The 234,333-nt window shown below is 38.7% G+C and overlaps 3 protein-coding genes across 4 annotated transcripts in view; all 3 read left to right on the top strand.

The window, feature by feature from the left end:
- The first annotated feature begins 40,316 nt into the window (after positions 1-40,316).
- TRIP12 (thyroid hormone receptor interactor 12) lies at positions 40,317-82,708 on the top strand. Its single transcript, XM_032446455.1, is given in 42 exon segments — positions 40,317-40,414; positions 45,903-46,028; positions 46,918-47,714; positions 53,329-53,434; positions 54,442-54,578; positions 55,609-55,692; positions 57,095-57,190; positions 58,146-58,294; positions 58,968-59,003; positions 59,088-59,183; positions 59,602-59,694; positions 59,839-60,000; positions 61,485-61,553; positions 61,690-61,855; positions 62,577-62,694; positions 62,819-62,975; positions 63,268-63,421; positions 63,929-64,157; positions 64,814-64,932; positions 65,545-65,752; positions 66,512-66,612; positions 66,749-66,923; positions 67,450-67,591; positions 68,448-68,639; positions 69,295-69,446; positions 70,513-70,670; positions 71,090-71,163; positions 71,271-71,470; positions 71,686-71,813; positions 72,098-72,249; positions 72,628-72,770; positions 73,351-73,507; positions 74,577-74,675; positions 75,222-75,336; positions 75,517-75,671; positions 76,155-76,319; positions 77,483-77,590; positions 77,592-77,648; positions 78,328-78,441; positions 80,079-80,173; positions 80,319-80,422; positions 81,346-82,708. Coding segments are annotated over 42 exon segments (6,183 nt in total). The 3' UTR covers positions 81,543-82,708.
- A 7,419-nt stretch (positions 82,709-90,127) lies between these two features.
- Positions 90,128-187,202, top strand: DNER (delta/notch like EGF repeat containing). The gene is made up of 13 exons (XM_015871494.2): positions 90,128-90,472; positions 127,373-127,669; positions 135,893-135,987; positions 138,430-138,596; positions 148,910-149,055; positions 155,274-155,427; positions 159,275-159,388; positions 167,075-167,299; positions 171,928-172,050; positions 173,563-173,676; positions 174,585-174,716; positions 180,840-181,086; positions 186,127-187,202. The coding sequence occupies exons 1-13, from the start codon at positions 90,242-90,244 to the stop codon at positions 186,236-186,238; spliced, it is 2,157 nt and encodes a 718-aa protein (XP_015726980.1). The 5' UTR covers positions 90,128-90,241; the 3' UTR covers positions 186,239-187,202.
- Positions 187,203-198,869: 11,667 nt separating this feature from the next.
- PID1 (phosphotyrosine interaction domain containing 1) overlaps positions 198,870-234,333 on the top strand; it is an 80,924-nt gene continuing 45,460 nt past the window's right edge. The window contains exons 1-2 of one of the 2 annotated variants that reach the window (XM_015871488.2): positions 198,870-198,973; positions 228,711-228,857. In XM_015871488.2, coding sequence (XP_015726974.1) covers positions 198,944-198,973; positions 228,711-228,857 — 177 coding nt within the window. In that variant the 5' untranslated portion in view covers positions 198,870-198,943. The remainder of the gene's footprint in view (positions 198,974-228,710; positions 228,858-234,333) is intronic. The other variant, XM_032446699.1, reaches the window with a different exon arrangement.

Genomic DNA, 234,333 nt, shown 5'->3' with positions numbered 1-234,333 from the left:
AGGTTTAATGTCTTGGTGTGAATGCTATTGCTAACTTATTTTAGCTGAGCTCTCTTTTGTTGGTGAAATATATACATAATAGTGATGATTTGCCTCAATTTCCTTCTATTTTTTGAAAGATATATAGTCATTATTCTTAAAATCTTAAAATTTGCCTTCTGTTAAAATGAACTTTATTTGTATATTACTGTAATGAGTATGTTGCTCATTTATATCTGCAAGATACCTTCCTATAGAAGTCTTTAATGAGCCATATAATGGGAATAAACAAATAATACCCCCCATTTTCCTTTCTGCTCATTTACTAATTAGGCTCACTTCCTACACTTAAAAATGAAGATTCTCCTGCAAAATGATTGTTCAGACTTCTTGTAACAGATACGTGGTTGATCAAAGGGACGAGAAAGCGGCTGAGTAAGAACAGTGGGATGAGGATACTGAATTACTATTAACTCAGTTCACACTGACTAGTGTGGCTTTAGTTTCCTAACCTGAGGAGCAGCAACTGGACGGGCTTTAAAGTCCCTTCCAACCCAAGCCATTCTGTGACTCACAACAGTAACTGAAGTTCACAATAGCAAAGCCTGTTTTTTAGTGTGAGGGCTCTAGGAGGGAAGGCACAGCGCTGCTCCCGGGCTCCCCCTGGCGGACTGCAGCGCTGCTGCGGCCATCTAAGGACCCCGAGCAAAGATAACGGAACCGGCCGGCGGACCCCGAGGCCAAGGGGCGTCTGACAGCAAGTGTGATGTGAAACCCCCCAGAACTTCTCCATTTCCACCTTCCACGCTCTCTTAAACTGTAATAAAAAATAAGTAAGTAAAAAGATAAATAAAATCAATGCCTGCATGCTAAAATATAATCGTAGCTTCGATGTTCTACTTTTTCCCACTGGAAAATCTGAGTACATGAGTTTATAATCCCATTTAGAGCAGCACTCCAGCCTACACATAAGTTGATCTTAAATTAAAAACCATCACATCGTGGCAAACTTTCAATTTCTGAAAAGTACTGCAGGAATGAGGGGATGAGAGCACAGCATTTGAGGTTATTTCTTTGTGCCAGCATCTCTGTTAATATCCAAGTTAACACCTTCTCGGATTTTCTTATGTTCCAGACTATCCTGTACATCCTGCTCAGCTATCAAAAAGTTCACTGCTTCCACAGTACCTAATCCTACTCCACTCATGCTCCATTAATGGCAGGTAAATACTAACACACCATTCCCTGACGTCCCTTCTGTCCATTCTCTTCCTCTCCTTTAATCACTCATCCTCTGCTGGTTGTTTCCCAGTCACAGTATCAACCTTTTTATCTCCAAATTGAATTAAAGGCTTTAACTCAGCAAGCTTATCGACTTCTAGCTGCCCATCACATCTACAATTACAACATGCACTATTTTACTCTCTTGGCATTTTCTCCTGTGCTGTCTTTACACCACCTTGTGTTTCTTGTGTGCACCTGATCTCAGTCACAAAGGCAGCTGTAATGCATTTGCAGTGACACCATAGGAACACACGGGTACAGCCATTTCCATTCCGAATGTCAGCAATCTTCCAGAGAGCTTCTCTTGAAATATTGGGCCACACAGCCTTGAAGCAATACACAGCCTGTAAGTAATTTCACCCTGATACCATTTGGAGATGTACTCTGTACTAGAGGCATGACCTGTTCTCCAAGCTAAAAGGTTAATGTGTCACTCTGAAGCCTCTCTGAGAGTATCTAGCTGTTGTATCAGCTTCAGGATGACTAAACCTGTTTTTATCTTTCTCCTTAGGACTTGCTATTACATATGTTTTCAGTAACTATAAAACTCATAACTTGACAGGCTTCATTCTAGGTTTCTACAGCCCCCCTGGGGATAAGAATCAAGTCATTTTTCTCTTTAATGTGCTTATCTTCCTATATTTCATAAGCTAAACCTCCTTTTCTCCCTCATACCTTAGTTACTGCAGCAGCCTTTCTCTAGCTTTGACCGGGATAGCAGATGTAATTTCAAGGTATTTAGGAGGTATGAGAATAATCTTCCTAGATCACAGCTCTGAATAATCTTTCCGTCTTTCCAATCACCTATTGCTGCACTGAGCAAGAAGTTACACTGACAACCTCTCAAAACCCCTATCAGTCTCAGTTATCCTACAGTCTCATTTTCCTTTGCATCAACAGATCAGTCCTCTTTCTTCCAGGACTTCCAGGCCACTCTTCCCCTGTTTGCTCCCCTCATCCAGCACTGAGAGGCTCCTCTCAGCTCCATTCAGCCAGTGTGACAACTTCTATTGTTTACTGTTCAAATTGTTCAGTTCAGTATATTCACACTATTCCACATACTTTCCTGATACTGGGAAAGAGGTTGCAAGCAAGCAAGCAAGCTCAATGCAATCTCTTTCTACTCCTGAGCTCCAAGCTTCTTGCTGCAAGATGTACAAAAATCTTTAAAAAACAAACAAACCGAACAGCAGCCCCCTCCAAAAAGCTCTCTTTCCTTGTGCTCCCGTATTTATTCATAGTTTTGAGTCTTCCAAAACACTTAAAATGTAAGCTTTCTAGGAATGGCAATGACTTTGTTTGTTAATGAATCTAGCAGAAGGGGATCCTGGTCTGTGGTTGAAGTTTATAGACATGACAGTAATACAAATCCTAATGCAAAGCATAGGCTTTACATTTCAAATACTTAATCCTGAAAGTAGCACATAACACTCACACATGGCTTACAATGACACAATGATATTATTTGGATCCTTGTGTTTATTACACATTAACAGAAAGTTTGCAGGATAAGCATTTGTTCCTCCAGCAGCCTTCTTAAGGCCCAGTTTGTATCACACACATTCAGTTGTTCCCACTTAAATGATTACTGTACTGTCACTCATCTAAATAGATTAATGGTTATGTTAAATGTGACTTTAATCAATATGTATATTATATATGTATATTTTTTACTATTTCGAATCTACACAAAACTTGAGAGAGCCTGGATATATCTTCAAGTCCCAGAGAGGAAATGATGTCCAATAGCAAGGGGACAGGAAGCCATTCCAGGAAGCCGTATTTACCTCGGCACAGATTGAGGACATGTTCCAGAAGTTTGGCACCAAACGCTGTAGCAGTTTGAATTGTTATTAAGAAAAGTCCCATGAGACAACAGATTTGTAAAGGCCCACAATTTCTTCCCCCAAAATCTCACATTTCTCACATCAACATTAATAAAATCAACTTCGTTTTTCTGGATGTTGTCTAGAGAAAAGAGCACATATCTAATTATCAATGATTAATGTTCAGTATATTTCAATTCATTTTTCAGAGTTAGCAGTGACTACAGCCTACGCAGTAAAATCAGGCTTTAGTTTAGGAAAAAACAAACAAAAAAGCAACCCAAAACCTGCACACAGAGCCAACTGATCTCAGCCGAGGAACATTAAAGCAACAGAAAAGCTGAACTGAAACTTTCCCAGATCCATTTTGTCCTCATACATATCAATGTATTTACATAAACACCATGCTCAGTACGGAGGAGGAGGTCAGTAAAACTTCAGCTGTCTGCTTTGGGGGAAATAACCATGGCTCTGACATTAAGAGTCCCTCCACTTCTGCTTCTTATCAGGTACAGTTAAACAAATAAAATTAAATTGAAGGCCATTATCCTCCACAGTGACACAACATTTTTTGACTCATTCACATTTGGTACAGCACCAAACTTTTTCTACTGAACTGCTACTTAAGGTTCCATTCCCCATGCTGTATGCATACAGCTGATAACTTCTGCTTTAGCGTCTAACTTGGAACCTGTCCTTATGAATCCAACATTGTTTCTTTAGGTCATCTATCTGTCTTATCCACTTGATTTTGAAACACTTGTTCATAGGAAAACAGGACTGTAAATTCAATGTGATATATACTTGTAAAGGACTTTTTCCATACTGAGATGCAGTGATCAAAATTGAAGTTAGAAATATAAATCAAAGCAGAATTAGTGGTTTATTTACAGTGAAATGATTCTCTTGTAGCTAATTTTTTTTTCTTTTCTTTTTTAACATCTGCTATAAAAAGAGAGAGAAACAGAACCATGGAATTTGAAACCATAATGTCTGTAGAAATTGCATTAAATTTTGATGCAGTAATATTTCTTCCAAGATATTTGTTAAGACTAGTTACAAAAATCAAGCTTATGTTGATATATGTATATATACATATTATATGTACATTGATACATACATACATATATATACACACACACAAAAGAGCTTCCCAGAACATTGTTTTGAAATTTTCCTAAGGAAATGGTGTAGGAAGAATCAATCACCTTCCTGTTGCTTCATATCTTTAGAGCAGACTGCCCAGCAGTGTTCAAGATCTCTTATCTGTTGCTGTATTGCACTGCAAGCACAAATAACTTGCTGCTGGATCTCATTTGCTTTATTGTTTTTTCCAAGCATCTAATTTCTACATGGTTTGTTATTTTGCTCAAGTTCTGTATATAAATACAAAAATGATCTACACAGTCCATTTAAAATTGGCTGGCTGATTTCATTCATAAGTGAGAATGATGCAGATCTGGCATATTAGGAATGACAGTGGTAACAGTGCTGGCAATACTCATCTATTTTGTTGAGTGACTAAGAGGGCTACCACAGCAGTACTTGCTGTCCTCTGAGCTTTTTTTTCCCCAAAATTATTTATTTCTAGAATATGACATGTTTTGGCTATTTAAAATATATATTTAGCTGTATTTATCTTGCTTTATAGATGTATCTACAACTAGACTTCTCAGCTGTTCCTTTTATCTCTGCTTTCCAAGCTTCGGAAATAGCTCTGCAAGTTTACTTTTTGAGGCTTATTTAGTGATGTCCCACTACCTTGCTGTATCGGTCTGCATATTTCTCAACTCACCCAACACCTGCCGCACTGTTCCTGGCAGTGTTCAAGAGACATCTGGATAAGGAGCTACAAGATATGGTTTAGTAGCTTGTGGTAGCAATAGTAATGGGAGGACAGTTGGACTGGATGATCTTGCAGGTCCTTTCCAACCTTGTCATTCTATGCTTCACTGGAGTTACTTACAGTAAAACAGATTGGCAACTCAGGTTTATCAAGACGCAGCCATATAAATAAATGTGCTTGCACAGCACATTGTAAAAAGCCACTACTTATTAGCAATAAAAATATGACTTCGTGGCCTGTTTTTGTTGCTAATATCTCTGTTATTTGTTCTATAATGAAACGATCAGTGTTACTGGGATTTATTCTGTATTTAGAGTTACTATTATGCCTTTTTGAATTTACATTAATGAATTAAGATACAAAAGCAAGTTAGTGAAAGCAATCATATCTATCATTAAAGTTATTACAGATTGTTATTGCTAGATTATTCCATTATATGCCACAGCAAATTTCTAATTATTTCTCTTGTCTTACTATGAAAAGGTGAATGACCCCAAAATGTCTCCTGGGATTCTTTAATTTCTTCAGGTTTTGACTCACAAAGTTTATTCCCAGGAGGGAATAATGACCTGAAAGTTACCAACAATTGGGGAAGTAAGAGGAAAGAAAAGAATAATTGAGTACCAACTACCTTGAGATAAATGCATTGCTAGGATTCATGTTCTAGTTATGTAACTATAATTGCATTCTCTAAACAAAGCTATCATAAGGGATCAGTCCAAGGCTACATTATGAGTGGCCTTACAACACGCTTTAAAGGAAAAGAAGCATCTAATAATTTATCTAGACAAGCGTAAAACATTTTTATCTACAAAGAAAATGTTTCTAATTCCTATTACAAATTGTAGAAATTAGAACATTTTAATAACTTCATAACTAACAAAGCAATGAACAACCTGTATTTTTCAGTTTAGTGGCAGAAATACAATTGATCAGACATTGTATTAGGTGTCTACATAGAAACACCCATCCAGCTGCTCAAGCATTCAAAATTGAAAGCACTAGAATTTAAATAGTCATTTGAACATTGTGTTAAAATTTAAATGAATAGGACCATTCAAACTTCAGCGCTTACAGTCTGAAAAGTCCCAAAGAGTCGAATTCACTTTCATTGCTAATTTTCAAATTCAAGCTCAGATTCCAGAGTCTGCCAAGGCAGGCCCATGTGAGTCACTTCTATATTTTTTCAGTCACGCATGTATCCCGTTGACATCTCATATGCAATAACAACTTAACATGTGCTTTTGAATGTCAAATATAGCCAGCTAAAATTCATCATTTTGATGTTTCTTGGGGATATCATTATAGGTGGTAATCAGAATTACTAAATCATCTTTCTGTTAGCAAAGACACAAAATAACACCAATTAACACTCAGACTTATCCACAGAACACTGTAAAATAACCCTTATTATGTGAATAAAAGAACAAACATCCTACTCAGTTGCCTAAGTTCATCCTATTTTGAAATGACACACACAGCCTTTATTCTTTTGCAATGAAACATTTACCTCTGATAGGGGGAAAAGTACATTCAACCAATCTGCATTTAAAATATAATATCCAAAGAAGAAATTAAAAACACTGAAACATTTAAAACGTTTCTGTAATGTACATGGAGCATAGACTACCACTTTGCTAAAATAACAATATGCTAGCAGTAATACGAGAACTGAATGCATAAAGAGATGATAAGCTGCTTGTTATTGTTTCACTGATGATCCTGCTATCTGGGAAGGCTTTGGAACCAGAACTTCTGTAAATCACCGCACAGATAATGCAACAATGAACTGCTGTACTGTACTTCCAAAAGCTCTTTTTATCTCTAGCAGTGTAATTGGCATGTAAGGCTACTTCCATATGTATTTGTGGAACACATGAGAATAAGGACAGAACACAAGTGCTATGCAAACAGCGAAAGGGGTTTGAGATCCTTTTTGGTTTCTATAGCAGATGAAGTGTGTTCTGAATTGAGACTTTGCTATCACGTTGCATGGAGCTTTGTGGGAACTGTGATCACACAAAGGCATTTATCCAAAAACCCAAACTTTTGCTTGATCATGCTTGTACAATATGCATGGGTATAACGTAAATGCTCAGCTGTTTATTTGAGTCCTATGTAAATTTAAGAATATGGAGAAGAGCCAGAGGAGGCTGATGATGTGGCCTATTACACATCATTACCTCACTGCATTCAGCTTGACTTAGGGTGTAAAAAGAAGAATCCATAGTGAGTTCAGTTCATTGTTCACCAGGAAGAACAGGTATTTCCAGCTTCCTTGTGAGAGTGACTTAAAAACAACACAACAAAACCCAAACAAAACTCAATAGATGTTTAAGTCTGCCTTATTTTGGAGATCTTGAGCTGCCTATAACAACATCAGAACTGAAAGGCAGTCATAATCATTCACTGCCATAAAAGATGAACTGTCTTGAGCCACAGGAGAGAAAAAGCTTAATCCTATGTATGGGCTTTTGCAGTTATAAACATGAATAGCTTAATAATAGACTAAATGCTCCATAGTTGCTGCTAAAAACTTTAAATTGTTCATCTGTTCAGAATATTTATCTACATACTTTAAATAAAGCAAAAAGAAAAAAAAGAATGCAGTTTGCAGTAAGCTACTAGCAACACACCATACAGTTCACCTGTATTATTGAGAAAGTGACTAGTGCTTGTGTCTGATGGCATCATTTGTTTACCAGTGAAAACTGCAATAACAGAAGACTTCTTAACATTGTGGCTCTAGGTCCCTGACTCCTTAGCTATTCTGCTATTACAGTTTAACAACCTGCAGTTGTTAGTGGACATACTGGTGAGCCTTGTAAGATGCTCACATAAAAAACCATTCTGTATGAAGTGATTAGAAAGGAATTATTAAGTGAATACAGTATTACTTAACTCTAGTTTTCCCAATGGATACTACTGTGAAAATACTGATGGAGATAAAACAGATTAAGTTAAACAACCTTTCCAGCAAGAGCAGTTTCCCTCCTAACTGCATGTTGTTGTCCATTTTGAAAATTTAAAATAGGGCTTATGACACTTCTGTTTTGTTTGACAACTGCTTTAAGAAAGAAATAAATATCTGCATTTCCTACAGTACAGGAAGTCATACAAACTGCTGTTTTGTTATCTTTTGTTACCTACATTGATAAGATCACAACTGCACAGGACAGTATCTTCTTTCTCACAACCACTCATTAGCAAAAAAGAAAACCAAAAAAGCTAAGCCAACATACTGTGCTGCAAAAAGAGCAACTTTTCTCAGACCACCAGAATGAAACTTTGAACTGCTTGTACTTGAAACGTGGATTCTTCTCAGCATCATAACAGTTATTAATACATTAGCACTCTACAAAAAACTTGGTATGATTCTGAGTCAGTGATAATGCCATCAAAATTCGGAATCAAACAAATAATGCAGTATTTCAGAATAGATGCACCATTAAATATATGTAGTTCCATGGCCCTTCTGAGAAATCTTTTATTTCCTACTTCACTCATGGAAGCATTTGTTAACAGTGTTTCAGTGATGTATTATCATTACTGTCTTCTCACTGTCTGCTTACCAATGTAGATATGTTTTTCAGATTATAGCAGTTAAGTAACGTAACAGAGGTGATGCAAATCCATACATTTCCCTTCTTCCACTTGGTTTTGGATGGGACAAATATATTATTGTTAAGAGCAAGAAAAGATAAAAACAATTCAGTTGGCAAACAAAACAAAGCAGCAACTCCAGTGAAGTACGATCTTAAATATAATGCCATGTGGCAAAAACAAACAAACAGCAACAAAAAACCTTCCTGGTGTAAAAACAAACAGCGCTGAGAGTTGCTACTAAAAAGTATTTTGAATGGATGGAGAGAAGAAATGTCACAACTCCAAAAGCTCACGTAAATCAGCTATGAAGCTGTTAGTTTCCCTCTACTTTGCTCATCTGTTCAAAAACATGAAGGCACTTCAGCAAATGAATTAGGAGTGCGCTAGCACGTGTTTGCCACAGGCTTCCATTTAGAGCATCCAAAAAACATTGCAGTAAAACACAGAAGGAAGTGGGAATTAAAAGGTTTAGAGAAAAAATGGTATTTTTGTTCATGGAATGCACAAGTAGTTAATCTGAGCAAGTAATCTGCTGCCTTGACACAGACTGTTCCTCTCGGTTACATATCTCGTTTATTCCTTTATCATTATCTTTCCTTAAGTATTTTCCCAGAATTTGCAAGAGGGAAAAAAAAAAAAAAAAAGGTAAAAAACAGATGTTGACAGCAGCACAGGTGCTTTGAAGGCTGGCTAACTTGCTAACTTCTTCCTTCATGCAGACCTGTGCATGAAGATCGGAGGGAACAATACAAAAGCAGGACAATGAGAGACGATGCAGAAGGGAGGGGGGTATGTGCTGAGAGGAAAGCAGTGCTAACATGGAGAATAAAGAATGACTCTTGAGGATCAGAGCCTGCAATTATGAGCATGATCCTTGCCATTTATTAACATGATTAAACAGGCAGACCTAGATAAAATCACCACAAAGAGATTATTCCACTATTTAACAGAACAAAGGATGCTGGCTAAGTGTGAGCCATAACATTCCTTTCTAGATGGCTAAGACATTGACAGATTTTTTTCGAAGCAGTTTCGTTCAGTTTCCTCCTTCTTACTGCAGTTTCAAGGTCTCTTTGTTACAATTTAGAGTCTATGCTTTTAATTTCCCTCTCTCCCTTCTCTATCCCCCCTCCCTTTATTATTATTTTTTTTTCTCCTTTTCCACTAAAGAGCCAAATAATGGAACAGTCGGACTCCCCGCTTTGTGTATAGAAGTCCTGCAGTATAGCAGCACTACAATTGAAAGCCCTTTTCTAGGGAATCTGCATGTCCTTTAGCAGAGCCTATGTGTGTAACTGGCAATCCTTTTTTATTGCAGATGGAGTCTTAGTTCAACAAACTCATCACTCCCTCTGTGAATACTTCTTATCTTCCTCATTTGTACCTGTCTGCAACCAGTCTATCTTTTGGATAGACTATTTTACAACATACTATCTTTTGGAAACTGCTTTCCTATACTATTCCATGGCTGGCTCACTTTCAGCACAGACCTCTCTCACTCTAAAGTCAGAATCAACTATTGCACTGGCCCCAGAAATCCCATCACACCTTTTTAGAGTAGATACACACTCGGTGTGTTTTTTGAAGTTCCCTTATTGTCAGTTTACATCTTTAATGACATCTGGTGAGAGGAGTGCTGAAGAATCCATCACATTGGACAGGCGTTCTGACACACCTCAATACCACCCATGTCTCCAGTTTCCCAGAAACAGCTGTGGTGACAAATATGTCCTTTTCCTCAGTTAGTAACGCAGTACCAAAGGCAGCATGCTTTGTGAAGAGTTCTGTTTCTTTCTATGCTTATTCAAACACTGAATTTGTCCAGTCTTTTTTTTTTTTTTTTTTTTTAATACATGAAATTAATTATTACCTGCAGGTTTTGGACTGATTGTAAACTACACAGGAACTACTGCACAGCTCTGCTTTAGCACCAACTTAACGCATGCTGACAACTATCCTTTCGTTATCACTGGCCGTGATAAGTTGTTGTGTTTGTATATTAAAATTAAATTATATGTATATTAAAAATACACACTGCATTTTCTATCACAAGTATCTGCTCACTCTTTTGATAATTCCCAGCTATGTAGCTTCTCTTGTCTGCAGCCTCCATCTGTCATTGCTTTCACTCCATTGTTCACTATCATCCTATTATGCTATTGAGAACTCCAGCTTCAGAGACTGTCCTGGGTTTCTGCTTCTATGATACTATTTTGCCTTTTCAACAAAAGACTTCCATCATTTCACTGCACACCAACTTCTAATGCTCTTTTTGTTACCACATTTCTCCAGTTAATTTCTCTAATTTAGGTTTCATCCAACAAATGACATTCACACCCACTGCACAATTTTAACCTAATTTAGTTCAGCCCATACAAAAGCTGCAGGCACTTTTACTTCGGTTTAACTTAGGCTAATTTCAGTTTAACACTGTCATGGTTTGAAGAGTTAATCATACAACACTTTTTCTGTCACCCTGTGTGGATATCTGGGTGACACTGGGGTCCCATAAAAGACATCTGGGTGATGCCCCACATTGAGCACCAAAATAGTGTCGCCGTTTGAAGAGTTAATCACACAACATCCCTCCCTCCCCTCGGGAGAAAGGGGTGGGAAGGAAGAGGAAAAAACCTGATTGAGATAGGAGAAACTAATTTATTAAAACGAATGTGAGATAACACAGAATAATTACGATTAATAAATCTAAATGAACCAAAAATAAAATGGGATGAGAGTCAGCCTGAGCCTCTATTGACAGGCTCTCCATCGCTCAACCCTCAGAAAATACAGCTCTCCCCCCATCTCCCGGAATTGGAAATCACGTGGTGGCTCCTGGGAAATGCAGTACATCCCAGAGTATTTTCCTCTTGGAGAGCCAGGACTCACGTGAAACTGCTAGAGATAAGCAAGAAGCGCAGCTCTGCAGTGCCCTGTGTCTCTGCTCCTAACTGACTGTGTTATGATATGGAACGCTGATAAAACCAGGACAAACATACACTGATTTAGTCACGTCCAATCAAAAGTCAGGTAATTCTTTACAAGCCTCCACAGAGCAATTTATATCAACCTCAGCAAGTTTGTTCAAAAACGAGTCACACTGGTGCATATTTAGAAGCAATCCTGTACACACAGAGATAAATCCTGATTCTGTCCTAGTTTTGCCTACTGTTCTTCTTCCTTCCCTTAAACACATTATTGAGTGATGCTTTTATTTTTTTTTAATAATAAGAATAAATAAAAACACACAATGTGCCCAGTCAAGTAAATGTATCTGATAGTTCTTTGTGACGGATGCTCCAGCGTATGCAGGAAACAAAATAAGGAAAAAAGCTCTTGGTTAATAAAAGCAACAGAAATGAACAAATAATTACATTCCTAATTTGAAGAAGGAAGAGAAGAAACAAGACCAAAGATAAGACCACAAAGTTAATTTCAGTAATGCAAAAGTAGAATTATTCCTGAAGTTTTCTAAAACAGAACCAACAGAGATGCTGGATGCTCCACCCGAAGTAAGACAAGTGAAGAATTAGATGGAAAAATCACTGGTACTAATGAGGGTGTAAACAACAGACACATGTGAACAACACATTAGCATTTACTTAAGCAGAATATACTGTCACATCCTTACGTGGACAAAATTACACTTTATTTACCTGAAAACCATTCTTACACGTACAACTAGATTGAGCCCACTACCTTTGAAGAAAGCCACAGATGAAACTTAAAATGGTAGCTTCATCATTGCAATTCAGTGTGGCATTGCTATTTGCATAATAAAGACTAGTTACAAGTAGACAAAAACTACCGTAGACAACACAAAGAGTTCACTTATAGGCCTTCCCATAACACAGAAAATAAAATTAATAACAAATAATAATGAGAAAACAAACTAAAAATACCTTGAGCTGATATGAGAATATTCCAACACATCTTCAAATGCAATATCTGAACTATTCAAAAACAGATTTTTATAAGCTTTATGATAGTACTGAATTACTGTAGGCTCACAGGCAAATAACTGTTATCTGGGAATTCCAGTTAGGGAATCATCATATCACTAATTTCAAATTCATACATGAATTTCTCACAGGGCTGGCATTTGTTACCATCTGTGAAAGGGAAAAAAGAAACAAAAAACAACAGAAATTTGAGTAGTTTGGGAAGAAAAATGCTTGCACTGCTGCATATGATGCCTATGCAGGAAATCCTTGATTCGCCTGTAAGGGAAGCAACATATCACAAACTGGATCTCAGTTGCTCAGAGTCCCACTTTTCCTGTATCAGCTGCATTCTTATGCTGCATTAAGCCTTTAATACTGCAGCATGACAAAAGAATTCCTAAATCTTTCCCAAAATGGTACAGATAAGATCAAACAACTGCGTACAGCCAGAGGTGGCACATTATGGAAGAAGTATACTAATATCAGGCATCCAAACCAGCACATCACAACATAACTAAATCAATAGCTAACAACATCACTAATCATAACTAATCCATTTTCATTTTGGACAAAAACATCCTGTAGCAGTATCTGTTTTCCCAACAAACCGTGACATCCCCAAAGGAACAGGTTCCATTTTTGAAGCTGCTCTACTGTTTACCTAGATATCAGAATAAAAGACAGTGAAAATGGGAAGGAGATTTCTTGTTGTATTTTATGTTTTACAGACATTCCCCAGGTAATCATTCCTTAACCCATTGGAAGTGTTCAGTTATTTTGGAAATATGCTTTATCAACAGAATGGAGAACTTCCTGAGCTGACACAAAATGGCTTCCTTCTGACATGAAGGAGCTGTGCTTTAAACTACTCTAATTTAAGACAACAAGTTGATAATTTTATGCAAATTATATCCTCTACACAAATAACTCATAACACAACTATTTTGTTTAAGTGCCCCTGAAGAGAAATTCATGCACTTTCTTTGGTTCATTAAGAACTCAAATCTTCAGTTTTAAATGTCAAGGAAGAGAGTAGAATTGGTCTGGGTAGGCAATAACTGTTACAGCATCCTACAGAATTGAAATGCAAACAAAATTGTAAGACTTTGCAAAAGGTTCAGCTCCTAAAGATCTTTACATAAAAATCAAAATTAATCTTGGGAAAAAATAGTTATTACAGTAATTAATCTGTAATTAATTTCATATTATACCAAACATCTGTTCTTTTTCTTTCTTTCTTTTTTTTCCCCCACCAATCCATTTGGCTTAAGTACTTCAAGTGACATCTTTCATTAATCAAATAGATTATACATCAAGTGTCGGCATTAAGACTCACCAGCAAGCTCAAGGTACAACAGCAATATGAAATGTTATTGACAATACTATTTTTTAAATTTTTATTTTAAAAATCTTTATTAGCATTGTTTATTGAAAAGCGGATTTTAATGGCTTTTGAGATTAAGTGCTGTAGGTTTGGAATTTTCACTTACCACTAAAAATGCCAGAAAACAATTAATTACAAGATTGTTACCTTAAGAAAATATTATGCTACTTACAGTATTCAAAATAATACATTGTGCTCAGAATGGACTGATTTGATCAGAAACCAACTTCAGATGTAGAAATGAACAATAGACAATAGAAGCAATGATGGATAAAGAACAAGAACAGTCATCAGAATTGTTTGCCTAGTTACTTACACTATTTGCTCATCCACATGTCCTGTATATATTTGTCACAGAGTCTAGCTGGTGATGCCTGACCATACATAACTCTGCAGTTACACATTCAGGAAAATTCAGCTATCACACTATACAAGCAGATCTTACATAGAATAGAATACTGCACAGAACAACACAGTATTTTATGTATCTGATTCCACTGCTTTACAGGTAAGTTGCTAAACATTTTACTAACATGACAAAATCCTCTGATTAGTGCAGCATTTGTGAAATGGTGACAGATGCTAGTAATAATCACACATTGAGTCCATCATTTTCTCATTATGTTTCTTTTGTTACTAGCTTCATCTTTCCAGTTATCAGCCTGTCCCATAAGAAGATTAATAATTTTTTAGGTCTCTAAAGCTTGTTAGATGAGTGACCGACCTTTTCTATACCTACCCTACCATCTGGATTCCTCTCTTATAGTTTTCAAGTCTGTAGCTGTAAGACCACTTAGAAGCCATTTTATTTTGAAGAGTTATTTATGTGGTTATCTGGAGTAATCTTATGCTCAGTGTTGGAAGCAATATGGTTTACTGCCTGCTTTGTACAAGCAGATAACGTCTATTGTTTGTGACCTACCTCGCCAAATTATAACAGGCACATCAAATATTAATTTGGCATTTCAAGAATGATTGAAGAACATGCACAATGAAAGGCAGCTAGAAAAGCATATGTTAAACAAACTGCCATCTTGATGGTGGCCTTGGGAAAAAATTCCCCTTCTGTACATTCTACACACACAAAACAAGAACTATCCACTGTTTCCATAAACTTTACCAGAATTTCTCGTATATACAAAGAAAACAGGTTTGGCTATAAAATCTATGTAGTACATTTTTCCTGACGTGTACAGCAACCTCTCCATAATAAACTCAAAATGCTGCTGGGGGGAGAAAAATGAAATTGAAAATTCTAATGGCAAGGTCATTCATTCAGGAATAACTTCTGCAATAAACCAAAAGGTTTTGAGTTGGAAACTGACAGTGGGAAGACAGACATTGGAATAATAATTGATCAAATGTCAATCAAGTCAGTAACATGACTTGATGCCTTTGCACTGGGCTTTCAAAAGACCTCTTAGAATAAAAGTTCAAGTGGGAAGAAATACACAGAAAAGATACTGCAGTGACCAGGAAGTAGATGGTTTCATAAGTGGAAACTGAAAACACAAAACAGGAGTGTCAAAAGAGAATATTTACTGAAATGAAAAAAGAAAAAATACATCATGTATGTACACATACACACACTGCTACTTACGGTGGTACCGATTAAGCTGAAGGACATCTCTCCACAAAATAAGCTGTAAATTAATCTGTGTAACTGCATTTTTTAGCCATTTGAGAAATGATTAAGTGGAATGGTTGTTCTGTGTTAAGTAGCAAAGCAAAAAAAAAAAAAAAAAATCCTCACTACCTTTGAAGCACCTGGTCCCATTAATGCTGTGAAGATCTGTTACGTGGCTGGATGGAACACTGTGAACTTAAGACATTTTCAGTTTTCTATTTCTGCAGTGGAATTGTTAAATGCCCGTGGAGAATGAATGTGTAAGATGTTTCCCTGCATTTGTGAAGTTATGATTAGAGCCTTAAAACAGCTACCTAAAATAAAATATTTTCACTGCTGGTTCAAAGGATCTTTTTCTATATATATATTTCTATATATTTTCACAGTAATTGACATGCTCACAGCCAAAGACACACGCCCCTGTAGCATCACAGCCTAGGGACTTTTTGCCCTGTTTTGCCCAGCTGTTTTCATTACTTAGGCTCAGCAGACTTGTTAGTATATACTTACCTCTGGTTTCAGAGACTTCCTTTATTTTTATTTACAGCAACTTCGATTCACTTAGTTATACAGCTTAAGCCTACTGTACTGATCATGAGGCAGTAGCAGACTTCAGGAAAGCTGACTATAGATCACCCCTCATATACTGGGGTGCATAATGGAAAAAAAAAATTAGTTCCCTGGAGTGAGGGGAAAAAGCTGAACAAAATATACAGACTGTTGACAGGGCTGAACACAAAGCTTGTTGCAATGTACTGGCTTCTTCCCCACAGATGCCTTTTGTTCAACTGAATTATTTTGCCTTATTTCTCCTAAGGCTTCCTGTATTAGCAGAGGATTTCTGGCTCCAGTACAGTTTGACTTGTTAGTCAGCTGCTACCTGGAACGCCTGCACATGACTACTGGTATAAACTACAGTATACACTGTATAAACCATTCCCAATAAATTTTTCTTGGAACCTTTTCTCCTTATCCTGCCACAATGGACTCTGCTAAAGAATCTGTCCTCTTCTTTTTTATAGTCCCCCTTTAGACACTGAAAGTTTGTTGTACAGTTTCCCCAGAGAAATTATATACTTCTAGTGACAGTTACAAAGCTTTCTGCACAGTGTTCCTTAAATGACTTTGGTTTGTCTTAGGGATATAATTGGGCAGGTGAAAATAAAACAAAAATACAGATATCTGAAGTGCTTCAGAGTAAACCTGAATGAGAAGTGAAAAACTGTAGGTAACAATAATAAGTGAACTATCAGCTGAGTGAAAAAAAACGTATGTTGAGTAGCCCAGAGCAATCAATGAATACTTCTATCACAGCACTGATATGAATGCTATGAGGTCCATGGGGGAGGACCATTACAAGACTTCAGCTATGGAACAGAACACATTGGTCAGCCATTGTGCAGCACCACAACCATTCCTCATTCTGAAACTTAAAAGGTCCCTAGAGTTACTCTGGAACTTCTACCTCAAACAAGTTTTGGGGGAGGTTGAAATTACCCTCCTCCTTTGTCCACCCTTCTGAAACACCTGCAGGCACTGGTGAATTTAAAAAATGTGGCACAAGAGAGACCAAGGGGAGCACATAAAAAAACTAAAACCATGGGTTATTTGGACTAGCAGCTTAATTTCAGTTTGCCACCGCCCGCTCCCTTAAATATCTTGATTGCAAACCTGACAAGTTTCCTTATCTCTGGAAGAAAAACATTTTGCTGTTTTCAGTCTTCCTATTCTCCAACAGACAGCTTAGCTTTATTCTCCCAGTGTGAGGTGTTGGACTACTTTCTTTCTATCCAGTTAAATCCAGTTGCCCTGAGGGTGCAGCTCAGCGCCTTTCCCTAGGAGAAATACAGGGACATTACTTCAAGATTTGTTGTTTGCCCGGTTACTTCCGTAACCTGCCATACCCTTCTGCAACACCACTTTGTTTCAAGATAACGAAGTCACAGATAAGCGCGTATCTCCTCGAGGCCCCTCCGGGGACTTTCCCCACCGCCGGCCCTGCAGATCTCACCCAGGCCCTTTCCTACATCCTCGGATCCCACAGGTAGGAGAGGCAGCCCCCCATAGCCCCTACTCCACCCTCATAACGCCTCTCTTTAGGCAGCGGCTCCCTCCCTCAGGGCGCCCCAAGCCCCTTCTCTCAGCGCGGCCCTCACAGCAGCAGCAGCTGGGAACAGCCCCCAGGCCCCTCTGAAAGGAGAGAGAAGCCAAAGCCGCGATACGAGCGGCCCGGCCCGGCCCGCAGCTCCCGCCGTGTGGAGGCAGCCGGCAACAGCCCTCGCTCGGAGCCGCGACACACCGCCGCACCTCGAACGCCTCCGCGGGCAGCACAGCGCCATTTTGGGACGCTGGAAGGCGGTGACTATAGCAACCAGGAAGAGGCGGACATCACGCGGGGTCACCGCCGGCCCGGCCCCCTCTTAAAGGAGCAGAGCCGGCTCTGGAACGGCGGCCGGCCAGCGTTCGAGCCCCCCGCTGAGCGCCGCTGCCCCGCGGGCCTCGCTCGCCCCTCCCGCCCCCTGCCGGAGGGGAGGTCCCGAAGCGGACCCCGGGGTGACGACCCCGGCGGAGGGATACGGCTCTACGGCCGCAGAACGCGCCGAGCTCAGGGAGCCGGGCTCGCACACGGCCGCCGCCGCGGGGGCTGCGTGGGGGGCGGCAGCCCGGGCGGGATCCGCCGGTGGGGCCGGGGGCTGCGTGGGCCCCGTCGGGACCCGGGCGCTGGGAGAAAGTAGTCCCCCGGGCTCCCCCCCGCGCCGCTGGAAGGGGTTCGGCGGCGGAGGCGGATGCCGCTCGGTGCTGCGGCTTCAGCTGATAATTGAAGGGAAGAGAGGCGGCTGCTGCCGGGTGGCGAGGAGGCACAGAGCGTCTGCGGAGGCCGCATCGGGACAAACTAGGTACCCGCGGCCCCTCCGTCTCCCCCTGGTGCTGCTGGGGGAGGCGGGGCGCGGGACCTCGGCGTTCTGGGGCCCCCCGGTTCCAGGGCTCCCCGGTGTTGAGTGCCCCGGTTCCCCGGGCCCCCGTTCGTTGGGCCTTGCCGTGTCTCTCCGGCCGCCCCGCTCTCCATGGGGCTGGGGCTCCGGCCCGGGCCATTGTTGGGGTGCGCGGGGGCGGCCGGGCCTCGAGGTGGGTGCGGGGCGCGGGGGCCGCGGGGCCGGTGTGGGGCGGCCCGTGGGGCTGTAGGGCCCGGCCGCTGCTCCCCGTTGCCGGGTGGGGGGGTGGCAACGCGCCCCGACTTGAGGATGGGCTGAGGGGGGCGGCCCGGTGCCACCTCGATACAAAAGGGCAGCGTCAGTGTTGACACCGCTCTGTGCCCTTCCGCTTCTCCCTCCCCCCGCTCCCGTTGGCCCCTTTTCCTTAATGGCTCTTTCCGTGTTTTTCTTTGTTTTTATTTTATTTTATTTTTTTGCGTTGACGCTATCAAATATCTTAAAAGAAAAAAAAAAAAAACAACCAGAAAATACCAACTCCTCTCCTCTTCCTCCCCCCTCCCACCTCACAGCCTGGCTTGGCAAAAATGCTCCATAATCGCCCGCCGTCCATATTTCAGTGCCTTTCTGGGGGGGAGGAGGAGGAGGGAGGTGGGGAGAGAATGGAGGCGATGTAGGGCCGAGTTTGCGGCCCAGCCCGCTGGATTATTTTCGCAGCCGGCGCTTCGGAGACGCTGTTTTTGTCGCTTTCGGTCACGAAACAAGTTCCCCGGCCGCAGCGTTCTCTTGCATAACGCATCGCGTTCGGAGGTCGCTCCGACGGCGGCTGCCGGCCTCCCCTGGAGCTCCAGGCCCGGTGCTGCCCGGGGCCGTCCCGGCGCTGCAGGCCCGGTTTCCTGTGCTGTGGCCCGGCATTGTTCCCGGCCCCCCTTCGTGGTGCGCCGGCCTTCGGCCGCCGGGGGGCTCCGAGCGGGGGCGGCCCGAGAGTCTGGGCTGTGAGCCGGGAGAGAATGGGGGGAAGAATGGAAAGTTATGTCAAGGGGTTTGGGAGAAAAACATCGACGTAGGGAACAAAGGTCCTGCCTGTGCTGGGAAGGCCTGCCTGTGAGGCCTGATTGTGTCGCATTTACACACGGGAAGAAACGAGTGCTTGGTACTGGCCTACATTGATTCTGTAACTCTGGCAAGCAGCTTGGGAGTGTTTTCAGAGCCTGTGCGGTTTGTTTGGAGGGTGCTTTTGTTATATTGTTGATAGCAATCTAGTGTTAATTTTAGTTAAAAATATTATATATTTCCAGAAGATTGTGTTTTCTTTCTTTCTTTTTCTATTTTTTTTTTCTTTTTTTTTTTTCTTTCCCATTTCCCTGCCCTGTTGCAGCCTCAATACCCATCTGGGCCTTCTAACCCCACAGTAGAAAACTTTCCTCAAAGGGGGGGTAACTTGCACAGTTTCCACTGTGTATTCTGATTACTGAGCTTCCTGGTGCTTTAAAAGCTGTCAGGAAGAGGAGCTAATTAGTTACCACCTCACTGTATGACATACATCCTTCAGAACAGGGAAGAGGAGGTGTTTAATGACTTACATTTTAATTTATTTCACAAGCTTTTCTTTTTTTTTTTTTTATGGTAACCGTGGCTATAACTCCTTTGTAAGGCTTCAAAACCGAGCAGGCCTTGCTGTGATTGCTTCTGCTTATCTGCTGTCTTTACAATTATCTCTTTCCCTCCCCACATCCAAGGCCGTTTCTGGTTGTATTCGAGCTGTGTGTGTTTAATTGCTGCTTAAACAGATCTGTGAGATTTCAAAGTATTTTTTTTATTTTATTTTTAATACATGTATATGCAAGTGTGTAATGAACATCAAAGCAGTGCTTGGAAAATAACAATACCTCTCTGCTTTTTGATACCCTAACTGATAAATATTCATAGGGATTAAGTATATTAATGAAAATTATAGTATTTCAATTTTCACAGGTGTCATGCTCAACTAAAGTGTTTAAAAGCAGTATTCTGGTGAGTAAATAACACTTCTGGTACTTCTTTAAAAGCTTACATATTTTCAGCTTGTGGTAATTAAAGGGAATGTATTGTGAGTGATTCAGATGTGTACATAGCCTAGTTCTATAGGTTTGATCTTAAAAGTGGAAGTTTCTTTGTGAAGCATTTATTGTTGAGTGCCTCCTGTGCTTGAGATAGAAATATAGGTGGTCTGAGTGTGTGGGTGTTAGTTTTTTTTCCTCTTAGTGTTTCTGACAAATGTGGGGTTCAGCTCATGTGACTGACTCATGGTCTGTGTTCTCCAGGCTCCAGATGGTTCCATAGGTAGGATCTGAAACAGGTTTTAGCTGTTAGTAGAAAAATTGTAGGTCATCTGTGGTGTGGCATTACTACTTATTAATATAGCAGATCTACTTTAGTAGGAGTGCTGATGTGTTGAGTAAGAGGCTTATGAAAATGGAGTCTTTTCATGTCTTGCAGAAGTTCTGGCTGGTAACCAGCAGGGAAATGACCTGTATCTTTGCAGTAAATGAGTGATTGAAACTCCTCCTTGATAAGGAATCATGCAGGGTTTTTTTTTTTTAATTTCTATATTATGTTTTGACTGTTTGTCTTCAAACCCAGGATGTGTACATTATACATTATAATAGCAGTTAAGGCCCTTTGTAATATCATTCTGAAGTTTCAAGTCTCCAGTTATGGGCAACAAGGACCCTGCATTCCCAGTACAGCTTTTTATTATTATTATTTTTTGAAACCTTATAGAATTTACTTTAATTTCTTAGTTGAAGCCATGCTGAGTTTTTGTAAGTCTTTGTATTTCTGATAGGTAGTTATTTAACATGAGACAATGTGGTAAGATAACCTGACTAAACTGCTTTTGTTTTTCTGCGGTGATGCTGAGGTTTGAGCAGGAAAATTACTGTTTCATTAACCTGCATGGTTTTACTTACTTTGCAGTGTAAGTGAATGTCAGAACCATCTGTGTTACTTCTTTAGGCTATGCTGTATTTTCTAACTAGGTAATTAGTAAGTAGCCTGTAGAACACTGCTCATCACAGGTCTGTTTTTTGTCACACTGAGGTGAATTATTGTAACAGTATAATCAGTCCCAAAGTTGGACACCGTGTACTATTTTGTTGTCAAAAACTGAGACCTGGAACGTTTCTGGGATCTTCCATTGGCTGGTCTGGTGATCTGTGTCCTGTTCATCACCTGCAGAATTAGTAACACTCCCTATTAAGCAGTTTGTGGACTCTGACAAATTCTTAGTAGTGGAAACTTTTAATCAAGCTGTCACTGCCCAATTCAGTACTGACAGTGAAGGCAGTGATGCATCTGAATTTCTCAGGAGCAGGACGAGCAATTACCTTTGGGCCAGTGGATGTTTTTCCTGAAGTAGTAGAGTTTACTATAAATTTGCTTTTGATGTTTTAGTTTATTTGCAGTATTGCGGCAAGTTTATGGCAGTATATAGACCAGTTTCTTATGGAGTGTTTTCATACTGAGGTTTTGATTTAGGACATGAAGATGATAACTGGAATACAGAGTTTCATTAACTGTCCTATTTTTATTTTTTTTTTTCCAATTTGCTTGAAGAAGTTTGTTCCTTGAGAAAGATCTTCACACTTCTTATGGATCATCAAACATTTGTATACCATAAAACGCTTGCATGTAGCTTTTTGGTTCAGAAAGTCTCTTCAAACAAAGTAATTACACATAAAATATGAATTCAGCAATCTATGAACCAGAAATTTCTATCTGCATGTGATATCAGTCACTGTGGAAAAACAACAAGTCAGCTTGCTCCTGTGCTGCATCCTTTGAAATAGTGGCCATGGTTACTTACTGTGAGGGTTAGTTCTGAGGAGCAATTGTTCTCCTAAGGCTGCCATCTGATAAACTTGTTCTCAGCAAGTTGGTTGACTAACTGGAAATATGCAATGATGTTCTTCAGTTTTGTCTGGTGGCTGGGGTTCAAGCACACACAACCAATTCTGCTCTGCCTGTAACAGGGCTTGTCTTGTAATGTACTGACTGTTGCCAATCTTAGTTAACTCGCGAACATATACAGGACAAATATGGTAGAAAATGGCTGTGTGTGAAACTGTTAGTCTGCTTTTTAAGAGAAGACTGTGATGTAGAAACAACTGGAGAAGTTGAGTGTGATTCAGCAAAGTGACCTGATTCTGGACTTCAGTATTGAATGAGTGAGATGGAGGATCTGATTATTATTTTTTTTTTAATTTTAATTTTTATTAAGTCACAGCTGCCTTCAGTTGATCAAACAAAGCCTTTTATTATAGTGAATAATAGAATAATCTAGTTTAGAAATGACCTCCGGAGGTCATTTGGTTCTGCACCACTCTTGACTTCTTCTACTTTGGCCTGAATAGCTTTTAATTGATCATCAAGCTGATAAAATCGCTACATCTTCTTGAGTGATAGGAAAGAAAGAAACCAAACACATCAGAAGATGGATGTGAGGAGGGAACTGGAAGGTTTCTGTGATGAGTAGTAATTCAGTGCTTTGTCATGGGAGGGGGATCAAATTTCTCAATGTTTTTTGAATGGATTTGTCTGCTTTGTGATGGTGTCCGCTTTAAAAATAATGCATGATAAAACAGGAAAGATTTGGCCCACAGAAATGGCCTGAGTCATCTCCTGAAACTGGAACCTGGAATTGTAAGGAGCTGTGTGCTGTGTCAGAATGGAAGCAGAGGGCCCTGGAACTTGTTGAACAAGACTTTTGTGTTGTTTTTTTTTAAGCTCTGAAAAGCAAGGTGGATTTTGTTGATTCTTCTTTCAGAATAAGATGATCACTATTTTATTGTATGACATCAAAATAAGTAAACTTAATGTGAAGAAAGGCAAATGCTTGCTAGGCTTGGGGAAAGCTGGAAGGTTCTAGAATGTTGTTTATTTTGTGACCCAGATATTATCTGGGGACAGAGGTGTTAATCTTCAGGAAGGCTGTGTAGTTGGAGGTAGGCATTCCTGTGCTCCTTCTCTACATTTGTGGCTGACTGCTGCTGTGTTTTTAAAACATGGTTAATAGCTTTCATTGTTAATGCACAACTGTAACTGCAATGGAGATTTCTTACTTTGATTGTTCCTTAGGGATAGTTCATAAAGGTAAACCCATTAAGAAAACTAGACCTGGGTTAAACCTTCATGGGTAATCTAGTGCATAATTGTGCTCCAAGGTAACTAGGCCTAGTCTTTCAGTCTTTGCTTTTGGAAATCATGAGCTGTTTTGTTCTTGATCTTTCTTCACATTTAACTTCTGTCTAACCTGCTTCACTGTAAGCTTGTTATGGCTTGTTTTATCCTTTCTGGATACAAGAAAAGCTCTCTGAGCCTTTTCTCTGAGTCTTTTCTCTCTTAGTCCAAGGTTAGTGAAATGTAGAAGCAGAAGGACCAAACACTGATGAATAATAGTGGAAATTTAAAAAAAAAGTGTGAAATATCTCTTGAACTGGTAATTTTATTTTTTTTGAAGCTATGTGTTGTGGACCAAACAAATGGCAAAACTTAAATCACAAAAGCATGTGTGATAGTCAGCTTCTCCCTACTCTCTCAAGAAAAAAGACAACTTTTTTCTTTACCCCACACTCTGATCATAAAAAGGGACTTGCATTAAGTGCTATTGACACTGGCATAATGAATGCTTGCTTAAACTCCTTGAGTTACTGAGGACAGCTGTCTCATATGCCTTTGTAGGTTGTGAATCTGTGGTAGATGTCTATTTTTGGACAAAGTTTTATTGGAAGATGTGGTTAGAAAGTATTTTCTCATGTTAGTATTGACAAATCTCTAATGTAATTAGCTTATTCAGTACCGTGTCCCTCACTGGCCTTAAGAAGGTGTCGCCATGTAACTGAACCTTCTGATCGCAGGTGAAATGGGGCCATGCATTTAGAGAGAACTAAAGCGTTCCAAGTTTACGTTTGGCTTACAGCCTTACACAGTGAGTTTTCTCTTCCTCTTTATTTTGAGGATATGCTGTTGCAATCAAGTTAATGAATGGGAACTGTGATTTCTGGTGCAAACTCTACTTGTTTTGATCTTTGTGGTTGTTCTGAGTGTAGCAGCTTGATGAGCTGATCCTTTGTGGAGGGCTCATGGTCTGGCTAAGCCTGAATGACCAGCCCCTGAATGCACAGTTGCACAGCTATAGCTTTCAGGTCCTCAGCAGCAGGAGTCAAAATTAGTGATTTCAGGTAATGAAACAGACACAAATTCCGTTGGTGTGTATTAAGATACTACTTGATTGGAAGTTGAATTACAAAGTTTGGGGGTGCAAATGCCATTTTGCATTGTCACTTCAAGAAAGTGACGGAAGCTGTGTAACTTTGGCAAACTTTCAGCAAAGGTTCCAAATCTTAGAAGCAGCACTTTATAAATCAGCTACAGTCTGTTCTACAGCATTATTTCTGTTTAAGCGAGAATGCTTGTTACCATGTCTCACCATGGTAGTGTTCTGCCTGCGGTGCTCAGAAGATAGTCAGCTTTCTACAGTAGAACAGCGGTACTAAGAATGAAGGGCTGCATTATACCATAGGATTGTGGTTAAGGATTAAAGATGTTAGCTTTGTTCCCTTATTATGTTACAGAAAGTTTGGCAGAAGAACAAATATAATTTTTATTTTTTTTGCCAAAAACAAGATGGCAAGTATGCTTTCTTCAGGATTTTTGTATGACAGCTTTGAAAGTAGAATCAGTAGTGGTGCATACTCCCTATTTCTGGCTTACCTCAAATATTTGCAGGCTTGTGACTATATGTAGATCTCTGCCACGTTTTGTACTGGGCTCCTGCTGGAGACTTTCATCAGGACTTTAACTGCAACTGGAAGAAGCTCTGTTTGTAGGAATACAATTGCATGGCTTAATCTGGAAATTCTAGTACTTCCTTGAGGGAATAGAAAACTAGTTCTCATCAGATTAATTGTGAGGAGGAAAGATGAACCTTTTATGCCTTTTTATACCTTTTATGCATGTCATAGGGCATTGTGATCTGAGTAATCATTTCCATCCTTGCTTATATATATATATATATATATATATATATATATATATATATATATATATATATATATATATATATATATATATATATATGGATATACATAGAGGATGTTAATACTGCTGAAGCCAAACTGGAGTTCGAACAGAATGCCACTGAAGATTCTGGTCTAGCTGTGTTATAGGCAGATGCATTGAAGTAAGCTGGAATCTGGGAAGTACATATTTGGAAACTTGAGATAAGTCCGACTTCAGTAATAAGTTGCTTCCTGAGAGCACAGTTGAAATTAGTGCCAGTGTCTATGAGTTTCCACTCAAGTGACAATCACAGTAGGCTCAATCTGTCACTGTCAAAATACAGCACAATGAACCCGTTAGTTGCAATACTTTATTGCTTCCAGAGATGGTCTAAAGTATGTTCCCCCGGTACATTAAGCTTTCTTCTCTGTGGCAGATTTAGGCAAAAGCTGTTGGAACTATTATTATAGCTGTAAATAAGATTGGATCCTTAATGTAGTTGCATCATCTGCTTTTGAAACTTTGTGTATTTCATTCAGGTGAAGCCTGAATTTCTATCATATTGAGATGATTGAGCTATTATGTGTAAATTCTGATGGCAGTACCCGTAGTGTCTCCAGAACTGCTTTGTCAGCTCCCTTCACTTGTTTGTAGTCTGGCTGCTCTAAACCAGCCTTACTTTGTCTGTAGTATCAGCTTCCTTGTTGTGTTGTTCTTGCAGTGTCACCTGACAGTTTGAAACTGCTGGGAACCCTGTTCAATTTTGCATATACTACTAATACAGTTGATTTTTCTTTTGTTTTTGGTGTCAGAATATTTTAAAGAGCTGATCAGAAGTAAACTAAGTGGGTTGCAATACATCGGAAAACTGTTTAATGCGTCTGACAGTTTGTCATCTAAAAACTATTCCCCTTCAGCTAAGAAATGGTTTCTTCCTAACAGATTGTGTTGGTACCCTTCAACAAAATCACGTCAGGCTCATTGGAAAGGCTCTCAGTAAGACAGCAAGTCAGAACTAGAGAGCAGGCTAACTAACGGATTGAACAGCACAGCTAAATGAATGCTTTGTCCCTTTGTTCTGTAACCAGTTCTGTAAGACTAGTTGTCTTAAATGTTGCTGTTAATAACTCAACTGCAGAAATCTGTGTTAATCTTTCATGGAGCTCCCATGTCTGTTAGATCTACAAGGAGCTCGTGCCAAAAAATTGAGTAGCTGGTTTGGTTTCCTGAATGTATCAACTTTTGGCACTATTCCTGCCCCACCCCTCCCTGCATCTGGGAGATATCAAACTGAACCATATGGGCACGGAGTGACACAGCAAGAGAAGGATCGAGCTGAATAAACAGCCTCTACGTACTAACTCTGTCCTAAAGAGCAGTGTATGGTTTGTGGGTTTTTTATTTTTAAATCCTTGAAGCCACTGCTCATACTGCAGTAACTTGCTTTGTGGAGTTATCTTCAGTCTTCTCCCACCCAAGCAGTATGTGTTGGGACAGGTTATTTTCCCTTAATCACCATGTGGTTTGTTATTGGCAGTACTGTGGGACAGGGCAGGGAAAACTTACAAACTGCATTGGCTTACTTCTTTGCGGTGTCATTTGTAACCTCTTTATGTCCTAGTCCTGAGCGATGTGAGCATCACATCTCTCTGTTGGTTGGCCTAATAGAATAGAACTTGGTATTCATAGGCTGCATATGAGGACAATGAAGTACTATTGTCCAGGGATAGGCTTAGTAAGAGACTTGGTAATAACATAACATAATCTGCCAATACTGTTGGTATTTCAAACTCACAAACATCTAAAGGCAGTTAAGAGCATGTGTTAGTGTTTTCATGCTTTTTAATTCTTCAGTCCTCTTGGAAGATTGTTTCAGCATGTCATTTCTTGAATTTCAGAATCTTGCCACTTACATCTTGAAAGGCACCCTTGCAGTTCTGTTTTGCCTGCTGACTATCAGTGGTGTAACCTCATTTTAAGTAATTTTCTTCTCATAGTGTCTTACCCTTGGTCCTTATAGAAGGCATTTATGACCTTCAAGTTGCCAGGCTAAATAATCCAGACTTTATTAGTTGTGTCCTGTAAGAGTATTTTCCAGTTCTCTCAACTCAAATTCATCTCTGTTAGCCAAGGTCAACTGTAATGGCATATGGATTCTAGGTAGATATTTTATGCAAAAGTACTGGAGGATTATTGGTTGCTGTATATACTGAAGAACCTCCTCCCCTCTGCCTGCCCCCTGATACTCACAGTGCCAGTGTATGAGTAACCAAAATGTGTAATCACTAATGCTTCAGCTGACAAGGTTCTGGCTCATAGTAGGACTTCCTGTTTTAGTATGTGGGTATAGGAGCTTCATGCTGTGTGGTGTTACTGCACTTCATTTCTTTGCAAGTGTCTCCTTACAGTCATTTGCTGCTCATTATTTTTGACCTGAGTGTTGTTCAGGAAGAGTCCCCTCTTCCTGAAGAGGCAGGAAGTAGAAGAAGGCAACTTTCAAGTTTTCATGGTTTGGGGAGAAATAAGAAGACTGAAGGAAGCAGCTAGAGCTTAGGTAATTGTATCACCTGAGTGGCTGTGTTGAAACAAGTGGAGGCTGTAACAATTATAAAGCTTGTATCTTATTTCACAGTTACCTTCTACAGATAGTAGTCTGCTCATCATTACCAATACCTTCTGGTGAACTTAGATGCTGATATTTTCTATTTGTATCCTGCTTAATGGGTGATTGGCTGTTTAAATAGTTCTGCATTCAACAAAGGGGATACTGGATGACCTCTCTTCTGTAAGTCTGGAAATGGTAGTAAGTGCTCTGGTCTCTGTTCAGAAAAATTTTTTAGTTCCAGTGTTTGCTGGTGTTTTGTCGTTACTCTTATTAGTTTTTCAAGACTTAATTGCATCACAAATTTAAGATTGTCTGCCTTCAAGTATTCAGGATGTGTAAGTGTGCCCAACTTGCAGAAAGTGTTTTTTCCAGTGTGTTTGTTTGTTTCAACATTGGTCCTTCAACCACAGTAGCAGCTGCGAGTATCTCTTATCTACATGTGCCTTAAAGAACTACAGTATGTTTGACATATTTCTGTGGTCTGCTTGCATTAAGAAACAGCTTTGAAGCTGGAAGGAGTGGAAAGCTGTGGTTTAATAGTCCTCATCAAAGAGTACGTGCAGAATTCTGATTCATTGAGAATATCTATCTACCTGCTTTTCTAGAGTAAACAAATAAAATCTCATTGCACTAGTGTTATGGAAGGCCCTGTGAAAAGTATTTGAAAGAACAAGCCTAAAATAGTTTCTCACAAGAGTGACTATTCCTAGAAATGTTGTTAATGTTAATGGGATCTCTTTAAAGAGTGGTTTGGTTTTTGTTTGTTTTTAAGTTTGGAGATGATACCCTAATGTGTTTCTGGATCATTTTTGGTTCAGGATTCTTTAAATGCCTTATTTTTAATCTAAAATACACTGTTGGAAGCTAAGATAAGAGGAAGAGAGCAACAGGATGGTGTAGTATGTTTACATGTTTGGTTGGTATGCCAGTGACTCCAGCTGTTTTGTTATAAATAAATATTCTAACTGTATCATTAAAGCCTGTTGCTCTCCAGGGATCTCCACACTTACTTCCCTTAAGGAAGATGTTCTGAAGATGTTAGCCCAGTATGTGTAAGCTTCTAACAGTTCAGGTGAGAAATTCAAGGACTGAGAGTTCTGTGCCCTTTCTCATGAGTGCTGCTCTGAAATGACTTAGTGTGACAAGTAGGAAAGATGCAAGCTATTGTATTTCCCCTGAATCTCAGGTAGCTTGTGTGAAACATGGCTGAACTGCTGCTTGTAAGCCTCTATTGTTACGCATAATCCAACCTGTTTTAAAACAAACCATTAGCAATAAAACAAACCAAACTCCAAAGAACTGACCAAAGAAAAACAACAGGAGAACCAACCATGCTTGCTTCAGAAGGGTTTGACTTTTTTTCCATCAGTGATATTAAAAGCAGAAAGTGACAGGTGCAAATCCAGACCTCTGTAGCAGCTAAAAGCAGATGCTCAACCTACAGTAGAATAAAGTGATGTAAGTACCGAAGTAAAGTAAGTCAAGGTGCATCCAAATCAAGGTTGCTAGTTGCTACTTGTATTTCAGGTTATGGCTTCCAACTAGATCTGCACCTGTTAGTGTGATTGCTCTGTCACTGAGGAGATGCAGGGTTGGTGGACCATCTCTGAGCTGGAAAGATGGTTGGCATATTCATTTGTGACTGGATATGTACTAAACTGATCTGTCCTTTCTGCTTGTGTAGACTGGAGCAATGTTTGTGGTGGGAGAAGTTGATCTAATTTCACATTGTTTCAGCAGAGTTCTCAAAGTTTTATCAGTGACCTTGTTCGTTAGTGTCTGTTGTTTTAGATTGTTGGTATAAACTTGTACAGGTGGGATCATTTGTTTTGACTCAACTCCCAAAGTTGGATATGCTCAACTATAGCATGAGAAAGCTCTGTGTTGCTGCTACAGTGAAACCGGTAATCGTAGTCTGTCTCAGTAGCTTCTGAGGTGTTTGGGTAAGAGGAGGGGCATGAAGTAATGATATACCCAAGGTGACAGCATTAGATAAATGTATGTGGCTGCTGGAGAGCATCTTCTGGCAAGCATACAAGGCCTTCACTTAGTTTTTGGATAAGAGGAACCAGTTTCTATTTCTAGTTCATTTTGGCGACTACACTCCCTAAGGTTTCTCAAGAAACATCTTGTTGAGCTTTCAGCTCCCACCAATACTGTAGGATTCTTAGGAAGATAAAGTGATATTAAGCTGAAAAACTACTTTGTCAACAGATAGCTCTAATGACTGACGTGTTTGTGTTTTCTCTCCATAGTCTGTACTGTGATTTTTAGTGGTAAGTTGTCTTGTGTGAAGGCTATTGTTTGAGTGCAAATAGTGTTCTCACTATTGAGCTTAGTGTTTAAGAAGGTAGTTTAGGGGGAAAAAAAGAGGGGGGGAGGTGGATAGCACTGTTTTTTGGCTCAAAATGTCTGTCGTATGTACAGAATATTTATACTGTTGTTTTGATTAGAAAATAATTGCTTATAAGGTGTTTTTATTGTTTAAATACAGTGATATATAAAAAGCCCAACAAAACCAAACCCATAAACCAAAGGCTGCTCCCTTCCTTGAGATGCTCAGGCTCTGTCGTGCAGCTGTTTCATGGAATGAATGTTGTATATTGCAGTGGCATAAGTTGGCCTTGATATATGAAGCTGCAGCAGCAGGCTGTTTTTTTTGGTTAGAAGCTTTATGCAATTTTTGTTCTAACAAGTTAAATACTTTAATTATGAATGTCTACTTTATTAATAAATAGTGCTGTTTCAGTAAGTACTGTTTACAAGCTACTGAATCTGTATGGAAGTCGTTTGTGGACAGGTTAGACTGTTTTCAAAGTGCAGTACAAGGTATCTGCGTGCTAAGATTCTTCTACCAGGGAAGCCTTTAAATGCGAAGGAAGGGTACTAGTAAAATCTAGAAGGAAGACACAGAGTCAACTAAGCATTTTTGGTAACAAATGCATGTTGGAGATACTAGGATTAACTACTTAAAAAATGTGAACTGGGGAAATAGTGGCAGTAGAGATGGCATAATGGATAGAACACTTCATTGCTCATTAATCTTATGTAGGATGTGGATGTGCGTAACTGACAATCTTTCATTAGCAAAACAGGTGTAAGATTAAGGAGAGGCTGCAGCCTTTAGGAAAGGACTACATTTTGCATTTAGTACAGTGAGGTACTGTGCAGAGGGAAGGAAGAAGCTGTTCTCACTTCTGGGCCTACAGCTATTTTTCTTCTTCCTTCACAAGCAGGTCTGCTTTGTTCTGTTATCCTTCCCTGAAGTCAGTCAGTTCCCTGTGTGGTTTTTTTTTACTCAACTGTTATAAAGAGATGTTCTATCTTGCATCATGAAGAGGCAGTCCTCTTCTTTTGTTTGCCTTGAGTCTGCCCTACTAGTGCTTTTTCATTAATCAGCCTAAAGTAAATAATGACGAAGAAAAGGATGTGCAGAATAGTTGTAAGTCTGTATGTGTGTCTTGTGGACTTGTTAAGAAAGAACGAAAAACCAACCATTTTTGCACAAGAGTTGGTGAATTTTGCATTTGATTTCAGTGTCGTGTTAACAGCATGGGCTTTTTCCTTGTTTGCAAAAATCTTTCAAGGAGCCTGGCTAGACAGAGGCATAGCTTTGGAGAAAAACCTTCAGTCTGTGTGCACACAAAGTATTTAAAAGAAGCCTTGTCTTCCTTTACTCTTTGCTTCCACCTGTGGATATGGTCTGTTCTGGATATGGTACCTGTTTTTGTGGGTAATTGTATGTTGTCACTTCACTTTTTAAGCGTCAATGTAGGATAAAAGGTTGCCTATGTAGGAGACAACTGTTAATATTTTGATTGGATCACAGACAGATTGTGTGAGTAAAGGCTTATCAAATCAGCTGCTGTAATATCTGGTTCTTAAATGATCATCTTAGTCCAAGCCTGAACTCTAGAAGGTTTAGAGCCCCACTTATTCTTTTGTAAGTATCTCACACCTGTGGATGACTGTTCTTTTGGTCTGTGTTACTGGTAGTCAGTGAATCTTCACAGTATGCTGGAGAGCTGGAGGATAACTAAAAAGCGTTGAACGGATTGAAGCTGCATGTCCTTGCCAGGCCAATAAGAAAACTTTCTTCCATCTCTGACCATCAGTAAGGAATTCAGGCTTGGGTAAACCTGGCCAAGTTAAAACTGAATAACAACACTTTGTTTTCCATCAAGATGTTAATCTAGTGAACTGTAACATATAGCTGTGGAGTTAAGGATGTTGCTCGGGTGAGGAAAATGTGTGATAGTCTGCAAGTGTAGTGGTAAGAAGTGTTGTTAAGGTAAAGCAGAAAAAGGAGCTGGTGCTCATCACATATGGGAAGGAATTTGTCTTGCTTTTCTTTGTATTTTATGGAAAAAATATGGTGGGTTTTGTTGGGCTTAAAGTTAAAACTAAGGCTGGCATCCTGCTGAAAGTCAAGTTCTTATGTTAAGACTTGCTCAGGTTTAGCATCTTAACTCACTGTATTCTGTCCCTGTACATACATGTTTGTTTTTTTCTTCTCTGTGCTCTAATCCATGTGTTCAATGCCTTGTCTCTCATTTTTGTTAGCGGTGTTGAAGTGTGTTTACAGGTGGGTATGCAGTCTCATCAGTATATGTGCTATAAAGTTGTTTCTTGTATAAAGCTCAGTATTTGGGCTCTTGACAATTTCTTTTTCCCCATGACCTTTTTAAACTGCAATTGTATGAGCAAATATTGTATGTTCTTCTTGTAGTTATGTGAAAGAATAGCTCTGAGCGTGATAAATTCCTGATCCTATCATTGATAGGATCAGCTTAAAGGCAGTTTAATCCTCAGTGTCTAACAGGTGTTGCTCTGGGTGTGACTTCCATTTGTTCAGCTTGAAACGCAGCTTTTCTTTTTCTCTGTACGTACATTATGTACTCTGGTCCATGGTTTGATCCAAGGTGAATGTCTTAATGGTGTATGTTTGGTAAATGGTTTGGAGATCACTAACTACATCGCTGTGAGTTATAATGCCAAAGAACAAAGCTCTTTTTCTTTGCTTGAGAAGATGTACTTGTGGCACATAGCAAAAACCTATTGCTTTGAGCACTATCCTTAAACTTCTTTTAACCTCTTTGCTCATTACTGTAGTATCTTTCTGTTAGTTGAAGATCCATACGCGGATCCAGTGCTGAGGAGGCAGCAGTCATGATGTCTTAATTGTAGTCCTTGAGGAAAAAATCTAAACCAGTTCCCTAGATTGTATTATGTTGTGTAGGAATCTTGCTATGTAGCAGGTCCGTGATCTTTTTGTGTAGCATTTAGTGGAGAGAAGCTTTGGAGGATAGTGTAGCCTGCTTGAGATGGCATTGGAAAGGAAGCTTCAACACACATCAGGTACTAAATACCAGTGATTTAAAAAGAAACAACAACAAAAAGCACCCTACTATCAAGCAATGAAAAACCTCCCCAAAGTCTCCTAATTTGTCTAAAAAGTTCCTAAATGTTACCTTGAAGATGCAAAAGCTTGACCTCCATTTTATCAGTAGATAAGAGGCAAGTATTGCCCCTACCTCCTCCCATTGGAAATGTAGATTTCTTCTAGCTTTCATCTGTCTTTAAGATCTGTATGATGGAAGAGGTTTCTCAACTTTTAGCACTTCTGTGTGTGAAGTACCTTTCTGCTGAAGGTGAATATTATCAACTGAAGACCCAGTCTCCTCCCTCTTTACCTTCTTTTCAAGGTAGATCTGCATAATGCCCTTCCCTTAGACCTGTAATCTTGGTGCCTGGTTTACAGTTTGCCATCCATCTGTATAAGACAGTGACTGGTCTGTGGGACTTGAATGGGGAAGAGGCTTGATGTTGTAGCAGTAGATTCTGCATTAAAACCCATGTTAAGTAAATGGAGCTTGCAGCTACGCTAGATATTCTGTGCTGGGTAGGGCAGAGATAGTGGATGATGATCTTGGGTACCTTCCTGGTTTGCATGCATGAAAACGCTGGAATCAAGCTTCTAAAGTGAAGCTGACACTAATCACACAGCTGACTTTCTGCTGCTTCACTGACAGTGTAAACCCCTCTGCTGTTCATTTGCCATGCTTGTCTACTTGGTCTTGACCACCTGCCTGCTAGTTTGTCTTCATCTTGGCAATTTCACAGATCTGTACTTTGTGAAGGGCTCCTTCTGTTCAATTTATTTCAAAAGTTTTACTCCATTGACTGCTAACAAGCCAAAATGACTTCTGTGTAAGCACCAGGTTGTGGAATTGCATACTGGGACTCGAGAAGCACAAACTTTTCTGTTTAGTAGCTTGTCAACAGGTAACAGTCAGTTCAAAGTTCCTGTAAGGGAGTTAAGATCTTGCTGTACCAGCTGAGTTAGCAGAAAAATTTTGATCTGATGTAGGTGTACAGAGGAAACATTGAAAGCACAGATTCCTCATTTGTGATGAGGTGGCTTAAATATCTCTGAACTTCTTCTGGAGTTGAACTTTTGTTAGGTGACTCACAGCTGTCTAGACTGTACTCTACTGAACGCAGATCTAAAAGCTGCTGGGCTTTTGGTGGCCTTCATAGTTGTGAGCAGAAAAAAAATAATGAATTGCTGCAGAGTTGACTGAAGTATGTGAGAGAATGTAATGTTTAACTGGTTTTAAAATTAGAACGAAAAACTAGAAGCAAGACACTGAAAACAGAAGCTACAGGTGTTGTAAACATAAAAACATTTACATGGCATTCGGCTGCTGAGAGCATTTCCTTTCTTTGTTAATGAATTCAAGTTAAATAATACAGTGTTGGAAAAACTTGCATTGAACTAGTTTTGACATGCTAGGAGGGTGACATGGGAGGGTAACAAGCTGTTCTGCAAAGAAAGCAAGCTTAATTTGAGTGAAGTCATGCTCTGGCTTTGTAAATAAACCAGGAGAATGGTTTTGATTGTAAACTCTTGCTGATGTTCTTAGAAACACGAGGAACAATTGCTTTTTGACAGGATTTTTAATTTAGAAAAAAGCAGAATATTAAATATCAATAAAGAATGCATGTTTGTGCAACACAAATATGTTATGTTTTATTCCTTACTTTTTGTAACTTCTACGGATAAAGGTCTAGGATTGGAATGACACCAGTATACTTTTCAGGACTTAAGTGTAGTACAAAGTAGAGTGAAACAACTTGTATGCTTTCTATCCTTCTCCGTCACAATGGGAGAGAGCAGTTAAGTGATAGAACTGAAGAGGAATCCCCTTAAAACAGCATACTGTTTGTTCCATACAGCTCCTTTATTTTGTCTCCTCAGATTGCAACTTCAGGTACAGAAGAGAGGACTAAAGGAAATGAAAGCTTTTAAATCCTTATGTTAGGCAGCCTCTTAACCAGCTCTTAAACACTTCAGTCAAGATATAGTAACCGTTTAATTTCTCAGTACACTTTAATACTGTGTTGTTTCTCCCCCCAGCATTTCTTTGAAGGAGTGGAGTCCTGAGACGACTGAGCTCACCATGTATTCTGTACAAGCACATGTAGAATAGAACATGATATTGGGTTTTGGTTCCTTTTTGCCATTCAGATGAATAGGAATGTTCTACTGCCCAGTTTTTAGTGTGTTTTTTCATTTGTGGCCATCCATTCCATTGATATGTTTTTCATGGCTCTTTAGTTCTTTGGAGAGTCACTTGTCCCGTTGCCTGGTTATCCAGCTATCTGTCAGCAGGAGCAATGCTTTTCTATTGCTCTGAGCAGCTTCATGTTTGGTATTTCAGTTTGGACCCAAGGAACCAGCTGACGTTCTAGCTTTGCTTTTAACCACTCCACTGTTTTTTTTCTAACCTGGTGACAGTTTAGGTTTCTATAACTTAAAACTTTGTTCCCTTTTACTCAGCAAAAGGGTTGTGCAGTGTGAGGCTTTAAATTCGTCTTACCTGCTTGGAGTAGGGCTTCTGTTGTGCTGCAGCTTGGAATGTCTTTGCACTATCACTGTACTGTCCTTAGCAGCTCCAGGTTGTGTGATACCATCTGCCATTTAGTTTGCCCTAAACAGTACTTGATGTCTGACTTCTTCAGACTATACTTTCCAAGCTTCAGTATGGAAGACTAATGGAAGTCGACAGTTAAAGATACTACTTTGTTGGCTTGGGGCCATTGTGTGTGTGTATATAACCTGTTGGGGTGACATGGTCCAGCATAACAGCTGGGGCATTCTTCTTGTAAGCAGTGCTGGGCATCTATTTCAGAGACATTTTCAGGATTCTTTTCTGCTCCAGGAGTTTCTTAATCTTCATTTTGATGTACTGAGTTTTCCTGATGCCAACTAGCTGTATAGTTCCCCAAATTCTGAACTGTAAGATCGTGAATGAAGATATTTTAAGCTTCTCTCCCTTTCTATTGTGCTAAGATTTTGTTTTCCCAATCTCGTTTAGTGAATAAGTGTGTGTGTAGACTTGGTACAGAGAAACTTAATCTGGTGCTTACATCCTTTCAGGCTCTTAGTAACTTGCTGACTTCAAACATGACTGTGTACTGTTGGAATAGGTAGCAGTTTGAGCTTTTGGTTCCCACCGTAGTGGAAAGCTGTCTGCTTAATGTATCAAGAGCCAAAAGACACTGTAATCTCTTGATGGCCGTCTGTGTTGTGAAGTCAGTAGAACAGTGAGTAACTGCTTGACTGACTTGTGGATGGTTCATAGCTTGAGTCTACTTACACTAGTGCTTGAGAAGTTTTCTGCAGTATCTGTAACTCTTGCTGTGTTTCACAACTGATTGAGAAATGCTTCTACTTTAATAATTACAGAACAACTGAATGTTCAGTTGCAAATCACTCCAGGAAGCAATTTTTTTTTTGTCAGCGGTTTGGAAGAATCTGTACTAGTGAGTGTGAAAATGGGTTTGTGAACAAGTTGCAAGTCTAATGTCTTCATTGTCTTCCTTTGATATTTCAGTTCATGTGCATACGTCCTTGTTTTCCTTCTCAAGTTAGTCCATGTTACAGGATTTCAGTTTTCAGGAGCTGTAGTTTGGGGAGTGCTTTCCTGATGCTGTGTGGTTGCAGTGAGAAGTGGGGTAGAGTTGTTTTCTCAGCAGGGTTGCATCTTGGAGAGGTGCAGTACGTGTCCTCACACAACTGTACATCTGCTCACATCTGAGGTTGCAGGTCACTGGATGTCTGTTTGCATGGCGTTTTATCAAATGCTTCTGCTGAAACTTTTTTTGCTAGTTTGTCTCTCTTTCCTGCATGCCTTTATACACCTGGCATGGTGTTTTGTTATTTAACGGATTATGTCATCTTTCCTTATCAGGGGATCACTTACGATTCATGTTTTGCCTTTCTGCTCATCTTTACATGTAAAAACCTGTTTGCTTTTTATAGGGAGTGCTACCAGTTTGCTGTGTCATGTTGTTAGTGGCTGCAGAGCCTGTTGGAGTGCTTTGGTTTACTCATTTTCTCTCGGTAGCTGGAATCACTGTTCAGCATCCTTCAGTGGGTACTTTTGGGTGTTAAATAAAGGCTGATATGGGCTTGTTCTGTAGTTGTCCTTCCTCTGTCTTTAGGGATTAAAAAAAACAGACATCTGAATGAAACAACAGAAGTGTCAGTTATTTCCTACCATCTTTTCCAGGTTCCACTGTAAGCTGTCAGGTGTCTTTTGTATCTTCTTTTGGAACCTCCCCAGTAACATATGGGCTATACAGATTGTAACTATAGCGCTCATAAGAGTTATGTTAGCAAAATTAATTTCTGTGTACCTTTTCTTTATAGTAAGCAAGACAACAGGTAACTGTAATAAAGAAGGGTTTATTACTCTGGAAGAATATTATGCAAGTTAATGATTAGAAAGCAGTGCTTTAGGTGTCTTCAGAGTATATGTTATGAATTGGTTTGTAATGCTATTCTGTTGAGTTCATCCTCAGTCTAAAATGAGTGCTTATGAGGAAAGCATATACAGGTCGGTGCTTTTGCATCATTGTATATAAGATTAGTGGGTTATAGTTCAGTAAACAAGCCGTGTTAGTTAATATAAACTTTATACTAGCAGAGGACCTGAATTTAAAATTTTCACACCCAAAAGGCTATCAATTAAAGAAGAGATCTAATGTGCAGGTGTAACTCTGTTATGGAACATGGATACTTAATGCAGCTGAGGCAATGTCTTTAAATGACAGGGCTGCATGTGTGTGTTCAGGTGATGCACTGCATTGTACATCTCATTTGAGCTTAAGATCTAAGGATGGAGAGGATAAAGAAGTTCTAGGACTGAGGCTTACAGATGGGTTGGAGAAGTGAATCTGAGAACATTTCAGTTTTGGGAACTTCTGATCTCTGTTCCAATTCTTCTAGTGTGCGGAACTCAGTTGTGACCTACTGAGAGCATCACTTTTCCTGTGGGGTGGGCTGGCTGGGTGTGTGATGCTGTGTGGCCTCGGATGCTTTCAGTGGGATGGAAATTAATGGTTTGATATCAGAGGTCATAGCAAAGTCATGAAGCTGCATCATATTTGAAGGTGAACTTGGGAGTTGTGGCAGCACAGTACACATTAAGGAACTCAGTAAAATTGAGAGATATTAATATATGTGTAATTCAGGACATTACCTTGATTTGACAGATGCCTTACAGGACAAAACAGCTGCCATGTCATTATCTGACACAGCTGAAAATATCTTGGGTGTGACCGTGTGCTGCCTGTGTCTGAAGCACGGACTGCTTAGGCAGATGGATGTTGCTTTAGGGCTTCCCTAGATGGTGTCAGGATTCCAGATGCTGGGATTACTTCAGCATCTTCTGGTGTTACATGGGAAAGTCTGCGCACTGACCCTAGAGTGGAAAGCATGTGGCTGGTGCACAGCTCTGAAGTAAGTGTTGCACCTTGCGCAATAAATTCTTAGGGAATGCGTGGTCTTACCGTAGGTATGAGAATTATGACAACCATTTTATAATATGACTGACAATTTGACTTAAGTACCTTATTTAACCCTTAGCTGACCTCTCCATTGAAGATGCTCCTTTCTCCTTTCTTGTCTCCTTGCTGGTGTTTGCACAGAGATGTCTTTTCATTTGTTCTTTGACTATAAAGAAATAAAGAGAGTGCACAATGGTATTTGGCAATGCCTGTGATTGACTTCAGCTCGGTCTTCTTTGTTTCTTACAGCTTGCAGTAAAATTAATCATAGGATTCTGTGTTACTTTCTGCTAGCTTTTGTTCAATTTTGTAAATGCTTTCAGAGGAATAGAAATGGCAAACTGTATTTGCCTGCCTATAGTGGCTGTGGCAGATATTGACACTTTACTGGAGCCAGTAGAATTGGAGCTGAGCCATACTTACCTGTAGATGAGGTGGTCTTAAGCTTTTGCTGTCAGACTTATCGTGCTTATAGATATAATAGGTACAGAATTAGCATGTAGACTATTGTGTTCTTAAACTTGGGTTTGTTTTCCTTCTTGTGGCTTTCTTCACTTATGAATGTGGTGGAGTTTTTTTGTTTATTTACAGGGTCCACATGATCTTCAAAACGTTGGAACTGGATTTGCTGGTTGTGGTCTTGTTGCTGTGCGTTTTGTTTAGAACTTCTGATTTAGCATAGTGTGCAAACATCCCCTCCTGACTGAGGATTTAGGTGACACAATCCTGAAATACCTGTACTCCTGAAGAGCAGTTGGCCATTGTTGCTTTATTTTTAAGCAACTATGCATTTTTCACTAATTCTTTTTCTAAAATAGTTTTTTCTTGTGAGCATGTTCTTATAACGAAGTTTGTTTGAAGCTGGGTTGTTTTTTTAATTACTGTGTATGCTTCTGTACAAATGGAGTTGGATAAATCTGAGAAGGAAGCAGTAACTTTTGTTAGCTTGTGGATACTACTGCTAATTCTTCGAACTTGTGTTGTCATCTCCTGCAGTGAGCTAAAATACTCACTGTTGGTTCTCTATCAGGCATTAAGTTTGACTAGTTAGTGAGATTTTTCCTTTATGTTAATAATAGATTCTCTTGAATAGTGTTAAAAAAGGTGCTCTATTTTAGCTGACCGTGTCCTGTGTTACATATGCATGCTGGAAACTTGTTGCTCTACATAAAAGTGTGAATGCTTTCCAGAAGAGACTTGTCCTGTGTGCATTTGAAATAAATTTGAAATTCTTTTTGTCCTAAGCTTTTACTTGAACAACAGCATTTTACATTTGCTTCTTGAGGCATGACTGTGAGTCTTTGTGCCACAGGTCTTATGAATCTTTCTCTTGTCTTGCAGTGAATGATAGTGTCTAGAAAGGGTATGTCCCTTCAGGAGAGAGGTGCCAATGTCCAACCGGCCTAATAACAATCCAGGGGGGTCACTGCGACGTTCACAGAGGAACACTGCTGGGGCCCAGCCACAAGACGACACAGCAGGAGGAAGGTATGATTGCTACTCCTCAGGGTGTCTTCATGTGCTAAAGCAAAGTTGATGTGATTTTCAAAGAATGAACTTTCCTGATCTGAAATTCAAATACTGAAATTTGAGCAAAATGTTTTCATAAAGGTTGTCTATACTGTTGTTGCTTGGCCTGAAAACATGGGGAATTCATCATAATGCAGCATGCTCAGCTAGACTAGCAGTAATATATTTATGTGGAAAAAATTTAACTGAGCTTCATTGCACAAATCACTGGTAGTAACAAATTCTTCTCCCTTCTTCCTTGCCTGTTGATATCTGTAGGGGCTGGCAAAGACACAGGTCTGTGAAACCTGGGGGAAAACCCATGTTCCTTTTAGGAATGCCAGTAAATCAGTATTGTCTGTTCCTTTGCATTGCTTATTAATTCTGTGTATCTTTTGAATAGCTTAAGTATGAAAGATATTCCATGTCTTAATATGCCAGTGAGCAAGTGGATTGAGTAGTATTAGTTCTGTAACTGATTGCGTTTGTAGTGTAAGATTAGGTTGTTGAAATATTTCTGTGGATTCTGACTTTATAATTACTGCCATTCAAACTAAGGAAATAAGTTTTCACCAAGTAAAGCTTGTTTGGATGTATCTTTAGTTAAAAAAAAAAAAAAGCACCATAAAACTAGTCTAATTTAGAAATATGTTGGTACCATGGTAGACAACATCTGTCTGTGTACTTTTTCCTTGGAGATGCTACAGGTGCATGTTTGCTTGCATTTTCATCTTGGGTTCTCTAGTGTATTAAAATGTTGTAGGTTATTGTCACTGGGTAATAAGTTCTTATTGTGAAGGTTTATCATTCAAACAGGTGGTAGATTTCTCACTAGTATAAGGGCTAACTGGAAGTGTGGTCATTGTTTGAAGGATGTTAACTGTTTTTGCTTTTTCTAATCATTGCACAAATGGAAAAAAAACAAAACAAAAAACAGTTGATAAACACAAGGCTTCTGTCCAGTGCTCATACAGCTGCTGTCATACATTTCACATATATCTTCCTTAACTACTGTTTAGAAAACACAGATTCTTGAGAACAGGATCTCTGCTGCCTTCACAGTGAAGTATAAATGTTTATGGTTAGTAAAGCATATAAAGGCCTGGGTGAAAGTATACTAGTTAATGTGATCTTAATAATGAATTCATTTTTTCTTAATGCATTTTGTGTTTTCTTGGTGAGCTGTTGGGTAAACAAACCCTATTGTACAAGGAACAATGTGAGACATCTGTTGGGTCCTTCAACAATTTGTGGATGAGATAGTAGGAATTAGATGCTCAAATTTACAGAGACAACTAGAAGAAAAGCTAGTCTTCAAACACAAATTGAAATATTCATGCCTCCATATATGTAAGATGAGTTGGGGTAGTATGTTCTAGTTCTGTTGCTTATTGGTACACAGATTCTGGGTATTGTAGTATCTTGAAACAGATGCTGTGTCTACTTCTAAGTGACCGTGTACTGGTTGGTCACTCAGAGACCCTGGGGTAAGAGCATTTTCTGCCACTTTAGACCTGGCTTTAATTTTGCTCCTGTGTTTTCTGACTGTAGTGAACACAGGAGCTTCCTCAACTGAAATCTGTTGTAAAAGGAGGTTGGAGAAATTTGCTTCTTGTGTTCTCAAGCTGAAATGTTATTCCATGTCTCTGGCTCTCCTACAGCTTAAAGGGCTCTTGCTAGAATTCTGTTGCTTTAGCTTGATGAGCAGCTACTCATCACTTATGTAATGGTGATTACTATTAAATAGTAAAGGCTTTAGAAATTGTGAACTCCTGTCTGCTTTAATATACAAAACACAAATGCAAAGTTGTCTTTCCATGACACCTAATACTGGCAAATTTGCCTTAGATTGCAAGCAACAGCATACGCCCATTTTGTTTTAGACTGGACTGTATTTGTCACTCTGCTAACTTTTACCCTTGCTATCAAAATGAATAGTGGAAGTCTGTGGCCTGTTTTATACTGGATTTTGCTAGTGATTTCACATTCAACACCATAACCTGATGTGACCTTTGAGTGCATGACTTCTACAGTTCTTTTTTTATAGATCAAATGATGCTAGGCTTACAGACCATGAAAAAGGTTGTTGCATCACAAATTGGCAGTAAGCTTAGTATCTGTGATGTGCTTTTCTGGATAGGGAGTGGGAGAGGAGCAAGAATCAGTAGAAACCAAGGTGTGTGTGAAAAGAGACTTTTTTTTCCCCCTTCCCTTTCATGTCTGTGTATGCACCTAACTAAAGCTGCCTCATATTGAAAGATCCTTTGCTTTCAGTCAGCAGTGATATTCAAATAACTGTGCTTTGGGTGACCTGCTGTTGTGGATGATATAGTATTCTCAGATTAAAGTATTCATTGTTATCCTCACTGTTTAGAATTATTATTATGGCACTTTCCTAATTATATGGCAAGAAAATCTGTCTGAAAAATCTCTTTGAGAATTTGATATTAAGGAAGAATTCCACAGGTTTATAGGGAAGCAGTAATGATCAAGTTTCCTTCAGCAGCGTTAATCCAAAGAGGAGCGGGAGGCAGATATTGTTAATGAGTGTACTTGCCTCCTTAGGAGGGAGAAGGAAGCAGGGCAGATGTTGTTACTTTCTTACTTGACTAACTACAGTATCCCATCTCTAAGCAAACTGTAGTCTTAAATCTTCAGTAAGGCCACAGACTGCTTCTGAGCCACCACTTCAATAGCAACAACTTTGAAATGTTACTGCAAGGCATGCGAGATCCCTTCTGAAAGAACTGTCTGTTACTTCCCCTTAAAAGCAATGCCTTTGTTGTATTGATGTGGAGTAATGGAAGTGGTCCTATATACTCAGCACTGTACTATTGCAAATACTATTTTCCAGTGGCATGAACTCCATGTTGTCATCTCTACTTATCTGATGTGTTAAGGAGAAGCATTGGATAAGCGGGACATTACTTTTCCGTGACTACAGCCGCAGTGGTTATAGTTGTATATGAAAATGTGGTGCTCCATGCAAATCAGGCTTTTTTACAAAGTGAATGATTAAACTCAGGATGAGAAGTGAGCACACGAGGTTTTAAGAACAATTTTTAAAAATGCCCATTTCAGATTGTCCACTTGTGTTTCTAACGTTACTTTTCTGCTCTGGTTACATAAGGGAGGTAATAGCTACTTATGATACTTTTGATAAAGCAAATGTGACTAGTCTACATGATACAGTATTCACAGTCCGAATTGTATGATTGCAGCTTTTTGTCCACACAAATTGGATGCTGGTATGGAATTATGTTTGTAAAGCTTGTAGGAACCAAAAGACTTGAGAGGTGGGAGGAAGCAAGCTTGGAACTAGTGACAGTCTTCAATATATGAGCTCAATATTTGATGTTTTTGTATACTGCTTTTGCCACATTTCAGTTTCAAAGGTCTAATTATTTGTGTTCTTGAGCTCTTGAAGTACTATGTTGAATCCAGTTCTAATTAAATTAAAACTTAAAGGGAAAATAAATTTTTCAAATATGTTTCAGAATAAATGAACCCTGATCAATTAGCTTACATAAAAAATACTTCTGCCAAGTGCAAAAGATGTAATAACTTATTACTCCCATAATAAGTGTTTCAAGGATAAAACTAAATTTCATGCCTTACTCTTTGAGGAAAAGAAAAATATAAACACTTCAGAATTAGCTGAACCATTCCCAAGTCTACCTTGATAAAATCAGTTGTTATGGGATTGATTTAACTTTATTTCACATTTGTTGTAGATAAAATTGCTTTTCTTTTCATTCTAGGAAAAATGATTGAAATACTGAGAAAATACTGTTTACTTCATGCTTTTAGATCTACTTCCCCTAGCTCAACTTTCCAAGAGTGTTTTGTATATGAGCTGTTCATGTGCATTCATTTCTCTGTGTAACTGATGTTAGGAATACTTTAGGAGAAATTCTTCAAGAGACAAAATAGAAAAGGAGTTATTTCAGAAGAAAGTTTAGAAACAAGCAACTTGAGGAGAATGCTTCATTAAAAACAAACAAACAAAAAAAAACAACAAAAAAAGGAGAGGATGTTACCAAGAAAATCGCTCATAGTACTCATACTTCAGTATTTTGACTCTAAGCAAATTATCATGTGGTTATCAATTGGTTAACCTTAGTACACTTTTTTCTATTGAGGAAAGCAGTCAGTAGTGAGTTAAGGTCTCCTTGCACTGGTAAGATTGCTGACTCTTAGTCAGGAAAGTGATCTGAAAGCTTGGGGAACTCTCACCTTCCCCACTTACTCATTTGGCTGCAACTTTGTGATGTTTGAGATCATACCTGGGTTGGAACTTGAAATTCTATTCCCATGCCCCATCCCCTCCATATGATTTAAGGGTGTTTGTGTAGCTCAGCTCAGAGGGCTAGATAGTTTAGGCTGATAGCATCTAGTGCCAACTCTTTGGAAACAACTAATGTGTTTTATATTCTACCAGCATTAATGTGAGACTAGTTTGAGGTTTCATAAATGTTAGTGCTGTTCAAGCATTCTGTATGGGTAGGATATGAACAGCTGAGTTTTACAGTTGGCAAAGATATTTTATTCAGGGAAGTGCAAGATGTTTCTTGCTGCAGTTATTTATACTGTGCTGTTCTAAATGCTTATGGGCAGTCTCTTGTGACTCTTGTAGATTGTGATAGCCATTGGTTTTGGAAAACAAATGTGGAACATGTTTGAAGATGCAACTTCAGTATTATATTTCATTTGTAGAATAGTATGATCTTTGTCCTCTTGTCAAAGCTCATACAATAAGCTACTTTTTGCATGTAGCTGAAGGCTGCTTGAGAGAACACTTACAGTCTCTCTGAAGCTCATTCCTGTCTTTGATATCACAGGTTTCCTGTCTCATCTGACTTCCTTCATCAGTAGCATGTGGGTTTTTTAACTTACTTCAGCATTGTCAAAGAGTACTCAGTCCTTTGGAATTGATGGAGCTGCAGCCATTAAATAACTTGCAGAGTTTTGAGCTTCCATGTGGAATGGGTTACATTCCTGTTCCAAGCCTTTGAATGAAGACCAAAGAAACAAACTTGTAAATACTTGTGTCTGGATAAACTTTAATGTGTGAAATCTTGAGGCTGAGTGTTTCTTTCTGAGAGAAGGTTTTTTTATGGGTTGTCTAATCTTGTGCTTTACTGTGCTGTTGAATACTGAATGTTAAAGTGGATAATTCAGTAACCTTATGTACCAGAAAAGCTTGAATTCATCAGCTGAGTTCAGATATGAGAAAATGCCTTAGTAATTGCGCTTTACAAAGCAATTTGATGGGTAGTGATTTGTAGCCGGACTGGATATTTGTGTTGAAATACTCACCTAACATACGGGGTTGATGTGGAAGGATTTGAAGTTATACTTAATCCAATAGCTGTAAACGGTCCCAACAACAACAAAAATCCACCGACTGGTTTGTATCTGTGTCTCAGAATTCTGATAGCTTTCTGTTTTGACTTTCTGCTGACAGGTCACATTTAGGGCAGGCAAAACATAAGGCACATAGCCCTCCTGAGAGTAGAAAATCTATTTCAAAGACACCCAAAGTGCAGTCTAATACTACTTCTGAGCAGTCCAAGGGACACTGTTCTAAAAGGTAATTGCACTTCATATTTGTGTTATCGGTGTTATCTGCACTTCACAATTGTATGCCATATATCTAATTATGCAGAGTTGTTAGAAAATGTATGACTAATAGGTGTTAGGTATTACATTCAGTGGATGTATTTCAGTATGTCTCATGTTCATGCTTTTAATTCAACTGAGAGCATTTCATCAATGATGGAGAGCATACAAATTATGCATAACTAGTCCTGGAATACTTGCAGGTTCTTTTCCTCTCTTCCTTCTTTATGTTGTGGGAAGATTGCCCAAGGAGTTCTGAGTGGTGTCCAATAGTAACTGAAACTTTCAAATCCAAAGAATACTTGTGTTTAGGGTAAACACCTCAGGTGTGTTTTCTGTTCTTTATAGATTTCTGCTACATACACACTGGATCATCTTTCACATAGAGTAAAATTGTACTCTTTTTGTGCTTCTTGAAATTAGTCGCTTAAGATGGGCTTTCATTAAGCACTTTCTTTGAGCTGGAATTCTGTTATGACTAGTTATGCATTGCTGAGCACTCCTTGTTCTCTCATGGAACCTGTATTCTCAAACATTTAGATAGCAGCTTCATAGCTTGAAAGTTTTAATTAATTTTAGAGAAATCCTAGTGAAATCAATTCAAGTCATCCAGTATCTTTCTCTTTCTTGTTTAAAAGCAATATCGGATGCAATTATTTTGCAGCTTTAATGTTCATGCTAATGATTTTTTTTTTTGCATCAATCTGGAATGAGCATGTTTCTTGTTACAGTCAACTTTATATTCAATAGGTTTTCTCACATGAAGTTTTTGTTATTACTTTGACTGCTAATGTTTATCTTGCAAAACTGTGCAACAATGTGAGGCTTAATACTAATGCTGTCTCTGCTTATTTCTGCAGAGGCTGTAGTTCATCTGCTGTTTTAATACCACAAGAAGATTCAGAAAGAGTCAGTACTTCAGAAAAGCAAAAAACGGGGCAAGTGCCTAAGAAAGACAATTCTCGAGGAGTTAAACGCAGTGCTAGTCCAGATTACAGCAGGACCAATTCTCCTAGCTCTGCTAAAAAACCTAAAGCACTTCAACACGCCGAAACCTCCTCAGAAAGTAACAAGCCACATACTAAATCCAAGAGAAGACACTTAGACCAAGAACAGCAGAAGTCTACACAATTGCCATCAACAAGCAAGGCTCACACCAGAAAGGGTGGAGCTGCTGGTAGCTCCCGAAGTCAGAAAAGGAAAAGGACAGAGAGTACGTCTTGTATAAAGAGTCGTTCAGCAGCTGAATCAACTGGCGCTGAAGAGAAGTCAGCAAAATCCTCCAAGCTGGCTTCAAAATCGGTGACCTCAGCCAAAGCTGGGTGTAGCACCATCACTGATTCTTCTTCTTCAGCTTCTACATCCTCTTCCTCTTCTGCTGTTGCCTCTGCTTCTTCTACTGTTCCTCAGGGTGCCAGAGTGAAACAGGGTAAGGACCAGAATAAGGCTAGACGTTCACGTTCTGCGTCCAGCCCTAGTCCAAGAAGGAGCAGCAGGGACAAAGAACAGAGCAAAACAGGTGGCTCTTCGAAGTTTGACTGGGCTGCTCGATTCAGTCCAAAAGTTAGTCTCCCTAAAACAAAACTGTCTCTACCAGGCTCTTCTAAGTCAGAGACCTCAAAACCTGGACCTTCAGGACTACAGGCTAAGCTAGCAAGTAAGTTGTTCACTTGCATTTATGGAAGAATAAGCACGTATGTTTTAAAAACTAACTCTTATAAACAAGTTCTGAGGTTATTTTAAGGCTTCTTGGGACCTTGTTAAAGAGAAGTAACTGGTATTGTGTTTACTGGCCTCTTAAGCAAAGCTGTGATTGAAACTACTTTTGGCTAAAGCAAAAGGTTTTAAGTAAACAGTTGGTGTTCTACAGGCCTAAATGTTATGCTGCATGTAATTTTTTAAACAATTTACAAGATATTTGTGTATTTCTGTGATGGATGCTATGTTACCATTATAAGATTCTTATGTGGTGTTTGTTCTGTTGTTCATCATTGCCATTTTGCTAAACTTGTTGGAAAACAAGCACACAATCTGTAGTTTCATGTCTGAAGCCTACTTTGAAAATTTTTCTAGCTTAATGTATCCTCTCTCTGGTTCTTAATTGGAGCATTATGTGCTACTTGGATGTTCTGATGAAGATTTTAGGCTTTTTCCAAGCTGAGCGTTTGCTCAGTAGTATGCAAGATATGCTTGTGGTTCTGTTTTCTTGAACGTTTAAAATGCATTATACTGACTTTGTTTATGATCTGATTCTTTTTTTTAAATAGCAAGTGTTTTTTTAAAACTTGCTTTATGAAGTTGGATTCCAAAGCTTTAGTAATTGTTGAATGTTGATGTAGGCATGATCATGAGTAGCCCTGTCCCAACTAGGGCATGTCTATAGCTAAGACTCATGCAGGAAATATGTGAAATAAACAAGAGGACCTGGATGGCTTCCTGTATAATCAAAACAGATTTAATTGACCTAACAGGCTTGTTTTGGATAACTTGCATGACTGGAGTATTGATTCTAGAATGACCTAACCTAGTTGAGGAAGGGATAGCATTGGGGAGGGGGAAAGGCATTGCTTTCTTATAACAATGCTTTATATGCTTGGTTCAAAACTTAATGGGAGATGGATTCCTGAGGAAAAACTAAATTCTCTAGGTTAAAGTAAGAGGGATAGGACTAAGAATTAGACAAGATCTGGACTAAGCAGCAAGTTGTTAGTGAAGTCTGTCCTTTCTTATGGGCAACTTATTGAATAGTGGAGAAAAGCCACAGGGAGGCAGAGGAATTTACTTCTGATAAGTGAACACAAGAGATAGAGGATAGTCTGTGACTGTTTATAAACCTTTAGCCAGGATATCCCACTGGGATAGTGCAGTCTGCGGGGGGAGCACTGAGTAGCTTGAAAAACAACGTTGAGAGAATATCAGTGTAAATTATCTCTACCAAGAATGTACTGTGAAAGCCAGCTTGACCAGCTTTAGCTGTTTTGTGACTTGAAAGTCAGCTTTTGTGAATGGTAAACATATACTTTGGGTTTATGTCATAAATAGAATATGGTACGGACAGTAAATAGGTGCTTTAAAAGGCAGTGTTAAGGGTTGTAAAGCATAGTAAGACTCATTAGATGCTTAAAAAAAAAGTTATCTCTAGATGGCATCCCAGTTTGAGGAGGGAAAAGATGATACTGGGAAGTGTAAGGTATCTTGCTGTAACCTACAGTAAGCAGGTGTTAAATGTAATTGAATAGCTGTTACACTGAATGCCACTGATTGGAGTGTGGTATACTAAATATCACTGAGCTATTTAAATATTACTAAGATGTAAGAACTTGACCTAGAATAAATGAAGATGCTTAACTTTGTATTCTTAAATAGCTGTAGCTTTTCAGAAGGTTCGTTAAAGCTCTTTCACAACCATTTGAGAAAAATTTTGAATCAACAGTAACAATGCTTAAAAATAAAAGAAAACAAAAACCCTTTGGTTGTTATGGAGCTTCATTGACAATTTGAGACAGATGCTTAAAGAAATTTGAAATAAGGTAAGTTGGCAGAACTAGCTGAAAATAACTGAGATCCCTATAAAGAGAGTTGAAAAGTGTGGGATGAGGGAGAGTGGAGAATGGTGGTTCAAAAGTGGTTCTAGGAAGAATGGCCTAAGGTAAGTGGGAAGACCTTTATGACTAGCAGATGAAGTCAGTTATGCCTGTGTAAATACAGCTGTTGCAGTTGAAGAATGATGTATGGAACTACAGTCAACAGTTAAGGATGTCTGGTTTGAGACTGGGAGGAATACTGGAGCATTAGAGTGGCAGGAGGTGCCTTTCCCTTCCACAGCTATTTTTACCCCATCTTTATTGCCTGGGCAGGGAAGAGCCAATCTGAAGTCTCAACTTTCAGCTCTAACAAGTAGGTTTCTACTGATTATTTTTCTGAACTGGAAACTGAAGGATTTCAGGCTTGTAAGCTGAAAATGAAACTTCAGGCTTGAGTTACATGTTCAGAGTTTAGAAATAAGTGAATGCAGTAGGTACAGCTGCATTCAGAACTTGGTTTTTTTCATACTACAAAAAATGCCTTAAAAAAAAAAAAAGCTGACCAGTAAGTACACTTAAAATCTGAAGTTTAAATTGTTTAAAACTTCATTTAATTCCTGTTGGGCTACACTGTTTCAGGTTTAGCCTGTTTTGGGTCTCTTCCTTAGACTCATTTGGCATGCAAATAGGATGATGTCACAGCATAAGCTATTTATCTGCTTGCTACAGGGAAACCCGTGGCTCTACTTCAGAATTCAAGTTCACATCTGAAATTTTTGTACTTGCTGAATATGAACTGCTTAGGCCTAGTTCTCTTTTGCAAGTCTGACTGTTCATAGCTTCTACTCTCTGAAATGGATTTCTTAAGGATTGTTCTATTTATTAAAGAAATAGTGCTGAATAGTGATAAACAAGGATTTAATTCAACTGAAAGCCCTTTCTGTCAGTGGCAGCACAACTAGTGCTTTCCTGTCAGATGCTCCTAGTGCATCTCTAGTCTTGCCTGTCTGTCACTTGTACCCTGTTTACTTGTGAAGGCATGGGGCTGTTTTCCACCCGCCGATCCAATAGGCAGAGGACTAACTCTGAGGCACGAGGCATGCCAGCAATGTGTTAAGGGGAAGAGGGAATTTTGATAAAACTGTGAGAAATAAGGAGGCTTGGTCCTGTGCTAGAGAAAGTAGTGGCCTTCAGCTTATGTTATTGGGACGACTGGGAGGATTTCTCAAAAGGTGCAGGTGGTAAGAGTGACTTGAGCCTTCTTAAGCAATGAACTCTTAAGGGCAGAGAGCTATAAACAGTAGGAAAAAAACAAGCTCTAAGAAATTCTCTATCACATCCTTTTTGCCCTTTGGAATAAATAGAGAGGTGGAAGAGCTTATGGGGCCTGGTAGGTGTGTCAGAGGTAGAAGAGAAGACTTAGGGAAAGGAAATAATATGAAAATATCTGATTAATAGAGTGCTCACAAGAAGTAGGAGAGATTGAACTCAGCTGTTCTGGGTGCTTTTTGCATTTTGCAGCTTGTCTGCCAACCTACCTATACATTCTGTAGCACCTTCTTACTAAAGTAATTCAATTTTAAGAGACTGCTCAATTAAATTTAATCCCTCTTAAGGAAAAGGACAATCCACTCCACATCCTCACTGCCATACTGTTTCATGGTGTTTGTACTCACCTGACTCCTGTCAGCTTTGCTCAGCTGATTGCTTTGGCAGAATGTTAACAGAGTGAAAGTGTGCAAGAAGAGTGTGCTGTGCCTCAGCCTGGGAACAGTAAGGCATGAGTGTGTGGAACCACACCATTAAACACAGCAGTAAGCTGTTTAGGTCTGACTACTTGAAGCTGAATGCACACTAATCTGAAGCAGTAAGTGATGTGTTGAAATAAGGGGTTAAAATGTGCCTATTATATTATTCCAAACCGTTGTAACAGGGTAATTAAGTTTTCCAAATATAAGGTAAAAAGTAGGTCTCATTTTTTTTTTTAATTTTTACTACAATGCTGCATGGAGTAGCAGGCTATTTGGTGTCTGCATCTAATATGAGCTTATAGAACAGTGGACATATCTCGTGGACTAATAGTGCTATGCTTAATGCAATGCAATTTGCATTGCAAAATACAACCAACTGTGAGAGCTTGTTTTTTCTGCACATTTCCGTAACTTGGGAAATGCATTTAGGTATGGCCCAGGCTTCTGCTGCAGCTTTTTCAAACAGATTTTGTCTTTTTTTTGTTCTCTAACATCAGACTTCTCTCAGCATGGCAAATCACTTAATGTATGTGGATAGGGCTGGAGTAAACGACTGTTTCTGTTGAAGCATATTCAACTTAAATAGTTGGTTTGAAACCATAGTGTAGGAAAGTGTCATTGCTTTTGGAGCATCCAAAATAAGAAAAAAGCTTACTTTGTAAGTGTGAGCTACATGAAAATTCAGGTGACTGACTTACTTCAGGTTAGTGCTTGGTAGCTGAATGCTGCAGCTTTCTTAGGATGCCAGGTTTCTTTGGTTAGTAAGTCAGAAGAAGTATTTCAAGTTAACCTTAATCTATAATCTACATGGAACTTAATGCTCTATGCAGTTAATGTATTCCTGGATCAAACAGTATAGTATTTTCAAGGACGGACTGTTGACTAGTTCATTAATAACTTTGCAGATTACTTTCCTTTTGGTGTTTAAATATCCTATCAAAAATGACGTTGTTACCATTTCATCCCTAGATACTGCAACTCAGTATTTCTGGATGATTACAAAAATTAACAGCAGCCAGTTCGTGCTTTAAAAAAAAAAGACACAACCAAAAACCAACAACCCAACAATATATGGTTGTGTGTTCTATTTTTGCTTTGTTACCAGAAGTGGGAACAGATCTGATTTCTTTTTAAGGCTTTATTTGTCTGAGCAATAGTATTCATACATTGGATGTTATGGAGCTCTACTGTATCTTATTTTAGAGATGTCCTGTGGTTGGAAGTTCCATTGGAATGGTGGCTTCATAAACTAGAGCTAATTAGTATCAGTTGGCAGTCTTCAGCAGTTTAAATGCTCCTAAATTAAAAACTCCCAATTCCTTTCTCTAAGCTCTGAAGATGTGTATGGTTGTTTGCCTGAAGGAAGGCCTTAGGATAGCAGTAGTGATTGCAGTGATGTAATTACAGCAGAAACAGAACAAAAACCCAACATATTGCAGACCTCACCACTGGCAGTGTTGGAATTCTGGAGGGTGGTAGGGGAATCTGCTTTGAATTTAAGACAGTTATTTTTAAGTTGTGCTAAAGTAGATCAAGCTACAAATATTATGATTCAGCCAGTGACTGTCTGAGTAAATGGTGTGTGGATTTATTCTAAGCAGTGAAGCAAAATGGATGAGATCCTCCCAACAGGTATAGTTTTCTCTAATCTAAGTCTTATTTATTTTTAACGGTGTTTTGAATGTGAACACATCAAAATATGAAACGTACTTTGTACTGTGGTACTTTTTATAAGGAAGGCCTATGAGCTCTTGTGTAACTGTAGTTTGAATTAGAAAAGCTGTCCAAGTAACAACTTGGAGTTTAGTAGCACTGAAATGAGTAAAATATCTTCAATCTTTCTTTTACTGATACAGCAGTTCAGTGTAAGATGACTAAAAGCTGATTTGGACTTAGTGTGGTTTTTTTTGTAGATTCTTTCCTGCTTTTTTTGTTTTTTGAGAACTACTGTGCGTTTAGAGGTTAACTTACTCTGAATTCTTTACCTGTTACATAGGCCTAAGAAAATCCACAAAGAAGCGCAGTGAATCACCACCTGCTGAGCTCCCCAGTTTGCGGCGGAGCACACGGCAAAAGACCACGGGCTCCTGTGCTAGTACCAGGTAAAACTTCAGGCAACAAAACGTGATCTCTGCTGTGGATTGCTGCTTAATTGTTTTTATGAATGTAAATTGTCCTTCTCTCTTTTCTAGCTACTGTAGAAGTAGCTGCAGCCTTTCAGGCATGCTGTGATGTTCTGCATACCAGTGTCATGGGTGATGCATAGTATTCTGCATCACTGGACATTCAATAAGTACCTCAAATATAGGAGTTGAGGGAAAAAGATACTCAAATTCAGTATTACAGATTTAAATAATCCTTCCCTTTGATTGTGTTTAAAAAGTTACTGAATACTAGTAGAGTTCTAAACTATTGTGTGTTATGAATAATAAGTGCTTTCTGAAAAATAAAAATGACTTTATGATGCCATGCAGGTGTCTGTTTTAATACTGTACTGCTCAGCTTGTTCAACAGCTGCATGTGAACAACCGATGTTGTAAATATCTAGGTATTTGATATGCCTGAGGTCTAATCCTGTTGTCAGTTCTGCACTTTAATTTGGCTTCTGACATCACAGGCATATGTATTTGTAATGGTAACAATAGTAATATTTAAAAAGGCAGACTTAAGTCCTTCAACTTTGTCTGCCATTTTAAAGAAGCCTGAACATCAGGGTTCTGTACTTCTCAGAACTTTCTTCAAAGGTAAATACTCTATCAGAGTTCTTCCGAAATGTGTACTTGATTTGTAATTAAGTCACTTTAAGATTAATCATTTTAATTATTATTTTAGTAGACTCCCTTGTCCTAGAGTGTATAATGTGAAGACCTAGCTGTAATGCCTTAGCATGAACAAATCATGGATGTGGTTTGTGGTGAGGCAAGTAAGGGGAAGTTGGATAGTTTTATGAAGACTGGTTCTTACGCGAATCTGTGTCTTTGTGCACCTTTGTGGTAATTACCTATGTAAATACAAAAAAAAATAAAAAATAAATAAAAAATTATTGTGTTGAAGAAATCTCTTGTTATAATTCTTAAGTTCTGGAACCTCTGTTTCCTTGAATCTTTAGTCGGCGAGGCTCTGGCCTGGGCAAAAGAGGAGCAGCTGAAGCTCGCCGACAAGAGAAGATGGCTGATCCTGACAACAACCAGGATGGAGTTAACTCTTCAGCTGCACGTACAGATGAGGCTCCCCAGGGAGCTGCAGGTAAGTACCACCACCAGCTGCAGCATTATGGTATACTGCTGGTACCTGCTCATGCAAAATTCTTCCGGAACTTGATGTGTTTAAGAAGTTATAGTTAAGTTGGTACAGCTTCCAGTGAGAGAGACCTTTATTCTGAATCTGATCCCTTATTTATCAGGTACAAGTTTTAGTTAGGCTACTTCGTCTCCCAAAATTCCTAATAGGGTAGATTTGTCTTTAAAAAAAAAAAAAAGTCTGAAAACTAATTCACATTAATGCTGCATGTAACTGCTGAATAAAGAGATGTCAAACTCTTCAGACTATAGAAGACAAGTGTTTACCTATAAGAGTTCCTTTATAACTTCTGTAAAATATTCTGCAAAATGTCTGAAACTACAAGCTTGTCTATACAGGCAAATGTTGTCACTAGATTAAGAAACACTCTCATTTTTACAAGCCTGTGGAGTAGTACTTAATTTTGTCACCTGGTCCTAATCAGCAGTGATTTCAAAACAGCTTTCCTGCAATTATGTGGAGTTATAGAAAAAATGCAAATGTCTGTGTTTTAAAAATCAGCTACATTAGTATGAAAAGTCAAAATTAACTGAATGCAGCCCAACACTTGAGGCATGAAGTTAGTAATGATACAGACAAATGTATGTGAAGGATTATTTGCTGATCTGACTTGTTTTCATGTTGGTGTAGCCTTGTTCTTTTATGGGAAGGATTAGCTCTCTAGGCTGACATTGATTTTTATTGAAGTAGTTGCACTGAAGTGTGGTGGCAGTGTGTCAACAGTTCAGGGGCTGGTTTAGCCTGGTTATGTGACCAGTGGGGTGGAGGGACCCATGGGTCTATGCCCCAGGAAAAAAAGGAAAAAGGGGGAAAGAATAGAGATATGGGCCTAAAAATGAAACAGTGGCAACAATCTGAGGAGGAACAGACTAATTTACTAAACAGTATTAAATGAATCATTTTTCTGATGGTGGACACTTTCCTTGATGGTGGAAGTGATGGAAGTTTTGTAGCTCACAATCTGCTTTTCTTCTAGCTTCTAGCTCTGTTGCTGGGGCTGTAGGTATGACAACATCCGGAGAAAGTGAGTCAGATGACTCTGAGATGGGAAGACTACAAGGTATAAAATCTGTAACTAAGTTATAACTTATTTTTGTTTACAGCCTGTAATGACCCATACTGACCGAAGTTCTGTATTATACAGATATAGTAGGAATGGTTTATTTTGTTTTTGTCTGTGAATGTGATCCTTTTCTTACTGTAGCTCTCTTTAAGTATGACACCACCAACTTTAACTCACTAAAGATGCAAGAATTTGCAACTAATATCCAGAGGTGGTGTTGAGTGTCTTTGCGTGTTTCCGTGGCGTGTAATACACTGCTATTTATTTGGGGATCAAGGCGTTGATGGAGAACTAACTTACTCCTATTACGTGTATAAGCATTTCCAAAATATCAGACTGTTTTTGCAGCAATGAATTTCCAGTTGAAAGGCTTCATTTGACCTGCTGTTACTCTGCCCGCTTCAGGATAATGTTGGTTTTTTTTTTCTCATGCTTGTTTCTGATGCTCATGTTACTCTAAGCTTTGACCAAACAAAACTTATCTGTTCTTAAAAAATATTCTATTTCATGCCTTTAGTTATAGAAGGATTTAGATCTCTCATAGTTTGAGAGTACAGACAGGTATGAACTCCAGTTTTCATGTCCTGCAGCTGTTTTGGTGATGTTTTTTTTTTTCTTCTGTTGCTATTTTGCAAGGAGTTTTGTGATCATAATCTCCCTTGAAAATGACAGATATTGGTTGATCTATACCTTTAACATGGGACTGAGTGCCTTGTCAGTAGCATTTCATTTGCTTATTGCTCTCAGTAAGCACAGGTACAAGTTAGGAATATTGAGCTATTTGTGTCCATAATTGTATTGATCCAAAGCAGTTACACCTACTACAGTAAAAAGATAATATCTCCCAATTAATCCAGCATAACTTACGTCTGTTGGAAAGTGTTTATGTAAAACAAACAAACAAAACAAACCCCAAACTAATATTCAACAGATCACCCTGCTCATCAGCAAATAAAGCTGTGTATCCTTCCTTTCAGATTAATAGCATTGCTCGGATCCTGAACCTCTGAAAATTCTAAGTTTAACCAGTTTTGCACAGCTTGAATCCATGTTTGGAGTTAATGCCTAGTATATTTGCTAGTTTGTGACTGATCTTGTAATATTAATTTAGTAGACCAGATTTCCTCTGTAAAAAAATATGTAGCTCTGGAAGCTTGGTGGGTGACTTCTTAAGGAGTCTTAATGCTCTGGTGCATATGAAAGTGACCTCTTTGTTCCCTAAAGGTCATCTTTTCTGTGTGTGTTTAGAAATTGAAGTAGTTACAGTCATCTAATCCTAACTCCTCTTTCCTAAAGTATCAAAATTCTAGTTGTCTTAAACTATAGCTTCATGGAACTTGAGCTTTTAAAATATATGTAGAAGCTTTGACAATGGCTGTTATCCTCTGTTTGCTTTTAGCTCTGTTAGAGGCTAGGGGTCTTCCTCCTCACCTGTTTGGCCCTCTTGGTCCTCGGATGTCGCAGCTCTTCCACAGGACAATTGGAAGTGGAGCTAGTAAGCAAAGTTTGTCTAATTTGACTTAATTCTTTCCACTTCCAGACTAGTAGAATTCAGTTGGTAGTAAATTCTAGTATTTGTATTAGCTACATCATTTAATATTTTACATGTTGGAGATTTGTATGTCTTAATTGCTAGACTGGAGTAAACAATATTAACTAGCTTGTCTTTGTGTAAGGAGGACAGGTTTGCTTTAGCTGTATTTCTTTTCTTTTTAAATTATTTTTGTTTTCTACCTGATGTTCCCTTCTAGGTTGGGAAGGGAGGGTTCACTTTTTTTACCCTTTCTTTCTTTTTATCTTGCATGATGGGCTGTTTAACAGAAGACCTCTGAACCCCCTGTTTTGTTTTTTTCCTAGTTTTAAACAAATTCTCAAGGTAGCTTTAAGGCAATTAGGATGTATGAGTTCTGAGGTTTGTTGTTTGTAGCTGTAGATGTGTCTTAGTTGTCAGACTGTCCCAAGGAGAGTGTGAGTCCTTATTGTTGTTCTGTTGTATAATGTTGGATAATGTAAGCTGGATAGTTCAAGGTGATTTGACTTGCAGGAGAGCCAAAATGAGCATGTTAAAATCCCTTCCAAGAAGGTGATAGGGTCTAATCAGTATTCCATGTGCTATATTATTTAGGGAGCATGTTAAGAAGTCCTTTCCTTTATAAATTTGGAGCATGGGTTCTATCACCTGCTATAGGTTGGCAGAGATGACTATGATGAGCAGTGTGATGGATTCCCTGTGCTGTGACCAGTCTGCACTGGAAGGACTGACTGCCAAGAGTGAGATTACATCTCCCTTTCCCTCCACTTTTACATGGCAGGGGAAGGAAGAGAAAACTACAAATGCAGAGGAAGGCAAACTATCTCTGGTCTTCCACTCTGGCAGAAGTATAGCATGGCAGTTGCACTGAACACTTACCTTCTAATATCTTCTTTCCTAATCTTTTTCGCTTATGTAGGTTCTAAAGCCCAGCAGCTTTTACAAGGTCTCCAAGCCACTGATGAAAGTCAGCAACTACAGGCAGTTATTGAGATGTGCCAGCTGTTGGTCATGGGAAATGAAGAAACACTGGGAGGATTTCCAGTCAAGAGTGTTGTGCCAGCTTTGGTAATAAATAAATATTTTTTTGTTTGTTTGTTGGAGGATAAAATGTTTCACTGAATATTTTGCTTAAATCAAGTATTTATAATTTTATGAGGTATTTGGTCCACATGGTTGCACTTAGAACTAATATTGGGAAAATCTGACAATCTGTGCACTATCAATTACATCTTCAGGATAAAACCTGCTGGAGTGTAGAGATTTCATTAGAAAGCCTTTAGATTGCTCTTTAACAGAGCCTGCTTGTATCGAGTGTTTATTCTGTGGTAAGAATTGGTAAATGTCAGTAAAACAGACCTTGCTGCTTATGTTGTTAATAAGGTAGCTGCCCCTTCTGGCAGAAGCCTGAAAAATGCATGCCTGGAGGCATGCGTGAGCCAAGAGAACCATGTAGAGAAAGATCTTAAGCATCTTCCACAGTGGTCTCACAGGTTAACTTGTGATTGTGATTTTATGTCCCAGAAAAATGTGGGCATCTGGTGGATACTTCTGTGTAATGAAGAAAACACACCCCCAAACAAAAGTTAAACCTTGGTTAACCTGTATGATATTTTTTCAACTAACATTGTGTGAACAACTGTGCATGGCTGTATATGAAAAGCTACAGTGTAGATTTGTCTACTAAATGTTGATACCTGGATACTTCTTTTACGAAGTCTTTATTTTTTTTTAAAAACAGATAACATTGCTGCAGATGGAGCACAACTTTGACATCGTAAGTGATTTATATTATTAAAGAATTTCTTTTAATAAGTGATATCATCTGAAATTAAAGCAGATCTGTATATATACTTTATAGATGAACCATGCTTGTCGAGCCTTAACATACATGATGGAAGCACTTCCCAGATCATCTGCTGTAGTGGTAGATGCAATTCCTGTCTTCTTGGAGAAGGTAATGTGAAATCAAAACAGTACTAAACCAATCTGATGGTTTTCTATCTCCTGTCCTAACTTGGGGATTACTCGTAATATAATTGCTTCTTTCATAGCTTAGAAGACAATGCATAATGCATTAGAAGCTTTTAAAATAGATTTCTTTGTTCATAGCCTCAGTGAAAAGTGAATGTGAATCACTGTAAACTTTGTCTTATTGTTGTTGACAAGATACTGAGAAATTATACATACTTGAAACTCTTGGATAGAGTAGCTGCAGAACTGATCTAGCCTTAAATTGCTGAACTTGGTTACATGTAGCAGTATAGCTGTGTTAGTATCTGTCTTAATACAGGCTAACTGTCCAAATGTTAATGAACATTGTTTATACAGAGTGATTTAGTAATTGCTTTACAAATTTTCTTGATTTATTTTAGCTGCAAGTTATTCAGTGCATTGATGTGGCAGAGCAGGCATTGACAGCTCTAGAGATGCTATCACGCAGGCATAGTAAAGCCATTCTGCAGGCAGTAAGTATAGAAGCAATCACCTTTTACCTCTGCATTTCCATTTCCCCCATCTTGATGATCTGCAAGTTCTGTGAAAACAAAGTAAGAAAAAAGTTTCAATAACTTCAGCAGTACTGAGAATGAAAACGTTTATTTTTGTTACAGGGTGGGTTGGCAGACTGTTTGCTGTATCTGGAGTTCTTCAGTATAAATGCGCAGAGGAATGCACTAGCTATTGCTGCCAATTGCTGTCAGAGTATAACACCTGATGAGTTTCACTTTGTGGCAGACTCTTTGCCACTGCTTACACAAAGGTTAACCCATCAGGTAAGAGCTGTTTCCTTTTGACCTGGAAGTAGTATAAATCTTCCTTTAGTTACCTAGTTTTTACTGTGTGTTATTTGACTTCGCAAGATAATCTGATACTAATTTAAAGTTTCTGTAGTGTCATGCTGTGATGTTCTGATGTGCATGTGAAGCTCTAGGCTTCTGTAACTATGCTGTAAGGAATCATGATGCTCTTGTTAGTTTTGTAAAATTAGAGGAATAAGGTACTTGAGCTTAGAGCACAACTAACAGTGGCTTTGTAGTCTTTACTTGTTTCCCATTAATGAGAGGAAATCAAGTTATATTGTTGTTCTTTTTTTAAACAGCCAAGTTACTAATTGCCTTTCCGCTTTAAAGCCTGAAACATTTCAGTTTCAGTTAAGATTGTGGTTCTTCTGCTGATTTGATGGTTTATTGGTCTCTTATAATGAAGTCCCTACTCCTGCACAATATTTTCAAGTGATGGAACCTAAATAGTGGATTTGCTTGTCTTGTAATGCTGCTATGTCAATAAATGAACACTTAAAATGGTGACATGAAAAAAACTTTAATGTTCTGCTTGGTTGTCAAATCCCTGTTAAAGACACAAAACAATAATAAAAATAAATGGAACCTTCCAGGTAATCATTTTTTGTTGTGATTACTTAATTCTGCCTCTTACTGAAAGGCTACTTGAATCTTTGAGGTAGCTTCACACACAGCACCATTAAACTCAGCCAAATTTATAGTGGGACTTAATGCTTTTAAAGGTCTTTCCTGAGCTACATGATTTTGTGGCTCTGTGTGGGTTTAGAAGGTTGCTTAAAAACAGGAAACACCATTTCAGCAGTACTAGGAGGAACAGTGACTGAAGAAAGATTACAGTACGCACAAAGACAACTTCAGTCATTTTTGAAGCTGAATTTTATTGAGGAAAAAAAACAAACACAACCTGTTGCCTAGTTTTATACCCCTCCCCATCTCATTTACTGAAACTTTCTATTTCCTACCTGAAATCTTAACTAGAATTGGTTTTTAGAGTACTTCTTAATGTCTTGTGTTTGGATTTGGTAACTTGGCTGTGCTGTGTGATCTGAAGCTACAGCCTTCATGCATTCTGTAGAACGATACCCTTCATGTCTGGTTAGTCTGTGTCTCCCATCACTTTGAATTCGTAGTTAGTCCTTCCTTTTGATTCCTCTCTGTAGATTCCAAAAAGGATAAAAGAGACCCAGTTACTAATCTGTAAATGTCCTGAGATGTGTTTCTGTGGAAAGTGTGAGGCATTTTCCAGGCAATGTGAGAGATCCAAGACATAATATGAGACTGATTTAGACTGTGTTAATATACTTAGAATTCAGAACTGTAGTGTATGCTAAAATGTGTCATATATGTTAAATGTAATCTAGTTGGCCTTTTAAAATGTTATGTATATGTCAATAACAGCTTAATTTCATGTATGTTAAAATTGTTTAATTCAAGGGCATACTTATTTTTTTTAATAGGACAAGAAGTCTGTTGAAAGCACTTGTCTCTGTTTTGCACGGCTGGTAGACAATTTCCAGCATGAGGAGGTAAGGGTTGGTTTTCTTTATGGATAAATAATATTCTTTATTATTTTTTATTTGCTTCTCTCTGCCTTTCTTCTGTTTCTATGGGATTATCTTTTAATATCAGACTAACATGTTTGATTTTTGTTTTCTCCTAAAGAACTTGCTTCAGCAGGTTGCTTCGAAGGACTTGTTAACAAACATCCAGCAGCTCTTGGTAGTGACACCTCCTATCCTGAGCTCAGGAATGTTCATCATGGTGGTGCGCATGTTTTCCTTAATGTGTTCCAATTGTCCAACGCTTGCAGTCCAACTTATGAAGCAAAGTGAGTTCTTGCTTTTTTCATATATTTGGGGGACCTATTTAAGTTTGTGGCTGTGGTCAGTGGGGAACTCTGTGTACTTGGTTAAACAAGTATTGTTCTTTTTCTCTTGTTATGCTTTCCCTGGGGTACTAAGCTTAGTTAATGTCATACAGAGTACTTGTTTATTTTTTCCCCTTTCCTTTCTCTAGCTGTTGTCACTGAGGTGCTCATCTGATTTTTTTTTTTTCCTTTGAGTCTGCATTAGCTGCATGAGTTGTTTTTATTTCAAATTAAGTTGAATCACAATTCTTATAATCTTTACTAGACAGGGAAGTGTGATATAAGGACACTTTTCTAAGGGAAAACGTGGAGAGGGGGAAAAAAAAAACTGTTGCTGGTTTTGTCCCCAGTTATTTCTTTCTTTCTGTCTTGTGAATTTTTACTTGTGACTTCAACTGCTCTGTATGTTCCCATTGTTTCTTCCCTGCCACATATGTTTAGTGATATCCCCTCCTGTCCTTCCAGCAAGATGCCTCTTAAAGGCCAGGGGGTAGGACAAACCAAAAAGCACACCAAAACCCTGTGCTGGACAGAAGATGTTCTTCTCGTGATGTCTGAAGAGAGTTTTGTCCTACTCTATTCTGTCTGTTTGCTTAGGGCAGTGACTATTTCTTTTGTACAGTGTCCAGCACAAACTGTTGTCTTCAAACCAATATTAATGGTCTCAATAATAATTCTGTAGACATTGCAGAAACACTTCACTTTCTCCTTTGTGGAGCATCAAATGGGAGTTGTCAAGAGCAAATTGACCTTGTTCCACGAAGTCCTCAAGAACTCTATGAGCTTACTTCTCTTATCTGGTAAGTTATACAGTTTTAAGTTTCAGTCTAATTAGTTTATTAAAATCAATAACGCTTTTATAATAAAGGCAAAGAGTATTCAGCTCAAACTTGTGGTAAAGTATTGTTTTCATGTTCTTTCCAGTGAACTGATGCCTTGTCTGCCAAAAGAGGGGATATTTGCTGTTGATACTATGCTAAAGAAAGGAAATGCACAAAATACAGATGGTGCGATATGGCAATGGCGAGATGACAGGGGTCTCTGGCATCCCTATAACAGGATTGATAGTCGAATAATAGAGGTAGTAATTCCACTTGTTTGCTTGCTGGTGATCTTTGAACATGTCTGCAGTTGTTGTATTGAGCTTTTTCTTTATGGTTTTGAAATTATCAGTCTTGTTTGAATAAGAATTGCACGAGGGGTAATATTGTACTGTTTGGGTATTTGGTAACAGGTCAACTGCTGAATGCTTGATCACTGTTCTTACTGTATTTCAGTCAGTCATTGTTTTTTCCTACTATGTTCTGTTTCCCCATCTTCATATAGATTTACATTTGCTAGAGCATCCTTAACTTTAAATTCTTTGTTTTTAGGCAGCTCATCAGGTTGGTGAGGATGAGATAAGCCTGTCGACACTTGGACGTGTCTATACTATTGATTTTAACTCTATGCAGCAAATAAATGAGGATACTGGAACAGCACGTGCCATTCAGCGGAAACCAAACCCTTTAGCCAATACAAACACTAGTGAGTATGGTTTATGATACACCTGGCATTTCTAGCTATGGCTACCTTATGCTAAATTTCACAGTAGTCTACTTGGCTAATATATTTCTTGTTTCTATGAAGCATGAAATTGCAAGCTTGTCTTCAGTTTGTTTAGAACAACAAAAGTTGAAAGTATTCATACAAACTTTTTCAGGGTTTAAATTTGGAGGGAGGTGGTTCATGGGGTGGAGTCTTCTGAAGGAGTTTTGTACAGCTGTTTTTGATGAAGTCTGTGGGCTTTCTACTATGGCTCAGGAATAAATTTTTAAAAATGAATTAAAATTTGTTGGAAGGATTTATAGCTACATTCTTGCCATCAGTTTTACTTCTGGTTGTTAAATTGACATAAATTATAGATCTTAGCTAATTCTTTTTTTAAACAACAACAACAAAAAAAAAACCTCTCCCAAAAAATAGCAGGCAACTAACTCATCAGAGTAAAGATGCAGAGAACTATGCCGTAATTTATTTCACAACTTCTCACAGGTGGACATTCAGAATTGAAGAAGGATGATGCTCGAGCACAACTAATGAAAGAAGACCCAGAATTGGCTAAGTCCTTTATCAAAACACTGTTTGGTGTTCTTTATGAAGTGTATAGTTCTTCAGCTGGACCTGCTGTTAGACACAAGTGCCTTAGAGCAATACTTAGAATAATTTATTTTGCTGATGCTGAACTCCTGAAGGATGTGCTGAAAAACCATGCTGTGTCAAGGTGAGTTCATGAAAGGCTGTGAATGGAACTTATTTGATGCTTACAACTCAAATCTGATTAATCATTGACTTGTCTTTTTCACAAACAAATTGTACTTTTTAATTCTTCTTTTAACAACGTTTTCTTAAGTTTGAGGCTGCCTAGTTCTTCAGGATTTTTACTAGTCTTAGATTTTGCAGTTGGTGCTAACTGAAGCTTTTCATGTTAGAAACTGTGATTACTTACAGCACTGCTTATGTCTAACATTGTTTTGCTGAGCTCTAGAAGTTGCCTGTAGAGTTTTCTGACATTGAGATGACTTTCAAGTAATAGAATGTGAACAGTAACAGTCTTTATGTCATTCTACTGGCAAGTTCCCCTGCTTGATATATTGTTAGGTTAGGGGTTCAGACAGAAGGCTGCAATCAGAAAATAAAAAGGTTGTACTGAGTTCTCATTTCTTTAAAAGGAAGGAAACTATTCTATGCCTTGTGGGAAAGTAACTTAGGTGAGAGAATTTTATGTCCATGCATAGCTTTTACATAAGTGCTATGAAAATTTGCTTGTGTACCAGAATAGTATTAACAATGTATGTAAGATGAACTGGCTTTGTTAGCAAAAAACAATAATAATAAAAAAAACTGATTCTAATAAATTCTCTGAATTGTCTGTTGTAGTCATATTGCCTCCATGCTGTCAAGTCAAGACCTTAAGATAGTAGTTGGAGCCCTGCAGATGGCAGAAATCTTAATGCAAAAGCTACCTGACATTTTTAGTGTTTACTTCAGAAGAGAAGGTAATCCTTGCTTTCTTTTCCCTTGTTTTCCCTACTAGTTATTACTCTGGGGGTGGTGGGGAGTGTTTTGTAAACCCCTCTCCCCCAGATTGTAACAAATTATCTTACTTGCGTAATAAGGCAAACCTGTGTAAGGTATCAGTGTGTGATTGGGGAGGAGCTGATCAACACTCTGAAGGAGAGACAGATGTGGCTTTTTGAATCTGAAACAAGTTTGTACAAGCTTAGTAGAAATTAAACTTACATTTAGACTTGAAGAGGCCTTGCAGAAATTACATGGGTAGTCTTACTAGACAGAACTAATGAATTCTTAGCAGGAATTCCCTGAGTCTCTCAGGACTTTTTAGTTGCCCCATCTGTCTGTGTCACTTTAAAAAAAAAAAGTGTAGATTTAAACTTATTCTGGAAAGGATTAATCTGCTTTGAAAACTGTGTGCAGCTGCTGCAATAAAATTTAGTGTGTGTATATGTTTATGCAAATGTTGCAGAAACCTCATAATGGAGGCTAGAAGTTGTTTGAAGAGACAGAAGCCTCTTATTACATGTTCTGTACCCTCTTCCCCCAAAGCCCCAAATAAAAAACTAAGCCTAAAGATTTCTTCCTTTTCGAAGGAGTGATGCATCAAGTGAAAAACTTAGCAGAGTCTGAGGCTTTGTTAACGAGCCCACCAAAAGTATGCACTAATGGATCAGGAACGCTGGGTACCACTACAACGATAAGTACTGGAACAGCCACTGCTGCCACTAATGCAGCTGCAGATTTGGGCTCTCCCAGCTTACAGCACAGCCGGGAGGATTCTTTGGATCTAAGCCCACAGGGGTAAGTGTACGATGTGTTGTGAGCAATTGTATTTTTTTTCTTTGGGAAAGTCTTAACTGATGTGGGCTGCTGCAGTATCAGCTGTATTTGGCTGTGATATTTTCCTTGAAAAGAAGCAAAATGAAGCCATGTTGAAGTTATCATCTAGAAGCTTGAATTCATTTTATTGAGTATTTACATTTTGCAAGAAAAATGCAAATAAAGGAAAAACCTGATAGTTGTGATGTAATGATATGAAACAATCCATGCTTTTTGGTGGGAGACTGCAGAATGGCGAGAGTGACAGCTGTAGTCTCGTGTAACTCCTGAGAATGGTGATTCTTTCAAAGAAATACTTGCAGTGGTGCATGGCTGCTTTCTGTTGGGAACTGAAGGGCAGCGTCATTCTTCAGTTATTATTGGGGGGATGGGCAAGTCAATTGTCTTTAGTTGTTTGTTCAAGAGTTTGTGGATATGTTTTTTTTTTCTTTTTTTAATGAAGTTCAATTGAATTAATGAATAACCATACAGTTACAAAGGCTCCACGTTATTTTCGTGTTTTTACTCAGTAGTACTCCTGCATATGATTACCTGTAGCAGAAGAGTGACAGCAAGTCAAGCATTTTGTCCTTCCCATTAAATTAAGAGTTGAGACTCCCTCCCCTGTGATCTGTTCTTCTGTTGCTCCCTCCTTGTTTTGGGTTGAGATCCCTTGTATCCTTATGCTTATGAATGTGGTGAGTCATGGAACCATACAACTTTGTTTTTAAATCTGGACAGACGACTGAGTGATGTTCTGAAGAGAAAAAGACTGCCAAAACGAGGGCCAAGGAGACCAAAATATTCTCCCCCGAGAGATGATGACAAAGTAGACAATCAAGGTAAAATATTCTTAATATCACTCAGACTCCTTTTGAGGTAAACTTATTGACAGTGCTACTTTAATGCATTAATGATAGCTGCAGTAAACTGTTGATTCTAGGAGATCCTTGTAATTTTCTTTCTTTTTTTTTCCAGCAAAAAGCCCTACAACTACTCAGTCTCCTAAATCTTCCTTCTTAGCAAGTTTAAATCCTAAAACATGGGGAAGATTAAGTACACAGTCTAACAGTAATAACATTGAGCCAGCGCGAACAGCAGGTGTAAGTGGTCTTGCAAGAGCTGCTTCCAAGGATACAATTTCCAATAACAGGTACACAAGTCAAAATGCATGTAATATGAAGTTGAATTTGTGTTGCAGCTGCTCTCTTACGATAAGTTGTCATATGAGCAGGTAGCATATCAAAGGTGTTTGGGAACGAGTGCTGTTAAAATAATCCTCAAAGAACAGTGAAAAGACTGTGGATGGATCATCGCTGAAGGCATTCAGATTTGGGCTAGATGGGGCTTTGAGCAACCTTTTCTAGTGGAAGATATCTTTTCCTATGGACTAGATGATCTTCCAGGGTTGTTTCCAAACCATTCAAGGATTCTGTGATGAGCTGCAGAAAAAAGAATAACCTCTTAATAGTGTGTAATATGCTGTAAAAAACAATTGGAGAACGTGGATAAATGGTGCAAAGAGTAATCAGCAGAGAAGATGTATTTACTGTAATTGAGCAAGTGGGAAACTTTTTTGCTGTTAAACAGAAGGGATCTAGTACTCTGGCTGTGTTTACTTGTATTGAAGAAATATGCAAATACTAATGTGGCCAAATGCTTTTTATGTTTCATTACAGAGAAAAAATTAAGGGTTGGATTAAGGAGCAAGCCCATAAATTTGTAGACCGTTATTTTAGTTCGGAAAACATGGATGGAAGCAATCCTGCACTAAATGTATTACAGAGACTTTGCACTGCAACTGAACAACTTAACCTCCAGGTTAGAGGTGGCAGATGTGTTTGGAGGGGTGGAGTGGGGCTGGAAGTAATGGAAGTATTTAGGAGGAAGCTGTGGAGTAAGAAAAGCTGGCTATTTTAGACAATCACACAGTATTTTAAGTGTTTCTAAACTTGAAGTGGCTTGCTTGTTTTTGTGTATTTTCTTTATTCTATAAATTACTGTTTAACCACTGGCACATTATTTATAATATAATACTAGCTTAATGATGGTATGCTCAGGTTCTTTTTGCTTCCAGTGTTTGCTTTCAAATTCAGAAATTCTGTAGTTGAATGTTCGGGATTGCTTTTCTACCTGGGGAGAACACAGTTTGTAATCAAAACCTTAGACAAAGTGCATGGGGTGGGCAGTGCTATTTTGTTGAAAGGAAATACAAGAAATAGCACAGATGAGGCCAAATCTACTTTCATCTCAAGAATTTGGAGCCTGACTTCCCAGGCAATTGTGGTACCTAACAAATAGTCTAAACCTGTAACTTCTAAAGCAGCTGAACAGCTGAGTTATGTGCTATGACCTACGAAAAAATTATTTACTTTCTTGACTTCCACGTGGTTGCTTTGCAAAATCTATATCAGTGTTTTAGCTCTTTGTATTTTGTTTGTTACTCATAAATTTGAAACAGAAATTGAATCCTACATTGCTTTTTAAATGGGGAAATGTAGTTGCCTGTAATGTTTTTCCTTGAATAAAGAAGTTGCTTATCCTTAGTGTACTTGCTCGGATGTTACCTGTACTGCATTACTAAAAGAAATCCCTTCTCGACCTGTTCTGTGCTGTAGGAAGAGAATTTTAAGCCATTATTACGTGGGTAGTAAAGTACTGTCTTCATATTTTTCAGGTGGATGGTGGAACAGAGTGCCTTGTAGAAATCCGTAGCATTGTCTCAGAGTCTGACGTCTCCTCATTTGAAATCCAGCATAGTGGATTTGTGAAACAATTGCTGCTTTATTAGACATCTAAAAGTGAGAAAGATGCTGTAAGCAGAGATATCAGATTGAAAAGATTTCTTCATGTATTTTTCTCCTCTCCAGTAAGTTTTTTTTTGTTGTTTTGGCATTTATAGTTGTCTTTCCTTATCTGAGAGGTTTGGCAATGACCTTGACTCCAAGGTGGTGGGAGTGCATATGGAATTATTTGTTTACAGCAAAGCTGTATAACATTACAACTTTTACGTGGTTCTGTCTTTACAAGTCATGAATTCTTTAGAGTACCTTGTAATTAGAGAGATTCACCCAGCTATGGGAGGGGAGGAGATTTTCAAGATAGCTGGTTGTCTGAGTCGTGAACGACTTAAAAGTTGCTCCTGACTTTACGTTAATATGGAAAGAGTTCAGGTAATGATCCCAATCGTTTTTGCTCTCTTTAGTACTAAATACTACAAGAAACTAGATCTTCTTGCCTTTGAAGTAGGAAATTGAAAGTGGAAGGGGAAAAGTTTCAGTGAAGCTTACTGCTCTGGGTTAAGGATGAATGCTTCAAATCTGTTAATTCTAAACTAATAAGAGTGAGAAGTGCATTCTGGAGACATTGTCTTTCATACACATGCATTGTCATCTAGCTGTTCTGATACTGACACTTGAAGTGAGAGCACTGAGTTGTAATCTCTTTTGTGAACAACTTGTGGTGTATGCTGCTTAAGGTGAATTAATTCAAGCATGTGACTAAAACATCTGAATATATTCTAGCTTCCTGGAGAAGAACCCCTTGGAAGATTAGAGCCATTAGAAAATGCACCTTTGTTGGCATTAGTCCGTAAAATGAACAGTTGCCTCAGTCTGATGGAGCAGTTTCCAGTAAAAGTGCATGACTTCCCCAGTGGAAATGGAACAGGGAGCAGGTAAGGATTAATGCTCAGGTAACGGTTTTGTTGGAAGCTTTTGTATTCTAAACTTTGTTTCAACACTAAAAGTTTCAAGAAGTAATGGAGAATTCTGATCCTGTTCAAGATGAGAGGTTGTGTCAAGCAAAGATGTAGATATTTTGAAACTTCTTCCTGTTAGGCGCAGGTTTGAAGCAATCTCTTAAATTTAAAACCTCACATGTCTTTCTTGCATTTGTAACCAGTACTGGAAGGAATGATTTCATTTTTGCTAACACTGATATTTTTAGTGAAGGGATAAACTGCTGTGGATTTGTATTGCTGTGTTCAGCTCTATTCAGAGATTTTGTTCTCCTAAAAGGTAGTAGATTGAGTGGTAACAGTTGGCTGTCACCGTAATTTAAAATAACTGTAAATGTGCCCTCTTTCATAATACAGATTTAATTTAGAATCCAGTTGTGTTCTTAGTAAGACTGAACTTAGTCTTAATGTTTATTCTGTCATTGGAAACTTTTAGTCTTTCACTAGTACCTAGAAACTGAAGCACCCAAGATGAGACATTTGTGTATAAGAATAGTTAGCTTAAGTACTGATAGTTTGCATGGTGAAATGGAATGTGTGAACTATATTTAGCCAGAAAAATAGAAGCTTTCAATTTCTAAGTCCTTATTAAAATACACGAGAGTGAAATGCTTGTGTTCACCATCCCTGATTCTTACCCTTATTGTACTGTAGATCAACACAGCTCTAAAATTCTTTGGCCACTGAAAATTTCACACATTCGTGATGCTAAGCATAGGCCATACTGTGATCAGACCTCACACTGGGCTTTCTCTTAATCAATGCAGATTCCACTGGACATAAGACTGTGGCCAATTTAGATTCTGGTGTTCCTATACTGTTAAACCCTCAATCTGTTAGTCTAAATGTTAATAGCATGTTTTTAGCATAATAGACTGAGAAATCGTCATCTGGATAAGTGAATTCTTAAATGCATGTATAAACCTTTTCTAATGCAATTATTGTTAATAGATTCTTTGTGGCAACTTTTTTCATAAATTATTTTGAGTTTTTCTCTTAACAGAGGATCTCAAGCTTTAAAGTTCTTCAATACGCATCAGTTAAAATGCCAGCTGCAAAGACATCCAGACTGTGCTAATGTGAAGCAATGGAAGGGTGGACCTGTGAAGATTGATCCTCTGGCTTTGGTCCAAGCTATTGAAAGATATCTTGTTGTTAGAGGTATTTATATCTGATACGGTCAAAGGGAGTATTTTGTTTCTTTGGATAGCCTCTACTGTTAATGGTGCTGAGTCTGTGGAAACCTGTGAGAATTCTGTTGAAAAAAGTGTGAGGTACCTGTAATTTATCTCGTTCACAGGGGGGTAAAGCAAGGCTGGAAATAAACCTACCACTTTGATTCAAACTTTTCCTGCTTGAGAACAATTCTATCTGAATAATTACAGAAATATAATTGAGTTGACTATCAAATTGACTATAATGTGAGTTTAATGTGAATGTTGACACTGAAATTTGTTCTAAAGTTTGTAACTCTTACATATGAATACATATATTGGAACTATTTTAAAGAGTGCAGTACATAGAGTACAAAGACAATTCTTCCTAAAACAAATAAGTGCCTTTTTCTGCTCTTGCGTCAGGGTATGGAAGAGTTCGAGAAGATGATGAGGATAGTGATGATGATGGATCAGATGAAGAAATAGATGAATCTTTGGTAAGCTTTTCCATTGGGGAAGGAGGGAGGATGGTGTGGGGAAAATCTCAAAGAGAAGCTAGCAGCATGATTTCCTAACTCGTGTGGTTTTGTTTTGCTTTGTTCAGGCTGCTCAATTCTTAAATTCAGGGAATGTGAGACATAGATTGCAGTTTTACATTGGGGATCACTTGCTACTGTATAATATGACTGTGTACCAAGCAGTTAAGCTGTACAGTTTGCAAGCTGAGGAGGAGAGGGAATCGACTGATGATGAAAGCAACCCATTAGGAAGAGCTGGGATTTGGACAAAAACACATACCATTTGGTAAGTTTGCTAGAAGAAGGACAACTTCTCCAGCTTGAGAGAGATGTATGCATAAATAAAACTTGAATGTAACTCATTTACTCATGAGTTTCTTAACTTTCTGCTTTTAACTGTCACAGAAGTAAATTCATGGTAATTTAATCAACTAACTCTTGTTCCTTCCATGCAAGTTTAAGATTAAATATCTTAATAGTAACTTAAATTACATTTTTTAGGTACAAACCTGTACGGGAGGATGAAGATGGTAACAAAGACTGTGTTGGTGGTAAAAGAGGAAGAGCTCAAACTGCTCCCACAAAAGCCTCACCTAGAAATTCTAAAAAGCATGATGAATTGTGGCATGGTGAGTGTGTTGCTGAGGTAATTTTCTGTGAGATTTCTGAAAGAATGGGGATGATGAGTTGGTGTTGGACACCTGTTCTTCTTTTAAAGCATAAAAAGTTTTAAAATAAGCAAGTAAGCAAGCATGTGTGAACGTGCACATTAAAACTAAAAGATGTGATTGGAATTGTCTAATAGAAGTGTGTTTGAGTGAATGGTGTTTAAGAGACAAAAACTACTTAAGATTCTTCCAAATAAGTTTTGAACACTTAAGTTTTGATAACAGTTTTTATTTTCTCCTGCTAGATGGTGTGTGCCCTTCAGTATTGAATCCTTTGGAAGTTTACCTCATATCTACTCCTCCTGAAAACATAACATTTGAAGATCCTTCATTAGATGTTATTCTTCTTTTGAGAGTTTTACATGCTATCAGTCGATACTGGTATTATTTATATGATGTGAGTAGAGCACTTCTTAAAATCTTTTGTACTTCATATAAGCCATAAATCTATTAAATTTGTCTCCTACCCTTGATCAGCTGAAAAAAAAGTCTGGTGAAAGCTATATTTCCTATGGCCAGCCTTATCTTTTCTACAGTGTGTTGAACACACTTTATTTTTTCCTTAAATTGAATGGAAACATTATTCCTGTAAATAAAATGTGTAGTAGAAGTCTGCTCAGTCTCCTTGCTCTGTATGACCTGCATGACCAAAATGACAGGGAAATCTTTTTTTACCTGTGATAAGGAAATTATTAGCATGAAGTCTGTAAAAATACTTGTTTGTTTTTTCCAGCATTTCTTTAACTAGAAATATGTTCTTCTTGAATTATCACAGAATGCAATATGCAAGGAGATTATTCCAACTTCAGAATTTATCAACAGTAAACTGACAGCAAAAGCAAACAGACAGAGTCAAGATCCACTGGTGATTATGACAGGAAACATACCAACCTGGCTGACAGAACTTGGAAAAACATGGTATGAATGACTTAAACAGTATTTCTAATTTGAATTCAGTAGGCCTCTTATCTAGGCAGCCCAAGTACAGTATGTGTTATACTTCTGAATGTACCATGGGGAAGTAAAAGACAGGAGCAGAAGTCTTACAAGTTATATAGTGGCACTTGGATGAATGTTTACACTATACACCGATGCTGCATAACTTAAACTAAATACAGGCGTATAGTTTGGGCAACTTTTTTCTCTAAATCCAAGAGCTCAAGCCACACTCATAAGATCTTTTATATGTGAATTAGATTTACTAACTGTAAAACAGGTTTGAACAAGTAAAAGAAAGCTATACAGTCTTTCCTTAGCCATGGCATTTGAGAAGTTGTTACTTTTTTTTTCCCTGGAAGAGTTGAAGTTTTTCCTAGGTTTTTCTAAAAATTCCATGTGAGTATTTAATCTCTAGACTAGTTCATGCGCATCACCACTAAACCATTTGGGAGGTTGCTTTTATCACTATCTAATAAAGCATTAGCTTTAGGCATACCGCATTTGTTCTAGCCATAAATGGTAGTTGAATCCCAGCTAATTAATCCAATGCTCTTTGCAGCCCATTTTTCTTTCCATTTGATACCCTACAAATGCTGTTTTATGTAACTGCTTTTGATGGTGATTGAGCCACACAAAGACTACTGGATACTAATCCAGAAATCAATCAATCAGATTCTCAGGATAGCATAGTGGCACCATGGCTGGACAGGAAAAAAGTAGGTATATGTATTCTGTTCAAAATGGAATGTGTGATTTGTTTGTTTTGTTGGTGTTAATAATATAATTGAGAGCAAGTTTATTTTAAAACATCAGTTCTGATAGCATAAAGAGGCTTATTTTCATTCATTTTAAAAGTCCCTATGTAGAAAGCAAGATGTCTTCTACGTATCTGCCATTAGATGGCAGAAGGGCCCAGAGTGTAATTTGTTGCTCTTTGACATCCTGCTTAATTTAGAACCGTTTTCTTTACAACTTCTGAAACTATACACCAAGAATTCAAGCTTTAGGTTTGGTTAGGGATTTCTGTAGATTTGTTTGTAAACTGATTTGCTTCAGGTAGAAGTCAGGAATACTTCTGGCAATAGGTTGTAGAGGCAATGTTATCTGAATATATGGAAACACCATCTTTATATACTGGGAGAATATTGTAACAGTATGTTGAAATTAAGCTGTGACTGCTTAAAAATGAGGGATTCATGGGCTCTCTGCCTCGAGAGCACCCTCATGTTATTTTAATCTGAGATTTGCTGTATAGTATAGATCTGCATGGTTTTGAATACCCCAGAGGAAAGAAGTGATAATCTAGCTTAACTAGACCAGGCCATAGCTTCCAACGTGGAGGAATCCCAGTGCTGTGTGGTGGTTTTTTTTGTTTTTGTTTTTTTTTTTTTAAAAACCTGCCTCTTATCTACTAGGGAATATATAAGAGCAGGATAGAAATGTTTCCTTAGGTTGTTGAACTTGAGCCTATTTTCTATTCACAAAGTGTTAAAAGTATCTATCATTGTGTAATAGCACTTCTTTACTAACTTGTAGTCCTTCTGCCTGATTCGTAGCTGTAATATATAACTGTAAGATATAGTCTAATTTTAAATGGAACATTTCATTGCTTATCAGTTTTGATATAGAAGAAATGATAGTTTTATTATTTCAGAATTGTTGAATTATGGAACTGTAAGAGTGGGGTGGAAAAGCTTGCGTAACCAACTTTTTTTCCTGTTATAACTGCCTTGAGAACTGGGGCTTGCAGACAATTTCACTACTTAAAACTTCTTTAATGTGTAGCGCACTGTGAACAGAGATGAGCTGTTGAAACAGGCAGAATCTGTGATGCAGGATCTAGGCAGTTCAAGAGCCATGTTGGAAATCCAGTATGAGAATGAAGTAAGTAATGTCAATACAGTCTAATTTAACTCCTTTTTAATGAAGATTAATTAAAAAAAAAACAACTACAACCTTCCTAGAATGACCCAATCAGACTCTTGATCCTTTCCATTGCTGTTCTGCAAAATTCTTAATTATCCCTCCTCCACTTGATTATCTTGTTAGTTTCTAGAAGAGACTTCCTGATCTGTTGTGCTAAATTTCATGATCAGTCTTACTGTGAATAATGTATTTTTTTCTAACTTGAAGTGAAGCTGCATTTTTTTTCTTTATGATCATGAGGTGGTAAATACTACTTTCCAGTATTTTTATTACCCACTGTGATATGTGGTCTTTCTAAACTATTTCAATTGTTTTGTATATGCTGTTAGTGTAGTTATACTCCAGGAGCTTTTTGCAGCGCAGTCTTATAGCTCATCATGTGTTATTTCCCAGTTTAAGGATTTAGATATTCAAACTGATCTAATGATCTCTTATTTACTTACTTATTTTCCTCCCCCCCACCTCTTTCTTTCTACCCTCTGCATTCTGCTTTCTCCTCTGAAGGTTGGCACAGGCCTGGGCCCTACACTAGAGTTCTATGCACTTGTATCTCAGGAACTACAGAGAGCAGACTTAGGCCTTTGGAGGGGAGAAGAAGTAACTTTAGCCAATCCAAAAGGTAAATGTTTTACTATCTTTAAATTATCAACTTTTTTCATACTGGTTGTAACCTGCAAATTCATTCTTTTGTTTTATGATGTATTTCAGGCTATAATCATGGTAGCTTCTTGTCTAGAATGAATCTATCAGCATATATGTTGAACTTATTTAACTTCTCTCCCCTTCTCTCCCTCTCTAGGAAGCCAAGAAGGTACCAAGTATATTCATAATCTCCAAGGCCTTTTTGCACTCCCTTTTGGTAGAACAGCCAAGCCTGCTCACATTGCAAAAGTTAAAATGAAGTTCCGCTTTCTGGGAAAACTAATGGCTAAGGCAATCATGGATTTTAGACTGGTGAGTTTAAAACAAAATGTGATTCTAAAGGGTTTAAGTGGGAAACGGATTGTTTTATTTTTTAGCTGGAGAGAAAAATGTAGCATTGAAGTTGCAAGGAAGTATTTCTGGCTCTAGTAGTTTAGCTGGATAAATGCAGTTGAGCTTTTTAATGGGAAAAGGGTAGTGCATATTGAAGAGCTTTACAGTAACTTTAAAGCAGTGACAAAAGGATGAGCAAATGCCTGCCATGAGTTGCAGTCTTTCCAGTCTTATTTCAGGGTCACTTTGGAGTCATTATTAACTGTCTGATAATTTGCTGGATGATTTAATGCATATATTCTAAGCAGTCAGTTCAGTTTGCTCAATGGCAAATATCTTGGGTACAAACACTGTTTTGGTATGTGAGATAAGTGTGAATTACTAAATAAACATAGACATCTTTCATTGTTTTATCACATTTTTAAAGACTAACAGTTTGGTACTGAATGTTTGGATTGACAGGTGGACCTTCCTCTTGGACTTCCTTTTTATAAATGGATGTTACGCCAGGAAACTTCTTTGACATCACATGACTTGTTCAGTATTGATCCAGTAGTAGCCAAATCAATATATCACCTTGAAGATATTGTAAGACAAAAGAAAAGACTTGAGCAGGACAAAACACAGGTAGGAAAGTAACTCTAGGGAAGGAAGAGTACATCTTTGCATGCATTTGGATTTTGCAGTAGACCTGTGTGTGTGTGTGATAATGCTGAGTAGTGCTGGTAATAGTGATAACTTTTATTTAAAGGAACAGTTTTAATGTTACTGTTTCAGTGGCTTGTAATTATCATAGAATTGTCTGAGTTAGAAACTTCCTTTGAAGGTCATCTCACACAACTCCCCTGCAGCAAACAGAAACATCTACAGCCAGTTCGTGCTTGATCTACTCTGGATAATAGCTTCTAACATGAGAAATTTATTATAGAATCCTTTTAACTTATTTTAACAGGTTAGAAATGGCTAAAACTGTAAGTTTGTGTAAGGTAACTTTTAGTTCACTTTGAAAAGGCCACCCAGCTTTAATATCGGGGAAAAGTAGTATTTTTTTGTACATAGATTTGGATTCATTAGCTGGTTTAATCAATCTTTCAGCCTTCCATAAAAAATACTGTATTTTTTTCCTTGCTGAAAAAGCTGTGTGGGTTCACACATGGAGTCACTTTATAGGTTATTTTACAGAAGCAGTGTTATCTTAACAGTAAGTGTTACTATGTATAGAGTGATGATGAAGATTTTTGGCACACATTCTCCTTTCTAGCATCCAATGTCAATCGATTTAGGTGTTAATAACCTAATTTGTATTCCTAATGCATCTGCTTTGTCACTAGCAAAGTTACTGCAAACCTGTGGGCCTGTATTCCTCTTCATCTCACTGTCTCACTCTTTCTTCTTGATCACTGCTTCTAATTTATCAGCAACTTAGAGAATTCTGATGGATAGAAGCTGGAAAATGTCAGTATGCATGCCAAATATGAATGCTATTCACTGTTGTAAGGAAAAAGCACAGCCAAGAGCTTTAACATGTTACACACCTTGTTCTCCTGCAGCAGTATTTCTGAATAAAAAATATGTGAGAAGTGGAAATAATTCCAGAATTGCTAGATTTATTGAGATAGTTTATTTGGTTTGTCTTGGCTTACTGTTACATATGAAAAATACAGAGGAAAGCAAGGAGTACTGTAACAGTAATATTCTTATAGAAATGGTTGAAACTGTTTTAAATCATAACTTTTTGTTTAGTTAATAAGTTGTTCTCACTAGTTTTCACTTTGAATTTTGTTTTTAAGACCAAAGAAAGTCTACAGTATGCATTGGAAGCTCTGACTATGAATGGCTGCTCAGTGGAGGATCTAGGGCTGGATTTCACACTCCCTGGATTTCCTAATACAGAGCTGAAAAAAAAGGGGAAAAGATACACCAGTCACCATCCACAATTTAGAGGAGTACCTCAGAGTATGTAGAAAGCAAAGCTGGGACTGAGTTGTTTTGTTTTTAACATTCTTCCTTACCTTAATTCCAAGCAATTTATCTCTGTATTTAAGTTCATTGTCATTTTGGCTTACAAAAGTCTCATTTATGTATAATGGATATTTACAGGTATGCTCTTTTAGATGAGCAGTATTGTAGTAAATGGTTTAATCTGAATTGTGAACTTCTGGAGTTTTAATTTCTTAAAGGAGATTTAGGTTTGCTTTAGGGTATTTTGTTGAACAGGATCAGATGAACCAGCTATTTTGAGTTCCGAGTGTCAGCTTTGTTTTTAATCAAGAATAAAAGGTGAGTTGTTTATATTTGGCCTGAATTGCATATGTAGGGTATTCTAGATATGAGGGCTGTTTGAACTCCAAATGACTTTTGCTAGTTTACAGTGGCAGGCCACATAAGAGATTCTCTGCAACTATGTTGCACTGCACCTGCACACAGGCATCAGTACAAGCTTTTGAATTAAGGCAAAGTGAGGAGGTGCTGTAGAGCAGCTCCATGAATTCATGTTCAGACACTGCTTCAACTGCACTGTCTGTATGACTAGACTTACCTGGAGTTTTTTTCTGTAGCTCTAGTCTTCTGTACAGCTGTGAACATTCTGCACTTCTTTCCATTTTCCTAAATAACTTTTGCTGTTCCTTTGCAGTTGGTTATATTCTGGGCACTGAATGAAGGTGTTGCCAGACAGTTTGATTCCTTCAGAGACGGGTTTGAATCAGTCTTCCCCCTCAGTCATCTTCAGTACTTCTATCCTGAGGAGGTTGGTAAAAAGCATTCTTTTAAGAATTTATGTATAACCTTATCACCATATGTGTATGTGCTGGCTATGTCTTAATACAAACATTTGGTGAAAAGTAGTAGAACAGTCTTTAAAATTGCATATTTAAATCTTTGAGATTTGTATTCAGTTGTTTCTATTATGAAAAATGCAGTTGTCTTGTAAGTTGAGTATATCTAGCTTTTTTCAGAAAAAGGCTTCTGTTTATATGTACTTGTTCTATATTGTTATGGAAACTAATTACTTTTATTGCAGTACCTCTTAATGACTACGAGTAAATATGTGGTTTTAAAGAACAGGATAGTTGGTCTTGATGCCTTTTTTTTTTCTACCCTATCACATTAACTTCCTTGTAAAATTCTTATGGTCTTCAAGCAGGCTGGATTGAGACACACAACTAGGGCTGTGTGGACTAGAAAAGAGAATATTGTAGCACTTTGCCTTTAGGGAATTTATTTGAAGGCTGTACTTCCAGGGCTCTGCCTGTCTTTGTCAACTCGCACCTCTGACTTCAGGAAGAAGTGCATGCTCTAAAATTTTGAGCCAAGCCTTCTGTAAAATCTTTGTTCTTGATGCTTTGCATTGTGAGGGTTTCTTCAAGCTTAGATCTGCAGCTGCTAGTAGTGATTCTTTACAACTCTTGGTACTGCTTTGAAGAAGTACTGCTGTTTTTCTCTAGCAAGTGTAAAGCTACTAACAAAGTAAGCTCTTTTTGTGACACGCCTTACACAAGCTTCTCTTTTTTATAGTACTTGTGATACATGGGATTTTGTTCTGTCATTATTTAATACCTGTTTTATGATTGAAAATTTTCAAGTGTTTGTGTTGTTCCATTGCTTATCTACAAATGCAGTTGAAAAGCAAGATGCAGGAGTAGTGTGAGTAAAGATGTCTCATCTTGAAGAGCACAAACATGGGCAATCTACATTTCTGTTGCTGTTTATTTACAGACCCTTCCTAAGAGATTATAAAGACCTTAACATAGAAGGACATCTGTAGAAGTGTTGTTTTGGTTTTAGCCTGTCAACTGCCCAAGCGCATAGAAGAAGCAGGTGCAATAAGCGGAAGTAAAACAAACAAAAACAATAACAAAAACACAAACACCACTCTTTACCCCCTCAAAAAAAAAGAACTAACTCAACAACCCTGCTGGCAGAAACACACCTAGTAATTATTACTGCTTTTTCTTTCCAAGAAGAGAGCAATTTTCTAAAAACAAACAAAAAAACTAAACAAAAGCCCTAAAGAAGTGTAAATATTCTGTTCTTCACATTCCCTAAATGTCAGCGAACTTGCAAAATACATCAAATGCTGAGGTGATTTGGCAGTTTTCAGTTCCCCAGTATAAATTATGTATTGAAAGCAGCTGTCTGCTCTAAAATATGTGCCACATTTCATGTGGTGCTGCAGAGGCAGATTCAGCAAATGAGGCTGTCCTTGGGCTTGAAGCATTGCATTCAAAAAAACTGGAGGGGGAAGCAGTTTGTGACTAACACCTCTTTGTAGCTATTGCAGAAAGTAGGAAGAATATTTTTTTTTACCACCATAGTAGCTGTTAGAACAGACATTACTAACTCTGTATTGATTTCTAAAGGGGAAATTTTCTTTAAACTTTACAGTTGGAGCAACTCTTATGTGGCAGCAAAACAGACACATGGGATGCCAAGACCTTAATGGAATGTTGCAGGCCAGATCACGGTTATACACATGACAGGTAATGTCATGTCTAATTTTAAATCTAAATATACACTTAAGCAATGGGAGTTATGAAATGTATTTGAAATATATATTGAAATAAATATTAACCTGATGTGTTTGTTTTCACTATAAACAGTTGTCTTTCTTTTTTTTCCCTTTAGTCGTGCAGTGAAGTATCTCTTTGAAATTCTCAGTAGCTTTGATAGTGAGCAGCAGAGACTGTTTCTTCAGTTTGTGACTGGTAGTCCCAGGCTGCCAGTAGGAGGTAGGTTTTGTTCTGCTGTACATGAAATCAGAGTGACTGCTGTGTTTCAGGATAAGTGGATTACTTCAGTAAAGGGGAAATAATTGCTTATTTTACAGCTTTGTATGTTTGCTGTTTCTAGTTTTTGAATTGTCTGGATAGATGCAGGCAGAATGTCATGTATTTTGCATTCAGCTCATCACTTCATTTGAGCAACTCTTGCATGGTTTCCATGAAGAATAATTCAGACTTACTTAAAGCAAAAAATTCTTAGTACCAAATTTGTTTGATAAGGGATGTGTATTTTAAGCTGTGATGACTACAAAATGACGTATTGCTTTCTGGAAATAAATGTTTTTACCTAGCAAGGGAACAATACAAGCGTAATGATAAACTTTGATTACTCCTCCTCTGAATTTCAGAATTTAGACGAAGAGGCAGTGATGGAGAACACACCTGAGGAATTCAGTTTCTTGGCTAGGGATCATTAGAAGATACCTTTTGCCACCCTTTTGGCTGAAAGTTTTGCAAGTAAAAACAATTTGTATCTTAAATTCTCCGCCTTTTCTAGTTAAAGGAAGAATTTGTTACATAAAAGTTGATTTAAAAGAAAAAGTTTTTTAGGAAGGACGGTGTAGACAGGATTGAGGGTTACAAGTACAAAAGCTTTAGCTGGAGAAAATGAGATACAACAGTCATAACTTCTGGTAATCTGAGGAACAGCATATAGAAATAACATGTAGTGTTTTTAACAGATAAATAGAGGCATCTCATTTCTTTCTTCCCCAAATAATGCTGGGAAGCTAATCTACAGAAAGGATTTTTGGCTCACTCTATGGACTTGTTAAGCCATATACTACACTTCTAGAAGCACAGACTGAGAACTCAGTGGTAAGATCTGTGCTTCTGTCACTGTCGTTCTGAATCTCTTCTCTTGTTAACAGGCTTTCGAAGTTTGAATCCTCCACTGACAATTGTACGGAAGACATTTGAGTCTACAGAGAATCCAGATGACTTCTTACCCTCAGTAATGACCTGTGTGAACTATCTCAAATTACCGGACTATTCAACTATTGAGATAATGCGTGAAAAACTCTTGATAGCTGCAAGAGAAGGGCAGCAGTCATTCCATCTTTCCTGATCACAATGAAAAATGCAATGTCTGCCTGTTACAGCAAAAGAGAAACTCATGATTCTTTTCTAAATATATCACCTGATTCAAGGAAACGTGTTACGCCTTCTTGTTGTAGAAAAACGGCTTGCAGATTATAAACAAAGACACTTGGTTGGTATTCATTAAAGGCCCCTATGGACTTAAAATGTTCAGGCCCTAAAAAGTTGTTGTGACGAGGTTTCTTTAGCAAGTTCTTGTTTAAATTATCATTTATTTGACGAGTGAAGTTTTTAACTTGCTTTGCTGTGTGAAATTTAAAAAGGGATGTTTTTCCAGGCTGGAACAATAAATGTCGCTGTGCAGTTTAATACTGGGCTGTGTGTATCCATCTAGCTGAAGTCTGAAATTTTTCCTCCAAAGACAACTTTTGTACATAAGTACAGAAATTAAAATACACCATGTATTTGACAAATCTAGTTTAGTAGACTAGTTCTGTGTACCCTCACCTGCCTCTAATTTTACCCATCCTCATGTATTGTCTGATGTGCAATTCACTTGGTTCTTTTGTGTGCAACATTCGACAATTGTTACGTTTTGGTTCGCGTGAGCATTTAATTGCTCCATGCCTCTTTCTCTGATTAAGATAATTTAAATTTTACTGAAATCAAATATATATTGTCAATATAATTCAGCCTTTGTAACTAGGTAGAACCTTTCTTATAGCATAGTTTACTGTAGTGGTAGGATATACTGGTGGAAGTCTTCACCAGTCGGCGCTCTAGAGCTGTTTACACAGTGATTCAGGCAGCGGAGGCCTCTTACTAGAGGCTGGGAGGAATTTCATGTAGTTCAAGTCCCAACAGTTTGGGCTGGCCAGTGTGTATTGTGGTAAGGCCAGAGCATTTTGAATTGATGTAAAGCTTTTTTAAAAGACAAATTAATTGTTTAATTCCCTGTTTGAGTAAACAGTTTTCTTGTTCTTGATCTCAGTTCTGGGTTACTTTTGTAGTTTATTTTTCTCCCCTCAGCGCTAGCTTGGATCAAACAGTTCAGCCTTTGTCTTTTGACACAGATAAAGCACCTGTAAGCAATGCTCTGTCCAACTGTTTTCTGTGCTGATTTCTCAAATCTGCAATAATTTACTTCATCAGGTTAATGTTTTTACCTGAGTATAAATAAAAAAGTTTGCTTCACCTTTTTGTTCATAGTTTTGTACTGTATGCATAAAGTTCAATTGTGTAAATTACTGTAATATGCAAGTGAATCATCCTGAACCTACTCGGCTAACAGCCTGCAACCTGGGGATGATTTGCTGTTAAAACAAGACCTTTTAAGACCTCCAACTTAGAGGGAAATTATTTTTCCTGTTTCTGGGTTCAAAACATGGGCGACTACATATCATCCTGCGATGCGCCTGCTATGTAGCCCATCTCTATGAAATACGATAGTTCATTACTTTTATTCAACTTTGAGAAATCAAAATTAATTTCAGTGCTTAGCAATTGTTAAGTTCTGGTTAATCAGGCTAGCATTTCCCCTGAGCTAACAATACCGAGTTTTCTTTTATCTAGCTGAAGAACTTGTACTTTCAGAATATGTATCTCAATCCATGTAATGGACATTCTTACAGTGAACATTCACAGAATTACATGTAGTTGCTCGTACCAGCGCAACTGAAATGTAATGCAAATCCGTCATGGGCGTGAGTAGAATGTGAAATCCTTGCACAAGGAACATAACTGAACACTTTCTTCTATGGTATTAAAACTGAAAGAAGGCGCTTCCCACTGTTCATACACTGGTAGTGCGCAGTGCGGCGTAGTCTTCATAAAACTTCAAGGCAGTGTTTAAACTATGGACTGGTGTTTAAATTGTTCTGATAACTTGATCAAACTGAGCACAAAGAAGTGTTTATAGTGTGTGGATAGCAATTTGTTCATTTTTTAAGGTTCTATATTTTAAAAAAAACTGACTTTTGTGTAAAAAAAAAAAAAAAAGCTAATATTTTGTATTAAAATATCATGTGTATTGATATTTTTTTACCCCTGTTGTCTCCCTCTAGAATCTGGCTTCCATTGATTTTCAGGTGTTTTCAAATTTGATATAATGCCACTTGTGTAACCCTGTTTCACTGGGAAAATAAGTTGTTGGTTGCCTGTTTTAAAAGGAAGGAGGAAAAAATAGTACCTCTGATGGCAAGTGATTGATGTTGTTGTCTTGGCTGTCATTTGCAGTACTGGCCTGAAAATAAATGTAAACCCCTTTAGGTGATACTTTCTTCCCACTGCTAGGGCAGCTTCTAGTGCACTGGCAGAGAGTGGTCTGTCTTTAAAGGTAGTAGGCTATAAGAATGGATTGAAGAGAGTTAGGTTGCATGGTTGCATTACTTGTGAGTGGAGATGTCATAACTGAGAGTGGAGATCCAGCAGCGGGGTGGGGCAGGATGTTGCATGTTGCCTCTTTTCAGGATCTTCCAAGGGAGAATTTTGCTAAAATGAGCTGTAGATGTGCTGTGCTGCCTGCTATGGACTGTAGCCTCAGAAGAATGTGCCGTCGGTTTAGGAATGAGCTGGTTTTTGTACCTCTGTCTTACTTATAAGAATTGAGCTTTTCTCTTAGAGTGGTAAAATTCAACTGGTTTTGGAGAACAGTATTGGTTACAGAGCTGGATGAGTTTCACACCCTTCAGAATGATTTTATTGCTGCTGTCATCAGTTCACGAGGGAAGTGCCACACGAGCACTGACGGCTAATGTTGAGCAGTGTTTTCTTTTTGTAAGCAACATTTAATTAGTGCTATGTCTAAATTCAGTAAGTTATAAATAAATAAATAAATCCATAAAATAGTACAAGATTAGCTCAGAGCATGACTAAAATTCCCATGCCTGGTATCAATCTTATCAGATGGTACAACTTCACATGCAGACTGCTTGGATGTTGTAATTGGTGAGGAGCTCCCTTCAAAAGAAACCTTCCACCACGTCTTTCTCCATTATGAGCTTTCTTCAGCTACAAAGGTGGGTGCCTTGATTGTGATTGCTGACACTCCAAGTACCTGGGTCACTTGTGGCCAATTCTCCAGCAGAGACAGGAGGTAGGTATGTCAGTCACCTGTGGAGTTCCTGTCCCACCTGTTCTCAGCAACCTGTCTTCAAATACATAACAACAGTTCCCATCCTGTAGGAAAAAAAAAGTTTTCTCAAGTTGAATCGGGAAAGGAAAAGTCAGATTTGCTGACATACTGCAATAAAAGGTTTCAAGAGGAAAAAGGTCTTACTGCTAATGGAGCCTTTGTAAGGCCCAGATTTTTGGGGCTTTTTTTTTTGGTTCTCTTTTCTAGTTTCTTGAAGGCTTGAGCTGCACAACCTCTGTGCTATGCTGACTGAGTTGTAGAGCAAGTTCTTGCTATGGTGTTAGAAGGAATGTGCTTCCAGGTTAAAAAAATAGAAAAAGATTCCAATTGAATTCCAATTCCTTCATGAAGCCAGCATTTCCCACAGCCCCATTCTCTGCAGTGTATTTCTCATATAGCAGTATTTAATCTTTGTCCTCATTTGGTGGTTTATTATGCTTAATTTACTAATATTACTAATGACTCGGGTGTCACATTTGTTATCTCTTGGGCATGCAAAGAAGCAAGCCTTATTTAGCAATGCTAAAAGCACAAATGCTATTCAAAAAGAGATGGACGAAGGATGGCAGTGAAGTTATTCAACAACAAAATTATTCCAGCTTTAGTAACACTGAATTCTGAGACCAAGCTTCCAATATAAGGCCAGCAATGTCACCTTTTTCTAGTAGGTCAGAAATGAGAGATAAAGGGATTGACTAGATGGAGAGCAACTGCTGAAAAGGGTTGAATTCAGGTCAGCAGTGTGCCCTAGCAGCAAAGAAAGGCAATAGCGTCCTGTGCTGTGCTAACAGGAGAACAGCTGCTGGATTGAGAGAAGGGATTATCCCCCTCTTTTCCTCAGACCCGGAGGTTTTGTGCGGCCTTCATCCCTGGGCTTTTAAAGACCCAACTGGATAAATCTGTTTTGCTAAAACGTGTTGCGGTTTTAAAGTTATCTGACTGTATTTGGAACTTAAAAATGTATGCATGCATGTAACCAAGAATCTGAAAGAAGCTGATACTCATCAGAAAGTCTCGCTCTGTTTTGTGCTGCATCAGAATCCTATCAACTTATGTTCAATAGAACAAATGTATATGCAGAGAGAAGATTTCTAAGTTTTCCAATTAAAATGAAGGGAAATAACTAAGGTCTCTGCAGCTGCAAATTGTAATTTTCAGCTTTGTAAGACTCCAACAGATAATTACAGGTCTTAACTGTGATTGTAAGAGTAGTAAAATGAAGCTGAAAGGGTTTAACTTCCAGAAGTTTATTCTGACATCTTAGTTGTCTTCAGCACTCAGTGATATTTACTGGTGTCCAGGAGTGGTTCTGGCTCAGAGTTTCTCTGTCACAGCAGGTAGTTGTCACCTCCAGCTCCTTCCAGAATAAGTAGTTAAAATGATTTCACAGCAATTATGGAGATGCCATAATTCCACATACAGGATTTTCTAGAAAGAACAGATTCCGCAGGCATTGACAGAAAGTAACATCTTGAACTTGCCTGAAAATTGAAAGATTGGGTAAAATTAGGAATGTGCAATGCGAATGACCAGAAAATTTCTGTTCCCTGGATGTAATTTGGGTAGGTAGAATATAACATTAATGCTTTATGCTTATGGTGGTGCTCCAGGTATCTTGTGATGTATAATTTATCTCCTGCTTTGTAGTGTTACTGGCTAACTTTTGGCAATATCCTCCTGCAAAATACATCTAACAAAAGGTTATCATGTGGTTTACAGAGTTTTAGCTTTGATCCTGTGGGAAAAGAGTTTCAAATGCACATTTTTATTTTTATTTTTTTTCTGAGGGCACTGTACATTGCAGCTCTCAATAGTATTAGATACTGGTTTTGACAGCGGTGGGATGCCTGATTTTGAGTTAACATAGCGTTAGCAGCTAGAGCTGAGAAGATCATGTAAGATTTCCCTTTGTATTGATAGATGGTTGGATCTCTGCTAATACAAAATTGATTATGGTTAGAACAACAGCTTATTATAGTAAGAACACGTATGCTTCATGACGAGACAAAATTGGCCCTTGCAGATGGTTCCTGTCTCAGGTAGTTTCTGACAGCGCTGATCTTGTGAAATACTATATTTACTTCTTTTGAAAACACGGCTGGGTAACGTACAAGAGCAATTACTAAACAGAACAGGCAGTGTTACAACCAGTCCTTCAACTTGAATGGAGTGGAAGCACCATTAGTAGTAGTAGAATAAACTAAAATGCTACCGGTTTCATATAGCTATGGTTCTTGTCTTCTGTTGGCACTGTTATCACTGCAGTGTTCATTTTGCTACAGCTACCATCCCATTTTTGGTTTTCTATTCATATTCTTTCACAGCTCTTTTTTTTTTTTTTAATTTTTTTTATTTTTTTTAGTAATCTTGCACACAAGCACATTGAACTGCAACCTCCATTCTACTGATTTATTTGCTTTATTTCTCTGCACTGGAGAAGGCTATTCCTGCCCAAATGCCAATCTGTGTCTAACACCACTTGTGTCCAGATGTTCAATACCACTAAGTCCAAAATAACGCTTTTAACCACACTTCTGGACGTTTTATTTATTTTAATACAACAATCCTTTCTGCCAGCATGGCCTCAAAAACAACTTCATTCATAATGGCTCTAAATACGATGATGTTTTTTGCTTAGTGGGCTGCTTTGATCTACATACCTTTTTCAATGGACGTACAGCCGTTATGTGATTGGTATTTTTGTTTAGCTTCATTTTCCTAACTGGTCAAGACATTCACAATTGCTTTTTCACCATTAAAGGACAGACATACAACTCATTTTTAGTCCATGGCTTCGCTTGTGTTAACAGTCTCCTTTCTGTATGTATCTTTCTTTTCTTCACCACAGAGTTCTCCCACAGTGAACCTGGGCTGGCAGCTCTCGTTTCTGGTTGTGTTAATGCCTTTCTTTATGTTGCAGATCCCCTGAACAACTGATATTTAAATAAAGCAAACATTGCTTTTCATAGCAGTAAAGTACATACATTTAAAACTTTGTCTCCATTCGGAGCCTTAAACACACGAACATCAACCAGAATAAGTTCCATTCTGAAGCACTTTGTTGTGCAACCTGAGAAGTCATTGAGCGCTGTGGGCTTCTCTGTGCATTTCAGTGCTTTGGAAAATGGAGCTGTGGGTCATTCAAGGGAATCGCTAAGGTTGGAAAAGACCCCTAAGATCATCTAGTCCTATCAGGTACTGTTTGCAAAGCTTTAACACTAACACTCATCTAAATAGCAACTAATTTAAATAAATATTTAATATTTATTTAATATTTAAATAAAGAGCAACCTAACTAAACTAGGAGGTTTTAAAACAGCATATCAGCTGTGGGGGGACACTTAAAGCATACAACTTCCCCTTGGGAAATCAGAGATCCTTGTTCCTCACTAAGTATTTAAACAGAACAGAGAGATGAGGGGGGAAAAAACGCCCTGCAAAATCTCCTTCGAGCCACCAGAGGATGAGAACTCCTACATCAAAATAAGTAGTTAAGCTGTAATGTAGCTTAGCTTATTAGTGTCTTAGATGCTAGAATTTGAATTGTATTATGTCTAATAAGTGTAAATGAAGCAGACAGCTTGAATCCTTGCTGACTATTTCAATTAGCAATTTGTTTGTGGAAGGCTGACTAAAATTATTTAAACTATGTGTATCAGAACATTAAAATGCATAAAAAGGCACAGCATTTTAGAGAAGAGTTAGATAATTACCTAAGCATAATATTTTCTGTTGTAGAGTTAAATATTTATTTATGGAAATGAAATTTATAATGCAAACATTGGTTATAAGTTCTGTAAAAAAAGAGGAGCACAGGTGACATGCTGACGCCCTGCTTTGTTGGATGTGTTGAGTAGTTTAATTTTCCAGTTGTTCTTTTCTGCACGTACCACGATCCTACATCAACACAGCTCAGTATCTGGCCCAGCTGTCAGTCTTGAAACCACTTTTGTCCAACGCTTACTTAAGCATATGATGTATAAGACATAGGCTGGAGTTCCATCAAAATTAGTGAACCGTTTGGGGGTACAAAGAACAGGAGCTCAGATGTCCTGTCCTTTATAAAGGTCAGCCAGGGGAGGAGCTTGAGCCAAGAGAAAGAGGTGAGGTTAGAGAGCAGAACACCTTCCCAGCTTGCACTGGTGATTTGCTCGATGAGTTGGTCAGAGAACGCTACAAAACTCACTGTTAACAACTGTCTTTGAAAGGCTGCATGGAGGGGGGGAAGTCCTGGGAGACTGCAAAAGGGCCAACATCTTTTGGCTGAACAGGAGGACTCAGAATTACAGCACAGCTGCTTTAAAATCCAGTGCCACAGAATTCCAGGCTGTACGTAGCAGCCATTTCAGAGCACTGAGAAGGTAGCAAGGAGACGAGGAGCAGCTTCTGCAGACTTATCAGCAACAAATCATGTCAAGCCACGTTATTTTCTTGTTGAACAAGGCAGTAGGTTTTGTGCAGTTTTCCTGGGCCAAAACACAAGGAGCCCTAATAAACGTTGTTAGAAAAAGGTGACCTTAAGGAGGAGATAGCTGTAATATAAAGAAGCAGCTTAATGCATGGACTGCCTAACTTTATTTGTATCCCCGCAGTGCCTGCAGGTGGACTCAGCACCGACTCGCCGCCGCCTGGGTTCGACGGGAGCTGGATCGGCTCCATGTGAGCGGCCAGGTGAGTTCGGAGCGAGGCGAGCGGAGCCGGCAGGGGGAGCCAGCGCGGCACAGATGTGAGGCTGGAAGGTACCCGGCGTAACCCAGCAGCAAGGCGGCTCGTCAGGTAACGGAACGGCAATGGGAGTTCACCGCAGGCTGCTTGCGGGGCTCCGCTACGGCGTCTGCCCCTCCTGCACTCCCGGCTCCATCGGCGTTGCCCGTCATTTCTGGCCCTGATGCGCCTTCAGCCATTACTCGCAGTGGTTTGCACAGGCTGTGCCCCAGTGCTGCCGCCAACGTTAGTTGCTACGGGTTGTAATACTTCTGCCGAAGCAGCTGCCCGGAAGGTCGGGAAATGCAGCCAACCTTCACGCTGTCTGTTATCTGCTTCGTGAGGAAAACACAGAAGTTCACTTTTAAAAGCTTTTTATTTCCCCGTTCTTTATGCTATCTTCCTCTCCTTCGGCCCTTACTTAGCTCTAGTAGTGGCGAGATGACACGTGTGAGCGATGCAACAACCAAAAAGCGAACGCGAAGTTCTGCACCAGGATTTGATTTACAGGGGTGTGCGCTGCACCCAGGGCGGCTCTTCCCCCGTCCTCCCCCCCCCGTGCCGCAGCAGCAGCAGCAGCAGGAGGGCCAGGCCGGGCCGGGCCGTGCACGCTCTGGCTCTCGCTCTCGGCTCCCGCTGCCCCGCATCCTCGCGCCCCGCCCCGCGCCGTTGCATCCCGGCTCCGTGTCCGGGCGGCGCTGCGGGCGGGCGGCTGCCCCCTGCCGGGCGCGGCGGCCGGCTCCTCCCCGCCCAGTCCCCGCCCGCACGTTGCCCGGGGAACGGGGGGTAGGGAGCAGCCGGGCGGCCGCCGCCTCCATCCATCCCTCCATCCGTCCCCTCCTTTTCTGCCCGCCGGTGCCCGCAGCGGAGCTGCACCCGCCCCGGCCGCCATGCCCCGAGCCGCCCCGCCGCCGCTGCTGCTGCTGCTGCTGCTCGCCCTGGCCCAGCGCCGCTCCTGCCTCCCCGGACCGGCCACGGCCGCGCCCCCCGGGTCGGACCCGTGTCTGAGCCGGCCTTGCCGCAACAACGGCACCTGCCTCCCCGCCGCGCCCCGCCGCCTCCCGTCCGCGGCCGGTTACCGCTGCGTCTGCCCGCCGGGCTTCGGCGGCGCCTCCTGCCAGGTAAGGGCGGCCTCCGCGCCGCGTCCTCGCGCCCGCCCCTGCCCTTGGGCGTCCCCGCGTGTCTGCGGACGGCTCCGCTCCGTCCTCGGTCCGCCTCGCCCCGGCCGCGGGTAACAACGTGTCCGTGCCGGCCGCGGGACGCGCATCGGGGCTACAGCTCTGCCCCGGCCGGGGGTGCGCTGCCCGCCGCCGTGGGGGTCAACTGGGGGAGCCCCAGCGGTACCGTCTGAGGGCGGTCGTTGCGGCACAGCCGGCGCTGTCCCTCGGTTCGGTATCGGTGGTTTCACGGTGGAAAGAACCGTCCTCGAAAGCTGCCCCTAACGCCGTCTCGGTGCGGTGGGTCGCGCGGTGCAGGGGCTCCTCGGGCTGCTGCCGCTCCGAGAGCACGGGGAGCTGATGGCGTCAAACTGCCTTTCTACACGCGCGGTCACAGCGGAGTGCAGGATAATCTAAAATCGCGTCGTCACGTGAAGGCATCTTGTTGTTTGGGCTGTAGCTCTAAGGAGGGAATCGTTGTGGTACCGCGTTCAGAAACACAGAAGAACTTAATCTTAAATCTGGGGAGAAGCGGGTGCGGGCACAGCGAGCTTTGGGCCCTGAGCGGTGTCTGCGGGGAGCGCTCTGTGCTCCGAACCGCTCCAGTGTAAGAGCTGATCATGCGAGGAAATACGCTTTATTATTATTACTATTGTTTTGAGGGGGTGAGGGGCTGCGGGGAGGAAGTAGGAATGGGGGGTGGTGTAGTAGTTGTTCCTGGTTACCGCGTACCTAAATCGTACAGTTGAGTAGGTGGGAGATCGCGCTCCGTGAGGACTCGCCGTGCAGGTGAAGTCAGAAGGAGCAGCGCTGCGCTCCCGGAGCGGCTCCATTGGGTCCGTGCAGCAACGAAAGTGAAAATATTAACGCTAATGAGATTCTGTAAAATCAGAGATTAAAGTGGATTAAATAGAGTTCTCTTCGGCTAATTTTAGCTGTCGGCCTCCTAAGAGTTTAGCGCGCTTCTGTCACTACAAAGAGAAAGAGAGCGCTGCGCCTTTGCTCCTGCTCGCCGCTGTTAGGCTCCAGCATCCACAGCCATGACTGAAAGATTAATGACCCTTTTAAAGACTTTGTAAAATGGAACGCTTGCTGGCATCCCACCTCCTGCGAAGTGTTGTGTCTGGGGAGCCGGCTTTAATTGTTTCTTCAATACAGAGCGAGGCAAAATTTTCACAGCGGTTTTATTAACTAATGAGGAGAGGCTCACAGCGCTGTGCGTTTGGTTTCTTTCTATAAAGTACTGAGCAACGACTCTTGTTACAGGAACCGATAAACAAATGGATGCCACTTCTGGCTATTGTGTCAGCAGCTGAAGCGTGGGCATCAACTCTGAAATGTTAATAGGGTTTTGAAATGTAACCTCAATTAACTAGAGAGCAGGCAGGTTATTACTTAGTACGTAAGGAGATAACATAAGCACCTTGCTGTTATCCACAGCTGAGGTTTTGCTCGTTTTATCAAAACTGAACGTGAATGAATATTGTATGGATGCATTAATTCACGTGTTTCGCTGTAATTCAGATGGAAACAGTCATGTTCACTGATCCAACAGCAACAAATAAAAGGATTTTTAACCCTGTAGTGATATGAAGAAAGCTACGGGTTAGACCAAGTGGGTCAGTGGGATGTATTTAGAGAGGTTACTTCTGAGGTTGTTATTGGGCAGTTGGACTTGGGAAGGCAAATACCCAGAGGGAAAAAGGAGCAGTAACGGTTGTGCTCCAATACCTGGATCATAGGAGGTAAGTTAAGTTTGTTGAAACTGGAGTTCTTTGGAGTCTCGGCTGCGAAAAAAAGACATTTACTTTTGTGTTACTTCTTGTAGGGAAGGCAACATCTCTCTCCTTCTCAATAGGGAAGAAGGCATTCCCATTAAGGCATAGAATGGAAGAAAAAGGTTCTAAATGTGCCTACAAACGAACAGGTGCAATGAAATTATTAAGGTAGAGAGATTGATAACAGCCAAAATATTTTGTCATTGAAGTTTTTCCTGTGACTGATTGTGATGCACTGGATGATGCTGGCATGGGGAGAGAGGCAACGAATAATGTCATCACGTGCATGAGATACTTCTAAAGGTTAAGATAGAGCTTCTCAATCACCAAGTGAAGTATTCAATGTGGCCTTAATCCAATTCTATGACCTTGTGTTATAGTTGTTTCGGTAACTCATTATTTATGAGTTATCACTTATAAATAATTTATATTTATAAATTATATATATATATATATATATATATATATAATCACTTATTTATAAAAGTGATCTTAGTATATCCACACTATGCATTATGCTTGTTTGTATGTATCAAGTTTTTGAGGGCTTGAATATACTTTGTTTATCAAACTTCTAGATAGTTTTGTTACGGATGGTTTGGTTTCATGTTAATGGCGACAGGGGGATGGTTGGGCTGGATGATCTCAGAGGTCTTTTCCAACCTTGGTGATTCTATGATTCGATGTTGTGGGACCTTGCTGTATTTTAACTCTGCTTCTTTTCCTGCATGTGATCTTTTCCCCCACTTCTCTGTGCCGTATTTCTTTGTCTATGTGAAGAATAAATGGAATCAGTGTGTTGAGGGATCTTAAACTTTGGGCTGAGCAGAGAAATCACACATATACCCAATGAAAGTGAACAAAAATTGCAGTGAATTTGGGTGCCTTTATGCAGGAATTAGGAACTGACCAATTCTCAGCTTTATACTAAGAACATTGGATTAAATAAATTGAAATAACTTTATTGGCTGTCATGTGGTTCGTGCTGACACACTCCTTAAACTTTTACATGTGTTTTCTTTTAAAATTCATCTTTAACCCTCATTTCTAACTGCAGGTCTAATGACTCTTCTGCTATTTTAAATCCCATGTATAACCCAATACAATTGTTCTCAGTCAGAAGAGTTTTGTGTAAAAATTGATCTGTGTTGGTGGCTTTCATAGTAATTATAGAGGCATGAGGTGCAAACTAAACAGAAAATGAAAAACTTCATGGTAAACTTGGTTATTTGCTTAAAAATCTGAGCACACAGTTCTTTGCTGTGTGCTCCAAATGCTGTGGAGCTGTGGACTCTTTTACTACCAAGAGCAGTGTGCTGGCCGCTGCTGCAACTGCTGTTGGTTTAGTGTTGAAATAAGTATTTTAGTAGCAGTAAGAGAGGGATTATTATTTCTTGACTCAGTGGTCTAATGCTTCTGAATAAACAGCATGAAATTTCGTCGGCCAGGTTATTTCAGGTTTCACTGGACAGTGCTGTGCAAAGGGGCATCGTTTAATCTAACTGCTAAATCACCTTTATGTCACTACCCTGATTAATTCTTCATGTGCTCCTGTTTTCTATTAAGTGCTGACATCGCTAATGAAAGGTGTCTAAATAATCCTTCACAATGAGTTGTATAGCATATTTAAAAAGCTATTATTTCTCTGTTCTCGTTAATGAAGGGCATATTCTTAGATTATATGTCTATTGTGATGCAAGTGTTTTGCTAGTGGCCACTCTGTTCTCTCTTCTGTCTTTAGCAAGTTGTGCGGTTAGTGGAAGCCCTGGAGCCTTGCTTTGTCTGAGTGCAGTTGGGCTTGAGTTCTGAGCTACCTGGTCGGTTCCTGCTGTCTGACTCTGAACTCTCACAGTGCTTTCGAGTTGATGAAGTTAAATATTTGCATTGACGCTTGTACTGTGCACGAAAGGTGGCTGTGTGAGCTCAGTTTGCTTCTCTTGAAGAGGAAGCTCAGTGCCATCTTCAGCTTCTTAATGGGTGGCTATAGAGAAGGGTGGAGCAAAGCTGTTCTGAGATGCAGTCACTACAAGGACGAGAAGTGGCAGACACGTACATTAGAGTAGGGGAAGTTCTGTTCAAATTGAAGAAAAACATTTCTTGCAATGATGGAGGCCAAGTGCTGGAACAGATGCTTGGAATTGTTGTAGAATCTTCTTCCTTGGAGATTCAGGACCTTGAGGGGCCAACTGCCTCAACTGCCCGACTGATTCTCCATTGAGTTAGAGAATCCTTCATGCCCCTTCCCACCTACAACATTTTCTGTGAGTTTTTGTGCTATTCAGATACCTCACAAACTGTGACATCAGCTGCCAGGCAAACAAATGAATTTCTACAAGCTGGTTATCAACAGCTATGGGGTATGGTAGCACAAAACAACTGAAAATGAAAAATAATTTAGCCCACATTTTATTTAAGCTGTTTTAACTTTTTTTTTTTTTTTTTTAAATTATTTTTTCCCTGCAATGGTAGTAAAAAATATGTTTTCAGTCCAGAGTTCTCGCTTTTCAGATCAGCATTTTGAAGCATATTGTGTGACAATTTGTAAGAGAAGTATAATACAGCAGTTTCCAAAGCAGTTGTTCAGGAGTTGTGCTGTAATTCTTGCCATGGGATCTAAAGAAATTATTCTATGTTTCTGTAGAATAAAACTGGAGTGATTTAATAACCCAGATTGTTTGGGTATTTTTGCCTGTACACTTCACTGCTGTGAATCTTTGTGGTCTGTTTCAGTCTGTTGAGATGCTCTCAAAATTAAGTATCCATTCAAGATGGTTCTTTGTTAAGAGTTAGTCTGGTCAGTTAAGAGCCAAATGAGCAGTGCTCTGTAAAACTCCATCCTGTAAGAAAAACTAATAACTGTTGGATTGACTTTCTTTTTAAAAAATTTGGATGATCATTAAAGATTTTAAAGAAACAGTTCAAATGTAAAGTAGTCAAATAACAGCAGAAGCTGTGTTGACCAAACATGCTTCAACTTTTTCATCTAATTTTTCATCATATTTTTTAATTTGCTTTGATCTGAATGACTTCACAATATTATCTGCTTAAAACCTACAATTGTTTTACTTTCCATTGAAATACTTAAACTTGATATTGCTATTTGTATATCTGTAGCTTTGAAAATGCTTTTTAATGGAGCAGACTCACTATTTGCTAAGAAAATAACAGGAGAATGCTTTATCTTGAATACAAGATAAGAAACAGAATATAGATGGTGAAACAAAGAAATGAGAATATTGCTCAAACAGTGGAGCTGTATGACTTGATTTGGTATTACAGGAGGCAGTTCCCCTCTCTTTGAGGACTCTCATAGGATTTTTCACATATTGCCTGTAATGGAAGTACTACTTTGAGATTATTACATCCAGAGGTGGCATTTAGGAGGATTTCAGCTTCATTGTGTGATCAGACCAGATGTCTTAGAAGATGATGAGAGAAATTTCATTTAAAAAGGCAAACGCGAGTCTGTGGAAAACAGTGTCCACATAGCTCTAAAGAGAGCTGAGGTCTTAATTGGCACGGAACGTTCTCTCATAGCTCACGCTGTTGTTACTAAACATCAAGTCTGCCATTTATTCCTGGTAACATTTTTGGCTGTCATACTTTCATGTTCCAATGAATCTCACAGATGAATTGTGTGGAAAAAAAATCATTTTATTAGCTTTTATTTTCTGTCTGTCAACTTAATTGAATTCCCTTGTCTGTGTGTGTGATTTTTTTCCTGTTAAAAGTGACTTATTCCATTCTTCTCTCTCTGTGCCTGTAATGAACACTGTTTTTCTTTCCTACAGTATCCTTTCTTCCTGAGCTGAATGGATTGAGCTGATAACAAATTCCTGTTGATTAACAGGATCTAAATACAGTCTGTTGAATTCAATAATGCTGAATCCCATTCTTTATGTATGCTGGGAGGTTACCTGTTTTTTGACTACTGCATTTGAGGGTAGTCTTCAACAGTATTCCCCTTCCTTTGTTGCTGTTGTTAATGGAAGTGAACTGAGCTGTTCAGTTCACCTCTCCAAGTTGTGTCTGATTGTGAAGCAATGTTTCCAAAATGAAGATATCCATTTTTAAAGTGCATCCATACCAACTGAGAGCACTCTCTTTGGCATGAGTAGGAATAACTTCATTACAGATGTCTCAGTGGCATTTGGATCAAAATCTGAAGGCAAAAGCACTTCAATATGAGCATTGTACAGCATCGTTTATTGTTTTAAATTGGCTCTCTACTTTCCAACAGAAATTTTGTTTGACTTTCTGTTTTGATGTATTTTTGCCTATTTATGACATATAGGAATAATGTTAATACTAAAATAAATACCTCCTAGTCAGAACCTTCTAGCTCACCAATCTGAGCTGTACAAAACATAATTTCTAATTGGATTATTGGGGAAAAAATCTTCAATAGTAATACAATTATTGCAGTTTTCCAGCACTTTTGAACAGCAGAAATGCATTTGAAGATATAAATTAAGAAAAGTAATGCTTGCTTGATAGGAGAATTAATTACCTTGTTCTGTTGGTAAAGTGTAGCCTTTCACGGGGAAGCACTCTTGCTTTCAAAAGCTGATTTGCAGTCCCCATGTAAGCAGCTACGCATACTACTGCCCCATATAGTTTTTCAGCTTTGCATTGTTTTGTTTTACATTTCGAAGCCTATAGTAAGTGTAGCCATTGCACTGCATTATTCAGTATTCTGTTCTGCTGTAACACCGACTGAAGTGTACAGCTATGGAAGTGAAATAGTGTGACTATGGGTTGGAGAACCAGGACTTGGTGCTCGGGCTTCTCACTGCAAAACTTCTGCATTCTTATATTTCTCGTCTATGATCTAAGATAACTGTGGGTCTGTAAGGCTGGTTTGCACACTGTAATTAAGCATTGTGTTTAAATGCTGGCCTGAATTACGTCAGTGGCACATAAGAATATATTTAATTTGCACGGAACAAAAGTCTTACTGAAAACAAACTTTAAACCTTGAGAGTAATGTGTTCTGCAAAGCATTGGAGCTGGCACTCTACTGATTAATTTCCCTTTCTAATGTTCTTTCACTTGGGAAACAGAAGCGTTAGATCAGTGATCAGTATTACAAAGACTTCTGTAGCAAAGGCCGGTGTGAAAAAGAAGTTTTTGAAGGAGGTAAGAATGGGATTCTATTTGAGCATGGATGTAGGGCTGTTGTGATGAGGTGAGGTTACTGAATATGGATGATTTGGGGAACTTTGTGTACTTGATGCATTAGTTGCAACAGCAGCTTCTGTAACAAGATACGGTTCATTTTATTTACAACAAACCTCACTTTCAGTCCAGGTTGCCCTCTGTGATCCTTTGTACTGGACCTACCAAAACTAAAACGTGTTGACAAACGCACGAGAGAGAGAATCGTGTCTATAGAAGCCGTGATTACCCGGCAGGGAGACCCTTGTGCTGAGGTGGAGGAATGCTGACTAATCCTCACCGAGCATTAGTGCTCAACATGCAAATCATTTAAAGCTGCGCAGATAATGTCAAAAAGGAGCAGAAGCTTTTAGAACGCGGTGCTCTTCAGTGAGTGTTACTTAGTCCCTTGGAAGCAGGTTCTGGTAACTTCATGTACAAGGTAACAGGGGCAGAAATAGGACCCCGACAGAGTGGGGCAGTAGAAGTGATTAGAGGGTGTGGAAGGATTCGGATAATCTGGAAGAAACAACTGGCTGATGTCTTTGTATAGAGAAAGCCAAGAGGAGTCTGAATGAAAGGTAATCTTGTAGCAAGGTCAGTGCTTTACAAATCAGACAAGGAGAATGAGGAGTTCTTCAGGGCAGCAGGTAGTTATCATCTATGTGGCTAAAGGGAGTATATGGACGGTTTTCTACAGTTTTCCAGACCTGATATGTTACTGTTAATTTGTGAGCTAAGCACCTCCTGTGTTAAGAGCCCTAATTCCACTGTCTGTGATGAGAGAGATGTTTTCTGGCGCCTACTGTCATTATGGAGCATTAAAATTGTATTCTTGGATGTGGGTCTGAGCAACATTCTCATCTGAATATGGCTTGGAACTTCAGTGAGCAGAGTTATGTGAGGATTCCTGCCACAGGTACAGTCTGCAGGACAAAGTACTTATGTTCATCTTTAAGGCTACAGCACACTTCATGATGATGTCATGTGTAATAAACGAAGAAAATGGTGTTGAGTCCTCTGGGAAATTAACATGTTTAATTGAGGGAGGGACAAATTAAGGTTTAATTTATATAACTGTAATAGGACTCAAACATTAAAATTTGGCTGGTTATTGCCTCTTAAAAGTAGTGGAAAGGTACTGTGTTAAAGTGATGGATATGTTCAATAATTTTCTGAGGATGCAGAATGTGGCTGGTAAAGAACATGCTGAAGCATGGAGCATCTTGTTGAAGGACCACTTAAGGCTCCACGAAGATGGCTCTTAAAGGTGAAGTAAACTCAAGTCATTATGTTTACTTCTTCAAAGACAAAATAAGTTTAGAGCTAGTTCTCACAGTAACTATTTGAGCTTGGTTTTCTCAGTGTTCCTGCAATATGCCTGAGAACTTCTGTAAGGTGAGTGAACTCTGGAGCTGTGCTGTTTGCTTCCAAAATCCCTTCCACCCCAGCGAGACGTCATTCTTTGCAACAATTTGATGTTTTTTGCAGGCAAATGAGAAATCATAGTTCAGTAGTTACAGTGATTTTTTGCCTTTTCTGGATGGGTGATGATTTATCAGATGTGGGTAAACCCTGTGATTATTAAGTTCTGTTATCTGTGGTATGGAGCAGACCTCTGTAAGGGCCAAAATCTCTTTGTATTTAATTTAGGAATATATAGAATTTTCTGTTAGTAAAACATAGTAGGGAGTGATTTGGCCATACTTAATGTTTATATGAGAAAGAATCAATTGAAATACACTTTGAAATAACACCTATGCTAGTTGATCTTACTATGGAAATGACATAGGGTGTATGCAAATGCAGCATCTTTGTTGCTTTCTGTCTTATGCAAATGCTTTTCACTTTGTGATCAGTACTGCAGCAACTTCCAGTGAGGGGCTTCTTGTTCTGAGGATACTTTTCAAGTATACATTTACATCCAGTTCTGTTTTGCACTCTCAGATGTTTTAAGCTCCATGCCTACAGTATGAAAGTAAGCCCTGTTTGGGCCCACCACAAGCAGCTGCTGGCTGATGGAAGCTCTTCCAAGCTGCTTAATACAGGGCACAGCAGTTGTGTGATGCTAGGAAATATTCAAATTATTCTAGACTTTTTAATTTTTTTCTGTAACTTTGAGGGCAGAGCTGCATCTCAGAGCTTCAGGGTGCTGAGTTCCAGGTCTTTGAGCAGAACGTTACAGAGGGAGGCTTTGCTGGAAAGCTTCCAGCATGAACAGATCTGTGATGTGGCCTTTTCAGATCAGAGGTGCCAGCACAAACCTCTTTGTACTCAACAAACTGGTGTTTTCTGATAAACAGTATGTTCAGACAGAAGTTTCTAACTCCAAGAAGCGCAGTTCAGTGATTTTTAGGGAGAAAATTTTCTCTAATTTTTCTTCTAATCTAATTTTGGAAGTGATTGTAAAACTGTAGAGTATCACTTGCTGATCTTTAGAGCTCATTTTTGGTGGCATTTTGAAGTAGGTGTTATCTTTGTGTTTTTCAAGGGAATTGTAAAGGTTTTATGGTGATTTTTGGAAAAAAAAAATCACAAAAGCAAGACAGAAAAGATCTGGGTGTTAATTTACTACCCATATTATTGTGATCACATTATTAATTCTATTAATGCTCATGCTAAAAGCTTGATGTGTACCCCAAGAAGGCTGACTTCATCCTGGGATGCTTCACAAAGGGTGGCAACAGGATGTGGGAGGTGATTGTCCCCCTCTGCTCTGCCATTGTGAGGCCCTATCTACAGTACGGTGTCCAGGTCCATTTCCCCCCTCCCCATCCTCCTAAGAAGGATGTGGACGTGTTGAAGTGGGTCTGGCAGAGGGCTGTGAAGATGAGCAGAGGGCTGGAGCACCTGTCCTATGAAGAGCTCAATGATCTTTAATGTCTCTTCCAACCCAAGTCATTCTATGATTTTGTGTTGCTCTACACAAGTTCATGTGAGAAGGCTTATGTGTGTTTATTGCATAGTACCACTACGTAAGTATGTATTCAGACAGATGTCTTAAAGTAGCTCATACTCCGCAAATTCATCAGCTGCTTTATCCTCTAGTAACTTGCTTGCGTGCCTGTATGTTTATGGAAATACATGTCAATGAAACTAATTCTTAAAATCCAAAATTGCTGCCAGTTGGAGGTGGGATGAACAACAAATCATCATTTTGACAGAGCTGAGATGATGTAGGTGTTGTGTATTTGGAAGTTAAAAGTCAGTGGTTTACTTTCTTTAATAAAACATTTAGTTGTCTTTTCTGTACTTGCTTTTTCATTGCTCAAATTCTTTTTTTTTCCTATAAATCTCAACCTACCTCAGTCTAGCTGCTTTTCAGTTACTGACCTTCACCTGTGTCTAACTCTCTCTGTCTTCCCAGGCTTCTAACAAAATAAAAAAAAAATGTTTCATGGAAAAATTGCTGATGGAGTTTTTATTTCTTATTTTGAAGTAATTTGTTTTCTTTCATTCTAAAGGCAGTAGTGCCAATCCCAAAGGAATTAAAAGTGAGATAGGGATGTTTCAGTGCAGAAACTGATCTGGTTGCTGTCCCTGAATTGAGGGATGAGTAGAATATCAAGTCATTCATAGTCCCTTCAGGCCTCATGGAGTACATGGGATCGAGAGAAGTATAGAGTATGATTCTGTGTGTTTGCATTTATTATTTTAATAAAGATGACCTCAGAAAGAAAGGACAAAGTTTAAACATCATTGGCTGAATCTGGAGCTTGCATGATAGATAAACTGAAGCATTCGGTATAGACAGGCATAATAGAATGAAGAAATCAATAAATTCAGGCTTAATCACGCAGCACTTGTGGCCATGTTCTGGAATGTGGCAGTTAAAGAGGCTTTGATTCACGTACTAAATATACTCTGAGCAATGGAAGAGTTCACTGCTCTGTTTGCTAGTGTTGAAGTGAAGAACTAGGTCCTACTCTGTCATTCTCATGTACAGCAGTGCTCCAGAACCACCATGCTGCCCTTGCTTTGGCCTTCTCAGTGTTTGGAATAATGTAGAAGATACTATAGCTGGATGAGTGTAGAGTTACCGGTGACTAGGAGAAGGCAGTATATTTGAAATTATTTCTACATATGATTTTTCTGGTTTTATTCTACCTTTATAAGAATGATAACTGTTCAGTGCCTGGTTCTTGCAAGGCCTCTAAAGGCTGAAGAAGCCCGATGGCTTCTTTTCTTGCTCAAATTGCATTTTTATTTCAGTACAGACAATTCTTTGGCTAAAAGCAAAAGTGATAGTTGGTGAATTCACATACTGCAGCTGAGAGAATTTGACTGTGACCTTATCTTCTGCACCTGCTTGTATTCCAGGTTTGAAAGAAATGCGTTAACGATGCTGCAGTGTTCCAGGTGTTCCTTTATCTTTCTCAGATGTGGGTACAAAAGGACTGTGAATTTCTGTGTTCCTATTATATGTTGTGTACCACTGTTCAAGTGGATTCGGCAACCCAAATTATTTTTACAGCTGTCTGTATGGATTTCTAATTTTTACACCTTCTTAAAACAGCCTTGGGCTATAATGCAGATATTTAGACATCTGGCATAGGATGACATAAAAATAGTAATAGCATAGATAAGATAATAAAAGTATATTAAATGTTGCCGTTGCAATATGAACTGGAATATACAAGGATTAGATTTGTGACCAGGATGATGTCGCTTATTAATACGTAGCGTGTGAGCTGACCATATTCATTTGGTGGACTATTTGAATGTTCTCAAATTACATGAGTTAAAGGCAGAATCAGTCTCATTACATATTTCTAATTTAAGTGTAAGGAACTGGTTTTGAGGTTGTAAAGTTAGATGCAAAATATAAGATTATTTTAATTGTTGCTCTTATTTTAGAGAAATTTTTTTTTGTTTTCATTGCTGATGGTTTTCCAAGTGTAACAGTACTTTATTCTCTCTTTTCTGTAGCAAATGTGATTTGCTATAAATGACTGAAATGCTATGGGTTCTATTACTGTGCAGTGATTCAGCTTCTTGCTATCTTCTAGTTAAATACACAGCATAGTATCTTAACTCAATGCACCTTTGTACACTCTTTGGAAAAGATTTAGAGAAACTTACTGTTGAAGCTGTGATAGATTATTTGGGTTCCCTGAAATGACCTCATTTTTTTCCCATGGCAAGACAGAGGGTTTTAGCTCCATGTTTAGTTGTAGCAAGGTCTTCATTTAGTCCTCCTCCATGAACTGTTCATCTGATTTGTCTTAATTTTTTTGGGTTAGTTCTGTGCCCCTGGAAATGTGCTCAGTAAACTCTTCTCATTATCACAAAACATTTTTCCTCTGTAGCTGTGGGCACACCAAAGGCACACTTCACTTTTGCTTATATTGCAGGTTTTATTTATGCACCTGGGACAATGCAGAAGGTCTTCTGTCTTCTACAGGTTAATTTGCTTGACCTCCTCATCTGCTTGTATGTGTTTTTGGAACCGTATACAGGAGAGCATGGTGCACTGCTAAAACTGTGGTGGGGCTTTTTTCTGTTCGTATTCTACTTTCCATTCCCTTTGTTATTGGGAAATAGCATGTTCCACATGGAAAAATAATCTCAGGGCACTGCTGAGGGTCATGTGGAGTCATCTACATTTGTCTACATAGAGCCAAGCTTTATTTAGAATGGCTAATGCTGATCAGGAGCTAACAGAGCTCCTGACTCCCTGCCAATTCCATGCACAATTACTCTGGTCCCTGGAGTGTGGTGCCGAGGCACTGCAGCTGACTGGTAATGCAGCATCATGCCAGAATTAACCCTGCTGAGCCAGCTCCAATGTTTTCCCTTCCACAATCTGGTTAATTTCCACCCTGAAAAATCTGCTAGCAAGCAAAAATCAAGCAGAATCATAAAACTGTCCACATGAAATTCCTCTCATTATGTATGGATATGGTCTAGTTCTAATTTTGTATCCTAGGAGCATGTTCCTTTCTAATTACAGTAACTCGCAGCTGCAGAATCTTTTTCTGTTCATCGCTGCCTGGCTGCTCAGTCCTTTCGCTCCCAGCTGAATGGCTACAGATTACAAAAGTCAGTAATTTAATGTCAGCAAATCACCTCCTTGGGACGTGGTTGAAGTCAATAAATCTTTCTTGGCTGCTGGGTTTTGCAAATAATTTTTGGAAGGTGGAATCATTTTTGAGGGATGTAGATTTGTGTCTTTTTCTCCTTCCTCCTTCCCCTGGATCTCACACCAATGGGGGCTTCTGTAAACTGGTTGCTGCACAGAATGACCCTTCTCTGGGTGAATCTCCTTACAGTCTGCAGATGCATTTCCTGAGAAGAAGCCAGTCTTGGTGTGCAGTGGCTCAAACAGCCTCACTGTGGGTAGACCGGAGCCACACTGGACATAGACAAAGTAGATTTTGTACAAGCCTGTGTTACATGCAGTACGTTTAGTTGCAGAGGATCTAGGTTGGCTGAAGTGCCACAGAACACAAGTGCTTATAATGAGCTTTGAAAGCTCTCATGTGCTCAAAGAATGTCTTAGCATTTGTTTATTAATTAGCAAATTAGAAATACCTCACAATTTTTAAACAAATTATGCAACATTTAGGAATGAGGACATGATATATGTGCGTGTAAGATGCAATTAATTAGATAAGCAGCTTTGTATAGGTATACCTTGATAGCCATTGATAGTCTCTGTTGATATCAAACAGTTTTGAACTTGAGGTAAGAACTGTAGTCAAAGATTATTCTTAATGGTCACGTATTTCTGAGTGTCATCTATTCTGTAGGAAAATAAATCAAAACTGAAAGTAGATTAAAGCTAAAGAAATCATAGTTTCTTAATTTTGGGTTCAGTAACTGATGTGGTTTGGTTTAGTATGTCCGTACATCAGTCAGTGTCCTGGCAATATGTCTGGGACATCTTTGACAGGACTTCCTACTTCTATGTCAGTTCAGCCCTTTGCCCAATTGGTAAGACCTGTATAAGTATCCATTAGTATCTGTTTTGAGGATGGTCCCAACAGACCTCTGGTGCCTATCTAGGGGAGTCACCAAATAACCCTTTTATTTCCATAACTGTAGGTGTCTATGAGGTTGCACTAAAGTACATCCTACTCATTAGTCTTTGGCTCTTTAAAACTGCCCTAAGCAATTCAAGATTCATCCTGAATATGAGTGGCTCGTTATTTACACAAGCTCCTGTTTATCTGGCTTCTAAAATTTAAGTAACAGTATTAAAATTGTTCTGTGCTGCAGTGAAAAACACTGAATGAAAAGCATTTTTAATTTATCTTGAGCTGTAATTAAACTTTCTTTGAAATCCAAAATCTTATTCCTGTAATAAATGTGCTCCTTTATCCATCTGTTTTTCCATTTTGTCTGTACGTACAATTCTGAAAAAACAAAGCTTCTCTTTTGCTGTTAGAAATAGATCCCCGTGGTAATGATAAGTGTCAAAAACAATTGGATTCCTCTAGAGAAAGATTACAACGTTAAAGAATGGACACTGTATATTTTCTTTCTCAGATCGATTTTCTTTGGGGAATTACTGTTGTTGGCTTAACTGAGTGGTTGAAAGCTTAGTTAATGTTTTTAGGAGTGAAATAAACTTTCTCAGAAGTAATTCATCGCTTGGGAGAATTACTCACAAGCACTGATTATACTGTTGTCCCTAATGTAACTTTTCTTGCGGACTTAAGATAGAATTGAAAGCGTTCATTTCATTTTGATTGTCTAGAAGTATTAATGTGATGCCTTTTTTATAGGTGTATTTTAAAACCTTTGGGCAAGTTAATGTTGAAAACTAAGTTTTACATATTCTCTTTATTTTAGAAGACAAACTGCATGGTCCGAAATTGCATGAGTCTCATTAGGAATCCTTGTTTTATTTCTCTGTGTTTGCCTGGCTTCTAAAGGAGTGGAAAGTAATCAGCACCTTTAGGTCTTAATCGTTCAATATATGTGTTACTCAATGCACGTGCAAAGCAATTAAATGATAGTGTATGGTCTGTACAACTTTGTGAGTTCCTGAGAAGAAACTAAAATAGTAAAATCCAATAATAGAGAACCTGAAATAGGAATGTGGGACTATTCTTTCCAAAGCTTTTCTTTCCCAAGCTACACACAGTTCTTTTGATACTATCTTATGGAAATAAGATAGTTGCTAATATTGTGAGTCTTATATGCTCACCTTTATTACAAAATTTATTTAGCTATTTGTCTGGCGTGGCAGAGCACCTTTTCTGCCTGAGCTCTCCAAAGTAAAGCTGTTACCAGCTTGCTTAGTGGCACGTTTATTTGAGTCAGCATCAAATTATTTCCCATGCTGGTCAAAGATGATCCGATGATCCATGACAACAATCCCACCCATAAGAGTTGTGAAATTGGTTGGCTCTTCCCATGATCAAGAGAGAGTTCTAGTGGAGAATATTCTTGTTGCCACCCTATTGCGTGTGCTGTGCCTGTGGGCCTCCTGACCTGCTCTGTGTCCTTCAGCCTGGGTGAGGCTGCTTACAGCTCTGCAACTGCTCTGAGCTCCCCAAGGTTCAGCAGCTGCTGCTGCATGGCCACCAGCCTGGGAGTGGGAGGTGGCAAGGCTGAGAGCACCTCACTGCTTGTAAGGATGCAGTCATCAGCGAAGTGTTTCAGTCTAGGTCATGCTGTCACCTCCTGACATGAATTCTCATTGTACTGTAGAGAGTCTGCACCCTTTCTTTCCAGTCGCCTGAAGTATCCATGCCACATTATTTGTACTTCAAGATGGGCTCAGCTAGTAAAACAAATATAATGTGACCTTTTATGCTGAAATAAATGGAAAAAGGTTTAAAAAATTAAGTGTAAGATGGAGTCTGAAGGTTCTCTAACTTGTTTGTGAGTAGGAGAAAACAAGTGTTTTTTGCCAAGTTTCTTTGATCATCACTGTAAAAACTATGTAAAAACAGTAATGATGGGTCATTCTGATATTGCTGCATTCAAGAAGAGAAAACAAATCATTTCCTTTTGTAAATTAACAGATGATTGAGATTTCAAACATTTAACCATTTAATCTACATTGCACTGATTTCAGGAAGTTTTGGGCGTATGCTTCATTGCGCATGAAGGGCTTGCTTTACATTTTGGGAAGTCAAGGTGGGGAGAAGGGAAGAGTTACGCTACTTTAATGTAGGTCATTCTGACTGTAAGGCCTCCTGTTTATTTCCAGGTACAAAAAGCTCAATAATATTTAGTTGAATAGAGCAAACTCTCAGTCACAAAACACTGTTTTTCAACAGTCACTACCATTGGCTGTGCATTTACACTAGCGATGAAATGTTTTAGCTTGCACATCTTTCAAGTATACTAGGATTGCTTTTGGCCCCAAAGCATATGTATTTCACATATATATATATATATGAAATGACCTTTTTGAACACAAAAACCAGTCTTGCTGATTTCAAAAGTCCATGTTAATGTTTTGAGCTCTTAAGTGTGCTTTACTGTCTTGATGTCTAATTAAAGACTTAAACATAATTGGCAAACTATTGCTTACTTCTTAACCCCCGCTAAAAGTACGAGTATTACTGCGCTCTACATTATCTTCATTAAATCTTAAAGCAATTTGCATCCTGCATGCCTTCTGACGCTGCTACACTGAGGTAGGAAAGCTCCCAGTTTTATTGCTGTTCTGACTGACTATTGCAATCTTAATTGCTTTGGGTTTCTGGTAATAATGCTCTGTTCTTCTGTTTATCTATTTTCTTTCTGCTTTTGAGTAGATAGGCACAGCATTCAAATTTAACATTCTCTAATACTGCATCAAGTTTGACAAGCACAGTAGGTAATTAGATTGTAGCAAATATTGTTAATAACTTTATAACAGAATATTTGCATATGAGTTGAGATCTTGCTGGTTACATTAGACCCAATTGTTGTATCATATTTCTAATTAAAAATAATAAAAAAAGAAAATCAGTGAAGGTGTCTTTGTAAATTGGGGAATGTTTTCTGCTGTTTTGTTTTGGTTTCATTAAAAAATAAATGGACCTACACGTAATATTCAATAGACAATGAATTCTCAATTATGTAGAGTGATATGAATAGACACAGGGAAATCTGGCATTATAATTATGTAGAAACTGAATCCAAATATTTGTCTGTCGCCACTATGTGTACTTTGCTTATTAAATTGTGTATGGTTGCTCTTAATTATTTGTAGCTAAAGAAAAAAAACAAACCTCTTTGGTTTTTATTGCCAATGTGCTGGACAGTTTGATGTTGAAAATAAACTGTTGTAACTGAATAGCGCCCTGTAGGTGATTTCTGCTTATGCAATATTTTCGTAGCGGGGATTGTTGTTTCACATTGAACTCTGGGTAGTTTCAATGGCGTACATTTTTTTTGCACCCTTAAAAAAGAATGGCCATTATTTTGCATGATATGACAGCAGTTGAGCAGAAAAAGTTGTGTGAATCTGTAGAGAAAAAGAGTTTTATTGATGTAATGCAAGTGAGAGAATGTAGATTCATGAAATTAGAAGTGAAGTTGATGTGGGACAGGACTGAAAACATCACCTTGATGTTCTCTGAATGCATTTATTTTCATTTTTGTTGTTTCAAAAGGCACATGTTAATATTTTTGAAATTGAATATAGTAGCATCTCATATAACAGCATGTTTTCTGAAAAACTAAGTTCTCCTGTGTGGGAGGAGTTAACAGGGATTTTCGGAAGCTGCTATGCTCATGACCAGAGGCAGTTAAGTACAGTGTTGTCTTGTTCTTGCTCACAGAGCATGCAGATTCTATTAGGAAAAGTGGGTCTTCAGTTACCTCTTCTATCATAGTATCAGGATTTGATTTCTCCCAGATGTATTGGTTCACATGTCAGGATCAGGCTAATTAACTGAATGGTCTAATAAAGGAAAAGCAAACTCAGAGCAGTATTTACCAGCCTTGGGTAATGATGGCTACAGTTGTGGTTCTTATCACGTATAGTTGAAGAGCAGTAAGGGAGAGGTTATTTTTCAGCCCCAGGAACACTGAAATGTAGGCCTTTTTATGGAAATAACTAAATGTGACAGCAAAACCTTTCAAATTTTGACTTCTTTTTTCCGCAGCATATACTAGCGTTTGTCTCTGTTGTGCTTTCCATCAGCTAGCTGTCCATTCTGCAGTGAATAGTTAAACACTACTAAATCTAAATACAAAACTTATTTTAATCCAGTAAACTATATTGGCTGTAGAAAAAATATGCTTTTAACTGCTTAGTTACTTTTCCATTTCATGTAGGCTGCATGATTGTTGTGTTTCAAACAATGCTTTTTTTCCCTGCAGATATTTCGTAGGGTATCTGAGGTAATTCTTTAGACACTTAAGCTCCAAATATAGAATGGCTACAATAGAATTCCAAATGAAAGCTCTGAGTCTGTTCCTACATGTTTTATTTAACAGCTTCTCAATTTAGGATCACATGTTTTGGATTCCAACTAGTTAAATTTTTATCAGACTTTAAGGACAATATCGCATACTAAGCTCTTACGTTTAGACTTTATGAAAGGTATTCTCCTGCACAGCTGCTGAAAAGTGAAGTGTAATTTTTCTGAAGGTACCTCAGATAAAACTTATGAGTTATTAAGCTGTTTCTCTTGGATGCAGATTCCCATCTAGGTAATGATAATCAGCTAAGGAAAATTCATCCTTCTTGGGGCATATAATATGAAACAGGCTGTATAAAGGATCCTCTAAAGCACTCATGTTGAGAGCTGTTCAAGCTGATTTATCTAGTAGAGAGGTGGAGTTTGCTTGTCAGATTTGAGTCATTTAAGCTCACTGCAATAATCTGCCAAACAATAATCTGAATTTACAATGCTGGTATCAACCAAACCCACCGTTTTGCTAATACTTCTCCAGATTATAGAAATTCATATGTGTTACAGCATATAGAAAATAGGCCATGAATGAGGATCTTGCCATACTCCTAGAAAGAATGATTCCTGTGTGAGAATTATTCCAGTTTGTCACAAAAGAAAAACGGGTGGCTTGACATGGAGATGTAGCAGAGCTTGCTCCAGCACGAGTTTATTGTCAGAATGTAGAAAAAAAAAGTTAAATGCTTGTTTCATGTGATATGGGCACAAAATATTTTGGACTGTGTGCAGAGTGTCTTGGGAAGCTGCATGTCTTGGGGCTAACAGCCCTCTTTGCCCTACACGCCCACTCTCTTGGCTTCACCCAGCAATACAAGCAGAGGATTTTGAAGGTGAAAGCTGTCTTTACTAGGTTTATATAAATTCCCATACAATGAGAATAACACATCTTTACAGTCACAATTTAACTGGAAATAACTATTTGAAAAACTGTTAGAGAAGAATCTTTGGACACAGAACCAATTTCTGTAACTTGGAATGACTTCTGAGTGTGGCCACTAACCAGATTCCGTGGGAGAACTGCACGTGTTCTGTTCAGCCGATGCCAGTGACTTACGGCTTCTGTGGAAGTCCTATTTTCTGGTTCCTGTATTCTTACTTCTCAAGTTCTCAGAGCTGAATTACTATTTTTGGTTTTACCAGAGCACCAAGAGGAGCTTACCTTTATTCCTTTCTGTCTGACACATTTTCACATGGACAGATGAGTAGCCTTTTGAAGGTGCTTTGTCTGTGTTTTTTACCCTTCTATTTACGTAAACAAGAGCTTGTTTCTAGATTTGTCACACACAGTAATTCAAGCAATATATTGATAAATTTCAGGCTTGCTTAGTATTTATTTATTTTTCTTTCATGACAAAGAATTAAAAGATGCAGGGTTCCAACCTACCTGCTTTTTCTAGGAATAGCATTCTGCTTGGTGGCTGATTACTAATGTGCAAGGGTAAAAGTGAGTGTGTGTTAGAAGGAGGGGGTGACAGAGGCTTTCCACTGTCAGTCAGTATTATTTTCTGCTTGTTTTCTTTGTTGGAGAGGTTTGTCAAGAGAGATTTTTTTTATAGACCAGCTCATTAATTCTTTATAAGCAAAATAATAATAATAAAAAAAAACAAACAGAAAATACAGATAAAATCTAATTTGACATATTTTTTGTGAGGCACAAAAGCTTTCTTTTCAATATTCTGTGATGGCATGTACATAGATGACATTCATTGACATTCATATTATGATATAAGGCTACGAAGCAAAATGCACGTCGTGTGTCTGTTCTGGCTGAAGTTTGATGTTTTTAGGTTGTTGCTGTCACTGCTGTTTTGTTCTGAAACAGTGAACATGTTTACCTTTCCTTCAAGTCATTTTTACTTTTAATTCCAGTTATTATCTTAGATATATTATTTAGAAAAAAGTGGAAAAGGTATTAAATAAGTGACAGATTTTATATGCTTCTAAAAACTGGAGAAACGATTCTTTATTGCACATTAAAAAAGGTCAACAATTGTACATAAGTCAATGTTAGCTAACAACACCACTTGCTTTACCTTTTCACTTACTGATGACCCCAGCTGTTTTGACATGGATGAGTTTGTTATGGCTTCTGGATGGAAATACATGTGTAGTTGGAGGCTTTGGTGTCAGATGTAGTCAGTTTGTATTGACGCCTGGGTAAGACAGCTCATGTATGTAGACACTTAAAATACTGGTAGGTAAACCAAGAAATTCTAGCAAATTCCTCACTGCTGTAGCTGATCTGCTGTAGCTAGTTTGTATTTGTAATTTAACTAGGTACGGTAACTTACAAAGGGATGTGTGACTCTGTAGTGCAATGAAAATTAAATATCCTGCTTAAGGAAGCTAACACTGAAGGTCTCCAACCCTCAGTAGGAAAGGCACTCACTTGGACTTTGATAAACTTAGTTTAAATGTCTTCCTGATTAGTTTATAATTACCAATCTAAAATAAAATCTTAACAGTGAAGAGCTGGAGACTTACTCCAGAATAACCATCACACTCCTAGTCAGGATGTTTATGTAGAATACATGAGTTGAATTCAAATTTTCAGTCTCAGACTTTTCCAAGACAGTACATAATGAAATTATGCCTAGTTATTCTGCCTCATCCTTCAAAAGCTTGCTGCATCTTCATGGCATGAGGAGAAATGTGTAGATCCACTTCATTTTTGCTGTAGATAAGTAAATATACAAGTATTTATTCTATACTTCTATGCGTCTCAAAACTTTGTGGGCTGTGTTATTTATTTATTTTGTCATTTAAACAAAAAAAGGTAAATTGAATGTATTTTAAAATGAAATACGTTTTGGGAACAAATAGACTTATCACTAAGAAAGGGCTGAGAAAAATAAGCCTGCATTTCCTTTAAATGATTGTTAAGAAGTGTAGGGTTTATGTTTCAAGAACTGATATGATGAAGGAAAACTGCATTTTTTTTACATTATGTACAATACAAACATTGTATACAGTAGAGATTTTCAGTGTTCAGTTGTACATTGAGCTGCAGTTGGAGCTGTCTGGAAGAAACATTTCTGAACTCGTTCTTGAGTTACAGAAGCCTTTGCTTGAGAATGACACGTTCCCTAATTACCAAAACACACTCAAAAGTATTCTGTCGATATCAAAGGATTGCGAATGAAGTGAATTCCTGTTTAGCTGAACAAGCACTTTAGTGAAATGTGATGTTTTCCCATTTGATCAAGGTGGGAAGGCAGGTTGAATGCAATAACAGGGTGAAAGATGCTGGAACAAAGAATGGAACAGGTGCAGTGGGAGTCACACTTGAAACAGAGTCATCTTTAAGGCACCTCTCAACCACTCCTGACCCTCTTATATGAAGATAGAGCCACACTTCTAGACCAGTCGTACAAACTTCCATATGAGAGCATTTATAGAATGGGGACTTAAGTCATAGAAATTTGGTCCATTCATAGTAATCTTAGGCTGATGTGATCTTTTTTGAATGCCATGTATAAAGAGAAGATTTTTCTGTGTTGTGTCTAAGTAAGGAGTAAATAATCTTGCCCAAGATTATTTATATGTGTAGTTTATACTTTGGATATTTCTTCTTTGAATTTTGCTTTTTCTCTTTTTTGAAAATGACCATAATTGTTCTTTTTCTTTTTCGATTTGCTTACTCTTAATGCCTTCATTCCTAATGCACTTCTGTGACTGCTATGCATGCAGGTGCCTGGCTTTTAGTCTGTGGCAAATGTTGATTATAAGAAAAAAATGAAAAAACTTAAGTTCATTTTTCCTTTAATATGAATGCACTTGTTACTAATTGGAGTGGAATTTTTAAGCAAAAGTAAAGTGTTTTGTTAGGTAGACTGATCTATTTCGAAAATCCAGACAAGCTGGATTTATAGGAACACCTAATAGTAATCACTGACTTAACAAATTGTATGCTTCATTTATATGCAGTGTGCGGTGACAGGCATTTTTGCATTTTTCCTCCCACGTAATCTGATGACCAATATGATAAAGAAAAACATGTGAAGAGAAGGTTGAAGTCTTAATAACAAGCAGAATGGGGACTTACAACATTAGGGTAAAAAAGTGTTCAGTGTTCTGGTTTTGTCGATGTGTAGTAACGTAGCTCGTCTGTAGGAAGACTGATGAGGATGTAGAATGTGTCTACTGGAATGGAATCAAAAAAGGTAATTCTGTTTTGGAAACATTTCTAAAATAAGCAGTACAGGCTAATTAGATGGAACAGATTTAGCAATATGGTGGACTAAAAAGAAAAATAAAATGGAAGGGGAATAAACCTAACCCCGGTTCTGCATGGTCGTTGCAGTTTCTAATCTAATAAGAATTGGTGATGAAGAACAGTAATAAATCAGCAGGCAGAATTTCCTGTATTAAAGTAAAAGGACAAGAACAGTAGTTGTTGGGTATATCTTAAATTGTGAATATATTCTAATCTCTGCACTCCAGCATGTGTCTTTATTTTCACAGTAATTGTATTATGTGACAAGAAAATATAAGTGGTTACCAACATATGGAAAGTTATTTTAAAAGAAAGAGGAATTGTTTTAGCAGATGGCTTGTCAAAAACTGCATTGCTTTGCTTTTATTTTTCTGACTTTTGTCTGTGTGGAATGGAGTAAGGAATCCTAAATAAATTTGGGATGGGTCACTGCTGTGCTGCAGTCTGCTTGTTTCCAGCCTCTAGACATCTGTAGTGGAGCATGCCTTTCTTTTCCATCCTGGTAGATGCCACAGAAAGGCATTTTGCAGACACCTGCAGCACTACTTGCTGTAAAAGCAACTGGTTTAGGAGTGAGAAGGCTTCGGGGTGTAGTTGTGCAGTTGAGATACCCAGAATTTCTTTAGCTGTGTTTCTGACATAAATAATACTCACCAGCTTCCCTAGATGACTAAAATAATTGGTTTGTGTTGTGGTATTTTTTCTATGCAATGAGGGAGTATGTAAATAGTTCAGTACATGTTATTGTTAAACAAATCTCAGTGTGAGGAAGTCATAAATCAGGCAGTCTGAAATGTGGGTTTTGGTTTTTTTTTTCTCCTTTTAAGGTTTTCAGGGGCAATATTCTGTGTCTTATCAAGATTCAAATCCTCTTTTAGATCATAAATTAAAATGAAATTACTAATTATTTCTTCCTTACTTGGCATTTTTATATGCAAGAAATTATTCCTGAATGTCTTTATAAAATATGCAGTCTGTTCTATTAAAGGCTAATAGAAAAATAACAGCAGTGTGACAATCAACCTGGCAATATGCTGGCAAAGCTGTATGACAAAGCTTGCGTAAGAGCCACCTGCTATTTTTCTTACCTTTCAGTCTCTCACTTCTTCTAAATCCAAATCTGATCTACAAACCTAAAAAGACAAAGATCCCAGAACTTTTTTTCTGTCTTGCAGGCTTCTCTTTACTTGGATCTTGTCAGGGCTGGCATGGCTGGCCAGAGCTGAGCTAACATTTACCCTGACTCTTAAATTCCTGTAAAACTGTCTTGGGCACTAGTTCATTCCTGCTAGGCTGTTCTTGAAACCAAAATAGTTAGGTGAAGTGATGCTGTTGGACAAATTACAGCTTTGGATATAATTATGTATTATATTTTGTAGAGGAGCATAGGTTTTACAAGCCTAAACAGACAAAGAGGGCTTCAGGGCTGTCTATAACTCAATACACCTCGTGTAGTCTGTGCAACAAAATAAAAAGGTATTTTGCTCACTTGCTGCTGTTTGTCAGTGAACTGTTATTACCTGAGTGTTAATTGACTTGAATATTGGAGGCAAACAATGATTCAAGTATCCATTGGATAACAAAAATAAAAGAAAAAAATAGCAGGGTCTAAAACTTTGTAGTCTTCTTCAAGTCTTCTTTCATTGCAGTAGGTGTTCCATGATGGCTCTGCAACTGTCACATATTTCAGCTTCTGTAGAGACTATATAGATAATTGAACAAGGTGAGCTAGTGGAGTGGAGAGTTTCCCAAGAAAGCCTTTTGGAAGCTGAGAGATGAGGGACTCAATAACTGTAAGTGCTTTTCTGCTGTAAACAAGAGATCTCAGTAGTTCTGAAAATTCATTCTGCTCTGTGTCTGGCAATAGATGGATTTTTGTATTTCTCCTGCATGTTAACCTTGTAAGTAGAAGCAATAATATATATGCTTTACATGCATAAGTAGCATTTTTGGCTTCAGCTGGTTTACAATAGAACATTTTCCTCTGCATTAGTGAAGTGTCCATCTTTATTTCTTCAGTCTAATGTTTCAGAAAGTAATATTTTTTTATGTAATTTCTGTCCAGCTTTTTGTTGTTGATGTTAGCAATTCATATTCTATGAGTATCTTGCAGCTGACGGCTTCAAGGACACGACCTAAGGTGGAGATTTCAGGTTAATGATACAGAAAACATTATTTAGTGCAGACTCATTTTTTTGGTGTTTTCATACTCCTAGGTAAAATCACACAATAACGACTGAATTATTTAGTACTAAGAATATTAGCATAAAAATAAAAATATACATAAAATATCTATATTTGTGTACAAAAAAAAAATAAATTCTTCTGTCTTTGCAATGCAAATCTATTTCTTTGCACTAAAAGCTCTAGCAGTGGCCACGTTTATCCTTTTTTTTTCATCTTTAAGTCTGTTTTGTTGCAAAAAAGAGCCCTGAACCCATGACTCATCTGTAATGTTAGAAAATCAGGCTGATTCTGTGACTAGATGTTTTGATTAATCTAATACTTCTTTCTCCCCTGTTGTCAAAAATATACCTCCTGATCAACTACTCTCTCGTTCTTCTCCTGGAATCATTATTTCTTTCCTACTTCAGAGCTGTCCCACTTCCACCCTCTGAAACATCTTTAGAGAAATAAGAAATTACCAGATGAAAGAACTTTTAATCAATATGGTAGTTTTAAAAATCTCGTATCTCAGAACAAAAATAATATTGTAAATGCCTTTAATTCATAAAGATTTTCTGCAAGTATATTAAAAACAAGAGAAGATCTTTGCTGGGATTATCAGTTAATCACATCATGATTTTCATATTTTATGACTTTCAGTGGAATCTTGAAAGAAAACTGCAAAGCCAAAACTGCTCCTGGGCATAAGGAAGAAATAAATAAATAACTTTCATGACTTTTAGGGGCTTTTTTTTTTTTTTTTTTTTTTTTTTTGGGGGGGGGTGTGTGTATATTTTTGAAGCAACTAATATTTCCAAAACAGGGGCAAGTGAAGAATGACAACCAGCAGCCATAATGAGGTTATGCTGTTGTCTGCCATTTTGCAGATACAGCAGTAAGAATTCTTTTCCTACCACAATGTACTTTCTGTCCTCAGTAGGAATAGCTGTTGTGTAGTATCCTAAAATATCATGTAACCTGACACAATAAGATATGTAGGATATGGCACAGCAGGGATTTAATGAACCTTTTTTTTTGTCCATTGTCTGAAACTTCTTCCAGGCATACCCATAAGAGATGTTTAAAATCGCTACGTTTCTTTTTTGTTTCTTTTTTTTTTCTTAAATGCATTTGGTTTTAGTATAGGTTTATGGGCTCAATACTGTTGCAAGACGTATACCTTAGTTTTCAGTCTTGTTCAAAAATATTTAGCGTTTGTCAAAAGATTCCATCTCATGCTGTGATGCAAATTCACACATTTATGAAAGGAATTTTGTTGAGTTTGGTGGCCCCTGAAGATGCCCTGTGGTGCAAAATGTCCTGTATTAGTTTGCTATTAGTAGACTCCATGTTTTGCTACCTGTTCGCTTGTTTCCTAAATCACTGCTTTTCAATACAGTTACAACTGGTAATGCAACATTGTTTAATACTGGCACTAATGCATCAGAGCTGAGCCATGGGAGTGACAGTCTGCTTGTGCTTCAGTGCATGTGTCTGGGAGGCAATAGGTTGGCTGATAACTGCAAAGACGAATTGTAATTCTTTCATGGCAGCAGGGAACATACACTTTAATCTCTGTAGCTATTGTCTAAGGAGGCAAAGGCTTCAACCCCTGGTGCCTGATAATCTGAATTTCCACAAAAGTTTCTCCTTATGTCTGAAATAACATCAACTACTGTTGTATCTATCTTGCTGTCCATTATCACAAATTGCTTTAGTAGACTGTGCTCGGTTTGCCACCAAAGCTGAACATTTTGCTACAAGAATTAATGAAATCTGGCAAAACCTACAAGAATAAAACAAAACCCACTGAAAACCTTATTAAAAATGCAGGCATGCATGCAGGACTCTAATTAATAAAAGACTGTTCAAGCTATCTGCAGGAAATCGAATTCTGATGCTGTTGTCTTTGTAGTAAATATCAAGCTTCCTAGCACGAGCATGATAAGATCTTTAAATCCTTACCCTCTTACGCAAAAGAAGATGCGACTGTAGTACTTAATATTCTAACGGGGAAGAGCCCTTTCATTTGTGGCCCTTTATCCAGAGGGGGCACAAATCCTTTCCAGCATTCATTAATATTGTAATGTGTTTGGTAACAGCTACAATCTTCCAGGGCAGATTTAAAATGATAGATGATGAGGTTGGTTGCTGGGCAATACTTTACTGAAATTTATCCTACCTTTTCTACACACATCTTTCATCATGCTGAACAGTGAGTATAAACGGCATCCTGGAGACACCCATTGGAAGATCTTATGACAAACAACTTTCTGCTTGTTATCTCTGATGCGATAGAGTAAAAAATTAGTAAGCACACAGAGGGATAATTCTGCTCTTTGTAATGACAGGATCCCTGTAACTGCAGGAGAACTGAGATTGGATCTGCTGTTCTAGAGGGGTGGGCTACATGCAAAATTTCAGTTCCCTATGTGGGAGATTTTTGAGGTAGTTTCAGCCTCAGTGATAAGAAAATTCAAACTGGAGTCCTCCATGCTAAAGAAATAGAAAGTCTGTATTTATAAAATAGAGACATGAGACTGATCTAAAGGATGAAGTTACAGGAAAATAATCAAAACTTCTCCTTAGAAAGCTTGTATTAGCATTAACTAGAAAGATAAAGCCCTTAACAACAGTAACTGTGTGTTATGTAAGTCACCATTGAGTTTATTTCTAATAAGTGTTTTAGAAGGGCTTTAGGATCACAAGATAATTTGATTTTTAAAAATAACCCCGAAAGGATGCTCTACTGGCTTCAACGGTGACAAAAGGAAATAGTTTGGGCAAAAGAGCTGTTTCAGGGGTTAAAGGAAGCACTGCTCCTAGTCGATCTATAGAGAGACCTATTTTATGCATCTGAAGATTGTCTTATTCTGAAGGTGCAGGCATATGCTGCTGCTGTCATCTCTTAACAAGTTACTGTGTGTTAGCTGCCAGGAAGCAACTGAGTTCACTCAACCTGTCACAGAATGTGAGATAAAATGTTGTAGTTCAAACTGCTTTCACAGAGCAGGAATCACAGGGCCAAGAATGAGTGAAGATGGGGATGGATGCCAGTGTGACTGAGTGATGGTGAGCAAGTAAAGAGGGGTGGAGAAATTTTAAGATTCTTACCTCTGCTCCCACAGTCATTCAAATATTGAATCCTATTGCTGCTGCGGTAAAATGATAAATTTTTCAGGAATCAGGAACTGAACATTGGCTTGAAACTCTGGACATGGTTCTTTATGTGCTGGCTGGTGCTTTGGTTATGAGATTTAGACACTGATTTTTCTACATTGTCTCTGACCCTATTTTAAAACGTTAAAAAGAGAATTAATCTCCTTGTGGTCTGGCAGAATGTTTAAGTTTGAGAAATAAAAATCCAGGAGACCACATAACTGTGACTTACATTTCTGCCAGCATTACCTAACTGAGAGTAGTAATGCTGGTTATAATGCTGTTATTTAAGATGCTCTAGGCATATAAACATTTTCTATTGCCAAACGTCTCAGGTGGTAAAATATCTTTTTTGATGTATTGCAGCTTCAAATTATTATTACTTTTCACTCTCCCCAGATTTTGTTTGTTCGTGCTTGTTTTGGAAAGTATGGCAACAATGAACTGCTGATCATGTTACACCTCTTTAGTTACTCTGTGTACTTATCATCTTTCCCTCTTTCTGTGGCCTCTTGTGGGTAAAAACTGGCAGAGTAGCCCATTGTCACATCCACTGAGGTTTTTCAGGATTCTGTGTGCTGCTCTTGTGAGAACTGTGTGCCTATTTTTGCTTTAACTCATCTGTAAATGTCTGAAGCCTCAGGCATCTAAATCAAGAAATGCCATTAATATTGAACTAATAAACTATTCCTTAATATGAATTTGTGTATTGAGATTGGCTGAAGTTGATGCCACAGAAAAAAGAGAGCACCACAATTGTAACTGTTGTACTTTGTAAGGGCGCTTTGTCTTGTAGCTCTCTTGCTGTATATTTAAGTGTGAGCATATGCTGTGATCTTTTCAGTACTTAGGGCACTTAAAAAGACCTGATTTTCCATCTGGTTACTAGTTTATACAATGCCTGTAAATGAAGTTCCATTATTTTTGAGGTCAAAGAATGGCTTGGGTTGGAAGGCTCCTCTGAGATGAACTAGTTCCCACCCCCTTGTTGCAGGTGGGATTGCTGACCTCTAGATCCAGGCAGCAGCTCAGGCTGCCCAAGGCTCCATCCAACCTGGCCTTGAATGCCTCCAGGGATGGGGCACCCACAGCTCTCTGTGCAACCTGTGCCAGTACCTCACCACTCTGTGAAAAAACTTTCTCCTGACCTCTAAAGTAAGCCTCCCCTCCTTTAGTATAAAACCATTCCCTCTTGTCCTATCACCGTCTACTATTGTAAACCAAATCTGGCTTGAACTTTTCACTGGGGTCAAAGCTTTTAAGGAGAGACAAACAGTAGGTTCTGTAAAACATTGTGTACCTGAATAGAGGTTGTAGTATGCTCTTGTTTTTAAAACAGAAAACTATTTAGTATTTCAATTTCTTTTTACTTTCAGTAGAGCAGATGAATAATTTCCACAGTCATTTCTGAAAACCCCAGTAGAACTGGGAATTTTTCTTTCATAAAAATATTGGCAGCTTATTTCTCCTAAGATAGCCCCAATCTCATCATAAATGTGAGTATTCATTGCAGAACCTTAAGATACTGAAGTAATATTATCCTCAAATTAAGCAATGACCCATATGTTTAACCTCAGAGTTAAGTTAATTTGAATTGGTGAAACTTTTGTTTTCAAAAAAACTTCTGAAATCTTTGCATATAGATTGGTGTATTATTTTTTAAAATAAAATAGTACATGTCATTTTTCAAGATCAATTAATAAATTCTCCAATAATATCAGGGGTTCATATTTTAGGAATGGCATATAATTAATTTCAGTTACTCAGAAGTGAATAACGTATTTGAAACTAACAGGAAGATTCATTTGAGAAGTAAAAATGTAATGAATTTTCAGATCATTGCTTATCATAATTCCCCATCATATTTTGTGTACCCCACTGTTGTTCAAGAAAAAATACTTCTAAGAAGGGAAAACAGTATTATGAATGAAGACACTGTTGGTAATTCTTTCACTGTGTGATGTTTTCATAATGAAATAGTAGCATAAACAGACTAATGTGATTTAATGCATTGTGTTCAGAACTACCCATCAGTTTTACCACCAGTAATGTGAGAGCCACTGACATCCTATTTAACAATTATCCTGTAGGTTGCCGACCCCTGCTGAGGGTAAAATGAGATGATGCTGAGGCAAAAAACCTCACTGCTAATCTCCATGGATCTATATGTGTTTATATAATTTCTGATAGATAGTTGACCTATCTTATATTCAAAGTGGGTATTTTGACTTCATTTTGTCTTTAGAAAACGTCTCTGCTAAGTGTGGAAATTGATGAAAAACTCTAACTTGGTTTAGCTTGTCTGCTGGAAATGTAATATTCAATCTATTGTAGCAACAGAAATAGGAAACAATTTGAATGGCCCTTCCCAGCAGGATAGAGGAATATAGATATATACACATACATACATATATAAACACTATTAAAAATAATCTGCTGAGAAGAGCTGAGGAAGAGCTACAGGACGCTTTGCAATAACTATTTATGTGCATACTCACATCTGGCAGCACTCTGTGCTTAGTGGGAAGTAGATATTTTCCTTTTGTTGAGGCAGAGGGAAAGCGATCTCGATTTATTTTGTAGTTATTTAAATATGCCTCAAGGTAAGAATGTGCCTGAGGACAGGTAAAGCAAAGCAGCTGTTGTATACTAACTTACCACACAAGGGTAACTTACGCATTTGCTGGTTCTCTGTTTTTAAAATCTATTGTGCTGTTTAAAATTTGCCTTGCTATATTTGCTGGTTTTTCAAATAGATTTAGGCAGCCATGCTTTTGGTGTCAATTAAACAGGCAATTTCTGTAGGCATCCTTGATGCTTCACTGAAGTATAGAAAATGTTTTCTACCCATTTATTACATTCTCTGGCAGTTTCATTACTCTGGATATTCAAAACTCATAGAATGAGAATGGCAGCTTGGAAGCAATACAGAATGCTCGCAGTAAACAGTGGTTCAAAGAATCATGTTCCCAATTATCTGATAAGGGTTTCTCTTCTTTATTGCACTTACTGATGCCTTTCCTGATGGGTTGGGGCATTGAGTGGAACCACTAAAGGTAAACAGTAAATGTTTACTTCTTAAAGGATGTGACCTATGTTGTCATTTCAGTGGGGTACATTTCTTTACATGAGCCTTCTAGAGCTTGACTTGTTTGCACTCTGTGTTGCAGATTGTTGTTTCTAATGTAGTTGCTATCTCTATGTTTTATGCAGTGTATTAGTGTTTTTCTTGCTCGCATTGTGTGCAGGGATGTGGAATAAAGCCCTGATTGTTGTTCTAGGGCATCACTTTCTATATCTTTGTGGCCTCCCAATTCTCTGAAAGGGAGGATACCCAGGGCTCACATAGGTGCAGTTCATACAGTTCATAGCCAATAGCCATTTTCTAGTTAGAAATAACCTTTTGTAGACACTTTTTTTTTTTTTGACAGTTTCATTCATTTTAATTCTCATAATTCCAGTGCATCAGTGATTCTTTTAATTTTATTACTGTATTTATTTATTATTATTTATTAGTTTACTTCTGTTTGGTTGCAGTTGGAAAATTAAACTGCTGTTCAACTTAGTTGTTTTTCTGGACTTTTTTTTTTGATGATTGTAGTATCAATCCATGCAATACCAATATGATTTTGCTGTGTTTTTTAGGATTAATTAGAAAAGAACAGGTAAGTTAGAAATGTTTGCTAACCTTGGAGACTCATAGCTGGGTATTTCTCTTAACACTGCTGTTTGTCTGAGCACAGAAGTGTTCAGAAGAAACCTGAATAGCCACGGAAGAAACAAACAAACAGAAGAGGAAGAATAACAAAGAAACTAACATGAAGCCCAAAGGTTACTGGCTTAGCCTTGCTGCGTTGAGATTTATTGCATTCTCTTATTTACTTGCATTCATTCCTGCTTGAGAGTTCCCATCTACAGTTGGTTCTGTGCTTCACATTCTGAAAAAAGTTGTTCTATCCAGATAACACAGGTGATGAGAGGAAAGAAATATTGTCTCCATTTTACAGTTAGAAAAGAGACAGAGCTTTTTTTAGATAGAACTATAAAACTATTTACTAAGGCAGAGAAAAGGAAAAAGGGTCTGACTGTGCTCAGGTTGCACTGGATGTTTCTGAGAACCAGAAACTGAACCAAAATCCCTATCTGAGTCCCATTCAATCACAGAAAATATTTCCTTAAAATAAAATACAAAACATTTATTTGCTTAGTACACTTATTTCAGCGCTGTTTCTGTGGACAGTCTTCTCTTTGGAGCAGCTGATTTTTATTTTTTATTTTTGTCATCTCAATTTTCTTATTTTCCTGTCTTTGGTTTCCTCATTTACATAAATGTTGAATGTGTGATAGAATGGAGTTTAAAACTTCAATGGATTGAAGGTCTGAATCAGTCTACATTTGAATAACAGTGCGAAGATAACTAAGCCATTCTTTTGAAGAGATTACATTTCTAGATAATCTTTATTTTCATTGCTATGTTTCCATTTCCTTTTCATAACTGGATAAGTATGCCAACATTTTATGTTTCAAATGTGCATAAAAAGAACTTTCAAAAAAATTTTTTTAACCATATCTGAAACAAACAGATAAAATCTTAATTTAGATTTTAATTATTTTCTTTCCATTGTATTCAAAAGTTGATAATTTTTAATGGGCAGTGCATAGTTTGAACTTGGGGCATCTGAGCCTTTTTCAGTGCTGGTGATGCAGGTTGGAGGTGATACAAGGTGGTTCTTTCCATGATCTCTGCCTGGTTTCCTGCTTCCAATTTAGGGTATTTCTTTAACAACAGAGGTGCCACTTTATTCTACTGATATAAATCTCTCCTAGAATGTTTTTTACCTGAATACTTGCAAACTGATGCATTTAGTCTAAATCCCAACCAGCTAAATTCAGTTTACTTATTTGAAAATTGCAGCTGCCATCATGTAACTGGAAAAACCATCTCAGAGAGCCAAAGCCGGAGGCTTTTGGACTCTGCTGACTTTTGATATCTGACCATTGTTTTGAAGGCACTGGGTGCTACTGGTGAATGTGAAATGGCAGCCTGTGACACTGCTGTGGCAGCTTGGCTTTGTTAACAGATTAGCAGTCAGTGTGTAGAACAGATTTGAACAATTAGCTGAATCCCTAATTAAGATCTGGACTTTGTTCTTTCTGTATTTTACTGAAGCCAAGCTGGAAGATGGTATACTGTCTGTTATGGCAAGAAGTCACAATAAAAAGAGCCCAAAATTAGTTCTGTGCTAACACAACTAAGAGGAGAGTTGCAGATGGAAGAAAGGCTTTGCATAGCGTTCAGCAGCTCATTTTGGCCTTCTTTTTAGATTTAGCTTTTTATTTCTTTAAGCTCTCTGGCTTTCCAGGCAGAACAAGAGGGGCTAACACTGAAGAGACACCAAATGAGCATTATATGACAAACTGGCATTTGATACAAATTGTCATTTAGTACTGGTGAAAAGATCTTGCAGATATACATCTCACAGTGTTTTATCTGAAACAAAATCCTTAGGAAACAATTGGGCTGACTGGTGAACAGTCTGTGTTTGTGAGTGTGATTCTTATGCAAGCCTACCGTTTCTATCATACCTGTGTTTATATTCGATCTGCCTTTGGAAAATGAACTGCAGTATCAAGGTCACCTTGGTATGCATCTGTTTTAGGACTTTGGTTGGAAAAATACTCAACAAATTACATCTGTTTAGGCATATGAAATAGTAATTATGTACAATAGATGTTACATTATAACTCAGCTTTGTCAGCTAGGCACTGCAACTGCTAACTATACCTATTTAGTCAGTGAGAGTGTTACGAAAACAGGCAGACTATTAAATGGAGAAACGGGGATGAAATCAAGAGACCTACATACTAAATATACTTTCTTGATAAAGATATTAAAATTCTACATCTTAAAAAGGATAAAAAAATTAAAAAAATTGGTAGATGTTATGTGTCATTCTTGTACAAATAGACAATGGTAAAATTTCTGTTACTTGCATCCTCCTTTTCTCTGTGTAGCAGTGGACATGAGCCAGCAGTGTGCACCCCTGAGGACCAACTGTGTCCTGGGCTGTATTGAAAGAGTGGTGGCAGTAGGGCATGGGAGGGGTTAGCTCCTCTCTGCTCTGCCTTTGTTTTGATAAGCTTTGTGAAAGAAAACAGAAGCGCTGTAGAATTAATGGTAACTAAGAAAAGTGGATCATATTTTTAAATCTCGTGAAGTACTTCATAAAGCTCGGTTCTGAGAGAGCACATAGTAAAGTTCTCCATCTACACTCATCTATTTTAATTCTTCATGTAAACCAAACAGACTTAAATGTTTTCACTGATGTATGTGGGCCATCAGTGACAGCTCCAGAGGCACACAGTGCGTGGCACATTGCAAAAACCACTGCTTATCTTGAGCACAACCATTTCCATTCAGTGCTTGGACAAGCTTAAGCCAGTTTACAGCTGCATCTACGTGTCCATCACAGTGCACTTTTGATTATTTTGATCATAAAATGAATGGACGTATTGACCTGAGAGGAAAAAGAAGTGCCCTTTGTGAAACCTCATTTCCTTTTGTGTTAACACATCAAGTGTGACAAGAACAATTAAATTTCCTCAGAATGGAATGGATGTGAGTTTGGATAGGTTGTGAAAGAATGAGTGAAGAGCTTATGCAATAGTAGGAGAGCTGCGTGTCTTTCAGACTCAGATCTAGTTTGAGCCTCTGGAATGAGAAGAACTGCTGCAAACTGGATTTGGTCTGGGCTTTCTTCACCATAAAACCATTTTATTTTTTTTTTCTTCAGCAGTCTTAAAGGGAAAGTGCTGTGAAAACTTCTGCTGCTTGGAAGTGAGAGCAAGATTAAAATATAGCTGACAAACTGTAGAACAGAACTGTTTGTTTTTTTTTTTCCTTCCTGAAATCCTTTTCCCCTTTCCTTCTTCTTTTCTCTTACATAGCTTATATAGCTATGGTTTTGCTGATTGAGGTGTTCTCTAGGAACTTATTTATTCTGTTGATTTGAAGGAGAAAGAGATTTTAGGGAGATAAACCTGCCTAGTCATAAAAATCCATACTTTGATTCTTGATATGTGAGGTATATATAAATTCAATATACACTTGTTTTTTAAAAGTGAAGAGTCAGAGCTTGTGCCTGATGTCTAATGTATCACCTAGTATGTATGAGGTGTGTACCCATGCAAATTAAATAACAATCCATAGCTACAACTGAACGTCAAGATAAGTGAGCATGCTGTATATTTTAGGCAGTATTTAGATATATTAAATATGTTCAGATTCTCTTGTGTGGCCTCTAATTTTTCTGTATCAGTCAGCAAAAAACCTAACATTCATAATTAACTGTTTCTGAAGTTGACATTCATAATAGTGCTTCCTCTGCTGTCCAAAAGCTATTACAGAGGCTGGAGTACACAAAAATTCCATTAAGAGGAAAGGTTCCAGCCAAGGTCAACAAAAGGACACTGTTAGTAAAAGAAGAGTTAATACTAGGATTTGGTGCCCCTGGTACCAGGGCTTTGAACAGATAGGAAGGGAAAATTCCAAGTGTAGATCCAATAATTACTTTGTCCCCAAAGATTCTGAAATTATGGACTTTAAGTGCCTGATGTGTTTTACTAATAGTGAAGTTACTCCTAGTTATTTCTAGAGGGATGGCAATTATAGCATTAAAGATATATACAGCTTATGTAATTCTTATTTATTATTAAACATTTGTTATAACTATCTCTAACTGTGGTGCTGTAGAGAGCAATAGAATAAGAAGCAGCAATGCTTATTCAGGGAAGGAGTGGGATATTCTGCAGGAAAAAACTGGCTAACTTTGGGGGCTGGGACACTTGGTTGAAATTTGCCTGTGGAGACAAATGATGTCAGTTTGCAGTGGTGGATTGATGATCAGTGTGAGGACAAATTAAGGGAGCTGCCTGGCTGTATTAGTTGCTCAAGTGATGACAGTGAGTCAGCAGTGTGATGTTGCTCTGACTAAGGCAGAAATGTCTTAGGTGATATCAGGAATCAATTTCCAGAACAAACAAAAACTTTGATGTGTTGGCAAAAAGCAGTGTTTAACGTTGAGGCGTCCACTGTGAGGATGACCACAAATGGAGGGTCTGTCCTGCCCCAGGAGGCTCATCAGGTGGAACCTGGGAGTGGTCTGTAAATGTACTCTGTAAGGAAGTTGTGTAGACAAACACCAGCATGGAGGAGTGAAGAGGCATATAGCCTTCAAGTCAATGATGACCTAAGAAATGGAGTACAAGTTATCTGTGGATAAATCTAAGGCAGGAATCAGAAGAAAGCAGGTGAGCATAGAGCAGGATTTTTCTCACATTGCTGAGCTCTGACTTGCTCTAATCTATCACAAATGCTGCCTTAAAAAAACATGCCATAAAACCACGACAAAAAGAAGCTCTCTCCCCCCTATCCCTACCCCAGTAATTCCTGCTAGGAAGTTTTCAGCACAAGAATGAGTAAGATACTGAAACTGCTGCCCACTAAATGAAGTGCAGGCAAAAGGCCCAGCTGTTTTAAAATTGAATTTATGTCCACAAATAGGATTACACGATGTGCTTAGCTCTGACAATGCACAGCAACTTCCTGACACGGTGACCTGTGTGAGCTCCATGTCCCATTCCCACTGCTGTTACTGCCTCACATTTCTAGGTTTTGGTGTTTTCCCTGGTCACATTACTCCAAAGATTGTTCTGAAAATTGCAGATTGTGACTGGTAGCCATGCTCCTACTTCATGTTTGTCACATTGCTTGGGTGTGTTCACAGCGAGTTTTGCATGGAATATTGTCAGAGCAGTGATGAATATAGATTAGTCAATATTCTTCTTTAATCCTTTGAATTTGCTTCATTGAAGTTGTATCAAAGGTGAGCTTGGTTCTTAAATATGTTTGGAAGGTAAATACAGAAGGGGAAAAGAATCTTGTTTTACGGTATTTCTAAAGCTCATGAATAAATCTTTTATATGCAGTAATTGACCTATATGATGTTTTTTTCCTCAGTTCATTTCAGACCCTTGTGCCAGCAACCCCTGTCACCATGGTAACTGCAGCACCAGTGGGGATGGCTACCTCTGTGCCTGCAGTGATGGCTATGAAGGAGCGAACTGCGAGCGCTCACAGCTCAGCCCTCCACACCCCGAGCAGTCAGAGGCATCTTCTCCACAACAAAGCAGGCCTGTCACCTCCACGCTGGAGCCCGACGTCATTCTGCCTCACTCACGAGCAACAGTGACGCTACCTACGTGGCAGCCAAGGGCGGGACAGAAAGTTGTGGACCTGAAATGGGATGAAATTGAGGTGAGAATATTGTGTTTAAATAAAAACACACAGAAAATTGCTTCTAAGTGTTGGCATGTCACTTTTGTCACTTGTGCACGATGTCAGGTCTCTCTACATTAGTGAGCTGAAGATATGGTTTCTACCCTGAGTTAATCCACTGGTAAAATTAAACACACATAAAAAAGGTATTTATTAAAGTAATGAACTTACGAGTGGCCTTTGACAAATACTGCACTGGGTATTTCTTCAAAATAAGAATGTTTTATTCTGGTCGTTCATATGACCTCATATCTCTAAAAATGAAATAAATTTAGGGAAATCTATATATAAATAGTTATAGGGCTGCATTTTGTTTCAGTTGAGAGTTCTGGTAGGCAGCGTCTGGAGGACCAAGCTTTATTTTTTGAAATACCTTTACCCACATCTATTTTACAGTAGAACATATGTCAGGCACTGACAATGAAGACTGGAGAGAAAGCACTGAAGCAGAAACAAACAATGATCTGTTTTTATTAGTTTAAATGCAATGTAATCTCTGCTTGGGTGCTTTCAATGTCCTGATCAATTAAGGGCATGTCCTTCCTACTGTGCCTGCCTCGCCTTGTGTGTATTCCTCAATCTGTGATCTGGTATTGTATAAGTAACATTCTGCCTGGTTCGTGTCTCAGATGGATTCAGTAAGCATTTCAGATTCTTCACAATTGGGTGCTTTTAATTAATGAAATTCACTTGTCTGTATGTCTTCTCTTACCTGACAAATACATATAGCTTATCAATCACAAATGCACTAGTAATGCTAATAGCTGTTACACTACACTATCACAGAAAGTACTTGCCTTTATATGTTCTTAATTTGTTATAATGGGTCTTGTGTTTTTCACGGTATTTTTCATGTAGCATAGTGATCTTCTGTTCTTTGGAACTCATAGTAGGGGAGAGAGACTTCTTTGGAAGAAACATTCCAGTTGCTAATTCAAGACATCGTCTCTGATCTTATATTAAACCAAAGGGAGAGTTGTTTTGCTTGAGGGTCTGAGTTTCAAAACCTCTTTGGTGGAAGTCTTCAAGAGTAAAAACTTCAGTGCTGAGCAGAAAAATACTAAATCTTCTCATTGCTTTAAAGACTTTGCCAAGATTATTCCTTACATACACTATCTTATAGGCAAAAATAAAATAGAGTGAAATAACTTTAATTTTTTATTGCAAAAAAACTACTCTTTTGATTTTCCTCAAGATCAGGAGGTGGAAAAGGCTGTTATTGCTTTTTTGTGTTTGGTGTTTGTCAGCCTTCCAAGTTGACCTGTTTTTCACCTTAATCTGATACCACAAGTGAACGAATGCTCTTCAGACTGACTGTCTGTCTACTCAGAGACAAATTTTGCCAGAATCTCTCCATGTGAATGCTCTCTCAGTCTTTCGAAGATGAATTTTCCATGGAAGCTCTTTCAGGAAGTTTTGGGAACTCCTGAGAGAAATAAATCCTCTAAGAGGGGCATGATGTATGTTTGCAATTGGACATTTTTTGCGTTCCTCAGATGGACATACTTTGCAGCGAGCACTTGACAGAATGTTCTTAGTAAGACCTGCACCAGAAGACAACATGCAGATGCCTTTGGATACTGTTTCATTTCTCTGACTGGTCTTACAATAACAAGTTAGTCTTTTCCTGATTAACAGGCTAAGGTCTACAAACTCAGACCATCCTACGAAAAATATTAGACTCTGTTGATTTCCGAAATATGATGAGTTTATCTTTGTGCTCAGGTGTTGAAAGAGAGATCTTTCTTTTTCCTGCTTTTTTTCCCCTGCTTTTTAAAAGTAATTGTTCTACTTGCAAGACAGATAAAACTAGCAATCAAAACTTCCCCAGTCCAATGATCTTTTGTATTACAGTGTTGGAAAGATAGATATTACTCAGTAATATGGAAAAAAAAAGGAATGATCTCATTAATCCTGATCAAATAATAGATTCAATAAAGGTTTTTGTGTAAAAATCAGCTGTTAGAACAGCAGTGCCCTTCTCCTATATATTACTTTCCCTTAATAGCGCTCAATTTCTTTTTTTCAAAGGAAATCAGTAGTATTATTCACATTTTGTAGATGGAAATACTGAAGCACAGAGCAGTAAAGTGATTTGCCAGGTACATGACCAGGAGTTAGAATCCTAACCATGAGTCCTACACTAACCTTTTATTTATACTGTAATGCTACTGCTCAGATTCTAGGCTTTGGAAGTAGTGATTAGAGCGACACTAAGCTGGTAGTTCTCCTTTTGACATGGACAAAACTTGTTTTACATGTGTTTTAGTCAGTAAAGTATATGTCTTCTAAATTAGTGTGGCTGGTCCAGGTGGAAGCTTCTGAAAGAGGCTGCTCCTGTTCTGCAACAAATGGATAAGCTTAAGGAATAATTCTGCTTGAAAGGGAGACATTTGAATCTTGACTGCATTCTCTGTTGCTAAAAGTAGTAAGCTTTGGCATAAATACAAAGTTTTGTGAGGGTGACTGGAGTATTGCTGTGTTTCAGAATCTTTGGTTAGTGGATCCTCTTGGCAGTGTGACTGCTGACTGCTCAAAGCCATTTTAGCTCAGAAGAGCTGAGCTATACTTACGAACTGCCTGTGATGGAATTTTCTGGGTAGATATGCAGACTTCCTTATGTTAAATTTCAGAGCTACAATAGCTGGCAAGGCTCCTTCATTTGATACTGTTTTTGGACTCAGTCTGTCAGCCTTCCCTTGGTGCTCTTAAGAGGCACTCCTACTCTAAACACTTCTGCTTTCCTCTCCCACTGGTGAGATATGTTATATGTAAGCCTTCATTTTCTTTCTGTTCTGGTTTTCTTTCAAGCATCATCCTATGTGAAACTCTTGAGGGTAGAAGCAAATACACTCATGGGGTTTAAACTATATGACACCAGCTTATTGGAAGCTGTAGTTTTCCCATGCAGCCAGATAAGGGTACTGCTTTTCTTTTATAAATCTGTCCTGAATGGGATTTCTGTGCCAGAATGATCATGGCTTATTGCTTGGCATTTTGACTAAAAGAAGATAGTAATTGATCTCCCTCTTCACATTCTATTACAATGGCTTTTCTTTTCCTACAGCTCTTCCCTTTTTAATTCTCTGCAGACATCAGTTCAGGATCTTTTAGTCAACATCGTACCTGTTTTAAATTCTCTGTAGCATTTTTCTCTCGCATAAAGAAAGGTAACAAACATTTTATATTTCCTAGGAAATAAAAGATACTTCTCATCACCTTTAAAGGTTTGGAAAAGAAGAAATTCTGCAGGCCTTATCTTGGTGGAAATGCAATTATGTGTTTAGAAAGGGCAAAACTGTAATTTTTGCAATTTACCTTATTGAATTTAAAGTTAGCATGCAATCCTTTGGAAGATGATTTGAAAAAGCATTTGCAAGAGCTTTCTTCATACCTCATTTATCTACTCTGTTTCTGTGCTACTGAAGAGAGGAAAGGCCATCTCTCTTAATGACTGTGTCAGTCTTCACAGGAGGCCACCCGAGTGCGCGGTCTTGTTTTTCTCAAAGGACCAGTTTTCTTACTCTTTCTATTAACCAAACATTTTTTTCAAATCTGCTTAACATTTTAAGCACAGACCTTATCATTTTCTTTTTCCTTTTAAGTACTACTTCTGTAGAATTACTTAGGTTGGAAGGGTCCTTAAAGATCATATAGTTTCAGCCCCTCAAAAGTCTTGACTTTTCTGTAAAATAAGTTTATATTCATCTCTTTTATTTAGATCCAGAAAAATGTGTGGGAATAATGTGTGCATTCATGTATTCTATTTAATTCCAGATCAATCTGCCCAACTTTGCTTTGGCTGCAAGGCTGTGCAGATTTCCTTGTTCGTCCTTTAGGAGAGAAAGCTGGAGAAAAGTCTCAGAGACAGAGTTAAAACCAGAGAACCATCAGAGATCACAGAGGAGGAAAGTGTAACTTAAAAATACATTAATGTGTGCATGATTTTGTTTATTTGAGTGACCTTGGGCGATGTTTCTGTACAAAAGAAAAATCACTCCTACTATGTTGGAGTGGAATTTTGTGCATGCTGTGGTGTCACTGAAGTGACAGTGGCAATTACAAGAAAGAGATAGTAATCAATTGGCTTATGAAGTGAATTATTTTCTCACTGAGTCACAGCCTAGGTGACCCTGTAAGAGAAGTCTGGAGGTTGTCCAGTCCACCACTTTTGCTCAAAGCAAGGCAGCTAGAGCAGGTTGCTCAGAAGTGTTCAGTCAAGACTTGAATACCTCCAAGGTTGGAGAGTCCTCAGTGTACCTGCTTAAAATGTTACAGTGTTTAGAAGTAGTCATTGCTATTCAGAAATATTCATTCATATTTTTTTAATAGAGTAGTGAAGAACTGCTAAGGCTAAAGGGAATTTGTTGATTCCATTCACAGACCATTATATCTGAGGAAAGTACAGAGTGTTTTGCAAGAAGTAAAGAATTTTTGCAATTCTTTAAACTTGAAGTGTTACGATGTCAAACAAATGAACATATAATGCTGTAGTCATGTGAATGAATTTTGCACTATTGAGGATTAGCTTGTTGTGGACAAGGCTTTGTAGAAATACAAATGGCTGTGTGGCCAGCTTTCCAAGAAACATGCAAGGGAACTTCATTTCAATAAATATCTTCAGAGAACTACTTTCCGTAGTACAAGTCTGTGTATGTATTCTACTGTAAATGTAGACTTAGAGTCTCCGTGTTACTTAGCATCATCAAGCTGAAGGCTAATATGCTTAATCTACCAAGGTAATAAAAGCACACATGTAAAAATACTTACTTGGGATCTGCCTGTTTGCAGGACATGTAGAATGGCACATGTATTTCTTCATATATGTTGGTGTACATGACAGAAGAATATCTGCACAGTTCACACTATGTAATATTTTCAGAAAAGGTCTAATATGGAAAAGCAAGAGTCCGTTTAACTCTTCTTAGGTACTGCAGCTGATATTCTTTTCAGTCTCGTCTATACTGCTATTCTTCCTTGATTTAGTAATCTTCCAGCCAAGTCACTGCTGTTTTTTTGAAGTCCACCTAGAAGTTGTAGAAACAGATCCTCCCCTGGAAACTTCACTCTTGTTTTCTCAAATTATTCTCTTATTTTTGTCATGAAAAGATTCAAGATGTTAACGCTGTTGAAATGTTTGAAACAAAAATATAGATTCTGTGTATAATATTCTCTGTTTAAAAGAAATCCACCAATAATGTGATTTAGATACAAACTTACAGAATATAATACAAAAAGAGGAATACTGTATTTCATATCATCAGTTCAAAAAATTCCAAACTCTGTGTAATGTGTTGAGGAGCATAAAATCTTCAGAATATTCTGTGCTGATGTAGGAGTTTATCTTTGTAAGCAGCTCCTAAACATGCCTCAGGCTCTGGCAGGTGCATGTAGATTCTGTTTTCTTTAGCACCTATTTTTAAAATAGCTGCATCATTTGTATTATATCTATGGTCTGTTCCCTGAGGAACTTCCTTGCTGGCTTAAAGCTTCTGTGCTACTGAATGCAGCAGGGGAATTTTGGAAGAGTTTGATCTCATTATCATCATATAATTCTTTATTTTTTTCCCCCAGAGATTATTTTTAATGACTTTAGGGGGTCTGTTTATGTTTTTGAGGTTAGCCATCTCACTTTTAAATTTAAAGAGCAATTAGAATAATAAAGCAGAGTTTATCATGCACTCTTTATTTTACATTCTGAAAAACATTTCATTTTGTTTCCCAGAGTTCTATTTTGAATTTCCTACTATTTTTTTTTTTTCTTAGAGTGAGACCCACAGGCTGTTTTCATCTTCTGACTGCCCTGTATTACTGTAATGTACTTGTTTTCTTTGTCCTCATTTTTCAGTCTTTCAGTTCTTAGGGAGCTCTCTTCATATGGGAAAGAGACATGCTTAGAAATCTTTATACAAGGTTCCCAGATCTGTGAAAAAGCTATGTGATTTATTTGCTAAATCAGATGCCATTTTTGTCTCCGTAGTATTTGTCTCAAATAGGATAGTGCTGGCACTATTTCTATTCCTTATGGATGCTGCTATTTCTTGTATGTTTTATCTGATCCAAGTACCATTTTTTGTAATAGAAAAAAAAGTGAAGTTTCAGCTGCTGTGAAATTCTGTTATTTCACATCCTACTGGTTTAGATAAATATTTTAGGAGGTTCATAGTGCAGGAAATCAGGGCCAGTCATAAATGGTGCTCCTTCTTGCAGAAGAAAATCAAACATTACAAATCATCCTATCAGAGGAGTCAAACGTGCATTTTACTTTTTGCTTTTCTTGGTTCCCAAAGAATATTTCCTACTTGTGCTTTTTATGCTTAACAGTCCTTAATTCTCACTGCTTTACAAACCAGAGTACCTTTTTCTTCCCATTTTCACAGGGTTAATTGCTCATGTTATGCAGCCACTCTTGCTTCATGAGATTTTTTTCCCCTTAAGTTTTGGAGATGTATACTCTTTACTTCCAAGCTTCTAATATAGAATAGTAAGGTAAATTAAATGCTTAAATTCCTTTTTATTTTATTTTTTTTCCTGCTTGTGATCTAAGGTAATAGATACAAGACATTCTGAAAACATACTGAATATGTTGTTAGATGCACTATGAGAGTATGAGAACAAAGACTTTGATACACTGAGACATACAGATTCTCAAAGAAAAAAAGTTATGAATATGGGCAAGTATATAAGAAGAAGAGTGTTAGCCAAACTCATTTTAATCTCATCAAGACTTGGATGTTAGCTTAATAATTCTGACTTCCAAGATTCAGAAGATTTAATAGGTATATTATCTTTCATTCTTTTTGATGAGTTTCTTAAGAAAATAACAATTACATCTAATTTTATTATCATAAGTTACGTGTTTGTTTTCATAAACTGCATGTGTATGAGCTGTGCAAGATAATTCAGCAAGGAAGAAAGAAGTCGAGTAATCTGTACATTTCTGAGTAGATGTGTACACTGAGCATTTTTCTTGTCTGAGTCCAAGTCAACTCTGAGACCCTTAATAATAATTGTTTGCATCATACTCTGGACTTCTATTTTTTGTGTTTTCACAGATACTCCATGGTAGCATTTAACATGTGAATTATAAATAAAAATAGAAATCAGATTCTGATTTTTCAGTAATGGATGATTAATTCATGGCAACATGTCAGGTGTTGGTTTTCTCTTTCTCAGCATAACTAACATGAAAAGGTTGCACACACATTCCAGATGACTGGAAAAATAACATCACAAATTCTGCTTAATCTTAATTTTAAGGTGACATTGAATTTATTTTTTTTTTTACTAGGGTGATATTTCATAGGTAAGTGATGAAGATACTTGAGAACTACTTAATTAAAACTGCACATAATGTTAATGTAAGCGATGGAAAAAAACAATTATGCCATATAGATTATTACGCATATGAAATGAAGATGTCATTGAAAATAGTAATGGCTTTCAAACTACCCTAATAAATTATTATTCTACATGATGTGGATCTGTTGGAATGGGTCCAGAGGAAGCCACCTCTCCTATGAAGACAGACTGAGGTAGCTGGTCTTGTTCAGAATGGAGATGAGAAGGCTGTGGGGAGACCTCATTGCAGCCTTCATTACTCTAAGGGAGCATATCAACTGGAGAGACTGATTATCAGAGACTTGGCAAATCAGTCCCCTCTGCTCTCGACTGTGTTTGTCATTTTTGTCTGTCTGAAAACATCATTAGTTGAAACAGCTTATTCTGGGAAAGAACAGGCCTTGTTAGAGCAAGAAAAGAATATGTTTAAAAGTAATCTGAGTTTGAAAAAAATCAAACCAACATATTTCCATATAGTAGAAAGACAATATCAGCGTCTGCTGTCCTCAAAAATCTTCTGATAGTGATATTTATGGAAGTGGTAAATGTTAGAGCCTTAGTTTAGTAATTCAAAAGACTGGAAGCCCATCCATCTTTTTCAAATGATGTGATCACTTTTAAAGGAAGATACGCTTAGAAGTCCGTGCTTATGTGCAGGAAGGTTTTGTTAAGATGGAATGGATGTTTATATGAATTTTCATATTGTTTAATGACAGCATAAATATGTTAATAAATGTTTCAGTTCATCATTAAAAGATGGTTACTGTATTATTAGTGCACTTAAAAAAAAACAAAAAACAAAACGTTTTCTTTGGACATGTTTTGTGCTTCAGTATTAATTAAAACTATTTATATTTTCAGATACTTCCAGATGTGGCTTGTGGAAATGCCAGTTCCAATACCTCTGCTGGAGGCCGTCTTGTCTCTTTTGAAGTTCCACAGAATACATCAATAAAGTAAAAATATTTTTTTGTGTCTTATGGAATATAAAAGCATTTTTCTTTTAATTTTCCCGGGTTTATAGAAAAATGCTCTTCAGAAACTCAGGTTTGTCTAATGGTTAAAAGTACATGAAAGAACTTCAGAAAGCTTTCATGCATCTGTCACTGCTACAACAGCTCTTTGCTTGGTGTAACTTCTCTCACATATTTAATGTCTAAGAAGATGTAAGCATTTAAAAGGTCTCTGGGTCATTGGAATGCATTAGGATTAGAAAAGATGTGATATTTCCTTTCTCCTTCATGCAGTGAACATTGTATTCCCCCTTTAATCTGAAGATGCATTTGTTGGCAGAAAGTAGTTATTGGTTAAATAATTTCACTTATTTTATGCTTTATATTTGTATTTAATTTCCAGAATATTGCTTTGGGTGTTGTCAACCAGCAGAAATCTTTGATGTGAATGTCTTACAAACCACATTTTTAAAAACTTGGAATTTCCTCTGTTTGAACCCTCTCAAACTCATAGTTTTTCAGAAAAAAAGGTCTACTTTGTAACTTTTAACTACCCGAACCTGACTTCATAGAGAGATCTGATTCTGTCAGCTGGGATGAGGTATTTCCTATTGAAAACTGTATTTCAGATAAGAATCTGCCAACACAGTTCTTCTCTGGCTCTCAGCTTTACTGCAATTTTAGGCTCAGATTTCCCCAAAATAACCCGCTTTTCTCATACTGTCATCTTATCTTTTAGAATGCCAGTTTTCAGTTAAAAAAGGCCGTGCTCACTGGAAAAAAAAAAACAAACTGCTGCAAGCAGACAAGCTGCAGACAGTCAGGAGCTGTAACTGTTAAACGTGGGAGCTGTCCTACGCTTCCCACGGGACTTTGAATCGTTCTCATTCATGAGAAGCTTAAGTAGGGAAGAGATCTGTGAATGTGTGTGTTTTGTTTTCTTAAATCAAGAATAAGCTGACGTTTGTAGATTCTATGGCTGTATTTAAAACCCGTGATGGAATGTCCTCATTACAGAGGAGTTTATGGAGTGCAAAGTGTTGGGTTTTGTCATTTTTATACTGTCTATCTTTAGTATATATATATTTTTTATTATTATTTTGGCAGATTAATGCAAGCTGATATCTATCTTCATTGCATTGTATTTCCTTTGTTAAAGACCTACATAACATTTCTGTTTCAATGGTTGAATACATAAACAACAAAAAGATTTCCATTCAGTAATTATTTTTTATTGTTATGGGTGACATAAGTGGTTGCTGTCATATTAACAGAAGTTGTTACTGAAAATGAGACATTCAGCTCTGGGAGTAGTGATGGGGCTTGATGTTAAAGTTGACCCAAAATACTGTCAAAAATTTACTTACCTGGTATGGTCACAGTGTTTTATCAGCTATAAGTCAGGTATAACAAGAGAACTTTATATTTCTGGTAAAATAAAAAAATAAATGGATGCATATGTATATAAAATATTTTATGAAAACACAATATAGAAGTTAAAAAACTGTCAAGGGGAGATTCACTCTGCACTTTTGTAGCATTGAAACACTTAAAAGAGGAAATTGTGCAACAAAGTGTCTATCCCGTTATCTGGGTGCTTCCTCTCAGCAAGAGAGAATTAGCAGCATTTCAGCAGTAGGATGGTTATGACTTATGATTGAACTTTGGGAGGATCAGTCATACTCAGTAGTGATTCATTAAGGTGAAATTAATGCAGATTTTTGGGATCTTGCCAGAAATACTTCAGATAGATTCTTTTAATTTTATTTTCTTTATTGAAATTAGTGGAAAAAAGTATCCAAAGAGGAAAGCAATACCAGTATAGATATAGTGCTCCCTAGTGGATCTAAAGTACATAAGCAGTTGTATATGCTTATTCAACCTGTCAATATTCAGGAAGGCACCATGAACTCAGTGACCTTGAGAGCATTACACAACTCATTTGATTTACAAGAATCAACCGTTCTGACCCTTCGATCTGGTATAGCAAATGAAAGAGGATTTCTACCAGCATCCCTCATATTGAATGAATGTTGAATGTTCTTCAGTCAATAGGATGACTGGATGTGTTTCAGCTGCAGAAAATGATAGCATTCTAGCTGTAGAATGGAGCTACTATTTGAAAAGATATAAGTACTAGTAGTGAACAAGGCTAGTCTTAGGTAGTGTTTTATATAAAACTGTTTTTGGACTCTAAGTTGGTGTCAGGTATGAGAAACTGTGACTCTGTATGATTAAATCTGCTTAGGTATAGCATTATACAGATGTTATTGTTAAAATATGTTTAATTTTGTGGAAGTGATGAAAATCTTCAGACCTTTTCCCAATGCCACATTCACTGTATTTAAGTACTCCTCTGTTAATAAGCTTTTTGTTCTGATGTACTTTCTTATAAGACCAATTTCCCCCACTGTATGTAAATATTCTTGTCGTTTATTTTCTTAGAGTCAGACAAGATGCTACTGCTTCCCTTATCCTGCTATGGAAGGTGACAACTGCTGGATTTAAGCAGTGTTCGCTCATTGATGGCAGAAGTGTCACTCTCCTCCAGGCACTGGGTGGACTTGTACTTTCTGAAGAAATGCTTGCATTAGGAAACAACTACTTTATTGGTGAGTAAAAACATGACTTTCTGCTTATCACATTTAGGTGATATTTGATACCTCACCCAACATTCAGAGAAACAAAGAGGTAATTCTCTGAATTTATGTACTGCTGAAGAATTCAGACTTGATGGTGTGACCATGTTTGAGGTGTTAATTCAGTCAAAGTAGACAGGAGTTGCACTAAATTCCTACACAAGTGGCACAGTTCAGTTCAAATCTAGATGGTGATTTTTGCCTGCCAGTTTCAGATGATGGAAGATATTTCTGATGTTTTATTTTAATCATCTATAAAGTTTTTTTGAAAAAGCTCAAGTAAGCCCAAATGTTCATGTTAAGCTTCTGTCAGATACCATATCATGAGATATGTTGCTAGGAAGCTTAAGCCTATACACAATAAAAAAATACAGTAGGAGTTCTGGTCTTCTGAAAGCATTTATTTGCACCACTTTTAGTCTTCAAATTTTGTCTTTGTAAATATGAGACCTTAAATATACTGTATGCTTTCTTGGGCAGTTAAATGTTAAGTATCTTTGTGGAAGTCACAGAATGAAAATAGGCTGGTACACTGTTTTTTAGTGCATGGCAAATAATACTGATTGAAATGCATTCTTTATGCTAGACATAATATGCTTAATTAAATAGAGCTTTCTGGGTTCATGGTTTGTTGTACCAAGAATATGAAGCCAAAATGATTGCAATAACAGCATTTATTGTGGTCTCGAAATATTTTACATCTTAAAATGAACTTATTGTGCTGGTAAACTTCAAAAAGCATCCCGATGCAGAAATATTGGACTGAATTTTAAGCACGTATCCAACGCAGAGAGAAACTCAAATGCAGAAGTAGTGGCATGATTTCTCTCTTTTGGGTTGGCTCTTAGCAATGGTATTGCATGATAGTTGTTCATGTAATTTAATTACTATCAGGAGTGGTTTCTTTTAGTGACAGTTATTCCTTCAAATAATTTTCTAGATCCTTATATTTTTCTTGTTACTTCCTTCCTTCCAAGGTACTTAACTGTAGTTTCTTTTTCTGGTTTCATTTTGAATTTATTTTATCAGCATTAAAAACCTCTTTGATTGCCTTCTTTGGAAAAGGAAAATATGTATGATTTTGCTTTGTGGCAGTTAGTGTATGGTAAAAATAACTAAAAACTTACTTAAGACAGGATACATTGTGACTTTCCTTCTCTGTCAGGGCCAGGTAGCTTAATATTTATCTTGGTCAACAAGCTGGCAGACGGGGGGCCCAAGCTTCTCAGTGAAAGTTTTGCTGGGCTATACAATGTACTTTACTGGTGTAAACACCTGAACCGAATATTGTCTAATTCTTTCATACAGTTTGCCTTGTCCTACTTTCGCTTGTGTAGGTGTCCTTCTGCCATGATGGTTTTTACTTTGAGTTGTTAACTGTATGCAAGTTAAAAAGACACCTTTTCCTTGATGGGTATAAAACCAAATTCAGTTCATAAGCAAGAACATCAGTACATTTTTACCTCAAGCATTACAAGTTTTCTGAGGCCTCTTTATTTTACTTCCACCTACTTCTTGTTTTTTCTTAACCTTTGCTTCTGATATTCTTGTAGATTTTTCAGTCACCGTGTTGTTATTTAGCTTACATAAAGAACATGAATCATAAATGCGTGTGCAGAACAGCAGGGAGTCTCCACTAGCAGTGATTTGTTCATGAATGGGTGCATCTGAGTGCTTAGTAAAGATAAGGGCGCATAAACTGCACTTGAATTTTTATAAATCTTAAATTTTTTGCGAACGGATGAATTGCCTATAGTGCTCTTGATAGAAAATGAAACATTTTGTCTGCATATCTGTCTGCTAGTTCTGAAGTGTTGTGACTCTCCTCCATTATGCAATCTAATAGTGAGATAACTCTTCAGTTTTCCAGACTAGACTGTTTTATGTGGCCTTAGTCTAGTTACAGCTTTCCCCAGAATTATTTCATTTTATTAAATCACTTCAGCAGTAAAAGAATGGAATACGAAAGTGTTAAGGACATGAAATCATATCTTTTTATTTTAAAAGATTTTGTGACCTATCAATGTTTATTGTAGAAAAGAGAAAACACTATCCTATGGATTTTCTCCATAACTGCATAGAAATATTCTGCCTGCTTTCCATAGCTAATTCTTATCCAATAAAGCTCTCTTCTTGGATGTAAATTTTACAAAATAGGTGATTTTATAAAACAAACATCAGTAATTTAGCATGATGATACTTAGGAAAGAAAATCAGAAGGGACTCAAGGGACTGTAGGGTGCTGCAAGCATAGCAATGCTTCCATGTATTTTCTTTACATGCCTTTTTGTTCCAATCTTTTTCTGTCCAAACAGTTTTATTTTTTTTTTTTGTTAGAGACTCATCTTTTAATTGGCAAATTTCGTTCAATGCAGTTTTCTTTGACCTTTAAAAAAACAAAGTTAATTAGAACTGTAAGATAAAAAAAGGGCATCTTCTGAGAGAGTAATGAAACATTTTCATCTTTTGCCTACAACTTACCTGAGTCACTTCCTCGTGGGTTGACTCCATCTTTGTTACCCAGTTTGACACTTCAGATATCTCTTCCATAGTCTCCTGAATATGATGTTTATGTCAAAGATTAAACATTTTTGGAAATGTAATTTTGACATATTTGCTGCCATAAGGTGACTAATTATGAAAACAGTTTCTAAGTAGTTTAGACAAGATTGAAAAGAACTTAACGTTGGAAATAATGTGCTGATTTGTTGATCTAAAAGTTTTTATTGTTTTATTAAAAATTGTTTTTATCAGCCGGTGTGAAAAACAACAGGCAAAAAAACAACCTGATCTACCTTGACAAAAGTAACCTGTAGTAAAGATCAGGTGGACTGTTGATCTCTGCCCAACTGTTTGCAAGAAAAATGCTTCATTTGATGATGTGAGAACTAAAAAGTTTTGGTTTTTTTTTCACCCAAATTCAGGACTTAAAGAAAAAGAGAGAAAAAAGCATATCATTAAAGGCATTCTGTATTCTCTGGATAACTGTTTTTTTTTGTTTTTTTTTTTTTTTTTAATATCAGCAGCCCAAATATCTACTCTGTAAAGTGAAATGCTAGGAATGATGTTGAAATTTGCCAAAGAAATAGTTAGGAAGTGGAAGAAGTGGGAACTGATCATAGTTTTAAATAAGAGACGGTGACAAAGGGATCAAAGTGTAAGCGTAGTAATTCATGGTAAGTCTGCCTTTCACATCAGTGGAGTTACAGCTTCACACAATTTGTCCCAATGCTCTTTGAAGTTAATGAGCTATTCTTGATAAACTATTCTCATATTTACAAAACATCTTTATTTCTTTTAATTCATTCTCTTTGTACTAGAATATAAGAAAACGAGTTGCAAAACTGTCCCATTATAGTTGCACACCTGTTATTTTTTGTGAATTACTGCAAAAAATAAATTGAAATCAGACTAAGTGAATTTTCACAAGTCTGAAAAAGTGAGATGAGTACTGTGATGCACTGTCAGTCTGTGTATGGGTGTTTCAGACTGAAGTTCTGCTGGTTATGAGTAGGTTACAGCGAGCTGAAATTGCTGCTTGCTGTATGTTTGGGAGGGAGCTAATGCACCCAACACTGTGCATTTTTCTCTTAAAGGATATAATGCACTACATCTGACCTTTCTAAAGGGTGTTGAAGGACATTTTCAGCTTCTACAGCAACTCTGTCACAAATATTCCATAATTTGTTACATGCATCCAATTGGAAACAAGAACTTTTATTCTGGAAATGTGATCTGCTATCCAGAATGGGGCAGAAGCAACACAGTAAAAGCATTAACATCTTTATTCTTTTGATGCTGAGATATTTAGAAATTTTTCAGTCACCGCACGCCATCTGTTTCTTACATAGTCTGTTAATTTACTCTGGCACTGGGTTCATTTACCTGCTCATTAAGGGAGCACTTCTGTACTTCATGACTAAAGGCACTGCGAGCCTCACATCCACAGGTGCCTGCTGGAGTTTGCATAGTTTCCAGTTTGTCTTGCAGGCTGCTATAGGTATACCTGCAGTGGCATACAGTAACCAAATGTCAGTGTGTTCGTGGTTATTACAATACTGTCAGTGCTGACAAAGAGTGCTTCTCATCAGCTTCTGTGGTGAAACGTTGAAAGGACCGCTTTTCTGCCTTCATGTGCCTGCTGCTGAACTGCAGTGATGGGACAAGCTTCGGAAAAATAGCAAAGCAAAGTCAGACAGCTGGTATTTGTATTTAGCCTCTGTGTCTTTGTAAGTAAAATACCAGAAAAGTTTGTGAAACTGTGTTGTTTAAATCATTTTTCAAAGAAGCTTGTGAATAGCTTCATTTGATCTGCTGTGCGCCTGTCGTTTTACTTAGCGCTTCAGTGATGCAGCTTAAAAACAACTCTTTCATAGGATATTGCAAGGTTAGCTTTTCATTTAATTGTTTATAAAATAAGGAAGACGTTTATTAGCAAAATTGCTATTTCTCCAATAAAATGTTATGGATCATAAAGGAAAAGATTTAGCTTTTAATATGAATGGAAACAATGCATTTTTGTCTGAATTGAAAATAAATTCCCCAGCAAAATCTTTAAATTATAATGCTTATTTCAATCTCTTATTTTCATTGCAGAGCAGGAAATCGGTGTGTAATCTGCTTTTCTGCAAGGTGCCGAGCCTTTTGGATCAATACGATTTAACCAACTAACTTGAACTATTACTATAAAGTGTCTTAAAGTTTGTCCCTGCACAAACTCACTTGCAAATGGATCCTTTAACATCTTTATGGTGTGATGAAGAACACTGATATGATACAAATGTCAGCAGCTATCAGACAGCTTGCTTAAATTCGACGCCGCTTTTTAATACCTTTCTTCGAGAGGAAAATTAATGCCTGTATCCTCAAGCAGAAGCGATCTGGTGCATTTTAAAAAGTGTGGGATCCACATGTACATATATGCAGAGGTGACAATATTTTGCAATTCAAACTGATCCACCACTAATATGAACTGCAGTTATGCGAGGTGGCCAGCATGAAATTGAATGTACAAAATAATTTAGTAAAATAAATAATCTAGAGCCATATCTTAAAATAAGTAAGTCATAAGTTTTTCAGGTCTCTGTCATACTCCGGTTTCGATTTAGGGGGCAAATTTTAATTCTGACCTTATGGATGGATTGTTTTGTGCTATATATGTTCAAAACAAGCATCTCTTTCCATCAAGAGAGAACAGTTTGCTGCATTTACTTAAGCAAATTGAAATAGGGCAGATTTATTTCATATTAGGAGATGTGTGAATTGAATTCACAGACAGCTATGCAGTGACATGACTCCCGTTTTAACAAGTCACTGTGTGTCAGCTGAGTATCTCTGTGAGCTCGTAGCCCATGGCGTATGTGCAGTCACTTGACTTATCCCTCCTTCACTCAGAACTATATTAAATTACTTTGCATTGCCCTGCACATGTCTCTCATGGAGTGTTCACATCTCTGTGCCGCTCAGCGTTGTGCTGCAGCCTGTGCTGGTTCCTTGCGTGCATGTCAGCCTCGCCAGTGGGGAAATTTGGAGACAACTGCTCTGGTTAATAGGATTTTCATTTTCATGCTTGCAATTTGCCTGGAATGGCCCTATTGCAGGCAGTATTGAGCACTGTGCATAGCTGTGAACATTTCCCTGAGGGTCTGGGCATAAGAGCTAACCTGACAGAGAATGGCCTTTTTTTAAACAAGGGCAGTAGCAGTAATGAGAATAGTGCAAATGGTCTGATGATGGCTAATTTCAAAGTCTTTTTCAAAGGGTGGTCTTATAAAGGAAAATGCTAAGCATCCAGCTGTAATAAAAGAGGAAGATCAATATCTCTCCCTGTTCTTCGTGGTCGAGTTGTCTCAAACTTATGTAGGTATAAACATTTGAGTATTCACTTTTTTTAAAATACATTCTATTATGTTTTAAATTAACATCTAAATAACCTTTGCTTTTTAGGTCACACTCCCTGTGACCAGTTCACTGTGGAGATATTTACATTCAGTTGATCACATGGTTCCCGGCACTGTGAGGTCTCAGATGAATTACTTAACCTGATCTGTAAAATGAAGACACTAATGCATAATTTAAAAGAAAAAGTGAGGCACATTTTAATAAAGCTTTTAACATGCTTTGAGGTCTTCAGCTAGTAGTGTAACATACGACATGGTGTATCTAAGTATAGAGTAGCCACTCCAGTGTTTCTGAGTCAGTCACTACAGATATCTCCTAGCTAACCTTGCCACCCACACAATCTACCTCAGCTGCTCTTCCCACAGTCCCAGCGATGTCATTTGCATTCCATCGCTCTTACTGCTTCTGCCAAGTGTGCTATCAGAAATTCTGGTGGTCTACATTTGTGCCCAGAATAGTCCACTGCCAGCTTAGCAGCATCTCAGAAATACTGATAAATAAGCACAGTGGGGAAAATGTGATATAGGAAATCTATCAGTAGATCAGCCTTGTCACCCTTCACAGGGCTTTCACCATTATCTTGGCCAGTAAGAAACAGAGTCCTTGAAGCCATGGTAGGTCACACTCTAAGCTACTGTCACATCTCTTTAATAAGCTGTATGTAAGTGCTTTCCGAAGTGTACTCTTGCTAGCTGAATATTTAATAATCCCATCATAGATTTTAGTATGGTCAGATTATTAAACTGAGTAATTGTTCGGTAACAATGACATTTTCTTTCTCTTTCTTATAGAGGAGAATCAGTCTGCTTAGGGATTTTCATACGCTAAGTACATCCAACTAAGTCAGGTTGTGTGCTATTTCTTCCCAAAGTTTTGGTAATAATTTTTGGATACCCCAATTTTGCTTTGTATTATACCTATATATGCCTATCATGGTAAATCTGCTTTCTATGGCTGTGCAGAAGTGTTTCTGAGATTGTAGCATGACCAGCACTATGCTCATCTCTATCACTGTAATAGTTGTTGTCTGAGTATATGTTTGATTTTCAGACTTTAGGATGACTTTTCAGTGTTTGTAGTGAAGGAAGAAAGCATTTTCAAACAGAATGTGACTGTGATATTAATGGGTGAAAAGGGCTGAGGGGGAGCAAGGAATTCTGCAGTCCCTTATTAAAAAGGAAAGTACATTTAAAATTGCTGTTTCGTGTGACATTTGAAGAAAAAAAAAGTATCTGAAATGGATCTTTGACTGATTCTCTCAAAAGCTTATTTATCACGATGGGTGTGAGATATGTTACCTTCTAAAGCAGTATTTGACCAAGGCTTCTGTGACAAAACACAGTAAGCGTACTGATTTGTATAGAAGTTGGGAGCTTAGATTAATTGCATTACTTATAATTAGCAGGATTTGTGGGCAGAGTAGAAGTTCTGTTACTGCAGCTGTATATTTGAGTCCCTGGATGCTATGTTACCTTGCCATATCCTTAGAGAATGATCTCAGGTGTTCTGTCCAAGTACCCTATGATACTGATGTCCCAGAAGTACTGCATCAAAGATTATGCATGTCATTGTCTACCTGTTTTGCACTTGTGTTCTCTTTCTGTATGATAAGGATCCTAATACAAACCAGGAAAGGATTCCTGACCCATTTTTTTTAGATTCCATGATACAGTTTGACGTCAGGCTTCTGAGGGCAATAGTAGACCTTAATGACCTGACCACGAAAGGATGGAAACGATGATGAGTGAGTGGCTCTTTGCAAATCAAAAGGGTGCTTCCATTATTTCGGTGTATAATGGTAAATTTTCACAAATGATGCTTTGATTATATGCTTGATATGCTTCATTTTTTTGAGTCTTTGAAAGCTGAACACATGTTAAAAGTGTTGAGCTCTCTTATATTTCCTAGATAAACAACCACTGTTTGAGTTACTGATACACACTTCTGTAAGAGAGGGAAATTGGTATGTATAATTAAATTGTATTTGCTACTATATGCTCAGATCACAAAACCATGATGATAAATAGAGTGGACACTTGTGATTGTCTTCACAGTATAGAGATATCACAAGTATAAATATAACACAAGCAAAGTAGTCACTTCTTGTTTACTCTGTCGCAAAAATGGTTGCAAACTCAATCTATAGTCTTGACTAAATACAGGTGTAAAGAAATCACATGTTGTGGCTAGGATGAAGGTTAAAATAGTAATCTGAATGGCACACTGTGATAATTCTAAAAACGCCTGAATATAAACAATATTGTCATTAAAAATAAAAACAACACAAAACTTTATTCCTTATTTTTAATTCTCACCTTTTTCATGTAAGAGAAATAGAAGCATATGTGCTTTGATCTACTATGCTTAAGTTGGTGAACTAGCAGGATGGAGTGAGTATAGTATTTTACCCAGCATACTGCCAGTGAAATCATTCAGGCATTTCTCAGACTATCAACTCTGTGCGCACAAAGCTTGAAAATGCCTCCTCTGCAATATAAATGGCTTCTCACATCATATCCTCATTTATTAGGTTTTAAAATTGTTTCAGTGTTACTGCTGTAATTAGCTGAACTGCAAATTGTTCAACTTGAAGTACTCTGATGTCATTATGTTTTAACCAGCTTTAGAAAACCGGTAAGATTAAAATGAACAAAATTACCTTTTGCTGTAAACAACTGTAATCTTTTTCTTCAGACCTCAGATGGAAGGAGCTGTAAGCGTTCTTCTGAAAATATACTCATACCTAGAAGATAAAAATAGAACTTACTCCACGTCAGTCACTGTTACAGGAATTGGAGAAGGAATTAATTAACCTGTGTTGAGCAGGGAGTTGTATTTAGATGATTAGGTGGCCCTCGTTTAGTCATAGAACTTAAAGATTTCAGAAAGTTGTATGTAATTTCTATAGAAGGAAAAATGTATAGCTGTATTTTTATCTATCTAGTCTTTGGAAATGAGGTGAGATAATTAGAAATTACAGGAAAACGTGTGGCATTCCAGTGAGAATAATGGCTTATTCAGTGGTTTGCTTAAGGGACTTAGATACCAAAATAGTAACAGCACTCAAAGTAGAAAGAAGGTTGATTTGATATTCCTTTAGGGAACTGTCCTGAAGAATACGTAACAATCTGCTTCAGACAAGAAAATGTGAACCCAAAGACATTTTCTAAATACCGCATTCTTCCAAGCATTCACATATAATTGCATGACTGCCTGTGACAATCACATTCAATTGTTAAGGGAAATAATTCTGGCTGTATTTTAGAGCAGATGGGCAAAAAGGAGGTGTGTACTGAGGCCAGAATAAACTGGCTTTCTTAGAAGAGGTCAGCAGATTGCAATTATTTCTACAGAGTAAAACAGACCATTAGACATTTATAACTATCCCTTGTACAGTTTTAATCTGGTCTTATAGAATATTTAACTGACTCATGCAAGCTGTTTTCAAGCTGATAATTATTGTATTGGATATGAGATTTTGCTGCTTTGAAGACATAATTTAGTGTTTCTAGTATAGACAACTTATTGCTCAAAGAAAGTGCCATTTTAAAAAGTGAGATGTAAAAATGAAGAACAGGCAGAGGAATTCTTACATGTGATTTGCTTTGGAATTTGTATAATTAGTCACACTTGAGACTTTCATATGCTGAATGTAAGTAATGTTTAGCAGCTGTTCTGGAAAGAGAATTTACTTGAATTTCAAGCAGTTTCCTGAGAAATCGGTGTATTACTGTTCCTCATTAATGCTTATTGATATAGTACTATTTTCTGTAAATCAGAAAATATTGTTCACTTTCCAGAGTGACAAGGTATGACATTCAGATATAACTTATATTGCAGATACTAAAGGAATACTGTCAAATGGAGTACATCCTTACAGAGCCCACCAAAGAGCAACACTGAGATTGTCCATCTTTTACCATTGTAATTCTGCTTATGATCTGTGTGATTTCTGGCTTTACCTGAAGTAACTGCAGAAATTTATATAAATGTTTTCCTCCACTGAGACTGATGTTAATATTCCTTGCTATTATAAACTTAAGGAAGTATATAAATTATCAAAAAGATAGCACACTAAAGTGGTTGATTCTTAGAAACAATAGAAATGAAAGCAGACTAGAACCCTACAGATAGATCTGTTTCACTAGCCTTTCCTTCTTCTGTTAATCATTTTGGTAAGTGCTTACAAACTCTATTCTAATTTGTGTTTCCATGTATTAAATTTAGGTAAGTCTGTATGAAATATGAGCAATCATGTTCAATTCAATTTGTTTGTCTAGCAGAAGAGCATCACCATGTATTAACATCTAATTTTTTTCTTGTATTTTCTCATATATTAATATTTTCTTTTTCTTTTCTTTCTTTTCTTTTTTTTTTTTTTAAAGGTTTTTTGAATGATTCAGTTACTAAGTGCATTGTGGCTTTACGGTTGACTGTGATAGTGAAAGTCAGTACCTGCATGCCTGTGGGAAGTCATTCAGATAAACTCCAGTGTTCAGGGAAAGGAAAATGTATAACGAAACCAGATGAGGTAAGGTGAACTTATCAAGATCTTTGTATAATTTGGAATATTCCATTGAAATAACACTATATTGAGAGATTAGAATGACAATAGCAGTTCCCCTGACCACTATCATATCTTTGTGCCATTAACTAAGAAAAAAGAATCTTATATGTTAACTTTCCATGCTGTACACTGCTTGACAAAACCAGACTGTAATTCTATGATCAAAAGCCTGTATTCTCTGCTGCCTTCTATACGTGTTCATTTTAATAAAGTAATATGCTGCACAATGATGTGCAGTTAATATTTGGCTTTAATAGCATTCATTTGGGAGATAAAAGCAATAGTAACTGTTGAGTAAATATTAACAGCTGTGAGCCTGCTGTGAACACAGAAAATCTGGCATATTTAGGGAATTCGATAATAGTTCATCTGCTACCATTTTGTGATTTAAATTCTCAATAAGCATGTTTGATAGAAAAACGCTGCTTTGACTTGTAACAACAATAATTAAGTTGCTGCAGTAACCTATCTGTGAGAGGCAATGCTAACATCTGGAACAACTTAACATCTTCATTCCTTGAAAATTAAACTTTAAAATGCTTAAGTTAATTTGAACACAGTGACTGTTATCCAAGTAACTTGTGCATTCACTATGCTATTTTATGGTCCAGTTTAGTTTTTCTGCTTTCCTGTATCTGTCCTTTTTCTAGGAATTCAGCATTTTGAATTTGATTTATGTAAACAATATGTTTAGATGTTCTATATATAGTGGCATGTCAAAATGTCTTCCCTTTTTCAGTGTTTTGTCATGTTGAGAGGTAAAGGCTTTGATAAACAGTCTTGTTTTCTGTTTTTCATGTTAGTCCATTTTTATGTCCGTAATTTCTTTATTTTACTGCAAGCTATATGTCACAAAGTGAACATACATTAATTCCTGTATCTATGCAGAAGCATTAATATATGTTTATCAAGGAATATGCATATACTACTTCTAATCATCACTTATGTTTCAAAAATCTCTGATATGTGGAATTTTACTTAATAATAAATTATAATGATCTTTAAAATAAAGGCACATTGGCCTTATGGCAGCAAAGGGGAGTCTGAGAAAAGGGAACTCAGTATCTGTACATCCACACCTTTAATCTTGACATTGAAAATTCCATCCAGATTTAGTGATTAATTAATCTCCCTCTTGTGCATACAGTGGAAAATGAATAGGAAAATTTAAAATTCTTCCTATCTTTTCACACTTTTGAGGAGTAGTAACAGCTCAGTGTATTAAGGTAGTGTTTATAACAGAACATGCATAAGATGTCCCTGCAGCTGATGCTATGGGATATGGCAATCATGCTGAAGTCCATTTCTAGAGAGGAATCTACCAGTTCATTGTAGTCAAAGAACTGGAATTAGTGGGATTCTTAATATCTCTTTAATGACATTTTAACTTCAGTAACACATATTTTTGCTGTCACAAACTGTTTCTGAATTTTCTAAACCCTAAATAAATAAGGTTTCTCAGTTAAACTCTGCAGTCTCTTCAGACCTATACCAAGTAGTGCTCTCAGAAGAGGTAACTCAGTAAAACTTTGCTGTTTCCAAATGTTGTTTATTTAAGACCAGACTTCTACTCTAAGGCGAATAACAATGTTATTTTGTCTATTCAGCCATAGTGATTTTTCAAATCTGACAGTTTTCCTTACCCATTAGCGTATTAGTTGCATAATAGAATTTCAACTGGGAAACTGAATCAGGCCCAGCGTGAGCAACACAGTTAAAAATGGAAGGTGTATATTTCATTAAAGAGGATGTTTTTGCCATTTTTTAAGTCGTCTTAGGGGAGATGTATCATAAAATGTCTTTATGGTTTCCCTAATGATGAAGCAAACAACTGCCAAAATTACATGCTTGCCATGTACCAACCGACTGCTGAGTTGCTTCCCCCAAGACCTTCTTCATTTCTTTATCCAGAACAGAAACTTTAATTTTCTTTACGTTTGCAACATGCCCTTTGTGATTTGCTGTTTGTTTGTATCTATAATTCATTCAGTTTGTGCATTCTAGTCTTGCAGGATGCAAAGCGGCTTCTTAGAGGAATTCATAAAATGTCTAATGTGGTGAAAATGCTCAGAGCTGTGCTGGCTGTAGTCATTTTGCTTCCAGTGCTGAGAAGATTAATGATTGCCTTTGTTTTTTCATGTACTTCCTAGTTTTATACCAAATCTAGTAGTAACACATTTGCATAATGGGAACTTTAAATGTAATTAACAATCTGCAGTAATATAAGTGTGGTGGCATACTGTCATCTGTAGGGTGCATATAGCTATAAACAAATGAATTTTGGTCTAACCTGGAAGTCTTGGCTGGTTCTTACTTATTTTTTGCTGATAAGCAGGTAGCTTAGCTTCTACTGAGCTGGGTGTTTTATAGAACGCAGACATAAAATTGTAAGCTCATAATGAAAGTTTTTCATTGTTGTTGGCCTTGAACATAAAATTCACAACTTTAAGATCTTTGAAGTGAATTGATGCTGAGTTAAGTGATGCCTTTTTCTCCCTTTGTCTGAGCTTAGTACTGCTGTTTTGCTGCTGTACTTGCCATTCTTCCACAACAGAAGAGTGAATGTGTCAGAATCATAGTACTGGTCTTGGTATCATCACAATATAAATACTAAGTTGACATTTATTGACTCAACTTTCACCGGAGTAAGTTGTCCTCAGACAAATTGGCTGTGAATTGAAGAGAGAAATCCTATTATAATCCAGATAGAAATTTGTTACGACTATTTTATTCTGTGTAGTATTTTAAAGTAAGCTATAGACATCCATTGGATTTGAAAGCCACAGTTCTGGTTACTTACAGAGACATGATGATTTCTTTCAGAGATTGCTCCATTCTTGCATAAAGTGTAGAAAAGCAGACTGTGTAAATGTGGAGTTTTATTGCTAGTGTTAGAACCACTGATATTTATGAAAAAAAAAAAAAAAAAAAAGCTGCCTGCACTGAGAAATAATGAATTTAATTAAATAGTGATGATTTCAGTGTCTTTCATGAGTTATGAATTCATGGAGTAGATCCACTTGATTTGTCTATATTAACATCAGCTCCTTGTGTGGGTAATAGCAAATTATTTTAAAGGATTTTTATTATTGCCTTCAAAAATAGTACACATCTTCTGTTTGATGGATTTGTACTCCCATAACCAAGTAAAATGCATTCTTAAGTACTGACTTTAATACTAGTATTAAAGCAATGTGTATATTTTTTTTGAATTAATTTTTCTCACATTGCAGATATACACCATCTCTTCAAGAAATTAATAATATAATTAGGGACAAGTAAAGATGAGATGCTTAGTAAAAATAATGACATCCAATCTTATATACAGAATAACTTGTCTGCATCTCAGAAATATTACCTGTCATTAGGTATGTCTGTTCGAAGTGTTATGACACTTTTCTATTGCTGTTTTCAAAACTCATTTTGATAACTTTGTTTTAGGGTAATTTGTTCCCTATATCATACTTCCAGAGATATCTCTATTATCTGAGTTCTTTTTTTTCCCCAGATTCTATTTTGTTAACATAGCTGAGACAATGACATCATTGATTTGTTTAACTATATGAATACTTACAATATAATAATCAGCTCCTATTGTTTCAAGACAAGATTTTAGTGCAGGCATACTATTTGTGTCTGAGGACAGTATAGACCTTCTCCTCCTCTCTGATGGATGGTTCATGTATCGATGTACTTAGCTACTTATTCTCAGACCTAGCATAAAACAAGTGTGAACTTGAGTCTTCCAAACAAACATGGCACCTCTGTTTTGACAGAATTAATGCTGATGTGATCTTAGATCTTTTGCTAACATGTTTCTGTAGTGTGAGATAGATGTGGAACAGCTTGTTCTTATTTTCAGTGCATACACAAAGACCAAAACCACATTTAAACGAGATCAAGACTTTAAAAAAGATTTTAATCAAAGTTTCCCATTTCAATTGTGCCCTTTGTTGTAGTCTATTGAATATGAGATTTCATCTACCCAACGCATTATTTCAGTATGGAGGGGTAGTTCCATAACTCAAACCTGACCATATTTTTTTCTGTAGGGAAAAAAGTAAAACTGTTTTATGCCTCTGGTGAGTTTGTAATCAGTCACAAAAAAAATGGGAACAGTGCATCAACCAGAAATTTTCTTTAAAGATATTTTAAAAACCCATTAGATATTAATAAGATTTTTCAGAGAAATATGTAAATTCTTAAAACTGGAGTTGAAAATCAGTGTGTAATTTAATTCTTCTCTGCTTCTCTACTTGATTACTTTGACATAATATTGACAGCAAGGAATCACAGCGTTCATGGTGATTTTCAGTAGTTGTTTCCATGGGCTATGCAATTTATTAATGCCTTTGCCTATGAATCTATATCAGGATTGTATTTATTATAAATAAAAGTCACATAGGATGCTTAGTGTTAGTAGTTTAGCCCATGGGCATTAACTGTAGCAACACTGAAAATCATGGAACTTTTGAAACTATTTCTATATCCACTGTCAGTAGAGCAGCCACTGCTTTTGTCTCCAAACGAGACAGGAGAATGAGAGGGAGAAAAGGCAAAGAAAACAGGACTTAGTGTGTATGGTGTTATGCAGCACAATTTTTGTCTGCTGGGATATGTTGTAAATTTTTGTATTTAAAATATGAGGAACTGTTCTGGAAATACAGCCCAGTATCCTGTTCTGGAATAACAGCAATACTGCCTTGAAGAGTGATGCAGTTTTTCAGCTGCTTGCCTGTTTTTCCTTCCTATTGAACTACTGCCTAGTCTGGAAACATCTCATTGCTGCTGTGAAATATATGCAGAGCAGTTCTGTGAGCGGGCTTGGCCCGTACAGCCAGCAGGTACTTTTGTCACTGGTAAACATGCACATCGTTGAGTTGTGGAGATTTTCCCATAAATGTTTCCTTGGATATATGATATATGGAAAATAGTTTTAGTATTTTTTTACAGTAAGGGTGTTGAGGTACTGGCACAGGATGCCCAGAGATGTGGTGGAAGCCCCATCCCTGGAGACATTCAAGGCCAGGCTGCACCAGGCTCTGAGCAGGGGATGGAGCTGTAGGTGTTCCTGTTCATTGCAGGGAGCAAGACTAGCTGGTAAGAGATAAGAGCCTCTTCCAAGTCAAATGATCCTATGATTCTATTATAACATTAATTGTTAGCTAGACTTTATCAATGCATTATTTGTAAGGAAAAATGTACTGCATTTTACTGACTTTTGTCTCTTTATTTGTTTGAAGATTATTGTCTTTTCTCTTTCTCTCTCTATCTTTGTTCATAATACACAGCTGTTTATTTGCATGAAGCAAACAGAAGTAAAAATAGAAAATAAAATACTGACCTGGCCTCTTTGTTTTTGGCTCCATGCATGTTTTGTGCTTTGTGTTGCAACCTCTGTGCCTGGGTGCCTGGGACAGCTGCGTGCATTGAGCCCGAGTGATGGGGCTGGGAAATGCAGGAGTGAGTGCGGCTGCCATCTAGTGCTTAATGAGCAGAGGAAGGGGGCATTTGATTTAAATAGGTCTATCAGATGAGAGCTTTCCTTGCTTCCATTCTTTCAACACATCCTTGGCAATCTTAACAATTTAAATAGTTTTAAAATTTAATTATGTTTTATTACTAACTAAAATGCAGAATACCACACTGTACCTATGACTGCTATTTCAGTACTTTAACAGGTGTAGTGCTCTTAATCTTTCATTAAGCAGCAAAAGCAGCAAGTTTGGTAAAAGATAACAAACACATTGAGAAAGAGACCTTTTTTAACAGAACCAGTGGCTTGTCTCTTGTGAAGTGAGCCCCAGCCCTGCTCATCCCATAGGGTTTGCTCCTTTGTAGCAGGGTTTAGTTGTGGTAAATCTGTACATTGCAAATCTTGCTGATCATACTGGTATAGAAATATAATTTCTGCAATGGAAGAAAAAAATTATACTGATTTTGACATGATTATGGATCTGATCCACATCTGGGTGGAGATTCCCTGACATGATTAAAATCTGACCTGAAGAACTGGTGCAGGTTTAGTATTTCAAAGGATAAGTTCATGCAGTTGATATATTTATGTCAGCTACTTGTGTTTCAAATGAAAAAACAGCAGAAACATTTTTGTTCATAGAGTAGTCAATGGAAATATAACCTTTGAAAATTCATTGAGCAGTACAAATTTTGCTTGTTTTTAGGCAACATTTTTCTGTGAGTGTGAGGCTGAGTACTGGGGCCCCCTGTGTGAGGAATTTGATGCTTGTCAAAGCCAGCCCTGCCAGAACAACGCAACCTGCACTGACCTACCACAGAAACACAACGGGAACAATTTCACCTGCAGCTGCCTGCCTGGTGGGTATCATATTGTTGTTCTGAATAATGCATTTTTGTTTTAATATTCAGTACATACCTTTTGCAGAGCAGCAAACTGTGCATCTTCAGACAGCAGGAAAGAGGGAAAACAAAACAACAACATAAGGTCAGCCTTAAGGATCTGAAAAATTCTTCATCTGTGAATATTGGCACGAGAGGCACGGTATAGTACAGCCAAACCAAACCATCATGAGGGAATTATTCATATGGAGTCATGGAATCACTCGGGTTGGAGGGGGTACCTCAAAGATCTTGGAGCTCCCACCACCTGCTGGCTGCCCACCACTGGATGAGGCTGCCCAGGGCCACATGCAGCCTGGCCATGAGTACCTCCAGGGAAGAGGCATCTGCAGCTTCTCAATCTGCTCCAGTGCCTCATCACTATGATTTTTTATTTTTTTTTTCCTAACATCTAACCTAGATCTCCTCATTTTTAACTTAAAACCATTCCTATTGTTCTAACACTATCAGACCTTGTAAAAAGGCATTCCTCTCCAGTTAAATGTTCTCTTCAAGTAGTGGAAGGACAGAATGAGATCTGCCCAGAGCTTTATCTTCTTCAAGCTAAACAAGCCCAACTACCTCTATCTACATTCATAATAGAGTTGCTCCAGCCCTTTGAACATCTTTGTGGTCCTCCTCTGAACCGCTCTGCATCCTAAATTTACCAGGCTATTATTTTTCCATCTTAATATAAAATATTTTAAAAATACTTCAAGATTCTTGGTTTTGGTTACATAAAAAAAAAAAGTTTCAGGATGAATATCTAGCATAATTCTGATGTTCCTACCCAAAAGCCCAAGAATGTTTCCACTAGGAAAACTTGGTGTTATGATGTTTTATGGCTGAGCTTTGTACAGTAACATAAATATGCTTCCCACTTAGCTACAAGACTCCAAAGATGATTATTGCTTCCTTTATTATATTTAAGTCTGCAAAATTTCCTGCTTCTACTGTGAAGTTACAAATTACGCTTTGATGCAGCAAATGTTATTTTATTTCTGTACCAATGTAAAAATCCAAGGTATTGCTGTTTTTTATGATCCAGGATACCTTCATCAAGTGCTTGCTTTATTTTTTTTTTTACCATTTGGCCTCTCCAGTTTTCAAAGGCTTCCCATGAATTAAAGAAATAGTCACTGTCAGGGACAAGTATTTGAATTACTTGTCTGAGAAAGTGTTAACACGGGTGTAAAAAAAACATTGGGTTGATGCTTTGAGACTTATTGTTGAAAAGAAACAGTGTCTAAGAATGCAACAGTTTCTTGAACAAACTATATCTCTATTATGTATTTTGTATACATATTTTCTTTGTCATCTTTATTTTTTAAACTCTTTTAATCCTTTGCATTTAAATTTTGTATCTCTAAATTTTATTTTTATTTTTTGCCTTGTTAACGACATTACTGTTTCTTTTCCTTGTCTCTGCAAAAATGTTAGCTCCTACTGGAAAAAGAAATATAAATATTTCCTTCTACAAAAACCCTCCCATTTATCATGGTAGAACACAAAGCTTTCAGTTGATGGAATTAAGCTATTTAGCTTCTATATATAGAGACTTCCCTTCTGAATAACAGCATGATCAAGTTTCTCTGTAGATGCTTAGAAAGATAAATACAGTTAACTCCAATTATTACATTCTGGATCTTGCAAGATGTGCTTCATGACCTCAAATCATTATACTTCAGTTAAAATTCTGTAAATATATATATTTTAATAACAAATGTAAAATATTACTCAGATGGCTGAATTATTATTAAAAAAATTGCACATGGAAAATTATTAAAGTCAGAGGAAATAAGAATTTAATTATTGCGATAAGAGTTTAAATATTACCTCCGTTTGTAAATTTCAGAGCCATTCACATGTGAATGGTATAGTTTCCCAGATTTTGTTAGATGAAAATGTTCTGAAGCTCTATAACAGCTCAAAATGAATAGATGTAATGATTCTTGCAGTATGTCTGACCAGCAAGGTGTTTTGTTTTGTTTTATTATGGTGGTTGCTTAGCTCTTCTAACTTCATAGCTCTTGGTAGGAAATTCCCAAATTATATTCTCTTGCAGATGGATACAACATGCCCTATAGATAATATTCAGATGGAACATATTTATTTTCATAAAACGGACAAAATATTATCTCTGATGAATTTTGTCTATTGCAACATTCACAGTAAGTCAGCAAGCTTCAGAGCAATGCAATCATTCACGCATTTCTGTGCCAACATTACTTTGGGTACACATTGAATTTCAGGGTAATTTTTAGCTTTCACAAACTCCAAAGCAGTTTGATGTCTGAAAAAATGTTTAAATGAGTTAAACACCTTCAGTATTATAATTCATAAAAATATTCAGCTGAATGTCAGAACTTGGAAATCTGAAACCTATAGATGAAACAAATCAGTGGATGTAGTCTTATATAGTATTTCTTTCTTTTGTTGTTGTAAATTTTATGTTAATTTAATACCAATTAGAGTTACAAAAAATTGCTTGCTATCAAAAGTACGGCTTAGGTCCCTCTGTGTGCCTTCATCCATTCCATAGGAGCTGCCTCACAAGACCACAGTTCTGGTTTTAGACCTCCATATTCCTCTCAAGTTTAGCTGACTTATAGCTGGCAGTCTAGATATGACTGTTTCTCTCTATGTATCACACTGCAGAAAACAGGATCAGGATTTAGTTCTCTGTAGCGTACAAAAGCAGTAAGGTAGACAAAGAGAAATGACTTAGACTCTTTCTTTATAGTACTGAAAAGATGTAACTATTAACCTGTCTGAAAGATTTCTAAAATGTTGACTTTGATTGAAAACAAATTATTTAATCAAAACATGAATTTTCTTTTTACTTCTTTCATTCTTTTTTTTCTGTTTTTCCTTTTTTATCCCCTACATAAGTGAAATCCTATTCCAGGCACGTCCTATGTTTTACCTTCCATCTTTCTCTTAGGCATTTGCTCTTAGCTGTGTATTAACAGCATCAGCCTACTGGCCCTTAACACCAGCCATGGTGTTATTGATGCTTACAATTTTACTTAGGGCTCCTTTTAAAAAACAAAATACCTATGTGTATAGTGTGTATTTTCTTCTTCTATCATGCATCCAAGATAGTTTTTTGGAAGAAAAACAAGAATGAGGAATGTGTGGTATTCATTAAAGACTTTAAATTTGGAGTATTTAATCTTTTAGCTTGTATTTTGTTAATTTTTTTTGGATGTGTTATAGACTTCAGACATATGGAACTAAGCAATACACGGTCAAATAGTACAGTACACACAATCTGTAGTTTGTGAACTTACAGGAGCTTATTTGGAAGAGACTGCAACTGCACTGAGCAGTACTTCACAGCTCCCACTTAAAATAAACACCCTCTCTGGAGCCCAGAAGTAGGAGCAAATGGCAGTCATTCAGCATATGCACAGCTAATTCAGATGACAAGTTCTGTTTAAAGTCTTCCCAAGGATTTTTCACTTGAGATTCAAGATGCATTTGAAAACCATTCATAAAGGACTCCTTTTTTTTTTTTTTTTTTGATTATATGAGTCCTTGTGAGAACCCATCACCAGCCTTCATTATGCCAGTACTGTCAGAATACTGCTGATGGTAAAATACAGCTTTTCTATACTCTCTAGATTTCCACTACTTACTCATTTCTCCTGTGAAGGAGTTCTTATTAAAAATCCCATTTTACAAGAAATTAGAAGACTGTTTGGATTTCTGTTTATTACTTTGGTTAATTTTGTTCAAGAAAGCTAGTAGTACTGTTTGAGTTTCCATTTAGCAATAAGACCTCATTTTCCCTATGCTTTCTGAATACTGTGTGCTTTTGTAGGTTACACTGGAGAGCTGTGCCAGTCAGAGATTGATCACTGCATCCAGCAGCCATGCCAGAATGGAGGTACTTGTTCATCCAACATCCATGGATTCACCTGTCAATGCCCAGAAGGTAAACAATGACTTATTTGGTGTCTTGTACAAATAGGCATTTCATGGAGTGTACTCAATCTGAATTTTTAGTTGTATCAAAATATATTCAAAATTGTACTTTACACCATATTTGCAAGCAGAAAAAATCCAGATGAGATATCCTGTGTCATCAGTATTGTATAAAGTATGGCAAGAGCTTAGAGGCTCTTCATCCATTTGCTGGCACCTATACAATAGAAATCATGTTCCAGCACTGTGAGAAAGATAAGAGAATCTGAGGACACTTAGAATTCATTCTGATTTTTGTGTTGTCCAGTAAATGATTGAGAAAAGCTTCCTTGCGTGCAGTATTTGCATATTTCTGCATCTGGGTCAATCTGAGAAAAAAACAGTGCTTTAAATTCCACAACGTTTTAATTCATTCTCCTTTCTGTTAGGACTTGTTTCTTTCTCTGCATGATAAGCCTTTCAGTGGTTCTCATTGGTAAACACTGTGAATGTAACTGTGTGAAATGAGGACGTTGTGATGGCAGAGTACATGCTTTTGTAGCATTTTGCTGTGTGGAATGGCAGATGCCTGAGTCCCTGTTAAAAAAAATTATCAGTACTGAAAGCTCTCAATTATGAAATCTTCTATTAGTTCTATTAGGATTGAAACTTTGAACTAATTACATTTCTGATCTCTGTGGATGTTTTTATTCTGTCAGCATCTTGTGTTTGCTCTAAGGGTACAAGACTTTGATAACTATTCTGGTAACGTATACTTGCTTAATAATGAAAGATTATTTGTAATTTCTTCAGAATGATACTTTCCTTTTCTGGAGTATTTTGCTTTAATGATCGACCCACTTAACAACTGTTTGGAAACACAGACATTGACATTTTGACTGCAGAGCATATCTTGCATTTAGAAGAATTCTTAAAACTGGCTTATAACTGGTAGCAAAATTCACTAGGAAAATTTTTCTATATTAGACTTAGTAATTCACTCATATTTTTCTTAGGAGATCAGTTCATCATGTTTAAAAATGCTTTGTTGAAAAATATTTTACCATTACAAAATAAAACATGGGAAAAATTATACTGGGTCTTTTGAATATTTTAAAGCCTCCACATTGCTCCTGTGTGTGACACGGCTTCATTGCTTGTTCCTGATGGCCCTTTAATCGATACACTAACCAGCTCTTAACTTCTGTTACTGCTCATTAAGGCTCAGGCCAAGATGACAGGATTGAAAGTGCCTTTCCATCCCAAGATTGACTGCCCTCTGCTGATGTGCCAGTGCTTGATGTGTAGTGTTCATGATTATGGCAGATTTTCTTCTGCAGGAGAACAAAATTACTTTTGCTTCTCTTTCCGTCTTGTTTTTAGCTATCTCTATCTTATGCTGCTTGGTTCTACATCATATTTGCTGTTTTGTGTCTTCACTATTTATCTTCTGCCTCCTGTTTTCTCCACTGATCTAGATCTGTGTTTGATCAGTTTCCAGTTCAGTTCTCTTGTATGCTGTGTGCTTCAAGTAGGCAAATCTTGGAATCTTGGCACTATTGTTCCATTATCTTAGTATTTATGCTGAACTCTATTGCTATTTTACCTTCTGAGAACACTGGTACCATTTTCTCAGGTTTCTGCTATTCTTCTTTGTTGACTTTTCTGTTCTTATTACGTTTTACACACCCGTGCTCTCCTATTCTTCTTGGGGTCTTGAGATTTTCTAGGATTTCTGGATTTCTCTTAAAGATACAGTGAGATTTCTGGATGGAATTTGGCAAGGAGCTGTTACTCCGATAACTTATTTATATGCCTAACATGCTTATGTGGTGTAAATGTTTTCCTATTCAAAAAAAGCATTGAGGCATCTCAAGAAAACTTTGCATGTAAATACAATTACAACTTCTGTAAAAATCAATTTTGACAACATAGGAAAGAAACCTCTGGAGATAATGGAATGTTTCAGAAATCACACTCTGGACTGGGCAGAGTTATTCCCCAGAAGAAGAATAATCTTAAACACTTCTGATTTTCGGTTCCTTGGAAACAAGCATTTTCTGAGAAAATCATTCTTAGGCTTGCCTGAACACATGCCACCTTTTGTGAATAGTTGCTTTTTTAGATCGACCCTGTGACAGAATCACAGAATGGCTTGGGCTGGCAGGGAGCTCAAAACCCACACAGTTCCAACTCCCTGCCTTGGACTGGCTGCCATCCACCAAATCAGGCTGCCCAGGGCGTTATCTAACCTGGCCTTGGAGGCCTCTGGGGATGGGGCATCCACAGCTCTCTGGGCAGCCTGTTCTATTGTCCCTTCAAACTCACAGTAAATAATATCTATCTATTCGTAATATCTAATCTAGATCTGCCATCTTTTAGTTTAAAGCCATTACCCCCGTGTCTTGTCGCTACACTCACTCCCTGATAAACAGTACATTTGCATCTTTCCTATGGACCCCCGGAGCCCTAGAAATTATCCCTGATTTCTTAGTAGTTGCCACAAGGTGAGTGCTTCTGTCGAGGTTATGTAGCTATGCCATCACCATAAAGACAAAAATTCTGGTGCAGAAGTGGTGCTTAGCATGACTGCAAGAGCCAGTGCAGTTGCTGTGCAGTAGCCTATGGACTTATTAGGTAGTAACTGTTGCTTTTCTGTCCTGTTTTGGAAGATATTTTAGTGCCAACAAGCTCAGGAATTCAGATATGCGGAGGGAGAGAGTTGTTCTTTCTAGATGCATTTTGATGCATTATTCTCTCATTGAGGCATATTTTGAGAGCTTCTGTCTTGTTTGGAAAGATGTGGCTATTTTTGTAAATAAAGCAAAGGGCAGGTAACTGAAAATTACAGGTGCAGTAAGATGATATTTTTAGAGACTTCAAATTTTCCATTAAAAAAAAAAAAACACCCCACACACAGAAAACCAAATCCATGATAGATTTCTAATTTAAGCAAGATCTCCAGCTCTGCTTCTATTCTCCTGCTGTGCATAATAGCAATTGCTAGTTGAGAAGAGGCCTTTCTTTCTGTACTGCTAATTCAGCACAGTGGGGGAAAGGTAGCCAGAGAGCTTATACATTTTTAAGAACTAAGACTGGAGATTCTGTACAGATAGGCAGAAAAAGACAAGAGCGGGTGGGAAGTATTACAAAGAGAAAAGGGAAAAATGGCAGAAAATTGAATGAAATGGGAACTGTGAGGAATATTCTTGAGACTGTACATTTTTCTTTCATACGAGACCTGTGGCTCATGAAAGAGGAATGTGATAACGAAGATTCCATTTTCTGCATGAAGCACCATAGATTTCAATGTGTCCAAAACTCTAGAAAATATATTGTTATATGAAGTGGATGAGTCACCCTTTATTTAAGAGCAAACCAAAATTTATGCTCAAAGCTGTAATGAATTAACTTACACAATGCTGAAGACTGAAGAATTTATTTAAAGGATGTTTGGTATGTCTCACTTACTGGGTGCTGATTTGGATTATCATACTTAACATACTTTGCAAATATTGCCTTCAAATGACAGTGCAAATACATTTCCAAAACTTCTAGCCACACCCCCAAGTAAACATCTGTCAACTTGGACATGGAAGTTTGAAATTTATATTCCAAATGATTCTGTAAGTACCCAAATCAATCTGTTAAATTCCTGTTCTTATTTTCTTTCACTTGTTGTTATGTATAACATACCACTGCATTGGTAACAATATTGTTCACTAGGGTGCTGCTGATCATTTTATAAATCCTGTTAATTCAACATCTTTGAATCAGTGAGAAACTATATAAATTCCCAAATTCCCAAAGCAACATACAAATAATAAATAGAAACACAGACCAAACAAACAAACAAACAAAAAAAAACAAACAAAAAAACCCACCAAGGTTAGAAATAAGCAAAAACATTTACAATAAATACTTAATCAGCAAGAAAACGTATAGTCCTAGTAAGGCTTCTTGGGGGATTTCTACTATCTTTATGTGGCACTCACCAGCTCTGACCAGCGTGGCAGAAAACTTTTAATTCAAATTAGTGTATTTTTGAAATAATTCTCCAATGGATTTCAGAACCATCCAGTAGAAAGAAGTAGGCAGGAAACAATGTCTTGATTGACAGTTTAATGTCTACATTATTTGAAATTTGAATTTCCAAGCTGATTTTATTTTATTTTTGCCAATATGACTTGACCTGCTTCAGGGAATTAGAGCTATGTAAAAGACAACAAAAGTTCTCTGAAATACCTGCTGATAACTAGAAAGCTGCAGATTAAAGGATATTCTTACTATGGTTTCTGTGGTTTGAAAAGCATAAAGCTTGACAGCTATAGAAGATGCTAAGTTGTAATTCATGTATGTTTATTTGCAATAGCAGTTAGAAAGTGCATATTTTCACCATGAAATATGGCGATGAGTAGAAAATAATTTACTTCTCTATATACAGAATTGTTTATGTTCTTCACTTTTTCTGGACTTCATCATTTACATAGAAAATTTTTCTGGATCAGATCTTGGAAATAAGATTCTAACTTCTTTAAGCTTGCATATAATTAACCTATTATATATTTTAATTCCATGAAAATAGGATACACAGCTGTTGTGTGTGTAAGATTCCCCAAGGTTACTGGTGATTACAGAATGTGGAGTTCTTCACATTACCATAAGAGAGTTTAATTTACTTGTAGAATATTGTGTTGTTAATTAAAAATTTTATGGCTGTTCAGTTTCTGCTAATCTAATGCTTTTACCTGGCATCTTTCCAAACTGCTCCTATTTTTTGTATGTCTCCATAATGCTCTAATGTGTTTGTGCTCTGTTCATCTTTGTTGAGTCTTAGCTAGTTGAATTTCCATCAAAAACTTGCAAGTCCTTTTGAATTGTTTCTTGTTTTCTTATGATGAGTATATTTTTTCTTTCCTTTACAGAATTCTGATGATATTCCATCAGACATCTCACATTTCCTTGTGGAACAAATTTATATGAGGGAAAGTAATACGTTTCTTTCAGATCTAAAGGTTTCCGTGGTCTCTAGGCCAAGTAATTCACAAGCTTTAATTTTCACGTTTGTGTATGTCTTGGAATTGGGTCTAACATAACATTCTGGCAAGCTGGTTGTTCAGCAAACTGTATAAAAAGCAGTTGTACGACTCTTCAGGAAGCATTTAAGTTGCTTGATTTATTACTTGACTCTTGCTTTCAGTAGCCAAGTAATTAAAATCCCCCCATGATGAGGAATTCGGCTTCTATCCAAAGCTTTTCTAACTCTGGAAATATTTTCTGATCTACTTTCTATTGCTGCCCTGCAGGTCTGTAGCAGTATGTAAAGAACATCACCTGTCTGCTAACTTTTATTCTCTTTGGCATCTAACCAAGTAATCTGTTTCAAGCAAGCACAAATAGTGCATTGTGTCTTTGAGCGGTGCAATTGTTTTCTAATACTGCTTTTCCCCTTTGCCTTCTGTGTTATTTCTGCATTTTAGTCATGTCCCTGTTACACCAGTGACCTAGATGCAAGGCTGTGTTTGTGTCAGGTAACTGAAGAACAATTCAAGGGATAATTTTCTGCAGTTAAATGTAATCCTGTAATAATGCTTTATTCTGCTTTCAATCAATATATGTCTGAACCTGATTCTTATTTACACAATTTCAACAATTTTATTGATATGGACTCATATGCGCTATCAGAAATGCCAAAATAACACATCTTCAATTCAGATGCACAACTACTAATGATTCTAGGGTTTTCAGACATTAAACTCATACATAAGGTTTGTATTTTCAGAATGAACTAAGCATATTTCACAGTGCAGTCAAAGAGGACAACATGTTTCAGCATATTTTAAACTTTCATATGTTCTTGAAGAGCTTTCTCACTTGAAACATTAGCCATCTGCCAGTACGCTTCTCTTTATAGGGAAGATTATTACAAAGGCTATAGTGAAGCAATGTAGGTATCATTGTGTGACCTTAGATCTCCTCGATCTTTTTAAATCCAGTATCAGAGTTTCTGTTGAGATTTACCAGACTCATTGACTGATCTCCTCCTGGTAACAGTTAACAGTCCCAGCAGATTCCTTTAAATCCATCCAGGATTTTATGATAAAATCACGTTTTTTATAATTTAATAGCAGATCATCTCTGGAATTAGAGATTTGGTTTTAGGGTTTCCATTCCATTCACTTTCTGATGGTTATGCAATCATTGCCTACAGGAAGGAATTCTACTAGAGGGTTCCCCAGTATTCATTTGTAGGCTGTTTCTCTTCAACATTTGTGAGCGGGAGGTTCTGATAAAGCTGATGAACCAGTCTGAGTCACAGGATATCAGAGTGGAGAGGGCAGAATGGCCTTGTCTATGTTCTTTGCCTATGTCCTGCAAGATCTGCTTTTCTTTCCTGATTATTCTGAGATTATAATTTATAATGATAAATATAATTATAAATAATTAACTGTTAATAGTTAAATAGCCATTGTGATCTATTGATCTTTTTCATAGTTAAAATAATCTGTGTTTTATTAATTTTTGGAATAGTTCTTTCTAGTGCACCATGTGGGGTAGTAGTGTAGATTGATCTACTTTCTAATGTGCTTCTTTTCAGAACTGCCAACTTGCTGACAACTGTTGAACAAAATTACTATTTAATCCCCCTGAATGTGAACTGTGAATTATTAAAAAGCAGAGAAAGTCAGAATGTTGTGAAATTAACACATCTGTCAAAATTAACTTAAAACTATTTCTTCATTGCTTGAAATGTGGGGTGACATTGTTTAGAACAAAAATATTTACACAGCCATCAAAAGATAATGAGATGGTGTAAAGTATATACGGAATGTCACATTTTGACTCAGTTTTGGTATTCATCATAAACTCTATACTGTATAGAGATTCACTTCCAATAGATCTTTTAGAAACAACATTGAGATTTCTTAAATATAAAAGCTACAGATATAAGGCCAATAATCCATTTCATCGGAGTAAGATTTAAAGACTGAATGTTAATCCAAAGTGTCATCTGTCATTATTTGTCTTCATGCTCTGAGTTGGTTTAGAACAGAGCCATCTCCTCCATCTTGACCCTTTCTGTCATCATCAGACACATTCTGTGCGATTTTTATTTATTTATTTATATTAAATTTCTCTTTCTGATTAAAAGCTTTTGTACCTGCATTTGCTTATTTCCTTCTCTGATTCTGAAGGATATCTGAAATGTAGCTGTGATTAAGAACAGGCTGCGGGTTCTGTTCTCTGCCTTACACAGTTGCACAACTGCTGTGATTCACACTTCAGAGTAGATTTTCTTGCTGGCTTGATGGTTGTCAAGAGGAGACTGTCCTGATTTGCAAAAAAGTCAATTTTATTATTATTATTATTATTATCATTATTTAACCTTCCTGTCTATTCTGTTCCTGATCCCTAGAAAATCACTTCTGCTTCTCCAGCCAGGTACAGTTAAGAATGTGGATAAGCCCTGCCAGATATTTTTTTTCATTTCTCTGTCTTAATCACATGACAGTATGATGCTGCCTGAAACTCCTTATGTCTTCATGTTGACTGGTAAAGATTGAGTTTAAAGTATATAGGAAGTGTGTACTTTTCTAGTTTTCATTCAATAAAAAAATATGAATGTATGCCAATGGCTTAATTTTAAATTTGTTTAATTGTTCAAATTGTTTAGTTACCAACATGTTTAATTATCAAAAATGTTCATTTCTTTTAGGGTTTTTAGGAACCTCTTGTGAAGAAAAAATAGACCCTTGTGCATCATCTCCCTGCCAGAACAATGGAACTTGTTATGCAGATAGACTTGTCTACTCCTGCAGTTGTAGTTCTGGATTTACAGGACCTACATGTGCTCAACTAATTGACTTCTGTGCTCTGAATCCTTGTGCACATGGCATCTGTCGCAGTGTTGGAACCAGTTACAAATGCCTCTGTAGTCCCGGTTTGTACCAAACATTTACGTGACATATTTTATAAATCTTCTAGTATTTTTCTTTGTAGATTTCAATGTATACTTTAAAATTACTTAATTTTTTTTTTTCTTTTCAGTAAATAAAACACACTGAGCAGATGTTTTATCTGTTTTGAATAATGCTAGGAATCTACACATTCCATTTGGAAAATCAGGAGTTGCAGTGTAAGCATTGAAAATACCCACTGAGATCCATATGGCTTGGTTGATACTAACTGTTACGCCATGGAAATGTAGCGTGCAGGATAACTATTTCTTAGGTGAGATAGCCAGTGTCAGTGAAGTTGAAAATTTGAGGGAAAGATTTGAGAACGTGACAGTAATTTTTGGGAAAGGACTGGAAACAGACAAAGTAACTGAACAAAGTAGTGTAGGAAAAAGAAAAGGGATTGCTAAACAGCAGAGGCTGTGAACAGGAGAAAAAAATTGTGAAGTTCTAAATAATTACAGAAATCTGTAATGCACTGAGGACACAGTGAAGAAAAATCTCTGGAGGAAGGAAAAACTATTGAGATGCAGAGCTGCCTAACTCTGGACAGCAATGGAAGTGATCAATATATACCAGTAGGGTTTGATCCTTAGTGGTTTTAAATATATGACTGAAACCATAGTTTACTGAAAAAGACAACCAAAGAACTCTGAAGAGCATTTAGAAAATATATCTATGATAGATATGGTCTGGAAAGTTCTGAAAAGAATTGTAGGAATCGAAACACAGAAGAGATACTTATGTATAAGCAATATGAAAAGTCATCAGCAGCCTCACCTTCCCAATTAGTGTAAAAACTGTCTTCTAAATATCTAGTATAAAAAGGGATTGGATTCGCAGTGTCAGGAGCAGTCCAAAGGCCCTCCAGTGGCATCCCTGGAAGCAACACAGTGTCTCTTGGTCTGGGAAAACGAGGAAAGACTTTGACAGTCTGTTATAGCACTTCTGATGTTGGTGAATAGAATTTGTGTGCGGTTTGGATGCATTATCAAAGGTTAATAATAAATAATCTGAACTACAGAGACATTACCATACATTAGTGGGAATGAAATGCTATCTGCTTCTTGAGCTTGGAGGCTTGTAGGCTCTCAACATAGTTATGCCAAGCTCCAAGGCTTTTTTTGTGTGTGGTAGTCTCTCACTTTCAAATATACCACAGAATAAATGCACGTAATACAGATATATTAGCAGTAAGTTTACTAATTAACATTTAGGACTCCCTTCTATACTGGTTATATATTATCTCTGAAACTCACTGTTTAAAAAAGAAAGCAAGAACTTATTTTTTGTGTGTTCAGTCCATGATTCCATGTTCTTTTTATGAGGTATTTGACAGAGGATGTAATTTCTTACTATAAAAACAAAGTGCTGCAGAATTTTGCTTCTATTTTCAGCTTGAATGCCATCCTTCCTCCATACAGTTTCTACCAGCAGGTTTGCGGTGTCATCTGGATTTTCAGTTTTGTTACACTAGCCTCAAAAATTAAACAGCAGAGAAATTTTAAATGGTTCCAGTTCAACCAAGATCTGTGAAAGTTCCCTTTCTTAATAGGCACTTTGATTTCCAGATTGGTATTCTGGCCAAAAACAGATGATGAATGAGAAATGATAGCTGTTATACTTGTATATCTTGCATATCATGATTTGCAGAACACTCAACCAGGCATTTACTACTGATTTTTGTGCATGTGTTGACTCTCACGAGCAAAGTTATGGATAAACTACACCATGTACTAGCTTGTACAGAAAATTTAATTTGTGTGTATCAACTTGGAAAGCTGCCTGATGCTTTTGAATATTCTCATTTCCAAATTGGGAAAGAAAAAAAGTCAGCAAGTCTGAGTTAGGTTTTAAATGAACAAGTTTATTTCTTGACCACATAATGTGCAGCTAAGTTAGTGAGGAGCTGTGTATGAACTGATGTTCCTTGTGAATTAGAGTTCTCTGTTGCTTTTTATCCCTTTAGACCTTCCCAACAAAGAGGGTTTTGTCCTACTGTCTTAATTTGCTAAAGTGTTAAGTCTGGATAAGCACAGGGAATTGCTGCCAAAGAGCTAGTTTCTGAGAGACCTTCAAAAGCCTTCAGCCTTGTTCTTTATCGACTTACTAAGAGAGAGGATGCATCTCTCTCTCCCTTTTGTTATCCTGTTAGAGCAGATATTCTCAGGAGGTTGGCAAACACTGCTGTATCTTTTGCCCCATCAACTTGTTCTTCAAGGCTCTGACAAAGCCCATGGCTTCTCATCAGCCTGCTTGATACAGATTTTGTGTTCCTTTTCATGTTTTTTCCCTTTGCAGTTTTTAACACAGCCATGTTGGAGAGCGCCTTAGCACAGGTAGTTGTCTGTAGCCCATGCCTCTGTGTTGCTTCAGCAGGAAAGGTTTGGGAATCCAAGTGAGAGTGGCAGCTGATCTGTAACTGTCCTTGTGAAGATGAATAGCAAAGGATGGTTGTGTGGAAGGAGAAGAGGTAATGCAGGGACATCTTTTTTTTTTTTTTTTTTTTTTTTTAAACTTTTAGTTTCACTATCCCAGCATCTGAACAGAGCACATCAAAGTGAAACTGTCAATGGCAGATTCTGCTGATGTGCATGAAACAGAGGGTATATTCACTTTATAGTGACCTGGAGAAAGAATTTCATCTTTTTAGGCGCCCTTTTTAAAGCTGCAATGACAAATTTGTTTTCTCCTGCTCAGGACGCAGCAGCTGGAATAGTGCTGTTAATGTACATGGCATTCCTCTCTAACATGTCCATAGAAATGCTGTATACAAGATGGTAGGCAAATAGCTATATTTGGCATTGCTTGTGAGTTTAATCCTCGTGCTACGAAGGAAGCAACTGTGCTATACTCTGTTATTCTGAATTTATTTCTGAAATATTCTCCCAATTCCATCTCAGTTCCAATCTTCTTGAAGACATATGTCCACATCCAGTACCATACATGGTTCACACACCAGTGTAATTTAAAAGCAAGTGCAAAGAGAAGCCCTTCTGAAGAGCTATGGAAGGAGACTCAGTGCCACCAGGTGCAGTGCTATGGGTGAGGGCTTCTGGGGCTGCACAATGGGGAGATGCATCTCCTGGCTTTTGAGAAAAGTCCTGAAATGTTTCTTAGTAAGCTGCTGTATTTCAGGCCCATTTCCCTGGCATCTTTATTCATGCCTATAGCATCCTAATTTATGATGTGATCATTTTTCTACTGCTTTTATAGTTGTATGTACCAAGTAAATAAAGACTTTTAAAACCATATAAAACAACGCACAGCATTAGATTATAGATTACAAGAACTTATTTGTGGCATTGCATCGCAGTAACAAGAAATCAAGAGAGAAATACTGGCTGTGATGAGGCAAGAGGGTTAAAAGTTTAACACCAGCTTATGCTGTTGGGCTTGAATACCTACCTCACTTTTCCCACAGGTGAGGAAAGAAAAGATGGTGCTGTGTTTTCAACCAAGCCAAATTCCAAACACTTCCAAAACATGGAAGGCAATCATTTGTCTTCATTTTTCAGTCAATTCAGTTGATGTTAACTTCCTGACCAGTTTGCAGGCAGGCTATGTGGTACTGTGGCATGAAGTTGGTAGCAGAACATAGTGAGCAGCGGGAGAGAAAATGCAACATTCTTTTAACTCAGTGTTTGCCATAGTTTCCAGAAAGGATATAAACATTATGAAAAAGGCATGTTTTAGTACAAATCTTTGTACTGTTTGTACTTTCAAGAATGAACATATTTTGTACTCTTAAATTCTGAACCTTCCCCTAAAAGTTATTTGGCTAATTATGAAGCACTCCCCAGATTCCAGATGAGTGGGAAACAACTGCTTAGAAACACTTGAGCAGATTGCCTTTTCCATTGATCAGACACACCAGTTTACCAGGGAGGAAACAACTTTTATGTTGCATTTAATCACATTCTTTATGTTTACTGAGCACTGTGACCAGTTTATTTCCTAGAAGTCTAGAAAGACTTTTTAGCTACTGTTAAATCCGGTGATCAAGCAGATTAACTGCCTTTTTCTTATTTGATAGTAAAAGTGAGTGGCCCTTAGCAGGCCTCAAAACTCATCTGTGCTCCAATTTTCTTTGTCTGAATAGCCAGATCATAATACCTCCCTACTGTGCTTGGGAATACCATATAAATAATGTCTTAATGCTTCTGAATTGTTTTGACATTGTACAGTATTAAAGTTAAAATATATTACCATTCTAACTACCATTTTACAGTTTTACAGTTATCACCTCTTTGATGAAAAGCTGCTTTGTGGCAAGGATTCAAGAAAACTTGAAAATATGTAGATAATAGATTATTCCATTTTGTCATCTGAGTGCAGTCATTTGCATTGCTCAGAGTGGCCCTGGCCAGCTGCCTCAGAGCCTGCCACCTCACTGTGCTTTATCACAGTTAGAGTGGTTGGGTTGTCTCAGAATCCTAGGTTATTTTTTGTCATTTTACCTGTGCAGCAGATGTCCTTAAATTAATGTCTCAACATGTATTTGTCTGCACAGTGTATTTCAACTAGCAAACACCTGCCCAAAATCAAAGCATAATTATTAATTTTGACTGGGAAGTATTTCATGGCTTTATTTCCTTTTTGTGTGATTTAGGTTACCACGGCCTTTACTGTGAGGAAGAATACAACGAATGCCTTTCTACACCCTGCCAGAATGGGGCCACCTGCAGAGACCTTGAAAATGGCTACAAGTGCTTGTGCCTTGCTGAATATGAAGGTAAAATGGCTCTTGTCTCTTGTTTTTTGAACATCCCATGTATTATTTTATTATAGGTTTTGTTAAAAACTTGATATACTGTATCCTATGTTGAGCAGAAATAAATCTCACATGTAAAATAAATAGTAGCGAGCTCTGGTGTAGATCCTGATCCCATGGTCTTTATTCAGATGAGCTGTTCAGAGTAGTTCAGATGTGGCTAGCTTGTGTAATTACTCATTTGAGGAATGTATGATCCTGTATGGGGAGAAGTTGAATCTGTTCTTCTGAAGGGTGCTTTTTTCTTACTGTTTATAAGTTGTGTTAGGAAGCAATGGGGTTTTCAAAGAAAGCATAATAAAATTCTTTCATCAGCTATTCTTGGGAGCCATTACATGGAGAGCTTTCCAAATCTTATTTTTGGATTTTCCTAGTGAAGTGAGTTAAAAACATAGCGATAAAGTATTAGTATTCAAAACAGATTAGCACAAAGGAATTTTATTTCTGTTACATATATATATAAACATGGAGTGATTATGTTTTGAGGAACATTACCCTAGTGTTTTTTCTCATTAAGAGTATCAGCCTTTATCTGTGTTGATAAGTAACGCTCACTTAACAGCTTTTTGAGGCTAAATATTCATTCTGTGCCGGTGATTGCACTGTTCTTTGACAATAAAGAATTCATCACTTTAGAGGCTTAGTGAGGAGATGACCCTCAGCTTTTCATAACAATTTAAAGGGCACTTAATCATAAAGTTATGACTTCATCTTCTGCCTTCAACCAATCTGTACATGCAAGTGAGAGCTCTGTGCGTTCAGCGCATTTTGCTTCAAATGTTCCTGTTCCTCTGAACAATTTTTGCTGATTACTGAGGTTTCTTCCTTCCATACTTAATGTATGCAGTGTCCCTAATGAACAGAGCAGAGGTAACTGGCTCCAGGTATTATGTGGGCTTCAATTTTACTAACACCTCCCTCTATCTGCAGCCCCTCTCCATGCCTCTGCCTTCCCCTGGGCATGTTCCTGGCTCTGCTGGTCTCTTCTGCTTTGCTGCAGAAGTAGAAACTGACTAACTCAAGTGTTTACGTATAGCTGTGCATTTGAATAAATTAATTTATCTTCTTAATTGCCTCAGCTGTGTTCCTCTGTTTCCTATGAAAGTCAGTGAGAAGCATCAGAATGCTTATGCATATAATTACATTTTTATGTTCAGTTATTACTGAAGATGATTATTGTTTGAGTTCTATTGAAGAAAAGCTGATCAGATTATGTATCACTATGTCATTGTTTTTTGTAGACTCTGGGAGGTCTTGCTAGCAGAAATCACCCTACCTCCCTCAAGGGTCATAAGGGCAGTGGGAAAGCACGTGTATTAAAGCTTTACTACCACAGAATGTATGGCTGCAGTCATACAGCAGGCTTGGAAGTTGCACATCATTGCACTCCTCCAGATGAAGTTACCACCTGTTCTGATTCCAGACTGTCAATGTGCATAATGTTAACAGCAGTTACTAATTTTTTCTTTTCAGGAAGTCTCTGTGAATTATACAAAGATCCTTGTGTTAACATCAACTGTCAGAACGGTGGCACTTGTGACAGTGAAGGGCTGAATGCCACATGTATGTGTGCACCTGGATATGCAGGCAAGTAATTTCTACCTTACACAGGATGTTTAGTTGTCAGCATTTACTGTACCCAAAAAGAAGACAAACACCAAATAATACAGCATCTCTTGAAGAAAACTAATTAATTGGATATTGGTGAATTGTAGTCAGTCTAGTGGGAATAAAAATGTACTGATATTTCTTGCAACTGCTTTCAAATTAAAAATTTTTGTAGCAAAAAAGTATGTTCTTGAAGGGAATTCACTGGGCAAATATCTCTCTGTTGTACATTGCATTTTAAGAATAAGATTTTGAAGAATTTCAAGTAAGCCAGTATAGTATTGAACACTGCTGAAACTGGAAGATGTTGTAACCTTGACCCATTAATTACTGTGAACTGAAGAAACTGCTCATTCTGTTACCTACAATTGCTAAAAGCCCTAAAGTGCTTGTTATAAATCAGTTTGTACTTTCAGAGTAATGGTAAGCAGCCCATTTAATCCTTTGGCCTTATATTTAAACTGGTATGAGCGGTTTAATCAAAATATCTGCTATAATATATTCAAGAACTCGATGCTCTGTTATTCATAAGGTAGCATCCAAGTGAGAGTAATAGATCAACCTATTCATGGCCTTTTTGAGATCAAATAGTGCTTTTTGTTCTGTGCTAAAGGCCTTTTTTTTTAAAGCTTTCTGTTGCAAAATGACTTTTTTTCAGAGGTTCTGAAAAAAGGTTCTTATTATCTATGTTATTATACCTCTATAGCAATTCAGGATATATATGGCAATTTGTTATATTGCACTTGTTTTACAAAGAATTTATATTTGAAGCAACGAGAGAGTTAGCAGTTAGAAAAAAATCAAATGCTACTGATGACATGTCTAATGTGTGATACAGCTTCTGTATAGAAGTTGTTTTTTGTTTCTGTTTTTTCTCCTGATACAAGGTGAAGAATGTGAAATTGACATCAACGACTGTGACAGCAACCCATGTCACCATGCTGGAACTTGCATAGATCAGCCTGGTGGTTACACTTGTCACTGTCCACATGGCTGGGTTGGTGCAAACTGCGAAATACGTAAGTAATTATCAAAATTCCATTAAAGACATTTTAGAGGAGAATGTTAAGCTGGATTTGGACAATAAAGGTGAAGCATAAGGATGATCTGGATGAAGATAAGGCCATAACCTTTCAAAAGTGGCTGTGAAAGTTGGAAAATTGTGTTTCTGGCACCTCGCCTAGTGATGCGTTGGACCAGATTGTCCTCACAGTTGGGCGCTAAGCAGTTTGTCTCTTAATTGCACGTATGCTTCAGAGTTTATTTTCATACTCACCTTGTGTAAAGAGCTACATGCACAATATTAGCAGACTGGTACTGACTTCTGAGCACCTGCAGTTCTAGAAATGCTTCCACAAAACTATTTTGAACTTGCTTTCCTCAGGACACCAGGACTGTGTAATTATGCTGACTGGTGCGCACATGCTGTTACCACCTTTGTCAGGAGCAATTTCCACCAGATTTGTTAGGAAGGTAAAGGTCTCCCAGGCAAAGTATTTCCTAATATTTAGTAAGACTTAGGGAAGGTCTGGTAGAAGCTCCATTGTGATCCACCTTAGCACAGAGGAAAGCTTTAGTGCAAGCTTGCAGTCATGTTAAGCAATAGAGAGTACATGAGGAGAAGGAAATATGAAGCCCAAGTGTGGAGTATTTAATACAGAAATTAGTCTTTATTCCTGCTGCACAGAGGGCTACTTTATATCTCACTGATGTCGCATTCTTGGGCTACAGATATCTTCTCTACTTAAGTTTAGCTGTTCTTTAATGCTCGGATATTATGGCCATGGATCCCTTCAAGATATTACACAGATGCACACATTTCTGTGAGGGGATTATTTACACCTCTAACATTTTACACAGCTAACACTGCAGAGATATGCAATAAGTTTAAAAATGAACAGAAGTGAATAAGCACTCAGAAAATTCCTGCTGTACATTCATAATTCACGAAGGCTGGAATAAAAAATGTTTTCTGTATATCATTTCCACAAGGACAAAACAAAGCTTCATTTTTTACTAAAACATTGCTTAAATATATCAACTGCTTTTTAAGTTTATTTCTATTCTCAGTGTTAGTCCCTACTTTAACCCAAAATGTCACCAACCACCATGGTGTTGGAAACACAGCACTGTGTGCTGGCTGTACACAACATTGCTGGGGCTACATGGTGGTCAGATGAGCTTTTACTGGCAGGGCTGCTCAACATGCATGTCTCAGGTGTCGCTGAGTTAATGAGCAAGGCAGTGCAGTTCTTTCTTTGTTAGCTACTAAGTAGTGGGCTGACAGGTGAGCTTAGTTCTTGCAGGAAGCAATAACCATCCTGTAGGCATATTTCATGGAGTGCCTGGATATAGTAACTATTATGTTTCTGTTACATTATGGAATGAATAGCTAAGGAGAATCAGGGAGGGCTGCATGCTTCTGAGCCCTGGAGATGAGCTGTGTGAAATCAGGGATGCTTGCTCTGGAATCCTTTGACTGTCACGTGCTACGGTCACTAAGCGTAATTGTGGGAAAATGGGGAGAAAGCAGAACAGAAGGTGGAAGAAGCCTTTTCAGCAACCCAATTATTCCTGCATCCCCCTGTTAGGGACATATACCTCTAATAACTAAATAAGACAGCTGAGGTTCAAGCTTACATTTGTGAGTGATCAACGTCAATTCTTTCTGATTCAATTTGTAAGTCTGCAAGTGAAGGAGTGGGTAAAATTACACTTGAGATATTCTCTTGAGTGAGGAGATTGTCTCTGCTTAGTGCATATTGCTCTACATGTGGCATCCGGTTATACATGAACAGCAGTGGCTTCGTCTGCTGCTCTTCATCTGCTTGTAAACTACGTAAGTTTAAATGACGGGATGAAGCAACAGCATGTAGTTATTACTGTTGCGAGCCTTTCACTGACTTCAGTGATTTGTTCTTTTGTCTTGTTACTGTTGTGACAGGAGGCAGGGAATTATCTGAGTGTTAATGGACACTGATAATACTGCAAGCCTGATTTTTAACCAAAAATATTGGTCCTTTTCTTCCCACCTCATTATTTGGAGAATAAATCATATTGTATATTTCATGGCAATCACTTTCAATTGAAGAGGCTGAAATTATTGTCGATTATTATTTCTTTTTTTTTTTTCTTTTTTTCTTTTTTTTTTTTTCCCAAACAAACCAGATAGTGGAGTTTATATATGTAATAATAGTGTAGAGATGTTAAAAATGCAATCCACCTTTAGTTTCTTTGATAAGCTTAACACCAACAAATGTCATTCTCCCTTGCTAGTAAAATTTCTTTTATCCAACATCAAATGAAAATGCTGTGTTGTTATGGGGCATTATGATGCTTCACAACAGCCAGATTTAGGCATGAACGTGCAGCCTCTCTAATCAATACAGGGGCTAAAACACAAAGCTGTGGAAACTTTCCTAAACTCTCTGGATTTTAACAGGTGTGTAAAGGATTATGCAAATAGAGAGGGGCTGATTTTTGAAGGAATCACTTTGCAGAAGGATTTAAAAGCATTTTGATCTGCAGGTTTTTCTACAAAACTATGTATCTGTGGGAAGTTCTTTGTTCTCAGAGCTAAGAGATGTCCATCTGATTTGAACCCAGTCTGGTCATGTCTAGAAATAAAAAGTTCATATCCAGATCCTTTATGAAAAGATACAGCACATCTGGGCTTGCTGGAGCTGAGTCAGTGATGCATGGAATTTCTATTCAGCTCTAAAAGTTGACTCTTTTGGTGTATCTGCTTCTGCTGATCTCCCCATAGCCCCTTGTCATCTTTATTATATTGCTTCAGCATTTTGTGGTAATAGTGTATTGGAAGTTAGATTTAAGCTCTGTATACTGGCTCTCTCTCTATTGGACCATCCATCTGAACACTGGAAATAGACAAGATGGACTGCTCTTAGGGAGTCGTTTGACTAAATACATCACATTTTATCTTTTGCGACTTTCTATTACTGGCCATGAAGGAGGCTGACTGTACTTTTAGCCTGTTGAAAAATTCTCCAATTACTGTTCCCCATTTTATTTTACTAGGTTTCTGTTTTACCAGCTTGAGGTCACTGCCCCTGCAGGATTTCACTTATCTTTTTGTCAGACAGCATTCTTCAGTTTTCAAGCTCTGTATATACAAACAACAACAACAACAACAACAAACAAACAAACAAAACAAACAAACAAAAAACAAACAAACACAACAGTGAAGAGAAATGTAATACACCTAGATGAACTGTGATATTTATTAGAACATCTTATGGTTCTTTAACAGTGTTAGCAATTCCAATTAAATAGGATTAAATTGGTCTTAATTATAAATAAGAGATTTTTCTTTCAACAAGATGAACTCTGTTTGCCCAAAAAGTTAATGGGGCATTCAGTGTAAAAATGGCTACAAAATGTCTCTCAAGGATTCTCTAATGCTTGCTGGTTATAGTTATTATCATAACCTTTGCCACTGCTGTAAGTATTAATGTAGTTATCAAGGTAAGCCAAGCCAGATGGTTACTTGAGAACTAATACTAAAATGTATTTGTAGTGCAGACTGCATGGTGCTCATTGAAATCTAATTCTTAATTAATTGTACTATGACAACTGACAGAAAATATTGTCAGTTAGAGCTGTCATATGTTCCTTCTAATCCTTGGAGTATAAGCTGTTAATCTTTGTATTTTTATCTGCTGAAGAAGAAAGGAAGAAATATCTCTCATACTTATCATACAGAAACGGAAGATGCAGAGTCTAAAGCGGGACTGTCTTGCCATATATCTGCTCACATGAGATCTGATTTTGGCTTAGTCTGACAACCTGACAGAAACCACCATGTGTGATGAATGTGCTGCAGGACAAAAATAGAAACCTATCCCAAACTGCACAGAGCACAGCTGCACTTGCTCCTCATTGCCTGCCCAAGCAAATCGCAGTAACAGCACTTCAGAAACATTAAATCCCTCAATGTTTCGGGCAGATCAAAACTGTACTGATCTCTGAGGAAGACTGAAAAAAACAACAGTAACAAGCAGTCCCAAAAACACAGAGCAAATCTGCAAACACAAAGTCTGAGAAAGCACAAGCTCAGGCTGCACCCGGACAGCCCCTTACTATTATGTATGAAAAGCATCCATTTCTTCAGACTGTGCTCAGATGAATCCCATGTGCTAATCTTGCAGACTTTCCCCTTACTTTCCTCTTTTTTTCCCCCCTCTACCTGTACATTCCCCCTGTATTTCTGTGATTAAATGTAGATTCTATCCACAGACGCTACTAAACTTGATTGTAGCTCAGGGGTTCAGATCACTTAACCATTATCAACATCCTTGAGACATAGCTGCTAAGAGCATGCTAACATTCTCAAAGCACATCCTTGACAAACACATTCCCAGGCTGCATTTGTCATTAAGTAAAGGGAGTTTTCCAAACAGCGTAAAGTAGAAGTCCATTTAAAAAAGGAGCAGTCACTTTCTAGAAGTAACTTAATAAGAGTGTCAGATTTCTGCAGTTCGAGTGATTCAAGTCCATTCCAGGTCTGAAATAATTTATGAGACTATAGCCTTAAAGGACTGCCAAAAATGAACCCTAGAGGGAAGTACAGGCTAGTAAGAAATCTAAAGTTAATAAGAAATAAGCATGGGGGCATAGGCAATTGATAATTTGCTTGGCATTGACAGACAATAGTTTGGGCATTGAGAATATTTGTAGAAAAAGGTTTGGGGTATATAAATACAAGAAGCTTCTTCCAAATTAGCTTTACTTTGATTTCTGCTTTGAGACTTTCAGGGAACTTATGCTTGAGAGAAGACTGTAGTGTGCTCAGTGCTTATGAAGTGCCCTTTTGTCCTTGAAATGCCGGATCTCAATAGGAAAGTGTATCTGCCTTCCTGTGCTTTGCAGGGCACTATGCATCTCACAAAAGAGGAATACTTTTTCTTCAGTACAGGCATTTTAAATGGAAGGTTAAAAATATATTAATGTCCAGATATGTTCCAAAACCAAAATTTTTCAAATCTGATCATATGCCATTCGAAGAGTGAGCCCTAAACATAAGGTCTTCGGCAGGATGGTGGTGGAAGATGTTAGTGCAGAAGATAACAAGTTTCTTGAACAAAGTGTCATGCCTACATGTAAGAGAGAACTCCTAGATCTGTACTGTGATCTCTGTATCTCTCGTGAAGAGGCAGTCTTTATTTCCTCAAGTGCTTTCTGCTTTCTCTGTACATGAAAGGGAATGATTCTTTACCCTGATACAGCTGTCAAAATAATGGGGCTAAGGTAGCAAATGTATGAGGCATAATGCTAGAGCTGCCTGTTTTTGTACTAGCCTGTGCACTGACAAAAAGTTAAAAAATAGGATTTTTTAAATTTTTTTATTTTTTTGTCAGAGACTATAACTCTTGCAAACTAACAAGAATAGTGATCTGTATTGGGAGATCACCTAACCCTAATTTTACCTTGATTGAAAGTGAAAATTATCAAGCTATTGAGGATTTGTAAAAGACTTAAAACAGCTTTTTCTTGCTATTTAAAATGTAGTAAATTTGGATAGTAATAACAGAGAAAAAAATATAAGGCAAGAATGGTGCTTTTGAGGGTTTTGGGGAGAACAGTGTGGGGCTGGAAATATCTGCATTTTTGTACAGATGCAACAAAGCCCTGTGTTCAAAAATAAAAACAAACATTTAATATGAATTAAATCATATTTTAGTATTAGCATTCACTAATTTATTGAAGAAACTGCACAGAAAATCTATGGAGCACTGGAAACCTTTAGATAAAAAACCTCCCTGTCTTCGTAGAGCATGTAGTTAAGTAAAGCATAATGTGAGAATAGTAAGTAGGTGGTTTTCTGTGATTCGGATTAAACAGGAGATCAAACTAGAGCAATGATTCTTTATTGTCATTAAAAAAAGCTACAAAAAAGATGACTGAAGGATCAAATAGTGCTGTTTGAATTTGTTGCACCTTAGGCATGCTGAGATATCCATAGCAGAGCCTGGAAGGCTTCAAAATACGTATTCTTGGCCTCAGAAGTCTCCAGAAAAATACTGAAAGTGAACATAATATAAGAATTCCATTCAGCAGGAAGGTTATAAAGTACTATTTCATACTATAAAGTACTAATTATACCTTTTATTTCTTATTGGCAGATCTGCAGTGGAAATCCGGGCACATGGCAGAGAGCCTAACAAACATGCCTCGTCACTCCCTCTACATCATAATTGGGGCTCTCTGTGTAGCATTCGTCCTGATGCTGATTATTCTCATTGTGGGAATATGTCGCATCAGCCGTATCGAATACCAAGGCTCTTCCAGGCCAGCCTATGAAGAGTTTTACAATTGTAGAAGCATCGACAGTGAATTCAGTAATGCAATTGCTTCTATCCGACATGCCAGGTTTGTTCTGGGGATGGTAATTTAAAAGAAATCTGTTGTGATATGTAATTTCGGTCCCTGTGTGGTGCATCTAACTGCTGCTGACAGAGAATGGGCTGTTTCACTGTGAGAAGACTGGATCGCTGGTATTGCTCCTTGTTCTTTTTGATCCCTGTTCTGTTCTCAGCTGAAGTATGGTCACCCAGCACAACTCCTTGAAGGTAGCAGGAGTTACTCTGACTTTGTTTGGTGTGACTAGTGAAGAGGGACTGGTGCAGTCCTTAGCCTGTAAATTCTGTTTAGGATAAAAATACTCTGTAACTGATACATGAAAGTAGTTTGATGAGACAGCAAAGCCACTTGCTGATTTCGTGACTAATTTACCATACTATTCAGCTGGACTCTTCAAATCACTCATTTTCTGTGCCCCTATTTGCTGAGGATCTTTCTTACTTGTTTTCCTCAAGATAGTAATCTCTTGACCTTTAATTTTAACTGCACCCAGAGTGTTGAGTGTTGGGATAATACAAAAGCCAGACTGGAAGGGGTTTAAGAGCTCAAGTGAAAGCCATTGTACTGATGTAGCATTAATTTTACCTAGCTCTCTGCCAATAATTGTCTTTAAAAACCTCCAAAACAGATGAATTGAGTTAGAATGTGCATTCCTAAAATCCCAACATTAAAACATTTGTTCACTGTCAAATTATATTAACCAGTAAATGCTTTAAAAAGAAAGTTGTGTATAGTTTACGTAACATAGTAATCCAAATAATGTCAGTATTCTTTTAAGTCTTCCCTTGAAGTCTCTTTTGCCTCTCATCTCTACTGGGAGCTCAGCATCTCCACAGCACACACATCCTGAGAACTGCTTTCTTCTTTCAGTCATGTACTGGCAGAGGAGGGAGTTGCTTTATGGCCCATGGAATGCTTTATAGCTTTTTATTCATTGGCCTTGTGAATCTGCTGTTATGTACTGTACACCTCCAGGGGTGGAGAGCAAGGTGCAACACTGTTCATCTTTCATATCAAACACCTTTTGTCTTAACTGTGCAGCAGTGGTGAATGTGTCACTCCTGTTCACTTACGGCTCCTGAGGTGGTATGTTTCACTTCCCCAAAGACTGGGAATGGTCTCCTGAGGAACACTGTGAAACACCTGGATTTCCTTATTTAATTCTCAAAGCGAAATTGGCAGCTTTCTATCCAAGGGTACCTAAGGAAAGTGTACAGAAAAGCAGGATCTTTTGAATCTGAATTTCCTCTGCTTTTTGGAGTCTCACTGGCAGGTAATGGAAATGTTCATAATGGAAGTTTTCTGTATGAAGTCATTTACGTCTTGGAAATTGGACAGTTTCAGGTCTTTTTGCTAATCTCTGGATTACTCAGAATGAATCTCCACTTATTATAAAAAGCAAAAGTTTAGAAAAAGAAATTTGCATCAGAGTTAAATAACATCTAAAGAAGTATCTGGGATGTATTCATCATGATTTTTTCAGATCTAAATTAAGCAGTTAAAAATCACATCATTGGAACCTGTCAATAAAGGCCTTTTCTATCTTGGGAAAGGTGTTCCTAGAAAATGCAAATGAAAATAAGTATCTTTATTCCAAATAATAATTCTCTGCCTCTCAGAAAATGGATTCATCATAAAAAAGCCAAGACAGAGCTGCCAAGTTAGTTAATTCAGAGAGATTTGGTGTGAAGGTTATTGTGTCCATTTTGGTTTCAGGAAGATGTAAAGCATTGCTTTGATCCTTTCAATCCAAGAAGAGGATTGAACAACTTTCATTGTTCTTTTCACATAAACCCATAGATCTGCATATTAAGAAAACCCGTCTGAATTTTGAGAATTGCCATATTAAAAGACCTGACTTTCAAGTAATAGCTTCTCAGCATTTGCTGAAAATCACTCTCTTTCTCAGTTAGGAACCAAATCTTGTTAGTAATTTTGGAAAATAAAGGCCTAAGGGAAAGTAAGTATATTATTTTCTTTAAATGCAAGAAGGTTTCTGACCATGTCAGTAGGTGTCCAGGGAATGTGGATACCTAGTGCATATTCTGTAAAGTATTTTAGAATCTCTTGTTCAAGTTTCTTAGCAAGTCTTTCTTCTGATTGTTTTTATAGTTTGATCTTCATTAATCAATGTTCTCTCGCTGTAGGAAAAAATGAATGTGCTCAAGGAACACTTTTAGTAAATGTTCTTAGAGTTATGAGACCAGAACTAGATTGTCTTCTAACAAAGTGAAGCACTGCTGTTTTTAGTGTTCATTCTTGTTATGTCTATGGAAGCTGAAGAGCCTGGTGCATCAGAGTTTGTTTAAGTCACCTTGTCACAGCAGAGTCAGCTGCTCCCCACTACATTCCCTGTGCTCACTCTGTGCAATGAGCACACTCCTGTGTTTGCCTGCCATGTCAGATTGCAGAACATGAAGCTTCCTGAATCTAATGAGCTTCAGCACAATCTATTTTCTTACCCTCTAACAGAATCCCAACTTCATGGAAACCGTAGGATTACAGTTCAGTAATATTAAGGAACACACAGTGCCACTTGTGAACAAGGCAGAGAAAATTATTTTTCTTATTATTCTTCTCCTGTGGAGAAAAGAATAATCCCTTCCTCCTGCAGGCAGGCTTTTTTTTTTTTTTTTTCCTTCTGATCTCTCTCTTCTTTTTCATGATTAAACTTTATTTGTGGATACTTTGTAGTTTTTTGAGAAGAGTAGCAACAGGTGGTCCTCATTCTGTTTCTAGAGGTACTCCAAACTCCAGCCTATGTCACCAAAGTTAGAAGTTACCATTTCCTTAGAGTTTGGCTGTAAGATTTTCTCAAAGTTCTACTTGGATGGAATTTGTGAGGTTGATGATTCTCCATGGCTATCTCACTTTTGAAATGTCCTTTCCCCATCTGCTGTAAAATCTTTGTTCCTAGATGAATAATCTTGTACTGGAATCTTTTTTCTTTTTTTTTCTTTTTTTTTTTTTTTTTTTTTTTTTTTAAGTAGCAGCCTATTAATTGATCCAGTATTCACTGCAGCAGGAACCTTCTTCTTTTTACTATTTATTGCCCCTTTAATTCTTGCATCTTGCAGACTGTATTGGCATTTTCTGTTTTCTCATCAATTAAACTGTAAAATAGCATAAGATCCTTGTGCAACCCTACTATGTACACACCCACTAAGTTAGAACTTCCCACTCAGGACCTCTGAGTTTAGTATTAGCTCTGTTTGGCACTATGAGCTGGGGCTGGCATCTGGGCCGCCTGATCAAAGCAATGTGGTCACCAGTCAGATAGCTCAGCCAGGCCACAAACAACTAGCATATGTGCTGTGGTCTTTTCTCAGCGTTTTCTAATTAGGGGCACATGTCAACCCTGACCTACACAAGAGAACAGATTTTGTGCTGTTTTACCACGTGCAAAAAGCCACGTGCTCTCTGTGCTTGTCAAAAAGGCAACATTTTGCTTAAATCCCTGGAGAATTTTATTATCGTTTATACTTATGAAAAACTCTATTTGCTTTAAAGCCTTGAGAATGATGAAGAAAACGGGTAGTTCAGAACTTATTGCTACCTCTGGTTTAGTGAAATACAATAACTTGATTTCCTGATTTGATTCCTGGAATTTTATCTCATTTATAGAAAATCAGACTTATCTTTTATGAAGCCGATGAGTGAACATTGCCTGTTTATACCAGAGTAAACTGTAGAGGAAAGGAAATATTCTTACATAGAAATGTTATCTAGTGTGGCCTTACTGACATCTGAAGTACTTTGCAAGATGAGATTTCCAACGTTATATTGCTTCCAGCAATTTTAGCTTTACCAACAATTCCAGATCAATAAAAACAGCAAAGAATTAAGCTGGAGCAGTCAGGAGGTTGCATAAAAATCTGGGAAGAAAATCAAGTTAATTTTGTTTCGGTCTAAATACTTATTATCCTCAAAATCTGACTTTTCTGAATCTCACCTTCCAATGCACACAAGTTAAGTTAATACTGAATTAATACAGTGCATTAGAAGGGAATAAAAAGAATCCTTTGTTTAGATCACTGTATAAATAAGTCTTTGTGTTTCTGTGTTAATATTTTGCTCTACATCAGGTCCACAGGGAAGGCAGACTTGACCCTTTTTTGCCTCCTTTTTGTGTTATTCTTTTTTTGCTTGAAATTCCTGTAATTGTAGTCAGAACATAGAAGACACTTTTCTACATTCAAGATGCATTTTATATCTTAACAAATAATCAGAGTAGTAATAGATGGTCAGTGCAGTGCAAAAGGCACCTTGGCAAGTTCTGGATGTGCCAGCACAGGAACTTCAATTGTATGGCCACAGTTCTCTGCGCTCTGTTGCATGTGATATTTTTTTGAGATTAGAATGTTTATGTGGCATTGCAACAGCTTCCCTGCTCTTAGTTTTGTCAGAATTGCTAATGGTGTGCAGGATGCTGATAATTTCACTGAGCTTCTCAGTTGGAAGTCAGGTGAGCAAAACCTTCAAGTTACATTTTTTAATGCTTCGTCTATAGCATTTGATTCATTGCACTACTGTTGCATTTCCAAATGCAAATGTGACATGGTTATCTCTGATTTGTGGTTTTATTTTGTTCGTTTTGTTTTGTTTTGGTTGGTAAGTATGACCTAACCTTTATGTAGTTTAGGGAGGGTTGTTAGGAAAGGCTTCACAATAAAAAAATCTAAAAAAAATATCTGGCCTTGTAGTGAAACTATGTCAGTTTTACTCTCAACTTCTACAGTCTTCTCAGATTGTGGTACTGCTGAACTCAGCAGCTGAATTCCTGCAGAATTCTTCTGGGTTATTGCATTATCATTATGAATACTATTATGATTTGATAATAATTATAATTAAAAACAATGAGTGGATGCATACGTTTTTGAAGTTCCAGTTCAGATAGGTAAACATCTGTAATTCTGGCATGTTGCAGTATAACTTAGGATTTACCTAGGTGCTCTGGGTTGTTGCTGACAGCATACCATATCTCAGTGGGTTGTTGCCATTAATGTGTTCATACTCCCATTTGTCACCAAAACTTTCTTTTGTTTCCAGGTTTGGCAAGAAATCCCGACCTGCAATGTACGATGCAACCCCCATTGCTTACGAAGATTACAGCCCCGATGACAAACCTTTGGTTACACTGATTAAGACAAAAGATTTGTAACCTAGTGTATCTTTTTTGGATTATTTTTCAAAAGGATGGGCTACTAACCTAATTTAAATATTTTTAAGAAGAAAGCATAAGTAATTTAAAACCATTAGATGCTTCAGAATTTTCTGTAGAATATTTAAGAACCAATTTTCTGCAGCTTTTAGTTTGGAAAAATATTTTAAAACAGAATTTGTGAACTTCATGAATTACATTTTAATGTACCTTGAGCTCTATAAACTATAAGCTTATGATAGTGTGTGCTTTTTTCTTGGTAGACACTATTACTAAACCCAGATGAGTTTCTTGTGCTTGTTACAGAACAGAAAACAGTAATTAATGAGGAGTTCTTTATGACATGTCAGTGCCAGCTTTCTCAGTAGAGGTAGGAAAAATGTGAAGCATAATATGATATATAATATATCCATTAATTAAAAAAGTCTAAAATGTTTGTGTTGTGAAGAAGAAACTAGTAAAAATTATTACTCCTAATCTGAATGAATTAGCTTTTGCCTTATTCCATGCATGGATAGATAGCCTATTTCTCCATTATTTCCTGAAAGTTGCTGGAACATACTCTTGAGTTGATGTTTGACATTTTTGTAATAGTATTCAGGCTAGGCCTTGTATAATAATAAAGTGCCTCTTGAGGCAAAGTAAGGGCACGATCCTTTAAGCATTGAAATCAATGAAAAAACTTCCATTGACTTCAGTGGACACGGGATTAGATCCTGCAATTGGACTGAATCTATATTTTTCTTTAAAGGTTGAAGTTTTTTATATTGTGAGTAACCTAAGCATATGGTTTGAGTTGTTTGTTGATGTACAGTAATGTTTCATGAGATATTGTGTATTTCTCACAGTGCTTCTAATTTAGGATCAGTATGGTTTATTTGTGGCTGTATTTGATTGCTTATGGTCTTCTTAAAATTCTCGCTTATTTCAGAAAATATGGAATAAATGTTATCAAGTGAAGATGGCAGCTGTTTCTTTGGTTTTTCTTCATTTGAAAATGTTGCCTATAAATTTGAAAGGACATGGATGTATCATGTGCTGTAAATAATGCCTGAGAGGATATTTCAGCTGTTAATAGCCTGAAAACTAAAAAAAACCACGGGGGCTTTATTGACAAGGCAGGTTATTTTGGCAGAGGTTAGCCTGGAGAGTGGCAGAAATGTAGAATTATGTGATATTTCCGGTGAGGTAATGTATCTGTTTGAGCTTTCAGTGTAACGTAAAGGAGTGACAAGGCTTCTTTGGCTTAGGTTTAAGGGATGGCAGAAGGAGAAAGTTCAGGTTCAAATCTGTATTTGGCTTAGTTTGGATGATCTACAATGAAAAGCTCTGTTTTGTTTAGTTCTAAAACTAACACCTGTTTTCAGGTGGAGAGTGTAGTAAACCTGGAAGTAAAGCTTGTAGCGAATGGTTTTAGTAAAACCACTCTGTATGACAGAGCACAGCTGAGAGGATTCTTTTACTGTTGGAATGGCTGGGTGGTTGAATATGTCAGCTGATGCTAACAACATGCTGTGTTTGAATTATATAAATGCCAGATGCATTTCTGAAACCCAGGATGCTTTTCTCAATAAGTCATATCTGCTACCATGTGCTTCCTTGTTGGCACAAGTCAAGAACTATTTGTTGGAGGCATAAAGAAACTAGATTTAAGCCTCCCTTGCATTCTTCAGGTGCAGTTTGCTGGGATAAGGGTTGTGGATTTGCATCTGTCAGCTGTCAGGCTGTCAGGTTTTCATTGTTTTTCCAAGTATGAAAACCTTTGGTGGTGGTGACTTTCAAGTGACTTCCAGAGCTGCTTTAAGAATGTCTGACAAAATGACACTATCAGAAAGAACCAATACCCAATGCCATTTTTCATATCTTTTGTTGAACAGGGGCAAATACATTTGAGTTATGACTGATCTGCTAATCATACAGAAAACAAATACGTATACTTCAATGTTTTTGTCACTTTCAGTGGTGAAATTAAAATTGATTTATCTCTGAAGAACTACAAATCTCTGCAAAGTATGGATATAAGCAACTTGGTAGTTCTAGGGAACATACATACTCATGCACCATATTTTACTAGGGTGATTTTGCAATGAGCAGTAGCCCTTCTGCATATAAACCACACCTTTGTAGTGATACTTGGACATTCTGTATTTCTCTCAAGTGACTGACCTGAAAGATAAGTAATTTGTAAGGAACTGTCAGCTTGAAGCCTCTAGCTTCTGTAAATAAGCCTGTGTTTCCTGTGAACTGTGCTTTGAAAATTACCTTTCCTCCTTCCAATTTACTTTATTGAACTCTGATGACATGTTCTGCATGCTCTGCGCCTGTATCTTTGCACTTCAGAGATGTTTGTGAGGTGCTGCACTGCCTGCTAAGACAGAGCAGCCCTACAGCCCAGAGGGCATAAACCTGTCCTAAGATTTCATCCCAGCTTGGAAGCTGCTAGAACAAGTTGGTTACAGTGCCAGATCATATCTGTCTGAGGATAAACATGCATGGGGACATGAGACACTGGTTCCTAAAGCAGAGGATGTTCTTTGTTAACTTATTTGTTTGCTTTTGCATAGAGAGCAAATACATCTATATAGCAACCCTAATTGTACCCGAGAAAAATTAAAGCTTCAGCCTCTCTTTTAGGTCTCATCTCCAAAGCATGTGCTTTGGGCATTTGCATGTGCCCTGTGTGAGCTCCAAAGGGGGTATGCAGCTGTCCCTTGGGTGCATGTGGCTGGAGAAGCCCTGATGTTCAGCCCAGCTTGTGGTGCTACTGGGAAAGACTTGATGTGTGGCAGGCATTGGGTGCTGCTGGAAGGTGAAGTGACAATCTGAACTATTGGGCTGGTGAACTGGGTGGAGGGTGCGGGGTGTGAGCAAGTGTTGCAAGCCTTCATCAGCTGCATTTGTTCTCAGCTGGTGCTGCTTCTGTCAGTGAAGAGCACCCAGGAGCTCTGGGGGTACTGGTGTTTTCTGGGCACCTGGAGGAGGCCTGATGCACTCTACTGGGATGAGCCGTGCACCAAAGCCACCAGTCTGACCTCACTGTATTTCCTTCTACTGCAAGTGTATCTGATACATGTGCTGCTGTGAGGAAATTGAGAATTGGAAAGAGCAAAGTCTCATGAGGTGAAGCTTCAATTGCAGCACTGATATTTTCAACCTATCTCAGCATCATTTCTGGCTTTCTTCCAGCAGATCTTAGCTGAGAAATGTCTGAGTAGATGAGGCATTCCTGAAGATACATGGTGTCTCTTGATAGCAATGGACACCTCATAAAAAATAAATGCAACACCACTGAATATTATTGTGTGTGGAAGGCTAAGAGGAATTAAACAGCTCTTCCTTACATGGGTTGCTGTAAGTACAGGAAACTTTGCCCCTTCACATGGCTATCCTGCTCTGCCTCACATTTCTCTGATTCCTTTCTCACACTGCCCGCTGTTTCAAAGCTTCTGCATGTCACACTGGGAAGAGATATGCCCTTTCCTTGCAGCCAAGCAGATCCAGTGCAGCTTCTCTTTGGGTGCTTCCAGCTCACTTGCTACAAAAGCTTCACCAGCTTTGGAAACTTTTTTTCCTTTCACTGCTGCCATGTCTCCAAACTTCACGTGCTGGTTGGGCTGTGGTCTACTGTTTGTCTGTGCTCTCTTGGTCCTGGCAAAAGAAGGAAAGTTTGGTCTCTCAGGCTTTTTCCAGCTATGTAAAGTTAAAGAATGCGTTACTGAGATCTAATGAGCTCATGTATGTTCCTATGAAACAGGAGCCTTAGAGCAGGCCAGTGTGTACCCAAGCCCAATCTGCAAACCTTTTGGCTACTGTGAAAGTGATGGATGGGTCTATGCTGTTCAGGCACTTTCTCTTTTGCAACAAAATCGTGTGGTGAATTGTTTGTTTAAAGTACGTTTTATCTCTTGGAGCCTATTACTCCTGTGAAGTGCTCTGTACAAGCAGGTAAGCAGTGAGGGAAGAGTAAAGCACTTAACTCATGCCAAATGAGAGATATGGAGCCCAAAGACCTGGACTCTGAACTGCTCTTTTCTCCTTTTTTACAAGTTTGCCCTCCTTTCTGACTTTGGCTGCATTATTTGCCAACACTATGTGACTCTGCAGGGTCAGAAGGGATGGCATGAAGCAGATTTGACTCTGAGCCACCTTTATGTCCATCTTAAGCATCTTATCAAGGAAATAGGACTGGCCCGAGTCCAGAGTAAGAGCAATCTGAATTCTGCTGCTGCCTGAATAGCTGGAGATTGGTGGGCCAAGTACTCTCAGCTCTCTCAAGGTCCTTCTCATCTTGACGCACTGGCCACTGGAGGGGCTCACTCATAAGCTATCTATGTAATTCCTAACTCTTTACTTTCTGCTTTTGCTGGAAGTGACCCCTCTTGAGCAATTTTTGTGCTTCAGAGCACCCTTTGTGGAACTCAGCTTCTGAATTCTTTATATTCTCTGTTCTTTCCCCTCATCATTTGGAAGAGCTCCAATTAGGTGAAGGTGATCCCTTCTGATGCAGGGTGGGTCAACCAGTGAAAACAAACAGAACTTCAAAGTGGTTGTGCCACATCCAGCCCCATCTGGACTCAGTTGGTGTCATTCCTTCTACAGCGCAAAATGGGTAACAAAAATGACCTCTCTGGAAGAGTCAGCTTTCTCTGTTATTATGAATTCCAGTTCTGAATCCTCCTTTTAAGAAGTTTATGATAAGATGATTATTGTAAATAAGCTTCCCCTCTAGCAAAGAATAAATCATCAAATACACTTTGTTTGGTGAGATCTTCAGCAAAGGAATGTAAATAAATATGCTAACAGAATAAACTTCTTTATCTGATGTGCTGAGCAGAAAAGGCACAAAGTTAATCATTTAGGAAAATAAGCTGGTCTGCTGTGCTAGCTTCAATAACAGGCCAGGAAGAGTCTGAGGGAAACAATCTGCTCCAGCTCCCTGACCCCATGCTTTTTGCTGGAGTCCCACAGATCCATAGAAATCCTGTATATCAATCCAGAGGCAATGCTGTCTCCTGAAAGAGACGCCCATCAGTCTAGATTTTTGTTTTGTTTCTTTTCCTATGTACGAGTCTTGTTCAGTTCAGAGATAGACCCTGCAGCAGAACGGAGATCATTTATGAAACTGACTATTACTTCTCTTTTACCTTCTGGGAGTCGTACATACATGAATAGTAATCCGAATTTGTACTATCTTAAATTTTGGACTCTGTTCTTGTTTTCATATGAGAAAATTCATGTACTCTTGCATATGATTGTACATGGATGTCATTCCAACACTGCACAAAGAAATCAGAGCGTGACTGTTTTGATCTTCATCTCAGCTTTTTATTGACTTACACGGATTTGAACCAATTTGAAGTACATCTGGCTGGAACATGAGCCAGAAACAAGTTGCACATGTTAACAAAAAATGTGTGTAGCTGTTGTGGAATGAGAAAATAGCCTAATGCAGTGTGGATGATTTTGGCATGCAGAAGCTGCCAACACAATTATTTTGTCAGCAGAAGACTTAGTTTTCATTTTGCAGTTATAATGGTTTGAGGGGTGATCACTGCTGAAAGGTCTCAGCATCCTTTGCATTCTTCTATTGCTGGTGCTGTAACTTCTGCCATGTCATTCTAGTGCATTAGCATCTTACAGAGAAACTGAAGCTGCTCATACCACAAGAATGGAAATTAGATGCAAAATTATCAATTAAGTTTCCTAGTTGGGAATTTCTTCACCAAGGAAGAGCACTTCTTTGACTCACCTACCTCTGTTCATTTTTTATCAGATATATCTCTTCCTCTTCCCTTCTCACAAGCATTTCAGTTGATGAAAAACTGCATCTGGTATTGCATCAAGGTAATAGCATCTCAGAATGACGCTGCTCTACCAGAACTGTAGTGTTTAGTGCCTGAACAAAACGTTAATAGCGATAGTAGTCTGTAGCCTTTGTGACTGCCCTATTTTGTCCCTAAGTTACAGCTTCCTATTCTTTCCTTCTTTCTAAGTCTTAGCATGCTGACACAGTTGTATTGACCTTTTGGATGTTTGACGTATAAATATGAAATAAAGACTGCTTGGAATGCTTCCTCTATATCAGAGATAGCATGTGTTCACATCAAAATATCAGTACAAAATGCTGCTGGTAATGGTCAAATTCCATGAATTTGACTTGTGAATGTGTCCACAAGAAACAAAGAAGCGTAACTTTGCTCCTCAGACTGGTGGCTTGCAGCACTTCTGTGCTTTTGCAGATACATCAGTGGCCTTGTGAGCACTGTTCCACAGCTGTAGCAAGAAGAGTAGATTCCTGAGTTCTTACCACGAATTTACTATTATCAGCACAGCCCTTAAATACTCAGGTTAGCAATTTATCCTGAATTCAAATTGCTTGTAATTAAATGTGCTTTCTATGCAATAGAAGAGCTAATGAATGTCTCTGAAATGTTCTGAAACAATTCTAAAACAAAGTTCCTCCAGACTTCCCGTTTGTCTAAACACTTACTCTGTGCCTGAGTATCTGTGAAATTTATGAATCTCTACAAGTTCTAACGAAAAAATATCAGCCAGTTTGAAAATACAATCAACGTTCTGTTGAATGTGGAAGCAATATTTATGACAGACCTTTACTGCCAACTCCTTAATGCTCTTTGCTTTGTTTATCTGCCTTTGGGGAACTAGCAATTTGTTAAATACCATCAGGACATCTTTCTAAAAACAGTCATCCCATCTGATGGCTTCGCATACATTCGCATATTAGAAAAAGAATTGCAATATGATAGTGTATTTATTTGCAATAATGCCCTGGAAATTGTATCTTGTGTTGTCAAGCCTATGAAACCAACACATAGAATCTTGACTACAAGTCTCTCTCATCAGCAAATCTGACCACTGCAAATTTCAAGAAAATGAGCATCAGGGCTATAAGGCTAATTTTCACGGGTGGTAAAGCTTCATTTACCCCCACCACTTTCCAGAAGATTGGCTTTTGCATCTCTTTGGAAAAATAATGTGTAAAGTAGATTGCCTCTTCAGTGTCCTAAAGTCAGCTTATTTCTTACACCATGATGCAGAATAATTTCTTTCAAGGATTTTGTATCCTTGGATGTGCTATCCCTAATGTCTTATTTGTGGTCTATATGTGATTTCAGTTCCTCCTATTATTTTACTTTGAATGTATATTTTACTTGTTTTCCCTTTGTATTGCTTGTAATGGAGCCAGTCTGTCAAAAGAAAAGGGGCAAAATCTCGTGTAAACAAGGAACAATCTGCTTTTACTTGTGCCTATTATGTCATCCCACTTACATCTTACCATGAACTTGAAATTGTTGTTTTTCTACATATAAAAGGCAGTGACCGGGTATTTTTATCTCCTGTACTAAACACGCTGCTTCCCCTTTTCCCTGTATGCTGTGTAATCCTGTGCGTGATAGGGACAAAGCCTGGAGGAGATTTTGAGAGGACTGGTTGGGTGTGGAGTTAATCAGTTTTCACGCATTTCATTTCCACTCACAGATTGTCTTAGAATTCCAGGGTGGTGCCTTCATTCCTCATAGCTTTGAGGAGATGTTATGTTTTAATACATGTGAGATTTAAAACAGGGAAGTAAGCTAGCAGCAATGGCAGACATGCCAGGTTGAAATCAACATGCCTCACAGTTGCCATTTACTTGGTGATATGTATTGTGGAATTTGAAAGTTTTCATTTGGAATTATAGGTTATTGAATGGTAAATATGGTGATGCTTCAATGAATCTTTAGAGTTTCTTGCCACACGCTACAACAAGTCTGTACAAACCGGTTAGCATTTTCTAGGTTTGCTCTAGTTTAGATGACTCCTGTCTGAAGTTGAGCACAAAATCTTCTAACAAAGCAGTTATCTGACCCTGGTAGTAGGGCTGGTGTTGCCCATGTTTTTTCAACTGTTTTTCAAGAAACTCTGATTTTACATAAACTGTGTGTTGGTTTTCCCCCTCATTTTCCATCTGGCAGTATCTCTTAAGAAGGACAGAAACTGTGGGCAGGGAAATAATATCAGTCCTCAAGTTAATACTTAAACATGTTCTTCAGTGAGAAGCAGCTCAGCCCTGAAACTTCTGAGGATTCATTACATCTCTCCTTTTTGTTTACGTGTTACCTCTGATTTAGATCCCTCTTCTTCAAAATTCAGTGTCATGGGTGACTTATGAGTGCAATTTTCTGCCTAACATTTTGCAGCGGTAGTTGGCAAATCCCTCAGCATGGGGATGTGTTTCTTATTGTTGCACACCGAAGAGGCACACGACTCTTAAATCACTTTAAAAAGACAATGTTTAATACATTTTCTGAAAGGAAAATGCAAATTGAATCTCATAATGGATAACAGAATTATCTTACAAGTAGATTTATTGCTTGTGCACAAACTGAATTGGCTACATGACACTAGCATTCTAAGCAATGGAGGCACCAAGCCCCTTCAGCCAGCCAGCCTCTGTCTGTTTAACTAACCTCTTGCTTTTAGCTTGAGCCAGGTTCCCAGATGGTGCTAAGGGAAGCACACCCTGGGTTGCTTGTGCTGAAATTTAAGTAGGAGCTTAATGAAGGACAGTTGAGATTTGTTGATTTTCTGTTAATATATTTTTTGCCTCTTCTAGGGTTGAAGAAGTTTTACTTATTTAATAAAGTTCATACTTGAGTTGCAAAACTTTGTAAAATGCCATTTGAGATATTGATGGCATCAGACTGATACTTTTGGTGGGGGTTCTGCATTCCCTCTGGTTCCCAAAAACTCAGAAGCAATTTGAGCCCCGTTACATTACCAAACACAAGAGGCTGATCCCTCAGCTTCTCTGAATGGTTTGTAGATCTGTATTTACTGCCTACAGAGCTGTTTGCCAGCAAATCAGTTCACATCAGCCCAGCAACATGTGTTAGAAAACTTCCTACTAATCAGTGCAGTGCCCGAGAAGGAAGTAGCTGGAAATCGTGAAATCTGGATGACACTGCAAACCATTTTCTTGCTGCAGAGATGCTCTGCAAACAATTTCAACCACAGATGGTCAAAAGTTTATTTTCTCAGTAAATTTTCTTATTCTGAGGGGATATCCAATGCACATAAGATTGATTCATTATTTATTTATTGCCTGTGGTTCTTCATTCCCTTTTGTAATTCCGCTGTCTTCAGTACTCTCCCTAAAAGCAGCTTCTCTGCATATACACATGAGTGTTTTGTTTATGTTGCTAAAAATCAGGAGTAATTCAAATTAAGTACACAGTGTCTCATCTGTGCGACTCACAGAAGAGTCATGGGCAGGAGCTGTGAGCAAGTCCTGGCCTTAGCTTAGGGTAAAAGTGAAGTGGGGTGACTGTGATCTCTGAATGCGTTTCCAGAGGGAATGTAATAAACAAGAAAGTATTTAATAATCATCACATGTAATTCACAAATAAAAACAGTAATATCAAAGGTGCACAGAGCCGAATGGCTCACTGAAGTCTCACTTCAAATTCTTATGCTCCTAGAATGGAACAGAGATGGAAGAGCCTGGCATGTATCAACCCAAAGATTTTGTGTATCATATTCTGCTATTTACAAGATCATATGACAGCTGGACTTGAGATTCTTTGGGTAAGTTAAGGCAGAACTGGCTTCTCAGTGGAAACATCACGGGTTGGCAGCTGTGCCACTGTTGGGTGTGCTCCCTGTGGGGATGAGGGCTTCTCCTCCTGTCCCTTCTGCCTGCTTTTCACAGTGCCCTCCCTAGGTTGTCACCACCCCCAAACTGCTCTGTGCTTTGGCTTTCTCAGGCTATGGGCCTCTGTTTTCCCTGTCTTCATCCCTGCTGCCCCCTCTCCTCCATGAAGACTCCCTCAGGCTCTTCCCACCCATGGCACAATGCACCGTGGCTCAGCCTCTCCTGCCACCATTGCTGTAGATTGGCAACTGCCAAAATCACTCAGTGCCCCTGCCCTGCCTTTCCCCTGTCCCCACATGTGCCCCATGGAGCAGTTCATGCATGATCTGCAGCCCCTGAGCCATGGCCGTCCCTTGCTGCTCCCTCCAGGCTTCCCTGGCTGCCTGTGGCTCACACTGGTGTGGCCTGAATTCCCTGGTTCTGGCATGAGGCTGTGCAGCACAGAGCCAGGAGGTGGCTGCCTGACCCCTGCCAGTTTTTTGCCCTTCCCCCTCTGCTCGGCTGTTGCCAAAATCAAGGAATTCAGCCTTTTAAAGCCCTTTGCAATAAGCTGCACCTGTTGGTTTGCCTTGATTTGATGGCTTATTGATGTGCTGGTGCTTTTAGGGCCTGTACAGTCCCCCACAAGAAAGATGTGATGGCAAACACCTTCTTTTCTATGGATGAGGCCAAAAGGGTTAAAAAAACAAGCACCGGGTACCACAAAACGTGGCCAAATAGATTCCTACATAGGCATCACAGCCAAGTACTTACTTTTATTGATTTATAAACCCAGACAGCTCTAAAGCTACCCTTCAAGCTGTTCTTGGGCAAGAAGGTGGGGCTGATAGGCCCTGCAGGAGGGTGGGATGGTGTCAGCTGAGGAGGTGAGCAGAGATGTGGCACCAGTATGGCCACAAGGACACCTGGTTCCCATAGAAACCCCAGCAAACACTTTACCAACAAGCTGGTGACTCGGACCTCATTACACCCGAATGCCTGGTGCAGACAGGTTGGAGGACATGCTGTATCCAAACCTGAACAATCTCCCTTCCTTCCCTGGGGTACTCACTGCTGCCTCCGTTTCACAAATCATTAACACTGCATTGCTTCAGGTTTATAGCATCTCCCCGTGCTGCTTTAAAATACTGGCACAGAGGCTGATGAACCACACACTCTGCGAGCAGAAGCAGCCCCAGCTGCACTGCCACTGGTGGAGCTGCACTGCTGCTCCCACAGTCATCCCAAAGCTCCTAAATAATCAGAATAAAGATGACTGCTGAAATTGGTGGTGCTGCACTGTTGGGATTATACGCAGAGCAAGTATGTAAATAAATTTCTCTTTCAATTTACCAAAGCAAAATACTGAAAGGCAACCAAGGACCTTGGAGATATGTGATCTGCATTTTGTCAGCATTTGAGTGAAACACCCTCACTGCTGAACTGCTGCTGAATAGTGGCCATGCTTTAGCTCCTGGGTAGGGAATACAGAGCCAGATCTATAGGTGCTGCTGCATCTATTAAAGGCACATATATGCCATTTAGATGTCACTGTAATTTAAGATGCTTTTCAATAGCCACCAAAGCCCACAAGTGGCCAAACTCTTCAAAGCCCAGATTCCTGCTGTCAGCAGCCGTCTCGGGCCCCATGGATGTGGTGCTGGGGCCCAGCCTGGCCATGTCCTCCCTAAGCAGCACATGGGTGCTGGTTGTCCCATGGCCAGCCTGCAAGCACACATGTTAACACCAGAGCTGGGAATCTCCAACCTGGTGTTTGCTTTGCTGTCTTTTAGTGCTGAGGTATTGGCGTGAGCTGCCCGGGGAGGTGGTGAAGTCAGTGTTGTTGGAGGTGTTCAAGAACTGTGGGGATATGGCACTGAGGAATGTGGTTATGGGCACACTGGGGATGGGCTGACAGTTGGACTAAATGATCTTAGTGGGCTTTTCTAACCTTAAGGATTCCCACCATAGGCACAAAGCTGTTAAAACAAACAAACAACAACCCTGTTTCAATTGATTTGATGTATGGCATCCAAGCATCGGTTGCATAAACACAAAACATTTTTTAGGAAAAATATCAGTGAGTTCATATTGATTGTTGGTTTATATCCTTCATCTGCACAAGAACGATGTGTTTGGGAGTAAGTTAACAGTGTTTTAGAGTGTATTTCAGTTTTGGAAGGGTGTCATTAATTGCAGTTTATTTTTGTTTTCAGCTGTGTTGCTATACAGCCCTTATACTGGGGCGTGGGATGGTCCGAACCAACAGCTTCAGTAATAAGAAGCCACTGAGAGAGAGAAAATGTCCCAGAATCACTGGAAAGATTTCAAATTCATTTTGTGAAAGAAAGTGAAATTGGTCTCATTGCATCAAATACCCCTTTGTAATGGGAGACCTTCTGTGGCCGAGGCGTTTCTGCCTGGTGGCCGCTGGGACCGACCCGGTAATGCACTGCAGCCTTCACAGAGAATTATCTGAACTCATTGTGAGTGGAGAAACTCGAGAATATGGCACGGTAAGAGGAAAATTAATAGAAAAACTATCGGTATCTTCTTACGAGCACATTCTGGAACACGGCACATCCTGGAAATATTAATTCCCACTATTTATTTAAGCAAAAGGCCGGCTGGGCACAGAGCCGCTCTAATGCAAAACAGCTCAGATAGCCCATAAAAATGATGCTCGGATTAAAATATTAGAAAGTGTGGGTAAGAATGACCTCATGTCGGTGAGGCCGTGACATGAAGTCACCCCAATTTAACCGATCTCTTCCTGAGCTCTGCCCCAGAGGCTGCACCTCCCGGCACGGCCGTTCCCCCGTGGTGCAGCGCTCAGCCTCGAGGGAAGCTGAGTCGGCCCCCAGCGGCTCCGCGGGCGCTGCCAGCTGCCGGCATCGCCTGCACCGCCGGCCGCGGAGCCGCTGCTGCACGAGTCCGCGCGTGGCGCCCGCCCCCGCGGCGGCCACGCGTGGGAGGAGCGTGGGCGGAGCGGCGGGCGGAGCGCGGAGCGGAGCGGGCCGGCAGAGCCGCGCTAGGCGCCCGCTCGGCAGCGCCTCCCGCCGCCCGGCACCATGTGGCAGCCGGCCACGGAGCGGCTGCAGGTAGGAGAGGGAGGGGTGGGATCGCGGGTGGGCGGCGGGGATGGCGGGGCGTCCGTCTGCCGCCGCACCGGGACTTCGCCGCAACTTCTCCCTGGTCCGCGGGGGCCGTACTGTGCCGTGCTGCCAGGGGGCTGCCCCGCTGCCGCCGGTTTCTAGAGGGGCTTCGGTGCTGGTCGCCGCGGGCCCGGTGGGTTTGGGCGCGGCCGTGAGCAGTACCGGGCAGGGTGGGAGCGGAGCGGGGCCGGGGGTGCGGAGATGGACGGTGCGACCCGCCCGGCCAGGAGCCAGCTCTGCCGTCTCTTGATGTCTGCTTTTGTGCGTGTCTCCGTGTAAATAAAATCGTGGTGAGATGCGAGACGGGAGCAAAGCGAGGAGAAATCAAACTCACTTTGCGTCGACTTGGTGCAGTTTGCAAAGCAAGTGTCTGCTGAGAGACGAGCGGACGTTCCGAGCAAGGTCTGAGTTAGCTGCGTGCCGACAGCAGGTCCTCACTGCGTCGGCAACTGGAACGTAGAGTTTGCTCTGATACCCGCAAGCAGAACATTGAAGGGTTTGGTTTGAGTTGGTCCTAAAGCCAAGCAGAGCAGGTCTGTGAGCTGCCATCACCACCAGCTGGGAACGGGAGCACTCATTTCTCTTGAATGGCGTACTTTTCTCTGAGATGAGGAACTTGATTTTAGTGGATAGGAGCGATGGTTTGTGGATTTCAGCACGAGTGTTATGTAAAGGCACTAGGAGCAGTTTGTTTCCCTGTGCTGGCCAGAAGCTGCTGGGTGGCCCACACAGGCAGAGAGGTGACCCAGTGAGGAGCAGGGAACCTGGACCTGCTGTGCAGCCGCTGCACCTGCTGGGGAATGGTGCGGGGGAGAGACCCAAGGCTGCACACAGCAGGTAAGGTGAGAAAGAAACAGAGCAGGGCGATGGAGAAGGGGAACACCGGGTCGGTAGTGATGTGCTGCCTGGGTCGCATGGCCTGGCTCCAAACCCCTTTGTGCACTCTGATACTAAAACTGAGGAGATTCAATGTAGCAAACAGGTGATACTGTCAGCATGAGCACTCAAGGCGAACGAGAATGTGCCCTGGGTGGCCACTGCTTTGCACCTGTGTGCCTTTTTGTTGGCTGGCTCCAGCTGAAGGGTCTGGCCAGCCCAAGTCACCCTTAATGCTGAGTTAATGTATGTGCAGTTCTTGTCATTGGGAACTGCTGGGAAAGCATGTGAAGAGCTGTAGGTGCCATCAAAAAACAAGGCAGTGTGATCCAAACTTGCAGTTTTAAATGATGTGTTTGACTTCTGCCAGTTTCTGGAATGGGAAGAGGGGAAAGTCTTGGAAAGCTGCAAGAAGGCAGCCTGTAGGAGTTCTGCACTCAGACAAGAGGTTAAATAGCAATATGGTGAGCAGTGGGCAAAGTGAGTGCAATGCGTGCCACCAAGGAGGAAGGGTGCTCTGAGTCACTGGCATGCGATCTCATAATTGAAAGTTGGATCCTAAGCCATGTACACACGAGCCAGAGTTGCGTGGGCGATAGACTAATATTCCCAATTTGTTTGAATGCCTTTTTCTGTTCCGTTTTTAATTTGAAATGCTGTCATTTGAAGTAGCTTGATGTCTGTGTCTGTCTCCAAGAAGACCTGTGTTGCACATCACCGGCCTGGCCAGAGCAGCTGGCAGCACTGCCCGTCCCTCCCACGGGGAGTTGTGCAAGACCATAAATACGTGTGTTTTTTTCCCCTTCTTTCCATGTCAACATCTCAGTGCAATTTCAGGTGTCCCATGTTCTTCTCCTTGTCCCAGACTGCCCACATGATGTGAAACAGATCTCTGTGCCATCGGGGTGCTGAGTGGGGCCCCTGCTTCCCTGTCATGAGTAGGGAGGGTGCTGAGCATGGGATCTTGACTGCTGCAAGGGTTTCTTTGGGTACTGCAGTACTGGGTAGAACTGATACCTTGCATTCTATGTTCACATATTCTACAGTTACGCTAAGTTACAGTTAAGCAGCTCTGTTCAGGGATGATTATAGCAATTCCTGCACTGTCTTTTATAAGTTGTTTATCAAACTGACATATGAGTGCAGGAACTGTGGAGCAGGGGCTGCTTCCTTGATGTTTTCATGCATTCTGTATGATGTCATTGTGACCCAGGTGCATCTTGCATCAACCTCCAGCTGTAGCAAAGTGTAGTTCTGTTATTAGTCCTATAGTACCTTCTAGTGCTTGAAGGAGATTGGACTTTTTAAATGTTCTCATGGTGAAAGGACAAGGGGGTATGGCTTTACACTTAAAGAGGGGAGATTTAGGTTAGATGTTAGGAAGAAATTTTTTACTTGGAGGGTGTGAGGCCCTGGCAATGCTGCCCAGAGAGCCGCGGCTGTCCCATCTCTGGTGGTGGTTGAGGCTGGGTTGGATGGGGTCCTGGGCAACTTGAGCTGGTGGGGGCAACCCTGCCCATGGTAGAAGGGCTGGAGGTATATGATCTCTAAAGTCCCTTCCAACCTCAGCCATTCTATGATTCTATAGCTCTGTGCTTAAAAAAAAAAAAAAAAAGAAAAAGAAAAAAGAAAAGGCAATGAAAATATTTTCATCTTTCTCCGTATTTCTTTTGGCCTGGTTCAATACGAGAGTGTCTGAGTTGGCTGTGGAAATGGCTGCCTGGGTCAGCCCTGCCCTTCCTGCTGAGGACAGCTGTGATGGGCACCTGCCTTGTTCTGCAGGCATGTAGTGGTTGTTTGTCTCTTGTGTGTATCTCCTACCTCTGTCCTTCACAGTGTGTTACGGGACTGCATGTTTCTGGTCTGAGGCTTCTCATGTAAAATATACTCCAAATGTACTCACTCCTGTCAAGTTTCATGGTTTGGGCAGAAGTTTTTTGGCTTTGTCTGAGCACGTACAAAAATCTCAGCAGGCTCCCAATGGAATACCTAATGGAATTCAATGGATTTGAAGAATAAGCAAGAAAAATGTAAATATCCAGATTTCTGGAATTTCCTGGAAGATACAATACCAGTTTTCTTCAGCAGTTCCTTCCCTTTCCCCTTTTGCCATTCTTTCTTCTTTAGTGATATGTCAATCGCAGGTATTTTCCTGTGGTGTGCTGTGGGTATCAGCATGCTCTCGTGAGGTACTTAAAAGAACTATGATCTTTCCATGCTCAGTGTAAAAGAGACAGTCTTTGTGTCTCTTATGAAAACTTTTCCTGCTCTCATTTCTGCAGTAGTGTTGCTGCTTTGTGTTCAAGCAAATACTGGGGGAAAGCTGCAGACATATGGGTGCCCCATCTGCCAGAGCCGGCTCTGGGATGCAGTGTGCATGGTAGGGCTTCTCGGCTGACTTGGACTGCCAGGCTGAGCCGTGGGTGCCCTGTGCCATCTGTGCGTGGGCTTGTCTCAGTATTTGTGGCAGAGCACCATGGTGGTCATAGGCAAGGCTGCCTGATATTTGTCTTAGTGTGTGTGGTGATGTCCATGGTTGAAATAAAGCCGAAACTCTTCTGAAATCCTTATTTAAAATCACTTCCAAATGTACCCTCCGTGCCTGCTTCGGGATGTGAGGGTTGCAGATGGGATTTTGGAGCTGCTGGCCACAGTGCAGCTCCTGTGAGGGCTCAGAAGTGTTTTTTTGAAAACAACCAAGGTCTTAGGAGAGTTCCACTGGCCTGTCTGCTCGATGACTGGTATTTGCTTTGAAACCTAAATTTTCCTGGAAGCTTGATGCCAGACATTGTTTCTAGATAATAAATCCCAGGGGGTGCATAGTTTCCAAGTTCAGGCTGTCCGTAAGCCCTGTTTATAAGTCTCTCTGCTTCTCTTAGCACATGTGGGCAGAGGATCACTGTGTCCAAGTACATTTTCTGCAGGAGCTGGAAACACAGCGGTGCTGTAACCCTGGCCATCCCTGTGCAGAGCTGTGCCAAACCCTCACTGTAGGGATGGCTCTCGCTCCTGCCCTGTGAGTTGTACCACTGCTGGGTTCACAGAAGCAGTGTTGCCTGCTCACATTCCACGTTGTGCTGCTGCTTGTTTCAGATGCTTGGGTGAATGGTTACCTCTGGCTGATGAGTTGCTTGCTTCCTGCCCTCTACTGCTGGAGGGGCAGCCAGAGAAACCCCTTGTCCCTGCACTCCCACACCATCCAGCAGCTGCTGGGGCTGAGTGGTGTTTGTGTATGCAGCCAGGTGGGGATTCTCCCTGATCACCTGGAAATCTGATCCTCTTACCAAAGCCAGAAGTTTTGGGCTGTTTCTGGGTAGAGATTTAATAGCACATGGCTGCAGTGTTTTCTCATACTACTAGAATTTATTTATTTCATTAAGCACAGTTCCCAGTGTTTTCTAATGCACTGTGAAGTACAGCGAGAGGTGGTTGCAGGTTGCTGGGTGTGACAAAGCGAGTTGAGTGATATAAGGCAGGATGCAGGGCCCTTCTTTGCTGGGGCATGTTTGACTCCTTGTGCTCAAAGGCTTAGTTTGGTCATTCTGTAACTTGTGCAGCTCTTGCAAAGTCCTTGGGAAATATGTTTCCGTGGAATTGCTTTCCAATCATTTTTGAGTCTCTGATGTTATTTAACTCTGCATCGTTTGGGCACAGCAATAAAAACTCAGCTACTGATTAAAGTAGGTGTAAAAATAGGTGCTGGGGGTCTTGCTGCATGCTCTCTGCCCCCCTTGAACACCACCTTCCCATGCAGCATTGCTTGCTTTGCTACGATTCCTTGTGCCCCATAACCACGCATTTTGAATCTACTGGTATATTCAGACTTAAGGATGGCAGACTGTACCTAAATACATGCAGATTATATGCCTCCACTACCGCCCAGGGTACACATCAAACACCTTTCCTGTTTCAGGAACACTGAAACCCTTCCCTGAAGAAAAACCAGCTCTGTGCAGAGCGCAGTGTGCGATGGCTTCCAGGTAATTGGGTTGCGGTGTGCATGTCTCTGCCACCAGTTTTATGGCAACGTCTCTGCATCTGCTTAAACGTAATGTCATTTTAGATGCTATTGGTGCTTTCAATTCAACTTCTCATCTTGCTTTTCTATTTGCAGTGTTCAGATGCGTGCCTGCTGAAAAATGCAGGATGCAGTCAGTCAACACTGTTTTTTTTTCAAATTTTTGCAGCATATGGAATAACTCCTCTTTAAAACAAACACAAACAGATTGTAAGTGTAAAGCACACAAACAGCTGTCTAGACAGAAACTGCTGCAAGACATGTATAGCAGGGCTGATACTACTACTGAACTCTGGTTTTATTAAATATTATGTCAGAAGGAAAAAGTGAAAAGTATTTGAAATTTAAGCTTGAGTCATGTGGATGCAAATGTTCAGGGAGTCTCACAGCCCAGTGTTTTGGCATCATATAGCTTCAGGAAATCTTTCAAGGCATCAAAGTTTTTATACCAGTTTGCTACTATAACTTTGCAGCAGTCAGAGATCTTTCAAACAAAGCTCAGTGAAATGCAGCGAGCTCATCTGGCACCACTTAGCCCGGGCCTTTTTTCTGCGTTGTTTATTCTTTGTAGCAAATGAATGGCTCTGGAAAAATGCTAATTTTGGGAAGCATTCTATGACCAAAAGAAAATCAAAATCAGCGACTGTTTTGAGGAAGGTCCTTTGGGAAATGATCAAGGGTTCATTTATAGTGTACTACTAGTTTCTGTTTATGAAGCTGACAGCCTGTTTGATGACCAAGACAAATAAAAAGAAAAAAAAAATAACAATAAAAAAAATCAATGGTTTCCTTGAAGAAAGGCAGTCAAAGCCCAAAGCATATTCAGTCTAAATAGTTCTGGATCTTAACTGCTTTGTTGTGTTGGTTTTTTTTTTCTTTTTTTCTTTCTGTTCCTTGATGGCGGTCAGTAGGACAGTTATTAGCAGAAGGTCCAGAGCTCTGCCATTGCCTTCCACGTGTGGTCTACAGCGGGTAGGCCTTCAGTGGGACTGCAGGGGCTTCGTGCTTGGGTCTGCATGGTGGTGGCTGCTGGGTGAGAGCCCAGCCTGAGAGCGTGTGGATGTGGAGCTGGAATATTCCTTCAAGCAAGATTTAATACTCTCTTTCTTTTGCACAATGCTTTCATGTATAATAATTGAACTTATTTGCACTTCAAATAATAGATGGGAAGCTACAGGTGATGTTATTATGCTGGGTTATTCCTGATTAAGTGCATAAAACACTTTGAGCAAAGATTTTCTGTGTGGGAGATTGTAAAGTGTGAAAAGACCAAACTTGGCCTTTTGTGATTTATTTTTCTTGCTGAATATTGAAAATGGAAAATCCTGATGCACAAAATCTTTGAGGGATAAAAGAAAAAAATGATTGAAGTTGTGTATTGTGTGTAGGAAGTTTTCCACTCCGAGGGCATTGAGACCCTGGGACTGCTGCCCAGAGAGCTGTGGGTGCCCCATCCCTGGAGGTGCTCAAGGCCAGGTTGGATGGGGACTTGGGCAGCCTGAGCTGGTACTCCATCTAGCAATCAGCATCCCTGCCAATGGCAGGAGGTTGGCACTAGCTGATGTTTGAGGTCGCTCCCAACCCAAGCCATTCCATGATTCTATGACTTTTGATATTTGATATCTCTTTATTTTGATGATCGCATTTCAACAAAATTGCACACAGACTCAGAAGGTTGATTTTGATGCTCTCATCCTTACTTATCTCTGCACTTCGTTGCTGGCTTCTGAAGTGTTGGTCTTTGCGAAGAACCTCAATGCTTGTTTTTGTTGGCAGCCTTTAAATGGTAACTGTTTTTTTTCTGACGAGCCAGTTATTGTTGGTAATAGCTCAAGTGCAAGTTGGGAAACTTAAAATTCTTTGCCATGCCTGCCATTGGCCTCTGTTCCCTCACAGCCTCCCCTGCCTTAACTGTCACCCACCTCACTGAGGGAGCAGTTAATGACTGAACTGTGCTGTGAGTGCAGGCTTCTCAGCGCTGTGGCACTGAAGCTGCTTTGCCCCTCCGTAGTGTTGGGTCTGTGCCTTGCCGGATGGTTTTCAAATGGCTCCTCACGTGAAAACATTTTCTGCAGATATATTTGGTGAGAGTTGCCAAGAGCACTGAAAACAGATAGAAAGTTAATTAAATGTCCTGGAGCTCAAGTTGTAGCCGCTTCTTTCTTCCTGCTCCAGGCTCCCTCTGGGTTTGAGAGATGGATATTCCATAAGTTTTGTTTCAAGTGTTCAAAATGACCCGGGAGTATGTTTCCAAGTATTCAGAGCCTCTGTTTGGGGCCAGGCTTTTCCAGAGAGCTTTTTACCCAGTGGGCTGAGCTCTTCTGAAAACTTGGCCACTCATGTAGTGTGGTGCTTTGCAGCTCAGGGCTTACAGAATGTCAGGGGGCTGAGTGAAGTTTTCATGGGGTTGTGTGTGAGGGGACTAAGGCAGTGTTGCCTCCTGGTACAAAAGCAGGCAGGTCGACATTTCTCATCTGTAACAGTTTTAAGGCAGAGGTGAACCCAGACCTAGAAGCACTTGCATATATGTGTGGAATGTAAAGAGAGATGTTTCTCTGATGTTTGTCTGTCTTGCTTATTCTGAAGTATCCATATTGCTTTCTGTGTGTCCAGTTCCAGCAGGTTGAGTGACAATAAATCAGTTGTAACTATATACAGTTGTAACTATAACTTAGAACAAAAAAAACTAGAAGCTTGTATCTTGTCTCGGTGCCTTTTAGGAGGAGGCTGTACAGCATGGATCTGTGAAGGCTTCAGTTTACACAGCTGGACTCTGTTGTTTGGGTTAGAATCAGAAGGAAGGATATTCTGAAAGTTTTACACTGTTCTTCTCTACAGTTTTGCTGAAAGGAGCCATTGAGCTTGGTACTGTGTGTTTGGGAAAACCCTGATAGTAAAGATAATGTTGGTGGCTCCTGCTAAAAGGAGCCTTGGAGGAAGCAGCAAATCCACGGACTACTGCCTAAGCACAGCCAGGTGTGGTTTCAGCCTGCACCCTGCCCCACTGCTGCTCCTGGCTGGTGCCTTGGGTTTCCCCTGAATGTCAGCATGGTTTCCTTACAGTGCCATCACTTTCTAGGGAGAAATGCACCTACGCTGTGGCTGGTGAAGGCTGATCTCTACAGATAGCAAGATGCTTGTCTGTCTGTTCTTTGGCTGAGGTAGGCTGTTGAGGGCTCAAGAACAAGGTGAGCATGGATTTAGGAAGAAGAGGGCTTAATCCCTGTAAAATTCTTTGGGAAAATCATAGGAACAACCCAGCTAGGAAATTGGTGAGGAGAAGAGGAAAAAGAACTAATATAATTTGTGAGATGGGTGTCATTTACCAATCTGTTTTGATGCAGACTTGACGTTTTGGAACGTACAGAAAGCTATGGGTTTCCTTGGGCTAAGTGCTAGCAGGATTTGGTACTCTGCTCATTGGGGTATTTGGGTATCTGTTTATCTTCCGCAAGTCTGGGTCAAATGAAAATAACATTTATGTTCAGCTCTGAAGAATGTAACTCCATAAATTTCACTTTACATATGTTCTTAGTGTTTTTTTGGAGGACCAAATTCATCCTGCAAGAAGACCAGGTGCTGGCCAGTCGTTACCCTAGCACCTGGTGTGTGTGTGTACCCTAAATGAGGAAGAGCTCAGGTGCAGCAATGCCAGATTAGCATTGGAGCATGGCATTGAGATCAGCTGACAGCAGCTGCAAGCTGATTTGAGATACCTGGTTTGGGCTCTCTCGTGTTGATGGAATGTCAGTGCTGAGGTCTGTGGAATGGATTCTATTTTCTGCAATGTTGGGCAGTTTGCTTTGATAAATCAGTGCTAAATCACTTAGATTTAAGAGTGCGGCCTTATCTCAGCACATAGGGATATGCCTTTGAATCCATTAACTTTTATCTTGCCATTTGCGATGGCAATATAACTTTTCAATGGTTTATAGCGAATGTTAGGAAGTGTTTTCCTTTGAGTGAATGTTTTGTTTTGATTTTGTGCTTAGAGGCACTTGAGCCCTGAAGCTCGGTTCTGGGATGTGTAACATTTTCAAAGGGCAATGTTTTAAGCTTTTATCTCTAAAATCCTGACTTGATATGGAAGGAAGAATTCCACATTTCTAAAGGTTGCAGGAGCTGCAGTTGGATCCTCCTGCTGCCTTTTGCTGTCTTCCATTTCGTCTGTCTAGTTGCTTTAAAGCTGCATGAGTCTCCCTGTGCCTCACCTCTACAGTCCCACAGCTTCTGGCTTGGGATGCACATTTCCAAGGAGTCGCCCCATTGCAAGGAAGTGGGGTTTTTGTATTGCTTAACATTCTGGCTGAGGAATTGCACCCCATGGGCAGAAGAGCTGCTGCTGGGTGTCTTAGCCCTAGACAGGGCTGCAGCGGAATCTTAACTGGTGAAGATGGCTAGGCGTCTTTATCAGCATCAAGAGAGGCTTTGGACCAACATGAAATGCTTCATGGGTATGTGGAGCTGTTGCGTGTATGGCAACTGGATTTTCTTTTGTGGGGGAGGTGCCAACTAGGGACCAGTGGGGCTTGGGGACGGCCTAGCCCACAGCCTTGTCGGCAGAAACCTCATTCTGGAGCAGCTCGGTTCTGGCTGGCTATGAGAAACACAAATATTGTTAAATGATTTCCAGAGGGCTTTTATGTTGTCCTTTCCATTTAGGATTTTTATTTCTCATCAGCAGAAGTTATTTGTGGCTGCTTACATGATATTAGAAAAATAGCCGCATGCAGGGAGGAGCATTAACCGGGGAAATGTCCGTAACTGGTTTGTGCTGAAGCTTACTATGCCGGCTCTGAAAGTAACAGTCTGACCTTTAGTTTCTCTGTTATGGTTTAAGGGTTTTCTTACGTGTACGTGAAGTTTTCCAAGATAAACGAAGTGAATGTGGTTTGGCATTTAAATCACCGATGTTGTATCAAGCTAGAGAATTTCAGAAGCCATTAATGTCTAAATATATGTCATTTTGTTCATGCGGGGATAAACTTTGCCCCTGTCTATCTATCTGCGGATCTTTTTCTGGTCCAAATTCAGATCTTGATAATGTTGGAATAAATCTAAATGGCATTGCTAATGTCAGTGGAGCTGCTCTGGATTTCTTCTTCTTTGAGAATAAACTGTGTGTGTATTTGAGACCATCCAAATAGTAACTTTTTTTTAATTTTTTTTTTATTTTAAGTAGATACATGTGACTGTGAAAGGGTTCAATGTCTAGGGAAGCCAGACTGAGCGTTTCTGTATTACTCCTTTTGGAACGCCTTATGTTACTGAGGTCATTCGCGACTGAGCCCTGCGCTGTTTGGATAAGGGGCTGTTACATATCCGACCGGAACGTCTGTGTCATGCTGTGAGCTTGGAGCTGTTTGCTTTGGGGTGGGGGGGAACCACTTCATGAAATGTTTGTGGGTGCGTTAATAAACCTGGCAGTCACTCAGCTCCTCCCCTCCGTGATGGAAGGGGACGTGGTTTGGGGTCTGCGGGTGCTGTGCTGGGTCCCCAGGTGCAAGCTGGAGCATCCCTGGCTCTTTGCCCAGCCCCTGCTGTGCCCACGGCTGCCTCCTGCCCTCCCCAGGGCTGTGGGCTGCCTTCAGCAGATGTTTTCAGGTTTCAGTTGAAAAATGTTTTTCTCATGTGTGAATACAGTCTCTCTCTGATGCCTTTTCTTATTTTCATGTTTTCTCATTAAATTTTCATCTGTTTGTTTCTTCAAAGGGTTTAAAATGCCAACCCTGGTTTTCCTTATGGAGCTGAAGTTGGTGAGCAGTCTATCTCAACCTGAGAGAACCAGTGTTCTAATTCTTTCTTATTCTCTAAACTGTATGAAGGATAATAGGAACGTGCTGGTGTATTCTTCCCTAATATTCCAAAATCGAGCTGGTTATTTTTTTAGGTTAATTTTTGTAGTTATTTTTGTTTGAAGACATCTTAAAATCTGGTCTCTTGTGTAAGTTTTGCAACTCAATATATAGCTCAACAAAACCAGACTGAAATGTCTGCTTTCAAAAATGATGGCACTGTACATGGCTTCCCTTATAGACAGTGAAGTGATGCTGTGAGTTTTGAGTCTTTTAACGAGGTTGGTCTTTGTTAATCATTGCAGCTGTGCTGCAGAGCTGTGGACAGCAGAGCTGTTATGGCTGTCTGGTCTTTTCTGGAAAAATGAGAGTAGCATCTTTGTAGCACCCCAGTTAGTAGGTGTCAACAGGCAGTGGTATGGGTTGATTGAAGATAGGGAATCTTTCATTAAAGCTGTGAGCACTGCTCTGTGATGTGCTCCTTGGGCTGGCTGCTCCACAGGGGTTTTTAACCTGATCCTGTGTACCAGCACAGGGCTTGCTCTAGGAAATATTCAGTGCTGTTCTGCTTTGTACGCCTGGAAGTCAACGGAGAGCGCAGCTTTTCTCATTCATCGTTGTATCTTGTGAACTAATTGTAAGCAAGTAAAATAAAGCTAGAAGAGAGCATGTGGAGTCTAAGTCAGTTCTCAGCAACATTTGGACCAACTCATCTGGTACCGTGCTGTTTTTCTGATGTGATTTTACTGAACTTCCATGTGGTGTTGAAATGCTTTGTGTCCATCTGCTGGGATCTGGGACAGACAAAGGCTGCTTGGCCCTCATCAAAGGAGCTGCAATGGGAGTGAGGTGATTTCAGGCAGTTCCAGTTTCTAATGTGCATGTTTTGATTAATAACTTGTTAACCCCCTGTTAACCCCGACACCATGTGGTTAGAAGCATAAATATTTATTCTTGGAATGTAGCTGTAGATACGTGTTAGGATTAATGCTAAATTGTTAGTATTTAGTACTCAGTTTAAGTAATATCAGTTAGTCAGGCTGCTTCCTTTAGTTATATATATGCTTTTTAATTGGTAAAAGATGTGTGCACAAACAGGGTTCAGATGGCCAGAGCCTCCGGAATCTCATTATCTTAATTGAAAAATGTCAGCCTTTGACATTAATAAATGATTTAGCTAGCACATGATTCAGTCACTGGGGAGAAATGAAATTGGCTGTTACAGCCATCCTTCGCTTCTAGATGATAATGATAAGCTACAGCCCACGGCTCTTCAGAATTAATAGCTCAGGGCTTAGAACATTATTTTCATATATTAGAACATCTCAATTTCATTACATTTGGTAACATTTTATTCTGGAATATCGTTACACAGGAAAAAATAATCTGGAAGGAGTGCAGGGGACATCCTCTTGGATGCTCAAATACTGTTGTTCAGCTTTTTACAGTCAGCAGATGTGTCACCAGTGTTCGGCTTCGTCTTTTCCTTAAAATCAAGCTGTGTTGTTTCTGTTGCCCACTGAGCAAGTCCACTCTTTGCTTACTGGAGGAATTGAGTTGTGTGGATGATGTGTGGGGAATAGCTTTGTGTCACACTACTGCAGTAAACAAGTAACTAATTCTCATCCAAGTGTGCTCTGTGCATGGATTTTATGATGTCTTCTGGAAAAGAAAATATTTTTCTGTCTAAAAAGCATTTCCTACCCAGTGACTGCTGTAAAAGGAACAGCTTGAAGATATTTCCTGGCTGAAGGGAAGGCTCAGTGCATACTTTCAGTTTGCCATTGTGGTTAACATCAGTATGTGTTTTTCTGGCACTTCTTGTTTTCTCTTGTTTTATGTACCCAGTGTTAATAAACAGAGGTACATAAATAACCAACCTGCTGATCTTTTCTTTTGGTACCACTGATGCTGAGATTTTGCAAAGGGCAATCTGGAGATTTAGCCTCCACTCTGGTCCTGCGTGAGATCACTGGTAAAACACTGATTGCCTCGCTGCTCAAGCTACTAGCTTGTGTGGCTGGCTTTTTGTCCTTTGGTACTAGATTAGTGCAAAATGTAGCAGTGGCATATAGGAGGAGGTAAATAGGTGAGGTGAGGGGATGTGTGCCACCTGTTTTGGAGGCCAGCCAGAGCAGATAAGTAGGAGTTATGTCCCCAGGTGCACTCAAGTTTTGAGCAGAGGGGTGTAGACAAACCGTGTTTTGCTGTCATTTTGCTGTTGTGCCATCCTGCAAATGACTGCATCATTTCATGCCTGTTTTCCCTGCTGAACCTTGGTGGAGATGTTTGCCTCCTTCTAAGTCATGTGTTGCGTCAGCCTGACCCCCATAGTTGGGGGCTTCTTTAGAGCCTTCTTTTGTAAATGTGTGATTATGTGTGATTTTCTCTTAAACCACTGATGGTTTTTTTTTTGTTTTTTTTTTTTTTCCCCCGTATCTGTTAGTGTTGTAGGCAATGTCTGTAACAATGATTCTGAGATGCTCAGAAACCTGGAGGCAGATTCCTAAATATATTCATCTCCTGCACTCTTTCAGTTCTGACTATTTTCATACTAACAGATGTGTGAAACCCATGAATACATGCTGTAAATTTGTTCTCCTGTGTTGCTGAACATCACTTAGCAGCTCAGGCCTGTGGGTTACCCATGCTCTGTGTGGTGGTATGTGAGTGCGCTACTGTTAAATGATCGCAAATCTGGATCTAAAGCAAGCTGCAAGTAGAAAAGCCCTGCCAATCGGAATAATGAAAGAAGGGGAAATGCTGAAGTATAATAGTAAATATGTGCATGCTTTTACAGAAATAGAAGGGCTCTCAATTCTGCATGATTTCAAATGTGTGTATTTTTACTGACAGTGAATGAGCAGACACTCATGCCAATAGGGCTGTATTCTAAGTGTGAAGTGAGGCCTAATTTCTTGCAGGACAGCATTTGGTTTTTGCTAAATACTGAGTCTTTCAGTGCACATGCATCTCTTCCGGAATTGAAAACATCTTTTATTTATTGGGTTGAGTTGGCAGCCAGCACAGAAAGCAGTCTACATTATGTTTATCAATCCTTGGAGAAATCCAGCTCTGGAGAGCTTACTTTTCTTCTGCCAAGAGCATCAATGGAAAGTTTAACCATCTCACACTACCATTTGAAATTATTAAAGTGCGGCCAGTGAGGAAGGTGTTTAATTCATTAAATGAGGCAAAGAAGGCACTGGTGAGTTGAGCAGCGTGGATTCCTTATCTCTGTGCTTTCTCTGTGCTGGGCGGTCCCTGCCCTTGGGCAACCTCTGTCTCTGGTGAGGCTGTGGCCAGGTGGGAAGGCTACATCACCATGTTGGTTCTTCTGTAGAGCAGTTACCTGTAGGCTGTTGTTTGGGAACTCTGATTTAAACCATGCTGCCACCTGTACGGAGACTATGTGCTGGAAATAAGCTGGCTAGTCCCAACGTGTTCACTAAGCTATACTGTTCATTATCATTAGCCTGATTTAAGCTTTGATGTAGGAGTGTAAAAATAAAACAAAATGGGTCATGATCATGTCAGGGTTTGGCTGAATACCTCTGCTACGGAATTGTAAATAAGCCCAGAGTGCTGTGTGAATGCCGGAGGGCGTCAGAGAGATCTTTTCAGGCAGTTCTTGTGCCCATGTTTGGAGAAGGGGGGATGTGTAAAAGGTTTTCCATGTAGCTGAGGAAATTCTAAAAGTCTGCAATGCTGGGTTTAACTATTGCAGTTTTGTCATTATTAGAGTCCTCACAGGAAGTTTTCTCACAAAAATAGTGACAACCAGTCTCACTGACTGAACACAAGGTTTGTTGCTTTATGAACCTAATAATTAGTTTGTAATTTGTGCATAGGCATTTCATCCTGGCTGTTTTCTCGCAGTGAATAATTTGCCTTTTGTTTGTTGAGGGTGGTTTTTTTTTACTTTTTTTTTTTCTTGTGGAAACAGAACTCCCATTCATGATGGGCACAGCAAATGTAGTAAAACATTATCATAGCTGGGATTTGTTGTACACTATGGATTTATGTCAAGAATGTTAATGATTTGTTTATGAATAAGTGAGCCTGTAGTATTGTGAAACAATATCTGGCAAGGCTGCTGAATGGACATTTTGAGAGAGAGGATTTGAAACTGAATAAGCTGCAGATATTTGTGTGTCTCAAGCTAGTCATAAGTAGGCTTATGGATTTTGAACAGAAGTGTTTATTTAGTGCATTATCATCTTCTACTGTGCTCATCTGCCCTACGTATGGGCCACTCGAAAACATGCAAAGAGCTTGTCGAGTTTTTTTTTAAAGGGCATTTAATCAAATTCTTGTGGGCTTTATTTAAAAATGTTGTTTTTTTCCCCATCTTTCTACAAAAAAGAAGCTTGAAGCCTTAAGTAGAGCAGTGTGGTGCTTGCCAAATTGGTGGAAATAGGAACGTACTGTGGATTTCCTGTGTCTCACTTGACTGTAGCATGTACTTTATCAAAAGAACCTCCTGAGTTTATTGATGAAATATTTGGTATGGTCCCTGATGCGTACTTGATAAGGGTTTGCCACTTTCCTCTGGTGCTTATTTTATTGGAAGGATAGCTGCTGATGAGTGGGAGAGGTTGTTCATTCCCTACTCATGCTAGTCCAAAACAAGCTTTGCCTGTGTGCTGTGGAGTGCTCTTGAGAAGCAGAGTCATTCGTTAGATGAAAAATCTGGGGGCTGAATTGCATCTCATCCCAGGTAACGGTCCCCTGCTTTACTTGTAATTTGCATGGTCCCACTGTGTACTCGCACTGCCAGCATGTCAAGTCAACCAGCCAACAGCCCACGTTCAGCGGCACAAAGTGAGAGGAATGGCCTTCTATGCTCCGTCACTGATTTGAACTCTGTCCTTAATCAGTCTTTTCTCGTGTGCTATGTAAATGTTACAAGGTTTCAAAGAACTGATTATAATATTTCTTCTCCAGTTGTCTTCCTTGTCATGAATTTTATAGCTAGTGAAATGAGTATAAATGAGTAAACCCAAGAAAAAGTTGTTACTCAAATGTGATTTGTGCATTTATAAACCTATCTAAGCTGCCCAAAAAACTGCAGGTGGAAGATGCCTTGGTGATGGCTGTAGCAGGAAGCTTTGCCACTGATTTTGTGCACTGTGTGCCCAAAGTGTGGGGACCCTGGTGCTGGATTTGGGGTGTCAGAGGCAGCGGCTGTGCAGCCAGGCTGCTGCGTGGAACATGACGAAGCTCTGCCTGAGAAATGACAGCATTTCTGGAAATGAGGTCTTGTACTTTTTAATGAGCTGGACTATCGGCTCTGTATCGTTGGATGGTTAAAATGGAGCAAGAATTGCTTTAACATTAAAACTGTGCCTGGAGGACTTTTCTGAGAAACTGCTTATGATTATTAAGTGAATGTAATATAGTAAGACAACTTCGCTTCTTTGTTGTGCTTTTTCATATCGAATGCAGGTTTGAGGGTTGAAACATACCGATGGAAAATCATGTTCAAATGGGGGTGACTTTGGAAGCCTTGCAGTACCCTTTAAACATAGGTAGGAAAGAGAAGTAAGACAATTCCCATATCCTGCGTGTGCTGTTCCTTCCATGATGCATTTGTTGGTTCTGCTGCTTTCAGGTTCTCTCCTGTTTCTCCCTCAAAATTGCCTGTTCTGAGCTGATCAGTCAGCAAATAAGGAGCCCTCAAGCTGCGTTTTGCTCCTGTTCTCTGGTTCAGCGGTATGTGTTCTGGGAGGAGGGCACAGAGGGAAGCTGTACTGAAGCCAATGAACTGATTTGTTCTCCATGCGGATGCCTGTGCCCTGTCCTCACTCAGATGCATACCGCACCATTAAACACTATTAAGTATTGGCAACTTCACAGTAAACTGCGTTTGTGATTTGGTTACTGGGTAAGCAGAAAAGGCAATCCCAAATCTGCTTCAGGAATGGCATTATTCCACTGAGTTGGGAATATCAGTGACAGCCACCAAAGCATGTTAATTTCAAACTGTACTGGTAATAAATCATGAAAGTGGAAATGCTCATGTCATAGGGCAGGAGTTGAAACTAATCGCTTTTCTACAGATGCTACAGGGAATATAGACGACAGCCGCAGCCGTGTTTCATGTGCTAGTTGAAGCTGGTTCATTCGTAATCCTACATTAGGCTTGAAAATGCCACTGAATGCCAAGGCTTTTTAGATTACTTCTAATCTTTATTTTTACAAATAATCATTTGTAAAATTTGGTGTTTAAGCAGATTTGCTTGTTTAGTTTTCTTGTTATGCAGCAGTTGAAAACTGTTTTCATCCTTATAGATAAGTACTGCATGTGATTGCCTGGCCTTAACAATAGAAAGTTTCATTAGTTTGTGTTCCTGTTTCTGCAGGGAGATGTTGAAGCTCCTCAATGTCAGATTTTCCTCCTGTGCTGTTTGTAGTATGAGTGATGCTGAGATGCTTGTGATACCCAACCAGCGCTTTAAGGTGTGAAAAGCAAAACTTGGAACATTTCTGTTATGGTGGTTGCTGGATTGCACCCAAGAGGGAACAGGCTTTGTTGGATGATCAAAGGTCCCCTGCTCTCATCAGCTGCTCAGAATGGAGCAGACAGATGTTTATCTATTTGATTGTCTTGTAAAACTGTAGATTTGGCTTGTGCAAATAGCTGTGCATGCAAAATGTTACTGATGTTATTTCAGAGGCTTTTCTGATGTCATCTGAAAATCCATTCCAGACAGAGAACCTGGGATCTAAAATTAAATAAAAATCAAACAGGGATATCTTCCGCTGCTAAGGCCATGTAGGACTAGAAATATTGTAGTTGGATTAAAGGCTAGTATATTGGAAGAAAACTGGTAGTGATTGATTGATGTGGAGTCAAAGTTCCCTCACAAAAATCTGTAGCTGCAGTTAACTGCTCACCCAGACTTTTAACTTCTGAGGTTTTCTGCTTCAAGATTTGCTTCTGGACTAAAGCAATGTCCATTGTAAGCATCTGGCTTTGACCTTCTGCTGTCTTTACCATTGAAGGCCAAAAGTCAAACCGTAGTCTGAGCACATTTGGGGCATTTTGTGCTGCATGTTCTTAAACAGCATGTTGGTAGAGCAGACTTTGCAGTGAGCAGTCTTGGGTATCTAAGCAGCTGCAGTGCAAACCCTGATGGAAGTGAGTGGAGATGAGGTAGAGCCTTGTGCAGCCATTGTATGATTCTCTGTGTTCTGCTATCTCATCTGATAGAAGCTCACCGCTGAGTTTCCCTTCTGTTGAAGATACTCCATCAAAGGGGTTGGTCTTTGTGACTCAAGCTTGTGGGTCAGCCTTTACTTTAATTGCTGTATTAGTTATCTTTCATTTCCAAAGGTAGGAAACTTCAGTGAATGCCATGAGCTGGACAGGTACTTTTTCTTGTAACAAAGAGTGGCAGATTTGCTTAAGAAGTCCCTTGTGGATTCCTCTCACTTTGCAGAGTTGAGTGGACTCATGCAGAAGCAGTGCTGGAGGTTCATATTGAATCCCCATGTGCATGCACCTGTGTATCTCACACCTGCAGGGTACCTGCTTACTGCCATATCTGCTAATGTTATGAATCAGGCTTTTTTTTTTTTTCTTTTTTCTTTTTTCCCCACACGACTGTCATTGACATCACTTATCAGTTTGGCCCAGAGATATTTTTGAAGGAACTGTATGTCCATTAGACATGCAAATAGCTTAGATAAGAGCAGTTCAGAAATAGGGCTGCAGCACTAAGAGTTCCAAAGAAAAAGTGAATTATACAATTGATAACCCTTGGGCTTGGTGGTCAGAATGCAAATAACAAAAGCTACAAATCTGAGCAAAGAGACATGCTATAAAAAGCATTATCACAAATTAGGAGATAGAAGGCTCATTTTTGCATGGCAGTCTGCTGGATTTATTTTGGCAATTATTTATTTGTGGTGGTGCTGTTTGTGCAAATGGAATTTTTAGCAGTCTTGTTACAGTGGGTTGAATATATAAAGCTGTTCAAACATTTTGTATCAGAGTTGGGTTTTTTTTCAGCCAAATACACATCTTTTTTTATTAAAATAAACACCTTTTTCCCAGATAAATGTCTAATTGATATTCACAAGATGCAAAACTTTAATATTTGATCTGAGGCCCCTAAGTTCTTTCCTTCCTTTTTATTTTTTATTTTTTAGGGTAAATAATTTAGACCGTGGATGCATCAAGTTTGATAAAAGGCACCTTGTTAACTTCTCTTGTACAGTTCTGCGTTTTGAAGGATGCTAAAATAACTCCATGCTTATAAGTTAAATTGAATGGGGCAAGGGAAGAAGACAGTGGGGAAATGCTGGGCAGGCAGTTCATTTATTTTAATTTTGCTGGTTCTTTCACATCAGTTTAGCTAGCTGCCCAGAACACCCACAATGGAGACTGTAAGTGTCTTGGGCATTTAGAATATTTCCATCATCTTGTATTACAAGAGTTTGTATGAAATATGTATCTAGGGGAGCCTGCAGCTTTTAAAGCCCAAGCCCTTTTCCCTGGTTAACATTCTGTATTGCTTGATTTCCCATAAGCCTGAAATCTGTTTTGTTTGCGATAATTGGCAGGGTTTATACAAGGAACATTTAAAAACCAAACCTCACTCATTTACATTCCTGTGTCTCCCAAAACTTCATTGTTCACAGTAGAACCCAAACTTGCAGATTCAGAATTGGTTGGCTTTTTAAAAAAAATGTTCTTTTATCAATTGATTTGTAAAGAGGCTGATAGTGGTTTGGGTTTAAGGTGGTCACTGGTTTGAACGGAGGAGGAAAAAGGAGTGGAGATATGCTGAGAGAAAGGCTTTGCCTATTCTATTTGTCTGCTCTTATGCAGAATTGTTTGTTCTGCAGACATTCTCTGCATGGAAAACTTGCTAGTCACTGCTGTGTCAATTAACATTAGGAGCAGATTGGGCTAAATTAGAGTATAATTACCAGAAAAAGAGGAAGTCACCTTCCAAATGTCAGAGGTTGAATGATGATCATTATACAGGTCTGAAATGTTAAAATTATGCCAGCCTTGCTGGAAGGGAACATCTGTACAGTTTTGAGCTCTTCTGTTTAATGTAGTTAAACAATTTAATGTCTCCATCCTTAGATATACTTCAGTCTATTCATGATGTTGAATTATAAGACTGAAATAGTAATGTTTACTACTACTTTATAAAGCACTAATAATGCTACAGCTATAGGTAAACATAGCAACACATGTAAGGCAGGAGGAGGAAGGAGACTAGTACTGTTCCTGCTGAGCTTCATGCATGTTTTGCCATGGATTCCTGTGGAAGCAGGGATAGCTGTTTCATGGCATATGGGATTCCTAAAGACTGGGATTTGGTTGTGAATGAGTACGTGTTTCCAGAATGGAATTACTTGAGTTTGTTTAATCAATTGTGGATTCCTCCAGAGTGACGCTGCAGTGCCTGTGTGAGGAGTTAGCTCTGTTTAATTGGTCCCATATGTACTTGCAGATAGTATATTAACCATGCCTTGGGGGGAGAAGGGCTTTTGGTTGAATCTCATGGTGCTCATTTTATTTCTTTTCTGAGGAGCTTTTTCTTTCTTTTTTTCCCAAGAACTGTAGACACGTATATACATATAATCACTAGCAGTTTGAAATGCAATACTCAGCAGAGGGATTTGTTGGGCTTCTGCAAAAATATCTGAACCTTGTTGACAAGTAAAGAAGAAACTCAGATTTTAAAGGGAAATTTCTGAGTATCTCCAGGTTTGGGTGCTGAAATTGTAAGAACTGAGGAGCTTAATCTCCTCATCAAGCACAAAGGACTTGTCCTTTGAAAATCAGAAAAGTGGAAACAGCAGTAAACATTAATTACTTACAGAAAACCTTGAAAACCACATGCAGAATGAGCTGTTATACGTGGAGCTCGTGGCTGTGAGAGCTCTGTCCTGTCCCTGCTTGCTGCAGGCGGGTACCAGCCAAGGGCAGTGCTGTCCCAGCCGCTTTGCTTGAACTGTTCTGCTCCACAAGAGGCTGGGGAATTTTGCATCTGACTTTTTTGGCTCAACTTAACCAGTGAGATAGTTGCAGGAGAAACAGGAATGTAAATGAGTTGGTTTGATTTTATTTTGTAAAGGCTTCTTGGTGCAAATCCTGTCAATTATGCAACTGTAGAGCTTTGCTGAATTAATGAGACATTTTGTAGAAGAGTATTTTTTGATCATTTTCTGTGGACTTCCTTATTCCTGACATATGCTTTCTGGTGTGCTGCTCTTATTCATGGCTATAGGAAGTGAGAATACCTACCGTGTGAAATCCCCATGGGGACAGGGGTTATGCATTTGCACTGCAGTGGAACCCAAGTTTTGTCTGTATTCTGCATCGTCATCCCCAAAGTTTTGAATCACCAGGGATCCTGGCAGAGGTTCTGCATCATTAATGATCATTGATGGTAGTGAGAAAGGATTAATACTGAGGAGGAGCTGAAATGCCTGCAAGTAGAAGGGTGGCCAGAGGGGATTCCTTGGGAATGTGCGTGGTGGGACTCTGATGCTGAAGGAGGCTGCCCAAAACAGAGGGTGTTTCGGGAAAAGCGTCTGGAAAAGCGCGTCTGTTCACTTGGAGATGGTGTTTGTGCACTGGAAATGGGAGGACTCCAACTCTGAGATACTCAGGAATGCCGGGCTAAAATCCCAAGAGTGTTTAGGACCTGCAAAAGTAATTGCTGTAAATTAGCATCAAAGGGCTAACTAGAAGTCAGCATTAAAATGGGCAGCTTTAGAGAAAGGAGTGGATTGTTGCTGTGTCCTAGTTGTAAATGCAACAATTCAACAGACTTATTCCAAAAGTTCATTTGGTTTGCATTTAACCAAATACATAAACATTTTTGGCAAGAATTTGCACTCTTTGTTTCTGTGTAATATTAGCAAAAATGTGAGTGTCTAGCAAATAAATCACGGCACATTCCCTATTTGTAACAGACGTCTCTGTCATTCAGTTCATTGCCTTGTGTCAGAGCATCTGAAAGGCAAGAGGGAGATCACTGAGCTACAGAACTGCCTAACAAATTATTGATTTATTGCAAAAAATAATGAATGTGACTGAAAAGCTTTCTTTTTTTCAATGGGCTGTGCTGGGTAACGTAGTGGCTGTCTGGCAGGTATTGTACACAATGGGCTTTCCCTGCCAGGCCTGGAGCAAGGAGAAAGAACATTGTAAAGCATCCTCTGACACAGAAATTATTGGAAAGCCTCCAAGAGCAGATTGAAAAAGGAACAGCTGCCTTCATGCTGCAGGATTCCATTGTTTTAATATTGGGCCAACTATACCAAATAATACATCTACTGGAAACTCGTGTTAGGGGAAGGAGATGTTGGAAAGGAGCTAAGGGGTCAAGCTCAAAATCAAAGTGAATGAACCTGACAGATTTATGCTGCTGCGTGTCCTATTTGGTTCTTTCCTTTCTTGTCAGCCTCCGTTTCTTCATTTTTCCACTCTTTTTTTTTCTTTTTTTTTTTCTTTTTTTTTTTCTTTCTTTTTTTTTTTTTTCCCTCCCCTTGTCTGTTTTCTTTTTAAACCTTTTGTCTTGTCTTGGGCTTATGTTCAGGCTGCCATTTGGCCTGGAAAATGCTGGAGCTGATAAATACATGGGTTCACATGGAGAATTTCTGGCACACTGGTACTTCTGGATGTGTAATCTAGTAAAAACTCCAGGCTTGCACACAGTACTCCTGGGGAGGTACAGCTGTTCTGGATACGAGGAGATGAACGGCAGGTAAAAGGGATGACTTTAATTTCCTTCAGTGCTTCCCCAGTGGAGCTGCGCTACCTGGGTTGGTTTCCTTTGCTGATTTCTGTATTTAGCTTGAAGGCCAACATCATCAGGGAAGGAAGCAGAACACAGAGAGTTTGGGAAGCAGTTATGAGTACAGCTCAGTTGATCAAGTAAGATGTGTGGCTCTCAATGCTTTCTTATAACTAGCAACTAATTGGTGAAAATAATTTTATTGATGCTAAAAAAATGTTCTCCTGGTATGAGATACATGCCATGAACACTGGGCAGCGGAAAGATCCAAACAGTTGTGGTTAGTTGCCAATCTTTCATCCACTTGCCTAATTTCTACTGAAACAGTGGAGTGGAGGCTCAGTTACTGCAGTGTTCCAAAAACCAATTGGAAAGCTATTGTGGCACTGTGATTATTATTATTATTAATTTTTACCTTTTGCACTGACATTTTAATGATGCATGATTTTTATTTTGATGAATATTAATACCCTGAACTATTGGCTCTTTCTATTCTGATGTGAATTTCTGTAGTGGTAATCCTGGTTTTGAGCAATTACAGCTGAAGAGAGGGGTGCGTGGTCTCTGAATATCCTATATATTCAGATTTGCTGAGGTTGGGGGGTTTAGTTTGGCTGTATAAAGATATTAGAGGATCACTCATGAAATTCTCATCTGGCTGAAGTTCCCTGCTGTTCGGAGGGTGTTTGTATCTGGGACTGTGTTTTGTTTGGGCAGCAATCCTGCTGATTGGAATCGCATAAGCTTGGCAACAGGATAGAGGAATCCAGCCAGAGCAAACTCAAAGTACACAGGGTCTGAGAACAAAACGTTTCACATGAATTAAATTGTGAGGAAACAAATTCTTTAGTTCTTTAAACTTGTAAGAAAATGAGGCATCATCATCCATGCAGTTGTGTGATCGGGGTATCGATAAGGATTGCGTTGTTTTTTGTTTTTTTAATAGCATCTTGATAGTTGTGCATTTTTAAGAGATTTGTTCTATCATAACAGGAAGCAGAATATTCCCCAAGGAGCTGGTATTGTAGTGTAGTGGGGTAACTCTCAGTGTCTGCATACAGAAGCATTTTTGCTGGAAGAGTTTAGACCCTCAGCTGTTTTTGGCTTTGATGAGACTGGCCACCTGAGAAAGGTTCCCCATGGCCTTGTCCTGCTTTTCTATCCACAGTCCTGCTCCTCCTCACACATCCATTTTTTCTATATACTATGGATTCCTGTGCCAGACCTTTGTCCTAACCACCTTTTTATGTTCAGTGCTGGTTGGAGAGGTCCAGAAGCAGCCTTTGTGCTGGCAGCAGGGAGTAATGTTGGGAGGATGCTGATTACTGCTCTTGGCACTTTCCTCTTTCCAGTCTCATGCCTTGCTTGATAACATTATCTTCTGCTTGGTGTGTACTTGCATACATTGGTACAGGTGGTCTGGCCTGGGGGACATGAGCAGATAAGTGGTGGCTTGCACTCTTTCTGACGCATGTCCATGCAGCACATGAAGGCCTCTCCTTTTAGCCTGATGTTGCCAAGGTGCTTTTGCCCAAAACCCTTGGCAGATGTTGGGCCCTCGATATGGGTATGATGAGCCTCATCATGGGCTTCCTGAGCTCTTCTGCTTCCAAAATATGTACCAGGGTCCCCAAAGGTGATTTTGTTGTACCTTCTTGCCCACTGTCATTCCCCTGCAATTTAGACTTGAATTCAGACATTATAACCTGTTCTTTCATCTAAGTAGAATTTGTTATCTGAAAGAGATTGAATGGATTTGGGTTTGATAGGCTAGTGAAATCCAGCTCCCTTAAGTTGCCAGAAGGGATATAATCATACTAACTGGATTTCAAAGGCCAGGTCTGCCACAGTATATAGATCTGTGTCAGAATCCTGGATTTGTGCATGCTGGTCAGTGCTGTGCTGTGGAGCAGGCTGCTGATGGGATGAGTTTTGACTTAAGTGCTTCCATCTCCTACGTGGAGAGTTCTTTTTCAATTTTCAGTCCAATTTTTATATGAACTGTTTGTACAAGATAAATACTGGACAGTGAAGTTTAACATGGAGAAAGGGAAAAAAATAAAGAGTATTGGCAAAATTTGTTTAACAAGAGATGGATCAGAGTAACGTTTATCTATACTAGCTTGCATTTGCTTTAAATAAAAGCAGTGCATATGTTTTCACATGAAATGTGTCTGAATTCATTTCCTGCTGAAAATCTGGAGCTTGGGGTCATAGGGCCACTGCTCAGCTTGTGTCAATGATAAGGTAAGCATAAAGGACTAGTGTGTTTTTTGTCTCCTTTGACCATGAATAAGACAGTGCAGTGCAATCTGTTGTACGTATAGGCAGGATAATTTGATAAGTTACATTTCACTGGGAGTAGGTAAAAGGGACATTTGGGCTCACCAAAATACCCTTGTGGTTCATTGCACTTGTTTGTGCCCTTGTTCTCCTACACTGCTATGCACTGCTTTGGGATGCTCTTGAACAGTTTGAATTTAATGCCAGAACTAAATGAATTTCAAAAGTAGAGGGAGTACTTGCATGAAGTGATACTTTATATATAGAGGTTATTTTTGATTTTTCCCAGTGGCTGATCTGTTGTTCTGATTTGGATTTCATGTGGCAGTTCCTTTGTAGCTCATGCGGAAGGTTGAGTTGCAATGACGATTGCTTCTGATTCTGGAAAATATCTATTTCAGAGGCTTTTAACTTTCAAAATTAGTCTTTTTAATATGTTAACACCCTACCATTTTGGGGTTTACAATGCAGTTCACTCAGTGTGTGTCTTTGGCAAAAGCAGGCAAAATATAGGTCATCTGGAAATGTAGTGTTTCCTGATGAAGCTGGACATTGATTATAGCACTGATGTGAGATATATGAGATGTGAAGAGATATCAAGAGCTGAGGGCCATGGGGCTTAAAACTTTGTGACTTACTTTCACGATGACACAATCCCTGTAGTCTGTAAACTGTGTCTTTTGCTCATCTCTTATTGCTAGATTATAGACTATCATGAATTCCAGGCCATCTTTTGGGGAATTTTAAAATTCGTATTCACATTCAACATGCAACTCTTTCTTATTTCTGTTTATTCAGTGGGTGTCTATTTTATTTCCACTGCCTGGTAGAAAATAAAAAGGTCCAGCTCAATCTCAGTGCTTAATATTGTGAACAACGGTGACTGTTCAGTTGTGCCCTGAAAATGAAGAACTATGAAGAAGTATTAAGCGTTATTACAGATTGTCAGTGCCCGCTTTTCTCCTTGATGACACATTTAACTGCATGGTGTCATAGTTGTTTTCTCCAAGTCATTTGGCCTGAGTTTTGGAAAAGGCTGTATTTTTGTTGACAGATTAAAGCAAAATGCTGTGGATTTTTATTTTTAGCAGCAATGAAGATTATGCTTAGACTAAATGCGCAGTACCTAGAATGTACAAATTGTATGCTATAGGGTAGTGATCCTAGAGCTAATATGTGATTGTTGAGCTGATAAAATGAATGTTGAAAAATGAATCAGAAGTGCTTGATACTTATGTTGAATTAACCTGTAGCTAAGAGGGTTATGATGATGGGCATTTCATGTGAATAGGGAGAACTTTAAAGGCCATCAAGGAGGAGAGAATCAGCTTTTCCTCTGCAGGAACAACCTTGGCCTGCTGAGGGTTTGGTATACCAGTTATACGCTGTTGTATCCTTTTCCTCTATGGAAGAAAACACCACTAGGGACAGCTGAACTAAGCAAAACTAAATGGTGGAACTTGAATCCATGAATAGGAAAAACCATGGTTTTACATGAAGGTAAAAGCTCCTTTTAGTAGGAGCTTTACTTAAATCTTACACCAAATGGTTTCTCGTTCAGCAAGTAGAAAAATACAGTGCTAATTACCACTCTGATCCTTTCTTTGGCAAATAAGTTACTTTGTTTGCTCAAGGAATTTAAAAACTTGTGACCAATTTTTTATTTTTATTTTTACGTTGCTTCTGACATTTCTTTCAAACATAGTCTATATTAGTAGCACCATCTAACTGGAACAAAGGAAAAATATTGTGCAGTTCTGAACTTATATATTTATGTTAGATAATATTCTGACCTTTTGATGATGTTCAGTATAAGTGAACTTAGTGATCCTGGCAAATAAAATGTGAATGGTATCATGTTCCCTGAAAATTCATTTGCCAAAATGCCAAAGTCGTACTTTTCAAGAACTTTATGAACTTAAAACACTTTGAAGAAATATTCTGGGTTCACAATAGTGGAGAGATAAAACCTTTTTCTCAAATAAATAAATAAATAAATCCAAAAAAACAAACGACAAAAAAAATCCCATTGGCTACTGTTATATGTCAGCATTTGCCAACCGTTTCCGGAGGAGATGCCAGTTTGGAGTGGAAACTAAGAAATGGATTCAGCGAAACACTTTATCCTGTTCTTGGCTTAAAACACATGAATAATCCCATTGACTACCCACGTGTGCTTTACTGGGACTGCTCACATAGTGAAATCTAGGCACGTGTTTAAATAACTTGCTTATTTGGGGTCTCACTGCATGATGTCTCCTGGAAGAATCTTGATTTCCTTATGACAGCCATCCTATGACCTTCGTGCCGGGCATGCAACATGGTCTGTACCAGACACACAATCCAAAGCAAAAGGATATTTCTGTGTCTACCCCCATCCAGCCCTGCACTTCTCTGGCAACTTAGTTATTTATCTGTTGCCAATTGTGCTTTAGAGTTTTTGGCACTCAACCACTCCAAGTTGCTACTCATGCAACTATTCAATTGCCTTTGGAAGGCAGAGAGTAGTCTTTTTCTTGTTGAAGACTGTGTATGTGGTTGTTAAAACATGAAAAAAATGGATTGTCATCATAGCTTTCTGCATTTTGGTCAAAGTGTGGTCTTTATAATGTTGTCTGGAGTCCCACTGAAATCGATATAGTTGCTGGCAGAGCAGAAGAACTGTACTGAACAACCAGGTCAATATTCAGGGGCCAAATGGAGTGTTTTCATCTCTTGAATGTCTAATGGAAGCAATGTTCTTTATTTGAGAACTTCTGTGTACAGCTCACCAACAGAAACAGTTTTTTCAGAACATGGAGAGGGAGAGATTACATGCTGGGATAGAATCTTCTTCAGTTGGCTGTTTCCCAACCATTAACTCTGTTTTGATCCAAAATCCCACTTGCAAAATTGTACAGCTGTAGGTTAAACAAATATTTTGGAGAGTTTTCCACCTCCACCTTTTTGTGTAGGCTGTTGAGGGATGCCATGGTTTCCCTGTGCTCAGTGAGGGGCTGTAGCTCCCCAGGGGGCTGGTCCCAGGCAGAGGTCAACCTGGCCTGAGTAGTTGGTCTCCAGCACACTCTTCCTACTTGTTTTCTCCCGAAAGATAATCTCAGCATGGCAGCAGATCTACAGCCTGTAAATAGGAGCCAGACAAGCTGTTGGAGAGAGCTGCATTTGTAGCAGACAACAGTTCCTTGATGGGTCCAGCAGGCCCAGTGCTGTGGTTGGTCATCAGCAGGTAATCAACCTGGATCGTAGGCTCTGAGCTCACTTTGTGCATGTTGGGGCTGGCAAGCTGTTGTTAGGCCTTTGCTAACAGCTTCACTAAGAAGCCTAGGAAACTCCAACCAAAAAGCAGCTAATGGGAACTGAAAAGTGAAATGAAATAGGTTTTCTCCATGAGCTCAGTAATCCTGGCTGGCAAAGTGCACTGTTATCTTCAGAAACATGTGTGAAAGAACATTCTTCAATGCATAATCATTTTAAACAGAGCCCTTTTTTGCTTGAGATGTGTTTGGAAGAGTGAATGGGATGACATGTAATATGAGCCAGATGCAAAATAGTACGAGTAGATTTTTTTATTTCACTGAAAGCTTGAATGCTTGCGTAAACTGCACAGGGGCCCTGAAGTTTTATTGTAACAGGCTGTAACTTCATGTGTGAGGTAGGAAAGCAAGATTGTTTTCACAGGCTGTTAGTGTTTGTACCTTGAATATGCTTATGAGAGTGTTGAAAATGCTGTAAATCCAGGATCATAACAATTATTAGATCCAAACACCAATGAAGTTTAAACTGTTTCAGAAGCATATTGCTTTAACAGGCTGTCAGTTAGCTGATAAGTATTTATGGATTATGTGGGAGGTGTATTTCTGAGAAATTCTCATTAATTTTCAGTGGAAAACTCAAATCCACAAAAATCTGTATGAAAGCATTGTGAAATCTGAATAGTTGGATTTGTGTCCTGTGTAAAAATATTTAAGAAGCATTCTTACTGATCTGAAAAGTAAGGACCTGAGTTTTGAGCTGTGATACAGCTTTCTTATATGGTTCTGGGAAATCACTTAGCATCTCTCTACAAGCCAGAATCCATACTGTCCCTCTGCCTGGCAGAGGTGAAGGAGAGGCAAAGGAAAGGAGTGACTGCAAAACAAGTTAAGAATCTCCCAACGATAGTCAGAGCGTACAGTTTGGTTTTGATAAGTGTGATTTGGAGTCATTGCACATACATCTAACAACTGCTGATGTGTAAGAGTCAAGTTATGAAGCTTCAACAAAAGCGCATTTCTTTAGACAGAGCTTTGGTATATTTCTAGCTGGAACACGGCATTGATTTGTTTCGTATCTGCATGGTTTACCCCTTAGGTATGCTGCAGCAAGTGAACATGTTCAGTTTCTCACATCAAAGACAATTTAAAGATGCATCCAAATAGAGTATCACAGACTAAAGGCAAACCAATTAGGCACTCAGCTTGATGAGAGTGATAACTTTCGTTTACATAAATTGGATGAAGTTAAAGTACAGAGGAAGGAAAACAAGAAAGGGTTAAACTTGTTCTTTGATCTTTTCTTCTTCCCTCCATGTTGTCATTATTAGTGGGTCTGGTCCCACTGCCTAGGAGTGATTAGAGGTTGAATTTAGACGCTTCTGGGGACATATATGTATTCTAATGATAATTAGGTGAATTTGGAAATGTGTTCTTAGCTCAAAAATCATCTAATACTGTGTGTGTGTTTTAATTTAAATTAATTTAATTTTTAAAAAATAGTCTCCACACTGCTAATAGCAATAATAGATAGCTTTCCTTAAGTTTTTTAAGTTATAAAACTTCTTAACTCTCATTATGGAAACTTCCAAGGCACTGAATATTAAATGAAATGCACAGACTGGTTCAACTATTAACTCATTTTTCTGCACCAGAACTTGAGATAATTGCTTTTCTTTCTTTGCTCAGCACTTTCAGACCATGTTAAAGACCAAGCTGAATGTCCTAACTCTTCGGAAAGAGCCTCTCCCAACAGTGATCTTCCATGAACCAGAAGCCATTGAGCTGTGCACCACAACACCCCTCATGAAGACCCGGGCTCACACTGGATGCAAGGTACTTGGGAGTAAACATTTAAGGAATGAGACCACTGTGGAATTGTCGCTTGTATGTAAGAGGAACAGAAAGAGCCCTATATAACCAGCATGGCCTGTGCTCTCTGTGTTCTGGAAACCCAATTAATGATCGCTGTTTGTGTTAATTACCACAGGTTTGTGCATTAAAAAAAAAAAAAAGAAAAAAAAAAAAGAAAAAGAAAAAAAAAAAAGAAAAAGAGATGTTGAGGGGGTTGAACAGAAATTCTGGGCTTCCATTTAAAATAAAAAAAAAAGAAAGAAAGAAAGAAAGAAAGTTGAGGTGTGTGTCACAATACAAATTGTGGAGAATTTCTGGCATCCACTAAGAAACATCACTCCTTGTAAATGCAGTAATTGCTTTCTGCAAGTTCTAGCATTGAAATAAGAAATGAAGGGCCAAGTGCTGCATGTTTGAGTATAAAAGGCTCTACTACCAGTGGTACAAACCTACTGAAACAGAGTCGTGGGTTAAGAAAGGTTGACAGTTTAAAAAAGGTTATGTGGAGGGAGGTAGTGGGTGTGTGGGATAGTTAGATCTTGATTCTTTTAAGCAACAGGATGAATTTTTCCACTTACATCAAAGCACAGCTTCTGAAGAAGCTCTGTTTATTTAAAGTTTAATAGCCTAGGAGCTCTCAGTGCATTCTTCTTCTGTGGAAAAAATCAATTTAAAAGTAGCAAACAAATCTTCTCCATGTGCATCTTCCATTGGAGCTGTTTCACTTGATGGTAGAGCTTGCCTTACCTTGCAGAGCTGCAAGCAGCCTGAGCCAGGCCCCAGCATGGCCTGTGCTACCCTTTGTGGCTTTGCCTGGCTCAGGTCTTGGTTGTGTGAGTGCTATACACTCCTGGGGGTTTCCAAACATAGAGCATATGCCTCCTCTGTTCCATAAAGCATCAGCTGTGGGAGAGCTTTTTCCTGATGCTATATGCGTTGGGTAAGGCCAATGTGTATAATCACCTGTCATGTGTGTGCGCTCACATATCCACATGCACCTCTCCTGTGCAGTTGTTTTGTTGGGAGATCTGATGGGGCTGAGATGAGGTTGGAAAAGGTTGCTTCCCAGTGAGACCTGCAGCTTTTCATTGCACACAGTGTCCGCTGAGCTGTGGGAGTGCTCTGAAGGGCTGTACTGTGGCATTTCCAGGTCTGATGCTCCTTAGTAAAGATTCCTGTTGTGAAGTGTCATTTTTGTTTGATGTTTTCACTGCTAAAATAGCTAAGAAATGAGACCATTGCTAGGTATTGAAGCAGTGCTGCCCTTTGCTGATGCAGTGGAACACAAGTCAAGTGACTCTAATATACTTTGTATGGTAGGTGGCTCGTAGCGTCTGCTCTTCGTTGATAATACCTTTTGTCCTTTATGTTGATGTTTAATGAATTCTTAGAGAATATTAGCTATCACAAAAATGTTGCACAAAGTATCTGGCTTTCACCCCTACTGAGAGAGAGTTCAGACATAATAATGCATTCTGAAATCAGTTTACCTCTGTGAATGTGTGCAGAATTTAAATAAGCCTTTTTATTTAACCTGCAGTCCTTCAACTGAAAAGGCAAATTGCAGAGAGGTGTTGAACCCCTCAGCGAGGAAAATCTCATTCTATATTTAGAGATGTTTGTTATTTATTCATTTATTTTTCCTGCAATATAACATAGAAGTGATGACTAGGGAACATCTGCTGCCACAATACTCTACTTTTCCTGCTTGTATGGTTTCTTCTTCTCCACTTCCCCTGTAGCCAGTGCACTCTTGTCATACAGTTTCTCCTTTTCCACTTCCCCTGTAACCAGTGTACTCTTGTCCATGCCAGAGCCTTACCATGTAGTTTTGGGGACATAGCCAGCCTCCACTCAGACAATGCAACAGTTGTGACTTCCAGTACTTTCCCTGGGAAAATGATTCTGCATGTATGTCATTCCTATGGGTAAGAAATCCCCTGTAGTAGTTAACTAAGGGTGCCAATTTTACCCAGTCTCTCTAGCCACAGTCTTCTTTTTTTATTTTTTTTTTTTCCTTTTTCTTTCCACTGACTAAACGTATTCTTCTCTAAGGGAACTTACATACTCCAGCTGTTTCTGGATAATTAGCCTTTCTCTCCTCATTCACCTCTGATTATTAGTTCCTTGCTGAGTGATGCAATAATAGTGTTGCCATAACAAAGCTGACATTTTATAATGCAAGTTTTCGCTCTGTAGGATCTGATCCATCACTGTTGTTTGAAGGCATAAGTGGGGGAGATGCTGGGGTGTCCCTGGTACCATCAAACGATCACAATTTGGAACTTGGGCTTTTTCAGACAAGACAAGCAGTATCCACTTTAAATTTTCTTTCATGAGTCATAGTCTTCTGATACTTAATCATTTTATTCCTCTTGACTGAAATTCCTCCAATTTTTCTATGTAATCCCATTAATGAGATAGCATCATCCTTCTGACAGAAGCTCCAGACATCTCATTTTATTGCATTGCTTTAGCGTAAGCCTCAGCTGGCACCATCATGTTATGGGAGTTTGACACATGCAATTGCTTTGCAGTTCAGAGGTCTGGACGTTGGTTTTCTTATGCAATTGCTCTTTTCCTCATCCTTTCACCACAAGACAAGTTTCTCTCTTCTATTTCATTCAGTGTTAGCTTTTGAATCCCAAAGAAAACAAAACTTTTCTACTGAGATCCAATCTCATTCTGTAATTGAATGTGATGGCTTTAAGAGTAGCAGAGAAATAGCTTGCTTTAACTAATCCACACGGAACGCCCACATAATCTGTAAAGTTAAATAACTGAAGAAATTCACAGAGTCTGCTTCTCTTTCATCCACATTTCCAATTCTGATGCAATTTCACTACCATTGTGTTTCCTGAAATATATTTTTTTTCTTGGAGCAGAAGGCTTCAGGCTTGCTCCTCCTGCCCCTGCACGTCCACACCTGCCTGTATGAGCTGGCAGCACTATCACTGTTCCCACCCCACCAGACTCATTGGCACAATTTCACTGAACAGGAGAGAGGATATTGTTTGCGTTGATTTGCAGTGCAAGGCTGTAGGCATGCATGTTTCAGAGCTTGTGGTTCTGGTTGCTCATTCAGACAGCAGTTGACTTGAAGGCTGCTGTTCCCAGGGGGTATCTTCTTGCCCTCCTTACCACACCAGTTGTGTCTGCAAATGGGGAGTGACAGCCCCACACTCGGTGGTTGCACCACTTCAGCCCCACTCAGCAGACAGCCTAAAACCAAGCAGGATTTCTGGGTTCAATAAAGCACTTAAGGGGGTTGTCTGCTTTTGTTAGGGTCATGGTATATGTTAGGTAAGAAGCAGGTCTTGTGTCCTGGAGATGCTGCAGCTGAGTCCTCATGTTCTGCATACCTCTTCCCTGTAGCGGACATGGGGTTTGTGGCTGCTGGAGCACCAAGCACCATGGGCAGGAGCTGGTCTGAAGAATGAAAAATCCAAACTATCTTATTGTAAAGTTGTAAATAGCAAGTCTCAGCTTAAGCTAAACCACCTTGTGCTGCAGAAGGACAAAAAGCAGTATGAACATCTTTTATTCTTCCCAGCTGGGGCACTTTTTCAATCATAGGCTCCAAATCTGCTCTTATTTAAAAATGTTTGTGTATACAGACGCAAGTGCTGGTTAGATGCTTATAAATATGTGTCTGTCCTTGTTCAGATCCTAAGGATTTTGATTTGACTGTGATTGTCCAACTTGTAGGTCTTTCATGTCAAACGTGATGTGCTCTTGTGTTGCAGCTGGAAACTTCCTCTTGCCTTATCACAGCACTAAGTGCCTCCAGATGGAAACTGAAAATCTGGAACACCTCCAGAAAATAAGCCACTGTCTGCTCAGAAATGTGTTCTTCCTCTGTGCCTTTTAACAGATTTTGTTTTAGTTCTCTGTGTTGTACTCTTCTTTAATGTCCTCATCGACTAACACTGATACTAATGTTTCTTGATTTCTGTCCCTTTCAGCTATGGTAGTGGTGTGAAGGGAACTGCCTCAATGACTCCTTCTCTACTGCTGTAGCTTTTCCAGGCACTGCTGCATTAATGCAAAAGGACAGAGGTTAAAAACGCTGCCTCTGATTTTTGAAGTGGTGTCATAGTTTTTTTTCTTTTTCTAATATTAGAAGGCTCTTCAAAGTGAAATCAGATCAGTACTGAATAATCAGTAGCTAGCTGTAACCCACCTGGGTAATCAGATTTTATTCCTCCAGTTACCACCAGTAGATAAGCTTATCTCAGCAGATGAGAGGCCAACGTGAGAAACATAAACAGTGCAAATAATTACATTCTTAAGAGGGTGTTTTTATTAAGTGACGAACTGTCTGTTCATGATGATGTGTTTGCAGACATGATGCTCAGTTCTTGCCTGTCTTTTTGGATGTGGTTGGTAAGGTTATTCATTCAGGCTTTGAGAAAGGGATGGCGTAAAGTCTTGTTAGAGTGATATTGGTGTTTTAAAATCAAATCTTGCATTTAGTGAGAGATTTTTTTAAGAATTATTATTATTTTTTTTTAAATAAATATAAGCATTAATAGAATTAAATGCCGTTTGGTCTTTGGTTAATCTTTTTGCTCACGAGGCAAAAGGAAAAATGGTTCCTGTGCTGAGATTGCTGCGGGCTGGTGACTACGGTGGATTTATCTGTGTCTGTGTAGCAGGAAGGGGCTGCAGCTCGGAGCTGGGTTCCCTGCAGCAGCTGGGGCCAGCAGCTAACACCATGGAGCATCGTGCAGAGCTCCTGGCTGCCATCCTCCCTGCCTGGCTGTCCCTCGTGGGCAGATTTCATTTCCCTTTTGTCTTTCTGCCTTTCTTCTGCTTTTTTTCTTGTCCCCGAAGTAACTTTCACTGTCGGAGACATTGTGGGCTTGACTAATAAATCTCTGCATGTAAAACTCCCTCAACATGCATTGAGCAATAGGATTTACACCAGAGTAGCAGGCACTGGTAAGAAGTCTGTGAGGTATAAATTCATAATGAAGGTTGAATAGCAAGCAGTATTGATAGCAATCTGATTATATTCCATAAAAATACAGCGTTTCTCATTGGGATACTTACTAAGTAAATAAAACTTAGTCTTGAAATTGCCCATCTAGGCCTGTCTCTGATGCCTTGTGTAAGAGAGTAATTTAGGAATAATGTCTGCATAGATATTGCTGCCTATTTTTGCTTTTCTACCTTATTAATTTTGATTGTGAGGGCCTTGCAGCAGGGCTGTCTCTTACCATATTGTAAAAATAACCCAGTTCTACTCTACTCCAGATGCCTATTTAGATGATTATTAACACTGCTGTTGCTTTTATAAGTCACTGCAGTTTTAAAACTTGAATACTTTATTTCATCTAGATCAGGCTTTCCTGAGCCATTTTTGCTCAACATTTCTATTCAATATTATTTTTACCACTTGGGTTCTGTCCTAATCAGCTGAGCCAAATACATCACTGCTTTAAATTTCAGGAGC

The sequence above is a fragment of the Coturnix japonica genome, chromosome 9 (genome assembly GCF_001577835.2).
Source record: "Coturnix japonica isolate 7356 chromosome 9, Coturnix japonica 2.1, whole genome shotgun sequence".
In the NCBI taxonomy this organism is placed as follows: Eukaryota; Metazoa; Chordata; class Aves; order Galliformes; family Phasianidae; genus Coturnix; species Coturnix japonica.
The sequence above is the reverse complement of the archived record's forward strand: the minus strand, read 5'-3'. Positions and strand labels throughout refer to the sequence as shown.

Excerpts from the sequence above, each read along its gene's own strand:
- DNER (XM_015871494.2), top strand. The coding sequence starts at position 90,242 with ATGCCCCGAGCCGCCCCGCCGCCGCTGCTGCTGCTGCTGCTGCTCGCC. Across the intron at positions 127,670-135,892 it reads TGAAATGGGATGAAATTGAG|ATACTTCCAGATGTGGCTTG; the intron begins GTGAGAATATTG and ends TTATATTTTCAG. Across the intron at positions 167,300-171,927 it reads CAAATGCCTCTGTAGTCCCG|GTTACCACGGCCTTTACTGT; the intron begins GTTTGTACCAAA and ends TGTGTGATTTAG.